This window comes from Parasteatoda tepidariorum, chromosome 11 (assembly GCF_982258835.1).
Source record: "Parasteatoda tepidariorum strain Cologne lab strain chromosome 11, Ptep-v5.0, whole genome shotgun sequence".
Lineage (NCBI taxonomy): Eukaryota > Metazoa > Arthropoda > Arachnida > Araneae > Theridiidae > Parasteatoda > Parasteatoda tepidariorum.
Genome location: NC_141765.1, coordinates 55,734,325 through 56,022,682, shown reverse-complemented (window position 1 = coordinate 56,022,682; position 288,358 = coordinate 55,734,325). Strand labels below are relative to the sequence as shown.

General features: G+C 28.1%; 1 protein-coding gene and 1 long non-coding RNA gene across 3 annotated transcripts; both read left to right on the top strand.

Moving 5' to 3' along the window:
• The first annotated feature begins 83,413 nt into the window (after positions 1-83,413).
• Positions 83,414-220,748, top strand: LOC107445948 (synaptogenesis protein syg-2). Of its 2 annotated transcripts, XM_016060465.4 has the most exons (8): positions 83,414-83,894; positions 147,824-148,029; positions 167,894-168,029; positions 171,953-172,086; positions 174,603-174,816; positions 190,578-190,723; positions 211,329-211,560; positions 220,311-220,748. In XM_016060465.4, exons 1-8 carry the CDS (start codon positions 83,843-83,845, stop codon positions 220,385-220,387), a joined length of 1,197 nt encoding a protein of 398 aa, XP_015915951.1. In that variant the 5' UTR covers positions 83,414-83,842; the 3' UTR covers positions 220,388-220,748. The 2 variants fall into 2 exon arrangements, with proteins under 2 accessions (XP_015915951.1, XP_087010524.1); XM_087154398.1 differs by lacking the exon at positions 211,329-211,560 and having other exon boundaries at positions 83,690-83,894.
• An 18,350-nt stretch (positions 220,749-239,098) lies between these two features.
• Positions 239,099-245,688, top strand: LOC107445950 (uncharacterized). Its single transcript, XR_001584330.3, has 3 exons — positions 239,099-240,924; positions 244,090-244,195; positions 245,479-245,688. It is a non-coding gene; the product is annotated as an uncharacterized LOC107445950 (long non-coding RNA).
• Positions 245,689-288,358: the final 42,670 nt, after the last annotated feature.

Genomic DNA, 288,358 nt, shown 5'->3' with positions numbered 1-288,358 from the left:
TTTATTTCGGAACGCTTTGGTAATGATTTTGCTGAAATCAATAATAAAATATGGTTTTATAATATTGTATGTGATTGAAAATTTGGTAAATGTAGTAAAATTTGGATAATTTTATCAAGGTATCTTACAATAGGACATAAAAACTATTTATTTGGTTTAATTTACTTTTCAATATTTTTTACTAAATGTGTTGTGATAAGAACTATACTTTTGGAAACCAGAATTTCAGGTAAACCGTTACCGTATGAATATAAAATTTTCTAAATGAATGGTTAAATACCGTATGTATTGGTTTTATTAACTAGAAATGTCATCCCCATAGAGAATAGTAATTTTACCAGAATTTTTTCTCCGTGTTAAAAACTAATATTTTAAGTTATATCATATAATTTGTTATATCATATAATATGAGTTATAGCTTTTACAAGATTATAAAACTTCGCCGAATTTCAACATTTTAAATTGGCAGTTAAATTACTATATATGTACACTGGGGTACAATTTTAAAACAAATATTGATATTTGAAGGATATTAATTACAAAAAATTGTGTTTTGAATAACTGGATGCTAAGCATGTACATCACGTGAAGATTGCTTTCTAATTCCCTTTTTTTCACAGTTGGAAAAATAAAATCGTTTTATTAAATAGAAGTTTTTTCTAGTATTTTTTTCATTGTATTATTTTTCTAAATAAAGGAAATTGAGTGTAGAAAAAAATTCCTTTAAAGCTGTCAATGATTTATTTCGGACAAAATATTTAATAATTAAATAAAATAAAATTTTTCTGTTTTCATGCATTTTTTTTAAAATAAGAAATTAAAATTTATCATGCAATTTTATAACTTTATTATACGGTGTTTATTTATATAAAATGAAACACAAGCGAATAATAATTTTACTATGTACACTTAATGTAACAAAACAAAACAAAAATTGAATTGATCTTATTATGCTTTTCTTTTAAAATATACCATGAATGAATAATTAAAAAAGCAAAATTTCTAATACAAACAAAAATTCCATGGATTCGGAGTAGTTTTCAAAAATTGTAGTATTGAGATTATTATTTAACAGTTCACAATCACTCTTTCATACGTAGAATCGGGTAATTTTTTTAAATGAAAGCATTCAAATGAACTCATTTCAATTTATTTATTCTCATCAGTGGAATATAATTCACTTATTACAACGAAAAAAATAATTATTTAAGCTATTCAAGAAAGTATATCTGGTCTAAGATAAAATTCTTTGACCACATTGACTGAGATCAACTGGTAAGATATAGCTGAGATCTGAGAAAAGAGATTGAGATACTCCTTCCTATAGAAAATTTTCTATTACACTGAGAATAAAAAGTATGGTCGAAACTACTGAATATGGTAAAATTCATCCTGTTTCTGACTCTATGGTAACACCAAAAAGCTTGCTACTTTTTATCGATATTCTTTGAAGATTTTGGTAAAATTGACAGTAAAATATTGTTCTATAATCTGTGTTAATATTTGGCAAATGTGGTAAAATTTACTAATTTTATCATATTTATTAAAGCATGGCATAATAACTATTTATTCGGTTAAATTTACTTTTTAGTTTGGTACTTTTACTAAAGGTGGGATAATAAGGACTATAATTTTGAAAACCAGAATTTCTGGTAAACCGTTAGCATTTCTGTACAGAAAAATTGACTGGTTTTAAGTACCTTATATTTTGATTTAATAACTAGAGTTATTTCTTTCTTTTTCTTACCTGAAATGTCTAAGCCATACAACCAAAAAAAGAAAAGGAAAACTGGATTAAAATTAAAATAGAAAAGTTGAAAAGAAAAGAAGATAAGTTTGTTAGCTTATTCAAAGAAATGACTTTAAGGCACTCCGTCCATAATTTATTGCATTTTTACTTAAATAAGATTCATAAAACCTTTGATCAGCCGTAGAACTATATCTTTCCATCTCAGATATTTCATTTTTTGAAAAAAACAAAATATATGATATTTCTTTATTAGCTTAAAAACTTTTGAAAAATCTTGCCTCGTAACTTAAATTTTTTGACGATTAAAATATTTCAAATATTTCAAAAATAGTATTTTTATTGAAAACCCTTATTCTAGAACAAACCAAAATAGTATCGCATAATGCAAATCATAAATTTTACAGGGCTTTTAATTCATTTATCCTACTTGACAATTTCTGTCTCAGAAATGTCTATTCACTTAGACTTAAACAAGAGAAGTTGCAGCTGTAGTCGAAGCTTTACTGATATAATTGAATTTCGACAAATTTCTCACGTTCCTTAAGGTTCCAATTAGGCTCCCCGTTCTGTTTAGCTCAAAATGTTGACTGATGCATTGTTTAGTTCTCCTTTTGAGGTAGCCATTTATATATTTTAATGTAACCTCTTTATTAAGACTTAAAATGCTTTTAGAAAATGTTGACGAGAATGCTATTTACGAAAGTGTTTTTCTTAAAAATAAAAAAAACTATAAACAGAATCGAGCACAATTATGTAAATATAGAAATCTATAAAACGTACAGGGTGTCCTATATTAGACAGACATACATTAAAAAGTTATAAATGGAAAATAGTTAAGGTTAAAAAAAATTCTTCCGCCATATGACGAGGCATAATTTTTTCTTCCTAGGGTTCCAAGTTTTAGTTCAAACAATTTCTGATAGATGGTGACAGATGGAAGTCTCTTTCGTAGTTTTTTTTCGCTGCATTTTGGTGACCTGAATTTCAATCTCTAATTATCGCATGTGAATGAGGCTGATAGTGGATATTTCGAAAATATTGGAATGATACTCTCCTACACTAAAGAAAGCTTTTTTATAAGTTGAGATCCTTTTTTAGTTGTGTTTCTTTGATTTATAAGCAAATTATTTGCAGTGTCTTCAATTGAAAAATATTTGAATTGTAAACAAGAACTCAGGAAAGAAAATATATATTCTCGCTCTTATAAATTTGTTGCACGAATTTTTTTTATTAATACATTTATTTTCTGATTTGATCTTTTTCCAGGTATAAATTTTTAAAAATCGTCAAATTAATTTAGAAGGTCTAAGTAAAGGTTACCCGATAATTGTATTACTTCATTCAACATATAAATGCTCATCTATTTAATGTAGGGCATAAAATCAGAAAAAGAAAGAGTAATACATTCAGATAAACTTTTAATCTAATCTTCGGATTCTTAGGTACTAAGATACTGTCTTCATAGTTTCAAGATTTAAGTTCTAAATATAACAATTAAATAGTGCAGACAATATTTTAATTCTTTATGGTCGTATTCTGCGTATGATTCTAATATGTGCTGCACGGTTTATATTATAAATTCCGAGGATAATATATTTAATAATCATTCAAATCTAAAATAATTTGTAATCACCAGATTTAAATAATCATGCATAAGGAATTATAAAAAAAACTGATTATAGTAACAAGTCATTAGGGTCATTATATTATATTTATATATATTAGGAAATATGGAGGATATAGTACCAAAAATTGGTATTTTTTATTAAATATATATTTTAGCAGCACATATGTATAATATGACCTCGATGGTATTTTAATAAAACCCCTGAGCTGTCATTATAAAGATCTTGAGTTCTATTATCCATGGTAGCTTGAAGCCTACACAGCTTAAGATCAATGGGTATTACGATATGCTTGTCTAGGAAGTAAGAGACAACTGTTGCGTAATGCAAGCCACTTTGGCAACATCACGTCATTGGTCTCAAAATTTTGGAACTTTAAACTCCACACTTAGAAAAAAAAGTATGATCAAAACTACCAGTACATGGTAAAATTTACTGTGTTTCTGGCTCAATGGTAACACCAAAAAGTTCGGTAATTTTTCCTGAAGCGTTTAAGTCAAGATTTTGGTAAAATTAACATTAAATTATGGTTATATAATTTGTGTTAAGTGTGGTAAAAATTGGTAAATTTATCACGATGCCTTAGAGCATAGCATAAAAACCGTTTATTCGGTTAAATTTATTTGTCAGTTTTGTATTTTTTGTTAAATTAAAAACTTTAATTTTAAAAACTAGAATTTCCTGTAAACCGTTACCATAAAAACAAAACAAAAAAATACCAAATGAATGGATTTTATAACTTGGTTACCGGAACTACAGTTATTTTTATCAGAAATGTCATTACCATAAAGCAAGGTAATTTTGCCAAAATTTTTTTGTCCGTGCATGATCGTCTTTGCTGTTGAGGGTGTGCTTTTAAATTTGCGCTCTACAAAATTACGGTAAAAAAGTACCGGCATTTAGGATGGATCATCCGTAACATTCATTTTACAGTAATTTTTACAGTAATATTCATTTCATTAGTGCGTTTCAGCGATTTCATGGTAATTATTACTGTAAAATTTACGGTATATAAAATTTTTGTTCTGTAACACGGTACGGTAAAAGTTACGCAAAAGTGAAGTCCGTAACATGTTACAGTAAAAGTACCATCCCCCTAAGTGCTGGGATTTTTTATCGTAATTTTAACCAGAATTTTTTTAATTTTTTTACATAGGCATCGCTTTTTTCATTTCACAACGAGGAAGATTAAATATGTGCATCTTAAGCATTATAAAACGACTGATATGATTTTATGTAAATTAAAGTTACATAACGGCTTCGGGAGGGTTGCCTTTCATCTTGAAAATCGACCAAACAGAACTAAGCTGAATGGTGTTAGCTTTTCCCATTAGTAACTCGCGCCGAAATTTTATTATTTTTTAAATTTGGTTTTAAAGTAATAACTAAAAATGCAAAATTTTGAAATTACAATTGAAAACGTAAATACCATGGTAGATTAAAAATAAATATCTACTTAAGTCTACTTTACGCTAGCGTATTAAAAATTTACTTGTACTTACATTTTTAAAACTTTAAAAATTCTTAGTATTAGAACTAGTAAGTCTGAAAACTACCGATTAAACTAAATATATGTGAATATTATTAGTAGCTTAAAATTACTTCTTTTATGTAGTATTACGTCTTTTTTAAAACCCCAAGTAAAATTGAATATATCTGGAATATTACTGTGATACATTTCTTAATAAACTTTCAATGGAGTATAGCTACCTATTTAATGCTTGCTTATAATATATTAATATGTATATATGTTAACACCTAAAAATTTTCACTTTCAGTATTAAGACTAGTATAGCTAAGAACTGTTGTAGAATGCGAGGAATACTTCAATACCTACTCATTTTAAATTGCCTTCTTTTTGAAAGAAAGTATATCATTTTTCATTTCCACGCTATAATAACTTATTCATTTGTCTGCTATAATAAATAACCTAGAAAAATCATTACTCATTTCAAAATTAGTTCATTACATTAACATTTTCATGCATTTTTCTCAGTGTATGCAAATGAGCGTTTTAAATTGAATGGCTTAGCTTGTGTCAGGAAATTGATTAGACTTTTTACAAAATAAAGTTAGAACTCTTCCCTGGAAACATGTTACTTAATTTTAATTTGAAGTTGTAGCTCAGTTAAAGTGAGGTTAAAATAAGACTAGCATTTAATTAGTTCCATCTTAAAGATAGATTATTCTGTTTATAAGTTAAGTTTAGTTAGTGCTATTGTTAAATGCAATAAGAAGTAAAAATAAAATGTTTTGCGCAAGCAGTTAATGCATTTTTATTCTACCTCCAAAAGCGTAGTGAAAATTTAGAATTTTTTGAGCAAATTTGGAAAAAAATGAGGTTTATATTTATGATATACAGATTAGTGATTATGACAGGGCTAATACATTTTAAGTATTGAAGGGTTTAGTACAGAAAATAATGATAAGTTACATTTTAAAAATATTTAGGGCAAAAATACGAGTGAAACATGACCAATTTTAGTCCAGGCAGTAAGAGTTTTCCGTGTTGTGTGTTTCCATTTAGGCGTAATTTTTGAAATTAGTGAAGTACATATCTGAACACAATGCTAAGGAGCAGTTTGATGCAAAACTATTACTTTTCGAAAAATCTGGCTTATAGCTTCGAAAAATAAATAAATGAAAGCCTAACAGCCCTTCATTTATGTAAGCAAAAAGCAACTATTGGGGTAAGTGAATATATTCGGGGAATAGCTCTTACTTTGTTTTGTCATAAAATTTAACTGCGTAAATAATTACGAGTCCAATATTGTACCTTTTGTATTTAACACAATGATGATATTAAAATTATGTATGTTATCATCTCTGCTCTCCTTATATTTGGTTCAGTGAAAAAAGAAATAAAAATAAAGAATATTTAACTTTTCTTGACAGTGGAAAGTGCAAATAAGCAAAAGTCAAAGACATAACTTTTAAAGGACACTTCTGAACTATTAATCACATTGACTTGTGTTTGATCTCATTCAATTCAGCGAAAGAAAAAATGCGTCGGAAACAAAGTTTTATTTGTCTAGATAGCAATATATAATGCGCAAGATCACGAAACTTTTTTTCCACTTAATAAAAGGTGGGAATTTTTAAAGTTTTACATAGGGTAGACTTTTTTTAATGTCCGAATTTTAACGCTTTTGAGCTATCTTTTCTAGTTTTTCATAAATATAAGTCCTGGTGGTCAAAAGTATTATCAATCTATCTTTTGAAGCTAATAATCAAATGGTAAAGGATGAGACTTACACCGTTTTCAATAATGCTATAAGACGGATATTTTGCACAATTAATTTACTGCTTCAATTTCCATTTAAAATATAACATTATAAATATTTTTTATAGAAAAAACTATACTACTACTTCTACTACTAACAATAAAAATTCTAACTGATTTTTAATTAATCTAAAATTTTTAGCTTCCAGAAGATCCATTTAAGTAAGTTGAATGATACCATCTTTTTTCAGTAATTATTTTTAAGTAAAAGGAATCATGTCAAGAAATAATCCGTTATTATGATTAGTGGCTATATGGCGTGTTACATGACATCTCATTCGGCGTTGTAAGTAGAGTGCCACGTCAGAATTGCGTAAGTTTTTTTTCTATAAAGCACAGTTGTAAAAAAAATCTGTGCATGAGGATTTTTCCACAAAATTAAAATAAAAAAAATCTTTGCATAAAAAGCTAAAGAAAAATGATTTCAGCTGATATATTTATTTGTGTTATCTTTAAAAAGTGAAATAAGGACAATGATAATAAGAGATCTTCATGATTTTGCTCTTTGAGGTTACTATTTCCTGCTATTTTATTCTATCATTGACGTTGAACAGCTAACCCAAAACCAGGTTTACGTTATCAATTTTCAACTCTGCAGTCTTGTAATCATGTATATGACCTATGTTATAAAACGAATCGATTCCCGGGTTAAACATTGATACACATTCGTATTCATTAGAAATTAATTGAATAAAACTAATCCACATTTGTGTCACATGGAGAAGACAATTGGAAAAAATCTCCCACGGTTAACCAGACGCTAAGAGGATTTGTTTTTGGTAGGTGTGGTCAATTTGTGTGCTTCCCGAAATTAAACATTAGTTAGTACACTCTACAGTTTTCTCATGGCTGACACTATTTGTCTGACTTAATAATTTTTTTTAAATAAATTATAAAGGTTGCAGTAAATTACTTAAACTACGGTAAAGATTTGTATAAATTGTACGTTTTGTATAAATGTACAACATGCAAATTTAATAAATAATGTAAACTAACACGAATGAGAGAAGTTTTGAAACTAGTTAAGCAAAACTTAAGAGAAAATAATAAAAATGTGAAATATTTGTGCACATTAAATAAATGTTTGTTTATTTAATAATATAAAACATTCAATCAATATTCATGAACTTGTCGTATGTATTTCTTTAAATCTAATACCTGCTAGTAACGCAAATAAGATAAGCTTATTGTATCACATGACATCAAAGCTTTTGATTTGCATAAAGCTGTCTTTACGGCAGAGCAACAAAAATGAGAAAACTACAACCAAACCTAAGAATAAATTGAATGTGCTTGCAATATTTTTAAATCTCGTCACCATTAAGGAAGAGAGAATTTTTTTTATCTGATTTCCTTTTTTTCAACCCTCCCCTTGAATGGTTTGCGCTAATGTTGTAAGTGATGTCCAAACTGTAGGCTCCAAGAATTCTGAATAAAGTAACATAACGATAGGAAATTGTTAAGTCAGCTGTGCAGAGCTTCAGAGAGATGTGAAATAAGGAGCAGAGCACATCCTTCTGCATCGAATGGCACAGCGCGTTTTAACACAAATATTCTTAAAGAAAATGTCGAAAAAGCGACTCTGCCTTAAATTTCCTCCCTTAAAACTCTTATGTCACATCGTTCTTATTGAAGTTTTGTGCTTTGCATCGGGAATGGGAGTTGCAAAAGTCAAATGAAGCAAAACGGGATGAATTTAAGAAGTTAGGGTGGGGTGAGGGGATGGGGTCCTTCTTGCAAAGTTTTTATAAGCAAGAATGGAAAAAGAAAACCATAAAATAGAAACTTTGTTTATAATCAGAAAAAAAGTAAATACTCAACGAAGTTGGTGAGGATGTGGAAAAAAGAACGGTTGTTTCTGAGAGCGTGTAAGGGGGGTACTTTTATTTAATGGTGAATTCTTATTGACATGGAAAATACAAGCTGTAATGTGCATCTCATATGCTTGAAGCTTTGTACAAAAAGGGGAATGTTAAAACGGATTATGTTAAGTGGGAAATCGGTTTTGAAAGGTAAATTTTTTTTTTAATTAAAGAAAAATAGACTGGAATTTCTTTTTGTAAAGAAATCGGATTAAATTCTGAAGATATGTCTTAGAATCAAGAGAAAATTTAATTTTATTTAACAGATTGTTTTTCATTAAAATTTTTCTTGCGACTTGGCATTTGAAAAACACTTATTTACTGAGAGCTATTGGATTTTAAAAAAATACATGTTTCTGAATCTATATTAAAGTTTTTAAAACAATTCATATATATTTTATAAATTGCATACAGTTTCAATACTTTACTTTTTAAATGCATTTTTACAAATTCATTTAATATTGTTTTTTATTGGACTATAACCAAATGACTAATTTTTTGTGAATTCTCTTTTTATATAAACTTAATTTAAATATATACAGCTAGATAAATGAGAATAAGTTTTTATGTTTGAAAGTATTCAACTTCATGGTATTTATGTCATCTTTGCTTTGTGAACAGAGTAATTTTTATTAGTTTTGAAAACGGAATTTGAAAATGATAGCGATGAAGTGCAAAAACTTAACTTAATACAATCTAAAAACATGAAATATTTGAGAATAAAAATTAATATTGCTATAAGACATTCTAGTGTTAAGGTCGGTTTTTATGCAGAATAAGCGTTTGAGAAAATGCTGACTGCAAACTACTTTATACTTGTTTTCTTTAAACCTCTGTAATTTAAACTTGAGAAGATGATATATATGCGAATGACTTATGATCAAAATAATAATATCTTACAAATTACATACTCGTGTCTGTACAAAAAAGCTATGTGCTGTAAAAAGTGATATCTCATACTTATATGCAATTTATTCTAAAGAAAATATAGCTGATGCCAATATAAAAAATATTTAAATTATTTTTATTTTAAATGCTTTTTGTCAATACTGTACTTAACTTGTTTTTGTATGATTTAGAAAACAAACATTTTCTAGCTACTACTGCTATAATTTAAATTTCACATTTCGTTAAAATCATCCACGTTAAAATCATTTCCATAAATTTATTTAATAATTTATCAAAATCTACTCTCTATAAACTATTTTATAAAAGAAAATAGCATCGGTTAGGAAACAGTCAAACTAAATCAAAAGGTAAAATAAAGCATATTTAATGCAACATATGATAATTCGCTCAAAAATGATAAATTATATTTTAGAATGTATTATATCTTGCATTTTAACTTTAGCAAAGAATATCATATAACTTATAAAAAGTGAGTTCTATATAGTATATGAAGTATTGTTTTCCAATGCATTTTTAAAACTTTCTGTTGGAATGCTTCCAAAAAATGTTTTTGAACACTTTCTTTGAAGTCAGTATGAAAAAACTTTTATTTGAGAAAGTAGACTTTTTTTGCTTTAAAAATGCTTCATTGTATCTGTTCATTGTACTGGAACAAAATGAAGTACTTTTTGAGATACATATATTCCAACCATAAATATTATTCATTTTTGTAAGTTCTATGCATCTATTTTATGGAACCATGTTTTATCTTAATTGCTAGCGTTAACAAATTTAAAGATTGTTTTAAAGGAAACTAAATTTTAATATATTGATTATGTCGGTCATTAAAACATCCTTTTGTTGTTGATAAAATATTTTCGTTGTGGTAATCTTTTTATTTCGTACTCTTTTTCTTGTTTATACCTTGGATTCTTAGTTCTAAAAATTCTTTTTTTAACTCTATATGACAAATACATAATATAAACATGTTTATATAAAATATATTCGTTGAGAAAATTATGCTTATTCGAGGAAGCCTAATTTTAGAAAATTCTTATTTTAATCATTGTTTTATTATCTTTTTGTACAGTTTGCAAAAAAAGCAGACCAACTTGAATAACATTTGATCTAATGATTGTGTTTTTAAGTTTCGATTTCGCAAGTACTACTCGACCGATTTCGCTCAAATTTTGCATTTTGCCATGTGAAATTACGTTATTTAAACTGATGTAAAGAATTGTATAACTTGCAATTCAAATTTTTTTTTGACAATCATTAAAAAAATAATAAAAAAAATTTAATTGTTTACTTAAAGTTATTTTGGCATGAAATAATTTTCGGATGAACGAATTATGTATTAGTGTTTAAAAAGTTCTAGAAATACGCGAAAAAGTAAAATTAGTATTAAGGGGTCCTTTTGGATCACTCTCCTGACTAAACCCAAAGTGCGGATAATCCCCATATTTGGGGGGGGGGGATAAATCCTAATCCAATGCTATACAAAGCTATTTTTATTCAAAGAAAGTACGTTTTTGTGTCCAATTTCGTAATTTAAAATATCAACTGCACTAATTAATTATCACTAATTAATAATTTGTCACCCTATCGAACCATTAATATTAAGTTCTAAAAATTAGATTCCAATCATTATTCGTTCTAATCATTAAATTAAAAGCTATTCCGGGTGGTTTATTTTTTGCGCAATATACAATCGGTCGTATAAGTTAGCAATAAACATATGTAGTAGCGTAAAATAATATTGATAAGAAACATATAAAAGCGCAACAACCGGAGTGAGAAATCAGATGTTTCTAACCAATAAACTATTGTTGCTTTTTAAGAAGCATTTATTACATATTTATAAATGCTAAACTGTATATAATAATATGCAAAGATAATAATTAAAAGAAGAAATTGCTTTTACATGTCATAAAAATTTACTATACGAAAATCGAACCAATTGCTTGAGTTGCTGGATGTGAAAGATGTATTTCTACTGATACGATGAAGTACGTTGTCAAAGTAAAAAAGTGCAGAATTTTAAAAATAGTAGATAAATTAATTTACTATTAAAGTAATGACAGTTTGTTCGCATGCATGCTAAATAGTTAGTTTAGAAAAATAAAATTTACTATATACTATTTAACATAGTAAAAAGAAAATTAAATTCATATCGTTTTAACAAATGGATACAAATATATATACAATGAACGTGTTTCTATAATATTACTATGTTTTAGAAAATGAGTTATAAATATTAAATAGGATAAAGCAATAAGGTATATTGTTATTCCTTATGAATGTTTATCTTTTATTTTCGTAAAAAGTTAAAATGAAATACATTGTGCGCACGATATAAAAATAATAATCAGTTCAAAGATTATGCTAAACTACATTATTTGTGTTCTTTTATTTTGCTTTTGTTCCAATTTATCATTTCTTTCATTCATATCTTTATTTTCTCTCATAATGCATAAGTTGCTTGAATATATCGTAAAAATAATATGAGAGTTATTAATTACTTTTAAGTATAAACCAAGAGTGACTGTTTCAAAAGTTTAATATTTTTTACGATCAATCTTTTAGCAGTTATTCTGTTAGGAAAAATAAAGCAATCTGATTTTGCAGGTTATAAGTGTGCGTTTGAAATGAATAAGTTACCAGAAAATTCTAGTTTCTACCAGCATATTGTTTCACTAAATAGTATTATCAAATACAGCTGCACTCACGAGCAGCACAAAAATTCCATTTTTTCAATTAATAAACCTAAAAAAAGTGTTTTTGTTCATTATTCAAACATGCAGTGAAAAAAAAAAATCTTTAACTGAAATGAGTTATGGATTTTTCATAATTATTTTCGCAAAAGCCTTTCTGGATCATCATTCTTTACAAGACAGTTTAATTTTTTGCCTGCTTACAAAAATTAATTCACAAGCAACAAAAATGTATCTTCCAGCAACTAAAGAAAAAAAATACCATCACTGCACAAATTTGACAGGAAACAAGACATATTCAATCCAATTACTCTATTCTCTAATGTGTTATCCCTTGATTAAATTAAATGGAGTAAATCTATTCTAAGTTGCACCGCAATTGTCAAACGAGAAACTACTCCCGTACCATCGTCTAATTAGTCATTTTCTCTTAACAACAGAAAAAGGCAATAATGCAAGGTCTCGAATGGCAGTAGCCTTTGAATATAGAGAGAAAGTTATGATTGAGACTGGTACTCAACGATTTGTTTTTACTGGAAACTTTCAGCTGAAAGATCGTAAGAATGCTGATGGGAATATTAGATTCAATCCACATCACAGCAATTATCTAGATTAAGACTTAATTGGAATCGCAGTTAAAAGGCGAAGAAAATAGTCCTTGTAGTAGTAAAAGGACATGGTGCTTAAAAGCCTATAAACTAACTAATGTGCCAATTAAAACGCGAAAGTTCATGTTCTCTTTTACGATAAGAGCAATTTTATTTGATCACCCAAGTGACGGGAAATTTTAATGCACAAAGCATACATATGTTAGGGACTAATGATTTGTATGCATGAAAAAATGGAGATATAATGACTGATTTTTGAGGGCTTTTCTTTATCAAGTCTTTGAGTGGAATGAAACATTCGGTATAGAAAGTTTCTAGTAAAATTTAAGCTGCAGTAAATTAATTTTATATAGAAATTGGATAATTTGGACCATATTTTTGATTTTATTCGAAAAAAGTTTTTTTGTTTGATTTTTAAGATCTAGAGCAATTATAACAATGGGGAATAGTTTTTTTCTTTTGTTTTCGTTGCATAAGATTTTTTTTAACGGATTTTGGATATTTTAACGTCAATGATTTCTTTGCAATCGTTTTCTTTCATCTAGCAAAAAAAATTAATTACATTTTTTGTCTATTTTTGTTGAAATATGAAAGTTTGATCACGAATTTTTCAACAGTGGACTGATCGTTAGACACGTTTCTCAGTTGATCACCGATGTCAGGCATTACTGACAGTGAGCAGGTGGGTAACCATTTTGATCAGCTTTTTAAACGACCTAGGGTGCGTGGTATCTGTCCTCGTAAAATTGCTCTACTATATAGTGTTAGACTTCATGGGCAGGTCGTCAGGTTCCCAAAACGGTCAAACCATCCCCTCTGCAGAGGATCAAAATTGTGATGCATGCTTCCCAGATCGTCGCCAACAGCCCATTGTGCTTCATTATTGCCACGTAAATAAACTTTTACTACTACTATTAAATGGCATCCTAAATTTCAATGGGAAAAAATATCGAGCAATGATTTTGTAATTCGACTGCATTTTCGAACTATGTGCAGTAATAAACTATGTGAGATTTTATAAACTTTGTAGGACTGAATCTATTCAGTTAAAGGCACAGTAGTATAAAAAATATGATTTAAATGGTAACTTTTTGAAATTACTATGTGGCGCAGTATATTTTATGTTTCAAATTAAAAAAGGAATTCTCATTTAAAAAACAATCGGAGGAAACAATTGATATTTCACCTAAACTAAAGCTGTTATTTATTACAAATTTCAAGTCATTTAAAGCCAGATACTAAACGGTGTTTTAAATCGATGTTAGCATATTCTTGTTCTTTAGTAATCCAAGACTCTTTCTACCGCGAAGTGTTCTGAGTTCCAATGTTTGAATTTATCCAACCGTGAAATTGTAAGTCACTTTCTTCTGTATGTGAAACTTTTAGTGTATATGCTTTCTTTTACAAAGGTATGGAGAGAGGTTTCCTCCTTTTGTGACATTTTTTTTTCTTTTCGTGACGAATGTAGAATCTCATTGTTACAGGAAAGTTCAGTAATTGGAAATTTTTGAAAATATTGTGTGGATAAAATCGATTGTATTTTTTGCGTCTAAAAGATATCCTTTACAAAAATGGAAAAATGAGAAAACTGTTCGAAGTGTTTGCTACAAATAGTATTGATGTTTTACACAATTGGATACTAAATGCAACTTTTTTCTTGCTTATTTTTTAAAAAAAAGAAAAAAGAAAAAAAAAAGGAAAGAGGAAAAAAAAAAGAAAAAAAAGAATTAAAGAATCTTATTCATAGGAGAATTGTAAAGTAGTAAAATAATTATGGAATTAAGTCTGAAGTTTGAAATATGTAACGGCTTATTAAATTGATGCAAACCGAAATGATACACGGCAAAAAATTCCGGAACAATTTACCGTACTTTGGTGCATCATCCGTAAAATCCTATTCTTAAAATAAAACATTAAACTGTAATTTTTGAGCCGTAATATATGTTTAATTGGTGTGAATCAGTAATTATTACTGTAAAAATTATGGTATAGCAAAGTTTTTGTTCCATATCATGTTCCGGTAAAAAGTACCGGTACCCGGAGTGCCAGTAATTTTTACCTTATTTTCTTTGCAGTGAAGAAAATAATGAATTAAGTCCAGTAACATAGCGGAATAAAGTTCAGTAATTAATGTCAGCGCCTGCACTCGGTTGATTTATAAAGGATTCTCCAGTAAATTCTCCAGTACTTTTTAAAATATTTTTTTACAGTGGACAAAATAATGAATTAAGTCCAGTAACTTAGTGGAATAAAGTTCAGTAATTAATGTCAGCGCTTGCACTCGGTTGATTTATAGAGAATTCTCCAGTAAATTCAAGGCAAAAAGCAATTGCCTAACTTTATTTTTATTGTAACCAGAGTTGAACAGGTGACCCACTCTGTCTCGAATACTATTAATGTTCAACTCTGTAGCCCCTTAATTTTGAGTATAGCGCAGAAGTCGAGGAAACTCCAGGCATTTCATTGGGGCAAACTAGCATTTGTTGAGGATGTTATTTTAAGGAACTAATCTAAATTTGCCTTATAATTAGAGGAAAACCACGAATACCTCTCATGGTTAGATTTACGGCAAGAAAATTTTAAGCCATTATCTGCATGGCACTGAAGATATTTTGTGATAGCTCTGTGGTCGGTGCAAGCCAGGAGTAGATTTTGTATCGACCAACCATTGTTGGGATTTGTACCTGGGAACATCTCATTGAGACACGAGCTTAGTCCTTTGAGCCAATGCAGCTCAAATTGCCTTAAAAATAGCTTGGGACGAAAAAAAAGGGCTCAAATTGCCTTTTTTGGCAGATCGGAGAGCAGATGATGGTAGTAACAAACATCTGGTCTCCGCATCACTTGTTAAAGTTTTGTAAAGCTAATTAAAAATACTGACGGGTTTAAATCAAAAGTAACAGATTTTGAAGATGAAAAATGTACAAACTTAAGATTCTTGAGTTACGAAAAAGTGGCAAACTAAGTTAAGAAAAAGAATAATAATTTAAAGGGCTTGGCATAAAAAGGACTACTTTACATGAAACTACAGTTGTTTTCGTACATAATTTTGTATATTGTGAAAAAAAAATAATAAAAAATAAGGAGAATATAAATTTATTAAAAATCAAGTAGTGTTTGGAGTTAGTAAGCCAACCCTAGCGGAAATTTTTAATACAACAATATTAAAGATTTTGTTCAAAAACATGTTTCATTAGAAAATCGTTCAATATAAAGTAGTAAATAAATCTGAAAATAAATGTTTAAATTGATGTTTGTGTTTCTAATCGCTTTACCCGTTCTTTGTTAATAGTAAGGTTAAAAGTTATACAAATTGAACATTTTCACCATACTGTTCAGAGATGAAGTTTGGTATAAAATTTCAATTTGAATTGAACTTTTCTATTCATAGGTCGAAGTATTTTAAAAAAATAGATTATTATTATCTTAGACAGGTGTGGCATAGATATTTGTATTTATTGAAGACTGAATTTAATTTCCTTCAAATGAACAAAATATGAGATTAGATATACTGTACTCTTATTTTCCAATAAATTTTAACAAACTATTCAACTGAAACAATTTTTAATTTACTGCAATTTTAGATGAATTCAAGTCTAATCCGTTGTAAAATTTACTAAAATGACTAATATAAAAAATTGAAAGCAGTTTGCAACTTTTATTTATGAAATATTTTTTTAAAAATAAATGCATCAATATTTAAATACTTAAAATACCGATTTAAAGTAAAGAGTACGGTTTTGGAAAATGCCAGTTAAATCAGAGACGCGTGAAAATCTTCTCAAACAGCAGAAGTGACAGCGGCAATTTTTTTAATGTCTTTTTTAACAAGGTCAAAGTAAAGTGAGTTTTTAAAGCAACAAGGTCAGAGTAAAAAAATGTACAAAATCAATTGCAGTGACTGGGATTTCAAATCAAAATTATGAGATAAAACGCAGTTTTTTCCCACTGTTATCCTTTAAGAAAAAACGAAAAAGAGATATCTTAGTTTATCTTATTATATTATTTTTGAAAACTGAAATTCCATTTTGAAAAACAGAATTTGGTGCTGAAAGGTAAATTCGTTTTTTTACCACAGAGCATGCATATTCAATGCATGCACAATTTAACGGTGGTGAGTGCTGAAATAAATTATGAATATATAACTTTATATTCATTTCAACGTAAAGTGTATTTCAGAAATGAAATATAACATAGCTTTCGCAATATTACTATTCATAAAAGCATCTATTGAAAAAATAACATGCCAAAATGACAAATTCATCAAATAACATATAAAGCCCTTTGTATTAATAGTAAATTAACTTGAGCCGCAGATGGAGTTTGTCTCGATTAGACAATAAGGAAGGATTTTCTACACAATGGATGTACTTAAGTCTAAAAGGCAGACATAATGATTTTTATTGATTTTATGATTGAAATACGAATATCAAACTAACAAATGCAAGCAAAAGCAATATCATCCAATCACAATCTATTTTGAGCCCTAAGAAAGGCTGCTATTATAATTTATTCAGCTTGTGGAAGGACATTTTTAATTATAATAATCTCACGTAAGCATTGTTAAAATACTAAAAAAGAAAATAATGATAGAAATTTCTTTTTCTGCTTGCAATTAACACAATATTAAATCATATTTATAATCATACTTTTATTTGCTTAACAATGTGTCAATACTTTAAAGCAATAACACTTATTTGCGTCGCAAAGATGAAAAAGCTAAGGCAGAGCACTACATAAAGTTTGGATTTAGTGTTTTATTCTTGCATTCAAAAACTAAAGCAATTTTAATGAGATAATCCTGTTAACATAGCAAAAATAGTGAAATTCGAAAAATAGTCTATACCCTCTCTTAAGCATTAAATTTATACTTACGTAAATATTTAAAGAAATCAATCATTGATACATATTTTTCTTTTTAATTGCAGAGTGTTTTATAATAACCACCCTTATCGTGTATTTTGAGAATTCTTTTTAAAATAGTAATAAGAATGAAGAATGGGATGAAATGGGTCTAAGAATAAAATATAAGTGATAAAGAACTGTAAACGCTCTTAAAATACCACCAATTATTATAAAAGACATTTTAGACACGTGTAATGCTTTTCATAATAACCAGCCTCATCATGTAGTTTTGAGAAGCTTTTTAAAATAGCGAGATAAAAAGCAACTGCCATGCACTGGGTTTAAGAATAATATTTAAATGGTAGAGATCCATAAACGTTCTCACAATACCACTAATTATTATTGAAGATATTAAGAGTCAGGGAGGGATAAAATTTAAATTCAGTGAATTTGAGGATAAATCTTAACGGCGAATATATTTCAAAACACTAGATACGCAAATTAAATTTCTGATTTTAATCTCTTCTTTGTCTTTATTAACCTCAATAACAATTGATTTGAGTTTATAAAATTATGATTTTTTTCTCTCTAAAATGTTAATTTGAGGTCTTTAACGTAAATAAATCTACGACTCAATTTTTTTAAACATATATTTTATGGGACGTCGTCGCAGAACACATTGAATATATCGTAAAAAATTGTTTTTAAGCGTACAAATTTGGCAGGTATAGACTAGAAAGTAATAAGCGAGTTCAGCATACAGTTGTAATACAAATCGAGGAAATTCTCTGTTATGTTTCCTCATCTCTCTTCATTCCAAATATCACAATCCACTCTGTCACGTGCTCCTTCTCTTTTGGCGATTTTGGTGGGAAAAGAAGGGCGTCATGTGACACTTAAGACGAGTTTTCTTTTCTGATGGATTCATGTTTTGTACTTATAAAGACAAAAGAGTATTAAGATTTGTGGTACAGTAAAATAATGGATCATTTTTAAACAAGAACTTTGCTATACTAGAATTTTTTTAGAATTCCATTTTTAATAACTGTAAACTGTATAAAATTGCTTAAAATTTTACAAAATGAGGAAAATTTTAATCTTTGAAGGGATTTAATAACGGTAAAAGTGTATCTTTTAGCAAAAATTCTTGCATTTTTTTTAATAATTTTCAGAAACATCTGCATTCATTTTGTAACAGCCTTGTATACGAATTTTTTTAATTATTGACGATATTTAGGAAAGTTAAAAAAAAAACGAATTCAAATTTTAATCTAACATAGATTTTATAACAGCGCTTCATCTTGCAAGATTATAGATTTCAGGTATTCGAAATATTTGAAAACATTTACAAGAAATGATTAGACCTGCCAAGAAGTCGAGAAAATAAAGTAAAAATTGGGAATAAAAAAGAGCCGCAAGATATTCGCTTCACTCGTATAAACTTTTCTATTTTATTTAAACTTTTCAACCGGAATGATAAGGTTAACCAGCTTTAGTGCCACTGCTAATATTCTCAATTTCTTCATGCATTATTGCAAATGAAAATGAGCAAAAAATTTCAATTTAAAAAGATTCGACGGTTTCATCAAAGAATTTACAATTGTTGAAGGAAAGAAAAGAAAATTTTGTCCCATTTTTCAAATAATTTTGTAATATTCTTTCACAACCCTTTTTCTATCTGAGCAATTTTTTTCATTAACTAAATAGATTCAAAGCAAACTGCTGAAATTTAAGAAAATAGTATTATTCGTAAAAAAAGAATATAATCGAAAAAATGGTTTATTCTTTCAAAAGCTTTATTAAAAAAGAGAAAAGAAGCAATATTGAAGTCAAAACTTTGTCTACTCCATTTTAGCACTAAAAGTAAAAAAAAAAAAAAAAAGAGTTGATTCATTAATGTTGAACAATTCTATACAATTATTACTTTATGGTTAATTTGTTCCCTTGTTCTTTTATATTTGCTTGTAATATACTTTTACAAGTTTAAATTTGAATCTTAGATTGAATAAAATGGAATAATCTGTATTATTATGATGTTTTAAGGAAGAAAAATAGCAGTTTAAGAGCTCATTTACATAAAAAATAAAACAATTGTAACTCAAAAAATAAGTTACCCATGAAATGTTTTTTTTTTCGAATGGCAGGCACTGAACTTAATTAGAAGATGCCAGAGTTGTTACTCATTTCGCGTTGTCCAGTGGGCACCTGTGAACCAAAGTCACGGAGGCGAGTAACATTGCCCACGCCGCAAACTCGCTCATAGGGTGGGCCACAATCACTCATCACACACAACAGAGGACAACACAAGGGAGAGGAACATCCATGCCCAGAGCGGGATTCGAACCCGCTGCCATTGGCTTTGGAGTCAGGCGTGCTAACCGCTCGGCCACCTGGCCGGCACCCATGAAATGTATAAGGTTCTCCTATAAAAAAATTTCTGCTTAAAAAAATGCAGCATAGTAAAACCCCATGTTTTAGAAATTTTAAGCTTAAAATCTCCGCATCGATTTTCTTATATCGAAATAAAACGGAGAAAAGAAGGGTGGATATTTTTTTCCTGAATCGCACACCAGTCACATGATTTCATTCTGAGGGCAAACAGTATTGTGATGTGTATATGTCTAGCTTAAATATGTGATGTCTAGCTTAAATATTTATGCAGATTTGGACATTTCCATAAGGAACTAATTTTTTAGTCTTACGTTTTATTGCTGTAACTTTAAAAATATTCAATAAAATTGAACGAAAATTTTGGAGCTATTTAAAATTAATAAATAGTCTATTGCTTTAGAATTTGAGAAAAAAATTGTTTTAAACTGCGAAAGATATGAGTAATTAAAGTAGTTCCTTTATACTTCGCATGCGTGGAAAAAATTTAAATTTTTCTCTTTTAATTTTGTAGTAATATTTGGCACCTTATAAAAACGTCCGATTTGAATATCTTATTTAAAAAGTTTCAAGCAATTTCTTAAGTAGTTTTCGTATTCTTTAAAAGCAAGTTCAAAATTGTGAGAGGTTTTCCCCAAACTTCATTGTGTTCTATTAAGGAAGATTTATTAAAAAGGGCACCGGTATTGTTTGGGTTCTTCCACCATAAAAGGATCTTTTCTTTCGCATGTTTGTTTTCTTTATGCAACCATAATTCGGCGTATGAACGTTTATTGTAAGGTATTATCATTTGTTATTCAAGATGATACATAATAACATTTGTAGAAAACCCCTTACCATTTTGAGTTCCTTTTAAAAAGTAAAAGAAAAAATAATAATACTTAGAAAATTGCTTGAAACTTTTTAAATTTTTAAGATAATCAAATCTTACTTTTTTCAATATATGCTAAATAAAATTCACTACAAAATTATGGAAAAAAAATTGTACATTTTTTTACGCGCATGCGCATTATAACAGAACTACTTTTATTACTTATATATTGAGCACAGCAGTTTTATTTTTTCAAATCTTAAAAAACAAATTTTTACAATTTTTATATTGCTTTAATACTTTTGTTTAATTTTATTGAATATTTTAAAGTTATATAAAAAAAATGCAAGGCAAAAAAATTATTATTTTTTTTAATAAAATTATCCATAGTTGGGCTTGCGAAATTTTGTGAAATTATTGCATATAATACCGAAAATAATTATTACAAGTTACGAAACAAGTTACAAAAGTGTTCGACAACACTATTTTCAGTTTGTAATTTATTGTCGATCCTTGAAATCTCAAAAACTTGTTAAGTATGAAAAATCGCATGATCTAAACACATACGAAAAAATTTATTAATATTATAGATCTGCTTCAATTATTATTTTTTCCACCCCCCTCCCGAATATCTCTAAACTTTTACAAGTGCTTTCTTAAAAAAGTAAATTCACGCTAGCATTAAATTTACTACCTCTAAAAGCTTCTATTATGTCCACATTAACCCCACCACTGTTGATACACACTAACCCCGTGTAGTCATTATTTCTATTAGTAGCTCAAAGTTTAGTTGTAAGTTTTAACATGAAAACCGTAATTTTTCTTTTAAAAAATTATTATTTTAAGGAAATCAAGACAACAATCAGTTTAAATTTTGTTCAATTATATTAACTTGAAATTATATTATAATTTCTTAAATTTGTCTTGTTATAAACTAATATCAGCATCACACACACTTAAAAAATAAAATCGGCTGTAGCTACAACAATTACAAGAAAAAAAAATTAAAAATTAAAAACAATAAATAAGGATATTAATAGAAACTAACTTTTCCAAAAGCGTAGCAAATTACGGTTTTTTAAATTAATAAAATATTTTTTTAGAAATTCAAATTTATAATAATAAAATATTACTAAGCAATTCAATTGCATAATAATTAAATTTCATTCAGCAAATCAAATATATAATAATTAAATATTATTATGTAGAAAATAAAATATATAATAATTAATATTATTTGGCAAATCAAATATAATATTGAAATATTATTCATTAATTTAAATATTTTAAGTATTTTATGATACAATAAGGAAATACATAAATGTAAATAAAAATTACGAGGCAAATATTCCAGAACGTGACGTTTTTAAGTAAATTAACTTTTATAAATTTTCAAAATTCATTTTTTGTAAGCAGCAAATTTTGCTCAGTAAAGAGTATAAAAATAAAGATCTCCCATAAAATATTTTACAAAAAATACGTAAACACATGAATTACGATGTCAACAAAAAATGTACACAGACACATAAATATATATTTGAAATAGTACTAAATGTACATAAAATCTCTGCATCTTACAATATATCCAATTGAAAACATTTTCTACACCATTTATGCCAAAACACACGATTTATCTTTCTTTTGAAAGAAAGAAAAAACGGATTTTTTTCCTCTGGCTGAATCCTGTCAATACATACAGATTTTCTTTTCCTAAAATGTACTTATATTGACAAGAGGTCCCCTAGATGGAAAGTAAGAAATATTTTTCTTCTCTGAATGACAAAAGAAGATTAAGAAAACACACAAAGAAGAAAACATTTGTTTAGATTTGAAAAAAGAAACTTTTTGGTCAGGTAATTTCTTCTGATATTTTGATAAACCCAAGAGAGTAACTATGGAGCGGTTTTAATTTTACAAGAGTCTTGTATCGATTCCTCAGTCAGGATTTGAAAGCAAAAATAACGTTTAAAAAGAAAGTTAATATCTATTCAGGATTTCTTATTTTTCATGTTATTTCTGAACAGAAGTTTTACGGATCATAAAAGATGCTGTAAATCTAAAGAACTAAAATCAATATAAAACTTTTAAGGTTCTAAAGGTTTGGGACGTTTATAGAATTTATTTTAAACAAATTATAAAAGATTTTGTATGAAATTTATAAATACAATTTCCTTTAAAATGTTTATTTTTGCTTAAAATTAACTGTAAAAATATGTTGTTTTTTTGCTATTTTCTTTGTAATATAGATGAATTCGAATATTTTTCATTTGATTTGTAATGTTATAATAAATTCGATTGAAGCATTAAAGATAGATAACATTGCTGCTCAAAGAAAAAGAAATTCTGGTAAAATAATTGAACTGTATCGTAATGACATTTCTTTAAAAAAGAAACTGTAATTCCGTTTAATGAAACGAAAATATACGGTATTTATACCCTTAATTTGAAAATTTCACCGTTTATATGTTGAATGGAAATTCTGGCTTTAAAATAAAAGTTCTTACTGTCACTTATTTAGCAAAAAATGCAAAATGATAAAATTACCAAATTTTATCAAATATTATAAAACTATATTTTATTGTTAATTTTAACCAAAGTTCTAACCAAAGCGCTGCGATAAGAAGTACAGTTAGTTTTGAAGTTCTTATAGAGCCAGAAATAGGGTAAATTACCGTGAGGTAGCTTTTTTTTCTGTTTTGTTGTTTAATTATCCCCCTTCAACCTCTTTGTATTGTATTAAATATGATATTTATTTAACTTAATGATAGTTTCATTATTTTAAGTTCAGTTAAATAAAACATGTAGCTTTTTTCCACTTTTTAAATTATCTTGTCATAAGACCTTTTTTTAAAATTAAATTGAAAAGACAATTACAGAAGTTTCAGAGGAATCAGAATGTCAATTTTCTCTTCATTACTACTATTTAAGCTATAGGAGAGTTTGGAAGGGGAATCAAATAGGGTTAATGTAGCAGTGCACCGAAATTAATGAGCGGTAATGTATTTGATTGCAACAGGTTTAAACTGACATTAATTCGCTCTTCGATTTCCATAATTTAGAGATACGGTAAATCGAAAGTTCAAATTTTCAATGAAATTTATTGCATGCTAAATTCTCATTAGTATATGATATTATAAAAGTGCTTTATTTAATTTTGAAAAAAATAAATGCATACTGCTGTTTTAATTTTAGCACAAAATATAATATTTTAAAATTGGGAGTTGAATTTGATGTGCTGATATCAAACTTGATATTTGGATGATTAAAAGCATTTTTAGATTAAATGTCTTACTAGTGGGAGGAATTGATTTTAGAGTTTATTGCTATAAGAGCCGGGATCGGCTAACCACGCAAAATAGATATTAGGACTCTCAAAATTAGTTTATCTAAAGAAGGTAAATTTTCTGATAGAAACCACGGCTATTTAATAAATATTTACACTCTGAAATATTCTGGTTCTAAGTACGGTATGAAGTACCTACATCTTGTGTGTATTATCTGTAAAATGCATTTTACTGTGAAATCCATTTTTACCGTAAAATATTGTATAGTAATATTTACAGTAACATTTATTTTAGTGATTCATTATATTATCATAAATTGCGATACGTCAGAATTTTTTCCCATAGCACTGATTTTAATAAAATGTAAAAATTGATTTAATGGTAAAAAAATGCCAGTACTCTGAAATCAGTTACTTTTTACCGTAATTTGATTCAGAATCCAGTGTAATTGTCTATACACATGTTATGGAATATTGTTTAGCAAAACGTTTAACTTAGTTTAACTAAATAACGATAATAACACAAGAGCTCAATGCTCCTTCAACAGAAAATGAAATCATCTTGAAATACTTTTCAACGTGTTGAAATCTAATAGGACTAGAAACTATGTGCTTCATAAAACAAAAGGGAAAAGATGAACGACGAAAGAAAATTAACTTCTTATTAAAAAGAAGAAAAGTAAACTAACAAAAAGGAGAAAATATTTCTGGGACACTTTTGGTTCAGGAAAATAACTTATAATAAGGAGATATATTTGTCTGACTTAAGTATTCTTACTTGTTGACTTCTCAAAAGTATAGAGTCTCAAAAGGGTAGAGATCAGGAGATTATAGTGGCCCTTTTGAAAGATATAAGTTCAGAAACGCAGTACTACGCAATTTTTAGCTCCATACAAAAGAGTCAGAATTAACATGTGTGTAAAATTTCAACATATTCTGCATTAAATATCGAAGTTTTCCGCTAATTGTTCAAAAATAATCAAGTTTTTTTCTAACAAATAGCTCAACTATTGTCCTCCTATGACATTTCTTAAACTATAAATCATTATTTATTTATTTCAAAAATTTAAAATCAATCATCATGATTTTAGAAATAAGTAGTTGGTACGTGATTAGATAATCAAAGTAGTAACAGTTATAAGGAAAATAAGCAGAATTACGAAAACACAAACTCTCCAAATTAATTGAATAAAAATTCTGCTTTCTTTAAGGATACTTTATTCCTTAAGAGCATTCATTAAGAAGATAGGAAGTTTTCTAATCCAATGTTCTTACTCAAAATGTTTCTATCTTTGTCTGTGATTAGACATTAAGCAACGTTAATTAGAGCAAAGCACTGCATTCATCAAGTATGATAAAGAGCTTCACGCATTTGAGTTAATTAGCCAGCCAATTAAGTGGGTGATATGTACACGGAGAAAAGCTATTGACTTCGGTTGTTAAAGTGTCATTTTATAGATACTGATTGCTGGTCAAAAACTTGGATGTCTTGTGTCACGGTACGTGTAGGTTATTAAGACAGTTATCACCTGCCATGGGGTATCTAATATGACATGTTTTAATCTTTTAGACTCCTCAAAATTATATTAAGATATTAAATGACCAAGTGAAATCAAAAGATTATAATATATCTGGAAATAGTTATGATAGACTATAAATATTTAAAAAATAATAAGAATTGTTAGTTAAAATGTAACATTTCATTTAAGTTTATACAGCTATTTAAACAATTTGAATGTTCGAAAAATGATTACGTACATTTTATTTGAGATTCGAGACCTAGACGATTTGGCTGAAAATTTAACATGTTGTAGTTGATCCTTCTGATCAAAAGTTCTCATAAGCACGATGCTAAAAATGAGCAGATTTTGAGATACGGAGTTTTGAAAATTGACATTTTGTCTGAGTACAAGGTACAGAAATGAATCTTAAAACCTGCGTAAGAAAAAGAATACACAATATTTAAATCTATAATAACAGAACTTCTTTTGAAAGAAACAAGCAAAGCAGCAGAATTTTCATACGAAAGAATAATTGCAGCAATAAAGAAAAAAGAAAGCAATGGAAATAAAAATACGGCTATCGAAGCTGACGTCTTCAGGGGGTACCAGCTCCGGAAGCCATAAAAACAAAATCTTTTCTATTGAGAGAGCCAGACAAATGTCAAAAAATGCTCTCTCAGTACCCCAAAGATTTTACAAAAGTCCAGGAGGAAATACAAAAATACGTAAAATCATGAGAATATAATACAAAAATGACAATACAAAAACTCACAGTAAACTAGTCAAACAGCAAATTCATTAAACTAACTCAATGTAAAAGAAACATTCGAAATAAAAGAAAACAACGCCCCCGATTAAAATGCGCAGTATGAGGAAAGGGTAGGAAAGGTAAAGATTGCGTAACAGATTAAAATAATGCTTAACTGGGGCTGCTCAGTCAAGACTTTAATTTCGCACTGTTGAAAGAAAGAAATAATTAACTAATATTCCTCAATCATTTTCCTACTCAAAAATTTAACATTACAGAAATTAAAAAGAAAATCACTCTTTCTCAAATTGCAATTTCAAAATCTTAAAACCTGCGTGACATGGAAGTTTAAGATTCCGTTTCTCAAAATCTGTTAACTTTTTATCATTTTTGTCATGAGATCTTTTAATAAGGTGAATTTCAGCCTTCACTTATCAAATTTTTAACCAAATCGAGTGGGGCCCAAATCTGATATAAAATATGTGGGGGTTCTTCCAGTAAAAATGAATCTATCAATTTATTCAAAATTATATTACAGAAAAGCTGTTTAGGTTAAAAAAAGCATTTTTCGCTTGAAATTCATGCGATATGGCGTAAATGTTTTTCTCCATGAGTCATTAATTGTATTCGAAATATTTCCAAAAGATGGCACTGTAGGTCTTTTTTGCAGTTTCGTGTTGATATGTAATATATTCGTTCATTGATTACAACACGTGATTTTGGCTGACGATGAGCATTTCAAAATTTGAATTTCCTGCCAGATTTTCTATAACCTTATAGCATAAATTTTTAAAATCAGCTGATATAAATTCTATTGGTGAGTATACTGTAAGGGAATATTTAAACTTTGAACCAATTACGAAGTTTTTAAAGTGTTTAACAGACAAAGGCATGAATAACAATATTCAACGGAATTCTTCATTTTGTTTCCTATTGTTAAAATAAATTTGAATACCATAATCAATTCACGAGTAAATTTTTTCTCGTTGTAATTCAGAATATTTCCCCCGTACTGAAGAGTTACATTCAAGAAAAAATACATTCAAGGAGAGATACATTCAAGAAAAGAAAAACAGAAAAACCCTTATCATATATAATAATACTTTCAGAACTACAGTTTTAATTAATAAATTTTTCTTCATACTATTTGCAGAAATATCATGATTAAAAAGTAAATAACTTCGACTCAAGAGACTTAATAAAGGCATTATTCAGCTGATATAAATTCTATTGGTGACTTTACTGTTTGGGAACATTTAAACTTTGAACCAATTACGAAGTTTTTAAAGTGTTTAACAGACAAAGGCATGAATAATAATATTCAACGGAATTCTTCATTTTGTTTCCTATTATTAAAATAAATTTGAATACCCTAATCAAATCACGAGTAAATTTTTTCTCGTTGTAATTCATTATATTTCTCATGTACTGAAGACTTACATTCAAGGAAAAATAGATTCAAGGGAAAATACATTCAAGAAAAAAAAACAGAAAAATCTTTATCATATATAATAATACTTTCAGAACTACAGTTTTGTTAAATCAATTTTTCTTCATACTATTTGCAGAAATATCATGATAAAAGAGTAAATAACTTCGACTCAAGAGACTTAATAAAGGTATTTTAGCTGAAAATAATTCTGATTTTAGCAATCTGGAAAATTAACTAATACAAAAATCGCGAAGCGTCAATTTGTTGATAGCCTCTGGTTACTAGTTAAGTGTTGATGTGATGAATACCGATGCTACAAAAAAGAAAAAGCAGACGATCTTACAAAGAAAAATAGTGTGGAGAAAACAATCATCATTACGTATGACAAGAACATCTAAAACAGGAAGGCAATTGTTAGATTTTTTTCTCAGGTGTCAGTGGAATTCATAATATAGTGAATTTGATCGATACCCAAAACTACTACAAATCATTAATCCAATAAGGTAGAAAATAAAATAACATTATGGTCAATATAATAAATTTATCAATTGTCATGCAAAAATTGCAAATGGAAAAACATGTTTTGAGATACAAGGACTAAGAACAAAAGCCAGGAAACATTTAGATGGCTTACAGTCAACATCCTCCTAGAAGAAACGAAAACAACGAATATAACAAACGGACGAACATATCCGACACAACGAACATAAACTGCTCAGTGGGGGTTTTAAAAAAATGTCACTTTGTTTGGGCTACTAAGCTGCACAGTGTGGAAATTTACGAAAGATGTCATCTTGTTTGGACTACTATAGGATCAAATTTCTTATTTAGAGTAACCTGTGCTGAGGCCTTCTCTGTTATAGGAGGTATTGCTTCAGCATATTCAGAAAATCTTTCTTAACTAAAACAATCCTGCATCTATATATTAAATGAACTTATTTAAATTCAGAGTTTAACGTCTCAAGTCTACGAAGAGACTATATTGCGCCAAGCATATTCATTATAACGGAATCAAACAATGCTATAAACTGAATCTGAAGCAAAAATGGAAAATAAGGAACGTAGCAAAATAAAAAGAAGATTGATCACAGAAGAACCTTTGGTTCATTCAGCCTTTATTTATCAAAGGGACGACGAGAAGCTTTAGTTCATTACATAGAGGGACTTTTCTGGTCATGTGGAAGAGATTTATAATAATTTTTTTTTCTGTGGTGTAAGAGAAAAAAAATACATAAAATTTTTAAAAGCTGTGATAAATTTGAAAAAAAAAATTTAGGACAATTGTGAGTTGAAATGAGCAATGAAAGATAAATTTACGATAAAAAATAAAGTTAAAAACAATTATTTTACGTGTATTTTTCTTTTAAATAGTTAAGTAATAATGACTTAAAAAGTTTCTGGAAAAAGTTCATAAATTGAATTCTCTTTTCCGTTTCCTTTTTTTAAGCTCTAAGTTGTTAGGGTGCTCTAAACTGTTAGAAATTTCCAGGAAAAATTATTAAATAGTATTTTTTATTAAAATTATGAAATAATATCTATTTCTATGTGTAGGAATGCTAGAGGCAGAGATTGAAAATGTAAATAGATCGTTGTAATGTAAATAGAATAGAAAGCAAATGAACTTGTGCAAGAATGCTGGAGATAGTAACAGTTTTCCAGAGAAGTTTCAAAAACAGATTTTTCTTTTCCATATTTTTCTTTTTGAGATCTAAGTTGCTCTGTTAGAAAGTTTAGGATAGATGGTTAAATAACAATTTATTTGTCATTTACCATATTAAACCAAAACATCAAATAACCATTAAAATGATGGTATTCAAACTGTTGACTGTGAGAAAAATAGCGTACTGACTGTTTCAATCTAATATGAGTAAACAGCCGGAATTTTTTCCGCGCCAACTAAGCCTACAACCAATGGGAATCAAGAGCACGTACTTCGAAAGCTGGAAGCTAAAACATGTGATAAGGATTGCTAATTTATATTTTTGCTTTCCTTTTTTGGATGTCTAACACATAAACGTATGCCTACTAAACTTATAGTAATGAGTGTATGGTAAAGACCTTATGAAGCTACTTAGTTTCTTTAGTTGGGGACATACTTTAGCCGAGAGAGCTCATCTTCCATTCTCATGACCTACTGAACTGGGGTTCGAATCCCAGTGCAGAAACCAAAATATAAATCCTCCTTTCAACACATGATGAGTTTCTAACTGCTCTATATTCTATATTCCAATACGGTATATTCTATACGCTATATTCTATATTCTATGGTTCACTTGACAAAATACACAACGGAACTTCCATGCCATGTTAAATTTCATTTTTGAGGTTAGAGATTGTAAATGATAACAAATTGGATAGACAGGATGCAGTCGATTATTTTACTATAATTTCAGAAATAAAATTCTAAAAGATTAAAAAAGATATTTTTCGAAGTGGTTATAACACAATGATTTCAAATAAATAAATAAAAATAAAATAGAAAATTGAGCTTATTTCTTAATTTTTGCTGCTAAATCATTACAATAATCTTAAAATGTATACTAATAGTATGAATATGAATAAAACTTTAACTACTCATGTATAATAATGGATAATAATTGAATACTGCCTTTTCTACGCTTCAAATATTAGCTTAAATAATCATTTTCTCTAAGGCGTGAAAAGGAAACTAGAACTAACTGTGAAAATTAATAGAAGAAAAGTATATTACATTTACGCATGATATGAGATATGTAAGAAAAGTGTTTTTCTTTTTAAATTTAAGATTCAAGATGTGTAAGAAGAATAATTACTTTAGCTTATTAAAAAAGATAAAAAAAAAGAAAAAAAGATCTGATTCCTAAAAAAGTTACGCCTTATGATTTTCACGGTATGTTCTCAGGGCAATTAGAGGATTGAAGAACAACTTAAGTAACTCTTAAAAACTTCGCTTAACTAACTTGTCAAAATAGCAAAAAGATTATTTTCCTTCATGTATTTTCACATCTTCCTTCAATTTAATATTTCCAATATTTAAGATTCCTAAAACTATAATAGTTTATTTTAAGACTTAGTAATTACATTGACATATCTTACTATTGACATATCTTATTTAGAATAATTATCTAGAGTTTCATATTTAAAATAATTAATTATCTACAGTTTCCTATTTAAAATAACTAATTATCGATAGTTTCTTATTTATGCTGACAAATTATCTATCATTTCTTATTAACAGTTTTGATTTACCTACAATTTACATTAATTTAAAATTAACACATAAGGAAAATTTACAGTAAAAATGTATTATTTAATTAATCATTCTTTATATACATTAATGATTTCTCATGCACAATCAATATTTTTCATGTATATTAACAACTTATTACAATTTGCATAAATAACAACATTAGTTTCTCCCACATATTGAAATTTGCTTACATTTTACATAAATATAGAAATGGATGGGGTAGTACATGGAGAAATAAATATGGTAAAATGTTGATGACGTTTCTGGAACGAAAAAAAAAAAAAAAAAAAAAAAAAAAAAAAAAAAAAAAAAAAAAAACGTAATTTTGGTTGATAAAACCAAATTTTTATGGTAACCTGGGTTTCAAAATTAAAATACTTATTAACAGTCATTTAGCAAAAAATACAAAACCTAAAAATAAATTTAACCAAATAATTGGTTTTCATGCCATACTCTAAGATGTCATGAGAAAAGTACCAAATTTAATCACATTATTTTAAAACCATATTTTATTGTCAATTTTTTCAGAATAATTTACCAGTTAATTTTTTACCAAAGCGCTTCGGTAAATGTTGCCAATCTTTTTGGTGTTTATGTAAGAGTCAGAAGAGAGGTAAATGTTACCATATTCTGGTAATTTTAACCATACCTTTCATCTCTGTCAGACTGCTAAACTACCTCCAATATCCAGTTAAATGCCTTTTTTACGGTTTTGAAATCATACTAGTTGGTTAAAAAATCGTATAACTTTTTATTTATACGGTTTTTACCATACTAGTTATAAACGGCTTCCCAACCGTTAAGTTAAAATTGTTTTACCTTAATCTTTACCGTTAATTGTATGGACAGACTGCTGCCGGTTATTCTACCGTAATTTTAGAAGGAAAATTCTAACTTTGTAGGTAACATTTAATACTGATTTGCCAAACTACTTGATAAAGGAAAAGTTAATTTCATCTAAATTAATATTTTTCTATAAAATAATTATAAAAATGAGTGTTTTTACGGTGGTAGTTTATCTATAACATCGGTTTTATATAGAATATAATTCAATTATTAATTATTGAATAATGTCCTTGTGGTCTAATAGTGATTTTATAAATATTGCTACGGCTATGCTTTTCAGGATCAAATTAGTTCCTCTTTCATATTATTTTCCTTTATTAAAAACAACAAAAGAGGAAGTAATCAAATTTATAACTTTTTCACATATGCTCATTGTAATGGCTAGTATGGTAATTGTAATGGCTAGTAGACATAATTTTTTAAACAATTAAAAAATGACGATTGAAAAAGTATAAATCCAAATTAGCTTAGGCATCAAAATAAAGATATAACTTTTAATTTCATTAAAATAAATACTTGAAACGTTAACGATCATTGGTAAACAGTTTTGACAAATTGATAAAAATTGTAATAGCCAGCATCCTCCCCCAACTTTAACTTCAGCATATCTATGCCGTGAATGTATTTTATTCCAGGAACCCAGGGCCACAAATCAGGGAGTGTATGACTCTGGAAACTCTTCATGATTTGAAGGGAAGGGAGGAAATATTGGGGTGTCAATACAGGGACTCGAACCCCCATTCAATCGGTCATGAGATTGACCGATTAGCCGGCAATGGGTACATATTAGATCTGCTATTATATGTACCCATCTGCAAGGAACTAAGTAGCTTCAATAGGTGAGTCTAGTTCCTGAGATAAAATTCTGGTTGTTTGACCGTATTAGGTAAAAACAGCTAATTAACGGTTTTTTCACAGTTAGCAATTTGAATGACATCTAATTTACAGTCATTTGACTATTTTCCTTGTGTATGGTAAAATTAAAAGTAAATAAGTTGGTATTTAACCATTTTATACGAGAAATTTCTAACAGTGTAAAAGACATTTCACTTTAATCAAATGATATGGAATTCGGTAGGGCACATTTCATTACTGCTATTAAAAACAGCTAAGTCTTCTCTGTTCTTAAAGATTTATAAAAATGTCAAAGCGTTTATGAGGCAAGCATAGAGTTAGAACTAATATATATTGACAAACTTTAATGTGTAGAAAATGAATAAATAGATATCTAAAAATATTTTTACTTGAGATTCTCATGACAAATACATATTTACGGATAAAAGTCTCTCTCTATATTTACATGTATATATATATATTTGTCAGCATTAACGGCATTAATCTTACTTTATAAAATTAGAAGACAGCTCAAAATGAATCATATATTTTCCATTTTTGAGTCCTTTTGGTTTCGTTAGCAACGGTTGTTACGAGCGAGAAATTTATTTACCTAAGAAACAAAATGAATTCTCTGTAGCATTCAACAAATGATTGCATACGATATAAACCTATTTTGGTGTTTTGAAAGAGAAAGTCTTCAATAATTTAAATATAAGTTTTCCACATTCATGGGAATAATTTTTTTTAAATATTTTTCATAAAATAACTGAATTTTGACTGAGGAATCTATTTAATTTAAAAAAAATGAAATATAAGTGTTTTAAAATATGTTGTGCTAATAATTTTTAAAATAATTTTGAAAGTAAAATAACTAAATTGCTTAAAATTAAAATAACTAAATTGTTTGAAATTAAAATTAAAAAAGATATATATTTCATTAAAAAGTGGAGAAATTTTAAGAGATAAAAATATATAGTTTAAACAAATAGTTTTAAAGTTTTTTTTAAGAAAAAAGAACTATATTTGTTTTAATGCAATTTATATTGAAAAAAAAAAGAATTTTTACCATTTAATCATTTAAATTCTGGTTATGATATTTTATGCAGAATTACATGGTTGTAAGATCGAGAAATTAATTTGCTTAACAAATAAAATGAATCCACTGAAACATTCAACAATTGGTTGTGTACTACTTAAAATAATTCTTTCTATTTAAAAAAAGAAAGTCTTCAATAACTTAAATATATATCTTCAGCTTTCATGTAAATAACTCATTATACATATAATTTTTTATTATACAGATTTTATGTAATAACTGTTATTTGTATAATAACTTATTATAATTATTATACAAATATTTTCCATGAAGTAATGTTATTTTGACTTGGGACATTGTTTTTTAAAAATTATAATACACGAAACTCTAAAACACATTTAAATGATTCTGAAAAAAATATTTAGCCTGATTCTCAATAAATTTATTTACCCCACTTACAGAATGCTAACTTAATTGATTGAATTTAATATATATAGTATATACAATTTTGAAGCAATAAGTTGCTAATAATTTTCAAAAACTGCGAAAGTGAGGATTTTATTTGCCTAGTAAACAAAAATTAATTTGCCGAAATAATCTACAAATGGTTGAAGAAGATATAAATCTCTTCTGCCAGTTTAAAACGGAAACTCTTCAATAATTTAAATATCAATTTTTCACTATTACGTAAAGGACTTCTTTAAATTTTTTTCATAAAAAAACAATATTTTGTAATGGAGCATGGTTTTTTTAAGAAAGTTTCTGATTAAGATCCACAAAAGAACTTTTTTTTCTTTTTTTCTCTTTTTTTTTCCAATACCCACCAGGAGAATAACCTAAGTCATACTGGCATCTGAAGGGCAGATTTGTTGACCGCTCTTTCAGGGGCACCATATTAGGTGGGCCAACGCTGCTCTCACAGTAAGGACAGATAGTACAGAGAATGAAAGAGCATCCATGCCTTGCCCGGGATTCGAACCCAGAACCTTTCTGATGCAAGGTCAGTTCTCTGACCCCTACACAGACCGGTCGGCTCTACGCAAGAAACTATAAAATACATTTAAATAACTTTAAAAAAAATTTAATTAATCCAATTATCAATAAAATTGTTAACCCAATTTGCGATATGTGTACTTAATTGATTGAATTTAATGAAAAGAAGATTTACGTTTTTGAAAAAAATGAGACGTTAATAATTTGAAAAAATTTCGAAAATGAGAAATTTATTTGTCTAGAAAAAAAATTAGGCCGCTGAAACATTCTGAAAATGGGTGTGTAAGATATAAAATGTCCTTTTACTGTTTAAAAAAAGAAAGTCTTCAATAATTTTGATATAAATTTTCTACATTTGAGCTAATAACTTTTTAAAATATTTTCCATGAATCTTTTACAATTTTACATCGGGAATTGATAATTTAGAAACAAATCAAAATAAAAACTTTACGAGATATTATGAAATACATATAAATTACTTTGATTTACTTCTCACTAACAATATCAACTTAAGATTTAAATTTTAATGAAAATATCATCTAAGGTTTTGAACTTATTGGTTGTTAATAATTTTCACAAATACACTTACTACATTATTTGTGCTTAAAGAGCTAAATTATAAGCAAAATAACTAAAACAGTTTTAAATTAAATGAGATCCATTATATAAATACAAGAAAAATAATTGAAAGTGAATAGTTTTAGAAAGTATATTTAAACTATATTTGCTTTAAATTAATTTATATTGCAAACAATAATATATCTTAATGCTTAATAATTCAAATTCTAGTTATAATATTTAATACGGAATTGCTCAATTTAATTTTGATTTAGCAAAATATAATTTTCAATTAAAATATCTACTAAACGTGTTAATTCAATATTTTCTTTACCTTCGGGTAACAATTACTTTTAGAACTTGGAGAAATTTCCAAAAAAATATATATATATATAAATATTAATAGTTTCTATTCCTGCTTAATTCAATTAATATTTTTTTCTTCTGATTAATACCATCTAATGAGTAAAATTTCATATTGGAATTGTTATTTTTAGTTCCTACAAATTTAAATACAAATGTAAGTTTTTGAAATAAAGTTTTAAAAAAGTAATGAATTTAGAGAGAGAAAAATAACTTTTCATAGAATTTTAATTCTCATCACTTACTATGCATAAAAATTCTCTTTTCGGTAAAATGAAAGAACAATAACAATTATCCACTGTCAGTTGAGTTATACTTAAATTTCAAAGTTTAAAACTGCTGTTTTCTGAAGAACATCAAAATAAGGGATTCTTTAACAATGTAAATTAAGTATGATTTACAAAGTCATTTTTTTCTTAAATAATTATTTTGGTAAATTTGTTATAATATGGAAGGTGAAGTAAAACTACATAAGATTTAAAGTTGCTAGTTTAGACAAAATTTGTTTTCTTAATGTGTAAAGCTAATTCAAATTTGATCTATATGAAAAAAGAAGCTGCGAAATCTCGTAACTAGCCAGATATTAATATGACTTCATTAGGAGCATCTGCCAAGAACAATATTAGACACTACAACTTGAACCTGCCTCTTTCTTGTTCGAGGGTAAAGTGTTAACATTTTTCTGCACGCCCGTATTGCTAAAGCAGCTAGAGTGCCTGCTTCCCAATAAAATGACCTATTTTTGAATCTTGATTTGTATAATGTTCCCGACTCTCACCAATCACAGGGACAGCAAAATATTCTCAGTCTCAAACTGATAATAAAAACTCTTTACAGTCGGGTAAACCATGCCAGATATTTATAGTTTTTCACCTACATAATAGTAATCCGGATATTCTGAACTCAAATATTCTTCTTCCGCAATCAATACTTCACCCAGAAATTTCTTTGTCTTTCTGGGTCAAATTTAAAATTATAAGGATATGAGTTTGGACTCAGCAAATCCAACATAAGTTGGTTAGTTATGTGCCTGTATATAAATTTTGGACTGTGCTAGGCACTTGCATCATGTGACGTTTTCAATAAAAGATTATAATTCTCAATAAAATATTAGACATATCGCAAAATATTAGACATATCGCAAAATTAGACATATCGCAATTAGTAAACATAATTATTTTTTTAAACTGAAATTTAATTTTTATGAAAAGTTTTCAACACTCATATAAAATGAAATACAAAAAGTGAAATTCTGGCGTTCAAATAAACAATTCAAAAGTTTCAACCTTATTGAAATTCGCGAAAAGTACTTTACGACTTACAAACCTTTTCCGTACCAATTTTATTACCATCTTTCACCCTTGCCAATAAGAAGAGCACAATCCTTTAACTTTAGAAAAGGTCGATTTCGTGGGTAAGAGGATTTATTTATTTATTGTTTGAGGAAAGCAATAACTTTTCAAGAAGAAGCAGCTATTTCAATAGCTTTGACACCCGTGTTTGGATGTGTTATATGACTTGCGATTCTAAAAAGAAAAATTTATCTTTATCCCCTGAAACCTCAGACGTGATGAGTAAAAGGTTTCACGTAGAACTTGATCATGCAGTTAATATATTGTGGATGGTCAAAACCTGATTAGTTCAGGATCAAATTTTGTTCTACCTAGTCGTGTTCTCTTGTTAATTCTACTTTTTTGTCTCTGTTCTGCTGGCAAAGAATCATGTAACATCACAGCTGAAGGAAGAGAAATTGGGTGATTTATTGGTTAATGTGCTTCTATCACTAATGGTCATATGATGCTAACGTTGCATTCATGTTTTCTTGTTGGTTCAATTTTGGAAAATAATTCGTTGGAAGACGGAGTTTTAGTTATTATAGATATCAAAAGAAAAGAAAAGAAGAACTTTTCTTATTGCTTGATTTTTAAAACAACTTTTGAACTATTCTTTAAATTATATGAAACACGATCTTGAAGTTTTGGAACATATCAAATAACATTTTTATTACCTTATAATAAGGATTAACAGTACTTTAAACTATTTTAGAACCATTTCAGAGTTTGAAGTGGGATAATATGGCTCAAACAGTTTATATTTTTGAAATTTAAAATATTCTCTTATAGAATTTTTTTGTAAGTATCCACCAGGGAGGAAAAAAATGAATAAAAAAAACATTATTTTGGAAATTAAAATAAAATAATTCAGCTCCCAAAAAATCAAATAAAATCTGAATAATAGATCACATAGATCATTATAATGATCAAATAGATCATCATAATGTAAATATAATAGAAATCAAATAGGCTTAACCTCCATGTGTAAGAATGCTATATATAGTACTAATTTTCTAGCGAAGATTCATAAACTGATTTTTTTTCCATATGTTTCTTTTTAAAATCTAAGTTGCACTGTTAGAAATTTTTGGAAAAATGGTTAAATAACAATTTTTTTGTCATTTACCATATTAAACCAAAATATCAAATGACTATTAAAAAGATGGTATTCAAACTGTTGACTGTGAGAAACATAGCGCACGACCAGATATTTTTCCGTGCAAGCTTAGCCTACAGCCAGTCAAAATCAAGCGACCGTACTTCGAAAGCTGGAAGCTATGGCATGCAATAAGGATTGTGAATTCCTATTTTCATTTTTCATTTTTGGATGTCTAACGCAACAGCGAATTCTTAATAATTTTATAGTAATAAGTGTATTGTGAAGATTTTGTGAAGTTACTTAGTTACGAAAAAATTAAGTTTTACTTGAAGTACTTATAAAATGTTGTTTTATTTAACATTTAAAAGCTTTAAAAATAGTACAAAAAAAGAGAAAAAATCCTAGTATTAAGATTCACAGGTAAGAGGAAAAATATATTTTCTTGCAGTATTGCTTGCTTAATTCTAGAAGTGAAGATTTCACTTTCATTCCTGGACATAATAAATTCGTCTTGATCTAAGTGATAAAACTAAAAAAATATACAAATTCTTTGAATATTTTTACTGTTTTTCCACACTTTGCTTCAAAATTTTAATACAAAATTTAAATAAACTGGAAATTAAAAAGAAAAATCTTAAAGTAATCTTATAAAACAAGCTCACTATTAGTTGCAATTTTCATACTTCACATTTAATTTTCCTTTTCACTTTATTACATATTATTAAAGATTAATTAAATTTCCTTGTCATAATAGTACACTGAGAAAAAAAATTATGACAGATTTTCTGGTTGTATAGGAATACCAAAAAGCTCCTTAATTTTTTCCGTAGAGCTTTGGCAATGATTTTGCTTAAATTAATCATAAAATATAGTGTCATGATATGTAAAAAATTTAGTAAATGGGGCAAAAATTGGTAATTTTATCATGATTTCTAGAGCATGGTATAAAAGCCATTTATGGGGTTAAATGTACTTTTCAGTTCGCGTTTTTTTACTAAGTGGTTCGTAACAATAACAATAATTTTGAAAAATTATTTCAAAATTTCTGGCAAACCCTAACATTAAGAATGAAAAAAATCGCTAGATGAATGGTTTATAAATACTATACATTTTGGTTTCATTACCAGAATTTTTCTTTTCTTTTTCTTTACCAGAAATGTTATTCCCATGCTGTAGGACTATTTTACCCAAAATCTTTTCTTCACACATTGATAAATTTTGTACAAAACTGCATGAAGAAACTGAACAATCAAAAAAAAAACTCATGATTTTTCAAGGTTAATATTTGACATTTATTAGATTAGTATTATACTAGTGTATGATAAACCAAATTTTAAATAATATTAAAGCAAATACAACGTAATTTCACAATATATCATAAATTTGAACCAGTATACTCATGTAAATAGAGTAAATAAATTTGATTTTACTTTAAATGATTCTTTAAAAAGCCATGATTTTATCATGAAATATCATTTCCAAATCGATTAAAATATTAGATATATTTTTTAAATGTCATACGTTGGCTATAGTTTTGGGTTTTAGATGTTTTGACACATTCTTAGATGCTATGAAACAGATATTCACATTAAAATTTTGGTAAGTCAAAAATGTTTCATTTACAATAAAAATAAACATCTGAATAGGTAAAAAAAAGCACACTATAATTATTATCAAGTAACTTTGTTCTGAATCACCTCCACTAAAAAAAGAAAGGATAGGAGAAATGATGGTTTTCCATCCTTTGGGAACCACTAACACAGATGAATTAAAACTCTTTTTATCTTCTTACTCCCAAGTGTAAGAGCTAATGGAGATCTAGGGACCGGTATCTAAGGTTAAGAGGTGCTACATGATACTTTTTTTTTTTTTATCTAAATCAGGTGTAAAAAAGATTAATTAAGGTAGCAATAAACAGTAAAACAAGAGATGTGTTAATGTTAAATTACAAGACTGTTGAAAGCTTTGCAAAAGTTTTTGTAGCTCTTGTTAAAAGAAATGCCTTAATTCTTTATACGTTACAGGATTTCTAAATAATTTGAAATATGTCAAGTTTTAAGCAAAACTCCCGCTGTCTATTGATAGTCTAGAATACAATTGAACTCTTATTATACAGGTTAGAGAAAAAACATGCCGAGTAATATTTTGAAAAATTTATAAAATTTATTTATAGGAAGGTGTCTGATATGCAAGAATTTTTTTTAAAAAGCGATAATGACCTAATGTGAGATAGTTTTCTAATATGCTTAATATCCTACACCCTTATCTTACCCAAAGAAGATGTAAGACTCAAACCAATCAGACAGCTTTCAAATTTGCAGGTGTGATGGCAAAAATTTATAAATTGTGTATTGTTTATGTGGGGTTTATATTGCTGTAGTATTGGGTTGTAGTGATAGATACACTACAGTATCCCCCCACCAGAATTATATCTGTGATTGAATTCAATGAACGGATAACACTAGTTGATTCATTGCTGTTTTGTGAGAAGTCGGTAGTAACCTTAAAAAAACATCAGTGTAGGGTATACCGGGCAAATGTATACCGGGCAAATGTATACCGGGCAAATGCATACCGGGCAGTGACACTTAACCTTAAAAAAACATCAGCGTAGATTCAAAATATCGAATAAATGTAATTATATCCACGAATAAATTCATATAAAGTCGAATGTAATAAATATTTTGGACATTCACCAAAGCATATCTGTGATTGTCGACATACACCGGTGAGGGTCCGAATGTACAAGAATGTAATGAAATATTCGATCTTTCACCGACGTATTTGGTGCTTGTCGACATTCACCAGTGAAAGTCAACAACCACCGATTTCGGTCTTTCGCCGTGACAGACATATAAAATTTATATATATATATATATATATATATATACAATCTTTTCTTATTATTTCCTCTTTTGTAAAATATTTATCGTCGCCTGTAAATTGTATTTATTGGTATTACAATTTATTCCAACATTTTCTAATCTGGCAAATGAAATGATAAAAAAAGCACCAAATCAGTTTTAAACAAATTCATTAAAATGTAAGTGATGCATTAAACATAGAGGGAAAGAAAGCTAAACAACTACAGTAGAGTTTGTCCAGGTGGTGTCCGCTTTTCTTAGAATTCGAACTACTTGTTTTTCTCCAAAATAATACTGTTTCAAAGACAGCTTAGGTATACTTGAAATATTAGTTTTATTTTAAAAGAAATAGATTCGAGTGTTTTTTAATGTTGAAAATTTTTTGAGAAGAAACAAGTATTTACAATCTGTTTTGTCACAGGTTTTTTAGAGGCATTCAAAACAATTTGCTTACAAATATTTATGAAAGAAATTAGCCTCTTAAATGATGAAAATAGCAATCATGAAAAAGCACTGATTATGAAGATAGATGATTTTCTTTAATTGTAAAATATACTTAATTGAAAAATAAACTTCGCAAAATTAGCATACAAAAATTGTGACGTTCTTTGAGATAAATGCTATACTACAAAGAAATTCCTGATCAAATTACGGCAAAAAGTCCCAGCAACCTGGGGGCATCATCAAAAAATTAATTTTATTGCATTATCCATTTTTACCGTTAAATTTTAAACCGTTTATTTTACAGTAATAATTATTTTACTACACTGGCTCAGTGATCCTAAAATAAATATTGCTGTCAAAATTATGGTATATCATATTTTTTTGGTGAAATTTTACGGTAAAAATGAATTTTTCTGTAAAATTATGTAGCGGCACCGTGGATGCTGCTGCATTTTTTTGTAATTTGATTCGGAATTTTTTACAGTGTATTATGAAAGTTCCAGCAGGAATTATGAGGCGAAAAATAAACAACTTTGACTTATTTTATTACATTCATTACTGTTGAGATGATGCTTTTTGTTCTTCATGCCAACGCGACTATGGACACTATAAAAAGTTTCAGAAAATAATCCATTTCTTGAAGTTTTCATGTCGATGCATTCCTCTTTGTAATTAAATAATATCGATTAACATAACGTTAATAAATAATGCGCTTGATGGATAACTAATTCACGTAATATCGAGATTTGCTTTATTCTTAGTAGAATTTTCTAATGACAAATGTGACTTTGTCGATTTTCTTTCTTTAATTACCTACATTGGTTTTTGTTTCCCAAAGCTTACGCCACTGTAAGCACTTTAAGAATCCTTGTAAAGAAATTGATTTTTTGAATCTTTCATGTTGATGTTCCCTGTAACATTTTTACTAAATAGTTACAGATTGAAATAACGTTAATAAATAATACCTCATATTTATAACTAACTCATGTAATATGGGGACCTGTTTTATTCTTAGTTGAGTATTCTTATGACAATTATGGATTTAATGACTTTCTTTCTTTACTTACCTACGATGATTCTTGCTTTTTCAAGTTTACGCCACTATAAGCACTATAAGAATCCTCATAAAAAACAGGTTTTTTGAAGTTTTCAAGTTGATGTTTCTCCTGAATTTTGTTTTGAGTTAGCATAATGTTAATAAATCATACAACTGGAAGTTATCTTATTCACTTACTATCGAAATTGTTTTATTAATTGTTTCATCTTTCAATTAATTAGTTGCATTTTCTTTGCTACTTATTACGCACTTCAAAATTAACTATAAAATAATATAAAAATTAAATTTTATATTATGATAGAATGAAATCTATAAAAAGTTTTATTTAACATCGTTTTTTTTAAGTTATGCTAGAAAGTGAGTTGAATGATAAAATGAAAGTGAACAAGGAAAAAGAATATTTTTCTTCTTTGCTACTTCTGTTTTTATTCTTATACGTAAAGGAATGATGGGTATTTTTAAGAGCATAGGCAAGTTTTTGAAATAAGTATGCCACTATAGTGAATGAACTTTTGCTGTTGGTCTGCTTGAATCTCAACAGGGGATTTCGTGTCTGGTTTTCCCATTTTTTTCCCTAACTTTTATTGATAAAATATGATAGTGTTTTTTGACGAAAAACTTCCAATTTCTGCTAACTATTATAACTTTTTGTTTTTCCTAGATATAGTAAATAAAAGAAATATTTTTGCAATTTGACATTCTTTAGCAAAAAATTTCCTTGGATGCATTAAAAAAAACATATGTGCTTAGATTTTGAAATTTTCAAATGCTGTTTCCTAGATATTAAATGTTGGTTTTATTAACAGAAACTTCCACTATAGTGGGCTAGAATTACAATCAAGTGCAAAAATATAAAAATAAATCAAAATATATGTAGAACTATTTGCAGTACGGGTGCTTATTAATCAAACATTGTGGATTATAAAAATACATGTCATTTTCTTCGATATGAGGGATTTTAGATGCATACGCGATCGATTTCAAATACGATGTTTTATTAATAAAACATTGTAGAATAGGAATAGAAGTTTTATTTTTCTAATAGTGAGTGCTAATTAATTGATTACATACAATGATTTTGAGTAGGAATTTTTTTGAATCAAACTTTCTGCAATATACCAAAGAATTTTATTTTTCCAATGAGTATTGATTTTGGATGCATGTTTAGTGATTTTAAATGCGTTTATTTGTTAACCAGACATTGACGAATATGAAAATGATTTTTTTCTCCTATAAATAATGATTTCAGCCTGAATTTTTCTAAAATGGAAGATACTTTAAGGATAATCAAAATAAGCCCACGTTGAAAGTAATTTATGTACTGAATAATAAATAAATGATTTGAAAATGTGGTAAAAATGGTAGAGTCTGTATTTTTAAAAGAAGAAAAAATCTTTTTTAAAGCAAATATTAAATTTGAAACTGCAATTTTCTTTTACTTTGCAGCTTTATTAAATTTCTTTACAAGATGACTGGGGAAAAATCTTGCGATGCCGGATTGTTTACTAGTGTTGAATTGTGTAGTAGAGTATGCATTATAAAACTTATTTTTAAATCACTACCATTACCTGCAAACTTATCTTATGAAACTTATCTTATGAAAAAATAACTTTTGTTAGCTGATTTATAGTGCAAGAAAAAAAAATAACTCGGAATAACTTTTGATCTAATGTTCCGATCTTCACATTCCTGGACTCATTCTAATGATTCGAGGGGGAGACCTCAAATATTCTAATTAATTAGTACAGACGATATTTTAAGTTAAGAATTCGGACGTAAAAAGGCATTTTCTCTGAATAAACATACCTTTCTTTAAACATTTTCGAATTTCTGACCCCCAAAATATAGGGTATAGCCACAGTCTGGGAAGTATTGACCCGATAGTTTGGTCAGGAGAGGGGGCCAAAGATTGGACCCCTTATTATTATTTTAAATTTTTGCATATGTCATCATATCTCAAGAGATTTTTAAGTGAAGGAAACCATTTTTGAACAAAATTATAAAATTAGTTTAACAAGAGAAACTTCCACGTAAAAAAATAATGAAAATCGAAAAAAAAATTGAGAAACAAGGTATAAAATTTTTTGCGCAGTTTTAAAGGATGTTATATGTTATATAACAAAATATAAAATTTGGGTGAAATGGGTCGAATAGTTCCCAAGAAATCAAATTTTTTGAAGTCGTATTTAAAAAGCAAAAAATAAAATTAACATTAAGGGGTCAAAACTTAAGACCGCGCTCCTGAACAAACGATTCTGACTATAATTCCCAGATTGCGGCTATCCCCTATATTTGGGGGAGGGTTTGAAAATTCAAATCAGTCGAGAAAAAGTATGTTGATCAGAAAAGTACGTTTTAGTAATATTTCGTTTATATTTTTAGTACGTAATTTAAAATAACACCTGCACTAATTAACAAGCATATTTGAGGTCATCCTCTCTAATCATTAGGACTGAGTCCTTGAATATGAAGATTCACTCGTTAGATTAAAAGTTATTCTGTATAATAGACTGCACACAACACGTGATTTTAATTTTAAAGACAAAATATCGTTTTTAAATATACTTAAATTAGTTCAAATAAAAAAGAACTTTATATAACGCAAAGCTCCTACAAATTTTGATCAATTAACATTCCTAATTTTCCATATTATCTGGCTCATTGCATGCCACAAGCGTCATTTGTTAGACTTATTGATATGAGTTTTCTAGGTGCATTGCAAAGCGGTTTGCAAAGATACGGTATTCACAGTTGGCCAAAGACATTAATATTAAATGTAAAATTTCTTTACAAGGTAGCTGAAAAATGTACAGTAGTGAGAGCAGCTGTGACTTAGGTGATAGAGCATTCGCTTCCCAATAAGGCGATTCACGTTCGAATCCAAACGGTGGCTCGATGGTACGAATTCTGCTCCTGGTTTGCACCAAACATAGTCTGACGTAAAATATACTCAGTAATAGACGGGTCATGGGTTAGAATCCCCTTGACATCGGGCTAACTGCTGAAAGTTTCCGTGGCTTTCTTAGTCATCTAACGCAAATGCTGGTTAGTTCCAACAAAAAGTACTTCACGAAGGCAAATTTCTGTTCAAATGATGAATCATGGAGTTCACTTGTCTTGTGGATTGGATTTAAAATTACAAGGCTATGGAGTTGAACATTGATAGTCATAAACGCATAGTTGGGTCGACTGCTTAACGTTAGTTGCAAAATAAAATAAGATACTAGTCTAAAGTCAAAGCGATTTAGGTTGGTCTCCGTACTGTTTGCGAAATCTTACAAAGAATTTAAAAGTATGGAATAACATTACACGTACCAATTTTTTCGTTTCTTTTAAATTTATGAGATAAAGCATGGTGGAACATATTTTAGTAAACTTACTGTAAGGTATGGTAAAAACATTTCAGTTAAAAATATACCTATAATTCTAGTAATGAAAACCAAAATATATGGTATTTAAACCATTCATTAGCAATTTTTTGTCCATATGATAACGGTTTATAGTAAACTCTGGTTTTTAAAACTATAGCTCTGATTACCAAATATTTAGTACAAAATACAAAACTGAAAAATAAATTTAACCAAATGCATGTTTTTTTTGGAATCATGATAATATCATTAAATTTACTTAATTTTAACACATATTATATAACAATATCTTATTGTTTATATTACCAAAATTATAACTAAATCACTTCGGTAAAAACTGCCGAGCGTTTTGTTGTTCCCGTTGAGAAAGAAACACGGTAAATTTCACGATATTCTGGTAGTTTTGACTATACTTTTTTTTCTCAATGAGCTAATTCAGTTAACAAAAAATACTAACTGTTTTTTTCCAGATCAGATAATAGTAATTAAGTAAAATATTATAATATGATTAAATATTTTACATCCTCTAAGAATTTGTTGAATTTTTATTTGTAAATAGCTAAAATAACAAATCACTAATTTGTTACTTAGTCAACAATCTTTTGAATTAATTTGAGGTATCAAAAATTTGTTGATAACTGAATTAAAAAAAAATCTCCTGTCCTTAGACAAAAAAAAGAATGTCAGGCCATGATTTTTTGAATAACACCTCATAAAATGAAGCGAAAAAATTGATTTCGCGTCAAAGGCTAAACTTACCAGTTCATATTGTCCAAGATTAAATTGTCAAAGGTAATCCTTTTGCTTACACTAATACTAAATTAATTAAAAAAGTTTTCTAATTCTGAAAAAATCTTCAGCGATGGCAAATTTCAGTGCAATTATGCTTTTGTTAAACATTAAAAAATATTTGCTTTTCTGATTTTAAGCAACATCCAAAAAATTTAAATTCAAATAATAAGCAAATAAAGGGGAAAAAAGAATTACCACCTTAATTCTTAGTGTGCTTATCTTACAACTTCACTTTTCGATAACTGTTTATAAAATGAACAATTGTAAGCTATTAATCATATACATTTTTTTGTGAAATCAGCAAGATATTTTAGCAGTTAAACATTCCCGCTCATTTGAATATAATATAACCCTATTTAAATCAGATTGTTGTTGAATGTATCCATATACATATTTAAGTATTAACACAATGCGAGAACAATGGTTAGCACATTCACTTTCTCTCTGTTGGTGTGACTTGAAATGTAATGGATTGGAAATACAATTTAACACAACAAGAACTGAACAGCACAGAACTGAACGCAACAAGAACTGAACCTGAACAGCACAAAACAGGCACCCTACATAAATTACAAACTCTACGTAATTAATTTAAACGGTTTTACTCGTTCAGGTTTATAGAAAAAATAGAATGTGAGAAAAGTGCAATATGCCACAATTGCCTAACGTCGTTAAGTGTGATGTAATGAGAGTGGATGACAAATGCAACATCTGTCGCCTACATGTGTTCATTAGCTGATAATATTAAATAAGTGCCTGATAACCTCACGAACTCCTTCCATGTATTTGGTCTCTCCACTAGTAGAAAATGGATAGATTTTTTCTGACGATTAAAAAGTACAGAAACTGTTTGACAAAGAAATACCTTCGTTTTACCACTGCTAATTGTGGGAGCTTCAGAAACTGCTTAAGGCAGATTTTAAGACTTTGAAAGACACTAAACAATCTTGGGTTGAGTCTTTCTCAGTTAAGTTTTGCTTATAAAGTTTATTATAAGGCATCTAAGCCTTAAGTAAGCCCGCGAATGATGAAATAGAATTATTCAGTAATCCCAAAGCCCATTTTTTGTAAGCTTTGCTTTGATTGCGATCAATATTTTGCTAGCTGAGATTTACACTATTTTATTGATATTTCTAAAGTTAGCTATTTCTTCATAAAAAGGGACTGATTATAAAATAATATTTTGATGGTCCCACGTGGTTATTATTTTAAAACGCATTTGCCTTGTTTTAAAACAGCATACTAAAAAATTGTTTATTATGTTTTACTGATAACGTTAAACATAATAAAAATTATTAATTTTGTTAAATATAAATGGATAAATGTCTTTCCGCCCCGAAAAAACTTTTTAAAACAGCAAAGTACAATCACTGGTACAATGAATCTTGGCTGAAAAGAAGTGGGTCATAGAATTTTGCCCAATGGAAAAAGCAGGGTGTACTCAAGTGCTACTCTCTGCTTTCTAAATTGGCCATGATAGTTTCATATGTGCATAAACGTAGCAGAGCAGTAATGATGATTAGATCAACCTAACATTTTGACTTGAATTTATCATGCAAGAGCATGTCTTCAAACCCGAGGATACTTGACTATAATTACTACAAAGGGAATGTGGATTATGTGGAATAAATGTTGGGTAAATATTCTTGTTCACGTAAGGTTAAGCAATGTCCACTTGACTTATTTTCCATATGTTTGATATAGCATCAAGCGAAGCATTAAGTACACGATTGCTGGAAAACTATGGGTAAGGGAAATTTTATCGGATGACAAAATTTCTTCAATATTTTAAAATACCCACAATAGAATAGCTAGCAGGAAAAAGGAGCTACAACTAAAGTATATTACACAAAGCATTGCATTGACCTTAGAAAATTTGAAACTCCGCATAGAAAAACGTGATGAAATAGATAGTGATAATGAATATCCTGTTCTGTGTTTACAGAACAGGATATTCGTTATCTCTAAGTTACTTTTTGAAATTTTTAACATCCCTCCTATCGGAATTCAGATTATATCTATAAATGACGAGCACCTGATTTGTTACTATTTAAGAAATGACATTGTTATGTAAGCTGGATTTGAGACTAATTTTCTATTCAATGAGCATTTAAAATCATTTATTTTGTCAAAGGTTTTTAAGTGAATTTATTTATCATTAATATTTATTCATTAAATCAGAATATTAGATGATTGGTCTCCTTTGACTGAGATAAATTTTATTTGTAGTTTATGTGAAATACTTCTAGTTAACCACATCACTATCAATGAACTTTATTAAATAGGACTTTTTTTAAACAAAACAAAATTTGAGCATCAAATAACAAAATTTGGTCTCTAAATAGCAACAAATGTAAAAAAAATAGATAAAATTTGGATGCTGTAAATAGTAGCATTTAAGCTGTAATTTATTTGAATATTACTGATCAGTTGATGCAAACAATTAGATAGTCATTGCTTAAATTAATATTAGCTACACTGTTAAAAATTCTGGATCAAATTACTGCGAAAGGTACCGGCACACGGGATGTCGTTGCTTTTTTGAATAAAATTATTTGTTACCGAAACATGTTACGGGTCAAACAATCTGCTATACTGTAATTTTGACAGTAATAATTAACATAAAATCTCTGAATCACTCTAATGAAGCAAATATTACCGTAAAAATTACGATGTAATATTTTGCGGTAAAAAAGGATTTTACGGTAATAAGGATTTTATGGATGCTACTACAAAGTGACGGTACTTTTTAGCGTAGTTTGATTTGGAGTTTTTCACAACGTAGAATTTCCAATTTTTTTTGAATTTTTAACGAATAAAAAGGCAGCAATGAGGTTCGTAATAAAGGAGATGGCAAAATGGTTGAAATTAAAATGTTCGGTAATGTATGCTAATGAATGTGCCAGGCTGGTTTTCATTTTAATCAAAGTGCATTTTGCATTTTAAAGTATTTTTCCTTATATAAATTTAAAGAGTTTTCATGATCTTTCAGAATATTTATAACAAAATTTTTCAAACATTTTTATAAATAATACTACAGTCTATAACAAAAAAAATCGACTCACCAGGAAGGAATTGTCCGATTGAAACGAAAATTGGTGGATAGGAAGACAATGTACAGAATAGCAAATGATTAAAATTTCAGAACAATTGAATATTTTATTGCAGAGTTACAGTAACAAGTTCAATAAGGTGTTGACCCGCCTCTAACCTAGATACAAGCTACCACACGGTGTGGCATGGACCGATAAAGCTCCCGGACGGTTTCTTGCGGTATTTCCTGCCAAATTCGATCCAATTGTCGAAAGAGGTCATCAACATTCCGTGCCATATGCAATCACCTTCCCATCATATCCCAGACATGCTCGATGGGAGAGAGATCTGGTGATCTGGCAGGCCAAGGAAGAGTTTGACAAGCTTGCAGACAGTTCATAGCAGCACGTGCCGTATGTGGTCTGGCATTGCCTGCTGAAAAACTAGCCCAGAGAGCTGCAAAAGGAACGGTAGCAAAACAGGTCTTAGGATGTCGTCGACGTACCGCTGTGCAGTAAGTGTACCTCTAATGACGACCAAAGGGGTCCGGCTGTCAAAGGAAATGGCTCCCCAGACCATAATGCCTTGTTGAGGGCCGGTGTGGCGTGCAATAGTGAAGGCAGGATCCTCTCTCTGCCCTGTGCGTCTCCAAACACGTCTTCGATGATCGTCAGGACACAGTTGGAAGCGGGATTCGTTGCTAAAGACTATACGTCCCCAGTCGGCATCATGCCAGCCATATCTGTTCAAAACATTCATGCATACAAAATTTCAAAGCAATCGGACGATTGCTTCTTGGTGCGTCGATTTTTTTGTTATAGAGTGTATTTATATCAGTAGAAGCTGTGTTTAATTGCTGTCTACCCTTTTTATAGGATTTTAAACTATATGAATTCGAGTTATTTTATGGGATGAAGTATTACACGTCGTGCAATAGGAAATGCTAAACAGTAATATTTGTCATGAATATAAATAAAAAACTTTCTATTTAAAGTTCTTAGAAAGCAAAAATTTTTATAATTTAAAAAATTTGCTAAATATTTTAATACCAAAAAAACTTAACGTGCTTGTTTTAGATTCCAAAAACAAAGTTTCGAAAATAGAATTCTTATATTTTCAAATAAAATTCAAATAAAATTTCAAATAAAATTGAATTGATTTGACTCTTGAAGCGTAGCAGTTTTAGGTTTTGCAAAATATATAGAAATAAAAAGTCAATTCATAAGATTTCAACTATATAAGAAATGAAATAAATTTTGCATTACGTGATATTAAATTTTCACATAAACTTTTTAAATTTTAAAAACATTAAATTTTAAAAACCTTAAACATTAAATATAAACTAAATAAAATATTTTGAAATAAGATCCATTAGAAATATCTCTGTTGTCCACAACTTCTCAAAGTAGAGAAAAACGATGATCCTAAGGGAGATGGGAACTCAACTAGATTTACTTCGCTTTATTTTTTGAGATTTACTTTTGCACTTAGAAGTTATACTCTTATACCCTATTTTTATATCAAAAAATTGTAAAGATGTAAACATTTCAGAATATACGACCTTATTTGAATACATCTCATTCTGCATTTTTAAACTCGAAAGCTTTTTTGAGTGGAGTAAAATGATGATAGGAGCAAGAGATGCGCCTGAATTGATTTTTACATCTTTTTGGGAGAAAGCTTTTATTTATACATACATTTTTACAAATACTACATTTTGTTGCTATTAAGACATCATTATTTAACCCATATAACTTATATAATTCTAGTGGAATCCGTCTGTTGAAACCTGTGCAGTTTTGGGAAATAATGTTAAAAAAAATTACACTTTCCAAAAAGTAAGTCATATCTAGAATACAGTCCTAAATAGCTTTGAGCTAAATAATTTATAAATAAGCTTAATTTGGTACAATTTAAAAATAATTATCCGAAAGTAAGTGAAATCTAGATAAATCAAGAAATAAATAGATTAGTTCTTAAAAATATTAAAGTTTTGAGAAGAAATTAACATTAAACGTAAGGTTCAACAATTAAGAAGAATACAAGGAACTTTTTTTGAAAAATGAAATTGATATGAAAAATACAAACAAAATATTTTCAAAAGGAAAAGTTGTACTTCTATGTTTTTTTCCGCTTCAATTTACTAGTTGTTTAAAATAACTTCAGAACCCTACATAGTGTAATATAAAAGCAATGAGTCTAAAAAAAAAATACTATGTGGAAAGACGATTTTTATTTTGGTACAAACTTATTAACTGATAATTAGCGATTATTAATTAATACATTGTGTGAAGTATCTTATACACTTTGGTCAGTAAAACTAAAAGAACAAAAACGAAAGTTTATTACTAAAGTAAGCTAAAAATGGTCTTTATATGGCTTTTATTGCTCCTTAATTCATATTTTATGAAATCATAATACAAACAATAAGGAAAAGGTAACCATCAATGGACCACTTAAACAAAATGATCCTTAAAATCGTCAAACTTATTAATTTTAATGTTTTACGCATATTAATGCAATCATTACTTCCATGTTACTGAGATATACATGTTGTAATTTGGAAATATTAAGTGTGTACTGGGAAAAAAAATGTCATTGCTCGATGAAAGAAACTGGTAGCCTTCATTGAGCCTGGAATTTTCTATTTATGCGTTGGTTTATTTTTTTTTATTTTTTTAGTACAGTGTCATCTTAGTACAAGAAAAAAACTATTATGAGCATGATTCGTAAGTATGATATACAGATTAAAAACCAAAAAGGGAAACATTACAACTTAATATGATGTACTGCGCACATCTAGATGTATAGTAAAAATCATTATTTCATCATAGATTTGTAACACCTGCGCTTCCTGGCAACAACTTCATAATAATAGAAGTGACCTAATGGAATATCATGTGTAATGATTGCGACCTTTAGCTATTAATCTTAATGTTTCTTTTATTCAACTACAACCTGATTTTAAAAATTTAAATTAAGAATTATGTAAATTTGTAGATTTTACTTCTCATAAAGAGAATAATTTTAGCCAAACGATAATACTTTTTTGTTTTATTGTGTAGTATTAAATCATAAGCACTTAAATATTTCAGCAATCTAAAGAAATAATTCAGTTTATTGTCACACTCAGCAATTTCGAATGAAAATTTCTGTCTTTTGCTTTCTCAGATGCATGTAAAAATGCATGATGACACAATTGATGATGCAATGCACATAATTTAAACGTGTTTTTCATTTTACGTCATGACAATATTGAAATTCCTCTTCGTATACATCAGTTTTAGCATTTTCATTCCTTTTCAAGCCCACCGATATATTTCTTTTAATTTTTTTTTATTTAATAGCATGAAGAAGATACTTATAAGAATATTAAATTTATATATATAAATTATCGGCTTTTTTTAAATGATTTTTTTGGTCGTCAAGTTTTTAAATAATCAAATCTGTTAACGAACGCTTGGACCACATTAGTATTATTGGTTAAAAACATAATATTTGCAAATTTCAATTAAGTGAATTTTTTTTCTGAATAAATATACAAATTTAGTAAAGTAAAAGTATTATTTTGTCTCTTATTTTTGTCTTTTAAGCACTCATTTGAAGCAAATGCACCGTAGGAAAATTCCGGATCAAATTACGGTAAAATCCACTTTTATCCGAATATATTACGGAACAAAGAATCTGATATAACTTAATTTTGACAACAATAATTAACGTAAAATCTCTAAATCACTCTAAATAAATATTACCGTAAAAATTGCGGTATAATATTTTACTGTAAAATTGAAATTTACTGTTAACCCTCTTGGTGGCGCTTAAGTAAAACAGTTTTACTCTTAGAAGGGCAGGCATATTTAAAAAGAGTTAATGGTAAAATGCATTTTACAGATGCTGCCCTCAGGGTGCCAGTACTTTTCTCCACAATTTTATCTGGAAATTTTTACGGTGTAAGATTAACATTAACTAGTTACTAACGTCTCTATGATTTAAAAGGAAATTAAGTTTTTTTTTATCATTTTAGTTGAGAGTTTATGGAAAAGAAATTTTTTTTTAAATGACAACAATGGTGTTGATGGAAAATTATTTCACAGTTATGTGCAAACTTGTGATTTATACTTTGCTTTTATTTCAAGGCAGTTTCCTCTTAATTAAGGATAATAAAAGATATTATCTTAAACATGATACTGTTTGAAAATAAATATAATTCTTTTCTGCATTTAACACAGATAAAAAAGAAATTCGAAATTTTTTTAAAAATTTCGCTAGGAGAAATTCAACTAAAATCAGAAAACTTGTATCTTTCTGATATGTTTCAGTTTTGAAATACACCGTAAGAAGGGGGAAAGATGAATTTCGTTTTAGTTAAAAGATTCTACACGCAAAATATGAAAAACAGGAAATTTAATGATGAGAATTACGATACTTCATACCGTAATTTGATTGAGAATTTTTTACAGTGTGATGAAAATAGCTATACTTTTAAAAATAAATAATATGAAACTAACAATAACAAAACTAAATAAGCACACAATGTGGAACGATGCAAAACTGAATTCATTTGAGTTTTTAACATTTAATTAATTAAAGTAATTTATTAAAACTCTGTTTCTTAAGCATAATAATTAAATTTAGATATTTTAAACATAAAAATTTTCATTAAATTTCGTCTTAAATTTTGATACCTGCAACTTTATTGGCATAGAAATATAATTTTTTGTCACATTTTCTTTCTTCAGTAATTTCTTAATCAGTTTTACAAATTCAACATCAACCAAATCTTTTCTATTATACATAATTTTTTCTCAAAATTTCTATTTAAAAAAAAAAATTCAACTTCTCTGGAGACATGCACACAAACTTTTTAGTCGCTATTATAAAGGTAAATAACTGGGAAAACCATAAAATATTGAAAATATAAAAAAACACATATGTATATATACGTTTCCCTTAAATAGAAATAAGTTCGAGACATTAACACCAGTTTTTAATTACATAAGCACATAAAACGATAAAACAATGTTGATTTATTTTTTATCAAAGTAAACAAACCCTTTGTCAGCATCTCTTGAGGAGAGATAAATTAATTAAGATAAATTACCCGTAACAATTTAGAAGAATAAATGGAACAAAAGATTTTATTGTTTCTACTTAATATTTTTCAAGCGAGGAAAAAACCAAAAACAATATCAAATATGTTTGCTTTAGCAATTTCTTTTAAGCTTTGTAATCTTTCCGTTTTACTAAAAGCAAATTCCTCAGTGAATATTAATTTCAGTGATTCTTTGTAGCAATCAGAATAAATAAAAACATTAGTGAATTAACCTGCACTATCAGGTAAAGATTAATTTTTCTTTGCTTAATAAGAGAAAACCGAATCTTCCAAAATCATCTGCTCAAATTTAAATCTTCTCACATACATTTTTATGCAAGCAGGTAAATCTAATTATGTTTAAAAACTAATTATGTTAAAATCACTGCAACCAAAAGCTAGAAAAAAGAGAAAAAGAAATTTTCACCAGGTATTAAAATAACGTAAGTTTTTTCCAAAGTTTTCGCAACTTTACAAGACGTTATAATCGAGTTGAAAAGGAACAGACCAAAAAATAAAGACGTAAGTTGCAGGACGGAAGCAGCTGTTAGAGAAAAACATTTTTTAATCAAGTGCATTCATGATTAAATTTTCTTTATTCCCTACCACAACGGTTTAATTAGGCACAAAGCTCATGCGTGAACAAATAATCATATTTTAATTACTTTTACAGCAAGTTTTAGATAAGATGTAAAGTATTGTATTATTTCGAACATCTTTCTTCAAATTGACTCAATGAGAGAATATTTAATACAGCAATTCTTCAAGGAAAATTATAATACTAAAGATTTAATTTTTACAATTATTAAAAATATCATCAAAAGAATGTTTGGTTTCATGCACTTTTTAATAAGCACATCTATAGTGTATTTACAGACAAATTAAGTATCGACACTTTAGGTGCATCATCAGTATGAGCTATTTTTCGGTAAAATATTATACCGAAAATTTTACAGAAGTATTTATTTAATCAGACTGATTTTACGGTATTTATTACTGTAAAAATTGCGATGAATTAGAGTTTTTGCTACGCAACATGCTTTGGGAAAAAAGTACAGGCACAGTGAATACCGGTTTTTAACTGCTCTCGCGTTATTTGATCCGAAATTTTTTAGTGTCTAATGCTTAAATTATTGTAAAGCCATTCTTTTCTACAAATAGAAATCAAAAATCAGACTATCAGAAATTATAAATGTTTTAATGTGTGTGTCTTTGTTAAAAAATATGAGGAAATAATTTTTGCGAATTTATATTTGATATAAATGACGGGTGTTCAGCAAAGATCGCACTTAATATGTTCTCTTAAAATATTTATCAAAAAGGAAAACGAAAATGTATACATACTGGAGGTCGCAAACTAATAGGTAGACGAAAAAAAAAGCCCAAATACTATCTCAATCTGAGAAATTACAGTATACGAATGTGAATCCACTGAGCATAAAGTTTAAATGGAGGTTGATACTTGAAGACTTTTACTAATAATCATGTTTCAACTTCCTTCTGCTTCCTACCGCAATCGAACCTGTCTTGTTGTTTATTGCATGCGCCCTCCTGTACTGTGATTTGTCTAATTACGAAAACGCATTTATTTTTCCTCCGTTAAAAATTAATTTGAAACCCCCAATATGTATACTGTATTGTTTCAATTTTTAATAAAGATTCTAAAAGTGCATATTATGTATGGTCTTTATTTTACACTTGTTTGTGTCATTTATAGATGCACGTTCACAATATGCTGTTAAATTAAAATAACTATTATTTTCACGTATTTTCGAAGAATTAACTTGTATTTTTCATAAAAATAAAAATAATTTTTGCAGCTTTAAAGATTTAGAAAATGATTAACAAAATGACTTTTTTATAATTCACAATTGACTTAATGTATAATTTTCCTGAATACGATACTTGAATTATATTTTTAAAATTAAAATCAACTAGAGTATATGAGCAAAGAGTTATATATATTTTGAAATTGTTGATAAACACAACAAAATTGCAATATAAGGATCAAAAATTAAATTTAAGTGAAGACTTAATATTTAATTTATTGCTAACTCATATTTACATTTTCACAAACTTTATTTATCAAAAAAAATATTCAATAATGAAATTTGGACTTCGGTTTTCCTTCAGAAAATTCAAATATAATAATAATAATACTAAATAAATATACAACTTTATTTTTTTCAAATGAAGGAAAACATGCAGTTTTTTCTAAAAAAAATTAAATTTATTTTAAATATTAAAAAATACTGAAAACAGCTTAAAGTATAGACATTTTTATTTAGAATAAATCAAAAATTTTAACATTAAAGCATAATATTTTCAGCCATATGTAAAATTAAAGGCATTAAGCTTTTAAAATGATCTGCAGTCCTTATTTGTATAATTTTTGTAGGGTACAAAGCTAACGGAAATTCAAAACAATACAGAAATAAGTTTTAAATATAGATAGACCCTCGAAAATGGAATACTTTATTTTCGAAAAACAAAATCGATAAAAAAATTAGGGAAGTGAATTCAAAGTTATTTTTCCAGATTTTTTCCGGAGAATAATCCATGGAATAGTCATAGTTTTAAAATATACATATGTTAAACAAAAATTTAAAAAATATGCTCTTGGAATTCAATGTTAATCACTCCCTTGTAATAAATTAAATCAAATTATTATTACACAGACTTTCTAAAATTTCCTAAACACATTTAACGCTCAAGTGTTATAAAAGATACACTAAACCATTCTGTTTCCTTTTCTAACAACCCTTAAAACAAAGCAAAAACAATATTTTGATCAACAAGTCTACAATAGAATTTTATTTAAAAAAACGCTTAAAGCAGAACGAGTGACAGGAAGATACCAGAGCCTACCTAGAACAAGAGAAAAGCCTAGGGTAATATTTTTATTATATTAATATTGTTAGTTTTAGATTCTTTTTTTCTGGTTAAAAATCTCTCTCTGCGAGGAAATTATAAGCAATAGGTTACAAATAGATTGGTTGATGGTCTTAATCTTAATGGTTAAATTAATTATTGAATTATTGCTCATTAATTAATTTGTGCAGACGATATTTGAAGTTGCAAAATCAGACATTTTGTAGAATCATTTTGGCTTCATCAGACATTAAGTAGAATTGATTTTAAAGCATTTAATACACGTGATCAAAGAGAAAATATCTACTTCGCTCATCACATCTTCTGAAATTAGTAAAACTGTTGATTAATGTGTATTATATCATATAAAAGAAGTAACAGAGTAGAATTAATGCCTCAGAGAATATAAAAAAAGTATCACCGAAACCTCGATCACGTTGTATTTTACTTAAGTTTGTCCATTTGTTTTTGTGTCAATCCAAAAAAAATTTTTATTAAGTTTTTTTTAAATTTTTTCAGACAAAATACGTTCGTAAAAAATGCAAAGTAAACTTTGAAAATTTTATCCTCCTGAAGCTTTTTATCATTGGTTTCATATCCTAAACAATGAATTATGCTAAATTTATACCAAATTTTGGGAGTGATTGTAAGTTTTCATTTTGAAATTTTAGTTAAATATCTTGAAATTTAGCAGTAATGAGAAATAATTTAAAAGTAATAAGTTCAGGACTATAATTCTTGAATGCCAAATTTTAATTCGTTATAATTTTTCACATTTTTTTTGACCATTTTTATTTGTCTATCATTATGAATATTTCCTTTTCATGGCTAAAATATAAAATCACCGGTACAAGTATGGCAAACCTTTTTGAAACGATTTAAATGTTCGTACTTTAATCTCTTCATTGCTGTAAATTAAATTAAAAACATTTACAGTAAGGACAAATACAATCGAAGCACTTTTTCAATTTCGTGGAATAAATTTTTAAATAGATTATTTCCTAATCCAATAACTTTTCAAGATTGAAATGCGATGCATAATTTTTAAGTTCAGTAAAAGTATATCAAAACCTCTATTAAAATAAACATCATAGAAAGACACATTTTTATGACTTTTATTTGTTTTAAATTATCTTTTCAAATACATTGGAATGACTTAGTAAGTAAAATAAAAAGAAATCAATTCAGCATTAGAAAATAAGCCCATTTCTAGATTTGAATTAGTCAAACATGAAGAAATAAACATAATTGAATTTTTTTAAATCTATATTCAATCTAAATGGATTTCTTATTCTGTAAGTAATTATGAAAACCCATGAAACCCATAACCCATGAAAACCTTAATAACTGACATTATCGATATAAAATAGCTTCTGAGAATCACGTTTTATTTTTGCAATATAACAATAAAAATTTAATCCCTGATTAAATTGTGTTTTTAAAGGCGAAATTGTAAATACATAGAAACCTAATATATCATAATACTGATATAATATATCATGCATTTAGCTTACGTTAGTTACAGAGTTAAGTTTAAATCCTTATGAATTCTAAATAAGTGCATAATGAAAGAGAACTTTCATAAAAAAATTATTCTTATAAGATATTATTCATTTTTCAGATGTCAACACAATCTTTATATCATTAAGCTCCCACTATTGAGCGAAATTGATTAGTTTTAATGCTTTTTTTTCTGTCCTCATGTTATTTGCTTGTTTAGGACCTTAAACTACTAGATTTTTATTTAAAGTATTTTTTAATTATTTTTTTAAGTTTCTGAGTAAAATTGGGCTATTCTATCCCAGGCAAGCATGAATATTTTTCCAAAAATGTATGTCATGTATCATTTGTTAGTGATTAATTTCACTTGATGTTGTTCAACTAAGTTGTTCTATTGTACTTGGCGCTTATTACCGCTGTGTTTATTAATGCGGAAACGTTAATGTATATCGAAATAAAATTGAAGAATTTAACAGAAAATGAGAGATATTTAGAGTTTCCACGCAGCATCCCTCACGCAATCTTTGCGTAAGTTCATTAGAGAACAGTGATTGTTTTGCAGTAACTGCGTTTCGCAGAATCACCTAAGTGAACGTGCGAGATACTACGTGGAGACATAAAATCATTCAAGTTATAATTTACAAAATTTGAAAGTAAAGGTATGGCTTTCTAATTGTAAATATTTTATGTATTATTGCTTAGTATCCTGGATTTTTCGAAGATTTGATTTGATTTCAAAATTTTGTTATAGTAACATATTCCGAAATATGATCAAGTCTTGTTTTTTAAAGCTCTATCTTTAAACTGCCATGGTAGGTACGTACTTTTGGCTTCGTTCAGACCATATGGACAGTGCTTGAGCTGATACCTCTCCATCTAAATTTCCACACAGCAACTACAGAGAGTATTTTCAGCCATGGCAGATTTAACGACCACCTTGATGCCCAGGCACAGGATAATGAACAGGCCGGTTGCTTAGTCGCCTGTCAGGATCAACTTCACAACTCCAGTTCGAAGAATATAGCCTCAGTCTTTCTATATTCTTTGCCCCAGCTCTTCGCTAGTGACGTGTGACGACGAGTGAGCGACGTGTTAAGCAATTGCGCCACGCAAGTTGCGAAAATAGGATGTTGCAGACATTTTGGGATTCATCCTTAGCGATGAATTAAAGACATTATTACAGTGCTCCAATAAAAAAAAAAATAATGAATAAATAAATAAAAAAATTGGCCCATCAAGATAAGTTTTGATCTAATGATCGGATTTTCACGTTCTAGGACTCAATCTTAATGGCTCGAGGGGGTGACCTCAAATATGCTAATTAGTAAATGCAGACGATATTATAGGTTACGAAATTAGACACAAAAATGCACTTTCTCTGAATAAACATACATTTTTTTCGACTGATTCAGATTTCCGAACCCAAAATATAGGGGATACCCGCAACCAGGAAAATATGGTCGCAATAGTTTGGTCAGGAGAGCACTCACTTGAATGACTTAATGTCAATTTTACTTTTTGCATATTTCGCTGAATTTCGAGAACTTTTATAACCGAATGGAAAAATTTTAAGGCACATTTATAAAATTCGTTTATCTAAAGATAATGCGATGCAAAAGGAATGTAATCTCATATGTCAAAATGCAAAATTTGAGAGAAATCAGTCGAATAGCACCGGAGAAATTGAATTTAAAGAAATAGTCAGGAGCTTAAAATTCGATTTCTCAGGAATTATTCGGCCGATTAGTCAGCAATTATTTTATGGTGGTTGAACATTACATAAATAAAACTGGGATTCTACTTTTTTGACAAATGGATATTCCATCTGATATTTCTTTACTATAAGTTATTTTGGTTAGTTAAGTTGCCAGACATTTTTATAAATTTAGGCCACTATAGTTTCAAACGTTTTACACTTACATATGATTTCGCCATACCTTTTATATGTCTTTTAAGATAAAAACATATGTCTATAGACAATTTCAAACTCTAATTCATAATAAAAAAATTAAAAACTAGAGCCTCCTTGAATCCGGGGAGTGAGCACTGGCCTCCCAATAAGGGGTGAAAGATTCAAATCCCAGGGACAGTTCATATAAATTCTGCTCCCACCTCACACGAAAAAAAGTGAGGAAACAAAATACCCATATCTAGTGAGAGTATAGACTTATTTTGTAACGTTTATATAAAAATGTTTATGTAGTTATGTTGAAAAAAAACCATTAGAACTGAAACTATAGTTCGTCAATTCATGTACTTTATTCACAGTATGTCAATTTATGTACTTTATTTGTGCTTTATTAACGTTGTGTTTTGCTTTAGTCTGCATAGTGCAAAGTATCACCCTTTTCTTTGTTGAATAATACTGAATATTAAAAGGTTTGACATTGTTTCAGGAAGTGTTGTAAGAAATTATGGATCAAAGTACTATATAAAGAGCTGGCACTTTGGGTGCATCATCCGTAAAATGCATTTCTACCGTAAAGTATTGTAACGTAATTTTTACTGTAATATTTATTTAATTAGAGTGATTCAATGATTTTGTGGTAATTATTACTGTAAAAACTACTGTATATCAGATTTTTTGTTCCGTTACATGTTCCAGTAAAAATGATCTTAGGGTGACTAACTGAAACTTTATGCAGTATTTTGATTAGGAATTTTTAACAGTTTGACAGAAATATTATTTATTTGTCAATCAATTATTCACATGCCATTAAGTGCATTTGTAGAAAATAAAACGAAAACAAAAAAACAACCTAATATTGAGCTTGAAATTTAGTTATTAAGGAAAAAAAACTTTTTTGTAGATAATTGAACCTGTCATTTAGATTAAATAGTTTGAAGTGAGTGTGTTTTAGAGAAAAAAACAAAAAATATCAATAAATATCGAAGTTACCTAAAAAAGTAAATTGATCTTCATAAGCTAATGATACTTTAAACAACAACCAACATTTATAACAAAATAAACATTTAAATTAAACTACTTCGAAATATTTCTTCAAAATTAAATAACATGCCACTTATATCTCCTTCGATGAGGATATTTTATTATCATAATAAAATACTAAAACGTTTGCATTTCAGTGACCTAAGTTAAAAGAATAGAAGAGAAAAAAAAGTAATTTTTAATTTCTGAAAAAGGCTTATTAAAGTCCTCGTCAGGGAAAAAAGTATTTTTTAAAGAAGCGTTTAGCAGCTGTTGCATACTAGAAAAGTATTTCTCGAAGGTGTATTTTTACAACAAGTTTTTTCCGAGTAATTTTTTCTCGTTGTATTTTCAACCCGCTCCAAGTTTAATAGATTTTTTATTTCCTGCCTCCAACAGTATAAGTACTCTTAAAGATCCCGTTAGCGTTGCCGCCAATGTTCTTAAGCATCGATGACTTAAGAATTGATATAAAAAAGAAACAAAAGAAAATTTTTCTCTAGTATAATGATTTTACCTAGATAAAATAGTGGCATGAAATATCGGAAAGATTGCTTCTTTTTTTCAAGTTTCTTTATTGAATTTATTTTTCTATCTTTAATAACATCGTAGATTACCTTCCTATTTATTATTCTATGTTGTGTTTCTTCATTAAATATTCAGAAGTGAGCACTAATTAACGTATTAAGCGTTCCCAGTGAATTAGGTATTAACGCAATTTGATAGCTTGCGGTTTATAGGCGAATGTTTCAAAAGGTTTATAAATTTATTGAGTGGCATAGTTATTTATTTTGATGTATAGCTTCCTTTAGAATTTTTTATTATTTTACTTTACTAATATTAACGATTCTAAAGAGTTACAGTTTTTTTAATACTTGAAACTTAATGAAGAACTAAACAAAAAATAATGAAGACAACGGAATTCTGTACTTATTAAATTTTTTCTAGAAAAAAGAAAGTTTATAATTTCCGAGATTTATAAAAGTATTTTATCGTTTTTTTAGATTAAATAAAATTAAATAAAATGGTCACGAGTTAATTACTAAACATGGTTAATTGGTCATATTATTTTTAAAAATCAAATTTCAAAAACTTAATGATATATAATGATATAATAATGTATATAAATATATATATATATATATATATATATATATATATATATATATATATATATATATATATATATATATATATATATATATATATATATGCATATAAATATATATATATTATTATATATATATTTATATATAAAGAGAGAGATTTATTGAAATTGACACTCTATAAAAGTTAGTTTTAAGTATTTTCGTATGAATTTGCAGTGTCCCTGTAACCCAAGGCCAATATGCAATATATAATTTTTTTTACTTTCTCTTGTTATGATATTATAGTTATTCAGATATTAGCCCCAAATGACGTATTAAACAGTTTCCAGTTAATTAAGTACTAACCAATTTCATAGTCTGCGGTTTATCGGTGATAGATATAAATGGCTGATAATGTTACTGAGTGGGATGAATATTTAATTGTTGATGTTACACAGTTTCATTTTAAAATTTTTTTAATTTCTTTTAACTAATATTAAATAAATCCAAGAGTTATGATTTATTTTCATGCTTGCACTTAAATGAGAAGAACTAAACAATAACTACAAAAGACAACCATGAGAAAAAACGTTGATCTAAACTTCCAAAAGAGAATAAAATTTACCATGTTTCTGCCTCTATAGAATCACCGAGGATTGCTGTATCTTATACTGTACTGCTTTGGGAATGGCCTATGGTAAAATAAACAATAAAATATGGTTATTTACTATCATGCTCTTTGGTAATAAATGACGTAATATTTGGTAATTTAACCAAAAGAGTTGGCAATTTGACCAAAAGTGATAATTTTAACAAGGCTAGTAAAATTTGAGACAAAGCAAAAATGTTTTGCTTGATAAAGTATATTATATTTTGTAAATGCGTTTTAACTTTGTTTTTGATCGGCGAGTTGTTTTCATTTCTATATGAACCATAAGCTAACAACTACCATATTTTGCGAGTGTAAAAAATATATATTTGCAAGTAGGGTAAACCAACCAGTGAAGGAACATTTCATATATATCGATTAAAAATAAGAACTTGAAAGTTTTTCTTTAGATTGATTGGTAACAATAGCTTGCTGCCAAACAATAGGAAGTCATTTAGCAATGTTTTGGATTACCTGGTCAAATGGACTTCTCTGGAAAAATTTTTGAATTTGTTATTATCTCTGCAACACCTCGTTTCTTCGAAAAAATTATAAGGTGAGTGTTTGTATTTATATGTTTGAAGCGAAATTAATTGCATGTAATAGTTTTATTTTTCTCACTGGGAAAAAGAGAATTCAAAATATAGTTATTGAAGTTACGTTTTTTTTAAGCATCATAAAGTACTGAGATAAGGGGGTGTTTATTCACTGGATCACCAAACGATGAAAAACCAGTGAAGGAACAAGTGTTCCTTCACTGGATTTTTTTTTATGTTTATGAAAATAAAAGATAAACTTTATTTTTCTTGTACCTTTAGTGATGTTCCGCATCAAAAGTATGTTAGAAATACGAAAAAAAACTTCGAACCAGTGAGGGAACAGGAATGTTCCTTTACTGGGCATAGATTTCCCAGTGAATGAACAGTATGTGTTAATATGTTGACACTTTAAATTTCAATTCATGATTACAAAAAAAAGTCAACATTTTCCAAGTACTTATTTATATGTTATAATTTCAAGAATAGGCTTGTTTTCAAATATTTGTATGGCTTATAAATTCATAAAGAGCATCAAAAAATAATCAAAATTAAGTGTTCCTTTACTGGGCAATTTTGTGTTCCTTCACTGGTAAGAGCTGTTCCTTCACTAGGTCTTCTTACTACTTGTTATTGGAACCTCCAAAACTTTGAAGCAATATTATGTAAGTTCTCCACAATTTTTTTACATAATTTGCAATTAGTAACAAATATGTTGACACTGTCATTTAACTAAAATTGCGAATTTTGAAATTAATATGATTTCTTAAAAGGCAAGCGAAGCTTAAGTGTTCCTTCACTGGTTAGTTTACCCTATATAAATGTGTCACGTTTATATAAATTTATATTAACGCGAGGGCTGTACTAAATAAGTAGCTTAAATTTTGCACAATTTTTGAACAATAATTTTCCAAATTTTGTAAGGCTTTCCTAACATCCCGAAATGGAAGCGAAGAGTTTCGAAGTCTTTCGCAAACCAGCATGCATTCATTTATTTACCAATTTATTTCTTTATTGTTACGCATGCATATGCAAGTTTGTGTGCTTCTTACAGGACCTGGTTAAATCAAAAAACAAATAGCCCAAAAAACAGATACAAATTCCAACTATATATCCAGGGATGCGGTGGGATTCGAACCCACAACCGCTGCTTACAATCGAAATATATTTGTAATGTTTTATTCTTACTTATGCTATCTGCTCTTCGACTTCACGATGACCATTCTTTGTACTTACAGTGGAACTAACTTATATATGTCAATAAATAAATGAATTTCATTTTACTCATAAAGGATGTATAAAAAAAACACGGCAGCTTGAATTTAGTATCTTTAAAACACTTCAATTTAACATTTGAAGGCATCATTCGTGTCCTTTTTTCTAGTTATTATGGAGAAATATTATAGTTATAGGCATAATTAACTGCAAACAAACTCATACTAAGCATTTACAGCTATTTACAATAAACCATGGGTAGGAAAGCATATTTTTTTCCATTCTATTTGATAAAAACTATAAAGGAGTTCGATGCAATATAATTCAGTGATTCCGTAAAAAAGGCTTTAATTGGAATTACGTTTTGCGCCATTGGACATACAGTAAAGTCATGGTTCACAGTAGAACACCTAAGACAAGAATCATTGGCTGCAGTCATTAAGCAGGTGGGTGACCACTTTGATCAGCCTGCGTAGCAACCGAGGCTGCTCGGTATCAGTGTTCGTTAAAGTGTTCTGTCGTTCAGTGCTCGACTTGACGAGCAGGTCCTTGGGCTACCTCATCCATCCTCTCTGCAGAGGATCAAAATTGTAATAGCAGCTCTTTGAATTTTCCACCGTCGCCAATAGCCCAGCGTGTGCTACATAAAGTGCTACATAAATAAATTACTTACTTATAAATTTGAAAAATTCATGAACTTCATAATGTTTAAAATTAGCAAATAAATGCAAGAAATGATAATTGTTCTATTGAACATCTTGGCAATTTTAACTTGATAATTTAGAGCATCCTATAAAAACCCTTTATTCGACTAAAATTACTTTTCAATCGTTTTCTGAATAAGGTGTGACCATAAAAATTGTAATTTTTATAACCAGAAATTTCAGTACGCCAATACCGTAGCGAGCGAAGAAACTACCAAATGAATGGTCTAAATACTGTTTTGGTTTACATACCAAAAGTTTTATTTTTTAACGAAAAATGTATTTACCATACTAGTACAATAATTTTGTAAGATCGTTTTTCTCCCTGAATATTTGCACGTTTCAATCCACATAACTGTTTTATTTCATTTTGTACTAAAGAATAAGAAAGAATTTATAACAAGGTGCAATAAAATTTAATTAAAATGTGAACGATTCAATTACGAAAAGGCGTTTTTTCTTCCTTATTTTTGCACCATAATAAAAAAATGAATGTATTGAGGACACTATGGGAGGGCAAAGCTAGAAATATATAAATATTTTTAGAAAAAGTGTTTCATACATTAAAACATTTTATCTCTTTTTAATTATTTAACATAGTATCTGAAAAACAATAGCGTTAAATCCGAACGAGGTTATAACAAATTTAATGCACCAAACTATCTTCGTAAAACAAATTTTAAAGAAGTTATTTTCCTCATTTTTTATGGATTAGAAAATGCTTGTCTGCTAAAACATAATATAATTACTTAAACCATATACAATAATTTATTCCGTTTTTTCTCTTTATAAAAATTAACATTTCATATAATAAAAAAAAATTAATATCTCATATTTTCGAGATTGTAACAAGTTCGGTTTATTGTGCTAATTTATTTGGATTGCTGCATGGACCGATGGCTCTTGGCTACTTTTGTAATTCAAGTTTTAAAGAAATTAATTTAATTAATTCTGCATTAGTTTAAGGATAAATTCTAAACTAAAACACATTATATAAAATAGTTTATTTAGAATGTCATGTTTGATATGTTTTATTAAGTCTGACATTTTAAAAAAGGCAAAAATAAGTAAAGCTATTCAAATTTAATGACTTGACACATGTTTCAGTTAACTAACTATTACTTAAAATATACTTTTGAAACATTAATTTAAAATAGTTTTTCATGAATTTTAAAATAAATTGTAGTTTTCAAGAAACGTATAGAAAAAATAACTTAATATTTTTATTCAGTTATTGAAATTGAAATTTACATTTTATCTAAAACTAAAAACTTTACTTTAAAATCTATAAAGAATACTTCGCTTTTTTTTCTTTTTTAAAATTTTTTCTTCAGCTAACTAAATTAATTAAATTAGCTGCACTCCCCAATTTGTGTCCCGCTCTCTCCGATGCCCATTGCCTAACAAAAAACTACCTTCAGTTATTACTTTTTTAAGGTTTTGTAATCATGCTATTTGTAAATGATTAAAAAACCGTATAGTTTCGTATTCATGGTTTTTTAACCATTCTAGTTACAAACGGTTTCCAAACCGCGAAGATTAAAAAATGTTCTTTACTGTAATACTTTACCGTCAATTGGACGGACAGACTTCTGCGAATTATTTTACTATAATTTCAGAATGAAAAATTCTAACAATGTTGAAATATGTTAAAATCTAAGTAGCGTTGCAAAAAGATTATATACGAGAGTTATGCCCTGCCGCACTGTTAAAACAAATTGATTTCGGGTGTGATGCTTGTAAACAGGAAGTAATAGCGTAAGTTTAAGTATTATCTAAGCAAGAACGTAAACTATTTATTGGATTTAATTATGTACTGGTATAATTTCTTAAATTTGAAGTAATATTGGAAATGTAAAGATAACCATTAGGCTTGACAGTTTTATGTTTATTTATTTTCTTTTCCTGACATTAGTATTTTCCCTCTACATGATACGTTTAATGTAAAAAAGATTGACAACTATTAACAGATGAACCTCAAATTTAAGTTGTTAACCGAATTAGCAATTAAACAGATATTTTTCTGTAATTAAAAGCAAAACCCCTCCTTACCGAATAACAAACCATGAATTATTAAAAGAGCCAAACAATTGTTTTGGTTATTCTGGCCAAATTTTATTTTGAACAAGTTTTTTTTTTTTTAGATATTTTGATAAGCTTATGAAGATAAACGAGATAACTACTTTTTGTTTATATATTAATAACCTGCCTATTCTTCAGTTATCAAGTTAAAACCGTTAAAGTTGTGTTTTTTCAAGCACAGGAGTGATTTAGTTACCAGAATATGGTTTCATTAATTCTATAAGAAAAAAACAACAGAGAAATGCTTCTAAGAAAAATTGTAGGATTGTTGGACAAAAATGAGGATTGGAAATTTGGATGATTTATATTTCGTAAGATTTCGCTATAAAAGATGATATCTCAACACACGAGGGGAATGAATTAATATGCACTCGAAATTCTCTGTATTTCAGCTGCTGTATAAAAAGTTTCTAGTTTCGGATTGGAAATTTGGATGATTTATATTTCGTAAGATTTTGCTATAAAAGATGATATCTCAACACACGAGGGGAATGAATTAATATGCACTCGAAATTCTCTGTATTTCAGCTGCTGTATAAAAAGTTTCTAGTTTCGGATTGGAAATTTGGATGACTTATATTTCGTAAGATTTTGCTATAAAAGATGATATCTCAACACACGAGGGGAATGAATTAATATGCACTTGAGATTCTCTGTATTTCAGCTGCTGTATAAAAAGTTTCTAGTTTCCATTTATAGAAATACTGCAGTCGTGTATTAGGACTGCTCCATAAGGTCAGTGTAAAAAAATTTCTTTATTTGTTTAAGACCCCGATATTACGACTTACCCCTATTAAAAGAACTAATCTTTTGGTTGCGGTGAATTAGTTATATCGGGATCGGACAGTATTTAAGATATCTGAATAAAAACAGCATCTTTTTTTATGTGCATCGTATTAAAAGGGCGGATAGGTGCAATTTAAAAATAAAAGTAAAATACTTAACGCACCAGTTTTCCATACACCTTTTAAATAAATAGTTTTCTGAATTATTTAGCAACAATTGACTTGTTTGGTTTTGTTCTGTAGTTTAGATATCTCAATGTTACTGCATTAATTTCATTTGAATTGAATTAATAATCATTTTAAAGTCAAATAGTGTAGCATAATGTACAAGTTAATTAAAATGTTAAAGGGACTTTTTATTAAAAAGTCCTGGCTATTTTTTAAATAATTTTTATATAAATAACTGATATAGTCGAATCTTATTTCGAGACATAAAAACAGCAATTGATTGGTTTGGATATTGCTTTTGTATTTAAAATAGAAAAGATGTCTTAAACAAGAATTTATTTGCATCACTTAATCAAGCATTTACTGAAAATAGTGACATTTAGAAAGACTACTAAAAACTGATCAGCGGTAACTTTTAACTAATAGTTTTATGTGTTAACAGTGTAAGTACACTAGGAATACAGTATGGTCAAAATTATCAAAATATAGTAAAATTTACCGTGTTTTTGACTCTAAGCAAACACCAGAAATCTCGTTAATTTTCACCGAAGCTATTGAGAAAACTAAGAATAAAATATCGCTTTATAATATGTCATAAAACTTGGAAAATGCGGTAAAATTTAGTAATTTTATTATGATACCTTACAGCACGGCATAAAACCACTCATTCGGTTAAATTTCCGTTTCAATTCCGTATTTTCACTAAATGTGTTGTAATTTTAAAAACAATAATTCGAGTAAATCGAAAATATTTTTGAATTTTCTATAAACCGTTGCCTTATGAACGGAAAAATAACCTATAAAAATGTATTACCGTAGTTTTTTTTTCTTTTTTACCAGAAATGTCATTACGGTAATTTTACCTAAGCACCGTACTTTAATTTTACCAGAATTCCCTTCTCTGTGTAGGTATGATTTAAAAATCGAAGCTTATAAATGTATAGTATTAATATCATTTATAAATGATGATAATTTTTAATTGACAATTGAGACCTTAATGTGATTTTTTTGTTTCTTATGCACTAGAATATTACTTGAATGCTACTTTCCTCATTTTGAAGTTAAATAAATAGGACGTCTTAGGAGTTAAAATAATTTTAAAAGAGATAGTTCAAAAAATAACCAGCTATTTTTTAAAAAAAAAAACTTTATGCTGAATTAATTAGTATAGTTAAATGTAACGTGGTAAGTATCAGTAGCCATAACCTACAGTCACGTTTCTGTTCAGTACAAAGTCACACTCAATTGAATTGAAAATCTCCATAATAACTGCTATCGAAATGTCAAGCATTTCGGTGATTTTGTCGAAGTCGAACTCAAAGGAAAAATCTGCTTCAATACATTTATTAGGTTTTTCTATACCGTATTTTATGTAAATATTTGTAAGTGAATCTTACTAAAAACGTGAAGTAGACGTTCAAATCAACCGTTTTATTGAGTTTGCCCTAAAGCCAAAGAATACTTACCGAGTAAATGGGTGCACTGAATAAAAAAAAGGAGATGATATTCAGCCTGGGAAAAATAAAAGTTTTTTTTTTGTTATTCCTTTTTTCCATTAACTGATTAGTAAGAAAAATTTAAATTTCAAAACATGGACTGTTTTGTAGTCCGTTCTTTGTGAGGCAAATCTTTATCATTTAGGCGTATTTATAACTGATTTGTTCTGCTTTTTGTCAGAATAATTCTTTCTTATGAATAGATTTTGTCTGAACTGTTTTCAGTAAAATACTTCGTCGACAGACTTCTATTTTTATTTCGAGATTTTGAATGGTTGCAGATACATCCATTAAATAGCTTATTTGTTTATGTCATGAAAACAAAGTCTCGTTTCGGATATGAGACAGTAAACTGCATTAAAATTTAGTTTGAAGCGTACTGCTTACTACTTAAAATCGATCTGTTTAAAAATGTTTTGCAGTTTTCAAAACACGAGATTAGGTGTTTTGTTAGCATATCTTTTTGGACTTTTAATAAAAATGTGTACTTTTCAGCAGATTGCTTGTAGCATTTAAGTATAATGTAATGTTTTTAAAGCTTTTGAAACATCATTTTGATGCATAACAAAAGGAGAGCGAAAGCTTTATTTGAGAAAATTCAAAGTTACGCAAAATTATTCAAAATTTATATTGTAAAATAACGTTTGTTCATAGTCAGCAGAAAATTCTGGGGAAAAATATAACTTGTCGATCAACTGCTAGTTTATTTATTTCTTATTATACTTCAATCTACTCAAAGCTTCTTTTAGCTTTTGATAGAAAAACTAGATTAGGACCGGTAATAACAGGTTAAGCACATGTGCGGCAACTAATTTTTATCTAAATATAATTTTTTTATTTTCACCACTCTTCTAATTTAGGAACTCTAGTTTTGCCCTAAAGTTTTCCCAAAATTATTTTTACTCTAAAGTTTTATATTTTTTGGAATTGTTTAGTTTGTAGTGGCTTACGCTTCAAGTTTTGATAATCATTCTTAAGTTTCCAGAGCTGAATTGTATACATCCTTAACAATCAAGCACTCTGTCAATTGTTTAAACTTTCAAAGTTTATTTAAGAATACATTTTAAACTTTAACTCAACTAAAACAATTTTATTCTTTACACCAGCTGCAATCAATGTGTTTTTAATACTTCTTATAAAATATTTGTGCAACTCTTTTGCTTTACTAAAAGTTTAATTTAGTGGTTTTCTGCAAATTGCAAATTTTAATTCAGCACATAAGAAAACAATATCATATTTTAAACCTATAGAATTATATTTATTTTTAAAATCTGAGCTTATTCGTATTACTTGAAACTTAGTACTTGGTAAAAACTCAGTGTGATTTTGTGAACTGAATTTAAAAAATTCTTTTGAATGTTCGAGTATCTCTTTGGCCAGCTTGAATTATCTAAAAATTAGACTTTCATCTGTATATTATTAAGACAAGAAAATATTTTCGATGAACATTTTAAACAGCAAATATCTTTTCTCTGCTGCAATGAAGACCTTAAAGTTTAACACAAGCATGTTATTTTCAACAAGAAAGAAAATAAACTAGAAATTTAAATAAGATTGAATAAATTTCTGTTTAAGTTTGAAGAAATTTTTACATAATAATCATCGAAAAGCGATAGGCGAAACCATATTTATCTTCTTAGTAATTGCGCGTATTTGGATTTTTGGAGTTTGCGAGAGAAATGCCAAATATGCAACTCGTTTTTGCTCCGGTGGATATGTTGACCATACGAATTACATTGTAAAATAAGCAACATTTATTATGGAAACTCTCTTTCGGAAAATGACATTCACTAAACTTATCTAATATTAACGTAGTTTCTTTTTAAGTAATATAGTCTACACATTTAAATAGAAGTTGTGTTAGTAATAGAAAATCTTAGAAAATCCTAGTTTTCTAGTAATTTGCTACTTGAGAATGTTTTTGAGAATGTTTTGAATGTCTTGCTTAGAGAATGCTTTTGATTAGGATTGTGATAAGCGTCTAAGTAACTCATGTGTATAATGATATAATTTAAATAATCTCTTAATAAACTGGTAGGTAGTACCTTTGATTAACTTGTATACAAACATGGATTGTATATTTATGCAGTATATAGGAAAAACCAGGAAGTTTCTTATATCGGGAAATTGATAAGTACTTAAGCATGTAATAACATCATTGACAAATCATAAGAAAAATAACGATTTTTTTCTCAATACATGTAGCTGGGGAAAAGGGAAAAAAGCGTTTCTGTTGTAGAATGCATCCGATATTTTCTGAATAAACAGGAGTAAAACCCATATTAAAAAAATAATACTGCCAGTTCATAATTCATGAAATGAGTGTTTAAGTGTATTTGCAGTTTGCATTGAGCAGTTTAATTTCAACATCAAATCAATACATAACAAAGTTCCATATCAGATGCAATTGAACGTTTGCTCTTGTCAACGGCTTTAAACACTTAAGAGCATCACTAAATATTTGATAATTATTAAGGAAATTTCACACTCACTGAAACAGTCCAAAACACCAAAACTAAACGGTTTACTATACAAATATTAATAAAAACAATTATAATTCGAAAATATTTAAAAAAAAAGCTTTACTCGTTTTTAATTCTTAAGTGGTAATTAGAATTCCATTTTTAATGCTGAATGGAGCACGTTTTTTTCCTTTCAATTTTCAGACTCTTTCATGAAATGCAATATTTTATTCAAATTTTCTTAAATACGTATAAAAGTAACTCAAATATGAAAGTTTTTCTTTTTTAAAAATTTGCTGCTACGAAATAATCCGACTATATTTTCAAACTTCTGAAGTTTTGATAAATTTGTTTAAAAGATAGGTTTCTGTTTAATTTAAACTGGACTGTGCTTCATTCTACCCAAAATAATTGCAAAGTTATTTGTTTCATTATCACATTAAGAAAGAATACACGCAATCAGTTTTATTATACTTCCCTATATAAATAAATATTGCGAATATATTCACTATATTTATTTAATTTAATAAATATTGAACTAAGGAAGTTAACTAATATTAGTTTTATCTTATTCGATTTACTCTAAACTTCAAAAGCATTTCGTTCCTCTTTCCCCATGATTTTTCCCATACAGTACTTCTACATTTATCTGTGGGTAATATGCGATATTAATTTACATTTTCCGAAATCTGATGAAAACACTAAACATGTCTTTACCTTATAAATATTAATAGTCAAAAATTAGCATACATTTCCGAAAATTTTGTTCACCCTAAATTACATTCAATATTTATGTATTTTAATTCATTTTAATTTCCCAAGTGCACTTTAATGCACGAGCCAAACTTTCAAGAAATCTCTACAGTTATGATTAAGTAAATAAAATTGTGTATAATATAATTTAAACTTAAAAAAACTTATATTAAAATATTTCACAGTAAGCACAGTACCAAATCTTATAAATATTTATTTAGTGATACGATTTTTTTCAAAAAAAAAAAATTAAACAGCTATTTCTTTGCAGCGAGGGGGAAATTTTGGAGGGAAGATATTCACAAAATGTCACTCGCCTACTTAAAAACTTCAAATCTCAGAAGATATATTTTTTGTCGCTGTTTCTGCTCCCGATTCAACAGTTGAGGTGAAGACTTACCCCAAAGCCTTAAATTTTATTCTCATATCGTCCAATATATCTATTTTTTATTTCGTGTAAGGAGTTCTCCCCCTAAGTACTCAAACTGAATACGGAGAGCAGTTTTCCAAATCGAGTTATTGGAGTTCTGTTTTTCCTCCAGGCTAAAAGAGCTATAGATCGTGATTCCTGAAATATGATGCAGCAATGGAGCCTACCTACTAAGGAAATATTATTACTGAAAATCAAACTCAAATCATTGTCTTGAGTCAAATGTAATTTTTTACATAAAAAAAATTCTTGCGTTGAGAAGGAATGACAACTTTACTCTTTTTTCGGCACTTGGACTCAGAGGTATATATATAGTTTTATATATAAATTGCTTTGGGTTATATGTTGCTTTTGAATAAATCTTTGCCTGAAGTAATTAAGAATGAGTAGAAAGGGAAATATCAAAGAATGATTATGCACTAATTTCTGTAGAAATAATCGTGGAGGTTGAAAAAGGGATTGTAGATTTTCGTTCTTAATTTTTCAAATTTTAAATTACTATTTTTATTTTTCGTTAATTATCCTTTTAGATATTTTTATTATTTACTTTTTACTTATTTTAAATTTTTTTACTTTTTGTGTGTACCTTTTTTTGTTTTTTCTTGTATATATATATATATATATATATATATATATATATATATATATATATATATATATATATATATATGTATATATATATATATATATATATATATATATATATATTCAAAATAATTTTTCTTATTCTCTCTGAAAAATTATTTTGCCTTTTGCCTTGTTTTTTGTATTGTTTTTATCTTGTTGTCCCAGCTATTTTAAGTTTTGATGTAGTTTGGTAAATGGATGAAAAAACTTGGAAAAGAAAGATTTAAAAAGACTGAATAATACACGAGCATTAGGAAACACGAAGTTTAATTTAAATTTACGGCTACAAAAATTTCTAATCACTAAAAATTTTATGCCAGATTAATTAGGGATTCTATGCAAATTATGTTTTTTGTGCAAACTTATACTGTCTTATATGAAAATCTGATTGATAGAGGAATATTTTTAACTAATTGTAATTCACTGGAAAATAAATTTAAGAAAATTTAATTGCTCTTAGCTTTGCAGTTAATATTATTTAATTAGAAAATGGGAAAAATGATTTTTTTGAGATCTAACTTTTTGTAGTGAAAAATTTCTATTTAAGTTTTTAATTCTATTAAGTTTTTATTTTGAAAAAAATCAATGTGCATATTTTGAAGAAGTTTAAAGCGATAACTTTTTTTAAACAGTTTTCCCAGTCTTACATTATTTTTTACATTCTGCGATTGCACATAAACTTCTAATAACTTCACATTTGTTTTATTTTGTAATAAAAATAAGTTTTTTAAACTTCCCATTATTTTCTTGTATTTAAAATAATACGTTTAATCAATACTGTTTGGTACGATGCACATCGCAACTAAATTACACTCTATTCGAAAATATACTTTGATAATAATAAGCTGCTTAATATCAACCGTTATTTTTAATCACTTTATTTATAAAATGTTTTTGCCCTAATCGGTTATTTTTGGAAGCGTTTACAAGCGATTTATTTCTTAACTGTCAGATTTCTTAGAACTTGCTGTGCTCGCGAAAGTGTAATATTTTGCATGCATATCTGCTTAGAAAGGACATACTTTTTTGACGCAAACATCAAAGCACTTTTTTATTTTATTTAAATCAGAAGTTCAGTAAACCATAAGGGGACATGACCGCATACAAATAACAAAATGTCAGATATAAACATGATGCCAAAAGACGGTTTTCAATATGCTGAAATGTTTTATATTCTTGTATAAAACAATACCGTTAAACTGTAATATGGAAATAAATTTTGACACTAAATATTTAACTTTTTCAGCCACGATCAAAAATCAGTAGAAATAGCTGAGAAGCATTGTTAAAATAAAGATTTGATTAATTGTTTTTCTGATTTAAAAACTTGGATGGTAGAAACATAAACTTTTAAAGATTTATTCCAAAGAAAACGAAAATAAAATATTTTCAACCAGAAATCATTTTTAATACATTTTTATCGCTATAAGAGCTTGTCTTGCATTTTATCGGCTTAATGTTTGAGAAATGAGCTGTTTTTATTTTTCATCTTATAAAACTTTGAAGTTTCAGATTGGGAGAGGATAAATAAAATTTAATTAATGGACCGGGTCTTACTTTTATTAACACATTTTTATGATGATCATATTCCTTAATGATTTTAAATGTTTAGAAACGCTTCATTGCAGCTTAAATTTTAATGCTATATCACACGTGATTTGACGTTATAAATTAAACGTTAATATAATTTTTATTAAAGACTAAAGCTACATTTTTATTGTAAATATGTATAGGTTAATCCGTTTTATTAATAATAATGAATAGTCATAAATTATAATTAGCCGAAATTATATCTTGCAACATTCTTGATGAAAAAAAGTTGTCGAAAAATTTTTAAGGTATTAAATATCGATTCATTCAGAAGTTTTAGAGTGAAAAAGCAAAGATATTAAAAGAATTTAACATTTGAAATTAAACTCTTTCTTTCGGACTACTTTTTCCTTTAAAATTCAGAATAAAAATAACGAAGCAGGTTTATATTTAGCAAAAAATGTTTTTTTTAAATTTGTGTATATATGTATATAATGTATTAGGGAATTCATTATGCCGAAATTATTTCTTGCAGCATTCTTGACAAAACAATCTATGAAAATTTTAACATAATAAATTATAAAAATATAAGAAATGAAAATATATGAATATGATTCCCCGAAAATTTTAGCAAGAAAAAGAAACATATTAAAAGAGTTAATGCAAAGTTAAACTCGTTCTTTCTGAATATTTTTTTAAATATAGATATGAAAATGAAAGAGCAACAAAATTCTCACTGCTTCGAAAATTTTTTAATTTCACAAAGAGTATTTTGAATATATTTACAGATATACAAAATATATATGAACATAACAATCTTACTCAATTGAAGACGTGCGTCAAAATACAGTGATTAGGGAAAATACTGTGTTTTTAAAGGGGAAACCTTTTTAACTTTGCTTGTGGATCACTTAATAATAAACGAGGAATAAACATTAATAAGATAACATAGTTCGCCATACCTTCCAAAAATGCAATCTCTAAAAGTATTTCGTTAATTTATCTTGATTTTAATGTAAATACTTTTTTTGTTGCATTCATGGTCATTCCCGCCCTTCAATTTTTATGGTCATATTTAATTTTTTCTCTTTTGAAAACTACTAAATTGTCTACTCTGCACTGCAAGAAAAAAAGATCATGAAACTTTTATGAAACTTTCATAACTCAAATATCATGAAACTTTCTTCGTATTTGACGAAACCATTTCCATGTATATGCTCCGAGCGAGCATTGTATTATAGTGATGAAATAACTATTGCCACTACTTCGTGGAAATGGATTTCGCCAAAAGTAACTAAATCTTTCGTTATTCAATTTCATTTTTAGAAAAAAAAAACGCCATGGAAACAATGACAAAAATGAGTGGTATTGTTGATCTCTTTTACGTGGAGAACATATAGGTGGATCAACGGCCCTAAAACAATACAAGAAAGACAGATAGAACATAGAGATAGTTTACATTCATGGCAGAAGCGGGATTCAAATCCCGGGATTTTCCTGGTATGATTCTAACTCCTTGACCATCCAGTCAGCTTGTGCCGTCATTCTATTTTCAATCATTTAGTTTTCATTCTAGTTTTGTTATTCCAGTTTTGTGATTCTAGCTAACAATCTGCCCAATGCACTACGATGCGGTCCTAAGTTAAGGAAACATTTTCGTCATATATTTGAAAGTTTGCATTTCCTCACAAATCACGTGATTTCATGACAAAATAATTCTCAAAATTAACGATAGGATTGCATTATCGTTAAAAATTAAGAGTTTTATTTCTGAGACAGCACTTTAAAGTCATATGTTTTAAACTTTAATTTCAAACTTAAAAATTTTTTTCAAATTTAAAAATTTACTTTAGGAAAAGTAAAATTTCAATTAAGTAAACTTTTATGTATTTTGGAAAAAGATTTTTGGTGTTTAGGTTTCAAAATTTTCCTCCTAAAAGTAGATGCAAAGTGGAAAATGTAAAACCAACATTGAGAGGTCGAAACTTTCTTCACCTGTTTAGATTCAACTATTAAGATCAAATTTATTTTCTGCGTTGAAGGTACTCCATCCATTTTGATGGTCAAATGTCGAATTCTGTTGAATAAAAGGTATATTTATTCAGAAAGATAAATTTTCTGCCCTATTTTTTACCTGCTTAGTTACATGATCTATTAAACTGGAAATTTAAGTTTTTTCAGTCAAACTATAAAGATTACATAAATATTAATAAAACCAGATCTTTCACGTCAGAAAGAATGTTTTAAGTCATTAAATATATTTATAAACACAGCAAATTTTAGTTAACTCCATTCATGCTTTGCATTTTTGATTCAAAACTTGTTTTTAATATGTAATAAATCAGAAGAATTTCATAAATATTTCATATTCTTAAGAGAGTAATAAATTCAATAATATTTTATAGGCTTCAATAACTTTTTGTGTGTTTTGCATGGAATAGTTCCCCTTGCCAATCTAATAATTTATTTACCATCCCTTTAATCAGATTACAAAAATTAATCCTGTTTTCTCGATTTCAAAATTATTTATCTAGAGATTTGCATTTCGTTTCATATATCTTTTATAATAACTTTCCCTATGTTTAAAATTCTCCCTAAGTAAATTTGTATATTTATTTTTGTTTTATTCACCGAAATAAAATTAGATAGAAACTTTTCTACTGCTATACAAAGTATAATATATTAAATCAATGAAGTGCTGAATATTAGCTAACCATAAGGCATCTTCATAAGGCAAAATTTTTATAGTAAAGAATTGCTAATGCATGTGATTTAGTACAACTATTAAAATTTTGATTGATAATCAGCATTAATTGCTTTAATTTAATCATAAAAGCTTAATGAAAGTTCTTATTTATCAGTTTATTTTACTTATTAGCTAAATTTAGATTTTAACCGCGACATGATAAAAAAATAAGTAAAAAAACATCACAATGTTAAAGACCAGTTGCTACGACATTCTTATACAGAGCAAACACAAAACTAGTTTTCTGATATATGTCACTGCATTAAGATATTTTTTTTCTAGAAAAGAACTGTGTTTTACTTTACTCTTAAAGGAATATTTTAAATTGCCTACTTCCATAATTTTAACTTCATTTCTTTAAAATATACAAGTTGATCCATAAAGAAAAGCACTTATTTCTGGAATTTTCATCAAAAGTGATATCAAAGAGAAACACTCATTGGGGATCAGAAATGATTTTTTTTTTTTAAAATGTGAATATCACAAATCGAGGTACAGAAAGTGAATGTAATTCAGGTATGAACTGGAAGGTGTTCTGATTGTCAAATACTCGTTGTTTCCCCCCGTAATCAAACCAGTCATGTTGTTCATTACATTGACTTTTCTATTCTGTGTCAGATTTTGACAGCATTTCTTTTATTAAAAGCTTTTTTCTATTAAAGTCACATTTTGACAGCTAAAAATACATATTTCAAGCGACTTCTCCGAAGCACAATATATTGTCGTCAAAAGAACTTATAATGACTAAACTTTTTTTTGCATGATGCTGAAAAAATAAATCCATAATACACGCTTAATTTATAAAGTACCATAAAATAAGGTAGTAAAGACGTTTAATGATCGGCTAATTTGTCTTTACTTACCTTAAAAAATGTTTTCTTTTCACTAGTAAGTATATTTTGATGTCATCAATATTGCATTTGAAAGAGGAGATTATGTTATTTAACAAAAATCACGTTTTTATTTCAAATGTTAAGATATTTATTTTTTGTAAGCATTTCAGAATGTATCAGCATTTGTTTACAATTATCGGTATATTCATCTGAAATTCTAATTATTTAATGAAAAGGTTTTTCTCAGATATAAAGGGTGATCAGCGAAGACCACTCTTACTATGCAATTTAAAATCCTTATGAAAAGGAGAAAAAAAAGATTTATGTATATTAAGGTTCGTAAATTCATGCTTATAGTAGGGGAAAATAAAATGCTAGCAGAAGGCGCATGTAATGTATAACAAAACAGGTTTATTTGGAGGTTGAAACTTGAAGATTTCCTAAAAATAATCTTTTAAATCCTCTATGTTTCGTCTCTCTTAAAAAATCTTAGTTGCTGTTTATTGCATTCACCTTCTTGTACTAAAATTTGTCAAATTTTTATAACGCTCTTATTTTTATTTCGGTAAAATATACATTTGCGATTCTTAAATCCTTATAATTTTTGTTTTCCTTTTTCCTAAGCATAGAAAAAAGACGTATTAAAGGTTGTGTTTTCGAGTTACCCTTTTTAAGTAATTTAAATTTTAATTAAACTAGATAAAAATATATTTTTCAATGTAATTATACTTTAATTTCTTTAAACTTTTCATTTTTCTGAAATGTAATGCTTTTATTTTCATATATCATGAAGCAAACGACTTCACACATGCTAATAACATGTCAATTTAAATTTATGCTAATTACTGGTGAATTTTTCATGTAATTGCATTTTCAGCGCACTGAAAGTTATATTATTCTTAACCTATTAAAGACAAACATTTCATTCTAAAATAATCATCAAAATCACCTGAACAGTTTTTCTAAAAAATCAACTCTTATTTAATACAATTAGCATGTATTTCATTTTTAAATCTAGAACTGAATGTATTGAAATGTAATTAATAACGAAAACATTGCATTTTTTTATATTTAAAAAGAAGAGGATTTTTCTCAGTCGATGACATTTTACTAATTTTAAGCAACATGCAAAATCCTTAGAGGAACAAGAAATTAAGTAAAGAAATACATAAAATTTTCACAAGCAAAAGCATAGCATCGAAATAAGTAGCATTTAATTTAAATATTATGAAAGAATACAAATAATTGAATTTCTGTGCAATTGCTGCCAGAAATATTTTCCGAAATTTCTGCAAAAAATTACACCTAAAAAATATTGGAAGGTTTAATTGAACAATCCCTTTTACAGCAGCATTACGATATATGTTCCTTTTAATGTATAAAGAGAAAAAAATAATTTGCAAAATCACCATACCTGTATCGTAAAGTCATTTGTGGTGAAAAAATACTGTATTGCTATTCCATTAACTATTCTGAAGCATACATGTAGTGGGTTTTAATCCAGCTTACCATTCGATGCTTATTCTCGCTGTCTTTCGTAAAATTGTGCTATCTGTTTTTCAAACTGAATGCCGTTCTTTGTATTTACAAAAAAGCCCACATATGCACGGAAAAGCAAATAAATCCACTAACATATAAAATATGGATGAAACTGTCACCACAGTTTGATACATCTAAAATTAGTAACTTTAAAACACTTTAATTAAACATTTGAAGTCATTATTCTTGTCCTTTTCCTTGGTTTCACTGAGAATGTCCTGACCATACAGGTATGATGATTTTGTCAGAAATTTTATTCTCCGCTTATAAACATCTCACTGATGTATCCTTAATTCGTATATAAGGTAAAGTTAAAGGAACAAGGCTGTTATATTCTTCTGCCAGAGCTTTCCATGAACTTGAATTAACATACGATCAAAATTTCGGTTTTCAAACTTTACAAAGTATACTAAACAAACTATGGATATCTTTTGCTGTCAGAAACTGCAAAATTGTGAAGGTGATCTAATGAAGATGCCGGCTTCAACGTTTTTATTCCTTTTGGATAAGTTCGTAAGATATCTTTGCCTCGGTAGTGGTGTGGGAAAAGGCTTTGCTTAATTCTACTGGTAGAGAGCCGGTGATTGCGTGTTCGATCCTGGGAATCGAATAAATAACCGGCGTGTATTCGCAGTAAGGTTCACGTTATCTCTGCCGTGGCTAAAAGTAATATCGTTTGTTGTGGTGTGAAAGTATGGAGAAAGGGATAAAGCTAAGACACTGTCCACGTCATTCAAAATGTACAAAATTAAGTGACATTCCTTTAATAGCTGTTAAGAGATAGAGCCTTGAGAAATCGGCTAGGTGCTTAGACGTAGAGGGGTGTGTTTAAAATATCTATAACAATAATCGGAGTATACTTATTGCTCTTCTAGATCTCTTCTGTATTGTTATATGAAAGTTGCCCAGTGTGTTCTATCGGAAACTTCGGGAATACTTTTTAACTAGTTTCTTCTCAATTACTCTTATTTTCTTTCTTTAAAAGTGCTAAATATTCTAGACAAAAATATTTTCGTTTTCTTTTTTTAAAAAAAAGCCAGGGATTTAATTATAATTATTCCTGAAACAAAGTCTTATATAAAAAAAAGTTTGTTTGCACATTTTTTACGTCATACTGGAGCAGCACATAGGGCTATTGGCGACTGCCTGGGAAACATCGCTGAGGATGATTAGGATACAACATGCGTACATTACATCCCATTTTGCAAGTAAGACACATTCTTACACCATCCACAGACTGTAATTCTTACCTGAACCAGAGCACGATCAATCTCCGATTCAGTACCCCCAGAGGTATTGATTTGTTATGGGAACATTGGAGGACTTTGTGATCCCGACAGATTTAGTGTACATCAGTCATCATTTTGTGTACGGGGAGCCTTCAGCCGACAGGGATCAAACTCACAATCTCTCGAGCATAGATCCAACTCCCTACCAGATAGGCTATCCAGGCCCTATATAAAAGAAGCACTGTTTCGAAAGTATCCAATCAAACATCTCAGATGCAACAAAAGTTTCGAAAGTTAAGTTTCGTAAAAGAAATTAGCAAACCTAGTTAAGCATTTTCAGAAAAACATTAAAGAAACTAATAACTTTCATTGCATTTTAGTTTTTTTTTAAATTGTTTATATTTTTCAGTCAATTTACTTTAATATTGCATCAAAAGTTACAAAATGCCCCGTTATAATGGGACAAACATTAATTCATAAACCCTAATAAACATACACCAGTTTAAATAGTGTGACGTTATTGCCAAAGTAATAAAATATTTCTCTTTTAAACAAATAGCTCTGGATAAGTTAGTATGACAGTTATTAAAGTTCCCCGCTACAACTTCTTTGTCTCTTAACTACCAAGCGGTGCTTTGACAAGAAAAGAATTTATGGGAGATACAGAAATTAATTCTTGAAGAGAAAACATTTGCCCCTTTTGTTCCTTCAATCAAACACATATCAAGAAGACCGTGAAAACAAACCATTAATTGCTACTCATCGTCCCTTAGAAGCGGCGCAACAAGCGCATGCGCAATTTTCTACCCGCGTGTTTTCCGGATTAGGGAGTAAGGCAGACGAGAATGTGCGATCCGGGAGATTAGGACGTGTCCGGGCGATGCTAGACTATTCGACGGTGCCGGCGCACTTAACCGGACTTTCCGGGCTAATGGATTAAGCGAAACTTTTAGAAGTTTGCGGATTATTGAAAAAAAAAGAAGAAAATGATGAAGAATTTTGCTTTGTATCTTCTGTTTTTCTTAGCTTTGCTCAAAGGTAAGAATTTTATTTGAATAACAAAATATCGCGTGGTAAGTTTTAGTTCGAAAAGAAAAATGCGGAACAGTGAATAAAAAAATTCAAAAACGAATTTTTTATATGATTGGGTTAAATTCTTTGGACTCAAATGAAAGAGGAAAAATAACATGGACATTGGTCATAAAATACTGTTAAGTTTTTTGGGAGTTATTCCTAAAAGACAAACGCGTGAAGTGACGCAAAACGTTAGAGGCGTTTATTCTTATTATCGAGAAACAAGTCTCTATGACCGAAAAAAAATTATAGTTATTTTTGAAAAACGAAAAACCTAAAAAGGGAAATTTTAAAATATTTAAAATATTCTTTTAAAACAATCTCAGTGGATTTTTAATTCATTTAACTCGTTAATTCAAATTCATTTCGCACTTATTAAAATGAAATTTAATTTTCTTTAAAAGAACACTAATTTTGTTTTTGCGATGCTAACTTTTAATTTCCATGATCTTTATAAAATTTATCACAATTGATAAAAGTTGATATATAAATTAAGATCATATTTGATCTATTTAAAACCATACAAATTAATATAAATTCTTCGTGCAAGTTAAGATTTTGGAAAATTAAGGACGTATTTGATTGATTTGTTTTAAGATCGTATTTTTAAGTAGTAAAGTTTAAAAATTTGAAGTTACACAGCTTACTTCTTCAAAACTACTTCAAAGAATAAACAATCTATATAAGTCATTAGTTTTAAATTTATTCTTTAAAATAGTAATATTATAAAATTTATATAAGTATTTTTTGTCATAAAAATTATAATAATGGATTATTAAGTATTTAAAATTTGTGTCTCTCTCTTAATACTTGAAGGTAAATATTTAAGAAACTATTCATATTTTAGAAAATTTTTTAAATATTTAGTATTTTGGGCCATCCTGATTCTGATGTTTTAATTCAACCATAATTCAATTTCTTCATTATTTTATTTTTGTTGAAAATTTTTATTTACTTGTGATGTGTCATTTAGATCTTTAATTTTTTTTTGTGTTTCATCTGCCTTATTATTGAATTTATGTTAATAAAATTTAGTAAATTTGGGTTCGAAAAGAAATTTTAATAATTATTTAGAAAAAAATGGAATTGTGCAGGGTGCGTAAAAATATGTTGTTAAAAGTTAAACGTTTACATATAATGTGTGAAAAAAATTTAAAAAAATTTTACCCCAATCATATCATTTTTCAATTTTTCTTAAATAAGTTATTGATTCTTTTGTTCTACAAATATAAGTGATTTGGAAAATATGAATTATGACTCGGCGAATAAAATTTTTAAATTCAAGTTTCAGCTATTGACTACAGGTTTGTATAGACTCTAGTAAGCAAGGTTCAAGCATGTTTTACACTGGAGTCATTAGAAGGTAGAATTAATGTTATTTAGAAAAAAAATAGTTTTGCAGTAAACTAAACCTTATATAAAATATTTTTCAGTTATTCTTATATTATATTGTAATTAATGGCGTTCCGTAAATAATTTAAAAAACGTCATGCAATGAAAATATAAGTTTTTTATTTAAATGAGTTTTTTTATTGTATAATTTTATTTAACTTACTAATGTTTAGCTTTTTGCTCATAATACGTTATTACTATGAAACATTTGAGCTACCATAGTTTTATGATTGCTTCGCTTGATTAAAACACGAAGGAATTCGTTTTACGTTGCTAAAAACGCTGAAGGAGCATGGCTTAAATTTATTCGAAAGAATTGAAGATTAAATTCAAAATGGAAATGTGGGTATTTGCGACTGATTGTACAAAGTAACATACTTTATTTAAGCAAACTTACCGCTGGAGAAATAGCACTCACCGTACGATGGCGCTGAGAAAGGCTAAGGTAAATCCAGGTGACTGTTCCCATTGCCATATACATCCCTATTGTTGAAAGAAGCTTTGCAAATAAGTTATTCAGATTTTTCATTTTAAATTAAAAGAGAATTTTTAATACATACTTTTAAACATTTTTTAATTAAAAAGAGGACGAGGAGTATTGTTTTAATATTATTAGTTGATTATGTGATTGCATAGAACTAACCTTTTAGTTGCAGCTAGTCAGGTGAAAAAATTTTCCTCCTGTTACTGTGCTTTTTTGCAGAAATTCATCCCCCACTTAGACGGGGGAGGTAACTATTTTAACCAGCTATGAATAGGAAACGTTTTGTTGTAGTTCTCGTCACAAATTGTAATTCTTGTCACTAATGTCACACTTGTCACAAATTGTAATTCTTGTCACTAATATCACAATTCTTGGAGACAAAAGTAGCAGGGTTGTAGTGTGGATCGTTAATGGCAGATATTTTGGCTTGCTTTGGCATTTTTTATTTGTGATGTTTAAGACATTGTGAGGAAAATTCAAAATTTAACTTTTAATTAATTTGATTTAATAAAGTGATATTTTCTCTAATGCAAAACAAGCATTCATTTAAAAATTATTAAAACATTTCACCAATTTGAAATAAAACGGGCATTTTATTGTTTCTGAAAGATTGTACAAAACTGTTAGGAACGAAACTTTTTTAATTTTTTCCAATAAATGGAACATTGTTTGAAGTTTTATTCTTATCTTAAGATCATAAACACATCAATTATTATGGATAATTTTGAAAAGCAAATTACTAAAATTTGTAACGAATACACTAAAAGAATTGAGATCGGCGGGCAGATTTTTTGTTGCAATTTTCCGGCCTCTGCATCAAGTTCCCATACCACTCTACTTTGAATGGAATTTTCCATTTCTGAAATCGCTAGGACTCGGGTTTATGTAACGTTTAGTTCCTAAAAGTATTTATATCATGAGTGTAATATAGACATAAATACTAGAGTGTAAACTATTGGGTTAAAATATGGCACCGTTTTGCAGCTGAACGTGTCAGGTTATGAAAAAGATGTTGTAAAAGTTTAATTGCAAAACATTTTGAAAAAACTGAAAATTTGTAAATAGAATCTAATTACAAATATTTAATATTATTGAAAAACGTGGCTCATATTTAAATGATTTCTTAGACAATTTAAGAATAATTTTGAAAAATATGTTAAAAGTTGCTTGCAGTCTGTAGTCATTGAACATATTTTAACTCGTTCAAATTAGTTCACATTGTTTTATAGAGAGCTCAAAAAATTTAATCTTTTCCTTTTCAGAAAATGTAAGCAACCTTTAAAATTCTCCAGTATTGTTGCTTAACAAGGCTTCAAATGCCTGACTTTGCTTTGTAACTTATATCTTTCCATCTATCTTTAAAAATACAGTCACACTAAATATCAACTAGTTACAAAACCTTTAAGTAAAACTAAACTAATAAATTTGTCTGGCTTTTTTTTTACCTTGCATTTACATTCCATATAATAATTTTCATAAAATAATACATGATTTATTTGATCCAGAGTAAGAACTGCTTTGTAGTAAATGTACTACAGTACGTCCATCTGCGTATCTATATTTTTTCAAACGGAGTTCATAAAAACCAACAGAACTTCTTATTGATTTGATAAAGAAGAACTTTCTTTATGCAAGATTTTTGTTAATTTTATTTTAGAGTTTGTATTTTTGTCAGTTTAGTTATCATTTTTCCCGTTATAAAAATTTTCATTTATGTGCTCCTTTAAAAATATTTCCACGACTTTGAATTGTAATAAGTGACTAATTATTTCAGTGTAACGAGATTTTATGCAGTGTATTTGAAAAATATAAACAAGCCACACTTAAGCGAAAAATATATGCCTTAGTGATTAATTTAAGTCCCTTCAAGTGAAATCTATCAGATGTTTCTTCAAAGCAGAAGATTTGTATCCAGAGAATATCTTCAAATGATTACTTACGGAAATGAGAGAATCATTAAAATACTATGCTGTATTTTACCTGTTAGTCTCACAATTTCATAAAATCATTGAGCTCTTCCTTTTTTGCAGTAAGAAATATTATTATATAGCGTAGTTAATATTTTGTAGCTGATTCATTTTTGTCTCTGTCGAATTCAAACCAAGATATAATCAAAGAGTAGCGAAAAATTAGCTAAAGAATCAAGGCAAAGACTGCTTAGCTATTAAATAACACAAAGAAAAACTATTTGTTATGCAATAAAAGCTGTTAATTTTTAGACTGCTTACCTGGGCATTCTTTCTTCGTAGACATTAATACGGTGAGGACGTGAAGCGCATGAAAAACGTATTTCTGCTTATGCCTTACTTTCACCCTTGCGGCGCTCTCTTATTAAACGCAAGGCACACCTTCCTGACTTAACCCCTTCCTTCTCGCTGTCGTGAAAATGGCTGGGTGAGATTTCTCCCGCTATTTCTCGCTCCCGTGATATTGAATGGCTGGAGTGTTCAGTAGTAACGCGCCAATAAGAATAAAACTAATTTATTTCTTTTGCCGGGAAAACATTTTATTTCTCATTTTACACACCTGATGGCAGTGCCAGGATATTTTTTAAGGCAATTGCAGATAGTTAGTTTATTTTAAACTAGTTGCAACACTAATCAAATACGTAATACAGATGCAAAAGCCAAAAAAATAGGCGCTTTTATGACCGTTTTCTTGAAAATTAACCGATCGTTAAGGAGTTAATTCACAAACGCTGACGGCGGGGGCGTCCTTGACTTGTTCGTGTGTCATAATAAACAGCAGCAAAGTTTCAGCTTAGAGCTAAAGAGAATTTTGTTACAAGATTTATATAATACGAAATTAGGACGTAAAATATCATCATTGGCAGACGGATTATGGATTAGAGTCCCCTTGCCGTCAGGCTAAGCATGGTTGTTTTTTGCGATTTTCTTCTCCATGTAACACAAATGAGGGTTAGTTCCATCAAAAATTCCTGCACGAGGGCAAATTTCTCCCAGTACTTAATCCAGGAATTCCATTGTCTACTAATTGTCAAAATTACAAGGATACGGAGTTGAACGTTGGTAAATAGTCGTAAACTGAAAATTCGGTCGACTGTTCAACGACTGTTACAAAATAAAACAAAATACTTAATTAGAAATATAAGTAATTAAGATTAATAATTTTAATAAGAATTTAAGGACATAAAATGTCAGTTACAATAAGATATTCCATTAAATACAAAAGGACAATTAATCTTTCTTACAATAATCTATATGACCATAAAAACTGACTGTTACGATGTTCTATCTTTACAAATGTCACTAAAACTATTAATCTTAAAAGTGAATCAGATCAAAAAGGAGTCAAAAATTAATGTTTAATTTTTAAATATTCTGTTCATTTACCATTTAAATATTAAATATTTAACACTGTTTATTATGCTAATTTTTCAACCAACAATTTAAGAATCACTTACAAATTATCCAATATTAAGAGAGGTTATTACGGCACACCCTACATGTAAAAAAAAGGAAACGAAAAATAAGTGAAGCTTCTATTAAAAACTTGAACATCATTCGAACATTGTGCTTTGTTTTTAAATTATTTTATTTCTATTATTATCCTTTTTCTATTATTTATTTTAGTCCATTTAATTATTATTTTCAATTAATTATTTTATTCCTAATTAACTTTAATGATTTAACATAAATTACAGTGAAGCTAAAATTTAGAAATTAAAAACCATGAACAATGATTTTAAATAAAGCATGCGAAAAATCTGTCGTCTAATATAAAGTCAAAAATACCAAAAGTTCCGTGTTATCACAAGCACAAGTGAAAAATGTCCCAAAATAGCACAATCTTATGTCACGAAAAGCGACATAAGAAGGTGTGGTTGTCGTAAGCAGACTTACGTCACTTTTCATTGTGGGAATCCGCCTTCCTTGTCTCAGACGTTTAAGTGTGGGAGCTCTCTAGAACTTACTGCCTTGAAATTGCTGCATAATAGATATTTAGACAAATGTGGAACGTATTACAAAGTGAATTTACGTGAAATATATTACGTGCTCTTTATTGCATAATTTTCAAGCAATAAAGAAAAATGTGTTATTTAGAGTGTCGCAAGTCTGGGATTTAAAAAATTTTTTTTTAAAAAAATCAATTACCTTTCTTTTTAAGGTACATTGTCAAAAATTTCGGATCAGATAGCGGTAAAAAGCACTGGCATACTAATTACCGGTACTTTTTGCCGCAAACTTTTATGTAAGAGGAAATATGATATACCGTTATTTTTACTGTAATATTTACAGTTAAATCATTGTAAAAATTACAGTAAAAATAGATTTGTGGTAAAATGGAGTTTACGGATGCTGCCGTCAGAACGTCATTACTTTTTATCATATTCTGAGCCGGAATTTTTCACAGAGTAAAGTTTAACGTTATTATTTACTAGCATTTTTTTACTAAATTTTTCTCTTCATACCGTTTTTCTTCAACTAAATAGAAAAACCAGGAGGATAGACTATCAAAAAAGATACAATTCAGAAAATAAATATAATTCGTAATTTTTTTCAACAATAATTTTTTGCAAAATCTTGCTGGAAGGTATTCGATAAAAATCAGAACATTTGTATCTCTCTGATATATTTCGGCCTTGAAAGGCACCGTCACAAAGGCGAAAGATGAATTTAATTTTATTTTCACTTGTCAACCATCTAATAAAAGAAATTTAAAACCTTTGAGTTTTAATCCCCAGTGCACTTAAGCCAAAACGGCAGACGGACAGCAATAATTTTATTCTAGTCTACATTCCAAAATACGAAAAATATAAAATAACCGACTTCTTTGAAGGAGCGATTTGAACTGTATATTAAGAAGTTATGCGTAAAAGTAATATTCAATTTAGGGAAATTAAATGAAGACGTCATATATCTTAAGAATACTTTATTTGGAGCAAACGAAAAATTATATTTTTAGAAAAATTAGTTGTAAAAATAAGATAGAAAGTGGATAACTTTTAAAATTTAATGTGGTGCATTTCAGTATTAGTGATATTATAGGATTGATTGGCATGAATAAAATAACGATTAATCAATGATTTAAATAATGCAATATACTTAATTTACCAATATCGATTTACTTTAAGAAATCAGTAATAGAAACTATTTATAAACATTTGCTTTTAATTCTTTAATATTTTTTTGTCATTTTAAATGGAATTTATATTTTATTTATATCGTTTTTCTGAAATAATAACTTTATGTTTCGAATAAGCATAAAAAAACTAAGGAAAAAGGATGTTTTACTTACGGACTTAAAATAAATATTTTGTCACTCGCTTTGTAAATTTCAACATATCCTTATTTTTAAATTTTCTTCCGGCTTTTTTTTAGTTAAATTTATTTCAAAGTTATGATAAGTAAAAAATGTGATTTAAATTCATTAGCGGGTTTCTTTTTTAATCCTTTCTTCAGCTAAAACAAGAAAATATGATGTTTAAATTCTGTTATAATAAATAAGTGTTATGATAAAAAATCTTATACCATTGTTAAAATTCCGCAAATTATTTTCTTTCAAAACTTACATTGGTAGATTTTTTTACTGTGAAAAAGGGGAAATAAAATGTTTGCTTTTAGACTTCTGAATGTAAATTGCCTTTACTAAATTGTTGAAAAACTTTAAATCATTTAATACATAGTCATAGTATAGACGAAACAGATACATAAATATATTGTCTAATTACTCGATTTCAAGGATGTTTTTCATTAGGATTGTTAATGTTTCGAACAATTTGCTTCAAATGAAGTGTTGAGCGAATGAAAAGTGCTTCTACTAAATGGTAGAAAAAATTTTAAAGAGTTTTTCACAGTACTTGACAAGAAAGTTCGTAGAAATATTTTAAAATCATAATTGTTCTTCGCAATCGCAAGTTAAGAAAATAACTTTCAAATACTACCGCAAAAAAATAAACTTTAACTGTGGGAAATACCTCTGAATAAGTTTAACTGGATTTTCTTGAAACAGGCACGTCGGACTAAAAAAATTTTGTATTGAAATAGTTAACACAGTACAGAGTGCTAAAAAAATTCAAAAAGTAAAATCTAACAAAAAATACGTGTTTTGCAATAATGATAATTTAATTCATATATGCTAAAATTAACGTTAGTTTAAATTTAAGGAACTTTAAGTGAATTAGAATGGCGTTATATAGAAACCTTTTTCAAGCAATTTTGCACGTTAAATCTGTCGAGTCACAAAGTCCTCCATGTTCCTATAACAAATCATACCTCTGGGGGTACTAATCCAGGAGTTTCCTTGTTTTCTGGATTGGTTCAAAATTTCAAGGCTACGGAGTTGAACATTAGTAGTCGTAAACCCTAAAACTGGATCGTTTGTTCAACGACCGATATAAAATAAAATAAATATGTGATCAGTGAAAAAAAGTTTTGTCTTGTGATTTTTAAGGAACTTATGATTAATAAAATCTAGCATCTAGTCAAAAAGCTTAAATTCTTATAGATTTTTTCTCATTTTTAGAACTAGGTAATTTTAAAAAGTTTTTTTTTTCAACTTCTTCTGTGGTACAAAAATTATAAAGAAATTTAAAATATAAAGCAATGGAAAAAACAGAGCTGTCTGCTAATGTACGTGAAACGAAAGAAAAAGAAGATAATCTCCTGCTCCACATGTACAGATGCCATATACGCACAAATAAATTAAAACTATTACTAATTGTTAAAACTGCATTAAACTGTTATTAAATGAAATTGGATCATAACTTTAATTTGACCTAAAAAGAGAGAAAGGCAAATCGGAAAATAAAAAAGACATTTACTTTTTACAGATTTCAAAATACCTTGGAACAAGAAAGGCAAATTTGGAATTGGAAAAATACAAATACTTTTTACAGATTTTTTGTATTAATTATATACATCCATACAGAGTGGTGAGTAATGGCCGCTGTTAATATGTATTTTTAGAATCCTTATCTAAAAGAAAAGCAAAAGAATATGCAAATTGGGGTTCGAAAATTTACATTAAATGGAGAGTAAAATAAAAAAATAAAATGTTTTCGAAATCTGACAAATCATGGTGTAAGAAAATGCCGGATTATTAATAAACAGCAACAAAATATGTTTAACAGAGAGGTGTTGAAAGACTATTATTTTAAGCACTTACAAGTTTCAAAGTCCAATTAAACTTGTTTTGATGTTTATTACATCCGCCTTTAGTCAGATTTCAATTGCGTTTTCATTTTTTTCTTTTCGTTTTTACAAGGATTCTAAGAATACACATTAAGTAGGAGCGCTACAGAATCATCTTCATATATATTTATTAAATATTTTACAATCGCATGGGAACATGCAGACGCAAACCCAAACCAGAGCCTCTATGCGTAATCGTTAATTATACATTATATATAAGGACAAGGGCACATGTCACATTTACGACCAATACTAAAACGCGACATGCTAAGGCCTGCTTGCTTTGCCACACTATTTTGAAACATCGTAAATAATTAACTATCACTTGAATATACCAACTTTATCGCTGGAATTATATTTTACAAAAAGAAGAAGAAAAAAATTCTGTTTTATTCCATAGTGCTACTGTCTTTAAAGACTTTTTTCCAACTTTAGATTAAGTATATGTATGTTACTTTTATTGAAACACATTATTTCTAACCATGTATCACAAACACTTGTGTATGTGTGTTTCTGTAATTAAAGTGCAAAAATATTTTATAATTTCATGCTTAAATAATTTTCAAGGAACAAATCAAATTAATTTAGCTTATTTTTATTTGCTCATTCGACTAAATTTATTTATCAACAAAACTCACAATTCACATGTCGATCATTTTAAGAATTAAAATAATAATATATTTTTTATTTATTTCTAACACAATCTATAGTGTTTTTTTTTACATCGCAAAACTTATTTTTTTATTCTATGACAGGTGTTTCTTTCGGGAGAGAAAACTTCTCTTAGATCATCAGATTATTTTTTGCGAGTAGTTTTTATTTTACATCCAGCGAATTATATTCACAATTCGTTTTCAATTAGCCGCCTTTTTAAAAAAATGCAAAGTGTGTATCAGATCTTTTTTTACAGAGTATTCATCAAACGTTTTAGAAAATTCTTCTTTGAAATATATTTCTTCTTTTTTTGGGCTGTTATGCTTTACTTTAGTCATTTTTTATGTGACTTTTGATTTTTTTTGCCCATTTCTTCTCTTGATTTTGCCTTAAGTGTAATTTTCCTAGCTCTAATGCATTTTTTTTTCAATTAGGATGTCTTATTTTAATTTTTATGTTGTTTCTAAATGTCCTTTATGCATTTAATTATTCCCGTTTTAAGCAAGTGTCAGCGTAATTTTATACTATTTTAAGAGTTTTTTTTTTTTGAAACCGTAAAAAACATTTTCATTATTTAAAAATTTCTTTTATTTGAGTGAATGCTTGTGATTATTTTGATTGGGTTATGCGCTATGCCGAGTTGTCTTCATACAACTATTTTTTCACATGAATGATTTTCCTTTTATGTCCGTTTTGTGAACCGTGATCGGATTTTTTTTTTTTTTTTACAAATTTTGCTTTTGATTTTTATTTAAACATGTAGTTTCATGTATGACGATTTGTCGTTAGGGGCAAAAGAAACTTAGTTAAAAATCTTGTTATCTGAAGATTTAACGATTTCCAAACTTTGACTGGAGTAAATTTGCTTTTACGCATTTAGCATTTATTTAGAATTCAGGATTATATATATATTTTTAATTTATTATTTTGGGGCATTTTTGTGGAAAACTTAGAATTACTCGCTGATTCGACGCATATTTTAACTGAATTTTAATGTTTAATGTGTTACAGTTTGCAAATATTAATCATAAAAGCCGAATATTTCTAATTTGACTTAATCAAACGGACTCAAATAAAAAAATATATATGTTATTTCTGACATATTTTTTTTATTACTGAGCAAAACCTGCACTGGCGATTGCTATATGGAAATTCTTAAGGGATTTTATATTTTATTTTGAGACATTTTTAATAAGTCATTATAGTACAATTATATTGTTAGTTTTAGCTTTAGAATTTTTTTTTTTTATAGTTTTATAAAAATTTCGTTGAAAAAACATCATCAGTTGTTATATTTTAGCAAGTTAATCCAGGAGGTTGTCTTTATGAAAGATAAAAAACAAAGTACTTGTTTTTATTTATTTAAATTAATTTTTTCTGCCTCCATCTTTGAACTGCTAATCTATAAATTGGTAGAAATCAATATTCAACTCTGTCGACTTATGATTTTGAACCCAAACCAGACGACAAGGGAACTCCTAAATCAAACATCGGAACCAATTTGACTTTTTGATGAAACTAACACACGTTTTCTTTGTGTTACGTCTTGAGCTAAACTTAAAACTACATCACATGGTTAGCCTAACGATAAGAGATTCTGATCCTTAATTAACTTTTCAGTCCGAGTATTTATTTAAGCACTGTGAGTGGTACAAGCAACACGGGATCAGCATACAAGGTGACCAGATGTCGTCGGGTTTCGAACCTGGGTTGCCGCTTTTGGAGGCATTTTTTTGGCTAAGTAATTATGAAATTGAAGAAACTAAAAAACTCTAAGCATTAATGTCGTATATGTGATAAATTAAATACTAAATTTTCGCAGAAACTCTACATTCCCTGATTGTTGTTTTCTAATTCCTTGAAAAAAAAAGAAAAATTTGAGCACATTTTGAAACAATCTTTAAATTTGTCACCAAATTGAGTAAGAGAAAAAAAAAAGTGTATGAGTAATCCATATTCTCTATAAAATATATTCGCAATCATAACTGTAATCTGTTTTCATTAAGAAACCACCAAATGATATAAGGAATATCTAGGAAATATCTAGTAGATATCATTAAATGAATTTTAAACTAAACTGGGAAATGCTCCTTTTTTAACAAATTTTATGGCCTCACTTAGTTTAAAATATTCAATGTATAAAAATATAATTACTCTGGAGTCAAAAATTCAGTGAATTCAGTTTTTATGAAGAAGCTGACAAATGATCTAGTTTGTCTATAGAAATGACCTAATTTATTACATGGATTAAAAATAATTTAAATATAACTCTCATAGGAAAATGTTTTGACTAGCCAATTTTTTAAACATTTACATAATTTAAAATGTACCAAACGTGAAGAAAACAAATTCGTTGTTTTAGGAGGAGATCTTGAAATGATCAATGAACCAGTTCTTGATCAATGAACCAGTTTTCATGAAGAAACCAAGAAAAGTTCCAGTTTATATCTAAAAATGACCTATTTCTTATTATGGAATAAACAGCAAAATGTTACGACTAACTAAATGCTTAAATAATTTAAAACATACAAAACATGAAGAAATATATGGTCTATGGAGAAAGATTTAATGGATTCCAGTTTTCATACACAACTACAAATGATCTAGTTATTGTCTAAAAACGACTTAATCGATATCATGAAATTAAAATAATTTTAACGGAAAAATGCGTCTACTAACCAAACATTTGAATATTTAAGTAATTTAAAACATACAAAACATGAATAAATGTATGGTCTATGGAGAAAGATTTAAAGGATTCCAGTTTTCATGCACACACCTTCAAATGATCTAGTTAACATCAAAAAACGACTTAATTGATATGATAAGATGGAAATAATTTTAGCGGAAAATGTTATTACTAACCAAATTTTTAAACATTTATTTTGTTTAAAATCTACGAAACATAAAGGAAACATACTGATTCAGGAAGAAAGATTTCATGTTTAATTAGCATGCTAATAGGTAATTAGGATTTTAAACGGTTGAACGTGTTACTGAAATAAGGGGGAGTTTTTTCGTGACTGAAATTTTCTGACGTCATTTTATGCCCCACGTTTTGACTAGATTTATTTTTAAGAACTGAATGAGAAAAGGAAAGCAAAAATCAAATTTTCACTTTGCACAGAAACAAGTTTGCAGAATGTATTTACATTTGATAAATGATAGTCTTTTAATGAACTAAATATTATTTTTTCAGAAAAATAGAGGAAGATTGTTTTGAATAAATTCCACATGGCTTTGCAGTTTTTAAATGAGAATTTTAGAAATAACTAATTGGCTTGTATTAAAAATATTGCTTAATTTCTTATTCGAAAAAACAACTATTTTAGTATGAAGATTAAATGAAAATTGTTATCAGGCATTAGAGTTATAGCAATCAAGTGATCTATGATTAAATCAAAATAAACAGCTTGAAGCAAAATTACTTTTCAATTGATCTAGAAAACACTGATTAAATATCAGAAAAAGAACTGTGGAATAAACAAACAATTTAAAATTATTTAGGGAAAAGAAATCTGTAAAGGAGGGCCATGCAGCGAGAAATTCATGTAGTTTCAAAGGTAGTGTAGGCAAATAGGTTGCTATTTTTTCCTCCGATAAGCATAAAATATATTATATCTACTTAAAATTTTGAAATTGAAGAATTCCAGACGTATCCTATAGAGTTAGATTCGAGAGCAACTGTCTCAAACTTTCGGATTTAAATTTCTGTTTACTTATCCTGTTCTCTTCGATAAAAATGTATAGAATCAGAAATCTCAATTTTAATATAAAATCTGAGTTTTAATATAAAGCCTGTCAGAGTTAGACAACCCGATCAGAGAAAAAAATCATGACTTAAATTTTACGCAAAGTTTTTAAATCAGTATTCATGCTTGCGATTAAAAAAACTAATTATATTAAAAATTAGAGTCAATAATATGCTATTACACTGAGAAAAAAGTATGGTCAAAAGTATTAGAAAATGATAACATTTACCGTGTTTCCCGCTCTATGAGAACACCGAAAAGGCCGGTAAATTTTACCAAAGAACTGTGATTATGATTTTGGTAAAATTAACAATTAAAATAAATCCATATGTGATAAAATTAAGTAAATTTGGCGTTATACGGCTTACTTAAAAGGTTAAATTTACTTTTCAATTTTGTATTTTTTGCTAAAAAATGGGGGAAATAAGAATTATAATGATGAAAACTAGAATTTCCGCTAAAACCTATACTGTATGAAAGGAAAAATTTCAAAAATGAATGGCTTTAATATAGAATATTTAGTTACTTATTACCAGGACTATGTTTTTATTCTTCTTCTTTTTGTAATTTTAACAGAAGTTTTTTTCCGTGCGTACAATATTAGCAAATTTTATTTTTTACTTGCAGTTTTTATATCATTACGGCTGAAAAAATGTTCTGAAGTCTACATGAAAGTCGAAAAGTAGACTGTAAAAATCTGAAAAAAGGTAATGAAAAAACTACGCGCATTATTTAACGGGCTGTTAAAAACTGTGCTCCGAAAAGCAACGGACCATCCTGAATATCTTTTGATCTAATGATCGGATCTTCACGTTCTAGGATTCAAACTTAATAGTTCGAGGGGATAATCTCGAATATGTTATATAATTAGATCAGATGACATTTTAAGCTACGAAATCACGCACAAAAACGTACTTTCTCTGAATAAGCATAAATTTTTTTCAATGGATTCCGATTTCAGACCTCCGAAATCTAGGGTATGGCTGCAATCTAGAAAATATGGACCCCATAGTTTGGTTAGGAAAGTGGTCCTAAGTTTGGACCCCTTAATTTTAGCTTTACTTTTTGGGTATTGCACCATATCTCGAAAACCTTTTAGGCGAAACATTTTTGCGCACAATTATATAATTCGCTTATTTAAAGATAATTCTACGCGAAGAATAAAATGTAGTAAATGTTTATTATTTTTTATTATTTTTTGAAATAATAGTCTAAAAATTTTTGAATTGTAAGATACGCAATTGCTTGCTGATTTCGCTCAAATTTTGTATTTTGTCATGAGAAATTGCATACCTAAAAAGGACGCAAAAATTTTATATCTTACAATTAAATTTTTTTTGACAATTATTTAATAAAATAATAAACAATAATAATAACTTCTTACTGAAATGTATTTCCTGTGTGAAATTATCTTTAAATAAACGAGTTTTATAATTTTGTGCAAAAAATTTTAAATTCGCTTAAAAATTTCTCGAGAAATGGCGAAAGACGCAAAAAGTAAAGTTAACTTCAAGGGGTCCAAACTTTGAACCACTCTCCTAACCAAACTATGGGGACAATATTTCCCAAATTAATTTCGAAAACAAATATTTCGAAAAAAAAGTATGTTTATTCAAAGAAAGTATGATTTTGTGCCTGATTTCGTCATGATTTTGTGCCTGACTTAAAATATCATCTGCACTAATTATTTAGCATATTTGAGTTCACCCTCTCAAACCATTAAGAATTGGTCCTAGAGCATGAAAATCTGATCATTACATCAAAAGTTATTAATGGTGGTTCTTTTTTTCCTCAGCTTGTTGCACATTATCATATGCTGGGATGAAATAAATAAATAAACTTTATCGCGCAATATGTGTGATCCAATATTGATCCTAAAATGTCATGAAAGTAGATCGTGCAAAAGTAAAAGTTTCTTCATAATAGTTTTTTTTTTGCTCCACAAGGAGAAAAAAATTAGAAAAAAAATTCAATACTTGTATAGTAATGAAATTTCTGCTAAGACATAATTCTGGTAATAAAATTAAAGTAAATCGTATTTAAACCATTCGTTTGGATACTTTAATTTTTCTGTTCATATGTTAATAGTTTATCGAAAAATTCTGATTTTCAAAATTTCTACAAATTTCTGATTTCCTACAGATTTAGTAAAAATACAAAACTGAAAAGTAAATGAAGAGGGAACAACATAGTTACATTATTAAGAAATGAAAATAAATATTGCATTTTTCGAATTATGTTTTTCTTACTTGCCGTAATTGTACTCTAACTATAGTACAATTTTCAATCTGCTTATATGAAATTTTGATGCAATGTTTACTATAAATAAAGTTTTCGTAGCAAGTCGGGATTTTTTTCTAATGTTTTTGTCTAGATTTGAGTAATTTGCGAAAATGTAGTTTATTTTATGTCATTTTTTAATTTTTTCAAAACACCGAAATTTTGTGAAAAAAAAATATTTTATTTAAAAGATCCTACGCGTAACGAAAACTACATCCATATAGTTTTAAAAATTTGAACTGATTCAAATTCGGATAATTTTTTTCACCTTGTAGGAACCTTAAATTATGGATAGTTTAAAAAATAAGTTATAAGCATTGTATTATCTAAACGCTATTTTTTAACCGCACATCATGAAATGAAGATTAAAATATGTATAATTAGATTAAAAAAAGATGCCTATTAGGTGAAGTTAATCCCAATGGTTTCAAAATTCATTAAAAAATCCTTTTTGTAGACTTAAACTATGTTGCTCCCCGTAAACTACATAAATGGTCTTCATGCCATGCACTAAGGCATCTTAATAAAATTACCACATTGACTTCCAAACAGCAAGGTAGTAAAACAATATTTTATTATTAATTTTACCTAATGTCATTATCAGAGTCGCGATGGCTCAGGGGATAGAGGGTTCACATTTCAGTGAGGTGAACTGAGTTTGAATCCTATCAATGGCTGGTCGATACAAATCCGCATCCGGCTTGCACCGACCTCAGTGATGGCGTGAAATATCCTCAATGATAGACTGATCATAGGTTAAAGTCCCTTTGCAGTCAGGCTAACCATGGGATGCTCCCGTGGTCTTCTTCTCCATGTAACGCAAATTTGGGTTAGTTCCATCAAATCCAGGATTTCCCTTGATCCAGGATTTCCCTTGTCCTCTGGATAAGGTTACAAGGCTACCGAGTTGCGCATTAGTAATCGTAAACCGAAAAATTGGGTCGGCTGTTCAACGACTGTTATAAAATAAAATATAAAATGTCATTATCAAAGCAATTCGGCAAAAATTACCTCTCTTTTTGGTGTTCTCATAGAGTCAGGAACAGTTCTGACCATACTTTTTTTCGCAGTGTAGAAATAATTAAATCCATAACATATGCGAATGAGAAAAGCAAGATAATTTTCCCTTGAACACATTTTTATGGACTTTCCTATCATTTCTCAAATTGTTGGTCGTAGCAATAAAATATTTCTCAAAAGATCTTTAATACATAAGGCAGTTTCATCCAATTATGGTAACTTCAAGTAATGTGTTTGAAAAATGCTTTCCATAATTATGAATTTATTTCATTCTTATCATATTTCATTTAACGAAATACAACTTTTTTTCCGATTTTTTTTCCAAACAATAAATAAATATTATAATTGTACAATACGATGAAATACTGAATTATTTATGTAATACACGAGCATTCATTTTTAATTTTAAAGCTACCTCCTTGCCGCCATGATTTTTTTGGTGGTTTCTTAGCAGTGAAGAAGTATGCATGTCGCTATGCGAAGGAAAACAAAATATTTTACCGATTGTGGATTTTCATGAGATCATGAATAATGATTCTAACTATGTATATAACAGAATTCTATTGTTACGATATTTCCATAAAATGCAATGTTTCTAAGATACAAAAATTTTGATGGCTGAGATTTATATAGACTGTTTCTACAAAATTTTTCCTTACCATAACGCATGAAATCTATAAATATATTTCCGATATAAAACGATATGTATAAGTGTTATCTTATAAATAAGAATTTTTTTAGTGACAAACACGAAAAAATAATTTTATTCACGTTCAGAAAAATACTTTTATAGAGTTATAATTTTTGATCGTCTCTCCAGCTTGGGATTGACTCATAGTGGGACAAGATACATTTTTTCTTTTAATTTTCTTTTTAAAACGCATTTCTCACAATTAATTATGAAACAAATTTTTATATGGGAGGAAGAAACAGTAAGATTTCACCGTTTCTTAAAATGGTACACAAGTCATCGCTCCTCCAACTTAAAAAATGAACATTCAACCATAAGAAGCCTAAAATGTTAAAGTTAGTGAGTACACTAAAAAAATATGATCAAAACCACCAGAATATGGTAAAATTTATTGTGTTTCTGGCACTATGGGAACACCGAAAATATCAGTAATTTTTACCGAAGTGCTTTGGTAGTGATTTTGGTAAAATTATGATTAAAATACGCTTGGCAGAGAGCATGGCATAGAGCATTGGCCTTAGAGCATGGCATAGAAACCATCTATTAGGCTAAATTTACGTTTCAGTTTTGTATTCTTTACTAGTATAATTTTGAAAACCAAACGAGAATTTCCGTTAAACCTCTACCATATGGAAGAAAAAAAATCAAATTAATCGTTAAAGTACAATATATTTTGGATTTGTTAACCAGAATTATTTTTTTTAACGAAAAATGTTATAAATATACAAACGGTAGTTATGCCAGAATTTTTTGCCGTGTGTGATTAAATTAAAACTAATTTCAGACGCATTTTATCGAAATAATAATATTTCGAAATAACATTTCCAACTAAGCAATATGCGTAAAAGTTAGAAATGCAAAAATATAGCAAAAAGTTAAAAACATTGAGTTTTAATATTAAAACAAATTAATTCGCTTATAACTTGTAAATTAAAGAAGCAATCACAATCATAACCATTTTTCAAACAATTACGATTTTCGACAAAAGCTTCTTCATATCTAGCTGTAAAAATAATACAAAAATATCGGCTAAAAATATTTTTCGATATACCATCACAACATTAGTTTCAAAATTGATACAAAATATAGATAAGAGTCTAGAAAATCACGATCAGTAATTTATTTTTATAAAGACTAGACTATTTTGAAACAAAATTTGTTACACGAGAATCGCTTTAATAAGTAATTATCATCGATTGGATAAAATGGAAGAGCGAACAACATTTAAGAGCACCATAAACTATTTGAAGGTCCATTAGTTATAAGGAGTGATCTCAAATTTTTTTAAAAACATTTTTTTTCTTGTTTACGCTGTTGGAAACTATACAAAGATTGAAGATAACACTTTTTTGTTTCAATTTTTTAATATTTAATAAAATTTCCAAAATAAATATTTTAGTAAGGCTTTTTAAATTATGTTGCTTAAACTTACTGATTTTTTTTACTGCAGTAGTTGTCTTTTTATTTAATGTTTTTAAATATTTATGGTATTATTCACAGAAAATGTTAAAGCACTAAAAATTGTTTTACTAACAGAATAGGAAGGACTTGAAGCAATAAACTCACGTTTTTTTGAAACATAACATTTGTGCATTGAATTATCATTAAACAATATTCTTATATTGTCCTCATACTCATACTATCTGAAAAATTGGTTATTGGACTAAAATTCTGCGTAAATTTGCTACCAAATCATTAGTATTGAAATTGTACCGAAATTGTGTGAAAATTTGCTGCCAAATCGTTAGTATTGAAGTTGAACCACAGATTATAAAGTTTAAGAACCATAGGAAGATGACTAAAGTTAAAAACCTAATAATTTTGCAGCAAACTTAAAAGATATATTGGCTTTAATGTGTTTTTCTGTTGTTTATTTAGCTCAAGTGCTTGAACTCAGTTTTCATTCTAATTCCTATTTTTCCTTTTGTTAACGAAATACATAAAATAGACGAGGACATCTTATTGCGTACATAGTTATGAACAAATTCATGGCGTATGAACAAATTCATTCAATACATGGCGTTATGAACAAATTCATTCTAAAACATGGTTCATTTGAAAAATTTAAATGTGCTCTATATAACTTCAATTTAAGTTCTTATCAGACTCATGACGTGCAGTAATAAATGTTTGTAAAGGTTTAAAATTCTATGATCTTTTCAAAAGAGTGAACGTTTCAAACTACATTTGAAAGATTCAAGCATATTACTTTAGTAAAAATTAAAGAAAAAAACTTACATTTTAAAAACAACAACAATTAAAAAATTCTAAATATTATGCTTCATATTTATTAGCAAAATTCTAACTTTTGTATGTTTGATATTTTCAAATGTAAAAAAAAGAATAGAAAAATTCAATTTTGAACTGATCATAACCTTATAAACCAAGAAATGAAACTACACAAATGTAATAGTTTCACTTTTAATAACCGTATTAAGGAAAAATTTCAAGAAAAATTAAGATTTTCTAATTTTGTTCATTAGTAAGATCATTCATATTCATTCAATTGTTTAATTTAGCAAACCTCATTTTTAAGTTCACATTTAACAATATTTCTTTTTATTTCCCAAGGAAAACAATATTGTTTCTTTTTTGTTTGTTTTGGTCATTTCTAAGCTAAGTCACGCTAGTCCAAATGCATATTTTATTTAAGAACATTTAAGTCAACATTTGAAAATAAATTTTTGTCATTGCCCAAGAAAAATAGTAGTGCTTTTTTTTGTTTATTTTGCTTAAGTACTTGAACTGAGTCTTCATTCTAACTGCTCTTTTTTTCTTTGCTAACGAAATATACTCCTTATTCTTGAAGGCCACTTACATTTATCTTAGTTTAAGAGAAAAGATGCTTATAATTGTTTCTCGGAATTATTTCACGCTCTCATTTGTCATGCGTTTTTTTTTTCTTGAATGAACATTTTCTTATTCTAACATCTCTCAGAAGGAACGGAACCCTTAGGTCTGTTAGGATTGTCTCCTAAGTACATTTAGTCATATAATGCTGTTAGTTTTTTTTTCTCCTTTATTTTTTAGCTCTGGCGTCCAATTTAATCATTTTGATCCTAAATATGTGTAATTTATTCTTGAAATCTTTTGCATTTTTATTATTTAGATAAATATTTTAATCTTCAGAAAAACTGCAGCTCGGTGAAGAAAGTTTTGCTTATTACAGACTCTTAAATTTCTAGATAAATGAATTATTTGTGGTATGATACATCATCTTTATTGCATACGTCACCTGATACAAATTTTTTTAATACACACAAACAGAGTTTAGGGCAAAGTTAATGGTTACCATTGGCCAGAGGCCAACTAAATATAACAAATGCTGATTAAAAAATTAAGCGCCAAACGTCACTTGATTGCCACTTTTTTCGTCAAAAATGCACTTTTAGAAATGAACATTGCCTTGCATTATTAATGTCAACAATTTTTCTTTAGTTTAAAATTTAAAATTTTTGCAAATTGGCCTCAAGTTTTCAAGGTATATATAGGGGGTGGACTAAAAAATGGAAACGCGTCTATACTAATAAAAAATTTTATATTTTCTCCAGAAATTCTGAGAGAATTATTTTATAACTTTAGAAGTGTTTCAATCATAAATTTTCTTATACATATGAGGGAAGTTTAAAGATTTTAAAGGTTTGAGGGACAGACAGTGAATTAGAAACGGAAAATAATGTTTTCAACACGCTATGCAAAAAAGTTTAGCCATAGATTTGTAACCTGTGAAATTTTTTATGGTTATTGTATGCAATAATTACACAAAATTTCGTAAGCCTAGCTTGAATATTTATGGAGATATCAGTCTTTTTATTTAAAATTTTATTTTTTTCATACGTTTCTTTTTGCAGTAACTTAATCAAAATATTTAATAAAATTAAAAAAAATCGAACATTTTAAAATTAATTTATAGTTTTTTTCTATAAATGAAATATTCAATAAAACTAAAAAAATCGAGCATTTTAAAATTAGTTATAATTTTTTTCTTTAAAAATTTATGAAAAATTCTTTTAAAACTGGTATAAGTAATTGAAGTAGTTCTTTTATACTGCTCATACACGGGAAAAAGTTTTTCTTAATTTTGTAGTGAATCGTAATTGGCAACTAATAAAAAAGTCCATTATGAATATTTTAAAAATTTAAAAAGTTTCAAGCTATTTTCTAAGTAGTTTTCGTACTTTTTATAAGAATGCACAAAATGTTAAGAGCTTTCCCAAATGTTTTCTTTAGTTTATATAACTGAAATAATGCTTTTTTTCTTTACCAGAAGTGTTATTATTATACAGTACGGTCATTTTAAAAGGTTTTTTTCTCCGTACTGCCACATTACATTACATTATTCAACAAGAGTTATTATGGGCGAAAATTGGATAAGTGAAGTTAAGCTGAAGAAAACTTTAAGAGCAGGAAAAAAAACCAAAGTAAAAGGTCAAGGCAATTCATAAACTACTACAATGAGAGATTTTCCCCCATTTGAGTAAATAAATTTGTAAACGTAATATTAATTATGAAAATTATTTTTTTTTTTGAAAAAATATAAATTTTTAAAATCAAGAGATTAAAATGCGAAGTTTGTAACTTCATTAAAACAAGACATATCATAACAGGAAACTTAAATATACATGAAAATAAGTTTTCAATGGTGAATATACACTTTAGTTCAATTTTCTAAAAAATATACTTGAACGTTTTATATTATATCTATTACAAAGTAGGAGAACATTCATGTAAAGTAAGCCATTGACTTGAAAATTGAATAGATATTTAGTCTATTACAGCTTTGTAATTCAACTGATTGAGATGATGGTTTCTAATAGGTGGTAAATTTAAGAAGCCAAACGTTGGGAATAATATACGTAAGGTTTCGGGTGCAATTATTTATGCAGTACTAATGGATTCTTTAATATCATTAAGCTCAATAATATTAAATTTATTAATAATGGTATAATTGGTAATCGCATAAAAATTTGAATCAGCTATCATGCTATAAAGAGCGACAAAAAATACATAAATTGTTTACAAAACATAATTTGAAAACTTAAAGAGCATTGACTTTTGATTTTAAAAACTTAAATGGCATTTATTGTGTTTCAATTGCTAGTAAAAGTTTGTGTTGATAAATTTTGCAAGAAAGCTATAGTGTATCATTACAAATGACGTCATTAGTCAAAATGTAAATTTAAAAAAAATTATTTTGGCGTTTATCAATTTTCTATATTAAATATAAACTATTGTATAAGTAGTACTTTTTTCATTCATACATTATACATACATAATACATAAAACACATACTTTTCAGTATGTGCTGATGCGACGTTTTTATAAACTCAACAAAATGGTTAACATGTTTTAGCGCGTAGAAGTGTGTGGGTAATCGGGCTATATGTTTAATAAAGTGACTTCGAAAAAAGTTGACCAATCACCTCAGGGGACTAAAAAAGAGAAGAAAAGGCCAATTTAGTTGAAAAGTAAACATTGGAAAGATATAATTAAAAAATATAAAACCATATTTCAAAAAAATTTAACTGCAAACTTTTTTTTGTTCTGAAAAAATTATTGCTTTCAACACAGTTTTCAGTTTTTCTCAAGGAATATTTAAATTTTAATGGCCTAAAACTTCAAGATTAATTTATTTGAATATAATTTTCTGTGTGTAATATTTTGCTCAATGATAATATTTTTCTGTTCTAAAGTTCAATATCATAATAAAAACAATAATTGTTGATTTAAAGCTTTAGTGTACAGTTGAGGCTCTCTCTCTTCGATTGGTTGCCAGGGGAAGTTCTCCCTATTTGAATAACACTGCTGACACAACAACTTAAGGCATTCAAACAAATGATAATTCTATACAGCATTTTAGTTATTGTGTCAGCTGATCAAATAAATTTGTATGAGAATTTTGTGTACTAAAACAAAATAGGTGACTCTGTTTTCTCCTTTATCTATTTCCATTCTAATCTTTATAAAAGTGAGCACAGCAATATGTCATTGTTTACATTGCTTTGCATTTGGTGGCGCTAATTTCTTCGCAACTGAAAATTCTCATTTTCAAAAGTGATGCATTCTTTTTAAATATACAATAATATAACGAATGGTAATATTTTCATTTATTTAATTTGTAAGACATTTTTAAAACTAAAAAATTAGAAGCCTTCATCAAAAAGAAACTTATTTTACTCAATATATAAAATTTTGATTTTTTAGTGTGCAGATAAGTATATTTTTTATTTCAATAGCTTTTATTAATGTTACATCATTGAATGTTTGTTTCTGGGCTGAAAGGATAAAGGTTTACAAAATGATGTTATACAAAAAATTTATTTTTATGTTTGATTTCTTTGAGATTTATTTTAATGCTTGGTTAACACCAAGTGCAAATGAAAGCTTTGACTACAATCTTTCAAACTCTTTTGATAATTGAAAATTTAAAAAAAAACTTCTGAAATTGAATATTTTGCTTAAATAAAAATTTTAGCAAATTTTACACTTGGATTTCATGCTCATACAAAATACTAAATAATATCCAATTCCAGAAATTCAATATACTAGTAAGTTTGTGGGGTACATGAGAAAATATTACGCAATGATCTGTATAACTTTACGTTAGAGTGTTGTTACTTCTTTTCTTCAGTCGACAAATAAATAAAATTGTTGAGTTATGTTTAAAAAGTATATTTTAGAAGAACCATTCTGTTTTTTCCTTCCCATGGATTGAATCCATAAATATATGGATCCATTCTTGTTTCTATAAATATGGAAAGAAAATTTAAAGTTTTTGCAAGTATGCGGTTTCTTTTAAAAGGATTTTCTTAAAAAGGTTGCCTTAGATCCTTCAAAGGGCTTATGATATGACCAAACGCAAGAATCATTCTTTATAATAGTGTATGATATTATTCTTTTAAGAATTTTTATCTGAACAATGCCTTAAAAATAGAATTCATTATTATGTTAAAACAAACAGTTTAGAAATGTGGCAAATCTAACATGAAATTATTTAACAGTTAATTATGAATTAACTTCATTGATGAACTTAAATATTTGTAAAGATATTTAATTTCGAAAATGGTACTTGTTAGGCTTCGTTTAACTTCCCAGTAAAACACAGTACAGAGCAGTTAAACACAGTAATTTCGCAAATAATGAAGAATCTTCTTCATTATTATACATTTGTATTTTTATTTAATTTATGTAAAAAATTCAGTTTTAATATTAAATTATACCTATGTATTATATGAAATTATGAGCAAGATAAGGGCATATTTAAACACAATAACTCTCCATTTTTTTATTCATTAAAGCTGTTCATTAATTATTCTAATTAATCATTTTTTGCAATTAATATTTTTTTGAAGCATTATAGCTGCATATATCAAAAATGTACGCAAACATTATATTTCTTGTCTTGAAGATTTGCCTGTACAACAAATAGCATAAATTAACGTTAAATTTATGGCTACTTTCTTTTATTTTATTGCTTTAAATAAATAAAGTACATTTCAATGTCCTACAATGCATGTTTTAAAATAAGAAACATTTCTTGCTAACCCTTATAATATATTGATTTACGACTATTTTAATGCAATGCGTGTTTTCAATCCACTTTAAAAAAATTATTTATGACTTACTGATGCTATCTTCTCTACACACATTTTCATTTTCCCTTTGCTTATGGAGTTTTACGTAACATTATCAGAAATGAAATATGATGCAACGCTAAAATCTCAAAATAGGTGCATCTATTTTAATACCCCTCATCCAATCATGCAATTTTACATATCCCCAACTTTTCCAGTTGGAATAGATTATTATCTAAAATCTAATTTGAGCAGAGAAACCCTCGCATCTTTTCTAAATCAGTTTCCCCCCTCCCTTCATTTCGTGAAGGCATGATGGGTCTTCTCAAAATAAGGATTTCAAGCAATAGTAAAGCATCATTGCCTAGTTACATTGAAGACAATCCAATCCAAGCAAGGAAATAAAGGAATTAAAGTTCCTAGTACATCTCTCTAGTAGTGAGTGTACAATCGAGTAGAGCTATAAGCGAAAGTGGCTCCCGACATTTAGTCATTAATTCCTAATGTTACACGTTCTCGCTTTAATACCTTTTCAGAATTACTTAATGGGACTTTATTTGGTCCAGCCAAAGGAAATAGCGTGTAAGGTAAATCCCAAGAGCTGAGGTATAGCTCTCCTTAGAATTTATCTTCGTCAAATCTTAGGGAATAGGCATACTTTGTGGATCACGAAAGTTTGCCTTTTTACCCAGTATGCTGATTAAGGCGCACGCGAGCTTGCTTTTATGTCTTATGCTTCAGGCTTTTTTCTTGCTCACCTAATTGAAAGGCGTTTTGGTTGAAAGGAAAGAAACAAAAATGCCCCGGAGAACATACTTTTTTTGTGTGTGTGGTCGTATTTGGAAATAAGATTTGCACGGAGTTGAATGTTTGCTGTTCAAATAGGAATTCTTTTTTATTTTATTTCAGAGGCTTTTAACGGAAAAATTATACCAATTTCGGTTTTGACCTTCTAATTATAAAGGTAAGTTATTGTTGATTTATGCAAGAAGGGTATTATTTGAGCTCAAAATTGAAAAAAGTAACATTTTATATGCTTCACTGTGCATCTTATTCACAAATAACAAGTCGATGTAATTAATGTTAGGACTCGGGTACTTTTTGAAGAAACTTAAAAAACTTTCCTAAGTATTTGTTTATTTAGAATGAGATTTTGAGAATTGTTCATAAGGGCAAATTAGTTTAAACAGTTATTAATCCATTGCAATTATGTTATACTTCAAAATTTTATTATCAATAGTTAGTCACGTTTTTGCATGTTGCAAAGTATATGTCTCACTTTATAGTCATATTTATATATATTTTTTTTCAGAAGATATAAAAGTCCTGATTTAAGGTTGAAAAAAATTGTAAAATCATCAATCAATCCAAAAAATGGAAATGAAAAAAAAACATGTAGAATATCATTTTATCGAGACAAAAATTAAAGATTTGACTTAAAAGAACTAATTGAACTGTGAATAATGTTATTTGAACGAGATAATAAAATGAGTATTAAAATCTACGATGCATCCAGCTTATTGGATTGCAAGAACAGCATTACATTTGCTGAGTTCGTAACTAATCCTGCTTGCGGAACCTGAAAAAGCATCAAGAAATATTTCGGTTTTATTTACAGCATGTAACTGCTGGCGTATGTGATACCATGGCTGAACTGCAATTGTAAAAACTTCTGATACAGATCTCCCATTTTTAAAATAGTATGAAAGAGTCGGCGAAACAATTTCAGGAACAAAAATGAAGAAATTTAAACAGCACTTATAGCATTTATCCGAAAAAATTACTTTATTTATCCCTCTTTGATTGGGATATTGATATAAAAGCAAAATAAAAAGATATGATAAGAAGCATTAAAAGCAGAAACTTTTTCATTTGCCTTCAAATGGAAACTTGCTTTTTGGACAGAATGCTATGCAACCTAGCAAAACAATGTGTCATATTTAAATATTAATGGTAGGCTGTTTTGTTAAATGAAGTTATGGCTAGTGCTGAAAAAGGTGTTAAATTAATGCAGGATTTTAACGTCGTTTTAGCTGTTGATAAAAAACAGAAGAAAATTCCGCTTCGTAGTGTACAAGATCATGGCAAATATTGTACGCTCTTTATGGACACACAGTTTTAGGGAATGGTAATTATGTGAAGATAACCTCTGAAATCGTCTAATTAAATGAAAATTTATTACTGAACTAATGAAGCGATGATGTAATCATGATATATTTACAATAAAAATATAGATAATATAAAAACAATTATATGATATCGGAGAATAAGGCCCTCTGATGTTCTCACTCTTCTACTTCCCGGCATTCAACTCATCTGATTATTATCAATTACTCACCCGCAGATGTTGTGTCTGATTCCAGACCTGACTGGAAAGCATCAAGGTTGGTGTCTTAAACGGACACCCTCCCCCCAAGAGTGGGGTGCTTAATTTAAAACCGTGGCAAAAATCTTACGATTTTAAAGAAATTAAACAATATTATAAAAACAATATTATCTTAAACAATATTATACACCCATGCTTAGACAAAATGTCAAACATCAAAATTCTCAGAGCAAACGCATCTACTACATGAAGCTTTAAAACGCGAATAACAATGTTATTGCAAATATTAATTATTTTCATATTAACGCATAATATATGTAAGAGAAAGAAAGCAATAAAAGTTTTTTGAATTCCAAATAAATGTCCATAAAAAATATGCAGAGGAACATTACGTCTCCCCATGCGAATGAAACATAGAGTCTGCATTTTTTTAAAAACTTATTTAGTTTAGACTTTTCAAATCATTTGCATGCTTATTTCTATTATCTGTAAACTCTGTAATGTCTTCTATATATTCTCTACAAAATTCCTTAAATTCATGTTATAAGTTATTCATTTACGAGTTGAAATAAAGCGGACAAGTTTACTTTATTTTAAAAAAAAAAAAAAAAACTCAAACGGGCATCTTTTCTCCCATCGATATAGAGCAGTATGCGTCTAAAATGCTGTAAAATTTCTACTTTCGTAAGTTTTACAATATTCTAAAACTCAGTATCCACTTTTGGCCTATAGAAATTATATTTAATGCACTTTTTAGTTTTTTGAAAACTAAAATGGCTCGCGAATTTCATGTGCAAATTTTAAAACCTTCGCCCGTCTTCTTAAAGGTAAAACAATAGTGTTACGTTTTCATTTGATATCTTATTATTTGAGGAATAATAATCCATCAGTTAAACAAAAATTCTATTTATTTTATTTGTTCCCTCGCTTCTTTTTAAATTGGACACTCATTGTTGCTCGGCAATTATTATTTTTTTTAGTTTCAGCTATATTTTCGTTTAATAGTGCTTGACTGATGCTAATTGTGTCATCACTTTTTTACACAAAATATCGCTAATCATTTCGATTTCGAATCCATCTTTTTTCGAAAATTAATCCCCCATAAATCCCAATATTCCATTTCCTGTTGCTAATTTGTTAATAAATCCTTCCTCCTCTTGCTAAAGTCCGTGACTCGTTTACTCGTATATTTCACGTAATAAAATTAAAATCCGAGTCGGGAGTAAGGGTTGGTCTCCAGACGCCATGGTGACAAGAACTTTAACCGACCTCAACAGACAGTTGATATTTTTTTCGCAACACAAAGAAATAGGTATTGCGTATCTTAACTAACGAAGTGGTTGCTTAGTTACCAAAAGCAGAAATTAGTTCAATTTTACCTGATGGCTTCTTTAATTCTTCCGAAATATATTTTTCGTTAACCATTAAAATTTGAACTCCACAATCTAACAAATCATTTCCTGTTTTTATCATTGTATAGTTCAACGGTCATATTACGTCTTTCACATTTAGCTATCTGAAGTATTTTGAACCTAATTTTGCGCTTATTATTTCAGTTTTACGCTAATTGTTTCGGTTGTTGGTAGTTCTGACTTTTTTGTACTTGAAATATACTTATCATTTGATCCGTTGCTTGTAAGAGGAACAACTTATGAATGCAATGTTTAGCTAAATGATTTCAGCAGCATATGTAACATTTTTACTACTTCCTTATTTCTACTGGTGTCAAATTTATAATTATTGCTTGTTAAGTGAGGGGCTGTTTACTTAACACTAAATGTATGTTTAGAGTTTGATTCTTTAAATGAATTTACATGCACTTTGGCCGAAGATTGAATTTCGTTGTCTTTGAGCCAAGTTTCCTTTTCCGAACATAAAGCATAATTTACAGTTTCCGGGAGTAAATATTGTTTCATTTTATCACAAATAACTAATAAAATTAAATCATCAAAATTTTCAACTTGTTTTGTTTTTGATATTGTGACCTCAAACTACGCAATCTCGCGGAGAATTTAAAGCATAAATTTCGCTTCCTAATTATTTTTGGATTTATTAAAGTTAATTTTTAATTCCTGAGACAAATTTTATTTTTTCTAAGAACATTTTATTTAAGTGGCTATTTTTTAAAAACCTTTTTTTGGCTTTAATCTTAAAATTAAATAATTTTCAATTTTCTCTTGTTGCTTAAAAGTGGCTATATTAAACACCCTCTTAAATTTTCTGTTATATTGTGATTTTCAGATATATATACAATACCATAAAAATATGAAGGTATATTGCTGTGATCACTAAGTAATTTTGGCGCTATTAATTTTAAGATTTCAGAATATTTATTTTACCAATATTCAATTGAAATTTTAATTCTACATTATAGATTAGGGATTTTTATTCTTTTTTTCCCTGACTCAAATTTTCCTTCCCTGAAAGTTAATTTTTTTAATTTTAAGTTCCTTTTTTAGCATTTTTTAATATAAATCTAGTTCTTTTACTTTGCACCCTACTTCATCTGAATTATATTTCTTAATCATTTTGCTGTTTCAATGTTAAACAATATACAAATATAATAAAATGCTTAGGAAAGACAGTATTATCTTTAAAATAAATTTCTTTCAGCTTTATCTTTATTAAAAAGGCTTTCACTTATCCAGCTTATATGTTTAGCACGAAAGTTTTCGCATATAATCAAAATACACTCGATGAAACCAGTTTCTGAATCGTTAATTCTACAACTGTATAGATTGTTCCACATACATTACTCCACAAGAATATTCCAATTAAAATCGCCAACCTTATTCACAGTTATCTACTGAATGATAATTTAGAAAAAAATGCTAAGGAATGCAGCCAAACTAGAATATAAGTTTCTATACAAATTCAACTCTGTTTCGATTATAATATATCAAAACAAACCCTTTGCTAGAAATTCAGCTGCTCTCATAATTTTTTTTTAATCAATTTTAATAGTTGATTCATGGAAAAAGTGCAGTTTATATCATTCCTGTTTTGATTCTAATTAATCTTTATCTAACTTTTTCGTAAGTTCTTTATTTAGCAATAACGTTCGCTAGGTGTTTAGTCGTATGAAACCAATTATATTCTTCATCTTAACGATTTTTTTTCTCGCATTTCTCATTCCGCTTCTGTTATTCACAATTTCCCACAAAGTGACGCTTCTAACTGATTTCAGCTCGTAAAACATAGCCACTTTTCAATACCCAGACTTTTTTTTTCTCACTTTAACTGCATCAGTTCGAAACTTAAAAAGATGGTTATGGACTTTAGTGGTCCTTCTGCAGATAAAAATCATAACAGTAGAACTACCATGCACAATATACAAGGTGTTACGTAAAGACTGCCCTTAATAAGTTATTTAGATTCTTATAAAAAATAAAAAACAAAAAAGGGTACACTGTGGTATGTATCAATTAATTTTTATCAAAGTAAAAGCAAAAATGCCTTGGAAATCTGACAAATCATGGTAAAGGAAAGCAGTAGTATCAAACATTACGACTGAGGGGAGTTGAAAGACGATGATTAAAAATAACTTCAAGTTTCAACCTTTATTTCAAATTATTTTGCCTGAATTTGATAACATTTTTGTTTTCTACTTGGTTAAATATTAATTTTCGGCCCCCAATGAGTCCCTTTATTTTGTTTTAATTTTTGATAAGTGCATTTTGTTAACATGTATTTCAATTTAAAAATACATGTTAAGGGCGGTCTTTACGTAAGACCTTGCCCATCCGTATTCTCGTCCATTACTGAAATATGAAGAAAAATATTTCCAAAAGTTTAATTTTAAGTTATTTGAATGTTTTAAATTATTTGCTTTAAGAAACAATGTGTAACGGTCGATTAAATATAATCTAAAAAAACTGGTAAAAAAATACTTCAAAATTCTATTTATTTTAATTATTAATTTGATTATTTAAAAATATTTTTAAATTATAGTATAAATAAAACAACTATTTTCCTTTTCAATATCTTACTTTTTACGAAATATTACCATGGTATTATATTTTTTGTTTTCTAAAAATGCGTTAATTAAAATACTTCATTATTTATTTTTGCTTGGTTCTATTTAATTACTTAATGAGAAATATTTTAAACTTATTATAAATTCGTTTATTCTAGCAGATATAATTATTCTTAATAAATATAATGCAATTAGATTAATTCTTCTGTAACTTTTCTTCAACTAAGTAATTTATAAAAAATATTTGCGCCGATAAAATAAAGTGTTTAATTAAGAAAAAAAAAAGAACATAAGTTTGCTGGATAGTAATAAAAAAGTATTTTTTTTAAACTACATAAATTATTAAAGGCTGTATGAAGTTTCATTTAATTATAATAAAACCAGCAGGAGATTTAAGGTTTTCCTTTGGAATATTATAATTAAAATTCAACGAAAGTTGTTTAAAATTTTTACTCAGTTGTAATTTAAATAATCTCATGAAGTACATACAGTGATACACGAAAGTCAGCATACACCTTTCAAAATTAACAGAAACTTATTTATTTCAAATATTTACCTAAGAATTGAATTCAATTTAGCTTAAATTGATTAGAAATAAAAAATTGATGAGCAAAAACAGCAGTTTTTTTATCATTAGACATAAAATAATATAAAATATTGGAGAATCAGTCATTTCGCAAGTCACGAAAATGAACATACAGGAAATTCTACGTTTGAAATTTCCATATTTTAATATTTAGTTGGTCCACCTTTTGAATTTAAAACAGCTCTCATACGATTCGGCATTGAATAGACCAGTCCTTCGGTTACAGTGCGGGGGATTTTTTACCATTCTCCAAGCAATGCCTTTTAAAGGTCGTCTTTGCTTTTAATTTGCCTTTTTCTGATACTTCTGTCCAATTCATCCCATAAATTTTCGATAGGATTCAGGTCGGGGCTTTGAGGAGGGGAGTGCAGTTGCCTTGGAGTGTTGTACAACAGCCATTCCTTGACAACACCAGCTGTGTACTTTGGATCCTGATCTTGTTGGAATATCCAGTCATTTCGTATGCCTAATTTTCTCGCTGATTGCTTCGAATTGTTTTTCAATATATTCAAATAGACAAAACGATCCATAGTTGTTTCTATAAAGACTAAATTGCCAACACCTGAAGCTGAAAAACAGCCCCAAACCATCACTAAACCTCCGCCATGTTTTACTGTAGGAATCAGATTCTTCAATTCTAACTATGTTCCGGGTTGTCGCCAAACTTTTTGCTTACCATCCCAGCCAAAAATGTTAAATTTAGATTCGTCTGTAAAAATAACTTTGCTCCAGTAATCGAAATTATCGTTTTCATGCAGATGCGCAAATGCTAATCTTTTGTCTCTATTGACTTTACTAATGAGAGGTTTTTTACGAGGAGTTCTGCTATTATATCCCTCTTCTCTCAAGGCTCTTCTAACACATTCCGGATTTACATCAGTTTCTTTAACCATTTCAAGATGTTTGGCTATGTCTACTGCAGTAGTTTTTGGATTATTACAAATTGTTCAAATGATTTCTCTTTTATCTCTACCGTTCAATTTTGGTGGTCTACCAGTACGAGGCAAGTTTTCCGTAGTTTTTGTCAAATTATATTTCCTTATTATTCCTTGCACTGTAGCTCTGCTTCTACCAATAATTTGACTTATTTGATTGAGTGATTTTGCCTCATTTTTCAATTTAATAACCAGTTCTCTGATTTCTAATGATGTTTCAGTTCTTTTAGTTGCCATTTTAAAATTAATGAAATTAATTTCAATCAAAAATCTCCTCTAAAGCTTATATAAAACAAGGCACAATTCTTACAAATATATTAAGAGAATAAAAAGATGGCCAAATACCTGCAAAAATCAATTTAAATCCAACTGTATGCTCACTTTTTTGAGTTTGAAAAACGCATATTTTTAACTTAATCTGAAAATGATTATGATACTCTTAAAATGTTCGATGTCTATTAGACGCATAATGATTCAAATGCATACTGGTAGCTATACGAATGAGAAAAAGAAATTTATTTGCATTTTATTTCAAAAAATGGGAAAATTTGCAAGTGTAGGCTGACTTTTGTGTATCACTGTAAATACTAAAGGAACTTATATAATTGGAGATACCTCTATAATTTGAGAGGATTGTATTTAAAATAATGGGAGAAAGTATTTTTGTAAGAGCAAATTAGCTCTTATGAAGATACTATTCGAAATGATAAAGGGTGGTTGTACATTTTAACAAGCAGGCGTAAATTTAAAGCTATTCATTAATTATAATGTTATGGAGAAATTCATATCTTTAATTTATTTTTTCATTTTCATCTGAATACAAAAAAGATAGTTTTTAATTAAGGTTCGTCACTTTTCTACATGTTCATTTGACAAAATAAATTAATAAATAAATAAATCACACTGGGGTACAGTTTTTTCGTTGCATTTTCACAAATATTTGATTTTGCATAATTTGAAAACTGAAATTAGTTTTTCTCTTAAAGCTACAGTTTTCCTTAAATTTCACTTTTAGACTTTTTTTTGTGGAAATGTATAAGTTTAAAACAATCTCTATAGTTGTTTGCTACAATCTCTATCGTAGTTAGGACGCAATATCAGGATTAAAGTTGCATAGGAACCTATGCCCTGAAATATCACCGTAGGTGGCTAAGTACGTTGCCCTAAAGTGACCTGTTCAGAAACACACGAAGAAGCATTTCATAATAGTTTAACACCTGTAGTGGCGTATGACGATATTTCCGTGTGTGGATTTCTATGATATTTTAATCCTGACAACAATTTTGTTCCTCACAACATTAACGCGACCATCTTTTACACATTATGCTTTTAAATTTGCATATTTCGACAAAACATAGATTAAAAATGTTTGGAAACTGATTGCAGATTTGAAATTAGAAGTAGGATCGCATCGAAGATCTGTTAAAAAATCTCATGCAACAGAATTATTTTTCTTTACCGGTGTTATTTTTTCTATGATAGGACTTCTACGTTTTAAGTTCAAATCTTAATAATTTAAAAAAAAATCTTTTTGCACATGTTAACGACTTGAATAAAACTATGACACGGTTACGGAAAATAACAGATATTAAAAGTAGCAAATATATTGTATTAAACCTATATTGCATTATTAAATATATTGCATTATTTTTTTAATTTTTTATTTATTTAATTTTATTTATTTGTAATCTTTAGTTAAATTTAACTGAGCATGAATAGATATAATTTCATGTTATATTTTACAATCATGTTACCGTTTCATAGTCATGCTTTTTAAAAGGATTTTGATTTATCAAAGTTGGCCAAATCGGGCTGATTTCTTTATTGACTATTTTTTTTTATTGAAATCAGCGTGAAAGAAGTACTTATAGAATAATATCACATTCACCTGGATAGACTTCGGTCAGATACGTAAACAGCTATAAGATAAAATTTGCACTCTTTTTATTTAAAACATCAATAATTTTTATAGCCAAGCCCATTTTTGCTGGAACATTTAACATAACAAAAAATCTGATGCACTGTAATTTTTACAGTACTTATTAATATAAAATCAATGAATCACTCTTATTGAAATTACTATAAAAAACGATATAATACTTTACTATAAAAATTGATTTTAAGGATAATGTATCGAAAGTACCTCTTTAAACAGTAATTTTATCCGGAATTTTTTACAGTTTGAGTTGGGTTTCATTCATTTTTTCAGCATGGAAAAAATCATTGAAAATAACAACGTACTTGCCGCTATAGCAATATTTAATCCCCTCCCTCCTACCAATATATACAAAATGATTTCATGCATTAGAGAGAAGGCACTTCATATTGGATCTGACACCCAAACATTTGAATTGATCACCAATTTTTCCCCTAACTGTTCACGCATTGAGCTTTAAACTCGTGAACTGATCACTTGCCGCTTTAGCAATGTTTAATTCTCTCTTTGTTTTGACCTCCTGCCAATATGCACAAAATGATTTTACACATCAGAGAGGAGACAATTTATAGTTGTTCATGATAGGGATCTAGCATCCAAAGATAGGGATCCAGCAACAAAACCAACAACTATTTCGACGTTGAGCTTTTGAATCGTGAATTAGCCTAGTGAACATGAATATGCCTTTTCTGCAGACCAAATTTACACATTTTCCTTCATTCTTAGCAAGACGTAATATCACTTTTGTGATACAATTATCGAATTCTTTTTTTTTTTAAATTTCAGCCTCACTTAAGAACAATTACTAAATGATAGTTTCAGAACTATTATTTTAATATAAAGGTGATTTAAGAATTTTTGTTACTTTTTGAATGACTAACTACCAATTTTTATTGCATGGCAAATAATGAATAAATGACATTTGCAAAGATACTAATTCTAAATGAAATGATTCATTTTTAAGCTATTTAATTACGAAATACAGAAAAAAACTACATATACCACGAAATCAAAGGTACATTTAAGTAGTTAATTATTACATATATTTTTCAAAAAAAATACTTACGAGATTATTTTTTGAAAATTATTGATAAAAAATTAACGAAAATGTAGGAAAAATAGTGGAAGAAAATGATTAAACGAAATATAAATAACTGTCTTCTTAACTTTCAAAATTGTTGAAATGCTAAAAAAATAATCTTCAAACTCGATGTAAATTGCTTTTTAAAGGAAATTAATTAGTTAAATAAAGCTTCCAACCAATTTCACGAATCGTTAAGAACTGTCATTGCAAATAATTTATTATCCTAAATTACTCTTAAAAATTACTATTTTTAAGGATCGTTATATTTCACCCAAATGTTTTTATGGCTTCACATAGTTTAATGGTAAGGCTTGTTAATTTAATACTTGTTCTATAAAGGATTAAAGAATTTAAATTGAGCTTCTTACTTTTGCCTTTAAAAAAATACGAAAAAAATAAATCACATATCTTTAAAAATTAATTTTTTTTTAATGAAATATTTTTTCATAAAAAGTAGTTTTTAAAGCACATTTTCAAGAAACTAATATTTGTTAACGTTTCATTAATTTGAAAATGCCTGTCTTAATTAACCTATTCCAATTTTTTACTCAAATATAAAAATTTAAAACTTGTATTACAGAAAAAATAAAAGAAAATCTATCAAGGAGAAATTTCTTTTGGAGAAAAGTGGAGGCCTCTGCTATTCGTTAAATTCCGAAATATATATTTCACAGTTGGTGAGGAAAATATTTCGCTAAATATTTGATGAATAAAGAGTATATCGCTTTCAAAACAGTTTCGCAAGTGGAGGTACAGAGACCTCTAGAATTTCAAATTTCATATTTTTTAACAAAAGAGAAAAATCCAATGCTTACTTATTCATTTTTTATGAACAAGTTTTTTCAGATATCTCTGATTTAAAATCCACTATTTTTAAATTTAAAATAAATAAAACATTAAATTTTCAGAAAATCTATGAAATTTTGGGGAGAATTCTCAAACTGTATTTTTGCTTTACAGTTATATGCATTATATTTAATCTCACTGCGTATGGTAAAAGTACAAGCTCGTGAGTACAAAAACACAATTTACATACACAAGAAGGAAGATCATTGTAAAACTTTAAAAAAAAAAACTTATTTTTAATTTCTTGCAAAATACGACAGTTAGCACACTAGATAATATTTTCTGAAAATTTAAATTGGGACTAACATAGTTAAAAGAGAAAGATTCAGCTTTTTTTATTTGGTTGTGCATGCGGGTGGAATAAGTTTTCACAAATTTTAAAAGTGTTTTTGAAAATTAGAGATTTCCTGATTCACAGGTAGATATGCCAGCATAAATAAACTAAAATTGCACAATATATTAACGTAAGATTTATCGGAGCTTTTGATTTATCAAATAAGGTAAGATAAGGGATTCATAGTTTATAATATATTTTGCTTGTACGTTTGCCTCAAATGCCTTTACAAAAAAATGCTATTAAGAAGAAAAATCGTATCTACTTATATGTCTGGCTAATGTAAGAAGTTTCAAATAAGGATTTCTTTAATGAATTTTGCGAAAAGAAGAAGCTGAGTTTAGAAATATATTTTTAGACTTAATACGTTTAGCTAAAAAATGCATTTCAAATATTTTAAATACATACTTTAAAAATACTTCCGTTTTTATGAGTTTGCATTAATGTAGGTTAAAATAAGTTTTGAATTATCATTAAATACTATATTTATCATTTTAATAATTTATGGATATGAAATACAGCATAAAACACCTGTCTTTTCTGCGTTGAAGGTAAAATCATCCAAACACAGCTCATTTCCAAACAATATTTTTTTCAGATTTTTACTTATTTGCAGCTTTTTAGATCTAAGAGAAACAGTTATTCAGCAGTGAAATTTCTTTAATTTACAAAATCAATTATAAAAAGTTTTTTGATGAAATAAGTTATTAAAATTTTTTTGACAAAATAAATTATTAAAAAATTCTGGATAAGAATAAGAAAGTTTATTTTTTTAACTACTTTTTTTGGGAATTTATATACTCGTGGACAAAAAAATTACCTCACCAAGAAGGAGTCGTCAAAATGAAATTAAATTTTGCATACGACTCCTTCTTGGTGCGCTAATTTTTTTGCCCGTGAGTGCGTTTAGTTCAAATACAATTCCGTTGAATATCTACACTGTAAAAAATCCCTGTAAAATAACGGTATAAAGATTAGCGGTACTTTGAGCTCATCTGCAAAATCTGCATTACCATATTACTCCATTTTTACTGTAAACTATGATACCGTTATTTTTACAGTAATATTTATTTAATTATAGTGACTCAATGACTTAACGGTAACTATTACAGTAAAAATTATGGGACATGAGATTTTTTGTTCCGAAACATGTTCCAGTGAAAATGGATTATACGGCAAAAAGTAATGTCACGCTGGCTGCAGGTACTTTTCACCGTAACTTGATCTGGACATTTTTACTGCAAATTTTAAACTTAAGACGAAACATTTAAATAAATTAAAATAAATAAATGAATAAATGGACATCGTTTTCCTAAATTTTAATTGATGGGTATTCAAAATTTTCTATATTATATATTTTTTTAGTTCTTATTAGCGTTAAACTCAAAAATTGTCTTACTTAACTGTCTTAATAACGAATGAAAAATTAATTCTTTCTAAAACATATTGCAATGGGTGGTGTGGTTTTAGTTAGTCTCATTTTTTCCTGTGCATTACACGTAATTTTGCTTCACGCAAGCTTGTCTTCGTTTTCTTAAGGGGATTAAGAGGCAATATTTTCTTATGAAACGTGAGAATTGCAGTCTATCCAGCTGAGCTAAGCACGGAATATTTGTAGAGGAGAGGACATAATAATTCAAGAACAAAATGAAATGCTTCGGGAAAATTAGAAATGATTTATAATTACAGTTTATTTCTTCATTGTACTTTCTTGACAGTTTAAGAAGTATCGATAGTATGCAAGACAAGCTTTAATTCTGTTGTTTCCTTTTTTTTTATTTCCTTTCCGTTGCTTTCGCTTAATTAAATAGTAAGTTTTGTTTCATGTGTTCACTTTTTTTTCTGATTTATGCATTTTGAGTTAAATTTCAAATTCATGCTTTAATTTTTTTTTCGTATTTCCAGAAAAATTTATGCATCACTTTTTATCACATACTTTTTTATGCCTTTAAACCCTTTAGTTTAACCCTTAGACAACTATTTTTATTAAGCATATTTTTCTTATTTTTTATTGGGACAGCCTGGTTGGCAGGACGCTGAACTCATGTTTGTGAGAAAGGGAGTTTGAATCCAGCCGGTTGAAGACTCCACGTATAGTACGTGGTGATAAGTGCAGGTTAAATCTGTTGAGCCAAAAAATCCTTCATTTTCCCATAACAAACAACTACTTGAGGGTACTGAACTGGAGATTGATCGTTCTCTGGTTCAGGTCAAAATTACGATCTGTGGGTGAATTAAGGGATGTATGAATGAGTCAGCCCTATAAACGGTCGTATGTTGCAAAGGTCAAATTCTTGGCCATAGATGGCGCCACTGGAAAACAAGACCAATCTCACCTCCTCTGATTTAATGGCAGACGACAACAACAACATACTTTATTATTTTGTATTAATTTAGGTCAACAATATTATATTTATCATTTTAAAGATTTACGGTTATTAAATGCAGCATGAAACACAGGTGTTTTTCTTTGCGTTAAAGGTAAATCTTAAAAACAGGGCTCACTTCCAAGCAATAATTAGTGAAATTTGCATTTATTTCCAGTTATTTGAATCTAATAGAGGCAGTTATTTATCACTGAAATTGCTTTAAATTAATATTAATTTTTGAATATGAATGGGAAAAAAATCAAACATTTTTTTATTGAATTTTATTTTTCAGCACAAATATAATTTCTATAATTTAACAGATTTTTATAGTGACTGTTAGATTGTTTTAATAATTAAAAAAATATAAAAATATATATTTGTTTGTAATTAGAGCGTCAAAAATACATAAAAAAAGGGAAAAGTGTGTCCCTTCTGCGTCAACGGGTTAAAGTGGACTTTAAATCAGTCTTTTTTGTTTTAAATTTTCTTGAGAAAGTAAAGCATTGTTCGTTTTGTCTAAAATGGTAAATAATAATGAATTGTTTCGTTAAAGTTGTTTAATTGTTTCAGATACTGACAAATGAAATAGACACTAGTCGCTTTAAGTGATTTAGAGAACTCTTATTTTTTTGGGGGGGGGACTCGGAAATGAGAAATTGAATTGCTAACTTAAGTTCTAAACACGTAAAACATAGATGTTTGTGTGCTTCAGTTCTTCCTTGTTCTGCTGCATTTTATTGATTTAGTAATTGTGACATTTTTTACCAGTTACCTGTTCTGAATTTTCTTTGCTGAATTATTTTTCGGTACACTTTTATTGCTCATTTTTTTTAACCGTTTTTGTCACTTTACATTTTTACTGGCTCCCTTATAAGCGATTTGCATCTAACTTGAATTATCTTGCACGTTTTGTAAGGTAATAAACTAAAACAAATATTCAAACCTTGTTGGTGTCAGTATTTGCTGGTACACTTTTATTGCTAATTTTTTTTCACTTTGCAATTCTACCGTTTCCCTGGTTCTCTCAGAAACGATTTGCATCTAACTTAGATGTTTTGTATCCCACTTACACGTTCTATAAGATAATAAACCAAATAAATATTCAGACGCTGTTGGTTTTCAGAAAATAATTTTAGTTTAGGTCTTATGAATTTAGACAATCCGTACTGCAGATCATTTTCAGAAGATTGGAATATAATCCAATTTGCAGTTAAAATACCTAGTTAAATATAACTGATGAAAATAGGTTATTAATCAGTAAAAATTTAATTTTGTTTGAAAAAGAACAGAAGCTTTATTATAATAAAAGAAGATGATATATATATATATATATATATATATATATATATATATATATATATATATATATATATATATATATATATATATATATATATATATATATATAAGTTTTTTGGGACAATTTGTAATAGCTGAAGGAAGGAAAACAAATCTACGGAAAATATCTAATAAATTAGGTATATACCAAAGCAAATTAATTAAAAATTAATCAATACTTTTCCATACAATATTTTTTTTTGCAATTACGTCTTTAAAGAAATGGAAATATTTGTACTGTACTAGAATGATAATATCATAAATATTAATTTACAGTATCGTGATTGAAAAGCTGTCAAGTTGCTTGTGAAAACTGAAGCCGAATATGATTTTATGAGAACAACATTAAAAAACCCTGACACATTGTCATGTCATGAACATTCGTAAGCTTCTTAAAAGTATCAATTTGCTTGGTGCCGAAAAGAAATCTTATATATCGAATCAATATCTTATCGAATCAAACTAGTGTGGCCCTTACATAAATGTCAAATTAATTAGGGAAGAAACAAAATAAGACAAGATTTATATTTTAAATGCAATTATTAAATATGTTTTAAAGTGTTATCCAGTAATATATGTATATTTGCAAAATTATACAACTACAGTAGATATTTAACTTCTAAATTTGTTTATATTACATCCGTTACTGTTTTCTGTTTATTATTCAGAAAAATTGCGTAATTAGTAAACTTTTAAAATATAATTATAAAAATTATTTTATTTCATATGTAATTCCGTTCAAGGGCATTTTAATTTCGTTTATCAAAACTTGTGAAATTATCCCTGAAAACAAATGGAAGAAGTGTTAAGCAAAATTCTCCAGTTATACTCGATATTTGCATAAAGATTCTGTTAATGACATCTAAATCAGGGTTTAACAGAGGTAAACAGATGGGCTTTTGTCTTACACCTGATTATGACAAATAAGGAATCAGTTGTAGGTAACGCGTAATAATTCCCATTTCACCTTAGTTGGAGGAAGAGAAACTAGTTCAAATTTAAAGCCAAAATGTAATTAATTAACTTTGTAAAATACAGAGTTTCGAATTTTAAGTCTTCCATTTTACGGCTTTCTCCTCATTAGCTTTACAATTATTTCCATGAGATAATATTAATGAACTAATTCATATGCATGAGTGCCCCTCTGACGTTTCATCTAATATGCATATACTGTGTTTCAATAGAAATTTAACATTGTTAGGTATTTGAATTTTAGATAGTTATGTAGAATCTCGGTCACGACACATAACACTTATTTACGAGAATTAATTCGCCAGCTGTTGCCTTATTTTACTTCTATGTCTTACTGTTACTACAAATTATTATGCTACTATTAAGGTTTACCAGCAAACTACTTTGATCAGCTATTATCGTCAGGCAAGGGCAATACGAACCAAGTGATTAGCGATTAATACTGAAACAGTTGAAGAGATTAGTATGCATAAGCCGCCATTGATAAACTAAGAAATAACAAATTGTTTTTGCTCGCTTTGATTCAATAAAATAATTATTAATTTTTATAAGTTTTGTTAAAACATTTCATTTACATAAAATAAATGATTTGAAGTGAGTTAAGGAGATTAATAAGTCCAGCCTACACCCAGGGGGTAATCGAATAAACTTAAACATTAAACGCAAATAGTTTCCGAAACAAGAACCCACCTCCGACACTGGGGCCTAGCAACCCAGCTGGGTCACCAATTATGCCATTTAGTTTTTCAAAAAATCAGAATGAGTGATATGGCAACATGACAGCAAAAAACATAAAGACCACTTAAAATAAATTGAAGAATCTTATAAACAGCTCTTTAAACAGACTCAAGCAATATATTAAAACATAAATCTAAAAGCTCCATCACGTTTGTGATTTATAGTGGACATTAGAACAAGGACCTCACCATAGAGATTGTTTTGGCTTGAAGTGAGCTAAAAAAATATGCATATGTCCGAATCGAAACAAAATCAAATCCAATCGAAATAAAATTCTCGATAGTGCGAATTGATATCCAGCTCTTGAGATCATTATGATTTATTTCCTTTTGATGCAACAATATAGCTGTTTCTGTTACATTAAACAAATTTTGCAATTTTTGAATGACAACACCCATTTTTGTTATATTAAGACATTAACATCACAGTGAAGAGTACAGGTTGTGGAGTAATATTTTTTGCTTGAAAAACTGTAGATCGAACTTTATCTGAGGAAAGCTAGAAGGTGCATTCTAATTCAAGTACTTTCTTTTTCATTTCCATTAATGAGATGGCGTTTTCAGCAATATTGAATCACTGGCGAGTCGAAACTATATAAATACTATTTTTTTTCCTTTGATTTTCGTCCTGCGTGGCTAATTTTTCCAGCTAAAAATATTATAATTTAACTTAATTTTACGTGTTTACTGTAAAAACTACTTTCCGGTGAAAATAAGTGGGTGTCGCTAGCTGTAAATTTAATTTTTTTCCTCCCCTGCATCGTTACTGTAAGAGCTCTATTGTAATAAAACATTTCGATCTCAAAAGTACATCTTAAAAAAATATATGAAATTTAATTTATTTTGTTTAATTTTAATTCGTGAAGCGGATGGGCTAAATGTTCATCAATAAAAGTTTTTATTTTCATTTTATGGGCATTTATCCACATCGACGTTAGTTTTTTGTTAAAGGAAATTTTTATTCCATAAAACATAAATTTTTTCACTTCATAGTGGCATGTATTTATATACACGAAACTCATTAAATTATTTCAAACCTTAACTATAGCTTTTCAAACATTCTTTCTCTTATCTAACAGTCAAATATGTTTTTGCTCGATTAAATATAAATTCGTAACTGTTGATTTGCGCACTCTTTGACCACATTTTTGATATGTAATACCTATCAGGAAAACAAATGGCTTATTAGTACAAGGCTACCTGGTAAATTATTTCTTATAGAATAACGTGCTTAACTTTTTTTGAAGAAACAAGGATTTTCCTCATAACATTACATGTTTGCTGGAGTTTAGGATTGGCGTTACATGTTTTCAGTTTCTAGCTGAGTAGCGAGAAATTCTTTATAGTGGGACAGAATGTAATATGTTAAGCGTTTGTCTTATAAAATACAAAATAGTTTAGCGCTTGATTTTATTGTACATTTTATATAGTTTTAATCTTTTAGGTTCAGCAAGTATATTAAGTTGCTATAACAATAAGTCGTAATAAGCAAGTACAATAAATCTTTAGTCAAACACACAATCCGAAAACAAGGAGAATAAAGCAAAAATACTAAATAATCTATTGCATTTTATTCCTATTATAATTTCTAAATAGTATAATTAAAAATAAGACTTAATAAATAAGATATATAAGTATGATATATGAATAAGTATCGTTATTTCTATTCACAAATAAACCTGAATAAAGAAAAAAATAAGTAACAATCTACAAAATACTAATTCCAATTTATATTAAAATCTTAAAAAAAAAATCAGTTTAAAAGCGATTATAATTGAATAAATAAAAGCAAATATGAAATTGTTTTTTTATCGATAAATTTACTTGCAAGATTTAAATATTTATTTGAAATATGTGAAATTTAAGAATAGTTTTTAGTTTTACATAAAAAACGTTTTCTATAATGATTTAAATTTAAAGATAAAACTAATTCTCTTTATATATTTTTTTTCGTCTGAGAATTTCTTAATATAATATGAAAACTATGTTCCTTTGTAGAACATCTTCATTATTTATACGATTCGTGCACAATTTATTGATAATATATTTTCTTCTTGTGAAGGTATTTATAAACTTGAGTTTTTAAGTTCAAAGTAAAACTTTCTATGAAATAAATAAATTCATTCTTATCAAAAATATTTCGAATGTATTTAAATCAAATTGAAATAATATGCCACGCAAGTTTCTAGATAAAAATACAATAAAATATTATAAATCCTAATGATCAAAATCAACAAATTGTAAAATGAAATTTCGCATTTTAAAGGTATCTCTTTAAATAAATTAAAATATGTTGTATGAAATAAATTAAATAAATTAAAATCTGTAATATATTTCTGCATTCTTAAAAAAATTAAAATATATAATATATTTCTTTGATTTAAAAAACAACATCGAATTAAATAATAATAGCAAATATTACATTTCCGTTCCAATGAAAACAAAAATGAGAGATTAATTCTCTCTAAAATATTTATTACTTAATGTGAATTTTACTTTCTCGTATTTCATCATATTTCGAGAAATTTTAAGGCGAATTGAAAATTTTTTTCGCACAATCATAAAATTCGTTAGTCCGAAGATTAGTCTATACAAAAAATTATTTTAATAAATACTTATTATTTGGTATTCAATAGTGAAAAAAATTTTTTATCGAACTTTAAAAATACGACTTTTAAAATACGATACGATTTCGCTCAAATTTTGTATTTTATCATGTAAAATTGACATACTTTAAAATGCTGTAAAAAGTACGCCAAAAAGTAAAATTATCACTAAAGGATCCAAACTTTGGATCGCTCTCCTGATCTAACTATGGGGACCATATTTCCCAGATTGCCTCTCCCCCCTATATTTTAGGGATTAGAAATCTTAATAAGTAGAAGGAAAAAAAGTGTGTTTACTCAGAAAAAGTACGTTTTTGTGTCTGATTTCGTACGGTAAAATATCATCTGTAATTAATTGCCATGTTTAAGGTCCCCCCCTCGAATAATTAAGATTCTGTCCTAGAACTTAAAGATCCGATGATTAGATCAAAAGTTATTTAGAGTGGTTCATTTTTTTTGCACACTGATAACTTATAATGCTTTTTAAATCTGGTGACAACATTTTTTATGCTTCCTAGATATTTTTACTATTTTTTTCTCATTTCGAGTTCAATAAATATTTTTATTAGATCTAATGCAGTCTGAATAAGATCTATTAATGGGCATCGCTGTTATGTGGCAAAACATTTTTGATTATACCTTAAGAAATATTTGTAGATTTTCTCTCAATTATGATACGTCATCTTAAGCGTAAAAATAAATGATGCTTGAACGTGATACTTTCACACAGTTGCACCATATATATATATGACACTTTGATTTCATTTTTCTTTATATTGCGGATATATCCATACTCTTATTTACTCCAGGTTCACGAAATTTTTCGCAGCTTTTCAAAATAACAGATAAAAAGCAATAGATACAAGTTACAAGCTTATTGTTAGATTTGCTGGCATAGGGTGTTCAAGAATACTTGTTCACTTTTAAAATTAAAACCTCTGAAAGCTTTGAATCTTTTCACTAAGTATGAAAAATTGCATGGATTTAGTTAGCATCTCCAAAGTTAATCAATAGCCATGTACGTATTTTTTTATAGATTTAAAAAAAAATGTCAAACATTGAAAGTGTCTCTTCTATTATTGTAAGGTAGAGCATTTGCTTCCATGTTTATATTTGAATTCACATAGAATCGGAAATGTGCTATCAATAAATAAAGAGTTTGACAAAATGTTGCTAATTCAAAAAATCTCTTCAATGCGCGTACAACTATTTATCTACCTTTAACTTAGAAAAATTTATAAAATGTTTTCAAAAGACGCTTCGCAAGATAATATTCTGAAATTATTTTCTTTGCTGCATATACTTTACTTGAAAGTTAAAGGAACTATAAATAGGAAACCTTTTCAAGTTCGATAGATTTACCTTGAACATATTACTAGTTGTGTTGTAAGCAATTGAATCAAGTAGCGAAAAATGTCTTCATGAAATTGTAAGAAAAAACTTTTTTTGCTTTACGGTTAAATGATATGTATCGTGACTAGTTTAATTTGTTTATAAAAATTCTAAAGTTGTTTTAACAGGAATAATTAGTTACGCTCATCGGAATTAGCTTTCTAAATAAATTTAAATGCTTCTGTCATTTTTATATTGATAATTATACGTCCAATGATATTTGAAGCTAATATGGAACACTTATCCACTTAAGAAATTGTTAACTCTGTTCATGTCTTGTTAGATTAAAACTAGTTTTTAAAAAATTCAAAAAATATCCTTAATTTGTTCGAAAAATACACTTTATTTGAATATAGAAACATTCTTTACAGATTAAATACAAAAAAAAATATATAATTTTCCAAGGAAACTCAATTTTTCAAGGAAAATTGAGCCAAAAAGGAATGAAATTATCGGATTTCTTCATCAATAAAAAATGACTTGTAACAGTCAATCAATTTTTCCTCAATAGTAATTCATCGGGTTTTGATAATGATCTTATTTTTTTTAAACTTAAATATTAGTTTGAAACAACTAATGTGTATTTCTTTTTTTTTTTAAAAGAAATACATTTTGAAAGCGGTGTTAATTAAATACAATGTATTCTTTAATCTTTTTTATTAGTTCACCCCTATATAGAGATTTCATTCACCATAATTTAAATTATCCCAATTCAACATGCAATCGAGTAATAGGTATATACCAAATTTATTTAAAATTCTAGCTTTTTAAAGAAATCTAATATTTAAAAAAAAAAACAATATATGCATTAACTTAAACTTTCCAATAGTTTTAAATATTTAATACTTAATAAGTAAAACGATATCGGAAACGGTTCGAAATATTTTCTTCTTAAAGAAATAAAGCAAATATTAAAGGAAGTGAATTTACTTCTCTATTTATTCATGATGGAATAAGAAGCTTTTAAAACCCACTTAAATAATAAAACTAAAGCTCAGTTACCTTCAAAGTTTTAATGGTATAGAAATATTTACTACACGTCAAGAAAGTAATTTAACTCAGTAGAAATTCGAATGCTTTAAAAAAAGAAATATTTTTCAAATCTTTTACTTAAAGATGGTGCAATAGATTTTTCAATATTGTTTTTATTTGTTTTTAGAATTCAGCGTATTGCTAAAAAAGAGACATATCTAAGAAATCATAAAATAAACTTCGAAACATTTTGATAACGCAAGGATTGAATAAGTTGAATGAAAAACTTGTTTTTTTACACAGATAAGCTACTTCTTCTGTTCAATTTTATTTATTTATTTATTTTTATTTTGGGATTGCTTTCTCAATTCCATCATACGGACCTCCATTTATTGAAAAGTTTGATCTTTTGATTTTTCTGCATTGCTAAGGATTTTAATTTTTAAATATTTCGTACTCCGTTATCATATATTTTTTCGAAATATATTGAATATTTCAGATAAATATTATAAAAATATTTTGATTTCGTTTGCAAGAAAAACATTAGTTGATGTTGACATTAAAGTCAGACTCGAAAATAGTTTTTCTAAAAGTCAGGGAGAAAATTGTTTATCAATTTATTTATTTTAAGTCCGCAAATATTTTAGAAAGTATAATTACTAACTTACTTTTTTTTATATTCTTCGAATTTTCAATAATTTTTTCACATAATTTATTACTATTAGTTTTGCGTTTGTATATGGTCTCTAAATTTTTCTGAGAGCGGGTAATTTACCAATCTGATCAGCCAGCGAAAGGACCGATGGTGTGCGGTATTAGTCCTCATTAAATTGTTCTATACTAAATTTCTGAACTTTACGTGCATGACGTGGCACTACCAATGCAGGATAGCTATCTGCAGGGATCAAAATTGTGATGGCATGTCTTCGGATCATCTACATGGATGTTTCTCCGAACGTCGCAAATAGCACATTGTGCAACTCTAGTGTGACGTAAATAAAGTACTACTACTCACTGATTGTAACAAAAATTAATATTGTTGATAATTTATCATATTAATCTTTTGAATATTTTATGCCGTCTAATATGCGCTTAAAGATGAACACTTTACAGTAGAGAAATTTAACAAGGACCGATACCGAGCACTCGTTCTCCTTTCGCGGGCTGTTCGATGTGCTCACTGACTGCTGCCAGTGATGCATATCTTGTTGATCTACTGAGAACAACGTCTTACAATAAATTAACTGGGGCCTATTTGTGCATTTCGTTGCCAGCAATCTTTTTAAAATATCGTTAATGTATGATCTGAAGAACATGTATTTTAAATGTCATGCCTCAGTGACCCAAACAACATCACGAAATCATAGTATGTTATTATAAAGTATTAAAATATACTAATATAACAAATTGCTCAATTTTTCGCATAGGTGCAGATAAATATATAATGTGAAGAATATGAACATTAATAATAATATTTTTAAACATCCACTGCTATAGTTATGAAAGTAATCAATTTTTAATTTCCAATATTTCTTTCAATTATAATTTTTAAAATAATGTTTATTACTTAACTACAAATATCGTAACAAATATCATTGAAATGATTAAAATATTCTTAAAAGGCTATTGAAGCGAACAATTGTCATAAATTTGTCTGAAATAGAACTAAAGAATTCTTAAAGTATACATTCATATTTAATTATAAGTAATATTTCATTCATATTTAATTCGTCGCGAACTGAATTATTTCGATAAAGATAAAAAAGAACATTGCTAAAGATATTAAAATTCGGTTTCCCTATGTTACCTCATTTATCCTCTTTATTGATCAATTATTTCGGAATAAATTTTTTGTCATTTTGAAGTTTCATGGGGGAAAAAAATGTTAAGGAGAAAATATTTCACTCCAGTGCGCGAATGAAATAGGTTCTTCTTAATTCAAGAAAAGTATTTTCTATGTTATGCATGTGGCTGAATTTAAATAATTGAAGAAAACTTACTGACGAACATTTCTTAATTAAACTTAGAATTTAATTCTAAATTTTTATCATATAGTTATGTAAATGTATATGAAAATACTTGTAAACTAACATATTTTTTGTTGAGTTACCTTTGTTGTTAAATAGATTTCTACAGAAAAAAAATAGTGAACATATTGTGTGGGCAATACTTTTTTAATGCTAACTATAAATTCTACAGAAGAAAAAAAGAATATTTTTTACAGAAAAAAAAATTATTTAAAGATAAATACAGATTTTTGTTTCTTTTTTTAATCGTTACCCGCGTGCTAAAAAAATTTCGGTTTTTCTTTTTTTTTCCCTCTTTTTTTCCTCTCTCTCTTTTTTTTTTTTTTTACTTATTTTCTTCATATATTTGACAGTTTAATTCTGTTTTTCACGAAACAGCTCTTCTGTGTTTCATCCTAATCATGTACGGATTAAAACTTTCAATTCAAATTCCAGTTTTTGCAATGCAGTTTTACTTAAGGTCCGATAACTCAATCTTTCTTCTTTTTTTTTTTCAAAAACCATTTTACGATTATTTTCTATACTTGCTCTTACTTATTTGAAATTATTTTATGGTTCTGAACATTGTATAAATAAAACTGTGATTAGACTTCATGGTTGATATGATACTTTCCCTGTTAATTATCTGTCTTTGGATATAATTTTTCGATAAGATAAATTACCAGACATTTTTATAAGGGTGGACCTCTATAGTTTTAAACGATTTTGCGCTTAAACATGATTTCAATAAATTATATTTTTATCATAAAGATAATTTAGGATTTTTTTTCTTGCCCTAGCAATAGAGTTACCGTGATTCAAGGGACAGAGCGCTCGCCTCACAATCGCTTGTTTTTCAAAATAACAGAATTTGTTTGTAAAAATAACAGTATCAGCTTAAAAACAGGCGCTGTTTATAAATAACGGTATTTTTCAGTGAAATAATTAGTTTTATATTTTCACACAAGCTGACAGTTTTTTTCTGTAAATTTAACAGATTTTTTGATTTGCAGTATATGATTTTAATTAAGTAGTACACTTATATAATATGAGGTGTACATGACAAAGACAAATTTTAAATAGTTTTTGTGCTGTTAGGCATCTGAAGAAAACAAATCTATAGCAAAACTATGGAAATTCTATAGCAAAATTGTATTTTTCAGGTTGTCCAAAAGCTCACGCAAGAAATAATTTTGATAAAAAATATAACTTTTCTTTTTTTTTTATTTAGTTTATTATGACATAGCGATTTTTATATCAATGGAGAATTGGTAAAAGCTTATGTATGGAATAACATATACGGCAAATTAGTTCCATGCTTATGTTTAACCATCGTATGATTAGGGATACCAATTCCGATCATCAAAGTGGGAAATAGACTACCACAAAAGGACTCATCAGAACTCAAGATATTGTTCAACAACGAAAACGCATTATTATTTCATGTAACGCTCCCTTTTGTAATAATTCTGACTTTCACCTTGATACACAGAATAATTCTTATATAGAATAATTTTTTGTAATAATTCTGACTTTTACCCTGATTTCACTGGTAACATTTGTTTGCACAAATAGGGCAAACTTAAATCTTGAGTGAAATTTCAAACACTATGAAAATATATTTATCATCATTGATAAATGCAGTTTTATTAAGTGGAGTGAAATGCTTTTCTAAAAAAATGCCTTCACTTAAAAAATACGTTGGTATGGTTAGGTTTCTGAATTTTACAAGTTTCCCTAAGTATTTGAATTGATGATTTAGGTTTAGAATTATTAAAGAAAGATTCATTATCTAAATAAATAAAAAAAAATACTGGCTAAATCGAAGTTTAAATTCAAAGAATTTTACTAATTCTGATTTTTCCATAATTTTTTTCCATTGTTGGCAATGTTTGTTTGCACAACGTAAAACTTAACTCTTACGTAAAATTTGGAAGTCTTAAGAAAAATATATTTATCTTTATTGATAAATACAGTTTTATAACGTTGCGTAAAATGCTTTTCTAAAATGGTGAGTTATTTTCAAAAATATGTTGGTACGTTTTGGTTTTTGAATTTTACAGATTGTCTTATATTAATCAAACATTAATTTATTGCTGCATTCTGAAATAATTATTAAATAGTGCATAAGTCAAAATTTAAATTAAAAATTACAAAGAAAATTAAAAATTTTGATCTATTGTTCAAGCTTCAAGACTCTAAGATTGAGATAAGAAATAACTAATAATCTAAGATAAGAAATCTAACTAAAATTACTAAATTTACATGAACTGGAACTCGAAATTTTCGCAGGATAGCTAAATAGTCGAAGGTGCAAATATTGAAGGCATTTAAATTTTTACCATTTTATTAATATGAATTTCATATAAAACAACTAAATCAGAAATAGTCTTCTAAAGTGTATGAGTAGTATTGATTAGCTAATGAACTGATGTGTGTCCATTTACTTTATTTTAATTTCTTACAAACACTATTTTTGGGTTACTTAACATAAGATAACCCAAAAATGTTGTTGGATATTTAATTTCATGTTAACATGAGAGATAACAAGGGTCAGGAAAAATTCTTTTCGTCTCGTTACATAATTATTCTTTTGTTCAATATCAGATTGTTTTAATAAATGTTTAGGAGTTGATACCAAAGGAATGTCTAGAAAATTTGGATTAAAATAGTGAAATAAATAAAATATCTAACTAAATTTGCATTGAAGTATTAAAATCGAACAAAAATTATTAAATTTACATAATCTTGAACTCGAGATTTCCATAAGATAGATAAATAACCGAATTTTCGAAGGTATAATAAATTTGTACCTTTTCATTAATGTGAATATCATAGAAAACAACTAAATCGGAAAAAAGTCTTTGGCAAGAGTCTTTCAAGTAATAAAAGTTATAATTCAAGTTATATACATTATAAGTAATAAGAGTACTTATAAGTTATTTGTCAAGTCCTTAGAAGTAATATATATTAGATAATGTAAATTTACTTATACATAATGTAAATTAATAAATTTATATATTATAACTTACATATTATAAATTTACATATATTACAAAATATACGTAAATTTACTTATATTTTGATTTCTTACAGACACTATTACTTAACATAAATCTCTGAGTTTTTTCCTAAAAAAATGAATATCTAATAATTTCTTAATCCAGTATAATAATTTCTTAATCAAAATTAATCGTAATCTTTTTTAATCTGGGAGCAATTTCTTAATCTAAATAAATACGTAATTAATTCTTAATCCAGTTCATTTCTTATGAATTTTTATCTTAAAAAATTCGTCTCTATTTTAATATCTATGTTGGTAAAAAATTACTCAAGCAATATTCCTCGCTTTCTATATGGTTTTCATTTTTTGTATTTAATTTCCCTGTGAATTAGATAACTGTTTAATATTGGTCTATTTCTTGTTTCTTTCCTTTTTTCATTCCCTCTCTTCCTTACTGGTCGACATTTTCCCCATTTTGTTTCTCATCCTGATACTCATTTTTCACTGAGTAATTTCTCGTTCTACCTGATGATAAACGATGCAATTTTCCACTCTTATAGTTTTTCATTTTATAACAATCTGCGAAAAAAATTGGTTCCAGGTTGAACCCTAATGAGGGTACTTGAAATCATATTGTCAAGCAAATTTTTTGACTTTAGAAATGTTATAAGATTAGTCATGTCTAATTTGAGGATGAACCATATTTTCACTAAATATAAGATTCATTAATTATGAATAAGAAATATGAAGTTTAATTCACTCAACTTGCATGCCAATATAATTCAACTTAACACTTTGTTTTACTTCATGTAAATTTGCATAACAAAATAAGTTAGCATTGATCAATATTTCTATTGTTCAATGTTATATTTTAAAGGTCTTATTAATTATAATTAATGCTTTACTCCATGTTGTCATTTAAAAGTTTGTTCAAAATTGATTGCTTACGTTACCTAAGTACCTGACAAAATATGTTAAAAAAATTACTATATTTTGAAAAAAGAAATATTTTAAGAAAAAGATAAAAACAGGATTCCCCAAAAATTACAGAGTAGTTAAGAAATCAATTTTCTAAGAACAGAAGGAAATGAATGGAAATATACAGTTGACAGAGTTCTGTTTAAAAATATTAATTGATTTTTCACAATAATTTTATTTCAACATTTTAAATCAAGTTAGATTAATCACCATTTTTAACACTAAGTAAAAAAAGTATGGTCAAAATTACCAGAATATGGTAAAATTTACCAGGTATCTAGCTCAATGGAAATAGCAAAAAACTCAGTAATCTTTTACCAAAGCACTTTAGTAACAACTTCGGCAAAATTAACAATATAATATGGCTTTATAATGTGTTATAAAAGATTTATATGTGATATATGATTGATGAATAGACTTAAATATGAATCTCAATTTAATTGAAATTTTTATTTTTTTTTATTTTAATTTTTTCGGTATTATATAAAAAGCGACAAATAAAATTCCGTTAAATCTCATTCACAAACTTATTATGAATTTTATTGATTATAACATTATCCGCTATTTCATATTTTAATTTGATTATTACTGATACTGAAAAAATTTTTTTTGGGCCACTTCTGAAATTTAGTCTTTTTATATTTTGTTAGCTTCTGTCATCTAGGATATTAGAGTTCTTAAAACTCTTAAAAAATCTCAAAAAAACTCAACAATGCACATAATTTAGAGTATTTAATGAAACAATAAACAAATAGATAATAAATTTAATACGATGAATCAACATTATAACATACGATAAAATAAACATCTGGCACAAGTCGTTTTCCAAGAAATATTAATTCATTTTCTGCTTTTCGTAATGAGCTCAATTTGAAAGAAGTTTTAAGCATACTTAGATTATTAGATCCTATCATTGAAAGGCTGAAAAAAATCCAATACAAAAAAGACTTTAGTGGACTTTTAATAATGTCACCTTTAATATTTTCTAAATCTTGGATAAAGCGAAATATTGCAGAATGGAGCTTATTTGTTCCTTGTGTGCTCATTAGATATTAATGTATGTAAATTCGTTTTATAAGATCCAACAAATTAACGATGACTTCGGAAATAATTGCTAGAGCCTATTTAAAATTAGCTATTTTAAATATACTCAACATACACAAATTCAAGTTAAATAGCATTGAATGGCGTAATTATCTTAAATAAAACCACTTAACTTGCTTTTTAGTTCAAACAGAAGATAGCTTTCCAAGTTCGTTGAAATAGTCTTTATTCATAACTTAAGTGTGCATTAAGTTTGTATAAATTAGGATGTTTCTTTTTATTAACGAAACTAGGTCTTTTGTGTTTGCTCGTCATTTCCTGTTGTGAAATAAATGGGGCATTAGTCGCATGCCTAATGGTTTTAATGTCATCCATTGGTTAAATTTGTTAGAGTTGCTCTTCTACTCACATTTTGTACATTTTGAGCTTTTTGCCTTCATGATTGCTTTCAAAAGGAATTTAATCGCAAATCAACAGTAATTTCTTTCCTTTTTAAATTTTGAAGAAAAAACAGGTTTATTAAAAAGAAACTATATATATATATATATATATATATATATATATATATATATATATATATATATATATATATATATATATATATATATATATATATATATATATATATATATATATATATATATATATATATATATATATATATATATATATATATATATATATATATATATATATATATATATATATATATATATATATATATATATATATATATATATATATATATATATATATATATATATATATATATATATATATATATATATATATATACGAGAGAGAAATATACCTCGGATCAAAAAGTGAATCCAGGCACATTCAATATTTTTTTAAATATATTCAATGATACCAAATTCTATCTTTAATGATAACAAATTTGATAGCACCGTGGGAGCAGGGTGGAGAACTTGGAAATCTTAAATATGAACAACCATTTTAATTGCAGATTTGGATTCTCCAGTAAAAAGTAGCACTTTTTGAGTTGTATAGTACTTTTGAGTTAGTACTTTTTGAGTAGCACTTTTTGAGCATATTGTTTCGCAGATGGAGTTGCAACCGAGGAAAATCAAAAGGTTGCAAACTCTTTAAAATAGAATTAAATCGGGACCCTTTAGATTGAAAGTAAATTTTAAAAAAATTAAAAACGTATTGGTGTTTTTTATTTTCGAAAAAAAAAATCAATACAGAATTTTTAACTTGTGTACTTTTATCTTGTTAGTAAAAATAAATAAAACTAAAATTTTTCATTGATTTGAAAATAAATAAAAAATTGATGCGCATTTTTCTTAACGAATTGGTTAATTAACTATTAAAAGCAAAATTTATTTAAAAAAAAAATAATTTTGGGAATTTTGTAACTTAAATTTCATATAATTGCTTAATTGGGCAATTGTTACCTAGAAGCGCCATTGAAAAATTACCGTAACTTTGATTGTTGACGACACTGACTCGGATAGTGGAAAAGTTGCTCGGATTTTTACTTGGCATTTCTACTCATGACTCAATCTGTTCTGATGTAGAACGTTAAGCATTAAACATTAAACGAAACATTTAACTAATAATTGACCTTAAAACTTTTAAACAAAAAATTTTGTGATTGTGAAATTTTAAGAGGGATACGATTTTCAGGAATCATCTATCAAAAATGTTAGACATTTGTGACGATTATAGCTTGGAGTATTTTCGAGCAGTTTACTTTTTTTTTTGAAAAAGTGAACAGATGCACCTTTATTCTGGCCGATGTTGTTTTTGAACTTCATTTCCACTCTCAAACCTTTTCAAAATATGCCTTCTATCCTAAATATTTATTTATTCTCACTTTTATGGTACTATTTATATTCCGATTAGTATCAATTTAACAGAGGCTTATTATAAATATAGTTCATAAAAATAGCAGTTAAAAGTAAATAATATTTTTTCAATTGTTCTTAAGAATGCTGTTCATTTTACCCCTAGCAATGATAAATTTCCTAGAAGTGACTTAATATGTAGTTTTCAACAAATAGCACATAGTCGGAAAAATATTTTATGTTGTCTGTGTAGTTTGTCCTACCAAGTATTTTAATTTTTACTTAAGGATAAGGAATGCAAATATACTCAAACAACATTAATTAATTCTGCAAATCTACTCCAGAAGTTATTTAAATTAAAGCAGATTATACGAATTTTTCACTAGAAATTTAGACTGTAGAAAGTAGAGAGTATTTAAAAACTATTGCTTAAACCAGATAATTAGTATTTTTTTAATTAATTTTAGTAATATTTTATTTCTTTTAATATAGAAAAAAAAACAAGTATGAAAAGAATAAGCGTCTGTTCTTTTTTCCTTTCTCCATAGAAAAAATCATGTTATATTAACTTTGAAGAATAAAATAACATGAAAAATAAAACCAGATTTTATTGCGAAAATGATCTCCTGTTCCAATGAAATGTTGAGTGAAGTTTTTTCCTGCTGTAAAGTCTATCTATGAGGCAGTCATATGCTTCGTCTGGGGAGGGGGGAAATCGATTTTATTTGGATTTTTTTTATGGTGTTGCGGTTCACGCACACTTATGACACCCAAAGTTTACAACCAGTTGAGCCTCATAGAATGAAAATCTTTCCATTGCGTGATAAAACTTTATCGATAGGTGAAATCACAAACCGTCAGAATCTCGCAACATTTCTAGCCATAATGAATTCGTGTATCATCGGGCTTGGCAGAAAGAGAAAAAAATCGAACAAATAAACATACCCCAGTTCAAGTATTTATTCAAAGTGATTAAAATTTCTTACCGACTTATTTGCTATTGATAATCATCTTGAGCAACGCGATAGCTTTAAAAATAGCTGTTGTTTTAGTTTTAAATTTATAAGAATATATGATATCCTTGAATATTGCTAAAGATGAATTTATAGTTGTATTTTATTGGCACTGTTGAGTACTAGAATTGCTAAGTGATTGAAATGAACTGCATGGATAAAATTTATCCAAGTTTAACTCCGGATGATAGATGTTCATGATAACTTATTCATGAATATTTTTTTAGCCTACGCACTGGATATATTAATGCAAAATGTTATCAATGTTGACAGAGAACATTTAGAATTCGATTACTGTTAGGTTTACTGCGATTGGTTATTCTCAACCACAAATATAGAAGTGTGGTTTATTTGTCCTTTGGCTAAATTGTCTTCGTGGAAGGCAAATTCCTGATATTTTAATCTGGAATTCCCATGTCTTCTCTAAGTCAGATACAAAATTAAAAGAGTACAAAAATAAAGATAATTATCGTAAATTGCACTTATTTTTTGAATATATGTACAACAAAATTATATAGTTAATGATAAATTAGGTGTTCTTGTAGTCTCCGTTAAGAACTAAAATTCGTGCTATTTTCTAGTTAAATGCATGAGGTAATAGCTCCCCTATTAGAGCCCTATTATTTTAAAAATACTAACTACACCTTGCTCTATTGCTCGAGGAATTATTGAAATATCATACAATAGCTATTTCTGAACCTATTGAAAGGCAATATTAGATAATAATTTCTGGAAAGTGAGAAAATGAAAATTATGAAAATTTATGTAAGTAATGGTAAAGGAGAATGTTGTACCATGCTCGAATTTCGATTTTTGTTATTTTTTATGCCGAATTTAGTAAGTTAAAGTATTTAGTAAGTTAGAAATTATGTGAGCCCATTGTATTTTCATACTCTGAATGTCTCTCCATTTTTAATGAACAAGTACCGGCATACACCGGAAAAAGTTTTTCAGTTCAGCACAGTATAGCATAGTGCTGAACCTTGGACTATTTAATTGTTACTCCTTCAAGTTACCAGAGTTAACTAAAATAAATCAAATGAACCATAAACGCCAATACAAATTATTATTTCATCGGAATATTTCAAAAATGTATAGATTTACTAAGGACATAAAAATTAGTACATCTTGAATGAGAGTCAAAAAACAGAAACTAAGTCAAAAAAACATTGCTAAGCTCACAAGACATTACATTGTTATTTTCGCTAGAGCACCTGCTGTTCATAATTTAAACATTAGTACAGAACTAGAAAGATAAGTTTTTTTCTAGAAATAAATTATTATTTCATCTCACAGAGAATAACATTTTGGCATTTATCCACCTAAGTGCATTTTTCAAATTTAAATGCAATATATTTTATTTTCCAATTAAATCCATTAGAAGAAAATGCTCAGGAGCTTGAAAATGAAAAAAAAATCCTTAGCACTGGTTGGGGAAAGTAGATATCATTCAGTATCCAAAACACAGTTCATAATACTTGTATCAATCAGTTAAACATACTGGATGCAAAGTTTCGTCACCAGGGGTGAAAACAGCCAGTCGCAATAATATATATATATTTTTATATATATATATATATATATATATATATATATATATATATATATTTTATATATATATATATATATATATATATATATATATATATATATTTTTATATATATATATATATATATATATATATATATATATATATATATATATATATATATATATATATATATATATATATTTTTATATATATATATATATTTATATATATATATATATATATATATATATATATATATATATATATATATATATATATATATATATATATATATATATATATATATATATATATATATATATATATATATATATATATATATATATATATATATATATATATATTTTTATATATATATATATATATTTATATATATATATATATATATATATATATATATATATATATATATATATATATATATATATATATATATATATATATATATATATATATATATATATATATATATATATATATATATATATATATATATATATATATATATATATATATATATATATATATATATATATATATATATATATATATATATATATATATATATATATATATATATATATATATATATATATTTTTATATATATATATATATTTTTATATATATATATATATTTTTATATATATATATATATATATATTTTTATATATATATATATATATATATATTTTTATATATATATATATATATATATATATATATTTTTATATATATATATATATATATATATATATATATATACATTTATATATATATATATATATATATATATATATATATATATATACATTTATATATATATATATATATATATATATATATATATATATATATATATATATATATATATATATATATATATATATATATATATATACATTTATATATATATATATATATATATATATATATATATATACATTTATATATATATATATATATATATATATATATATATATATATATATATATATATATATATATATATATATATATATATATATATATATATATATATATATATATATATATATATATATATATATATATATATATAACGTTTTCGAATCGTTGCTATTTCCTTTAAATGTTATCCTGAAAAATATGCAATTGAAATTACAGATAAAGCTCAAAAGTGCTTTCGGTTTGGTCCTGGTTTGTTTTCTTTTTTCTGGGAGAGTAATTAATACCCTCCTATTAAATTTTTTTTGTATTTTAATGTCTCTAATATCTTTAAATTTCATGAAGAAAAAGTAATCAGATTTTCATAATTTTGCTTTCTATTTTTAATGGCATCAAGCATATTAAATATTGTTTTATTATTAGTTTTTGGCTCTACTGTTTTGCTTTGGGTTTTTATAATTCAACTAAAAGAAAATAATAAATTAGATTGAAAAAAAAATATTTTAAATGAACAATAAAACATTCCACCGCGTAAGATTTTTTTGTCTAATAAATATTACGGAACATTTAAAAAGAAACTTAATGCTTCTAACTTATTTTGAATCTAATTGTTTTTTGAGTAAACATTAATACAGCTTTTAACTACAAAATATTTCAATCAATTCAAGCTTCTCAAAAGAAGTTTCAAATTGGAAAATAATAAAAAAAAAAAAACATATTTAAAAAGATCACTAACACCTTTCACCTTAAAATCAAATTATCTTTTCAAAAAATATGAGTGTATAAAAAATATTTTTTTAAGAAAGAAAGTGAAATCTTTGCAAATTGGAAGAAATATATTCCCTTTTTTATACTTAAGTGTAATTTGATTCTGTTTTTGCTTTTGAAAGAAAATGGATGAATCTACATGCTTTTACTGACTCGTTTTTTTACTTTACTCTTTTTTTGATTTCAGAACTATATCTTTGTCAATAAATCAATAAGAGTTTTGTTGAAAAGTGATTTTTACACATTTATATCAAGCAAAAATAATTATAGTCTCTAAATGTGTATTTACTTTCAGCTAGAAAAAGCACATGTCAGGAATTTAATAAAAAAGATTAAAACTTTATTAAATCATAATTTTGATGTCAAATTAAAAAGTTATGTATAATAAATTATTCCTAAATAATCACACACATAAATATAGGGTGTTCGAAAAGTATATATCTCAGAAATTATTTGATTTTTCATTTAAGAATTAATTATTTAAATAAATAATGAATAGATAGCAAATAAATAGCAAATAAATAATAAATAGATAGCAAAGTTATTTTTTATCTCTCTGCACTGTAAAAAATTACGCTGCAACAGTACTGGCACCCTGAGTGAGACATGCGTAAAGTCTATTATACTGTAAAATCCATTATTACCGAAAACAATTCCATATCGTAATTTTTGGAAAAATATTACTGTTAAAACACTAGACTATCAGATTTTTTAATTCTCTAAATTTTACGCTAAAAATAGATTTTACAGTAAAACATGACATCATGAGTTTTTCGCAAATTTTTTATATAATTTTTTTCATCAAACTTCGTAAAATTATATATGCTTTTTGAAAAAATTTTTTTACGATAAACAAAGTAGACTTTTCGGCTCATAATAATCATTTAAGAAATTGCGATTTTTTTTTTTTTTTTTGAATTTCAGAATAAATTTATTTTAGTGAAATTAAATAAAGGCTGACCTGTTAGTGAATTGGAGATTTAGAAAATTCAAGCAACAAACATTTCGGAACATGAATAAATTTTTTTATTTTGTGTCAAATATTTACACTATAAGTGTTAAAAGTAATAAATAAAGTAAGCTATATATATTAAAAGTAATTTTCAAAGTAAAAAAAAATAAATAAATAAAGTATTAAAATAAATCTATAATAAATAAATAAACAAATTAAAAACAGAAACTGAAATATAATAAAACATCATTATTTGCTTTAAGTTAAAGTTTAGCGATGTTAAAATAAAATATTAAGATGAGTGCGAAAATTAAAATTTCGTAAATAACTTTCTCACTTTTGTAAAATTATCTATATAAAAATCTAAATTATTATATTTCGATTCATTTCGAATAAGTAAAAGTAATGTATTTAAAAATATGTTTTAGACATTTTAAGCATTTTTCAGATTTGGAGCTACGTATATAAAGTTTAAAACAAATTTGATAAAATGATCATTGAGATATAAATTTGTTCTGTCAAAGTTTCTTATAGTTAAAAATAAAAACAAAGTATTTTTTCACGATTTTAATGCTATAAAACACAAGTTTTTTTCCAATTTGAAGAAAATTAATAGCATTAATTCTTTCAATTTTTAATTTCTTTTATTTTTTTGTCCTGGATCCACTTCATTTATTAAATCCCATGGTTATGCTTGTCGTTTTATTTTCAGATTGAAATTAAAATTCCAATATTTTTCTCGTTCAAAAATCGTTTAAATATTTCGCTATCCATTTATGAGAAGAAAAATTGTTCAATGGTTAATGTATAAAATATCATATGAATAGAAATATATTTCTTTAGTTGTGTTAGGGTAACATTTTGCACAAAATATTTTCGACCTTGCAATAGGATTACGATTAGGAACATATAACACCATAAATTTATTGAGCATTAAAGTATCTCAGAAAAATGTTCAAATAAGCATATTTATAACAAAAAAAGACAAAAGAGCTGACTGCATTGTAAAAAATTCCGGATACAAATTAGGGTAAAATGTACTAGCAATATAAATGACAGTACTTTTTTCCATCAAATCCATCATCACAATTTTACGGAATAGAAATCCGATTTACCGTAATTTTTACATTTATTTTCACTTAATGACAGTAATTTAATATATATTACTGTAAAATTTGCGGTATAAAACTTAACGCCAAAATTGGATTTTGCAGATTCTGTGCTAAGGGTGCCAATACTTTTTACCGTAGTTTTATTGGTTTTTTTTCTTCCCTTTGTAGATCTAGTCTGATGAATTAAAAGACTATTTTATGTTGTGAAAATGACTAAAAATTGTGCTTTTGCACTATTCTTAAGAGCTTTTTGTGCTGTGCAATCTCATTAATAGTTTCCAAATATCTTTTCTAACAAAAAGAAAATAACATCTATCAGAATGAGTTTGCCATATGTTGCACAAAAAATATTAGGTTTAAACATTCTCAGAGGTAATTTTTAGGATCCAGCAATGAGATCAAGCATGTTGAATTAATTAAAAAGAAAGAAAAAATAATTTAATGATTATTAAATTTGAAAAAAAAATTAAACAAATCCTTTTACTGAATGAAATTGCTTAAAATACGCGAGTTAATTCAAAGTGAAAGTTTAGATTTAAAGTTTAGAAACTCAAGTAATAAGCTTAGGAGGCAGTAATTTTAAAATAAACACAGATTTTCTTAAATAGAGTCAGCCTTTTAAATATCTTCAATGAACTTAAAATGAAAGCGTAATTTTAAATAATTCTGAAGAAAACTTCAACATATCTTAAACTCACATTAGAAATTTAATAGCATTTTGAAGAATCTTGAAAAGTTTGAACTAGACGAAAAAAATTATTGCGTTTTCTTTAGTAAGTTTAACGATTTTCTTTCATCTATTCCATATGGTGTACAACTCTCAGCTCTCTAAGTATGTTTTGAAGATTCATTTTTCGATCAAATGATTTTTCGATCATATATATATATATATATATATATATATATATATATATATATATATATATATATATATATATATATATATATATATATATATATATATATATATATATATATAAATAGAAAACTCAATGCATTTGCATTTTCTTTTACTTAAGTCACTGATTAAATTATTTAGAAAAAATAGAATGAAACATCAATTATCACATTTTGACTAAATATTTTACCAGAAAAAAATATATATTGAAGCAATCTTTCTAAAATACGAAACCATTTTGCATATTAATAATTTTACCAAAGCAAAACATTGCTTGTTGTAATGTTCAAATTTTTATCATTTTAACTATTGCATATAAAAGGCATACAATGCGTTCGTATTTGTTTGATTTCATTACTTATTCAATCTAAATATTAAAAAATATTATTCTGAAATTAATAAATTATTTTTTTTTTCAGATTGTTTACCAGTTCGCTTCGCTTACCTAGGAGTACCTGGTTTTGTACTTAAAGGAGATTCTGTTTGGTTAGATTGCGGCTATGACCTTGAAGGAAATGAACTTTATTCTGTAAAATGGTATAAAGATAATGTCGAGTTTTATAGATATCTACCTAGTGACAAACCTTCCGCCCAAAGATATACTTTAGAAGGAGTCTTTATTGATGTAAGTAAATTTTTTCCAAAACTATTTTGTGTAATTATAAAGCATTAAATATTTTAATATACTGGAGATTTTAAAAAACAGTTATGTTGGTGTGATAGTAGTATTAGTTTATTTACGTCACATTGCAGCTGATATTTTTGGTGTGACCTTTAATCTATTTTATTATATTGTTCGAAAAATCTCGATAATATTTTGAAAAGTTTACTTTTTCTTAAAAATATCTGCAGAATATTATAATGTATCTCGTAGCCACTCTTAAGTCCAATTATTCATTTTAAAATTGCTACTCAATCCTCATTTCATCATGCGTTAGTCAAGCTGTTGTAAGAAATTTTTTTGTTGGTATTATGGCCTAATTCCTGAACCTTCTGAAGAAAATAAACTTTCCTGAAAATCGTTAAATAATATGAATCAAACAGATTAGATTAAAATATGCCTCAAAAGCACAATGCCAAATGGTCTTATGTTTATTTATTAAAATGTTATTAAAAAGAAGTCGATAGCGAACTAACAATCCTTTTAACAGTAATCTGAATGTTTTTCAATGTATTCCATCTACATTTTAAGTTTTGAGTTTGAAAATATTTTCAGATTCCATTCTGAAGACTTTTGACATTTTTTTCTTCATAACAAGATTTTTAAATAATGAAACAATGGATCAAATACCTTTATTTCTCTTTAAGGAAAAAATGCAGATTATTTTTAGTATGGACTTCAGTTTACTAAAACGCTTTTATAATAATGCATTGATGAATATAGCAACCATTTGTTAGAAAAGAATGAAGAATTTGATTATTGATAGTTGTAGTTCATTTATATTGTAAAAAATGAATGCTATTATGTAATTATTATGAACTATTTTCACCTTAACAAATAATATAGTCTTACTATGAGTTGCTAGTATGATGTTAAATTTAAGTAAACAAAATTAATAAGCACTGAGTGACATTCGATCTGATTTCCTTTAAGAATTAAATTAGTAAGAATGATGAGTATTACTGTGTATGATGAGTATTACTGTAATTCAAAATTGAATGAATTAGTTGTATATAATAACTATTCATTCAGTTTTTATGGTATAAAATTTAAAAAATTTTATGAATAATATATCACAAAAATGTACTCTAATGATGTCGGGAATTTTTAAAGAACCATATTTTCCAGTCAGACTATGACAAATAGAGTATCGACCAATAAATGTTTCAACATCTATGATAGATATACAACTTTTATTCACATTCAATTGTTGGTTAAAGCTCCATGAAAGACAATTTTAGTCTTACATTTGGAGTATGCTTTTTTACAAGTTATTGTATGACAGCTAGTGGTAATTTCCTCCACTCGGCTTGGAATTGACATAGAAGTTCTTGAACCAATTTTGGATAATCGTTGATTTGGTGATTCAAAAATATCCACAGCTTATTAATAGGGGTCAAGTCTTGGCTCTGGGTAAGACAGTTAATTAAGTTAAATCTATATCAATCTATAATATTTTAAAAGAAAAATATTAAACAGAAGATGATAGGAAAGGATTTATAAACGAAGAATTGTCTATTATTCTGCAATCTTAATCACTCTAAATAGAACTTTTTTATAGTAATAGTTTTCATTGTTTAGATACTTACAAACAAGCTGTAATCTACTTTTTCAAAATTTTACTGTAGCCACGTCTAAACTTCAGAATAATGGCAATAAATTAATTCCAAAAAGTTATAACTATGTCCATTAAAAATGACACGAGGAAAGCAACAATTAGTTTCTGCTTGGTCGAAAGAGCTCCTAGGTTACATCCGAGTTAAAACAATTAATTATCCCATGTGAAGTTTGGTGCGCAACTGAAAACCCAAACTACAATTAAAATATACATGCTTTCAAGACAACTAAATAATGCACCGTCAGTTTCTAGATTAAACTGAGGGAGACAAGGGTATTTTTCAACTAAGGGAGGATACCCCAGTTATTGTCTCAATTTTTTAGTGCATTATAACATTGCACAGTTAAAAAAACGACATATTCATTTTAACATTGTAATACAAATTTCAAATTATTTATTAAAGTAAACTACTTGAGACAAAAATGTCCCTTATCATCTTTCATATAAGAATAGCCAATATTTAATTCTATAAATTCATTGATTTTTTGAACTCCGAATTATAAAAGAAATAATAACTTGAACTTGTATAAATTCACTACTAAAGGTATTTTAAAGAAAATGAAGAAAAAAGAGAGTGGAAAAATTTAGCGTGATTTTAACAATGTTCCATTTTTGGATCATCAGTGTTTAACAGATTTTTTTTCCTTTTATTTACTGATGGTTGCTTCGGTTACTTCAACTGCGGCCCATCCAGTACATGTCTGGCACAGAAAAGTGTGAAATCCGCTAAGAAGTCCAAGAAATTTGAAGACATCATCTTAAACTTATTAATTCATTGCAAAATAATTAAAGTTTAAAATAATAATAAATTAATTAAAGTATAAACTTACTGCGAAGCAAATAATGACCATGGATTGAAGACATATTCTACATATTCTCCTACAGGAAAAATCTGTCAGCAGGACAAAATTTCAAAACAATTTTTTAAAAAAAGTTTGCTTTTTCAGAATTTTTGGCTTATCAAATTTCATTTCCTTATTCAACTTTATGATTGGGCTTTCCCTCTTTCATTTTTTATTTGCACTTGATCCTAAGATTCGATTTTTCTCTTCATCTGCTAAAATATTGCTTTTGAAAACAATATCCACTATTCCGGTGGCACAGATTGGAAATTAATTTTCTGTGTGTTTTTCTTCTGTATCAAATCTTCTGCTTTGCCAAGCTGTATTTGAAAAATATCTATATTTTCTGAACCTTAAACAAAGTTCCTAAAAACGACATTACTTTTTGTACCGTTATGCAACTTAAACATGATGCTAAGGGCAAGAAAAATTTTGACTACTTTCGTTTACTCATTTTGTAGCAACAAATGTCTCCTGAAAAAAAATCAATACCAATATTCTATGCAATACTATTGTTGGGACTATATTGAAAAATCCAACTCCATCATTCTCAAATGAGAAAAAGAAAAAGCATAACAACTTCTAAAATATACCACTTTACCTGGAAACTGTTAGACTTTCATGAAATGAGAAAAAATAATGAGTATGAATGAGTATTAGTCTTACATTATTTGATAAGTATAACCTCTGTCTCTAACACTCTATCATTAGCCACCAGAAAGTTCATGTTAATCTAACTCTTCGCATACTGGTCTCTCTCTTGGTCAAACGAAGATGAACACCTTTTAACTTCAGCACCATATTTTTTTTAAAATTAAAGCCACAATACTAATACCACACAATATTACTCAATGAATTAAATGGAATCTAAAAATATAACTCCTTAAGACACTAATGTTCCGAAAAAGGAACACTTGGTTTTGAACTAATATTTCAACTTTAAAATAAAATTTCGATTTGAAATCCAATCGAGAGTTATATTATCATCCTAAGTATTGAAGTCGTCTTATAAAAATTGGTTTTTTCGTAAATTATATTAAAAGCAGTTAAAATCAACAAATTGTATCAAATTTCAAAAACTCATACAAATAAAATAATTATGAAAATTGAATGAAATTGGATGCAAGAAATACTTCATAGTCAAATTCAAATATGATAGAAAACAATATTATTTGAACATTATATATTGTTTGTTTGTTAAATTTAAATTCAATGTCCATGCTCCATCACTGAAATATTGGCAGGCAAACGATTTAAAATCAACTGATATATAAATCATAAACTTAATTTTAAAGCTTATTTCATGTACACGTAAACAAATATGAAAAGCGCTGTATTTTTCTTATTTTCCTGGGTTTGAATTCAGAAATTTAAGACATTTCTCTTCCATGTATCAACTATTTAGTTTCGTTTAAGAAAAAGGAACTGGTTTTAGGAAATTTCGCAGCGTTTTCTTTCGGCAATATTACAAATGGACTGAATTAAATGTTCTGAAATGTGACAATGGATAATATTTCTAGCTTACTGAAACCAAGTAAATTAAAAAAATGGATAAAATCTAGTTGGTTGGTTTTCGTGCACTGGATGGTGCCAGGGACGGTCCACATAGCCTGAGCTATCTGCAGACAATTGTCATAGAGTATAAAATCTTGTAATATGCGATATAAATTATTTTTCTTTAAATAGAATTCAATTAACAAGATATTAAAAATTAAACTGTAGTTTAAATCGTATCTGAGTACGAATTGAACAGTACTGATCCTCAGAATAAATATAACAGATTCCGTCCAACTCTAAATGTTGACAAAAATGCCAATTATATTTCATATGCTAACGTATCAAATCAGTTAAGATCTGCCAAAACTCCAGTATCCTACCTTTGAAATTTTTCCGAAAGGAAAAATTCAACTGAGTGAGTGATTTCATTTTTCATAAAATAGAAATTGGCTGAGTTCCGCTGTCGTTATTCCAACGCCTCTATCACTTCATATTTTTCTAAAGATAAAAGCTTCTAATCAATTTTTCTCATGAAATATTTAAAATGTGTTATAAAAACATTATTTGCCAGTTTGCGCTAGCCTAAGAAGAGAAAAAGATATCTATGCAAATAATTGTTCTTATGAGGGTAATATTTGATGGCATGACATTGATTGAATTCTAACTATTAATTTCTAGATTTTTAAAACATCATAATATTTATTTAAATACAATTTAGTTTCTTGATCACCTGCTATAAGCGCTACCATATACACTCATGGACAAAAAAATTAGCACACCAAGAAGGAGTTGTCAAAATGAAACGAAATTTTACATACGTAATGACTACTTTGATATAAGTAAATGATTAGAAAATCAAAGATTATCGAATTTCTTTGATTTTCTAATCATTTACTCATATCAAAGTAGTCATTACGAATGTAAAATTTCGTTTCATTTTGATGACTCATTTTTGGTGCGCTAATTTGTTTGTCCATGAGTGTATATTAAAATAAATTTTAATTCCTTTAATTACGTAATAAAAGCACCCTTTAAATTGTGTTAAAGAAAAATGCGGGCATAAATTCACTTTTTATAAGCAAATTATTTTAGATTGAAATTACGTAGTTTTAGAGATAAACAAATATTGTTCTTTTCCCCGCTGAAATATTTTAATATTTCTATATAAAAAAGGAATTTAACAATAATAAATAAAATTAATTACAAAATCCTTACAAATAAGTAATTATTGCAGACAACTATTTTCCTTTAGTAAAGAAAAAATCAATAATATTTTTTCAGAATAATCTAAAAATAGGACCTAATACTAGTCTTTCAAAAATATGAAAGAAACTAGTACTTCAGAGCAGTAAATAAAGCAGTGTCAAAGATACCTGTACATAAAATGATTACATATGTCAAAGAAAGGTTTTTGATGGCCTCAAAAAAATTTGAAAAAAAAAATGCGAACCCCTAGTTAGTCACCATAGAAGTCATTTCTCTGACATAAAAAGCATCACAGGGAGAAAAGACAACAAGAAAATTCACTCTAAAAAATGATGCAAATCATCATTACTTGAGTTCAGTGACTAAAAAGGGTGCGTAAAAAGGTAATAATGAGTTCAGGAATCAGGTTTGCTCTTTTACCTCAATGATTTTTTGCACAGGCTTTAAATTATAATTATATCTAGCAGTTGTATAATGCATTCGATTTTATTAGCATATTTCTCAAAATATTTAAATAGTATATGAACTGAATTAAGTGATAAAATAAGGTTCCTTTTTAAAGGATAATTTAACAGATGTGTCGAAAAATATATCTTTTCTAAAACTGCAGCACTCATCGATATGAATTTTTTTAAACATTATTATATAAACATTTTAATTTTACATTAACATTTTTTCTAAAGATAAATGTATTACAGTCGGCTCTTGATATTATGATCTCTGGTGTTGTAAATGAAAATGAACGTTATAATATCAAGTTGCTTTATAATAAATACCGAGAAATATAGCAATTATAAACTTATAATTAATAAATAAGAAACTAATTTTGGAAAAATTATGAGCTATAACCCCTTTTTTATTATCAATAGTATAAAGTATTCATGATATTTTTTAGTATATATTTCATGACGAAAATAATATTACTCATATAATTTGACAATTAAATATCCTTTAACGAATTTTTGGATAACCGTTGCCATACGAACGGAAAAATTAACAAGGGAATGGTTTAAATACCGATATTTTGATTTGATTAACTCAAAGAGTAAAGTTTTTTTTTACCAGAATTTTTTTCCATGTAACATAATAGGCGGTGGACCATAGGCTGCGGATTGAACTTTTTTACTCCACTAACTATGTTCAAAAATTGCAACTGGGTTTTTTCTGTTGACAAAACTTAATATATATTTTTATACATTTTGCAGACAAAATAATAGTAAAACAGATTAATTATTTTATTAGATCTAGAACAGAAATTATTTTATTATATGTATATTGGAAACGAGCTCTTTCTAATATACACACTTAACACTCACACTTAACGCTAACAGGTCTAACTTTTTGATTTTCCACTAAACAAGTTTTAATACTCCATTTAAAAATTTAATATTTTTAGCTTTGGAATTGGATATATATGAAATTCTGGATTTCAGAATTAAATAAAATGAATCACGCAGTTTCTTTTTAAAGGCATTGATAAAATAAGCATTGTGTCATAAGTCATTGAGTTACGTTTGAAAGCAATATGTTTTAATAATAATAATGTTTTTTCTAAACTTTAATAAGAAATATGTCATATATTGTAAAAGGTTTGTAGGTGAAAGATAAGTGCGAATCAATGCTTTAAAGGGTTCTCAATCTTTTAAAGGGTTTTCTGGTCTAGAAGTATAAAAAAAAGCAATTTTTATTGCAGATTTCGCAACCTTATACTTTGAAGAATATGTAGACGAAGCCGTTTTGCCCAGAAACTATTTGATATGGTTGATCGTCGCTAAAGACATTCCGCGTTGTCGTGGACTCAGCGACTGCACAGTAGGCAATCAGGCCAACATTCGAACACATGTCAAATAAAATGACCTGAAATATGTGTTGGCGCCAGCAGTCAAAACAACAACGAATCACTTAATTTGTTTATTTGGACGTTTTTTCCACAAAACATGCATTCCAGTAGGAATGTGATTAAAATTGCTAATTATTTGGTTCCGGTGATCTTCAGTGATGGTTTAAAGGGGGTTTCCAGCATCATAAATATCATGGGTAATCGAATTGCAAACGACGTTCGAGATTTGCAAAATGCGCAACGCATTTCGCTTTGTACACCAGAGGCACTGCCTGTCTACCTCTAGCAAAAAAGCCAAATCTGCAACCTCGGGATGTAGAAGTGCGTACCATGAAATACATGATCTCGTAGAACGTGTGCTGTGGTGTCCAAGCATCGACGATTGATGGTAAGTTCCAAAAAATAGTATAGAAACGTTATAAAAACGTAAACACGACTTCTTCTGCTAGGCGCTTGGAGTGCAGAAAAACGACTCGATCGATTGTGATATCGTTTTGGAAATTTATTAAAAGTTCATGTGACTATGGTTAGGAACTAACGAAAATAGAACATAATCCAAAATTTTGATTTTTTTCCCTATGTGCTTTCAAATGCCAGAAAAAGTTGGTTTTTGTTACATTGTTTTCAAATGTCCACCATTCATTAAAAACGTGGCATTTTTTTCAGATTCTTTGGTTCTTCACTCATAGGTAATCGTTAATATTTGGGTCCATCCGATCGAGTTGCGCCCATTCGTCAATGCACGGAGTATACTGTAATCTTCGCTATCATTTTTATATGTTAATTTATTATTATTTCGTGAAAGAAACAAAAATGTAGCAGAAAGGGGACTAAATAAAACCATGAAATCATTACACAATTTATTTTTTCATTTCACTGAAAAAAAAGTTTAAAATACGGATTAAATCAGACCTCTAGACCGGAAAACCTCCTTTAAGACAATTTTAACAATTGTTAAGCTACACGAGAGCTACTTTTAATGAATTAACAATTGATTGACAAGTTTTTGACGATTGCTTTTGTGAATATCTTGAGATCTTTCAACCAATGAAATTATCTCTCAATAGTATTACACAATGCAGTTGAATTAATTTTTGCAATAAATAAAAATAAAAAGCCTTCTTTTGCAAAGAAAAAAGTACTTTAAATAGTACTTTTTTCGCAAAAGTTCTTTGTCATAATTGAACAGTTTTTCCTTTAAATTTCTTCGAAGCCCATTTACATTATTGCAATCTACTAGAAAATCAAAAACCACTATCTGTAGAAAAACTTCAAAATATGAGTTATTCTTAGTAATTTCCTGCTCGAATATTGAACCATTTTGTGCAAAATATTTTGCAAAGAAAGAAAATTATTTTTAGGCAGGGCATTGCATGCTTTCCCAATAGTTGCATTGCAAAGGTTAAACAACTTTGCTTTTGAATCGTTTCTTTACCTGCAGCGTTACTCAAATCAACTTGTTCCTCAAAGACCAATATTTGCTGTAAAATTTCAAAATTAGAGTTATTCTTTTTAATTACATGCTCGAAATGTTGAATCATTTTGAGCAAAATATTTAAGAATAATATTATTTTTAGACAAAAAATCGTTTTCTCTGCTATTAGAGATTTGCAAAAATGAACAATTTTGCCTTTGAATTGTTTCTCTACCTGCCGCATTACTTAAATCAACTTGGTCCTCAAATACCGCTGTTTGCTACAAAACTTGAAAAAATGAATTATTCTTAGTAATTTCATGCTCGAATGTTTCATTCATTTTAAACAGAACATTTGACAAAGAAGGGAAATTAATTTCAGACAAGACATTGAATGGTCTACTTATAGTTGTGTTACAATAATTGAACAATTTTTCATTTGATTTTCTTCTGTACCTACGGGATTATTCAAATCAGCATAGCTATCAAAGACCACTGTAGTCTTTGATTTTCTGATACAAACTAATACTTACAGTAATTTAGGTTCAACTTCAATCTATTTTCAGCAGCTTCAATAGCTACAACAAAAATTTGCTTTAAAAAGTTAAAGACAACCACACCTTTCTGAACCAGTACAGCTGGTTAAAGCTGCGGAACTATGTAGAATTGTAATTAAACTTCTTTCAATTTTTAAGAGATTTTTTCAAAGAATGTGACTGTTAGAAAACCATAAGAAAACATATGTAGAATTCAAATTAAACTGCATTAAACATTAAAAACTGTATCTGTCACAATATCTTAATATAACTCGGCACTTTGCAAAAAGCCAAAAAGGAACAACATATGGGCATTATTGATGCAGTAAACAATCACCTATATTACATCCACTATATTATAATTAATTATGGAACTCAATAACTGTCTCAATTCTTAGGGTTATATCACTCAGTTGTTCTTGACGCAAAGCAAAATACAAGACTGTAATTGGCAAATATTGTAAGAAAACAATAAGAAATAAGTTTAAAAGATTGACACAAATCGCTATCTACTTCGTTTCGCATCACGCTGCATAAATACTGGTTTACAAAGATGTTGCTCAAATTTATAAAAACAAAATATTTCACAAGCTTAATCGAAACTTTCCTTTACAAGTTAAAAAAAATTCCAGTATTTTTTTTAAAAAAATTAAATGAAAATTGGTTAATTTTTTTAAATAAAAACATTAACTCATTTACAAATCTCTTGATTACCGGTTGTTTTTTTTCACCCAAAGCTATAGAGCTATTCATGAGATGAATGAAAGAAAAAGTAATTTAAAACCACATTGATAAAACTAATTTATGTAGTTTTTTTAATAGAAAATCCAAACATAATGCGAAGAAAAGACGATTTTGATCTTTATCTGAATAAAAAAAGTGTATAAAATTGTTACAAAGGCAGTAATTCCTCGTGAATCCATTTTTTTTCCTTTTTCCCAACGGTCATTTCTTATTTCTCTCACTCATTTCCTTCGGATTAAATAGGGTTTTCTCAGGAAGAAGATTGCATATGCAATATGCATGAGGATGAGTTCTAAATGAATGAAGCCGAAATGTATAGTTTAGAATCAAATGCAAAGAGAAGATTTACTTTTTATTGTAGCGTGAATGATAATTCAATGCAATGTATTTGTATTCCATATCTATATACCTTGCACATTTAAAATTTTAAAGATTTTAATTAATTTTTTTGAATTTAAGATCATTAGTATTTATTTCGACATACAATGTAATCACCTAGAAGACCATTAATTATAATCGCAATTAAATATAATTAATTATCACCATTATTATCATTATTATTATCACCATTATTATCATTATTATTATCACCATTATTATCATTATTTAATCACCATTATTATCATCGACCATTTATTATAATCACCTAGAAATTTTGCACTGCCGCTTCTGGGTTACCGTTGAGTCATTGTATCTGACTTAGTAACAACAATTCAGGGATAATTAAATTTAAAATTAGATAACTATCTAATTTATTTCCTATAGATCATAGGTCTCCAACGTGAGTGTTAAAGACTTCTTCACAAAAAATTTGGATTAAATTACGGGGAAAAGTATCGGCAGTCAGAGGACCGGTGTTTTTAGTTCCGAGAATTCTCTAGAATTTATTGGACTGAAATTGATGATGAGTAGATATTTTGTCAAACGAAGAATACTACCATCAAATGAACTTCATTTAAAATATGTAAATAATTCATTATTGCATATTTTTCAAGCAATAATGATAAATGTATCATTATTTGGAGTGTCACAAGACTTTGAGAATTTTTTTCAAAAGTTATGAATATTTTACTTATAAAATGTTTCTTAAATCAATTATTTTTTATTTTAAATATTTAATCATAAAATTTTTCATTTATTCATTTCTTTTTCAAGATCTATATTTATATGACTTTAAAAATGAAGAATAGAAACATTTTATAACTTCTCAATTATCTCAATCAATTTAAGGTGCACTCTAAAAAATCTCGGATCAAATTACTGTAAAATGTACTAGCACCCTGATTGCCGTTACTTTTTTTTCTTCATAAAATCCTTTTCTACTGACACCTGTTACGCGATAAAAATCTGAATATACCGTAATTTTTACAGTAATAACAAATCGTAAAATCATGGAATAACTCTAATTAGATAAATATTATTGTAAAAATTACAGGATAATAATTCACGATAAAAAATCAATTTTACGGATAGTTCGTAAATTTTTCATAATAATCTGTTTAAAAGTTATTTTACGTCCTACCGTAACCTGAGATAACTTCCCACGGTTACCCTGACGACAAAGGGACTCCCATGATCCGAGTTGAAATTACGCCCCCCCCCCCTGCACTGAGAAACACTATGGTCAAAACTACCTAATTATGGTAATATTTGTCGTATTTCTGGCTCTATAGAAACACCAAAAAGAGTGGTAATTTTTACCGAAGCGTTTTTGTAAAGGTTTTGTTAAAATTAACAATAGAATGTTTTAGAATCAGTAATAAATTTTCTTAAATATGGTAAATTTTGGCAAGTTTCAACAAAGTTCTAGTTCATAGTTTTGACTAAGCAAATTTCTTTAGAGTATAGTATTTTATTTATAAGGGTTTTTAAATTTCTTTGTCCTCATTAAAGCTATTGGAACGGAAGCAGTTATCTTTAAAATAATACTTTCTAAAATAAAGGTTTTTAATGAAATTTGCAGCTTTGTAAACTAATTGCGCAGAAAATATATTCCACTGTTTTCTAATGATATTACTTTCATTGCATAATTTAAAAAGCATCATGTTAGAATAACTTCCGCTCCTAGCTACGTGAGGAAACTTCTTACAGCGTGTAAAAAGATATGTAGTGATAAAGACTCAAATTATAAAAAAATAAAAAGAGTATAAATTATTCAATGTTCGGATCAAAGTTGCATATTAAAGATCCTGTTGGTTTAGATAAGGTGTTTAAATAATTTTATGGTCTCGAAAATTCGCTTACTACTGGCTTTACATTACAAGCCTTTAAGTCAAGATTTCACAGTTTGGAATTGCTTTTTGTACTTTAAAAAAAAGGAGATTAGTCGTTATATTTATCTTTCTGTTCAATAAATGAAACCGCTTCTATGAGAGTTAAGATACTTTGTTGTGTAAGAAATAACTAAGAGAGACAATTAGTGTTTAAAAAAAAATCTTTTTTGGCCATTTTATTCATGATCTGATTTAAACTGACTAATTGGCATTCGTGTTTTTTCTGTAGGGGAGAGTGGGGTAAATTGTAACATTTTTTACTTAACTATTTTTAACTAACAAAAAATCCAATATATTATTAGTATTAATTGACAGACGAATAAAGTAGACTATCCTCTACTAGAAAATAAATATATACCTAATTTTAAATGTTATTATATTAGTTATTAACAATTTTTGACAGTCGTGCAGTTGTTACAATTGTCCCCACTTACGGGGTCAATTGTAACAGTTCATAAATTCAACTAAAACATAGTCAATTACACACATTATCATAGTTGTGATATATTTTTTATCAAAATAGTAGTGATATTTTAGGAGGAAAAATATTAAAAATAATGAGCAGAGACCTAAAGGGTTAAACTTTTAACTTTAAGGGGTTAAAAATTTTAATTTATGCTGTGAAAGGGAACAAATAAAATAATGCACATGCAACTTAATATGAATGATATAGGAAACTATTGGTGGTTCTTAAAGAGTTAAGTAATGGTTTGTAAACATAAGATTATTTATTTTCAGCTGTTACAATCGCCCCTTTACTTATTGTTACAAACGTCCCCATAACGCCATTTCAGCTTCATTTGTTAAAAACAATGCTAGTTAAATAACAAAACTAATTTTTTTTTATCGAAATGTTAATTAAGGTGTTCACTTAAATATTCGGTTAATAATTTTTATTTGTTTAAATAAAATTACTTTGTTACAATATAATATTCTAATACCAAAAAAAGTACTTATGTAGCGTGAAAATATCTTTTGTGATGTAACTTTTTCAAAAGTACATAAAAATGGTTGCCAGCAGGGGTGTGCATGTAGATTTATTAAATACACCTTGTGCGCCACCTAGGAATCAAATCTAGAACCCGACACTCGAAATTTTTGCTCTGTTACAATCGTACCCTGTTACAATTGACCCCACTCTCCCCTACTCTTACAGGGAAGTGAATAATTATTTAAACTATGCTAAGCAACATATGCATTGCATTAAATTTAATAATACTCCTCATAGTATTTTAATTTATGAAGCAAAATCTAGTATAAGTTTTTGTCGCTTAGAATGAAAAGCTTATTTTTGCAATTAAATAAACTTTCAAAAAACATGACACTTATTCAAACTTATTTCCGTCTAGTTCTTTAATTAAAAACATTAATTCACAGCACTCAAATATATTTAAACTGAAATACGATAAACAATATCTGTGAATGGAGAATAACTAAACTCATATTATATTATATAACTTAGTGAGACTTCAATTTGCGATTAATATTTAATAGGTAGCATAAAATGAATATATATATAAATGATATATATATAAATGATATATATATATATAATAAAGATTACATTAAGTTTTTTCGCATTTTTATAAAAGATTTCAAATAGTTTATAAAAAATTTTAAATATAATGAGACGCAATAAATTATGTGTGTTCGAAATAATTGTAACAAAGAAAAAAATTTAATCATGAGCTTCAATAAGAAATTTCACAGCAGATTGAATAGATCCAATAATTTTTATTTGAAATAGTTAATCATAAAACACAGAAATAATTTAGTAGCATAATTCTGAGTTTGATGATATTTTTGCACAAATGCATTCAATTTTGATTTGATCTTTTAGAAAACGTATTAGTTTTTAATAACATACTGATTTAGTTGAAAAAACGTTTTGCTGAAATCAGCATGAGGAGAAAAAGTTGATGTATTAAAAAATAATTGTAAAAGAGAAATGTAATAATCCAAAAAGTATTAATCGACATCATTTTTTTTCTTTCTTTTTTGTTTTATACATGGACATACTACCATTTCGAGAGCTTGGGATCGAGCGTTCGCCTCCTAATAAGGTAACCCATGTTCAAATCCCAACGGTGACTAGTTGATACGAATTATACTCCCGGCTCTCACCAGCAACAGTGCTGACGTGAAATATCACCAATAGTGGACGAATCATGGGTTACAATCCCTTGACCGTTGGGCTAAGTGTGAGGTTTTTCTTGGTTTTCCTTTTCATGTAACGCGAATGCCATCAAAAAATTCCATGTTTGTCCTAATGTTTGAGGAGTTCCATTATCTACTTTGATGAGCTCAAAATTGTGATGAAGAGTTATGGAGTCAAACATTGATAGTTGTAAACTATCACGTTGCATTGATAATTTTGTCTGCTGTTCAGGGCCCGTTATTATATGAAATATATAAAAAAGAAAAACGCTTTAGAACCAGCGGTTGTAGAAAGAAGAGCTTCCCCGTGCCAGCGAACTCCGTTTTTATACATACTGAAAAGTACGTATAAGCATTAATACAGATGTAATAAGAGAGTACCGTATTAAGGTTACGTCTGGTGTGATCTTGGGCCACAGGAGCTTCGTTTTATATATGATACTATGAAGAAGGAAGATTCAGGGTGCCATTCATGTTGAGATGGTGAAATATTAAGGTGTGAGTGGAGTTTGTATTTGGTATGGTGTATGGTTGAAGATTGTGATGAAAACAGAAGATGATGAAAATTAACAGTTGAACCGGATCATAATTAATAAAAAGCTTTTATTTCATTGTATATTTGCAGAGCTCGAGACACCAAATATAAATATTATCCATAAGAATTTCAGTTGAATCAATTTTGTATAATAATATTAATAAGGACAGGCCATGGGAAACCAATCCCCCACGACCTGCCTAATCAAAAGCCAAATTAAAAAATACGTGTAATTTGTTCCCAACGGACTCAGAAGCATGGGTTGGATATCCAAAATTGGCGAATTATCAAAATATAACATGGCCATAACAAAGCCAACCAGCATATCAATATTGGGTTTGAAAGAATACCTTGGCGATTACGAGTCACCAACAAATTTATGAGAATCATTACAACCATGCAACAGAAACATATTTTCGGTTAGAAATTTAGCATAAAAAGTTATTAATAGATTTTTGTTTTCGATTAGAGGCGACAGTGAATTAATAACTCTGCCTAGTAATGAAATAAAAAGTATCCGTTACATTGATCTAAGAGAAGAATAAATATTTCATATTCGTTTCAAAAGATTAAGTCTTTGATTTATTTTAAAAGTAATTCTATTAATAAAAATCAGCTTAAGTAATGAGAGATATTTAAAAGGATTGCAAATAAATACGTAATGCCAATTGTGGCATCACAGATACAGTGGGCAGTGAAGAAAGAATCACGTGATCTCATATATGTGATCATGGTCATGATGGGATTAAATGCTTTATATACGAAACGTATTCGAATGCACTGATGAACAGTTTTTGCACCTAAAGTAGTTCGTTTGACCATTTTTGTAATAGCAATAAAATATCACACCTTCAGCTGCATACTAATCAAGAAGTACATTAAAAGACAAGGTTTCATATAATATTTATGAACGAAATTACCTACCCCTTTATTCCAAAATTTGCACTGATGTAGTTTCAAACACAAAAAAATTTAAAAATGCAAAGGATCCCATATAAATTCCTTGATGACTGGAGATTCATCAAGAGAAAACCGAAAGATAATCTTGAAAAATATTAGTGCACTATTGAAAAATAAGTGCACAGTTATAAATAATATCACAACATTATTGGATAAAAAACGTCATTCATGTCATAAATGTACAAAATGTAAATAACAATCGACATGCTTTAAGCTCTAAAAATAGGCGCCCATTTTCTAGACTTGCCAGACGTGAATAAGAAGAAATAGGGATGATTTGAACTGTTTGTAAAGTTGCCAAAGTGTAATACTACAATGTGAGTAAAAGTGCAGTGAAAAATGGAACTCCTATCACCATCTCTCCATTGCGCGTGTAAATGCATTTTACCCTGATTTGCTCCTCTCGGCCCCTGTGGATTTTCTTGTTCTGTTTCTAATTTTTTTTTCTCTCACTGTGACTGTGATTTTTCTAGTATTGTCTCTCGCCTTCATTTTTTGTTGGCAACTTTACTTTTTCTATTTCGAATCACTTCTGTTTCTTCTTATTCACGGGGCCTCCCTGGCCGAGCGGTATCGACGGTCCAAACGCTCTGTTAAGCGTGGAGGTAGCGGGTTCGAATCCCGCCGTAACCCTGGATGTATTCTTTGTGATGTCTTTCTCTGAATTGTTCTATCTGTATTTTCTACTTGACAATGACTTATAAGCCTATATTGAGCACACACGTCAGCAAATGTATGTAATTTCAATAAAATAAAATAAATCTTATTCACGTCCTAAAAATGGACGCGTATTTTTGAGGGCTTGAAACGTGTCGACTGTTATTTCTATTTTGTATATTTTTGAAAGGAATGAGTTGTAGTTCATTTACGTCGCACTAGAGCTGCTCAATGGGCTATTGGCGACGGTCTGGGAAGCATCCCTGGGGATGATCCGAAGACATGCCATCACAATTTTTATCGTCTGCAGAGGGGGATGGCACCCCCGCTTCGGTAGCTCGACGACCTGCACGCGAAGTCGAGTACTTTACGGTAGAACAGTTTAACGAGGACCAATACAGCACACCCTCGGTCCCTACACAGACTGATCCAAGCAGTCCCCCACCCGCACACTGACAGCAGCCATTAATGCTTGACTTCGGTAGTCTTCTGGGAGCCGTGTCTTTAAGTTCAGTCTTCTGGGGGATCCACTTCTTTCTTGGAAACAAGTTTATTTTAGAGATCCTATCTAATGTATTTCAAGACGCAATGACTATTGAAATTCCAATTTTACATCTAAAAATCCTCTATTATTCGTTGTAGAAATGATAAAATCAAGATCTTGAATAAATTAATTAAATAATTTCTTAAGAAAAGTAAATAAGTTTCAAAGGTGTAATTTCCAATCCCTGCCGGGAACCTTGTCAGTCTACTGCGGGACATGAAGGGAATGAAGCTTTCAATTAAGTAATTTCTTCACTGCGTCAGTATCTTAGGATTATTTATTTAATATCAAATCATTTTAAGTTTAACTAAAAACTTGCTACTAAATGCTTTAACTGTAATCTTTCCCAGCTAAATATTCCATAGCAATACATTCATATATTTAGATTAAACACTTCAGCACCTTAATAAATCTTATCATTTCTCCTGAAGTGCTTTGAAACAAATTCGGATTTGATAGTGAAAAACTTGAGTATTAGGATGTATAGTTATACAATACTCTTTTCTATTGTCTCTTCCATTTTCTTTACACTAATAGCTTTGTACCATTTACTGACGGCTTCTCTAATGCCGTTACTCTTCTAGATCTAAATCTAATTCGACTGAGAAGTTTATCTCATTTGTTAAGGTGTGTACTTTTAAGATAGTACAGTTTAATGGCTTCCCTGACTTTTCTCGGATTTAGAATGCATCTAGCTGCTTTAAGTGTTAATGGGGTTCTGCAAAGTAATTTTCCCTTTTAATTTAAATGTTTTACTTAACCGACGACAAATTTCGTAAAGTATGCAACTGAAACAGCTAATTAAAAGAGTATGTGATATGATACAAATATTGTTTTCCTCGATGCATCAAATTTCATAAATGGGCTGCGTTTAAATTCATTCCATTTATATTGAAAGAAATTTTAATTTTAAAAGAAAATAATTTTGTATTTTCAGTTAGTGTTTTATGATTTAATTTTTAAAATCGCAATTCGCTAACAATGTTTTTTTTTCGAATGGCAGGCTCTAAATTTTATTCATTTCGCCTTAGAAGATGCCAGCGTTGTTATTCATTTCGCGTTACCCAGTGGACACCTGTGAACCAAAGTCACGGAGGCGAGAAAAAAATTATCCACGCCACACTCCCTCAAACAGGGTGGTCTCATAGGGTGGGCCACATTCACTCATCACGCCCAACAGAGGACAACACAAGAGAGAGAAACATCCATGCCCAGAGCGGGATTCGAGCCCACGGCCATTGGCTTCGCAGTCAGGCGCACTAACCGCTCGGCCATCTGGCCGGCTCGTTAACAATGTAAATGGGTAATAAATAAGTATTCGTGCAAAATTTCAAAAACTATAAGATGATTGAAGCTCAGACTCTATTAGGTCCAAACAGTTTATTTGAAATAAAGGGGATTATTATAATGTACTTTTTCTTAGTGACTTTGAGGTCCTACACATGAACTAGATTTTTTGTAAAAATCTATAAAACTTATAGGACTGCATTAATATTTCGTTCATGAAAAAGCTAACACATCGGTTTTTATTATGTCCTTAAAAATTCAAATAATTAATTTATCAAATAAAAAGTAGTCAATTAAGTAAATAGCATATTTTAATTATGTATAAATAGGTATAAAAATCATGTCACCCTTAACATTAAATAAGATTTTTAATTACTTAATTGCATTATACGATAGTTTTGTTACAAGCTGTTTTAATGCAAGGAGTATCCAAAGCTGTCAAAGTACATTTAAAATACCTGTATCAGGTAAAGTCTACCACACTGTTTAAATCAATGTAACACTTATCCCATTACAGTCAATAAACATGTTTCTATTGCTTTCAGGCATTCACACACAGGATATTGGCCAATATCGGCTTATAACACAATAGGTCGTAAGGATTCAGGATATATTAAAAAAATATGTTTGAAAAACGTAGAGTGTCCAAACGCCAAAACATTTTCTTCATCATAGTTATAAAATAATACAATCATTATTATGTAAAATATCATTATTCCCATTTCTATTCCCGTTTTCTTATTACTTACTGTACCGGTCTAAAAAAAGTTTAAAGTTAATGTTTATTGGCTTTAATTCACTGAAGAAATTTTTTTTTCTAAATATGCCACGCAATCTAAATATTTTGGTATTTGTTACAAAAATCATTTCATTCAATCAACAAAAACCTGATATCGATAAATTTATCGTTTCACTCAAAGAAAGTAAAAATTAACTAGACTTCTGAAATCATACGAAATTACCAGGATTGATGAAATTTTGAAACTATACATTAATATTTGGTGGTAAATCCCTTGTCAACAATAGCAGTATAACAACAGTTTTGATGTAAGTTCGTGAGGTATTCTGTCGTTCCTACTCAAGTTGGTTGATTTTCCATCGGCGTTCGTTGCATTTCTTGAGGATTGGCTTACTCAGTCAAGAGGGATCACATGACTACCGCAGAATCAGTTCTGAATGCACTTGGACTGATGCTTGGGATTATCATTCGGATTGTACGAAAATCTATTATTTTCACATTTTAGTTTTTTTTAATTCTAATTTATATCCAGGCTAATTCTTTGTAAATTATTTTTCGATGATTAAAATTTTTTTTTAAATATTTGTAGTCCCGCAGTGAACTGATCGCTAAGACACGGTTCCCAGCAGATCACCGAAGTCAAGCATCACTGGCTGCGGTCAGTGTGGGGGTGGGTGACCACTTAAATCAGTCTGCGTAGTGACCGACGGTGTGCTGTAGTGGTCCTCGCTAAACTGTTCTGCCGTAAAGTGCTCGACTTCGCGTGCAGGTCGTCTGGCTACCGAAGCGGGGGGTGCCACCCCCTCAGCAGAGGATCAAAATTGTGATGGCATGTTTTCGGATCATCCTGAGGGATGTTTCCCAGACCGTCGCCAATAGCCCATTGTGCAGCTCAAGTGTGACGTAAATTAACAACAATAACAAATAAATATTTGTAAATTATGTTTTTATATAAATAAAAATATGTTTTTCGTTTCAGATGCATAGATCTAATGCAACTCACGCTTTTCTAACAACCAGTGAAATGCAAACAGAAGGCGTCTATGGGTGTGAAGTTTCTACAGAAACACCACAGTTCAGAACAATCAAAGCGGAGAAAGAGCTATATGTTTATGGTGAGTTTATCGATTTGTTTAATTAAATATTCTTTTGGACATTTAATATCTTCACTAAAAAATTTAAATTTTTAAATCGATAGCTATTGTATCAATTAAGTTTTGACTAGATATGTTTTAACTACAATAATCCATAACTGTACAGATTTAAATTCCTTAAATACAATTAAATATATAAGTTGAATATATTGCAAATATTAAAATCATGTCAGAGGAAGTTATTTCATCCAAACCACTGGCATGCAAACAATGATAAAATCAGATGAAAATGGAGTATAGTGTTATTGTAATATTAGGAAAGCATTTCTTACATTGATTTAATTGTTTTAGTTACTAGACTAGATTCATAAGAGCAAAAACTGAGAAAAAGTCAAAAACGAGTCAATTATTAAGCAAAAATAGGATTTCAGAGACAAATTGAGAAATGTTACATTTTTCAATATGAAAATAATTAAAAGTATTGACAGAATAGAGAAAAATTTTAGAAACATATTAATAAAGTTGTAAAAACTCAGTTTTAGAAGTATATTAAAAACGGGATAATTTTTTTTAAATTAAATATTTGCACGAAACTGACTATGTGGTCACTAAACGACACCACTTGGTCACACAAGAGTTAATCAAATTTTCTAAAAAATATTACATGCTTGGTAATTTTCGTTGAAGAAAAGTATCGAAACCAGACATTAAGAGTTAGGAATCATTCTCTCTGCCTGTGAATTTTTTTTTCTTTGCATGCAAAGGCTAACCTAATAGGTGAAAAATATTTACCCGCGAAAAAAGCGCCAATCAGATACTCGCTCGTACGTGAAAAAATTGCATCCAGTGAGAAAAACTCTTGAAAGTTTGAATTATGGAAATCCGTTAAAAGAAATACTTAAAGAATTCTACATATTCAAAATCAAATCACATTTGTTGTTTGTTAGCAGCGACGAGATGTAACTTTCGAAATCTCATACATGCAGGGTGACCACCACAAAAGATTATATTACTCACTGCAGTATATTCTCCATAAAATCTAAATTCTTAAATATATATATATGCGTCAGATAGTCACTACAAGATGGAACTTTTCTAATCTGACATTTTCAAAAGATGACGTAATGGGTCGGATAGGGAATAAATAACTCACTCGCAACATATTTACAGTAAAGGATTTTGCTTTTTAGTTTTGCTGCCTTTCATTTTTAGGATTAGAAACTACAGTTGATATAGATTAATTGCTACACCAATTTAATATGAAATCGGTGTTGACGTACGCTTTTTGATGTAATATTAAGCTTTAAGATATTTCAATAATTCATATAAAATAATACTTAACACTCTCTAATTTATGTTTATTTTCAACTTCAATTTAAGATATATTTTAATCAGCTTTTTGTAGAATTAGCATTTATAAATAATAAAGTATTTTTTGAAATGATACAGAAAAATAATATGTTTAGGTAGAAAAATATTTATTGTCTATTTGAAATTTTGTAAAATTTAATTTAATTGAAAATATATAAGTAATTAGATATAAACATGTAGAAGGACAGTTAATAATATTAAGTAAAAACAGACAATATATGAATTCAATTATTTCCGAAATTTTGCATAAAAATGCGCAGATCCAACATAAAATTAGATTAGTTCAATATTCTTAATTCCCTTACAGTTAACTGATAATTACGTAACAAGTTGGCACACCATCTTTTAACTTCTTAATATAAAATAAGTTGAAAATCTATCTTAACAGCAATAAAATATACAAAAATAATACTTTCGGAGAGAAAACCAATAATTATATCAAAATTTTCATCACGTAATACAATTTAAATTTAATTTTAGCAACTGAATAAAATGTTAACACGTAGAGAGATAGATAACATGAAAAAAAATGAAAATTTATATGAAAGGAATACTTTGGGAATAAAATAATTCTTAAGAAAAATTTTAATTAAATTTGCGTCTTAACAATTTCATTCTTATTTGAAATAATGCAAATATAACTTTCAAATTAAATAAAATTTTTAATGTTGTGAAATTTACTCATAGTTTGCTAAATTCTAATAATTATTTTTAAATTATTATTCAAATAATTTTTCCAAATTTTTATTTAATTAAACTGATTAATTTTCTGGAAAGCAAAGTTCTGGAAACATTTATGAAATCATTCAAATTTGTAAATATATTCTTACTATGAATTATTTCTTTTTTTTTTACAAAAAATAAATTTATGCATCCATTTAATAGGAATTAGAAATCAGCAGTAAATTAGATAAGGGATCGAAATTAATTTCTAAGTTATAATTGCAAGAAGATAAAAATTTAATACATTAGAAAAACTCTTATTAGAACGAATTTTGTCTTAATTGCGTAATTAAATTTACCTGAATTTCTAAAACTTTTAGCACAGTAAGATATCAAATTACATTTATACAAGAAATATTTTGACCAGCAAAAAAAGTAATATATTAAATGTTTGCCTTACAGAGTAAATATAAAATACTTTTTAAAGTATTTTGAGGCAAAAAAATAAATTTTTGTTACAATTGGAGAAGCAATACCATAAAATCTGGACAAATTTTACACGATAAAGAAATTTCTCCATAAAGCATTTATGCTTAAAAATTTGATACCAGTTTTTTGTTCAGAAATTCCTAATTTCTGCTTGGAAAGCTTTTAAAATAATAACTTGCAACCCTATAAAAATTTAAAAAAGGCAATTCTAAAGGATCTGAGTAAATCAAAACCATCGACACAATTTAGATTTATTTAAACTTGAGAAAGAAAAACTCGAAGCAAATAATAATGTAAAGAAGTAACTAAGAATCCAGACTTATAGATAAAGAAAATTAATGTAGCTACATGGAAGCAGATTGTAATATTACTACAGTCTTGCTGTTTTGAAATTCACTCTAAACCTAATACTCTGTGAGATAAATTCTCTGAGAGTAAAATTAATAATGTTCTTTTAAAATGAACGAAAGTAAAGCTACTATTGAAGAAACAAATCTGAACTTTTACTATTTTTTAATTCTTAAATTTGAGAAGCAAAGAAAAAAAATATTGCAACCTGTGTTTTTGCTTGCCAAAGCTGATATTGTTTAGAAATTAATATACGTTTTATTGCAAAAAATTTAAAAGCATTAATAAACACGTGTCTCATATAAGCTGCAACATTTGGAAATAATGGGCAGATATGAAGAGGTGCTGACTATTGAACACATTTATGACAAATATCAAACCATTTTTGTTTGATTATTTTAAGATCTATAAAAAGGAAGCCCAAATGAATCAAGAGAATATTTGCTTCAGCTGCAGAAATTTATATTTAATCTTACCTTTATTATTATTTAAAAACAGTCACTATATTTATAAAAATTTAAAAATAAACACCGTGAGCTATCATGCGCTACATTAAAATGAAATTCTTAGAAAATTTCTCTCGCCTTTACCCTCAAATAATTTTTTTTAAAAAGTTACAAGGGAATGCAAATTTTGATCTTTTTTTCTTCTTTTTAGTGTAGGTGAGATAATCAGTTTAAATTGTTTCTATGACTCCTAGTTCGTGGGTAGATAGCAATCCATTTTCTCCACTTTTTTTCATTATTTTTCTCTAACATTTTTCTTTCTCTCTTCTGGTAATATTATAACTCTATCGATACATTTAATGCCTCATGTGTTTCTCTTCACCTCCAGAACTATAAGTGTGTGTATTAAAATACCGACAAACTCTGAAACCCTGTATTCAGAAACATACCTAAATAGTAAGTTATGAAATAATTTAAATTTGCGAACACAAAATGCTGGGAAAATTATGGAAGTCTAAAATACTCACCGAAAAGTATGAAAAACATTTCCAATTCTATAATATATATATATATATATGCTATACGAAATAAAAAATTTATGCGAAATAAAATACTTTACTATTTTAGTTATACCAGAAGGTGATCCTGTAATTTATGGAATAATGAACAGGTATCCCATTGGATCGGCAGTAAATGTGACATGTGTATTTGGGCCCTCGAAGCCAGCAGCTGAATTAACTTGGTACATCAATGGAGATAAGGTAAGCCAATAGATCTTACCATTCACATGGTCCTCATACATAATAGTTCAACTATCAACTCATTTAATTGTAAGCAGCATGAACTGAATGCAATAAATTAGCTATTGATTGAGGCAGTCTTCTAATAAAATTAAACTACAAGCTGGTTGTTCATTTATTTAAGTAACGTTGCAATTTATTTAGTGTTAAAACTAAACAATTGCTTTTAACGTAAATATACGATGGTATTACACATGCATAGGTTGTTTTTGGTCGCACAATATCTCGAATTATATTTAGAAGGGGAAATCTCTCAAAACAATATTTATTTCTACAAATATTTGATTTACAAATGGGTCCAGATAATATTTTTTGAAAATAATTATGAAATCAGAGAGTGCGTTAAATCGCTTATTTGCAAATAAAAAACTTTAATGTTTGTGATAAATTTAGTTTTATGAAGAATATGGGGAAAACAATGCTATTTATTTCCCATGTAGAACAAGTCTTTTATATTAAACACTTCATGCAATATTTGTTTGCACTTATAATGGCTAAATTTGGTGCGGTTGCAGTTGTATGTTATAATTGACTAATCGAAGATTGTGATGAAATCAGAATCATGAAGATGGCAGTTGATGACCAAAACTGGATCATAATTAAACCTTTATTATAGCAGTATTTTTAGAGCTCTAGATACAAAATTAAAAGTATATTTTCATCCAACTGAAGTGAAATAATAAATTTTGCATAATAATATAAATAGGGACATGGGATATAAATGAGATAAATCCCCTCATGACCAGCCAAATTAAAAATAAAAATAAAAAGTGATTGCTCCCAACAGACAGTTAGGAGTATAGAAAGAGATCCATGGTTGGTAATTTATCGAAAATATAAAATATCCGCAAAAAAAAGCCAACATGCGCGTAATTATTATTAACTTTTTAAATAATTTGGCTGTAGCTTAATAAAAAAAATGAATAAAAACAATATGAAAAAAAAAGACAGTGAAAATTAATATAACCCTGTGACTGAAACATATTTATGGTAAGAGTAGATTTTGATGCTCGATTTAGTCGAGACAGTGCAAAAATGAGTTTTACATTTGTATTTAATTAAAAAGTTAGCCGTTACATTGATTGTTACGAGAGAAAAAATATTTAATTTTGATAAAATGTAATAAAAATTAAATAATTGGTCTAATTAAATTAAAATTTGATTAGGAATAATCAAAAAATGAAATTTATGAAATTGAAGAAATTTTAAAAGCTAGGAAATATGTAATACCCATTATGGCAACATAGTACTATTACTCTCTACTATTTTAAAATTGGTTAAACAGTGGACTATGATTTAAAAATTTTGCTAAAGTATTGAGCTAAACTAAACGTTTTCGTTTCGGTTATGCAAATAATCATAAAATAAAGTATACTAAGATGAAATATTTAAGTAGATAAAAGTTGATATCTTGCAAAAGGAACATGAGATTTGAATACTATAATTTAACAAGTGCACTCTTTTAAGGCATGTATAGGATTAAAAAAGATCGACATTTCTTGCGGCAAGAGAATGCCAGGTTGATAACAAAGAGTTATAAAATTATTTAAACTAAGCTTAAGAAAAATTATTATTTACTATTGGAATAAAGGAAAATGAAGATTTATTTAATCATTTTCATTAATATTTCTGTTAAAAAAATGATCATTTCTTAGTTCAGCAGCTTTGTCATAATTTAATTTTAAAAAAAATATCAACAGTTTACACCCTTTAGTACGGCACATTCATCACAAGGACCTTTTCTTAAAAAAAATATCAGCAGTTTATCCTCTTTAGTACGACGCACCCATTACAAGGACCTTTTTCATTATAAGAACCGAAGAAAAAAAGCTGTTTGCTAAAAAAACTGATAGTTTAATTATCCAATTTCAGCCATTCATTCCACTATAAGCAGACTAAACTTAGTTTATTTTTTTATGCCAAAGAAAATTATTAAAAAAAACATGTTATAAGCAAGCAAATTCCATTGACAAAAAAATGTTGCAGGGAAATAATTTAATTCCTTATTTCCTTTGATGTCATGTACTATTAATCGCGATATATTAAAGCTATATTACAAACTTTTTTCTACATTCATAACTTCGAAGTAATTTTTTTTCTTCATATTTATGAAGAAAAAAGTATTATTTTAAGCATATAACGCTTTTTAGAATAACCCCTAAAAAGAAATAGTAAATACTAATTAACTAATATTAAGATACCAAATCAATTTAATCGTAATATTTCAAAGGGATTTATTATGGATATGATCTAGGAACTAATTCGTTGATGCAAAGCGTGATTTAAATTTTATTTCAATCCTATATTTGCATTTTAGAACGTTCCCTAAAGAAACCATAGGTTCTAATCAGAGAATTTTAAAATTACGATAAATTTAATCTTTATATTTTACATTGGTCGGGTACCACCACGATTTGATATTAAGATTTGATGTTAATTTGATGTTCGATTTCATCTCGTCGCTTTTATTTTTTTAGGCGCCACATGCTTATGTTAGACATAGACAAGCAGAACTTTTTCCCAATGACCTCGAAACTACGGAATCCAGACTTTTCTTCGTTGTGGATCCGAGCCATCTTCGACAAGGAACTCTAAGTCTTCAATGTATAGCTTCTGTTTCACTTGTGCATTCGAAGAGCAGTATAGAGCTCATTGTTACAGATGGTCTCTCCGGAGCTGAATTTCAACATGGTAAGTGACAACTTTACTTCGATAACAAGGAATGTACTATACATGGTACTATACATTTAACGTATGCATACATTGTTATTAAATGATGTTTCAAGGGAAGCAATCATTAGTGTTAAATCAAATAAAGATATACTTAGTGCTACATATGAATAAAGCATTAATAACGGCACAAAAACAAGCATTATATAGTTTCAGTTTTGTTATCAAGAGCCTTACACAGTGTCAAAGCATTAAATTACTAAAGAAAACACGAGATCAGTGGCGTACGCAAGGGAGGGGTTTAGGGGTTTAAGCACCCCCCTTGAGTTCAGACAATGAATATGCGAGCTATTATATTTTAAGACTATATATTTTTATTTACCTTATGCCTACTTTTTTTTCCTCACGGTATTTCTCAGAATACTGAAAAAACATTTACTATAATAGGGTTGTACTTTTAAGACCAAATTCACGTGATACTGTTACGGACTGGTTCCTTTCTGTCCTGCCAGTATAGTTTTCGAAACTGGCTGTCATTCGCGAGGTCTTTACTCGATGATTCTAGAATCCTAGACGTTCTGTCGTCTTTGAGGCAATTCGAGAATTTTGGAGATGCAGTGAAAAATTATATAAAAGGGGGGAACGGAGTACAGTGGAGTTAGTTAGTCAGACTAAGAGTTATCTCTGCCGCTTGTCTTTCGGAGCTTGTCGCTAAACCTGTTTTGTCTTGTCTTAGCCAATAAATAAATAAATATATATATATATATATATATATATATATATATATATATATATATATATATATATATATATATATATATATATATATATATATATATATATATATATATATATATATATATATATTTGCTGTTCTTGGATCTTTAGGATGTCAAAACGCAAGAATTTAACAATTTGTAATTATTTTGAGAAAAAATCATGACCTGAAATTAGTGAGGTGACAGCATCTAGTACCAATGTAAGTTTTTCTGTTGTACAGAAATGTGATACTTCCGTTGAAGAAAACGTTTCTAGCATAACAAAATCTGATGAATGTGAAAGTAACCCTCAAAGTGTTACTTCCCACCCATATGACGTTGGACTTTTTTCAGAAGATATTGCATTATGTTCTTAAACTTAAAAAATCAAATCAAAATTTAAGTAAGCAATGTTGTCTGAATAAAAAGTCAAAATTGTCTAGCTGTCTAAATTAGGGAAATAATAGTGCTTTATTACAGACTCGAATTTCTTTTAGTAGTTTCAGAAAATTATGAACACCCCCCTTGAAAAAATTCTGCGTACGCCACTGCACGAGATAAACTAGTTGTCCAAGGAAAAAAAGTTTAGACAATGTTTCCTCGACAAGGAACTCTAACTCTTTAATGTATAGCTTCTGTCTCACTTGTGCATTCAAAGAGCAATATAGAGGTCATTGTTAGTCTCTCCGAGACTGAATTTCAATCTGGTAAGAGCAAATCTCATCATTTCTATGAAAATGTAGATATCATACATCGTACAATACATGCATCATCAAAAGTATGCATGCATCGTTATTAAATGACGGCTTAAGGCAAATAATCATTATTATTTACTCAAATGAAGACAGGATATACTTCGTGTTACATATGAATAAAACAAAACTATATGAATGAATCACAAACAAAAGCACAAAAACGGACATAATATAGTTCCAGATTTGTAATCAAGAACCTTACTCAGTGTCGAAACATTGAACTACAAAAACACGAGGTTGTACAAGGAAAAAAAGGGTTTAATCGAAAGGGAGAGATAAACGAGCTTGGGTAAGATCAGAATACATAACTAGAATTCTAAACACAGGTTAGCGTTCTGTTCCTGCTGAAATCATTCAAAACTGCTCGTCAGAAACTGGCTTTGTCTTTTTTGAATAAGTTCTTATTTTGAAAAAGTATAATAAATTCGTCAGAATCCCAGTTTTCTTAGTATTTAAAAATATATTTTAATTTAACTTCCATACCTTTGAGCACCTGGGATTTCCACTCCTATAGACCTGTTTCCTTTCTTCATTCCTTTGTTTATAGTGCTCAATTTTTCCCCTTTTCCCCTATTGGTCAAAAAAAAAATTTCTTGTTGAAACTTGTTTGTCTCTCGCTTCTTCAGCCGTTCTGTGTTTTAACACTTGTGAAAATTGTTGTCCATTATATTAATTGCGCAGTTATATTAGTTGCACATTATACTAATACAATTGTTATAACAATCATCTTTTAATATTTTCTTTTGTTTTGCTTCCTTTTGACTTTGCTGGGTAAAAAGATGAAAACATTAAGCTACATCCCATTAACATTAATATTTAATTATTTTTTCATATGTGGCAATAAGTAAAGAATATATAAATAAAGATCGTCTGGTTTTGAGCAGGTTTTTCCATCGATTAATGAGAAAAGGTAAGGTCTGAATCGTTCTAAAATGACATTAGTGAGTAATATTTACAATGAAATGACTAAGTACATATTTGAGTAGTTACAGTATTTTCCTAGTGAACTAAATAATTGATCTCAATGTATTAGAAACTTAGTAACTATTTAGCTTAATCAATCAAAATGTGACCAATATATAAACGATGCGGTTATCTCAGGTTTGCAAAATAAGAACTTTTCTTTTTAAATGTTTTATTTTATGGCTGTATTTTTTAAGTCGTAGCTTAATAGTTATAAGAATAAAATACAAGTTGTTCCAAATTAAGCATAAGCTTATAAAAAAGTTTAGCTGGAGAACATTTAAAGTTCTAAAAACAAATCTGGCAGCATTTTCACATGTCGTGGTATAAAGATTTTCCTATTCTTTTTAATTTTAATTTAAACATTTTATGACAGTTAACTTCTTCCACACCCTTTTTCCATTGAGTTTTGATGCATTAAAATTTTGTTCCTTGATCCACATGCAATTTTAGATGATGGGGAATGCATTTTATTTTCTTTTTTATAACCGTTGTTGAGCAGCTGACCTAATTTTCGGGTTTAAGACTACTAATGTTCAACTCCGTTGCCTTGTAATTTTGAACCCAATCCAGAAGACAAGGGAACTCCTAGATCGAGTATAAGGAGAAATTTGTCTGTGTAGAGGACTTTTTGATGGAGCTAACCAGCATTTGCGTTACAAGGAGATGAAGACCACGAGAACCTCCCACGGTTAGCCTGATGGCAAGGGGACTCTAACCCATGATCCGTCTTCCACTGAGAATATTTCACGTCAGCACTGTGGTCGGTGCTAGCCGGATGCAAAATTCGTATCGACTGGGATAGAGCGTTCGCCTCATTCGAAGGCGAACGCTCTATCCCCTGAGTTATCGCTGCTCAGGGGATAGATTGTGGGAGATACATTGAAAAAATCATATTGTGATTTTCATTCATAGAAAAATTTACTTAATTTTCCGCTGTCTTACTGTGATTAAAAGATGTACAGTTCGTCGAAAAAGAACGGACCCCTCTGAATAACTTTTGATCTATTGATGGGATCTTGACGTTTTAGGACTCAAGCCTAATCGCTCCAGGGGGTGACCACAAATATGCTAATTATTAAGAGCAGACGATATTTTAAGTTGCGAAATCAGACGCAAAAAGGTACGGATTTCTGACCCCTAATTATAGGTGATAGCCTTATTCTGGGAAATATGGTCCCAATAGTTTGGTCAAGAGAGCACTCCAAAGTTTCTAGATATAGTTAAATACGCAAAAAGTAAAATAAACATTAAGGAGTCCAAATTTTGAAGCGCACTTTAGTCAAACTATTGAGACCATATTTCTAAGATTGCGGCTACCCCTATATTTTGGGGATCAGAAATTCGAATCCGTCGAAGAAAAGGTATGTTTTTTTTTTAGAGAAAGTACGTTTTTGTGTCTAGTTTCGTAACTTAGAATATCGTCTGCACTTATTAATTAGCATATTTGTGATCTCCCCTTCAAGCCATTAAGATTGAGTTCTGGAACTTGGAGATCCAATCATTAGATCTAAAGTTATTCAGGGTGGCCCGTTTTTTTTCTCGTCCGCTTAGCGCATACTACTTGCAGCACTATATATTTAAATATTTTTTTATCAAAATAGAGCACTTCGGGCAGAGAAATTATGCTCTGTTAAATGGATTTGCTTCAAGATTGATTTTAAATAAAATCCAGTAACCGTCCGTACACCGTGCTTGCAGGTTTAGTCATGCTTAGAATGCCGGCAATTTTTCACATTTTGAGAGATTTAAACTCAAAATATATATTTATTTTTTAGATTTTAGAAGGAATAAATATTAAATCAAGAAATTGAATTTGGTACTTGATAGTAAACTACTGAAATAATTCTAAACTTTTTGTTCCTTTTCGTAGAGAAGATTTTTTGAGATTTGGATGAAAACTTGCGATAATGGTTTTATTCAACCTTAAAGCCAACGAACATTGAAGATTTCTGAATGATTTTGAACTCTTCGGCAACTCACTTAACTTTTAGTCCCCAGCTTTAGTTTTCTTCTCACTTTCTTCTCTTTTTTCTTATTTTTACTAAGATTTTTTAAGAAAAAGGAAAAAATTGAGGAAGCGGATAAGGGACGAAAAACCCATTCCATTAAACATTTGATTTCAGCGATATTTGTTTTTCAATTTTTTTAAAACTTTTTTTTATTCTATGCAAAAAATAAACCTTTGCTGTTTTATTAGAAATGTTTTGTTTGCTACCACTGTTTAAGGATTTCAAATAAACAAAATATACCAACACTATTTCTGCTTTATTAACTTACCATATTTGTTATTATTTATTTACCCTTATTTACTGTGTTTAAAACTAAAGGAGATCAAAAAGCTCACACAGAGCAATAAATTTTAAGTTACTAAGCTAAAAGCACTAGCTCCCAAAACTCCACCTTAATATTTATTAGTAGAATCCTTGTCAAACAGAATTCTAAAACAATCTGCTAAGTATAAGTAGAAGATTAATATTTAAGCGAGTAGGAAAGAACAAAAGACTCTCTCGAAACCTACAAAGTCACAACCAAAAAAGGTGAACGATCATACACTGCAGAAAATTTTAGTGTAGCTTAACACCAAAATTGGTGACAACTAATTTACAACAAAAATGATTTAGTGAAAAACCAAAGGATAGAGCTTGGTTTTGCGAAATACCAAGAATATTTAATTACACTTCTTTTGGTATAATGTTGTTTACGCGCTATCTTTGGTGTTCAGTTACACTAAAATTTGCAATGACAATACGACATAATACATACAAGAGTCAGTAAATTTATTTTTCTTTGATAAAATTTTAAGTAAAAAAATATAGAATAATATAAGAACATAAGTATTTTAATTACACTGTTAAAAATATGGATTATTACAGTGATTTTGTGTATTTGTGGGTGTTCAGCAGGAAGTAATACATACTCATATCTTCTCGATCTTGATAATATGCAGACTGGCGTTACCATCTGATGGTTTATAAGCTTACGAATATTGGTGTTTCTGAAGACAAAAACTAATCATCATGAATTGTGTGAAAATCACGTGATGCTGGTGAAAGCATTCTCCATCATTAGTGTTTACATTTCAAAGCAATCTTTAAAGTTTAAATAAACGCCAAATGTGGTGTTAGCTTGAAATGAAGTATTCTTTTACAATATAAGAATTATTTAAATACTCAGTATAATTTCTTCCAATTATTTCCATGACTTAAATTGAGCAGCATGGTTGATATGTTAAATTAATTTATTATTAATTTAACTTGAAGATAAACTAAAAATACGTGTTGATTTAAAATATTCTTGTAGATCTGATGATATTAATTAAATGTTGGGAGAAATAACATTACGTGCAAGTTTGTTTGTTTCTCTTATTTTTATTCTCTTCAACAGAACTATCTTTTCTTGGCTTCAAAATCAGGAAAATTTCAATACCTGGAAGCAACATTGGTTCTTATGTACATTCTTTAGTAAACATAAAACATTTTACGAGTCTATGAACACTTTTCCTTTCTTTTTTCTTTCTTTTTCATTAGTTCCTTATTTTTTGAAGAAAAAAAAACATTTAATTTTAGAAATTCTATTCATCTTCTGCATTTCATGCGTAAATATCCGTAGAAGTTTTCCTTTTATTTACGATAACATTCATGAAGATTTTATGAATTTCACGCTCATCAGAGACGTCTTATAATAATTAAAAAATGACATTTGAAAAGATGAAAAATCTTTACTTTTTAGAGAGGACTGAAAATATAAAGTAAGATTTAAAATATAAATTAAAATTTAAAAAAATAAAAATTCAGAAGGAGAAAATAAAGGATATGAATGAAAAGCGAAAATTTAAAGAAAAGTAAAGAATTTGATGTTTATCAAGTTTTATTAACTGCGCATATGCTGCAAGTACAGTGAGGAAAAAAAAGACGGACCACCTTGAATAACATTTGATCAAATGATCAGATTTTCACGTTCTAGGACAGCACTGCTCAGTTGCAGCTGTGTAGTTAAACTGTACTATCAGTTCCGTGTCTTTAAAAAGTTCAAATTAAACAAATCTTCCGCCACGTATGAGATATGGGTAGTGGTGAGTTTTTAGACAGTAAAAAATCTGTCTGCTGCATACATTCATTGGCAGATTTGTGAAGTTATGATTGGTAAAATAGCAAAATTTTTCTAACATGCTGACAGGGAATTTTGCTACTATATGACAATGACTTTCTCCGCAGTTCGGATTCCAGTTTTATTCGACTCTTTTGGTTGGGAAATTTTGGACCACCCCTCCCTACAATCCTGATCTTGCACTGAGTGATTTTCATCTTTTCCGATCATTTTGGCGGCAATCACTACAACGATGACGAATACGTGAAAATGGTCGTGACCTCTCGGATAACGAAGCAGGCGGTAAATTTATATGAAGAGGGACTTCCGAATCGAGTTGTAAGGTTTGATAAGTGCTTAAACGAACTTGTCAACAATGCTGAAACAAAAGAGAAACTTACGTAGAATCTAAAAATAAATTTTCTTCTTGAAAATTTTCTTTTGTTTGGTTTTTTTTCAAACGGCTCTTGCTTAAAAAACAACCTTCGTTTATTACCTTGCGCGAATCCAGTTTTCGGGCCAATCCAATGTAAAAGACAAATCAATTGCAGTCCGTAACTTCAGTATGGACTCGTCTAAAAAACGTATTCCACGCATTCTATTTACGCTTTAATTTCATAAGTAATTATCATTTTATTACCAAGTAATAATCATTAAGTAATAATCATCAATGATTCATCAAGTAATAATTATTTTATCGTGGGCACCATGTAGGCAAATCAATATCGCCATTAACAACACAAGAAAAACAAAGAGATAAATTACAGACATATCTCAAGCGGGATTCGAACCCAAGATATACCTAGTACGAGGCCAACACCTTGACAACCATGTGGTCAGGTTATTTTGCTACTTTATTTTCAATCGTGTAGTCCTCATCCTAGTTTCGTCATTTTAGGAAACTATCTCCCTCAAAGCACTGCGTTGAGGTTTTGAGTTGAGAAAATACTTTTTCCTTATATTTGACTGAAAATATTTTCATCATATATATTTTCGTCATATATTTCTCGTTTTGTTATAAATCACAGGATTTCGTGACGAAATGATTCTCAAAATTAAGAAAATACAGCTCAATGATTGCTGAATCCTCAAAAGTGAGAGTTTTATTTCTGAGAGTGTAGTCTTAACATTACAGTTACAATACCGTCTTAACGTTTTTTCAAAGATATTATGTGAGCTGTTGTTTAATGGATTAAATGTAAAACTGAGTGACATAATGGCTGTAATGAGGCGCTAATAAAGTCAAACAGTGACTAAAGAGAATAGGAAAACTAGGGACAAAATATAAGGTAAAAAGCTCGGTTATATCTAATTTTATCCAAAACAAATTTCGAACTTTAATTCTGCTCATGACAATATAAATATTTTTATAAATAGATCCCAATTACTGTAAGAGGCATATAACAGAGAGATTAATTACAATAAGAGGCATATAAGAAACATCAAATGAGATTAACTCGAATTGAAAATTTTGCAACAACTTCAAGGCACATTTAGAAATTAACAAATATCTTGAAAAGACACAGAAATTTTTTTTGACGTAAATGAATGATTTAAGAAATCGAGAACTGTAAACCTTAGCTTGAACTATAGCTTGCATAAGTGTTACGCTGGCACTGGCCCCAAAAGATGTCCTTTTAGATACTGAATGTGTACCATGGAAAGTTATGTAGGACATCATGGAATAGTGGAACCCATATTGATCCATATGAATCATTGGTAGTGGAACCATATGAAAAAGCAAAGCCCTTAAGCGAATGAGCAAGTGGGACAATAAAATACAATATATAATTAAAATATAAATAAAAATAAGAAACTTTTGATAGCAAATTACACATTTTACGATTGTTGCGTTATTGATTTTGTGATGTAAAAATAGCGTTATTTTATACATATTAAATTTAGTCAGTTAAATCTAAATAAATCTTTTTTTCATTCAAATTTCCGATTAAGGTGAAGAATATTTTAAAGAAATGTACTTGTTACTTCGAAATGATGTTTAGACTGGTAAATGCAGTAATAACTTTTTTGCTGATGACAGCCAAATATATTTCAATCTTTTTTTTGTATTTCTCATGCGCCGAAACATTTCCATGGTTTTAATTGTTTGCAACGACACTATTAAAATAATTTTATGTGTGGTGAAAAGTTACATGATTTCCATAGAAATATTGAAGGGATTCAGTTTAAATACTACATGATAAAATAGAAAAATAAATAATTAATAACTTTAAAAGTAACTTAATTCTTTCATCAAAATATATTTTGTGCGAATTCAGTTCTGAGTGTTTACGTAAGACAAAATGGAGAAATAAATAAGTTATTTTCTAATTGGTTCAATTTGTTATTTCATGAATTTATAATAATTATTCTAACAAAATGTATCTTAAATTTGTAGCTTTTACTGTGATTAATTATATTAAATTAGAAATGTTAAGAGCACAAGTTAAATACTGTTAAATGAATGTTTGTCAAAAATAAAGATAATAGCTTACCATTAAATAAAGTATCACTTGTTAAAATAATGGCTTTCTCCTAATGCCAAATGTAAGTTTGCAGTAATCAAGGGTACTTATTTTTATAGACACTTAAAAACATGCTCTAATTATAGAGAGAAATAATTAAAATTAAGGAAATGTTTCACATTTAAATAAGTGATTAATTAGCTTAAGAAGTTGCTCAGTTTGTCGGAAGTAATTATTTTACGTTTATTTTAAAATATAATCTTTCACAAAGTTTCAATTTTTTAAACTTAAGATAAATATGGGAACTTAGATTTTAAAACTTTTATAAGTTAATTGACAAAAAAAGTAGTTATGAATCGAATGAATTTTCTAATCGAAGGAATTGATTTATTTTTGATAACAGAAATATTTGTAAAAGACACTCAAAAGAAAAATAAACTTTACTTTCACACACTCAATGAGGTAAAAAGTGGTTGATGAGATAGATAAGACTTAAGATAATAAAATTCATTTGCTTATTTATCATTTATCGAGAGAATTAAAATACAAACAATAATATTTACATTGCAACTAATTCTATATATCGCATGAACTATTTTACACTAATTTATGTTTCTTTTAAAGTGAATTTAAAAGCATCATATTATTTTGTATGTTAAAAATAGTCTACTTTTGTATCGTTAAATGAAACTTATTACATTACGTTGGAAACTCTTTTTTTTTCGTCTTTTGTCTTTTAACGTTGAAATCTTTCTGGAACTTTCTTGTGGCTTAGTGTTAATATTAGGCGGTCAGAAGAACTGATTACATAAGTGCTGTGTTTAGTTGTTCTACATAAATTTTAAAAGACATAGCGTACTTAAGGTACATTTATACAAATGTTACTGCAAACGCATAAAGTGGGCAAAGGAAAAAAAAATTGGAACATGTAAAGGAAAAGAATAAAAAAGAGAAAGTATTATTGGGGTGATCCTAGGTCATCACAAGTTAGAAATAAGACAAATTCCTTGAATCGAATCAAATGATTAAAAAAAAATGTCGAATTTTTTTCTTGATATATAGGTACTTTATTTACGTTGCACTAGAGATGAAAAATGGGCTATTGGCCACGATCTGGGAAGCATCCCTAAGGATGATCCGAAGACCCCTAAGGAGGAAGATCCTATGCAGAGGGGATGGCTACCCTGATTTGGTGGCCCGACGACCTGCGCTTGAAGTCGTGTACTTTACGGTAGAACACTTTAACGAGGACCGATACCGCGCACCCTCGGTTTATACATAGGCTGATCAAAGTGGTCACCCACCCCCTTACTAACCGCAGTCAGTAATGCTTGACTTCAGTATTCTACTGAGAGCCGTGTCTTTAAGATCAGTCCACTGGGGGACTTTTTTCTTGAAAACAAGTTTATTTTAGAGATCTCATCTAATGTATTTCAAGACACAATGACTATTGAAATTCCAATTTTACTGCTGAAAATCCTCTATTCGGTGTAAAAATGATAAAATCAAGATCTTGAATAAATTAATTAAGTAATTTCTTCAGAAAAGTAAATAAGTTTCAAAGGTGCAATTTCCACCCTCTTTTTAAACAATATTTTCAAGAATATTAAGACATTCAATAGAACCCAACACTCACGTTTATGTGACACTAGCGCGGATTCATAGCAATTGGATCTCTTATTTTCCAAGGTACTGATTTACAGTTTTGCTAGCAAAAGAATTCTAATTATCTCAAGTTCAACTGGTTTTAAGTTTTTTTAGAGTAAAACATATATCTTTTAAAATGATCTGAAACATTTTAATTTGATATAAGTTTTTGGCATAAAAAAATAGATTTCTGAAACAGCCTTGGTAAAAAAATTTTTTACATTGATATGCTTTCTTTTGTATCCATTTAATGCTATCTTTTATGCTCTATCGGAAAATTCTTCTTCTCATTTTTCCAAAATGTTATCTCTCGATAAAAGATTTAAACTTTTCCTTTACTTCCAAACTCTTAACCCTACTTTTGAATTTCTTTAAAAAAGTGTTTAAAGTTGTGAAAGTTTTTTTTTAAATAGATTATTCTGTAGATATTTATAACGAATTTAATCCTTAAAATGTTTTAAAAATTAATAATCTTTAAATTTTTTTTTTTAAATTAAATGATTGTATGATAACTTGATCAATGGTTATTAATAACTAACATTAATTTAATGATATTTAATGGCATGGGCGTGAATGTAAAAATATTGCTTTGAAGCTAGGGCAATTGAAAAAAAGTCATTTTTAATCATTCAATTTGACTTCAAATTATGTTTCAGAGGATGTTATACTTAAAATACACTTTTTAGCTTTTTGTTCCTTTAAGACTTTTAATGCAAAAAGTAAATATATTTCTTAAAATCGTGATTAGCGTATTAAATAATTTTATTGTTGTCCTGAACGACGATAATGATACAAACAATTAATAAAAATTCGAGTTTTCTTTTATTTTTTATTTATTTATTTTTTGCACAGAACGAAGCAAATGTAAAAATACGCTGTAAAAATTATTTCCCTTTTTTCAGACTTTTTCATGCAGTATTATTTTCGTTCGTGTAATTTCTTCAACCTGAAACACTTTAAGGTTTGAAGTAGCTGAACATCTTAAGAATTCATTATAATTTTCATTTCATATTCAAGTTTTCTGAAACTTCGGAAAATTTAAGTAATAACTATAAGAAAATATCAAATAGATATAAAACTTAGAAATTCACCATTTTACTCCCACAAAACTGCATTAAAAGAAAATTTACAGTGCAAGATTTAGGATTTGACCCTAAGGAAACTGCATTTAGAGTGATTGATATTGAGCCAAACTTTTAAGCAACATTCGTAGCGGACTTTCTGATGGAACCTGGCATTTACCATACATCCAGAGAAAAACAAAATTTGACCCTAAGGAAACTGCATTAAGAGTGATTAATATTGAGCCAAACTTTTAAGCAACCTTCGTAACGGAATTTTTGATGGAACCTGGCATTTACCATACATGCAGAGAAAAACAAAGGAAAACTTCTACGTTTAACCAGACGACAAGGAAATTCTAACCCGTAATCCGTCTACCATTGAGGATATTTTACGTCAGCACCTCGGTCGGTGCGTGCCGGGAGCAGAATTCGTAATAACCAGCAATCACTATGACTCGAACCTGGGTCACCTCACTGGAAGGCGAACGTTCTATTCCCTGAGCCACCATGGCTCAAACAATAATATTTTATTTTGTAACTGTCTTTGAACAGCCGGCAGAATTTTTGAGTTTACGACAGCTCCGTATCCTTATAATTTTGAACCCAATCCAGAATGCAAGAAACCTTCTGGATCATGTATTGGGAAAAGTCCTTCCTCCATGGAAGAATTTTTGATGGAAATAATTCACATTTGCATTGCATGGAGAGGAAAACCTTGAAAACTTCTCATAGTTAATCAGATGGCAGGGGGACTCTAACCCATGATCCGTCTACCGTTGAGGAGATTTTACATCAACACTGTGCTCAGTGCGATCCGGGTGCAGAATTCAAATCGACCAGCTATCGCTGGGATTAGAACTCTGGTCACCTCTTTGTGAGGCTTACGAAATTGGTTTTTGTCTCCGACTAGTACAGACCGAAAACTTGTTAATCAGCTTTTGTTGCCAACGCTTTCCGAAATATATAATAGATTATCGACTCATACATAATTAGATATTGTTCGAAGTTATCATTGGGTATGCCCATTAATATGCTATCGGTTGCTTAATAATTTTAAGCATTAAAGTCATGAAAATAAAATGTTATATCACATCTAGTTATCCCAGAATAGCCGAAAGCAGGCTGTTTTATCAAAGAGTACAAAACCACAGATACTCCGAGTTGCAGATTAAAATAGAGCCAGTGCCATGGAGGAGATCTGCTATTTGTCGTATATGCATAAGCTGTTGAAGAGATGGGTTAAATATTAACTAACATTTTTCTTCTACAAAGCTCTCGCTCCTCAGATAGTCCCTTATCTAGTTTTTTTTAAATATGTAAACTAATTCGTTAATACATTTTGTATTCAGTTATTGAATTTGGAGTGCCGTGCTCCTCTAATCTAATAGTTATATCTTAAATTATACCATTTATTTATTCGTATTATCCGCAGATATTTCAATTAAAAATAAAAAATAAATTTTTAACCCATATAATGTTTTTAATAACACTTGTTCTTGCGTGTTCAAAAACAAATTTTCAAGTTCATGCTATTTGCTTAAACGTACAAGATTGATTTAGTCATTAAAGATGGCTATATATTAAATTAGCTCTTTCTTGGTAAATTTACTTATGAAATTGCAGTTAAAGTTTGGTGTGTAAAAATGTGCGCAGTCTTAAAATTTTACTTTTTATTAAACATACGACCCTTTCTTAAAATTTGATTTCTCAGGAACAGATGCAAACAAACTTTTGCAATTAAATTTTTTTTCAACCATTATTAAATAAAACAATAATAAATAAAATAACAATAAATAATAAATCTTTTCTAAAAGTTATTTTTTACATCTTTGTATAATCGAATTTTATAGTTATTTGCAAAAAAATTTCAACTCGCTTAAAAATTTACGAGATATGCTGAAATACGTAAAAAGTTAAACTAACTTTAAGGGGTCCAAATTTTGTACCGCTCTCCTGACTAGACTATTTCTACCATATTTTTCAAACTGTGGCTACCCTCTATATTTTGAGGGTCAGAAATCTGAATCCGTTGAAAAAAAAGGTATGTTTATTCAGAGAAAGTACGTCTTTGTGTCTGATTTCGTAACTTACAAAAATGTTCACACAAATTAAGTATGTTTAGGGAATATGCTTAAAAACTTATAGATATTATATATTATAATTAGTATATTTTGGGTCACCATTTCCAACAATTAAGACTGAGTCTTAGAATGCGAAGATTCGTTATACAAGTGTTCCGTTAATTTTTCTGTGCTCCGTACACCAAATAGATTTTTTTTATTTGATTTTAAAAAATAATATTTCCTTCTGTATGCTAAAATAATTTTACTAAACGAAATGCTTCTTTTTTTGTTGAAAAAAATGTAACTTCACACTTTTAAAAGTAAATTGACAACTAAAGCACTTATAAATAAGAAAAGTGCAAATCTTATTTATAAGTGCTTTATTATTTCTTAAGTGATTTATTAGTGCTTAAAAATGTTAGAGAATGTTAACCTTTAAGTCCTCTATATTTTTCCATACAACTCCTTACTTTAGTATGTTTGTAAATCAAACTTTTACTGTCCTAACTTTTACAATGCCTTAAAATATTATCAACTCATACCTTCTTTAAAGAGTTTGCCCGATTCTTAACCCTTAATGAATAGTTTTGAAAAAAAATAATGGAATAATCTGGCGATTTCCTAACTTAATAGTTTTAATCGCTTGCTCAATATCATTCTAGAATATTGTGTATCTCGTTCATCTCCTTATCCTTTTAGTTATTTGGTTCTTTTCTCAAAGAAAACTTGTACTCTCTCGATTGAGAACTCAATGAAAGTATGCTTTTTTATTATATTAAAATATTTTTCTTTTAAAAAACTATACACCTAAATTCCGGTTTACTTTCACGTAAATTGCAGAGATGCATCTTGAAATGATTTAAAAACAATTGGTAAGTGGCATAGACATGATCACCAATAAATAGGTCATACAGTATGCCCCAAATAAAACGCAACAAAAAAATCGAAGAAATAGCATCGTGGCTAACAAAAATTGAAGAAATTAGTGCTATGGCAAACGGAAATCTGTCACCAAGAGCGCATGGGATGGAAAAGCAATTTCATGCGCAATATAACGCGTTCAGAAAGATGTCATTAATTTCAAAAGTATAGACCTATTGTCCACACATCTGCTCCCACCATGCCCTTCCCCATAAAGAATTTTTGCGATCACCTTATTTCTAAAATTCAGTGTTCTCCCGAAGTCCAGACTTAGTCACCTCCTAACTTCTTCTACGGGAATATTTGAAAATTGTTGTCTAGGCAGATTACCTGAAATTCATTGCCGAACTAAATTCGAAATTTGAACAAAATATCAAAAACCCATGTTGGTTAATGTCAAGGTTGGTTAACGTGTTTGATAATCAGCTTAACTGACCCAATGCTTGTAATTTGTCTGCTGACAAATTCAACATTACTTGTAGTTTGTGCTCAAAATCCATTCCTTTCCTCAGTTGTCCATAGTTCGTTTTTCAGGGTTGCGTTTTAGTTGGGATATACTGTATAACCGAGTAAAGTTTTTGTAAAAGAATGAATATTTTCTGCTATTTATTTATTTAATTAAGTTATTAATTTGATTTCAATAGCTTTTTGCAAAAATTTGAAGGATGGAATTGAACGAATTTTTCTGATCAAGTAATTGGAAAAATGTGAAAAGAAATCGGGAGCTTTGTAGGAGTTTTAAGAGACAGCAAACATTTCTCCTAAAAGATGATAATTTTTCTTTAATTTTGATGTTTATGATGTTCAGAAAGTAAGCGAGAACTCCTGTATATTAATCTTATATGCATCCATGATTGTTTAAAAAATAATTTCTCAATACCCACTTGCAAAGTTTAACCATTTATGGAGTTTTTCCTTTCTTTCAAATAGAAAAACTTCTTAATATCGTTTAAAAAAATTCATTAGCTGATCCTTTCGTGTGATTGAACACATTGTAAAATTTTCTGTTATAATATTCACGAAATTATAATGAAATTTTTGTAAATTTTTTTAATAGTTCCTCACGTTCCTCCCGGACTAGATGGTCCAAGTATTACAGGAAGCAATCCTCGGTATTACGTGGGTGACACAGTTGATGTGAATTGCTCGTCAGCGAGATCATCGGAACCTGCGCAACTACAATGGTTCGTCAATGATAATGAAGTACGTAATGGCTTTTAATGTATCTTTTTAATAATATTTTGGCATTAAATATTTACTACTGTATGATCTCAGACCAGTTAAACCATAAATTCTGCAGATTTTAACGATATTTCAGTTTATGACGTTTGATTTAAAATTAATTTTCTTATTTCATTATTTTTATTGCCTATGCCTTTTTTCACAACCATATGCTTAATCATCACAAAAAGATAAGTTGCTAATTCTATTTTTCCCACGTGATTTAATAAAATTAAAAAGATCACTTCGAAATTGGTGCGAGATTTGAGTTTTACGCCATTTGTTCATTAAAATGCTTCCACGGGAAAAAATGCATCGAACAGTTCAAAGTTATTAATAATGAATAGGTAAGTAACATTTAGATTGTTCAGAAATATTTTGAACAAAACTATAAAATTCCCTGATTGTGAGACTGTCCGTATCGTATTGCCACTCAGATCAAGAAATTTTACGCTATAGGACTTTTTTTTATTTTGAGTATTATTTTTCTCAGCGCTCTCTGTGTCAAAATTCAACAACATTAATGCAAAAGAGTTAGTTAAAATAGAGATAAGAGAGTGCATAACTCAGAATGAACCAATTGGGGCCATTCACCATTTTTATTCCATACACAAAGCTATACTGTATACTTTTTGAATCAATAAAAAAACACAATTTTTAATTTAAAAATTTCTTTTTCCATTGAAATTACTTCTGAGTAAAATTTCGAAACAACCTGTGGATAATCAGTCACACAAAATAACTAAAAACAATTTTGCAATTTATGTATAAAACAAGAGTTTCACTCCATAGGTAAGTTTAAAATTGCAAACATCAAAGTTTAATAATAAAGAAAACTTTTCACTTTCAATACTTCAATGATACTGTAATTTATAAAAAATTTCTGAAGGACTATACTCGGCACTGATACTATCTATCTCCACCTTTTTGAAGAAAAAACACGAGTAATATACGTTTGGATTTGAGATTTCTTGTAGATGAAATTTGATTTCTTTCATTCTTTCATTTATTACTTCTTATTTCGAGTTTTCATTTATTTAGTTTTATATAGTTTTTTTATGTCATGAACTTTTGTTCTTTCATATAGTTTTGTTAGCTAAGTTTAGTAAGATAGTTTGCTCAAAATTATTATTTTATTTGCATCTTATATCAATCAATTTACAAATTTATTCAACACAAACACCCCCAGCCATCTAAATTATGCGATGATTTAAATGAAGCAATCATTAGTTAACGAATTATCTTTCTTTTTGAGAATAACTACTTATCAGGAGAATTTTCATTAACTGGTGATTAAAGTCCTGCAAGATCTAACCATAACTGACTTATCAAAGATATTTTTAGTAATAATGAACGTAGAAACTATGAAGAAAAAAGTAAGAGCTAAATCGGATTAACAGCTAATTTCTAATTATTGACGGAGAAAAATTGTTAATCAGACATCTCAAGTTTACTCTTAAATAAAACTTTTGTTCTGCTTGCCAAATTTTGCATTTTTTTCCCCGAAAGAATAAAAATAAATAAATACAAACTAATCATAATTATTTTAGCGTAGTTAGTTTAATGAAATTTGCAAACCCTCTTCTTTTGAATAGAAAATATATGAAAATATAACGAATATCGATAGAATAAATGTATTTGAGAATGTCTGGATTGCTCAGTAAAGGGTCACAACAACTTTTGGACAGTGAAATGGAAAATCATTATAATCACTATTACATTTTACATTTTATATCCGGGGCCGGGATAGCCTGGTCGGTAGGGTGCTGAGCCCATGTCCGAGAGTTCGTGGGTTTGAACCCCGCCGGCCAAAGACTTCCAGCGCAGTAAAGTGACTGATGCACGTTAAATCTGTCGAGTCGCAAAAGTCTTCCATGTTCTCTGATTCAGGTCAAAATTACGATCTGTGGATGAATGAATGGATGTATGAATGGGTTCGTCCTATAAACGGGTGTGACGTAAGGTGTAGCAGAAGTCAAATTCTTGGCCATAGATGGCGCCACTGCAAAACAAGAACAATCGCACCCCCTCTGCCTAAACAGACATACGTCAACAACATTTATATCCAATGTTTATTTTTTCATTCATGTGAAATGGGCATAAACAATCGTTGTAAATAAAAAAGCTGATTATATGAGTAAATGTTTACGAAAACCATTTGACGAGACACTCCTTCCTTAAATATTGTACAATCAAGGATGCCAACTGCATCACTTTCTGGAAAAGTTTTCATATATTGTTCGTGATTTTAAAAAATAAACTTTCAGAATAATTGCAATTTTCGCATAATCGTTAAGACTCACCACGAGATGACTACAGCAAAAGTGCATTTTATAACAGGCTTTGAATGTTTGATATGTTATGCTTACAAATTAAATCAAATTTATTAAACTAAAAATAACTTAGACTTTTCCCAGCACTAGAAAATATTTTTTTCAAAAGGGCATATTTGCACAGTAGAGGTTCTGAAACTTATCTAAGTTGTGACAACCGCGTGCCATGAGTTGTGACATCCTAGAATTTTTCATGGCAGTCTGACACAGGTTTATTATGTAAAATTTTAGGATATGCATTTTATATTTGAGTAACTCATTTTATACATTGGCTATAAATACGATATTTTGATTCTTGGAATGTAACGAGATGTAAATTTGATCAACCTAAGAACGGTTTTAAACGGAACCATACTTTCGAATTTGAAGCATATTATCGTTTAATCAAGTCAATGTGATGATATAGCTAAATTTTGCTTAATTTTCATGTTGTGGCAAATTTCAATGACATCATCTGCCAATAAAGCTTAAAAATGTCTAACAGAATGGGAAAATTAAAAAGAAACTAAGAAAATTAGTTCTAAAAATATAATTACAGTAATAGTTCATATTAGTTTCGTTTTTTACTCTCGGAATTTTAATTTTAACTGTTAAAAAACATAGGTGGGTAAAAACATAAAAAATCGACTACAATTGGCTCCTTCATGATATAAACTATATATGAGTGGGGTGTGTGTGCGTTGATCGCAAAACATAACTTCGAATTCTAGAAAAGTGGGATGAGGGTGACGAGAAATAACTTTGACAAAATATAATATCAAATATTTTCAATAGCAGCATATCAAAACATCTTTTCGAACAATTCTGTGCTTCTGTGGTCACAAAGCAAACAGTTTTTTGGGGAGGAGAAGGATACTTCAATCATGATTCTGCTCCGGCACACAGAGCAAAAGGCTCTCACGAATGGTGAAAGGCACATTTTCTAGGCTTTTTAATGGCTCAACAACTGCCATATTATTCAAACTTGAGTAGAATGGACTCTTTTTTTTGTTGTTGTTAATTTTGGAGGAAACGATTTGGGCTGAACATTATCAGACTTTCATATAGATTAAAAAACCTTGTGGCGAGGAATAGTACAAACTATGAGTGCAATAGTTGTAGCACAAGACAGAAAATTTCGTGAATCACTTACGACCCTGAATTAAGATTCTAAGTTGTCAGTATGAATATTTTAAATGTAATATGGTTTTGTTCTTTTTCTTCGAAAATTTAATTGTAATATTTTAATAGGTTTTAAAACTGTGAGTAATATTTTTCCAAGTTATTCTTCGACATCCTGTAGAATAATTCGTTATAAGATCTAATGCTAAGACTTCCGTATGTTAAGCTGAACAGCCTCCTCACAAAACTAAAAAGCTGGTATCAAAATTACTAAACTGATGCTTGAAAACTTTAAAATTACTTTTAAAATTTAATATTCTAAGAACATAAATATTTCACACGAATTTATTAGCACTACTATTTTTTAAAATGAAAGGTAATATTTATAGAGGGGAGTTTTTGATTGTTCGTTTAGAAATTTTGCTACCAGTTATTTTTCAGTTTTGGGAGGACGCTGGTCAGCCTACGTATGTACAGTTATGATATCTCTAAGAGATTGAGAACATTTACAGTATTTGTATGCGGAGAAAAAAAATTTAATTAAAATTACCATACTTGTGTGGTAATAACATTTCTGGTAATTTTTTAAAAAAAAATACTAATTATGTGTCAAATTATATGTATTAATTATACAAAAACCGAGCCTGTTTTTAAACTAATTATTTGGTAATTTTACGTTCGTATGAAAACGGTTTACCGAAATTTCTGTTTTTTTTTTATTGATACACTATTACCACACATTTAGTAAAAAAAGAAAAAAAACTGATAAGAAGACTTAGCAAATAAAATAAATTTTATGCCATGAAGTTATGTATCGTGATAAAATAATAAAATTTTAATACATTTATTACCAAAAAGCAGGGTAATAAAAACACGTTTTATTGTTAATTTAGACATCAGTCATGCCCAAAGAGCTTCGGTAAAAACTACTGGCTTTTTGGTATTTCTACAGTGCCGGTATATTTCACCATATTCTTATAGTTCCGTTAATACTTTTTTTCTCAGTGAGCGTTTTATTCACAGCAAAATGTGGATGTTACCTAGACTAGGTGCATTTTACAGCTGATCGAGAAAGTAAGATCATATCGGCTGCTCCAAGTTTCTTATACTGAAATGAATATGATTTTTTTTTCTTGCTCTTGCGCGATTTCATATTTAAAAAAAAATATTTCTTAAACTTATCTAACATTTTGTAATTCTATTATAATTTACTATTTATATCCATTTTTTACTCTTATAGTAGCGTTAGTCATATAGTAACATCCAAGTTCGGGCCATCTTGCTTATGGCACTCTTGTTTGGGTCATCAACCAACTTTTTTCGGAATAAAGAGTCTTGATGTTGAGTTAATTCTTTTAAAGCTTCAGATCATGGAAGATCGTGGACATTTTTAAAATCCTTCTACTTCATTACTACTATGTCAACAAATAATTTTTGTCGTTACAAATTTGGAAGCGATTACATAATATGAATTATTTTTCGGCTTCTTTAAAGATCAAAAGACGAATGGCCAAAGACGTGTTTTTCCTTTTCTTCATAAGGAAGCTGATAAATATATGACGCCAATGCTTACACTTAGGAAATAGAATTCTGTTGCTGTAAGGATTAAGCGATTGAATTTTGTCTACAACTACCCAGCTGAATGACTTTCAAGTTTAATAATCGAAGCATCGCATATTCTAGAACATTCTAGGCGTAAGAATACGTAAAGTTAATTTGCATATCTGCTCAAAGTTATCGAAGGCATAAAACCATTTGCATACAGCTTTTTCGTAAATAAAGTAACGAAATCTTTTTAAAAGGCAGAATTTGGATTCAAATCCTTATATTTTACGTTGAATTCCTCTGCTCTAATCACTGAGTTATAAGGAATACTATAGAGTAGGAAATTATTACATATATTTAAATTGAGTATTAATAACGCATATCGTGTTAGACCGTCTCGAAACGTTTAATTTCGATTTATTATTCCTTTAGTGTACGTTAATTAGGAAAGTTAAGTTTATTTTTACTTGCTTCCTATGTAGAATGACTAAAGTTTAAAAGTAGTATATATATATATATATATATATATATATATATATATATATATATATATATATATATATATATATATATATATATATATATATATATATATATATATATATATATACTATATATATATATATACTATATATATATATATACTATATATATATATATATATATATATATATACTATATATATATATATACTATATATATATATATATATATATATATATATATATATATATATATATATATATATATAGTATATATATATATATAGTATATATATATATATAGTATATATATATATATACTATATATATATATATACTATATATATATATATATATATATATATATATATATACACACGAATATAACTTATGTGAATTACCTAAGTATGATAAGACGCATTTTGTTATCCCCTTAGCAATATGCCTAGTTTATTTCTATGTATTTGCCCTGGTTTTAGGAAATAAAGCAAAAAGTATATCCTAATATAACATGTTAAACATTTGTTTGCGTTTAAAAAAAAACAAATATTGGTTTAAAAAAAGATGTCTGGAATATTTTATACAAAAAAAATGAAATTCATACTTCTATTGCAGTTTAAAGTAATCAGAAAAAGGATATTTCAACTGCTCTCCTATCCAAAATTTAATTTTTATACTTCCAATCTTTTGAGGTTTTTTAAACTCTAAAGTCACAAAAAAAGAAAGAAACCATAAAGGAATAGATACACAAACTAAACAGAACTCAACAGTTACGTTAGTTCCAATCACAAAATTAATTGCACCTCAAAATCTACGTAAAGAAAAATTTACTCTGTTAATTTAATTGTCCTTTTTTTCTCATTAGCAACAAAATATAACAATATTTCTCATCAATACCACACACATTTTTTTCGAATAAGTGACAATCTTACTTATAAGTTGTCCTTACATATAAATATATTAACATTTGTTTTATATGATAATATTTAAGTATAGCCTTATATAAAATTTCAAAAAAATTTTACTATTCATACATATTGTATATCATTATAAAAAATTTCCAGATTGTCAAACCTTTCATAAATACAAAAACTTATTGCGAATTTAACAAAACAATAGTTTGTCGTTGTTCTATTATTAAAAGAAAACGTGTTCTGAAAAGATATCGTGCTATTGTGTTTTAAGTATATGTTTGTGAAGCGATTACATTTGATTGATGATATTCGTCATAAACAGAACTTAAAATGATTAATGCAGTGCTTGTAAGTTCATTCGAAACTTAAGGAAACAGAATATTTTAAACTTATGCTAACAAAAAGTAGACTATTATTTAGTTTGATTTGTAAGTAATTATTGATCAGTTGATGGTGTATCCAAAATAACTCAACTCTTAATTCAAACAATGTCGATAGCACTTTGACTTTTTTAAGAAAAAGAGAACTAATAAATATCCATGAAAAGATTAGAGGAAGTGAGAAGGTAACTAGATTCAAAAAATTGATTTTAAGGAAATATGTTTTTGTCTTGTAAATATATATTTCAATATTGTTTTGATTAAAAAGAGCCAATAAATCACATTCAGTAAGGAATAAGTTTTACATTAAAATTTTTATATATTTAATATTTGTATATTTAATTTTTATAAATATTTTAGACTGAAATGTTTTTCAATTTTTTAACAGCTACATATATTGCTAATATCTCAAAAAAGTATGCTTTATTTGAATATATTCAAATATAGGTTTTTACCTATAAATTTAAAACCTGTAAGTTTTAAAATTCATGTGAAGTAGTTTATTTCATGATGTACGAAAAGAAAATATTTCAAAAAGGTGAAAAAAAAATGAAAAAAATCGGTAATTTCTGAAAAGTTTGAAAGCAATTGATTATTTTTTACACAAACTATCATTATTAAATAAAATTACACTAAAAAAATTAAACTGCAACTAATTTCATTAAACCCCATTTTAGAATAACTTAAATTTTGTTCGTGTATACCAAAGAGAAATGCTGATACATTTAACAATTCCAGTGGTAAAGTTTTAGCAGGTAAATTGTACAGAAATGTTCCTGCTTTGAACTATTTTCCTAATCAATAACAGGGAGAAACCGGTTTTTTGAAGCAGGAAAGCCTGCAGCTGAAAGTTCGGAAATAGCCAGATTTAGAGCTCTGAAGGTTATTTACTCAAAGTTTGATTGACTAGCACTAAACATGCATTTAAAGTATTTGAAATATTGAAATTTATTTAGTAAAGAGAAAATTACATTTTCTCATTGTAAGAAAAATAGAAATATTTTCTTTTGCTTTCAAAAGCTCATACTTCCTTTGACAATTTGAAAAGTAAAAGGTAAGTTCATTAGCACTCTAAATGTCAAAAGGACAGCACTGACATTTCTGGTAAGTAGAAACTAGTTCAAGTTCTGAGGTTGGGTCAAAAAGTTCCCAGAATTGGTCAATTAGAAATGATCAAAAATAGAACAAAATTCTTATTGTCCTTAATACTATGACTGGCAAGGTACTTTCTCAGAATCTAAGCGCGATGTGGTGGAGCAACGCGTGTAAAAGAAACCAATTTTCGCTTCAAATTTTTCCGGGCGTTTTCGTTCAATTGCATATCTTAATTTTTTAAGGATCTCCTAGCTAAAGTTCTTTATTGACAGTTTGGACTTCGGGAATAAATTCTTAGTGAATGACACCCTCGTACTCTATACACATCCAACATCACTTTTCCTAAAGCTAAATATTTTTCGTCCATGGTGCTGTTTTAGCTTTCCATTCATTTGACTGACGTTTTGTCTGAGGATCATGAAGAACGCACTATGTCCCTGTCACGATTTTCTTCAAAACGCTGTAATCTTCATCAGAAATGTCAATGAAATCTCTGCGAATGTTCACTCTCATTTCTTATCGTTCAGGTGATATTCTTTTTGTCTGGTTCATATTTGCACATAATTCTTTGGAATCATGTGCAAACAAGATGTCAAATTATCATGAAGAATGCTGCGAACACTCCCATGGGAAATTCCAAGTTTCGAGGCAATAGCATCTTTGGTTATTGGTCTGTCCGCAAGCACGATTTCTCAAAGGCGATCAACATTTTCATATTTTCCTCTACGGACTAAAAGGACAGGCGATCAGTCTGAGGATCATCATCTTCGATCTCTGCGTGACCTTCAAGAAAACGCTTATGTCTTTCTTACAAAACGTTTTTTATTTTCATGGCATCGTTTCCACACGCTTTCTTCAGCATCTGGAGCTTCTCGAAGGCGATTTCTCGTGCAAAATTTGATATTTGTATGCTTCTCCTAAGTAGGACGGATAAAAAATTCACTTTGTCAGAAATTCAAGCCTGTATTGCAGCTAACGCTGGCAGTACTGGCTATTAATTCCAGATTGCTGTTGTGCCTTTTTGTTATTAGTGCAGCCAATTTCTAACAATTTTTTCCTCTCCAGCAACGAGAATCTGGGTGGTTTTAGGCGACCATTCCGGGAATTTATTGACTTTATCTCAAATATTTGATACTTAAATAAACTTTCTTTAGATATAATAAATGCAGACATAGATTAAAATCAGTTTATTTAAAAGGTTCGTAAAAATTAAACCTCTTTCAGTTTTTCAACTTTATAATCGTGTGCAACTATTTATCCAATTCTCTTAAGCAAAATTTATTTTTTTTGGGGGGGGGGGGGGAACTAGGCAAAAACCAATTGGATCGTGATTTCAGATTGTGATTATCCTCAATAATTTGATGGTCAAAATCCGATTCTTTAAAAAAATATATGCATTTTTTTCAAATAAAGTGCATTTTCGTGCCAGATTATTTTTCTTATTCTAATGTATGGTAATTTTTTAAGTAATAAGCATGCTCTAAATCTTCTGAATCATGAAGTATGTATACGTAAAAAATATATTCATTTGTTCAAAAGTTATTCAGTCTTTCATATATATTTGTCCTTATTGCAAATTGTACAAAATAAAGAAAAATTAAGAAAAATAAAGTTAGTTTTAGGATTTTTAATAAACAAATTGGATTTTAACGCTTTTAAATGTAATTTCATTGGTTCGAAGACACATTTTAAAGAGGCTTTATAGTTAGTGTTAAATACCATTTGAGATACAAAATAAGGCAAAGTATTTTTTTCGCTAGAACTATAAAATCTTAATCATATCCAAATTCTTAATCTTTAAATTGTAAGAAATGACCGTTACCCGAAAAGCTTAATAGTCATATATGCTTAATAGTTAGTGTTAATTATCAATGAAACATTAATATATGACATAAAAATATTCTTTATCTGAATACTTATACATTCGTAATTCAATTCGAATTCTTAATATTTAAATTTTAAGACATAACCGTCAACTAAAAGACTTAGCTCCTTCAGTAATAATGAAATAGTTTGCTGTTAAAAAAACCACTCGATGTGAATATAATGCAACTTTTTGAGAACTATAAAATCTTAGCTAAAACTAGAACTATAAAATCTTAATCATATTCAAATTCTCAATCTTTAAATTGTAAGAAATGACAGTTACCCGAAAAGCTTAATCGCCATATATGCTTAATAGTTAGTGTTAATTATCAATGAAACATTAATATATGACATAAGAATATTCTTTATCTGAATACTTATACATTCGTAGTTCAATTCGAATTCTTAATATTTAAATTTTAAGACATAACCGTCAACTAAAAGACTTAGCTCCTTCAGTAATAATGAAATAGTTTGCTGTTAAAAAAAACCACTCGATGTGAATATAATGCAACTTTTTGTTCCATCTCTTAAAGTAATTACGTTGACCAAATAAATTTTTCTTCGAACTATAATTTTTTTTTACCTAATAATTCAGAATAAATAGTTTATACTTTTTCATTATTGACAAGTAAAATTAATATTTTATTTAAATGTTATGAAGAAACACGATTGTTGAATAAAAATATACCTAAGATATAACTTTTTATCTGAGTCGTAAGTACACTTAGGACTAATAAAATTTTTTTCATATTTCGTCAGAAATAATTAATGAATAATTTTATAACTTAAGTTATATTTAGATCATGCGATTTCTCATAATTCGCAATGAAGTTTAAAGCTTAAGAGGCTGAAGTTTAAAGATCGATAATAAATTACAAACGGAAATAGTGTTTTTGTACACCCTATGCCAAATAATGTAGGAATAAATTTGCAACTTGTAACAGTGGTTTTGGTTATTATATACAATAACTGCACCAAATTGTGCAAATCTAGCTTCTATATTTATGGAGATAAGGACATTTTTAAAAAAACTAATTGTGTCTTGCGTTTTTTTTTTCTATAATTTTAAAAATATTCAATAAAATTTAAAAAAAAACTTTTGAGCCATTTAAAATTAAATTTTTGCTTTATAATTTGAGAAATTTTATTTTAAAATTTCGCAAGATATAATTAATCCAACTAAATCTTTTATGCTTTCTTATATTCTTTGCATGAACGGAAACATTTTTAGAAAAAATCTTGATTTTGTAGTGAGTCATATGAAGCTAATAATGAAAAAAGTCCGATTTGAATATTTTAAAAATGTAATAAGTTTCAAGCAATTTTCAAAGTAGTTTTTGTACTTTTCAAAGGAAATTCGAAATAATAATTAGTTTTCTAGAAATCTTATTTTGTATCATAAGACGAAATTAAATAACAAATGATATTTCCTTAGTGTAAGCATTTATACATCGGAATATGATAGCATAAGAGAAGGAAACAGTCGAAAGAAAAATGCTTTTATGGAGGAGGATCACCAGCTATACCGGTGATTTTTAATAAATCTTGTTTAATAGTATAAAAGTAAATTTATGGAAAATTCATTATCATTTTGGGCTGTCTTCTAAAAAATATGAAAACTACTTAGAAAATTGATTGAAACTTTTAGCAATTTTAAAATTCACAAATTGGACTTTTTTATTATTTGCCAATTTTCTCTATAACATTATGAGGAAAAATACCCTCGCATGCGCAGTATAAAAGAATTTTTTTAATTACTATATCTTGCACAGTTTTAAACAAATTTTCTAAGTTTTAAAGCAATAATTTTGTAATTAATTTTAAATTGCCCTAAAAAGTTAGCTTAATTTTATTGATTACTTTTGAAGTCATAGAAAAAAAAACATGAGGCGAGAAAATTAGTTTCTTTGAAAATATCCATTAATATCTAAGCTAGGTTTATGAAAATTTGTGCAATTATCGCATGTAATAACCAAAATAATTGTTACAAGTTTATTGCAACAATTTTTGGCCTAGGGTCAAAAACACTATTGTACGTTTGTAATTTGTTGTCTGTCTCCCAAACCTCTAAAAGCTTTAAACTTCATTTAGAAGTATGAGAAATTGCCTAATATAAATACCACTGAAGTTAAAAAAATTATTATCTAATTATTTCTTGAGAAATATAAAATGTATTAGTGCTTCCATTATTTTGTCCAACACCTATATGTTAACACAGGGAGGAGAAAGTCAATACATTTTAGACATTTTAAAAGAAAATTTAACAATGTTCCTCCAACTAAATTTTCTTTAAACACAAGTGGGAAAAAAAAGATCGAAAAGATTTCAAGAAATACTTATTCGTAATGACTAAAAGAAAAATAGTACCTCTTGTTTTTAAAAAAGTCGTAAATTTTGAGAGATTTTTCAACCTCGATGAACATGATTTAAATCAATAATTCTCAATTTTTGATCATTAATAATACTTTTTCTGAGCTCAAATGATGAAGTAATTTTTCAGTCATAAAAGTTATTAAAAAGCCTTAAAAATCAACAAAATTTATATAAAGAACAAATTATTAGCTAAAATGCGTGATTTTTATTCTCATGGATTCGTCAAAACAAATTAGGTCAATAGCATGAATGGATATTGACAACAGAAATAATTGCGTAGTTGGAAATTATAATAAGGAGTTATGGATTCCTTTAAGAAAAATATTTTCTTAAATATATTCTAGATATTTCAGTTAAAAAAATATTAAAGCTAAGTCACATAATTACCGAATCCTTAAAATTACAAGTTTAAAGTACACAAATGTTTTTCAAACCTAAACCTTTATTAGTAATTAGATATGCTTCATAAAAATAAAGAGTATGTTTCAGAGTGAAAGATGCAAAATTTATTTTTTAATCAAATATCATTTTTACATCATTTATTAAAGAATTATTTTTAAGAATTATTTATTATTGAAAAATAAGAATTAAACAACATCAGATTGTAATTCGTTGAAATGCTTTGAATTTGTAATTGTAGTTTGCGTACCAGTTTCAATGAGTTTTCTATTCACTTTTTTTCATTTTTAATACGAAATAAAGTGTTTTCGTTTAAAAAAAAGAATTTTAAATTAATTGCAGGTTGGCACAAAAATTTGCAAATCATAGTTTAAAAGCAACGCCTTTTGCTTAATTGAAAAATTGTAAAAAATGCCAAGCTGAATGGAAGAAAAATAATTTAAATAGGAATAGAATTTGATTACTATTTTTATTTCTCTTCTAAATAAGTTAAAATGAGGTAAGTAACAGAAGAATTAAACAAAATATTTTCGAACCTTGTATGTATTTGTTAAAAAAAATTCGGTAATCAAAGAATAGCATTATTAATAAAATTTTATTTCAATTAAAAAAAAAATTAAATGTTGGAAAAGTAAAATATTTAAAATGTAACCTTTGCAAAGATAAAAGTATCAAGCGTACATAATTTCTTTCGCTCCTTACTTATAATAAGAATTAATGTAAATTTTGTTTCGTGTTAAGATCGTATATCCTATATACATATTAATTCCTATTTCTCAAATTGTTTTATGGTATATTAAACTTTGCAAAAGTAGTAGTCAAGGGATATTGCACAAGGTTGGTTAAATTAGTTTTAAATGTTATGAATTATAAGCTATTCCTAAAGTGAAATTTTTTTCTAGCAACATTAGAATAAAATTTTTGTGTTTCTTGCAACAAAAAAAAAGAATTCAAAAATTAAAAGAAAATATTTAATACGGTTGGGAAATATAAGTAAACTAACTGCCCTATAATGAATTGCAAGATAATAGGAAGGCATACTAAAGATAATCTGAAGAATTTTGAATTTATTTTAATAATTATTTATAATTATAAGCAATATAGAATTTAGAATTTATTTTATAATTCTTCGATAATTTTAAAACTAAATTTCTTAGTAAAATGTTACGAAACTAATAGAATTTTAGTTTGATCGTTCAACATTTCAAAATAAAGACTGTAAGAACAAATGTATGATAAAAATATATATACACCAGAAAACTAAAAATAAATAATATTAAATTATTAATGCTTTATAAACCACTGTTGCTTATACATGAAACACAATATTACCCCCCCTTTTTTTTTCTTCAGTTTCCTCTTCTTTTTATTTTTTTTAAATTAAATCTTGCAAATTTTTATTTTATATCTTTAAAAAATTATAATGGCGAAGATAAAAGTACTGAAAATGTGATGTCTTTTAAAAAAATTCTTAAATTATGTAACTAACTTTATTTTTTTTCGGCATTTTTTCTGGATACTTTACTGAAGTAGAAGGAATACATCACTTATACTTTTGAGAATAGTGTTGAAAATTCCAATTATAAAATCAAAAACAAAAGAAATGTACATTCGTTTCGTTGAAATTTAAAACTGAATCAATGAATCAAAAAATACATTTATATTAAAAAATCTATCCATGTAACTGATTTGAATACTTAAATATTTCATTTTTATGCTTATTTAATAAACACTTTTAATTTAAAAAAATATAAAAAGTAGCTCAATTAATCTTTTAAAAGACATTATTTGAATAGAAATTTATTCCCTAAGAAGCTCTAAGGAATAATGTGTGAATAATGTGTATTTCATTTGATAGTGAACTATGTACCTTGAAAATAGGAATTAATCATTTTGTTGTAAGCAGAAATCTTTCCCACAAGTGATTAATAACTATCTAGCCATTCATTAAAGGTGAGTTTTCAGCATATTATCAGCGTAATTATAAATGCCTAATTTTCCAAATTATAGTCTAATAGTTAATTCATTTAATTTAACAAATTATGCTGTAAAAAGGAAACAGCTATTAAATAATCGTTTATACTAAAATGATAAATAAAAATTAGCATAAAACAATGAAGTTTGGCATTTGTTTTTGAAATGTTAATTTTGTCTCTTTTTTATTGTTACTGAAAATTAAAAGCCTGGCTTAAAGATTTTATGTGCTTTTACAAATATTTAAGGTCTTTTCATAAAATGAATTGATAAGGATATCGTTAATTGTCATTAAATATAAATTTAATGGTGTTAAATGTTGTGCATAATAATAATGTCATACTTTTTTCCTCTTTTACAAGATTATATAGATAAACTTTGATTTGGTGCGATGAGTAAAATTTTCTTTACCAGCCATTTTGTAAAAAAAAAAAAACTTATAAATGTATTAAAAAAGAAAGCAAAAGTAAACTATAAGTATCATTCTTTTTAGCTTATTAATAAAAGTACACAAAGAGTTTTACTTGTTTTGAAATTTATTTAGGACATATTACCTTAACGAGAAAATGTTTCTAAAAAGTTTGCAATTAAATTACATTACAAGTTATTTTTTCTAAGCTTTAGTTGCAAATGGCTTTTAGACATAAATAACTGTGATTTTAGTAGATGTCACTACCCAATATGAAGCTCATCAGCTAAATAAATTTTTATGAATCATTCTTCCCTAAATAAACATCTCATGTTTCTCACACAAATTTCAGTATCTTATGCAATGTGAGGAGCTTTTTAAAATAAACTTTTTTTTATTGCTGTTTCCGATTGCACTCCTAAATTTATTTCAGAATTGATTATTAATATAGATCTAATTACTTATGATTTGATTTAAGAACTGGTCACAACAAAACAAATCAATATTATAACCATTAATATTTTATTAGCTTTGAAAGATTATTTACACAGCAATTTTTTTGTATATTTTTAAAAATATTTTTATGGTAGAAAAAAGGAATATTTAGTTTTTTTTTCAGCTGAAAAGATGAAGAATCAATATATTCTCCTTTTTGGAGAGCCTTTTTCAAACGGACTTCATATACTTTACTTATGGGATCATTTCACCAAGAGAGAACTTTAATGCCAACTTAATTAAACTTTTCTTATAATAAATCTGCTTAATCTACAGCTCTAGACTTTGGCACTAAATATTTCACATCTAAGCCACATAAGTTTTATTTTAAGTTCTTATTAGCTTTACGGATTCTATCCAAAGTATACTTAAAATAAAATTAAATCTCGATCAATACTTTAATTATTCGGTTGTTTAAGAAAGATCGAATTTTTTAATAGAATTCGTTAAAACCTGATTACATATTCAGTAATGAATTTTCAATATATGCTTCTAAAAATGTATAGAGGTTTTAAAAAAATTTTAAAATTATTATTTTATCGAAAAATCTAAAAATGACCTATTTAATTTTCAACTACTCCAAAACATTACTCCATTCAATGTGCGCATCTACGCACCTAGTTCATCTACGCATGTCAATTATTTACATATGGTAGTTTTTTACAACATTTACAGTGATAATATTTACACGAATCTATTTAATTGGTGAAAATAGTTTTAAAAATAACGTTATCTTTTATGGAAGCTATTTAACTCTATTTTCATTTTTCTGTTCTTAATTAATATGACTTACTAGAAATATTAATAAGTAAAGTTTTATTATAGTTTTATTATATTATAGTTTTTGAACAAAACAGAATTTGATTTTTAAAAAATGCAAGCATATTTCCATCGAATGTATAATTTTTTTCAGAAGGAGTCTGGAACATAGTTTTACAACTTTTAAAAAAATAAAGTATTTATTATTTTAATTTAATTGTCCTGATTGAAAATATTAATTCGTAAATCTTAAAATATTTTTTAAACGGATTGAATTTGAATTACTTATACTTTAATTACCGTCAGCATATTTTGTTATTAGCATTCAAGAAGAAATAGCATTTTTTTCTGAAAAACTTGTACATTAAAATCGAGAAATTTAATTTCCTGAAGATAAATCATTGCAAAATATCGAAAATATGCTTATATACTGTCCAATACAATTACAGTCATATTTTTTTAAGTAAAAAAAAAAAAACATCTAACTAACAAAAATTTTTGTACCCCGGATAGCTTAAAATATTTTTTTTCTTTTCTACTACACTAAACATGCGAATCACAATATTTAAACTTTTTTTTATGAGATAATTTCAAGAAATGTTTTAAAGAAATTGTAGTTAATGAAACATTATTATCTTTCGAATACTTTTAAAGATATATTTTAGATGTAATTAAACGTTGCGAAAATATTTATTTTACATTTATTTAAGGACGTATTCACACAATTACAGAGTGTTCTAATTGTGACAGTGTTCAAAAATTTATAATAGAAAAACATTTATGATTAAGAAAAAACGACCCATGCTTTGAATTTATGTGAAAATACATATTTTTTCTACCAGACTCCCTGGTTTTATTTAAAAAATTTTTTTATTGTCTGATAGTGATGAAAGCCGTTTTTTAACGTAGTTTCTGTTGCGTTTTGATATCTCATTCTCCGAGTACGATGAGTGGTAGTACTGTTGATAGTGCGCATTTCAAAAATTTTTAATTTCTGTATAAGTTTTTCAATTATATTTCTTTGATTAACGGGTTTATTACTTGTTACGTCATTTGTTAAAAATTCATAGAATAGCTTTGATGAGAACATTTTCACCAAATTATGTACGCAATATTTGATGAATGAAAAGAAATATAGCTAAAGTATGTTGTTACAAATTATTGTGTTTTCAGGTAAAAGTTAAAAATATATTTTAAATTCTCCTTCTTATCTTTACGTTTCATATATTCTCAGAATAATTTTATAAATTTCATGTGCCAGTTAATTAAAGTTTTCAATTTCTGGGGCTTTTTTGTGTTTTCTCATGTTTTAAAGCGTCATTGGGTTTTGGCTTAAAGAGACAAATATGTGAATGTACTTAATTTTTGTACCAATCCTTTTAACACTAAGCAACACTTATTCTTGAGTGGAAGTCGATATATAGCGTGGAGAAGACCAGTTTTGAGAAGTTTGGAGACTGATAACGCTTAAAAAATTATTTTGCGTATAGCATGCACATTAACATGAACATTTTTAATTGGATTTTGTTGCTTTATCTCGCATTTCGATTTTTTTTCCTTTGTATTGATCTGTGATACTTCATTTGTTGTTACTATAACTTCAAACATTTCATGTGTGGGCCAATTTTTTTCGTAACATTTTCTACATTTTCTCATATTTTTATGCGTAGATGGTTTTTTTCTTGAAGAAACAACGATATGGATTTATGACTCATCGTTCATCTCACAAACTGACGCTTAGTAAACTTAAGTATTCTTATGAATTATATGGCAGAATTTATTCTGAAATTACAATCGATAAACTAGGTTGAGAATGAGTATTTTTACTAACTTTGGTACACGAACTTCAAAAATAATAGTTAAGCTTTGTTGATTTTCAATGGAAAAATAACTTTTTGCTTAATAAAACTTTATTGATTTATCACGAGTCGCAATTGTTCTGCTCTTGTATTGATGTGTGTTAGTTCGTGTATTATTATTGCAACTTTATGATACTCCTGCGTCTGTTAATCGTTTAAAAATAAGAGATTTGAATTTTCTCATATTTTTATGTGCTGTTGGCTTCTTTTGAAGCTATGAAACTTTATGCCCCACTGTGTTATGTACTAGGGAAATTATTGGTTGTTGAAGTTAGATGCATAAATAATTGATTTTGTATAATTATAAATTACAAGATAACATTTAAAATTCAAACAACATTGATTTAGGAACATGAAAAAAATTTTGAGTCAGAATACTTTTATAACTTTATTATTACAGAAATAATCTGAAATCTCTACTTTTCTGTCGTATATAAAAATTATTTATAGTCTAATTGCCGCTTTTAAAGTTAATTAATTTATTTACTTGGACCATTGGTTATGCAAATAAAACATTGAATTAAATTAAATATTTTAGTTCAGAAAAAAAATATATTGTTAATTAAAAATTATAAAATTTGGGTCTCATTTACAACGAGAAATATATTTTGACATTAATCTGTTTTGCTCTAGTTGTATAATATCGTTATTTCAAATTTAATGAAGTAGTATGAATTGTTGAATTATGTTTTTTTCTTTGCTAATTTAACCATGTTTAATTCATGTATTACATTATGTTTTATCTACGAGGTGTATAGTGAGTTTTCAAGCTGGACTGAATAATGGATTTGTGACAGATATTACTATGAATTTTTTAAACAAACAGCTTCACTAATTAATTTTTAAAAATAATTCACGTTTCTTTTTTTTTTAATAAAATAAGCAATTTTACGATGATGTTGTCAAAATTAATCTAGTTTTGATGCAGAATTTAGTATTGGCCTTCGAATACTGAGCAAAAAAGTTTATTTTCCAAATAGCTTGTCAATTAAAATAAATTACACTTGAGATGAATTTAGCTGATTAATTTGTAGTTATTACAATATTTATTTAATATTCATACAACTATAGAATTTAATGATTTTTTTATGACTTTCTGGTTGCCAAAGATTTGTAATTGCGTCACAGGTGGCAGAAATCTACGAAAACTTTCCATGTTTAATCTGATTACAAAGGGACTCTGTCCCGTGATTCGTCTACTACTGCTAATTAATTTATTTATTTGTTTATTTTGTTGTAATGGTCGGTTTGAGTCAATGGTAGCATAAGTTTTGCTTCAACCGAGTGATTTATTCTCTGTGCAATCATGGCTGTGATGTAGCTGCAGTTTATTTACGTCGTACAAGAACTGCACAATGGGCTATAAGTGACGGTCTGGGAAACATCCCTAAGGATTATCCGAAGATCCATCACAATTTTGATTCTCTGCAGATGGGATTTCACTTCTTCTGTAGCCCGCTGACCTGTGCACGAAGCCGAGCACTTTACGATAGAACAGTTTAACGAGGACCAATGCCACACACTCTCTGTTCCTTCGTAGACTGATCCAATTGGTCACCCACCCGCTAACTGACTGCAGTCAATTAATACTTGCTTGACTTCGGTGTTCTACTGGGAATCGTGTCCTGACGATCAGTTCGCTGCTGAACATCCTGGTTCTGAAGTAAGTGTTTGGTCATCTAAGGTGGCTAGTCTCTTGCGGGCTTTCATGGCTCCTGCGTTAAATTAAGCACCCCTTTACTCCTAAATGTTCATGGACCCATGCCTATAGGACGCGATAGCAACCAGCTGCCATCTAGAAGCAATGCGTGTGAACCCTTGCTCCTAAATCCCACTTAGAACCCCTCAGAAACCCCCATGACCAGGCTTGTTGTAAACGAAAAGCTTAGTGTAGAATACATTACAATAAAATAATTTAAAAAAAACATTATATTTAAGTGAAGTATATAAAGTTAGTTAAATAACTGTTAAATTAATTATTTAAACTTGGACACTATGAAACCTGGATTACTTAATTAATGATTATAATGGCTTGGAGAAAGAAAGAAAAAGAATCATATTGAGTGAATTAATGGTAAAGGGTTTATCTAATTCAAGATTGTAATTGCTCGAAGAATAGAAAAAAGAGTTAAAAATGAGTGCGGTGGGGGTTTCTTATTAGAAAAAAAACCAGCTGCCTCATATGAATGTGAAAAAGAAAACGTTTTAAATTTTACACATGAATTATTAAGTCTAGATCATCCAGCTTTTTCCCGAAATATTAGAGTCCGTAGGAAATGGTCAGACGCCTTCAAGGTAGTCTCACCACCCCTTTGGGTGGTCAGAGTGGCAAGTAACAAGTCAGTAACAAGTATTTAAACAATACTCTGTAACTACTAAAATTAACATGGATTTTTGAAATGCTTAAAAATTAATAGCATTGATGAAGTTAATTTTAAACCTTGAAAAAGAATTACTTTGAAACTGTATCTGTAATAGTGTCAGATTGCAAAAAAAAAAATTTCTTGATGCCAGCTTGAGAACTTATTGCATACACCTCGTAAGTGAACTAATATCTTTCGGATAAATGATTGGAAAGTTGACTCTTATACTCACTTTAGGTAAAGCCAGAATTTCTCTCACCATATGTTCCGACTGTATATCCAGATGGTTTGTCTTCTACAAAGCTTGGGCTTCGATTTCGTGTTCAAGAAGACCATTTCAGAAGTGAAGAAATGCGATTAAAATGCACAGCAACGTTGGCAAAAGTTGTTAAAATGATGACGGTAGAGACAATCCCCGTGGGGCCACAGAGAACTTCTGGATTCCACGTTTTATCTAATTCTGCAGCAGGTTTGTTAGATTTTTTTTTTAATTAAGTACTTGATTTCTAAGAGCAAGCGTAAGTACTTTTAAAATTTCCTACGAAATGCAATTACTCCTGATAAGGTAAGTAACATATAAAAATGTTGTTTTTTTCATATATATATAAATTAAAATTTATTTATTGCCAATTCCACTCATTGACATGTATGATGTCTCTGTATTGTACAGAAACATTTTTATACGAAAAATAAGTAAGTAAAATCGTATTTTTATTGTAACTGTTATTTTTTTCCATTGTTTCTTTAAGTAAGTATGCATATACACGTTTTTTTTCCTAATCGAAGCTCGATTTCTCACATGAAATTTTTGGAAGATTATTTTGCACATGCATTAGAAATCAAAACTAAGAAAACTAGGTTACATTTTACCACCTCAACTACTAAGTTAATTAGAGAAGCGCAGACTAAGACGGAAATAAAACCTTGAAGATTAAAGATATAAAGCTTTCTTCTAGATACTGTATTAAAACTGTTTATTAATTTTCATAATAAAAAAGTAAGTATAATTTATCTACGATTTGTAACAATATAATACTCAACTAAATTTTACTTTATTGTTTATAACATTTTAAAAAATTCTTTTAATAATACATGCTGCTTGTTGGGTAAAATATGTTTTTCGATATTTTAAAAGTAAATTTTTTCTTAAAAAAAGAACTTCATCTAAAAAGAGAAAAATTTCTATTTTTTAAATGTAGTTGGATTACATGTTTTCTAATGAAAATTTACTTTTTAAAAAGGAAAAATTTATATACTTTTACATCTTTTGCAGCTTATTTATTAAGAAATCATAGAAAAAAAATATCGAAAGCCATAATGTGAACAAACAAAGCATTTGTAAAATTCAAGCATGATAATGACAAATTTAATACATCTCCTATTTTGTGAAGAAAAAAAAAACGTAGTGCAGATCTCTATTCTTCAATGAACATGCTTTCCATACATGCATGAAAATTCATTTTCCCCCACTTATTCCATACTGAACAATTACACAAATTTTTGAGTGATTTATTTTTTAAATAAATATAAAGCTTCCGTTATTTTGTTTCAAACTATTACAAATATACAATAAATTTTCAGTAATTCGAAAAGGATTACCTTTGTCCGTAAAATTAATGCCCACTGTGTGAAAAACGAAAAATATTTTTTGATCCAATGAACGGACATTCACTAATTAGGATTCAATCTTAATGGTTCGAGATCAATACGCTAAATATGTTAAATATATTTCATTTCAAAACCGTCGTTGAACAGCCAACAGCATTTTTTGAGTTTGCGACTACCAATGTTCAACTCCGTAGCCTTGTAGTTTTGAACCTAATCGAAAAGACAAGGGAACTCCTGGTTTAAGTATTAGAAAAAAATTTGCTTGCCTGGTGGACTCCTTGAAAGAACTGACCAGCATTTTCCCTACATGGAAAGGAAAACCTCTCACGTTTAGCCTAACGATAACGGGACTCTAACCCATGATCAGTCTACCACTGAGGATATTTTACGTCAGCACTGTGGTCAGTGCAAGCTGGATGCGGGATTTGTACTGACCAGCCATGACTGGGATTCGAACTTGGTTCACCTGAATGGAAGGTGAACTCTCTATTCCCCTGATCCATCACGGCTCAAATAAGTAAATTAATTATTTTCTATTAAAATATGCTAATAATGCATATTAAAATAGGATAATTACATATTCGCACCTAAACAGTATTGAGCTTAAGAGCCAATATTGTAGAACAAGAAGAAGAGTATTAGAAACCTACCCCAACATTAAGTTAAGAAAAAAAAATTAGAAAGATCTTTAAAAAATTTAGTAGCAGGGTGTAGATATTTTTTATTACAGCGTGGCCCCGAGAGCAGAATTTACGGGTGAATTTTATACAATGATAATAAAAAGGGAAGAATACAGTTAAGGCTCTAATCAAGTAGTAGTAGCAGAAGGGAAAAAAAATCTTTTTCATTCTTTCTTTGCGGTGTTCTCTCAATTTATTTATTTTATTTCTTCCTTAATTTTTATTTTTACAAGTTTAGAGACGTTTTAAAAAGGAGTCTCAGCAATCCCCCTCCCTATTTGTTTGTAATTTTTTTAAAAAAATACAAAGTAAACAAAGGATTAAATTTAATCTGCAGAGCCCGTTGCCGTGCTTGAGGGTTCATGCTACCGGTAGCGTTGTTTTGCTTCAGGATTCAAAGGGAAACGTAATTATAGAATTTGAAATACATGTACTAAGACTTTCTTATTGTGTTTTTTAAGAATCTAAGCATTTTGTAAACCTTATAATTTAAAACTGAGCAAAAAAAAAAGTATAGAAATATACTCATTTAAATATTAAATTTAATATTCTAAATGCAATGAAAATCCAACCTGAATACCACAAAGAACGTAACTCATCGTTATATAAAAGTAGTAATTCAAACTTTTCAACGTTTAAGAAAACTTTTAATGCTTATTAAGCGAGGAAACTTTAAAAGTATTATTACTTAAGTAGTTGCTTAAGAAATAAGAACTTAAATCTGTAACTTGCTTAAGCAACTGCAGTGTAGAATTCATTAATCAGAGGGTATTCAGCATTAAGCTCGTTCATCATTATCTCGTGAGAGAGTGGACGTGAATAACTCTTTCAGAGGAAAGGTTATAAATATTAAATTAACCTCTTCAAAAATTACCATTAGCAGATCCCGTAGTAAGTAGCCGAAATATGCAGCCTGTCTACAACGACAAGATTTGAAAATGTGATGTTTAATAGGTGGAACGCTTCTGATTTATAGTTGGTGGACGGTATGACACTTCAGATTAATAATCCCAGGATAAAGCTTCTCACATCAAATTAAATTAAAGGAAATAGAAATGCATAATAATTTTTCACTTTGAACAAGTTGAATGGATTTTTACTATATTGTGTAACTTTATTATTTTCTCATTCTTGTAAGCGTAAGTTAAGAATATGGAACTATGAAAAAACTGTTTATCATTCGATTCTCTGATTAGTGAAGCTTGGTAAACAAATAAAATGTGACTCGGTAGTTAAAACATTGGAATGAAAATTAGATAATAGTAAATATTAGAAGCTCGCAGCCATAGCCGAAAATTATAGTAAAACATAGTAGCTCACAACAGTTTGTTTCCTATACAGCTTATTGAGCTGACGCTGCATCAAACAACTTATTCATTTAGGGTTATGGGATCACTCCAGGTGAACAACACATTACAATTATCTGCGAAAAGTTATAGAGATAAAGTAAAGGATATAGAAAGGAAAAGATGTTTCCTCAGAAATTCCTCGGTACGAGACTCTACACTAAGAAGAAAAACTTACAAGGCGAAGAACATACTTTTATTAACAGAGTGTTATATGTATTAAGATTCAGCGCATGCGCATTTAAAGCAAACTGTCACCTGAACCGGTTATTGTTGATTGGAAGCATAGCCTTAAGATAATCACCATTTAATTCTTTTGATCTACTACAAAATGATATATCGCTGAATGTTCTAGCAGATATAATAAACATCGATGATGTAAATGTACTTAAAGAAATATCATGGTAAACGTACAGTACTGTTAATAAATAGGGCGAAAATGTAGCCATAAGGAAAACGAACCAAAAAGAAAGAAGTTCCTTCTCATTCCTAATTCCGGCAGTGGTTGGTGGAGAGTTGGGTTCAAACCTGTTTGAAGATAATCCCCTGCTGATGTCCCTCTAAATGCTGCATTCTCCTTTATTCACGGAGACCGTACCAACCCTTGGGGTGCAGGTTAACATTATGTCTATGGAAATTAGCCTTCTTTCCTATGTATATTCTTTGGATAAAATATTAGTGTCCTTCATTCACACTTCAGGAATGCAGGTCTTCTGATTTCTTTTTGAAGAACGACAACGAATGGTTACAAATATCTCATTTGATCGACGGATTTCTGGAAAATGAAAATGGGTGGCGGATAGATTAGTCAAGCAGTTATTTTGATATCCTCACTATGGAACTTGCCTGAGGAAATCTGAGGAGGGAAACTAAAAATCGCAATCCCTTTTCGAAATCCATCAAGCGTTAGATAGCAGTATTGCTGTTTAGAAAGGAAAATTTGATACAAAGCAACTTCTAAACTGTGTTACTACCAGCATGAAATTACGTAGTTAAATCTACATAAGAGTAAGAATGGGTCATACCCCTTAACTATTGTTTCATATATTTCTCTGAGATGTATTTTGAAAAGCCATGCGTGTCTATTAAACCTAGTGAAAGACCAAATTATTCGCTTATTTTTATATTCGCTCTTGTTGTCACCAGATTTTATTAATTTCTGCCCAACAGTTTTGGTTATAACCAACCAAATCTGAAAATTTCCTCTATTTTAAACTAATGTATATTTAAATCTCAATCGTTATTTAATATATTAACCTGCGGTTCGAAGTTATAAAAATAGGTAATTTATGTTTGAATAAGAAACACTTCAATATCTTCAAAATTCTTATTGAAATTTATCTTTAATGAACAAGCAATTTCCATTATTAAATTCTTATTAGCAATACTTCGATTTCAATGGTTCGTCATCCTTCCAAAATCATGTCACCATTCACGGAACAGTAGATTTATAAAATTTACAAGATGTACCTTTGGGCAAGCAAACCACTTATGTCGCTTAGAGACGACTCAAGTAGATGAATTTTGTTCATTAAATTCAGTATTGGTCGTTAAGATGGCAATTTAATCAAGTGGCTCATTCCTCCCATGACTTAAGGCTATTTCAAATCCTACTTGTTTCTAGGGAATGAATTCCTTACACTATTAAGGCTATTTTAAAGCGACTTAATTAGGAAGTGTTTGACATCAAATGATAATTTAAATATAAATTAGTAGAACTAAACTGTGCAGATTGAATAATTAAAAAAAATGTGTTTAAAAGCTGTTTAGTTGATGAAAAGACTAGAATAAAAATAGAAATAAAATCTTTCAAATTTGTTTGATAATGTGAGTTATATATGAGTACTTAAAACGTTACTTCCGTTGAAATGTTTGTTTAAAATATCTATTTTTCAGATCTTAAGTAACAACACTAAAAATTCGTTGATTTACTTAAAAGAAAATGAAGAACTTACGTTTTTTTTTTATTGGTCTCTTAAATCTAGACATACTTCATTTTAAGAAAAGGAAAAAAAATGACTACGGTATATGATTTTAGACTTAAAATAATTTCAAACTATTTCAACTATTTTAGACGTTATTAAAATATTATATTTTATATAGCATTGCATCCATTTTTCGTAAGTGTTACTTTTTATCTTTTAAAAAAATATTGGATGGGGTAAGCACTCAAGACATCTGATATTTTGCGCTGATGTTGGAGATTATAATTTCAATACACTGAGCTGCTACTATGTTATGATCTTCATCAATATTTTGTTTCATCCATTTTTTTGAACTCTTTCTAATGCAGCCTTTATTTTTTGTAACACAGACTCAGCGAGATGTTGATAATTGGCGGAAAGAATTTTCCATTAGAACTTTCGAATAATGTTCCTAGATGGGAGTAGATCTAGATTATATTTAAATATGAATTTAAATATCACCCCAGCAATATTTTATTGGAATGAAGTTTGTTGACTTAACGGATCAATGGGATTTAGAGTAAATACAAGGCTACGGAGTTGAAAATTCCTTGACGTAAACTCAAAAAAATTGGATTGGTTGTTCAACGAAAGATATAAATTTAAAATAAAATACTGAACTCGAATGTTTGGCGGAAACAGATAATATGCCTAATTATTATGTTAGTTGTAACAAGTGTTACTAACACGACAATTGTTGTTTAATTTGCTTTAAGTTTTCTTTCTAATTAGATTAAAAGTTTTTCTATAGATTAATAATGCATATTAAAATTACACAGCTAACTTCAATATTACTCAGAATTCTAATTTACAATCGTTTAAACGAATGTCATTGATTTTTTATGAGGTTAAAAATACATAATTTTACAATGTCACGTTTCCAATAATCTATGTTTTCAAAATTAGCATAATTTGTAGTATTAATATGGCGAAGTCTGAGAACAATATTTGTTGAAATTTGGAGAGAATAAATTATTCCTTTCCCAGATATTTACTTTGTGAATAAACCATACATTTCTGTTTTCATTTGTTTCCCTTTAGCTATTTTTTTTCAAAACGAGGATCATTTTTGTGCCCAGCAGTAAATCAACAGATTTAAATAGCTATTCAACTGTACTTATGAAGCTAAGAAAATAGACGTTTAATAAACTAGTCATAAAATTATTTTGTGCCTTGAGTTACGGAAAAATTAAATCAAAAGTTAAATATTTCTAATCTTACAGCTTTTAGATTAGTGTGTTATGCTATTCTGGTATTACATATTCTCTACCTTTTTAGTGTATTTTATTTCTTAAATCTGTATTAATATGTAATAATGGCTTTTTCGATAAATAAAAGAGTTAATTTTTATTCAATCACACATAATGAGTGAGTGCCAATAAGTTTTGAAGCCAATAAAATTTTCAATTTCGAAACACCAGATATCTAAAACCTGTTTTTAATCTTGTTTTTTTTAACTATTAGCTTAATACGCTATAGGGTTTTTTTAATTCCATAATGAATTTTCGGAACTTATTTCTTTGCCAAATAATTAAAACATTAACGTCATACTCTGTTGTAAAATTAAGAATAAAAGGTTATCCCCATAGAAAGAGTCTGCCAGCATCTAAGCGCACGTTAAATGAATGTCGAAGCCCTAAGCGCAAACGTATACACTCTTCTTTTTACATTCTTTCTTAAATCACGTGAAATGAGGGAAACAAAACTAATTGAATAAAAGCTATTGTTTTATTTCCCGTAAAATTAGAGAGTTTCGTCAAATTTAAATAATGCTTTCTGTTCGCAATTAAAGAAACTGATGAAAGAATAATATTGTTTCGTGCACACGATTTTTTTTCTACATCGAAACAGAAGGAAAAATTCCTCAACTCGCGTTAGGGGCATGTCAGTATAAGACGGGCCATTTTTAGTGGTCCAATCAAATCCAATGCTCTTGTAACCTCATTTAGTTGTTTCTTTTCCAAGAACAAATGTTCTATTTATTTATCGAACTGTGTCGTCAAATCTAGTACTTCTTAAAGTCTACGAAACTATAACCTTTTTTTGTTAATCCTATAATATATGTATCGTAAAAGATTGCACAAATTAAATTTCTGTACTAACTTTTAAAAGCTCTCATATATTTTTGAAAGCATATTTGTATCATTTAATAAGGAAAGCAAATTGAACTATAAGCAATCATGGATAATTACTTAACTCCTATACCGCAATGGTATTTCCTTAATTTACAACAGAGTACAGAGAGAGAGGAATTGGGTCAATCGGCTTCGCTTTTGGTAAGGCTTACTTCAGATAAAGTGCCAATAGGTATCTCCCAAAAGTACGAAGTATGAAGCGTTGGTTACTATTTTACTTAACTTTAAATTTGAATACTCAGTTGAGAGGTTGGTCTTTTGCCTCTCTCTTCGATTTTGCCCATTCAAATGCTACATTTTTTTAACATAAATTATCAATAACGAAATGTAGATCATCAGTGTAATTTAGGAATAGATAACAACTAAAATGATATACTGAAAGGGACCTTAGGATGAACTCTAAAGGTTATTAAAATTTTTCATTTTCTGATTCTAATTTGTGAATTGAAACTTATTCTTTGTTTTATTGTGATGACTTCAAAAAGTTACACATACTTCATGAAAACGTTATATATTTTTGCACTCACACTATAATATTTCTATTGATGGTGTTTATTTTCGCTACATTTAAACTTCAATAACTAAAAGTTAAATTTAATCGTTTGTAAAATTGCTAATAGTGTAAGACTTAACTACAGAGCAATATATGAAAAAAACATACTAATAAAAAATATATTCTATTAAATAAGCCATAAACACATTTTTTTATTTAAATATTTAATTAAAATAAATATATTCTGGGGACTGTCTATGACAGCTGATTTCGAGGGGAAAAAACGAATTTCAAGGCTGACAAAATCCACTGTACAATTTACTCTTGAGATGAACCAATTTCCCATGTTATTGATTTGCCAAAACTTAGTAATCCTCAAATAGCAACAGATGGCGATCCAATCGTTATTTTTGTGAAAAATAGACATTAGCCGTTGTTATATGAGGGACTCTTGATCTTCAAATAATACGCATGAAGAAGGTTTGAATCTTAATCTAAAGTATTTAATACATCTCTAATTATTTTACCCAATTAATTTCAGTATTTTAACTAATTTTTTTTATGTTAAATTTCTAAGAGTTTTCACTCTTAAAACATTCTGAATCCTAGAAGGGCACGTGTGGAATTTAGCAAAATAGAATTTTTATCAACGAAACTTGAACGTCAAAGACTTTAAAGGTTATTAACACTGTCCCTTGCGTGCAATATTTCATCAATTTTTAAACAATTTAACGAAATTTAATTTTAGTTTTAATAGTATTTTAGTCGAGAAATACTTTTTCTTACATCAAAAAGAATTAAAGTTTGAAAAGTTCCTAAGTAGTTCAAAACTGTTGCCAGGCTAATCTAGTTTTTCCCCCTACACGATATCCATTCTTTTTAAATTAGAAAAAGTAATTTTCTTAAGCAAAAACAGTGTTTAACTTTTCTTTACCGTAATTCAAAGCCTTTTAGTTGATTATTTCTTTTATAAAGACTTAGTTTTTCTTTCAGATTGGGACATGATGCTGAGTTTATCGGTGAAGAGTGTGGCAATCTTCACCACTTTCTTTCTTGCATATTTCAGCTGACCATTATTTATGACGCATTATGATACTGACGCATCGTGTCTCAAAGTGACTCAAGCCAAAGTGTTGATAGCTTGAGATGGCGCATCATATTTGCTGACTGTAAATAGCTTAGTGTTTTCTTTCAAAGGACCCAAAAGACTAATCAGCGAAGGACAAATCTTGTAAATTCGAGATGGAAAAGACTGGATGGAGATAAATTTAAAGAAAAAAAAATAAAACTGGCATTTTCGTTATATATTATTTAACATTCCATGCGATTTTTTTTCTTTGCGTATAAAAAAAAATCTGGAAATATTGTTGTTGTATGTAATTTCTGTCTGTATTCTGCACCCATTACATAAAACGTATTTTGAACTTTCAATTGCTTTGAAACGTGATATTTGTCATTAATTGGACTTTCATCAGAACACAATACGTTGTTGGCTTTACTTTTACTTTTGAAGCATACACGCATTAAAGTAGACTACCTTAGGATCCAAATTATTGGATTTTGAATTATTTAAAATTAAATATGTTATTATGTATCAATAATTATGAATTTTACTCAGTTTACGTATAATGTGCAAATTTTTTAAAGCTTATTTATTTAAGCACAAATTTGAATTCTGACATTAATCAATATTTATCATTACATCTCTTGCTAATTCTATTCCATTGTGTACAAATGGAATAAAGATATATATAAAGGAAATTGTATTAATCTTTTATGATTATATATATATATATAATCATAAAATATATGTGTCATGGCGAAAGACCGAAATCGGTGGTTGTTGACTTTCACCGGTGAATGTCGACAAACCCCAAATACGTCGGTGAAAGATCGAATATTTCATTACATTCTTGTACATTCGGACCCTCACCGGTGTATGTCGACAATCACAGATATGCTTTGGTGAATATCCGAATTATTTATTACATTCGATTTGATATGAATTTATTCGTGGATATAATTACATTTATTCGATATTTTAACCCTACACACATATTTTTTTAAAGTTAAGTACCACTGCCCAGTATACATTTGTCCGGTATACCCTACACTGATGTTTTTTTTAAGGTTAAGTGCCACTGCCCGGTATACATTTGCACGGTATACCCTACACTGATGCTTTTTTAAGTTAAAGTGCCATTGACCGGTATATATTTGCCCGATACTCCAATCACTGATGTTTCTTCTAATCTATCGTCAGTAAGTATTAAAATATGGAATAAATATAAATATATCAAATAAATATAATAATATTAACGAATAAATTAATATAAAATTGGATATAACAAATATTTCGGACATTCACCAAAGCGACTATGTGATTGTTGACATTCACCGGTGCGAGTCAGAAATAAGGGTATTTAGCATATATTTCGGACATACACCAAGCGACTACGTGAATGTTGACATTCACCGGTGAATGTCGACATTCTCCAGATTTCGGTGTTTCACCGTAACGTATATATATAATCATACTCCGTTGCAACTCCCGGACTACAACTCAAGGGAAATTTTCGACCATATAAAATTTATAATTTGCCACCATACTAAGTTTCTAATCAACAGTTCTGGATATCTTGCTGTGTGGTTCTACAAGTTTTACATAATTTTATTCGTCTGCGCAACATCATAATCACTAATGAAAAGATTTTCAAAAAACCCATTCACGAAAACCCATACCTGTAGTTACTTTTAAAATTTCTATAAAACATTTCTTAGGTGAGTAACTTTTGATTTTTTTTGTATGTCATATTGTTTAATATTTTTACCCTTTAAACCTGCGCATGGCAATTTAACAATTGGGTTAGAGCAGAATGCCATTAAAAAAAAAAAAAAAAAAAAAAAAAAAACAGATATTGCAAATACAATAATACAAATAAATTCCTGAAATTTTCGTAAAGTGTTTAGCACGGTTTCGTTCTTATCCCATATTTAGTATGGAATTATTATTTTTTTCATTTTGGAATTTAGATCATTTTTTTTTCTTGCATTAATAGAGAGTGAAATTAAAGTTCACGCAAATTATAAGGCACAACTCTTAACATTTCCACCTTTATCAAGAAAGTATTCTCTTGGAGATATTGTTCTCTCTCTTAGAGCGGCAGGATAATCGTTATTACAATATAGGTTTCAGTCTTAGCACATTAAAATTTTATGTCTATACTACGAATTCAGGCAACCAAATTGTTGAAACCAATCTTGTTGAAAAATGAAATTTCATTTAAAATGTTAATTTACTACAAAATGTTACTTTATTACGGAAATTTATGCATCACCACAAACTATATAACGATTCAACAAACCATATATCGGCAAACTCGTGTATTTTTTTAAACATGCAACATTTTATTTCGTTTTTTTCTTAAATAAGCTAATGTTGAATTTTAATCAAATAAAAAATAAACATGAACTGTCCATATTTCTCGTCTCATTTTCATAATAACTTAATACATACAAAGAAAAAAAATGATGCCTCTACTAAAGGTTTTATTTTTTTCCATAAACTAATTTAGTGACCTGAAAAAGTAAAATTGAAGATCCTATATGCCTAAGTGTTTGCTTTGTTTAAATAAATGAAAAATGCCATAAAAGAAACAAATTAATCTTGATTACTTAAAAAAAAGTTTTAATATGCTTTTGAATTTATCGACAAATATTTTCTAGGGATGGCTAGTATTTATCGTCGAAAAGTAAGTACACTGGACAATTAATTACCAGTCATGAAGTATCATTTATTATATAATAAAATGTTTTAAAAATGTTTTATTAGAAAAGACACTGGTTTTATTTTCGAAAAAGTTAAATAATTAAATGAATTAAATAATGTTTTAAATACTTTATACAATTTTTTTTTAAAAAATTAGTTATTGTTGGGACACGAAAATAACGAAAATTTTGCGACTAAAAATGACAAGTAATTAAGTTTTCCCATACAAAGAAAAAGAAATTTTACTTTTAATCCTAATTAGAATTTAAAAAATAAGACCAATTATTTCTAACATTTTGAAATTTGCTAGATTTCTTAGAGTTTTTAAATAAATATTTCATTTCATTAATTTTAATCAATATTTTACTAAATTATTTGTATGGAATTTAAATTCATTCGTCGAAAAATAGTTGTTCAAAATCAAATTTTTGGAAAAATTTACCTATTTGTTTTTTTGATAAATAAATATTAACAGTGATCAAAGTGTTTATATATATATATATATATATATATATATATATATATATATATATATATATATATATATATATATATATATATATATAAACATTGAAATATTGAGAATCGAAGTCGAAGTGCATAAAATCACCAGATAGAAAGTTGAAGGTTCGAGAATGAAACAGGTATGTGATCCAAGACTGCGTAAAACGATAAAGAAAAAAATAATAAATAAAAATAATAACAAAATTGTATAAATAGAAAAAAGGTCTATAAACTTCAAATTTAATAAATTAACCTTAATAAATTAACCTAATAAATTAACCTTAATAATAAACGTATTAATAATTAATACCTTTGGAAATATAGACAAGTACATGTTTATGTGTCAAGGTAATCAAACCAATCCTTCAATGCAAGGGTTGCCCTTCTATATTATAAAACTACGCATTACTTCGTCTTAGAAGTCTTTCCTCTGATAAATTAGGTACCTGTCTATAAATCCAATCGGGATATTATTATCCATTAAAAGATTATGTAAATGTTCTAAGATAAGTATATTGTTGTTGCAACTAAACTTAATGCGATTTATTTGTCGGCTCGGCAACAGGTGGATCAGAAGGGAGGGACCTATTCCATGGCCTCCAAGGAGCCCTGATCTGACTCCGTTGAATTTTTTCTTCTGGGGGCATATCAAGAATCTTGTGTATGCAGAGAAAATTCGTGATGTTCAACATCTCAGGGAACGAATAGTCAATTCTGTGCCAACCGTCCCCCCAGACATGCTCGCCAGGACATGGTAAGAGGTAGAATACCGTTTAGACGTCTGCCGTGCCACTAACGGGGCTCATATAGAACTTTACTAAGTATTAAAAAAAACTTGAAAATGTAAGCTTTTCAGTCATGTATAAAACATGTATGTATGTTTTTTATTTCATTAAAATATTTTGCCTCAAAACCTCGGAGTTCTTTTATAGACACCCTGTATAATAACATTTCAATAGATACTAATAGATATATCAGAATTCCAATAGAATTAATTTGTTAAGAGGAACATAACTTTTTTTTAAATCAAAAACATCAATTTGAACGTTAGAACAGTCGAATGTAATGAATATATCAAGAGACTCCGAATTTAAATATGATTGGTCAGTTTTAACCAGAATAAATTCTTCTGGATAAATTGTGTTTGCGATATTAGTACAATCTATACAATTAACAATGATCAAATCAGCAATAAATCGGAAGCCATTTCTGATGTAAATCGTGGCATGTTATTCATAGAATTGTAAAAAAAGTCTAGCAAGAATAGTTGAAAAATTGATACCTTGTGATATGCCAACAATCTGCAGAAAATTACCCTCACCCTTAAAGATAAAATTATTAAGAATACAAAAATTAACAAGACCAGTATAAATTTCGCCAGTATTCAAAATCAATATCGAGAATATTATTGAAGTAATAGAAGTATGAAAAAAGAATATCTTTAAGTTTGTCCTGTGGAACGAAAAAAAATGTTTTTAAAGAATGTTCTTGAAATCAAATGATTCATTATAAGTAATGTAATTATTGTTGATAAATAATTACTGGTTTATCGTTTTTAATAATCCATGTTGATCCTAAATCATATATAGAGTTAAATAGAATGTTTAAGTACTTTGCAAAGAGTTTATCAGGTGTATTCAGATTGGTATTAGTGCCACAACTGATAAATCGAAATTTAATCCATGTTTTTTTAAAATTTAGGTGTGATCGTAATGTAAGATAGGTTAATGTTGTAATTTTTATTCCTGCAAATTTTATTTAAAGCAATACTTTATTTGACAATATTATTATAGTTATTAGAACATGATTTATAAGTTAGAAAATTGAAGAGTTCGTTGTCTAATAGGTTAAGATGTTGGTATTTAGAAATAACGGCATACTTTCCAGAAGCTTTATCTATAGGACATATATCTGTAGGCTTTATCTATTGAAACTGTTCCGGCATTGGCTGCGTGGTAATACCTTCCTGACGATGCTACCATGTATGTCAGTGCTTCTACTTTAGTTTCTTTTCAATACATTTCATATTTAATAGTTAGGCTGCTATTTCCAATAGTGCTTTGTTATTTAGTTTGTTATTCGTGTTAATAATTTTGGTTTTGTTCTGCTGTGCCGATACTTTTAGTTCTCTTATAAAGGTAATAACTTATTTTAATTCATCTTATAGTATTTTCTTCAAATATTCCTCCATCTGTGACATTAGCAAATTAGCACTGAAGCAACTTGGAATTTTATATCTCATACTTTTTCTTCGATTTTCCTTATATATAATATCGATAAAGCTGCTGTAATGTATATTTTTATTTGTAAATCTTAACCTATTCAACAACGAACTTTTCAATTCTCAAACTAATAAATCATGTTATGATAACTATACTATCGTTCAAATCTTTCTTGCTTTAAAGAGAATTTGTGTTTTGAAAAATAACAACATTAAATTACCTTACATTACGATCACACTTACATTTCATAAAACACCTATTAAATTTCGATTTACCACTTGTGGCACTAATACTTATATGAATACACCAGGTAAACATTTTGCAAAATATTTAAACATTCAATTTAATTCTGTATATGATTTACATGGATTATTAAAAGCAATAAACCAGTAAATAACTTTATCAGCAATAATTCCATCACACACATTGAATCTTTTGATTTCAAGGACATTCCTATGAGTATTCCACTGGACAAACTTAAAGATTTTCTTTTTACATACTTTAATATACTTTAATGATTTCCCTAATATTCTAAATATCGATTTTGGATACTGGAATAATAATATTAAGTTTTGTATTTTTAATTTAATCTTTAAGGCTAAGGATATTTTTCTGCAGATTGTTGGCATACCACAAGGTACCGATTTCTCAAGTATTCTTGCTAACCTTTTTTTTTCTTCGCTTCTATGAAAAACATGCTGCGATTTCCATCAGAAACGGTTTCCGATTAATTGATGACTTTAGCATTTTTAATTGCTTAGATTTTATTAATATCGCAAACACAATTTATCCAGAAGAATTAAGTGTGGTAAAAACTAATTAATCATATTTAAATTCAAACTCTCATGATTTAATCATTATATTAGATTCATCTAACGTTCAAATTGTTATTTTTGATGTAAGGAATTATTTTCCTTTTCAAGTCAACAAGTTAATTTTTTGAAATTCTGATATCTCTATTAGTATCCGTAGAAATGTTATTTTATCTTAAATTAATCGCATTAAGTTTATTTGAACAATGATATACTTATCTTAAAAAAACTGTAAAAATTTACGCAAGCTTCTCCAGGATAATAATATCTCGACTGGATTTATAGACAGGTGCCTGATTCAGGAGTGGAATGCCTTCTGAGGCAAAGTAACGCGTAACTTCATGCAACAGAAGCTTTTAAGGTTCGGTTGGATTAATTATAAACATTTTCGGGTACTTGTCTATATTTCCAACCGTTTCATCAATTTTGATTCATCAAATTTATTTCATTTCGATTTATAAACTTTATCGAAAATTTTTTCTACGTCATTTTAAACATTCTCGGACCCACATACTTGTTTGGTACTCGAACCTCCAACTTTCTAAATTCTGTTTCCCATCAGGTGACTTTATGCACTTCTTCGTTTCTCAAGATTTCGGTATATAGTCTTCACCTGACTTGCTGTTGGTATATTTTGTTTCTTTCTTCGGGCAGTAGGAGGTATGATTATCTGCTGTTATATACCGCCAATCGTCAGAACTGCTCCAGCTTTCTCTGCGTGGTTATACCCCCCTGACGATGCTACCATATATATCAGTGCTTCTACTTCAATTTCTTTTCAATATATTTCCGTTTTGATAGTTAAGTTGCTAATTCCAGTTGTGCTTTGTTAATTAATTTGTTATTTTAATGCTAATATTTTTGGCTTTCTTCTGCTTTGCTTATACTTTTAGTTCCATTATGAAGTGATAGCTTATTTTATTCAATCTTACAATATTTTCTTCAAATTTTCTTCCATCCATCACATTATCAGCTTGGTGCCGTTGCAACTTGGAATATTATATGTTTTACTTTTCCTTCGATTTTCACTATTTTTGAATTTATTTCTTAAATTATTTATGTATATATATATATATGCATTGAGATAAAAATAAACCATTTTAAAAATTCATCCCTGACTTTAAAAACTCAGCATTCAATTCAAAAGGAACTTATAGCCAATTATAGAATAAACCTATTTTGCTGAATATTTCACCCCACCAAAGATTTATCTCCTGCACTGATAAATAGCACTTTAAAAATTTCTCAATTTTATTAAGTTGCCTTTTTAATTAGCTATTTCTTTAAATTTTGAGGAAAAAAATTAAACCGTCATTAAATATTTTTGTTTGTAGTCTTGAGTTGCAAGAAAAAAACTTTTGGTGCAGAAATGAGACCTACATTAATAATGAAGCAATTAAATAAAAATAAATTTAATCCAATTTTCAGCTTAGTTTAAAATGTTTTTTTTTCCTTGCTTCTACATTATTTTTATTCTACATCTTTCAGGTATTGCAAATAAGGAAACACAAACTTAGTCTCAAATAAAATTACTTTAGGAAAAAAAATTAAACTATACATACACACTTGTTTCGCTAATAAGCTGTCTCAAGGGAGGTACTAAGTTCTGTGTCCTTGTTGACTTAACTTTTTATATTATTTAAAAGGATGCTATTTTAATGTATTTTAGGGTTTGAAAATCAACGGAAATTAAGTAATAAAAATTAATAAAAATAGTAACAAAATAATCCAATTAAAAAAAACATTAATCCATTTCATTATAATTACTTCCCTATTGCATGATAAATTGTTAATAACTGTTTTAAAAAAAAGGGGGAATTTATTCGTGATTTTTAATTTTATTTATGTTTACATCAAGTAAGTTAACGGAAAAGTGGCCTTGTTATAATACCTATTTTGTTTAGGAACTTATATTTTAGCCTATTAAAGAGAAAATTTCCCTTTTAAGGATCTTTTTCTAAAAGCATTGAAAACCCACCTATATTTTTCGTCATATATTACTGGTAAGTATTTATTTAGCTACTGTGATGTGACAATAGGCATTACATATTTCCTAGCTTTTAAAATTCTTTAATTTCTTAAACTTATTTCTTTTAATCACTCTTAACCAAACTTTAATTAAATTAAACCAATTACTTAATTCTTATTACGCTTAACAAAAAGTGAATACAAAATATTTTATATTTTACTTAACAATAAATGTAGCGGATAACTTTTTATTTCAGTACTAATGTAAGACTCATTAATCCGTGTCGCCACTTTATTCGAAAACAAAACCTACTTATAACTGTTTAGTCTTTATTTCTTATCTCAAAAATGTTACAGTTACATGGCTATACTAAGTCTCACAATCTTTTCTGCGTCTCACAATCTTTTCTGAGATAGTCAGGAAAACTTTAAAATATTTTCATTCGTTTTTTATAAAATGCATCAAAAATTAAATAATTGGTTTAATTTAATTAAAATTTAGTTAAGAATGATTTAAAAAAATAAGTTTAAGAAATTTAAGAGCTAGGAAATATGCAACGCCTATTGCGGCATAACAGACGCATTAGCTTTTTATTTTTATTTTTTCAGTTTCAAGATGTGTTTTAAAGAATTTTTTTATAAATGTTAAGAAACAAAGTGTTCCATTTGCTTTTATATTTAATTAATTTGAGTTCAGCAAAAAATTTAGTAAATACAATTAAAGGATTTAGGGAAATATAATGAAAAACCCCATTTTCAAATAGTTTTTGGTGAGCTTTTTGGCTAAAATAGCAAGTTTTCAATGTAGAAATAAGATTTTTAATGTTTTGTTATCAAGAAACTGAAATCTTGTTAAGTAGAGGTAGGCCGTTTAATTTACATTCGAAGGCTTGTGGGAGCTTAACTGTTTGACATAAAAACTGTCAAATTCAATCAAGATAATCATTGTTTGATTGCGTAAAATGTATTATTACAATTAATAGTGTAAAATTTATCATAAAACATATTATTCCTGAGAAGTCTGAGAGGACCTATTTCTTCCATAAAAAGATTTTTTTTTCTTAGGAAAAGTCAAATCACCCTATCTTTCCCTACTTGTGGGTTAGTAGACATATAATAAGCTGAACAAAAAATAATTTTTTACAACTGGAATGACCAATAACTAAGAATAGCCTAAGAAGAAGCGAGCATTCGAGAGCTGACATCGAAAAACAAATTTATCTACGCAGTCACCGTGAATTAATCATCAACAGCATGCCAATATGGTAGGCTTCATCTTGACTATTAAAGCGTAATTCAGAGCTTTCCCGCAAGAAAACCGAACCAATTTCGACCCAATGGAAGTACTTGCTCTTACCCAACTCTCTCCTACTTATCTGTAAACGATACTGAACATCGTTTCATCGAAAAATATCCCCTTAGGAATACTTTTTCTTTGTCATATTTTAGATTTCGATATTTTTTTTGATATTTAATATTACACGCAAAAATGTTCTTATCAGGTAAATTATTTATTTCTCAGGTTTTTATTAATTTCTCAGGTCTTTTTGCGATATTTTGTAATTATATACCACAGATTGTTAACAAAATCACAATATTGATATTATTGTAGAAAAGATGTAAAAAATAAGCTATTTAAAAATTAATAATTATGGCATTTTTGATTTATATATTACAATGAAGAAAGGAATACATTGCTCTTAACTTCCTAAAGAACTAAATAAGAAGGTTTTAAATAAGCATAGTGCATCTCACTTAATGCATTTCCCTTAACTTAATTTCTTATTGATTTGATATATAAAAAAAGTATGGTTTAGTAGATAGAAAGAGCCTTTCTTTCCAATGAAATTAACTAAATTCGGATTTTTTCACCCAGATTCAATTTTACAACTGTCATGGTTTAAATGAAACCTTTTAGAATGAATTACTAGTATTTTTTTTTTTAAAAATATCAACTATCACATATATAAAATAAAATTATGTACAAAAACAATAATAAGTAGAAAGATTTAAATACACTAAAATATTCACGATATTTCGTGAAAATGGTGCAGAAATATCAAATTTAGTTAAAATTACAGTTAAAACAGCTACAGAAAGCTGTTTACAATCGCAAAACACAGAAAAATATCGTAATAATATTCAATACAAATTTCATATAAATTTATATAATTTTTTTTTAAATAATCGCTTGATTACCTAGATTAAAAACTTGTCTTTTCTCAGTTTAATTTATATTAAGACATCGATATCATTTAGTAGGTGAAAGGGAATATTTTTCCCATGAAATCAATATATTTCGAATTTTCTCGCTCATGCTCTAAGGTTAGTAATACTTCGAGCGATTCCTTAAAATAAACTACGAATATCTCTAAAATGAATATTAAATAAAATTATGTACAAAAAATAATAATAAGTAAAATGCTTTAATAACGAAAAAAATAATTTTGTATCTAAATGAGTATGTAATGAGCAACTAAATGAGTATCTTAGTATCAACATGGTTCAGCAGGAAACCATGTTAAAATAGCAAATTCCGCTAAATTTCAGTTAAAACAGCTTCACAATGCTATTTGCATTCTCACAAAACAAAGTAATATCTAAAAATATTATTCAATACTCATTTTAATTTATATGGAGAATCTTTTATAATTTCTTAATTACATAGCTTAAAACACTTCTCTTATCTCAGTTTATTTGATATCAAAATAGTATCATTAAGTAGATAATAGATTCAGTAGATAATAGTATCATTAAGTAGATAACAGTAAGTTGAAAATAGTATCATTAAGTAGATAACAGTAAGTTGAAAATAGTATCATTAAGTAGATAATAAAAAACAGTATCGTATCATTATGTAGATAATAGAAAACAGTATCGTATCATTAAGTAGATAATAGATTTTCCCCCCATGAAATTTATGTAATTCAAATTTTCTCGGACAGATTCTAAGGTTAGTAATACTTGAAGCAATTCTTCAAAATAAACTACTAATATTTCTAAAATAAATATAAAATAATAAAAATACCTACAAAAAATATTTTACTAAAGGCTTTGGAAAAGAAGAAAATATTTACGACATTCAGCAGGAAACCATGTTGAAAACGCAAATCTAGTTCAAATTTCAGTTAAAACAATTTCACAAAGCAAAAAAATATCTAAACATATTATGCAATACATATTTTAATTTATATAGAGATTTTTTTTATAATTACTTAATAACACAACTTAAAAAACTTTTCTCAGTTTAACGGGGATTTCACTTTTGAAAAATAGTTTTTTCGTAACAATCTCCAAACAGTACCAATTTAGTTGTTATATGAAAAACATGTATCGATCTTTCTGAACAAAGTGCATCGACAAAGAGAAAGTTAAAAAAGAAAAGTGTTGAAAAAAGTCTTCGGTGAAAACGTCCCATTAATCATAAAATACCCGTTTCTCCGTCAGATGAAGTGCTATCAATTTTTTGACCTATTCCTAACACTCTTGAAGTCAGTCGAAAAGTGCCAAGAGAAAAGAGCCGTTACTTTTAGGATACTTTCCTAAAAAGGCTAAACAAATCAATATTTGCCTTAGTGTGGTGAAAAACGAATATTACATAGCCTACTTACTCCGCACATTTTGCAATAAATGCATTAGTAATGGTTTGGGTGAGTTTTCAAAGAAAGAAATGCCTTAAAAGTAAATAGGTTTCTTTTGAAATGCATCTCATTCGATCTCTCACTTTAAAGAATTTCAGAAGAAAAAATGTTCAAAAGAGTTTATCGAACAAAAAAAAAATCGAAAAAGAAGTACAAATGAATCAATAGAAATAATCACACTCTCAGTTATGTTAAAAAATAAAATTGTATTAGCTAATGTAAAGTAATACCCACTTCTAAAATACGTCACACTACTTTACATTTTTATTATCATAAATACCCAAAGAAACTTTATTCCGATTAAATCAGCTAATTCTAATTTTTTTTTCATGCTTTTGTCTTCATTATTTTTAAACATTTTACTACTTTAAAGGGGTACATTATAAATTTAATGAGTTATAAATAATTTTTATATGCTTCAGACATCGAACGCTTTAAAAATTTGATTAGGCAACAAGCTCTTTTGTTACTATTCGATCAACTGCTTTCCCTTTCTCAAAATCTTTTAAAAGCAGTTTATTTTAGTCAGGAGTGTGCGAGGGCAACAATCATGACACATGCGCCTACGCACGAGTAAGTAACTAATAAGCTAATAGATAAAATTAAAGAATGTTCAATACAGATTAAGCCCTTCACGTATGTGAATAAAATGAATATAATCAGTTGTATAACTAGATGTTTATTTTTATTTATTATAACTTAATTATTCCATACATAAATCTGCAGTTATAAGAATTGTTACTGTCAATTTAGAAGGTACCAGACAGGAAAGTTTTAATTCAAGTTGAGAATCGACGCTCGGAAAATAATTCGATATTGGTTTATTCAGTCATATATGGCGCAAGCCGCTGCTGATTCTATATAAGAATGATGACGAATTAACAAAGAAAATATTGTTTAAACGATCGAAACCACTGAATAAAGAGTTTAAAAGCAGCGAAATTGAAATGTGATTTTTCATTCCTATCAGAATCAACAGGATCATCAGCCTCTAACTAAAAAATTTTGAGCTGGAAGTTTCCAGGAACAATCTAAAAATTTTGTGGATAATCGCAATAAAAAATTGTAAGAGTCCCCAAGTTCTTTAAGTGTTTTAGAATTGTTTTCATCCAGATGCCTTTGCTAATTGTAGACAGGCTAGCCACAGTAAAACTAAATGCAAATCAACAAGGTTACATGTTATTGCAAATAAGCAAAGTAGCCAAAACTTCATTTTTCCGAACGGATGAAGAGTCAGATGCAGACCAGAACTTTCTAACTGATTTAATAATTGCCTGCCTTTGACTTTGCATAAATTTAAATATGATTTTGTAAAAATTGCATGATGTAATTTTGTACAATTGATAATTGAATTGTATATATAAATTAATTTTGTATAAGTTAATCTTATGTTTGAAATACGGCACGTGATTCTGAGTTTTGATGTTAAACTTTTAACGTAATTTGTTTTTAATAATCGTTTAGCAGTATTTAACAATTTTCTGGTGCGGAAACAAATTGGTGGATCACGGCGTGGAGAACGGATCACGGCGTGGAGAACGGATCAAGGTGTGGAGGACGGATCCTTGCTGTAGGCCTAGAAATATTCCGGGGCTATGATTCTCCTCTATCCATCAACTAAATTACGGTGTGATCTATTTTTGCGTACCTCGGGACCTAGTACCGTAGAGTGTGCAATTGCTTGATCTTCTTATGTTGGCTGCCGCTGTTTCAATGGCCTTTTTTTTCAGTTGCCCTTTTTTAATTATCGAATACGCAAATTGGTTGAAGCAGGGCTTAGAATGTTTTTTTCAATTCAAACATAAAACGAAATCAAGATTATAACCCTCTATATAGGTTTTTGTAGTTCATTTACGTCGGACTAGAGAAGCACAGTGGACTATTGGTGACGGTCTGAGAAACATCCCTGAGGATGATCCGAAGACATGCCATCACACTTTTGATCCTCTGCAGAGGGGATGCCCCCCTCCCCTCTTCGGTAGCCCGACAACCTGCATGCGAAGTCGAGCCCTTTACGGTAGAACGGTTTAACGAGAACCAATGCCACACACCAACACTGCGGGACATCCTCTGTATAGGAGATACAGAAAACTACTGGAAGTTCGCGGGCCAATTAAATGGGTTGTTTGCTCATCAACTCGCTTCATATTAGTTCTTCAGATCTCAATTTTAATAGCTGTTCTAACACCGTAAAGCCTATGCCTAAGAATCTGTAAGTAGTTTTTTGCTATAAAACTTTATAATATATAGCTTTTATTTATTGAAGCCCATTAAAAAATTAGTACAAAAAACTAATAATGAGCATACTTTACTCTCATAATAGATATTACGCAATATTTAGGTATGATGAATGCAGAGAATAATCAAGCACCCAAAAAAATAAAAAGTTGAAAATAAGTATCCCAGTACTCCAAGTGAAGTGAATCATTTAAATTAATCAATAATAAAAAATTGAAAGATATTATATTTAAATATTTAGTACTCTCAAACAACTTCTAAACATTCTTCTTCGATATTTATTAATTACATTTTTGTTGAACATTACTTTACTTTAATAGAAAGAAATTGATTCATTGAAATTGAGACTGGAATTTATTTGTAAAATATTATTTTCAAAATGCTATGAACATTGTTCTTTTACATTGAAATTCAAAATTTGCAACTCATTAAATATATGTTATTTCCAGAAAAATATTTAAATATTTTGCATAAAAATGATATGAAATAAAACTATAATTTTTAAGTATTTGACTAAGCATTTCATTTGAAATTTAGTATGTAAAGTACATTTACTTAAATTTCTGAAAAGTAATTTTTCTGACTTTATTTACTGATAAATAAAATATTGTAGAATATTTGAACATGCATTTAAAAGGAAAATAGCATTGATTATTACGCACAGATTGACTCAAAGGAAATACGTGCATTTGACTAAGAATAATTTTGAAAAATTTTATAATTAGATATCTTTTATTTCAAATTTATTAGCAATATGTTTTTTATAGCATTTTTATTGATTATTACAAGTAAAATAGATTTTCTTTACGTTTCTTCAGAGCGTTTGACTTTAGAGTTCTAAATTTATTCATTTTCATATTTTATTGACTTTTATTATTTTATTACACTTATTACTTAAAATCGGAAAAAAAACTATTTTATTTGGAATCATGATCACACTATATGATATGCTGTAACGTAGATGCTATCGACACAACTTTAGGATTTTTTTATAATTTTATAACCGTTTTCGAACAGTCGACCTAATTTTGAAATAGTGACTAATGTACAACTTCACAGCCTTGTAATTTTGAACCCATTCCAGAAGACAAAGGAAATCCTGAATCAAGTATTTGGAGAAATTCGCCATCATGGGGAGCTTTTTGATGGAATTAACCCCCATTTGCGTTATACATAGAGTAAAAATCCCCATGGTTAGCTGGACGGGAAAGAGGCTAGCACACGGTCTATATACCATTGAGGATAATATACTTCAGCACTGACTGTGCTCGGTTCTAGATGCTGAATTCGTAACGACCTGCCATCGCTGTGATTTGAGCCTAGTTCACTTCATTTGAACGTGAACGCTCTATCCCCTGAACCACCACGGCTGACAGCTTTAGGTTTCTGAGAATTCGGAATTAATTCAGATAATTATTTTACCGAGTTCATAACCAAATTACACAATTTTAGAGTTTTAGCATCGCAAGCCATCAAAACAAACCTAATAATGGTCTCTGTTTCACAATCTGTGAGAAAACATCTATTAGTGATAGCCCTAGCATTGTGTTTTAAAAAATTTTATAAAATTTTTTTTTCGGTATAATTAATTTATTAGCGTCTTAATACTAATTTTGCATCACTACAAACTTATTTTTGAACTTTTTTTTTTCTTCTCACTCAAATTTTGTTTCATTTCATTCTATAACCGGTGCTGAACAGCAGACCCAATTCTGAGTTATAGAATTTTAATGTTAAACTCCGTATACTTGTAATTTTGAAAATAACCCAGAAGACAAGTAAACTCTTGGATCAAACAAAACAACTGGGAAAAACTAGCCTTATTGAAAGTCTATTTTGATTGTATTAACCTGCATTTGCGCTACATGGAGAGGAAAATCAAGAAAACCTCCCATGGTTAGCCTGATGGAGATGGGATTCTAACCTAAGATCTATCTACCACTGAGGTTATTTTACTACTACTGAGCATTGGAAGAAACTAGCCTTCGTGGAGGATTTTTGGATGGAAATAACCCACATTTGCTTTAAATGAAGAGGAAAACCTTGAAAACTAGCCAGATGGAGAGAGGATTCTAACCCATGACCCCCACCACTGAGTATATTTTACTCAATAAATTTTGTTTATTGATTGTAAATGAAATTAATTTTAAACTAAATTAAACTATTTGTATATCATGTTAAATATTGGGTATGGGATACCTCAAGCGTCCGCTTTTTGCTTGTCATTTAACGGTTTTGAATGTTTGGAACTTTATTTAAAAGCTTTGAACCAGAAAACTCCGTTATATATATATATATATATATATATATATATATATATATATATATATATATATATATATATATATATATATATATATATATTTCACAGAATGTATGATCGGTTCACATGCAATCAGGAGTTATGAGGTAGTTTTCCACCCTATCACTACTTAATCAATTAAAACTAGAATAGGGAAAGATGCTTAAGAAAACTATATATTCGCGGAAATATGATTAATATACAAAAAGAATTTACTCAAAAGAAAAAGATTCAATGCACGTATAAAGATTTTATCAAAGAAATTGCTCAGAAGGTCTTCTATCCAGTTACAATGTAGGTTTCACACCTGCTTCATAAGGAGTGACGTACATTTGTGAAAATATCAAGCAATTTCTTTGAGCATCTTCGGAGCAATTTATTGATTTATTTTTTAAACTTATGATTTATTCTAATAGACAGACTTCGAAAATTAAAAAAAAAATTACTCATTTTTAAAGGGGAGTATTAAACCGAATTTCAAAAACCCTGGACTAGAGTTCACTTTATTCGGAATACACTTTATTATTAGAGTTCAATTAGACAATTAGAGTTCACTTTTTTCGGTTAGAGTGTACACTTGAAAGTTTTATAATTTCAATTAGTCCTTTAAAGTATGAAGAGGTTCGTAGTTAATATTTCTATCTTTCTAATTCAGAAAATGTATGTATTTAAGGACTCTTTTGCGTAATGAAATATTTTTATTATCTTAGAGTAAAGTATATACCATTTCTAAATACGTTTACAAAATCATAATTTATGTCTCCTAATTGTACATACCATAAACCTAACCTTCATGCATTAAAGGGATTCTTGAAATTTTTGAGATAAGCCACCTCTTTTTCCAAGTATGATATTTTTATTTCAAAATGTTTCGTTGTAATTTTTCTTGAAATAGTAGTATAAAAATTTCAGAAATTTTTACTCGATAAAAGTATAATGTACAAAAACAGAATACGGTCTATATGCATAAAAATCATGGTATTTTAAATAACAAAGTGCCCTCTTTGACAAATTAGAAATATGTTTTACCATTTTATTTCAACAAGCTTAACAATATAGTCTTTTTCATTCTTAGCGAAAAAATTATTAAAAAAGATATTAAACACTAAACAGCACATTGTCTTTGAAAACTCGTAAAAATATAAGTTAAACAGAAAAAAACTTCGAAATCTAATAAATAACAACTTGGAAGTCTAATTATAATAAAGGATCTATTAATCTTTTGTCGTAGTCTTAGTGGACTATATTAAATATATTTAAATTTTGAATTTTTCTTTAAGAAACTAAACTTTTAGCTTGATTAATAAACGTAAACTTATTCTCTTGTAGGGAGAGAATACATTAAACACACTTCATCGGAAACTAGAGTTAAAGAAAGATTTTATCATTTCTTACCGGTATAAGTAATCCGAGCAACCAAATATTACAAAAGAGTTCGAAATTTTACAATCTTGATCTTGGAATGAGTCGCTTCTATTGTTCTTCTTTCATCGATAGAAGGAATTCTTTTGTGGAATTCAATGAAAGGAAAATGAATGCCTTTTGTCGTTATTACCTTTGAGTATTGATGGAGATTCTTCTTTAACCTATGAACATATTGTGAAAATCAGTTGTGTGATTGAGGTCTAACGTAATTTTAAGTAAAATCTTATTTTGTTTGTTATGGAAAGTTGTCTTTGAAATGACATACAATTTGAAAACGGGATATCAATTACAGTATCGATAACTTAATATTAATATTTTCTAGTTAAAGTTTTGTCTGTTTAAAGTTTTGATTGATTGATTTTTATTTTTTATTACGCATAGACAGGCTTGTGTGCTCATTACAAAGTACAACCTTTGCCAAGAGTTGCTGTTGTTGTAGTTGTAGTTCATTTACGTCGCACTAGAGCTGCACAATGGGCTATTGGCGAAGGTCTGGGAAGCATCCCTGAGGATGATCTAAAAAAATGCCGTCGCAATTTTGATCCTCTACAAAGGGGATGGCAACCTCGCTTCGGAAGCCCGACGACCTGCATGCGAAGTCGAGCACTTTACGGTAGAACAGTTTAACACACACCCTCGGTCCTTAGGCAGACTAATCCAAGTAGTCACCCACCCGCTCACTGACCACCGCCAGTGATGCTTGACTTCGGTGATCTGATGGGTACCGTGTCTTAATGATGAGTTCACTGCGGGACCCTTTGTCAAGAGAGAGTACAAATTAGAATGGAACATCACAATTTGATACTACGAGATTCGAACCCGCTACCTCCAAGATACAGAAAGCATTTGGCCAAAGAACGAGATCGTTCTGCCAATTATTCGAGGATCCAATTAGATCCGAGGAATATTGATCGAGGACCAATTTTATTTGTTCATGTAGGACCAATTATTTCATGTAGTTACTCAAATAAATATGCGGGTTGATGACAAAAAAATAACATACAAACTATTGTCCTATAACATCAGAAAGGTCCTGCAGTCAAATCCCGGACAAGACATGGATATTCTCTCATTCTCTGTACTGTATGTTCTTACTGTAGGAGCAACGTTGACCCACCTAATATGGTGCCCCTGAAAGAGCGGCAAGGAATAGAATTCCGGAATAGCAAGTGTCAATCGGTAGAGCATTGAAAAAAAGAAGAAGAAAAAACTTTTGTTCTATAGAAGAACAGATGGCTCAAAATAGATAAACTATAAATCTAGGGCTACGGTGAGATTGGTACGGTTTGATCTGTGATTAAACCCATTATCACGGATTAATTTTTAAGTTCAGTTGAATTTTGGATTCAGAGATTTATTCAGATACGTATGCGGATTTGTGTACGAAATACTGAGAACCGCATGTAAACAACGCTCCTTAAGTTGATGAAAAAATAGCTTATTGATACAACCAGGGTCATGGTGGAATTCGAACCTGCTATATCCAGGTTTTACAGCATTTTGTGGTAGGGAAATATCCCCGATTAAGGAGGACTCTTTCTTTTTCAGATCTAAGCAAGGATCTCAGTTCCTTTTATGAATATCATGATTTGTTCATTCTGTAACGTACAACTTGCGCTGTTTCTTTTCCAACATTCACCTGAAACTGTGTGAAATGAATTGTTTATGAACATGGGGAAGGTACTTTATTTACGTCATCTCTAGAACTGCTGTAACGACTCTAATGGGCTATTGGCGACGGTCTCAGCAGCATCTTTAATCATGATTCGAAGACAGGCCATCACAATTTTGCTTATGTGCAGTGAAGATCTCATTAGTAAGGTGAATTTTTCAATTTATATATAGATCTGAAGGGGAAGGCAATTTTCTCCAGATCCCTGTTCCCAACGCACTGCTCAGCGACCGACCACAGGACTTTCGATTCAACAGATTTTATGAGTACGTACATCACAATACTCGATCAGTCTTAGCGGAGACGAGGATTAAACCCCGGCCCCTCCGGACCAGAGTTCAATTCTCTAACCACAAGGCTACCAAGTTCAATGTATGTGGTATTCCAAAATTCAGCCGACAAATTCAATGGGATGATAAAAGATATTTGGAAGATGAAGACTTGCCATTGGATATGGAGTTGTAAGTCACATTGACCGAGTGAAAATCACGAAAATCCTAAGCAAGTTGTGATGTCATGCTCAAAAACATTCACACAAAAAAATTATTATTAATTTATGACAAGAAATGTTTGAAATGGAACTCAATGATGCCATTGCATGGGCAACAATGACATAAAAAGGTTTTCCGTGAGTACCCGAGGAAGCCAGGTGTGTTTTCACACTCCGCTTTTCGTTTTCTCTAGATTTAGAGCTTGCAAGCGTTTTCCGAAATTTTCATCTCTCAACGTGGTTTGAGACAGCATGTTCTATGTTAAATTTTCATGCTCTTGATTCCTCCCACTCACAATATTTTATAATTCAATTAATACAAAAACCAAACTCAATTCACCACAAATGGAGAAATGTTTAACTTCGTTACATCTGAATAAAGCTAAAGCAACTTGGAAAATACAAATAATGTGACTTAGACTGACAATCGATAATTTCGGAACTATAACCGAGCACCTTCTTCAGGGTCAAAAGATAGAAAATAAATCGTTTTTTCGACGCTGAAGATGAAGTTTCATTACAATACAGAAGCAATTATATAAGTTAACCCTTTGTAAGGTTGCGGTAAGTATATTTCCCACGACTTTCATTTCTTTTCAATTATTATTGAACTGCTATTTTCTCACTTGTGAGTTGTGACTACTAGGGCTACTTAGGGCTTTGTTTAAACAAATATGGGCAACAGTAAAGATTAGCGAAAGTCAAGAGAAGCGAGCAGTTCTGGACAGCTTTCTTTTATCTTGTGTGTTACGTGTTCATTCATTTCGTAGGTGAGCTTTTTATTCTGGATACAGCTTGAAATGCATGTTTAAGGAAATTGGCATAACTGGAAATGCGTGTTTTAGAAAGTAGACATTGCTCGAAACGTGCGTTTCTGAGAATGAGCACAGCTCGAAACGCGTGCTAAAGAAAATGAACCTAGGATTTTTCTAGCTGATTCTATTCTATATATATATATATATATATATATATATATATATATACAGTGGTGGCCAAAAGTGTGGACATTTTTTGTAAGTTTCATGCTTTTCAACTTTGTGTGCCTGTAGAATATATTAATTTTCCCTTAAATACAAAAGCTTGCATATCAAATTGAAGGTAATTTAATGTAAAATTAAATAATAAATGCAGTATTACAATATCTGCATTACAAAAAAAGTTATGCAACTAATAGTAAGATCTATCTTAGATTTGCTTTTTTTTAAAGTGATACTTACAGAATCAATACTCAGTAGGATAACCCTTATTTTTTAAGACAGCTTCACAGCGTCTTTTCATCGAGTGAACGAGTGTTTGGAGTTCATCTTTCGCAATCACATGGTGCCAAGAATCAATTATAGCTTCAATGAGTTGTCTTTTATTGGATGGACGTTTTTGTCGTTCAAGAATTTTCAAACGTCGCCACAAATTGTCAATTGGATTGAGATCAGGGCTGTTTCCTGATCATGGTCATATATCTATGCCTTTATTTTGAAACCATGCTTTGCATACTTTTGCTGTGTGCCATGGAGCTGATCCCGCTGAAAAATAAATGGAGCGTTGTGGAGGAAGAGATCCCTGACGGAAGGTATCTATTTTGATCTCAGGACAGTTTCGATGTATTTTTTGGCAATCACTTGAATTTGACCCACACCATCTGCAGACTTGCATGCCCAAATCATGACATTTGTTGGGGTTTTTGTAGTTGCTTCAATGCATACAGGATGAAGTGCTTCACCTTCTCTACGTATGACGTATTTTCTACCATCACTACCAAAGAGGGATATTTTACTCTCATCGCTCCAGATTACTTGCTTCTATTGATTTTCTGGCCATTTAATGTGTTCTTTTGCCCACTTAACTCGTTTTTCACGTTGCTTTTGATTTAGATATGGCTTATTCTTTGGAATTCTAGCTTGCAGTCCATTTCCTGATAACCTTCTTCTTATTGTTCTTGAACTTACTGCAATACCCGCTGCATTCAATTCACATCTAATGGCATATGATGAAATTTTTCCATCTTGAAGGCAAAACCGCTTAATTTTTCTATCGGCAGTAGCACTTGTGCATTTTTTTCAGCCTGATTTGGCATCCTGATAGCCAAAAAATACATCGAAACTGTCCTGAAACTAAAATTGATACCATCCATCAGGGATCTCTTCCCCAACAACGCACCATTTATTTCTTAGCAGGATTCAGCTCCATGCCACACAGCAAAAGTATGCAAAGCATTGTTTTAAAATAAAGGCATAGATATATTACCATGGCCAGGAAACAGCCTTGTTCTCAATCCAATTGAAAATTTGTGGTGACGTTTGAAAATTCTTGTACGAAAAAAACGTCCATCCAATAAAAGACAACTTATTGCAGCTATAATTGATTCTTGGCACCATGTGATTACGAAAGATGAACTCCAAACACTCGTTCACTCGATGAAAAGACGCTGTGAAGCTGTCTTAAAAAATATGGGTTATCCTACTAAGTATTGATTGTGTAAGTATCACTTTAAAAAAGTGCAAATCTGAGATAGATCTTACTATTAGTTGCATAACTTTTTTTGTAATACAGATATTGTAATACTGTATTTATTATTAAATTTTACATTAAATTACCTTCAGTTTGATATATAAACGTTTGTATTGAAGGGAAAATTAATATATTCTACAAGCACACAAAGTTTAAAAACGTGAAACTTTCAAAAAACGTCCAGTCTTTTTGGCCACCACTGTATCTATATATATATATATATATGTGTGTGTGTGTGTAATTAGTTTTTATTGAAAACATATTATAAGTCAACAGTTTTTTTACAAGGTTGCCATGGGTACTCTAAATTTGTAATAATGGTTATAAATTAACTTTTATAGAAATCAAGATTTTTAAAACCAATTAATCATTTAGTGTTCTGTATATAAAGAGTTGTCTGAAAAGATATGGAATAAACATTGTCACTCCGACCCGAAGTCCGGGCATGATTATGCTTAGTGCTTAAAAAAAGTAGAGAGAAGTAAATACTAAGTTCCTCATCTAGTTGTAAAATTTGAGTTCATTTTTTGCACTTTTTGATTTGTTCATTTTTCTAAACATACATTTTGAGCAGTGTCCCTATTTTTAAAAACGCATTTCAAGTTTGGATCATTTTTCTAAACACGCATTTCCAGCTGGGCACTCAATAAAAAACTCGCAATCCATCTGATTACTTCTCATAAAGTTTATTTGTAATTATAAATACAGAATTTTTTGAAAAGCAGAGAAGATTATTCCTCTATTCGATTATTGAAAAGCAGAGAAGCTCATGTTTATGGCCAATTCTTTACAGTTTGTAAATTTTTGAATATCCCATTAAACTTCTCACCAAAAAAAGTATCTAAGGAATGAAATTTATTTTAAGTAATAAACTAAATGAATTTCTTTTTTCTACCTCAATCCCAAAAATATTTTGACATAACATTAATAGCACAAAAAAAAACTTATAAAAAGCTAATCGCCCTTTTTTACGTCGTTTCAGCTCAATTCAATCTGCAGCTTTTTAATCGATCTTACCCTATCGTCAATATCATTACTTAATTCTAGAACATGATGAGTTCAATGTACTGTAAAAGCACTAATTCCAAAAGGAAATTCACAAGTTTAATTTGATAATATTATTTTTTTACTGAAATTAAAAGTACTAATTTAGATTTTTTTCAATGTATATAAAAATATGAGTTTTGAAAATTTTAAATGCAAGAAATAAAAATTTTATTGCAGGTAGCCTAATATAAAGTTTCTTTTGTGTCCTTTACTGTTTTCATTTACCTGAATCGTTTTTCTCGAGTTCAGCATGATCTAAATAGAGGAAGTACCGTTACACTTAGTGAGTAAACTCTAAACCAAAGTTTAAGTACTTTTATCATCATAAAATTTTTTTTATACGGATTTCATTGTGGTGAAGAAAAGGTATTTTCTTTTTTTGACGTTTGGTGGACAACTTTGCTCATAGTTTAAGGCAATTTATAGAGGAAAAAAAAAGATAAATTATTAATTTTAGGCTCATTTAATTTTAAACCTCATTTAATTTTTAATAAGTATATGAGTCCAAGAATGCGTAAAACTATGAGAAAAAATAGTAAATGAAAATAATTGAAAAGCGTATAAAAAGAAGAAAAATAAGCTCTGTAATTTTTATATTTAATAAATTAACCCTAATAAAACAATTGGAGATATAGACAAGTACCCGATTGTATTTCAAGGAAATCCAACCGAACCTTCAATTCTGGGACCGCCCTTCTGTAGCCTAAAGTTACGCATTACTTCGCCTTAGAAGTCTTTCCTTTACTGAATCAGGTGCTGAATGCTTTACGGATTTGATATTTCGTGGAAAACTTTGTCCATAGTTTAAGGCAATTTATAGAAAAAACAATAAGAAAATTATTTATTTAAGGTTCATTTAATTTTAAACATTTAATCACTAATTATTTAAATTACTTAATTATAAAACAACTTAATTATTTAAATTATTTAATTATTTGAATTACAGAACCAATGCATTTTTAATCTAATTTGAATTAGTGGCATTTGAATTAGTGGCTAATGACATTTAATGTTACTGCCTAAACGTTCTTGTTGAACTTGTGACATATATTGCAAAAACATTTTTTTTCCAAGATTTTGAAATCTGGCATCATCGTCAAGCACTTACATTGCTACGTATTCAGTGTTTTAGCCTCAAATCATATCCTTCAAATAACATTAAATAAATAATATAAATTTTTTTATTACGAAAATGCATAAAAATGCTAATAATGCTTGCTGTAAGCGACGTTATATCAATAAAGGTTAAAATGGTAGCCAGTTAGATAAATAATTAGATTGTTCTAAATTAAATGGTTATCAAAAGCTTAAACAGAAAAATTGCAACAAATTCATGTGACAGGGCAGAAACTTTTCTCCCTAAGCTTCTAGGTTTTCGACAGATAGTGCTGCAAGATGTCCTTTCTACTTTTTCTACCGTGGAATGTATAATTTCGTTTTAAAAATACAATACGTTATTGCAGCTGATAATAGAAATTTCAAAAATAATGCAATTTTATTTCATTTCATTGAAAGATGTCGAAAAATTTGTGTGCGATTTTCAATTATTTTTTTTGTAATTTGCAGGTTTATGATCTGCAGCACCATATGTTGGAAAATATTTGAACTAAATCGAGGAACCCTAACAAGAAAAAAAAAGGATGCCCAGTAACATGAATTCGATGCAAGATTTTTTTCCTTTTCTTGTGCTGTACATTTCTGAATCTGCAATATTATCATTATCACTAAAATATTAAAAGTATCTTTAAAAGATTTTGTATAAAAGAGAAACTTATACATTTTTAGTATAATTCTTCAAAGTCAACCTCTATGTTACAAGGAAATATATTTAATACCAATTTAAAATTTGTGCAAAGCACTATATTTTAGAAATAACAAACGAAGCAGAAAAGACACTTTTATCATCCTTACAAAGTTTTTTTAATTAGGAAAATATATCAAAGAAAAGAAGTATCACCTTTGTTTGAAAAACAATAATGAAACGCTTTGATTTTTCTCCTCAATCTAAGAAAATATTTTTAAAAGAAACAAATTCTGATGAGAAACTTTTTGAATGGATTGGGATAAATCTGATAAATTATGAAGAAATTGAAATAGGTAGTTTTAAAACAACATACGGGCTTTTGAATGTTAGTCTAAGGATTTTGAAGTTACCGATTCAATCACCTATTCAACTATTTCAACAGAATTCAGTATTGAATAGAAAATTTCTCATTAAATCTTATACTTTAATTTAAATTTCTTTGTAATGAAAACGAAGTCCTTACGGTTACAATGTGATGCACTTTTCTATAATTTTGAAATTCTTTTATCAGAGTTTAATATAATATAATATAATATAATAAAAAAAATATTATATAATATAATATAATAAAATATAATATAATATAATGTAATGTAATATACTGCTAAATTATTAAAAGTATGAAATAAAAATTATGAAAGCAATTAATGTAACGATTTTTTTAAATTGAGGGTAGCAAAGTAAATTATGAAAAAGTATTTTTAAAAAAAAGTTGCAAAACTGCCTAAAATATACGACACAATTAGTCTTTTAAGGAGTAAAAACACGCATTATATACAAAAGAGGGCATTAAAATGAAAGACATAAAATTTTAATTTTTTACTAGAACTATTTCTTCTACATGTTTCGTACACTATAAGCAAGTGTGAACTTTCCTCCATGAGTTTAATTCATTATTTAAATAAATATGAAAGTGTCAACCTTAACGCATGTAAAGCTGATAGCTTTGGCTAAGGGTAAATAATAACCCTAGAGAACAAAACTTTTATTGCATGTATACAAATAGTTGATCTTGCCTAACTCGGGTGTGGGGATTTTAAAACTGAAATTAGTTCTGCTCCAAAAGACAGAAATTTCGTAAATGACCTTTTTATTTAATATTCTCTTTCTGTTCAGAACCAAACAAAGAATTAGTTCATTATTGGGAAGCATCTCAAGCGGCGTATAAATACATTTACATGCTCAGATATCTATGTAATTTTAACTCAGATGATTTGCCATAACTCTTCTAGAAGTTTATCGCAACTTTTATGAGACCCCTTATTATGTATAACGTCTTTAAATTTGTACATTTTCACAAAAATAGACTAAAATAAAAATGCCAAATAGAAAAAAAAATGTAACTTGGAGAGAGAAATCAATTACAGATTTGAAATCAGCGACTTAAAAGTATCTAAGATCTGATAAAAAAAAATTCTTGCAACAGTGAAAACAAAGTTCACAATTTAATTTATAAATAATTCGTACTCCTGATATTTCCTTCAATTTTCATCCCATTCGGTAGAAAATTCCTAAGCATAAGTACATCTAATGTTATTTCTTTAGTTTATAAGTAGGGTCATTTTTAATGATTAATAAAACGTCAACGTTTTTATAGAACAAAAAATATTAATAATAATAAAATAAAATCTAACTAAGAGCGAAAAATTCAGCAATGCTCTTTAACCAGTTAAATTCTGAAGTAAATGTGATGAAAATAGAAGGCTAAAACTGAGAATTTTTATCGGGTGTTCTTAAAAGCCCATATATATACACTTTGGTTTTCTATAATAAATTGTATTAATTTGCTAAAATATATATTTGCGAAAGAGGCATGGCGCTTTCTCGTATGCTACACTCGAGATATCCACTATCAGCTTTAATCTCTTTTCGTAATCAGAGAACGTAATTTTCATATATTAAAAAGCATAAAAATGATGGGAAATATTTACAGTACTCTTTTTGGAAGAGTAACTGAACTAAAACCTCGTTCTGAAGAAGATATTATGCATTATCACGTCAATTTACTTCAAATGATAATTTTCGATTTTAATCATTTTCCTGTTAAATGATTATAAAAATCATCAGTCCTATTTTAGACACCTTGTAAGATATCAATAAAAAATTTTAGATATTTGTTATGATTTTTTTTATGAATTTCGTTAACTTGTCCAAATATAGTAGTGCATATTAAAAAGATAGAGCATGGTGAAGCTTTTCTGTTTGCTGTACACGAAATGTCCACTAACAGCTTCAATCACACGTCGTAATTGGAGGACATGGGTAAGAGACATACAGTGCCCTCTATCGGAAAAATAATTTAGCTAAAGTTCTCGAAGTCCTGAAGAAGATAGTATGGTTTATCACATCAATTTACCGAAAGTATTATTTTTATTTTCTTGTTAAATACTTTTGCAAACTGTTCTATTTTAGACACCCTGTCTCATATCAATAAAAAATTTCAGATATTTATCATAATTTTTTTCCTTAAGTTTAGATTTTTTTTAAAAAAATAAAATAAGTACGTATATTACTTATTTTTAAATAAAGTAGGTAGCACGGCATAATATGAATGATATTTTAATGTATGAGTAAAGTATAAAATATAAAGGCATATAAAAATTATTTAAATTTGAGTTATTTGATCGGAAAATGAATATTACGACATAAATATTATAATATAAATATTCCTGACAAAAAAGAAAATATTTTGATATCAAAACATAACATTTCTACAGCACGTAGGGACAAATGTTGCTGATTTCTATAAATATTTTCTTATCGTAAATTCACGAAAAATCATAGAATTGAATTGTTTCCGGATCGAGACCCTATTGCAGATAAAGAGTCTTTAAGCAATTCATGCATGCAAAAGATAAAATAATGTATATAGTAAAAGAAATGTTTTATATATTTTTTCAAATGCTCACGAGTAAGATTTTCTATTTGTTTGTTTGTTCAGCTTTTTGAGCATAGAGAAACACGCGCCTCAGGCTTGCAAAGTGTCATATGCAATCCTCTTTGTTGCATATTTCGGATTTTATTTTTCTTTTCAAGCATGAGGTACGCTAACATTGCATAGATTTGTAAGAATCATATTTTTACAACGATTTTCGTTATCGGTGTGGTTCTCCTTTTCAATATCTCACATCTTCTTCCTAGATTCAAATGGCTCGAGACGAGCGAAAGAAGAAAAAGTGGAAAAACAGAAAGGAATAACACCTCCCACAAAGTTTTTCCTGCCCATGCTTTGGAAAAGAATGATTGCTAAAATAGAATGCGTAAATATTTCCTACTTCCAACAATGGATCCGGATGAAAAATATATTTCGAATTCTTTGTTTCAAGTTTCAAAACACATTTTCTTTTTTTTCTTCTCCTTGTTCTATTTCTTTTTTTGAGCTTAACAAAGCATCAGCATATCAAAAACAGAATAGCAAGCGGTACCAATAACGTTTCGATGCTGACATCAACTCGACAGTAGTTCTTTTAGACGCTGCAAGTGTACTACAACAAAAGGAGCTACACCGCATAGTTGTATGAAAGGCTCTTTTGCGAGTGAATGCTTTATTGACGTATTGCAAAAGTACTTCTTAGACTTAGCCCAGCTGTGGGCTTTTCTCACGCCTTTCTGACGGCAATTTTTTTGTGTTTTGGTGTTGATGGGTGTATGCATGTGCTGGTTTGTGTTTTATTTGCATTGCTTTGAAAGGACCTGTCACTCTTCGGTGAAAAGAAATCGATGTAAATTATTCCTCATTCTCCTAAAAATTTTCGCATAAAAGCCCTTCTCCTCGTGTTTTGCAACTTAATGGCACTAAAGTTCTCAAGTAAGAAATAAAAGAATTTTTGATAAAAAAAATAACAAAACAAAACCATACTAAACAAAAGAAGGTGTTTTAACTGGTGAGAAGAATAAAGAGAAACCAAAATAAGGGATGATCTGGCAATTTGTATAAGGATTTTTTTTTCTTATTATAATGAGAGCAAACATTCTCCTCACGGAGGTAATAGTAAAGACGCAACTCTTAAATTGTTCAGGTGATTAAAAAGTGGTATGGTAATGATTGAAACAACAAAACAAATTTAGCTAGTTTTACATCTAATTTATTCAAAGGTTGAAAACTATTTTTTAAGAAAGCACTTTTTTGGTAGTTTGTTTCTGAAATTCAATGAAAGAGAGCATCTCTATTCCGACTAGGCACATCTTTCATGTTAAGTAATTTATTTTAGATGGATTAAGAAAAAATCTTTACTATTTATTCATCGCATTAAGTATATCGTTGCAATACGCTATTTCTTTAAGAAAAATGGTGATGTAATTTAAGTCTCTAATCTAATGATCACACAGAGAAATTTAAGAGATGTCGCAGCTTTTAAAGAATAAAAAGTAGTTGGATTATTTTGTACACCGTTTCGGCTGTCAGAAGGCTTTTTCTCTGAAACTTTAGTGCAGCAGCTGATTAGCTTTTTTTTCATTTTATCCATTGAATTGAAATAGGTAAATAAATATATCCAATTATTTAAAGGAAAACAAATGTCATGCGTCAGATCACACTATCGAAGCGTGAAAATCGTTCAGGTACAGTAATTTAAGTTTTTGCTTCGGAGAAAAGACGGTAAAATTTTTTCGCATCTCTAACTCATCAAGAGAGAAAATTTCCCTTCTAGTTTGTAAGTGCATATGCTATAAGACAGCTAAATTAAGTAATAAATTTGACATTTACTTTGAATCTTGTGTCTTAGACTATCATTCCAACTTTTGCCTGCTCAATTTAAACTTGCTGAAGAAAATAATAGATAACGAAAATTTTTAGAAACTTCAATTTTTAATAACCAGGTAAAAATATTTCTAAAATTTGCTAGACTAGTAAAGAAGCTGGTACAATCTATTTTTAAAATCGGGCATGGCATTGTGATTCTGCAACTGCTACCTAGTATTTTTTTCCCATTATAGGCAATAACAAATGATATCAGATAAAGTACTCAGTTCACATATAATAGGGCATTTATATTGCAATTTAAACAGTGGTTATGGTCACCAAATATTGAAGGAAAAAAAACATAGGCTAAATATATCTCGAATTTTATTCCCCCCAGAAATATTGAAAAGTATTATTAATTAAATTGTAACTCTGTCTGTGATTTGATAATCTTCAGGTTAGGTTGAGTCCATCAAACTTTAACGTTTTTACAACTCGGAGATGATTTAATCACGCAAATCAGCCTTTTTAATATTATTTTATAACCAGTGTTGAACATACGACCTAATCCTGAGTGTACGACTTTTAATGTTCAATTCTACAACTTTGTAATTTTGGACCAAACCCTGAAGACAAGAAAGCAATTGGATCAATCATTAGGATAAACTAGACTTTGTGTAGGACTTGCTGATGGGACTAATAGGCATTTGCGTTAAATGAAGAGGAAATCCATGAAATCCTCCGATGGTAAGCCTCATGGTAAGGAGACCCATGTTCCGTTTACCACTGAGAATATTTAATGAAAGAAATGTAGTTTTTGCGAGCCGGAAGCAGAATTCGTATCAATCAGTTTAAGCTGGGATTCGAACGAAGGGGACCACCACGGCTCAAAGCAACCAAATTGCAGATGTCCTAATGTTATTTACTCTGCTTTTCTAGCTTGCCTAATGGGTTCAAATCAGGTGATTTGTGAATGCAATAGGTTGTAAGATTGTTTATAAAACGAATCTTGTATTTTGTCTGCCCAATGAAATTTGCTTTGCCATTTTGAAAAACAGTGGTATCAACAACATACTCATGGAGATACTGAATGAAATGCCAGACAATCTAGAATGATAAAATAAGCATGATGGTTTAAGTAAGTAGTTACTTTCAGGGAGCATGCTTAGTCGATAATTCAAGTATACCAGCAAAACATAACAGAACCACTCCGGCTGAAGCCTAGCTTCTTAATTTCTCATAGAGTGTCTGATTTTTCCTTTTCTTTTCTCGGTGAGTTTAGGATAAACTTCTTCGGAATGAAAAAGAAGAGCTTCCTCATGCCCGCACATATACGTATTAGTATACGTATTAATACGCAATGTAATACGAGAGTAGCGAATTGAGATGAAATCCGTTTGATCATGGGCGGTAGGAGTAAAAAATGTTTGCCTCATACATGCTACTGCGGGTCGAGAAGAGAAAATTAAGTGATCACGTATCATTGACTCGGATGGGTAAAAAATATGAGCTTGTTTGCATAATTTATTTCAGCCTTAATTGCAAAAAATCACTCATAGCAGATCAATAGTTCTTTGGTTTAATCTATTAAAAATGCATGTATGGTTTTAAATTTTTTGTATCGCTGTATCATTTAATAAGCACACAATAATTATCCTATATTTTTGTGTCCCGGATTCCTTTTATTTGTTTCTTTCCAGCTAAGGTTTTATTTTTTAACCTTTTGATCACGGCTGGTACAACATGTGGACCACATGTAATGGTACACCGTAAGCAAAGGGTTAATTACAGAGATTTTTGAATTTGTAATAAGCACTAAAGTACATTGTTAGAAATTTTGATACTGCTCTAGCTTCAAAGTATTGTAACTTTCAAACTTGTAACTACATTCAAAATATTATAATTTATATTTGCTACAGCATAAATATGGCGCTAAGTTGAATCATAATATTGTACTTCTTAGAATTGATTACACGATACTAGAGTTAAAATTGATGGGAAGCAAAGATTAATTTAGTTCTTTATTTAGATTGAAATAAATTCAAAATGTATTATGGTTCAAATTACTGACATTTAGTTAAAAGTTGAGCCATTTTTTTCTGAGAATGTTCTCAAAAATACAATAATTAGGAAATGCATAATAAATAATTTTAAAAACTACTGTGCATATTTAAATTGGGTGATGCTAAAAATGTATTATTTTCTAATGAATCAAATTGGAGTCGTGGTTGCTCAGAAAACAGAGCATTCGCCTCAGAATGAAGTAACCTGGATTTAAAAGCAGCTATGGCTGATATTTAAAGTAAATAGTGTGGAAAAGGCTGATAGTAAATTCCGCACCTGGCTCGCACTGACCACAGTTCTGATGTGAAATATCCTCAGTGGTAGAAGTATCTTGGGATAAAGTCTCGTAGCCATCTGGCTAACCATGAGAGGTTTTCTCTTGCCATGTAACGAAAAGACGGGTTTGTTTCATCAAAGAGTACTCCATTAAGACAAATTTCTCCCAATACTTGTCTTCTGGATGGGGTTTAAAATGACAAGGCCTGAGCATTGGTAGTCGCAAGCTCAAATTGGGTCTGCTGTTCAATGACTGTTATAAAATAAATTAAATTAAATTATTTTATAAAATTATTACGAAGCATATTTTCGATTAATGAGCATTTCGATTAATGTGTTGGTGAATTAAAATAAATAATTAATTATTATTGATAGCTAATAAAAGGATTACAAAATAAAGATACAGCATTTTCAGGAGCATGAACAAATGTTTCAGAAACAAAACTCTACTTAAATGTCATATAAAAGTGTAAATTTTAAAATTGACAGGAATAAACGTTTTCACTGTAATTACAAAATGAAAAAAAAAACTTGAGCTTTTAAGATATTCCCAAGAGAAAGAATATTTCCATTCGTTTTTAGAATTACAACTAATATAAATGATCACCTTTAATGCACATTTGTACTCAATTTATGCTGAATTCTTTCGTGTAAACAATTCCATCAATCATTATTTGCATTATGAATATGTTGTTGTATTAAACATAAATCATTGTTTTTTGAAAGAAAACATACTCTAGAAACTGAAAACCATTCCTTGGATTATTTAAATCTTATATTCAAAGCATTGTGTTTTTCCTACTTGGTAGTCTCGGCGCTAGAATTTTTTTTTATTTATTTTTTTTCATGTAAAAGATAGAAGAATATATATAAACTGAAGAAGAAACACATTTTATTTTCCTTTTGAGACAAATAAGTGGTTCTTTTTTTAGCTTTATAATAACATTTCATATCTTTTTATTAATACTTGTATTGTAACATGAAAGCTAATTGTTGATTGCTTGCACTTATGTTCATTATAGTATAAAGAAAAATCTTAGAAATGAAAAAAGAATTTTCTTAAATACAAATCAACATGTTAAGATCTAAATATTCTCCAACTTTACTGGAATGTTTTTGAAGAAAATATTTTTTTTTCAAAAAAATAATAAGAATACAAAACAGAGAAAATTTAATATATCAGAACACTTTTGTTGTATTAATGAAATTAGTAAAAGAACAGTTTCTGAAAACAATCAATTAAAAGCTCTTTTCTTAAAAAAAAATAATTGCAGAAAATACCATTTTTGAGTGACGTTTTATTAACAATCACAATGTTTGTTATCAATTTGGATTTTAAAATTGAACTTATATATAAATTTACTGAATTGTCACATTTTACTTTCCTTCTACGATAAACAAATGATTCCCTTTTAAGTTTCACATCAAAATTTCATGTTTTCCATTTTCATTAGTATATGTATTGTCTCAAAAAGCAGAGCACCTACCGCATTTTAAAAAAATCCCAAATCAAATTATTGTCTACCAGAACTTAGGGTGCATAATGCATAAAATCAGTTTTACTTTGAAATCCATTTTTATCTTAAAAATATATCTTAATTTTTCCAGTAATATTTAATTAATTCGAGTACTTCGGTGCTTTTATGGTAATTATAACTGTAAAAATTACGGTTTATAAGTTTTTTTGTGCCGTGCAAAAGTCTAGTTTTTTTTTAATTTTCTTTGTATAAAAGAGATCATTTTAATATGTTGAAATAATATTCCACAGCTTTCCGTAAAAATTTTAATAGTAATTATGCTAGTGAAAACCTGAAAAATGCATATAAATATATAATTCAGTACAAATTATTTTTTATTAATAGATTAATAAAACAACAAATTATAAAAATAAATAATTCATAGTTTCTTTAAAATAGTGATGAAAAAATTTAATGAAATAAAACTAGTTTTCGGCAAACCAGTTCGTAAACTTCTTCATATTTGCTAAGCGTTTGAATTTTACATTTGGTAAGATAAATGCTGCTTAAAAACTTATTGATTCATAATTAAAATTAAACATATAAATTAAGATATTCCCATAAAAATGTTGCTTCCATTAGTTTTTCGAAGCACAATTAAGATAAGTAATCACAATAGTTAGACATTTGTGCTTAGTTTATACAGAATTCATTGGCGCAAATAACTCCACCAAATCTTATTTACAGTAATAAAATATTGCTGCTGCAGTAAATATAAGTCATTGTGTTTTGTAAAATATATAATCACGAAACTGAAAATCAGTTATGAGTTTAGTCTTACATTCAAAATTATATATATTTTTCTATTCATATTGTTTTGCAAATAATTACATGATTCTCAAACCTATTGAGAGCAACCAGGCTTAGAGCTCACCTCTTGGTGGTTAAACTATAATCTCAGTGTTAAACTGTTATATCGTTTTGTAAAAGATGGAAGATAATCAATCTACAGATGTAGATATTTTTATTTTCATTAACATAGTGCTGTTCTTTTTGTTTCTATTTATAGTAAAATTCCATGCTTACTAAAATTATTAATGTCTATATTGCAATATATGTAAGTAAAGAAAAGCCATTGATTACTTGCTGATTGCTGAAATGTGTTAAACAAATGAGTTTTCGTAATGTGTAAAACTTCACCAAATTGTTATGTTCAGTTAAAAAAATGTTGCTTTACTTAATGTAAATGTTGTTCTGTAATGCAAATAATTGGAAGTGTTTTGATAGTAAATCGAAAACCGTTGTATTTTTAAAATAAGTTTTTAATATTAGGAAAAAAAAGCTTTTTCTTTTTGAAAAGTTATGTTAATTGAAATCTGTAATGTGTATTGAGCCATTAAATAAATATAGAAATTTTGATTCAAATTATAGTTTGATATATTTTTAAATAATAGTTTAACCATGAGAAAAAAAATTCTATTATTATTTTTTAGGTAGATTATATGATTTTAGCATAAGCTCCATCATTTTCAGAAACTTATACAAGTTTAAAACAATTTCTCTCTTTCAGTAATTTTAATAAGTAATTGTTTTTAAGATTTACAAAATGAGTCATTGCCTAAAGGTGTATTAATTTTTAAAAAACATTTTAATTTGAAAAATTGCTTTGTATTGTAAGGTGGTTTTTACGAAATAATTTCATTCCTAAAATTTTAGTTTCTTTTGTTTAACGAACACTATCAAAGGGACCAACATTACTTTGATTTCAAACTATTTCTCCAAAAAATATTAACAAATAGCAAAAAATATTTATATATTTTTAAAAAAATATTCTAAAAACTTTAAAACATTTCGCTTAATAATATTTGTTTTGAAATTTTTATATCTGTTTCAGTTTTTACAATAACGCGTAAAAATGAAGGGAAAAAAATGAGTCGGCAAATAATTAAAAAAAAATAACTAGTAAAAAAGAGAAACTGTTTTCGAATAGAATTACAAAAATAGATTAAAAAAAATAATAGCCTTAGGATTTTTTAAAAAAAAATTGGAAACATTTTGCTCGCAAAAAAAGGAAAAAACTACACCCTCTTTTGATTATTTGAATAAATTTAGGTGAAATAGGAAAATCATTTTTTTATTTTCTTCCTTAAAACTGAAACAAGTAATAACAGCTTTAAATGATTTTTAAAATATATTTAAGGTGTAAATTTGCTATGTGGTTGTAGAAAAGCATATATCAATGTTGAGAAAGTGAAATGTAAATATTCAAACAAAATTTAATTGTTTCAACATTTTAGGTACTTATATTTAAATATATAAGAATATGCGTGATATATTCTTTCGTTTATATATATATTATGTATATAAACAAATATGCGTGATTTATTTTACAAATACGAAGTCATAATATAAGTCACTAGCCCTCTATAAAATATTCAGTGCATAGGCAATAGTATTCTTGTAAATATATTGTATTTATTGCCTCAATAAATAAATAATATTCTCTACGTAGTTATAGAAAACCATACATTAATATTGAGAAAATGGAATTTAAATAAAGAGATAAAATTTAATTTTTTCAACATTTAGATACTTATATATAAATATAAAAATGAATTCGCGTGGATTATTTTACAAATATCAAATGCATAATATCAAAGTAACTAGTCGAATACAAAACACTTAGTCTAGAGGCGATAAAATTCTTTGTAAACATATTGCATTTATTGCTTCACTAAATAAATCTAATAATTCCATTTAATTTTCACAACACAACCTCAAACTTAAAGTAAGCAAAATTTTCTTCGATTTCGATATGTTCAAGCAATAATTTTCTTAAGCTTTTAGAAAATTTAAAATAACAACTCTTCTGGTCTGTTTCCCTTAAAAGTTTAGCTGATTCAATCTTGTTTTGGTTATCTCATACAATATGCACCCCACGTCATGAAGAAATCAATACAAAAGGAAAATGTTAGGGTGGGAAACTGAAGATTAAGGGGGGTAGGTAGAAAATTGTGCTATTTCCGATGGCTCACGAATATTTTGTACTCTAGTTTTAGCTATATTAATCAGACATTTGTTTTCAATCTTCATGAATATTGAATATCAAAACATACTTATTCTATCTCTAACTTAAAAAAAATGAGAGTTACCCATTATATGTATTACGATGATCATTTGGGTTTATTTTACTACTTTTTGAGGCTCATTTGTTTTTTGATCTTTGCTTCAGACAAGAAATTAAGTATAAAGATGGCCAATAGAAATACATCAGAGGAAAGCAAACTTTTTTGTTCTTTTTTAATGTATTGCTTCACAAATATATATTTATTTTTGTAAAATGTATGTCTTATTTAAGTACATGTGTACGTAAGATTCTCAAATCACCGCTTTAAATGTATATACACTGATGTTTGTGAAAATTGTAACACCATGCAGAAATTATGAAAATTGAAACAAATTTATGTGAAACGTAAAGTGGGAAAGCCATGTAAATTATTAGAATTTCAAAGCGATTGCTCAAGCTCATTTGTGCCACCATTAGTAATATTTGGAATAAATTTCATAATTTCTGACAATTCTCAATTTTGACAATTCTAGTGTTGCTTTTTTAACAAACATAAGTATATGAGTCATGGTGGCTCAGGCGATAGAGCACTCGCTTCTCAAAGAGGTGACCTGGATTTGAATCCCAGTGATGGCTGGTTGATTCGAATTAAGCAACCGACTCGGACCGACCACAGTGCTGAGTTAAGATATCATCATTGGTAGATGGATCACGGGTTAGAATTCCCTTGCCATTGGGTTAAACATAGGAGATTTTGCTGGTTTTTTTTCCTTCATGCAAAGCAAATGAGGGTTAGATCCATCAAAAAGTCCTCTACGAAGGCTACTTTGTGCCAATATTGATCCAAGAGTCACATTGTTTTCAGGGTTAGGTCCAGAATTGCAAGACTACGGAATTGAGCATTGACAGTTGTAAACTCGGAATTGGGTTGGTAGCTTAAAGCCTGTAATAAATTATAAATATTAATGCTGTCAAATGATTGCTTGAGAGCTGTGGCTCAAGGGATAGAGTGCTTGCCTCCCAATGAGGTGCCCCTGACTTGGATCCTGGAGATAGCTGGTATATAAGAATTCTGCATGGTTTTCCTCAATGTCCAACGAAATGAGGGTGAGCTTCATCAAAAAGTCCTCTACGAAGGTAAAATTCTCCTAATACTTGATCCAGGTGTACCCTTGTCTTCTGGATTGGGCTTAAAAATAGAAGGCTTAGGACTTGAAAATTTATAGTCGTGAACTTAAAATTGAGGTCGTTAGTTCAACAATTGTTATAAAATAAAGTAAAGAAAGAAAATATTAGTGTACATTTTTGGATTTGGTTAAATATTGACTGGTTATATATGACAAGTTAAATATTACTTTTCATTGTATTTTGTATTATTTCTAACTTCCTGTTTTTTTAAGACACTAATTTTATAAGATGTATGCAGAGTAAGATTGGAATATTAATAAAAGTAAATAATTTGATTGCTTTATAATATATAATTGTCAATTTTTTTAGATGACAAAAAATTAACAAAACTTTCGACTAAAAGATTATTAAAATGATAAAACTTCCGGAAATAATCTTTTGTACATAGTAAAATAGCAGATTTAGGAAATTTTTTAAACTTCTTTAAGTTAACACGGATAAAATGTACCAAATGCTAAAATGAAAATATAGTTTTAGTTTATTATACAGTAAATATCGTTCATAACATGATCATCAATTTTAATGCCTATATTCCCAAGAGGTGTTAAGTAAGTATGTCTACTATGAAAGGAAATATTAAAAAAGAGCAGGTATTCAGAAAATGTATTTAAAGTCTTATTGGTCTTATTTTCTTTTCATATTTCGCTCTCAGTTTCTTTCAATACTCAACTTAAAGAAATTAAATAGTTTTTATGTCAAAGATACACAGTAACAGATCCCTTATTTTATGGTTCATCGTTAAATATATAGTTTTGCTTGACGAAATTACTAAATTTTAGTCTTAAATCTTCTTTATTCAGCCATAATGAAAATAAAAAAAATTGAGATTAAAGTATTTTTAAGATCTTATTTTCTTAAAAAGTAATTAAAAAGAAATCTTCAATTTTAAAGAAATTGACTATTGTAACTCGTCAGTTATCTTCGTAACGAATACGAACGTCCTTGTGAGAACTGTCTGTATTTAATTAATTCTTACTTAATCTTCTTTAAAACTGTATTTCCTGCATGGGCGTCAAATAGGCCCAAATTTGGAGGGAGCGAAATAAATTACAGTCACAAAAGTTCTATAAGATTCACTTTTAAGAATAAGAAAAAACATATCTGCTAAAATCTGGAAAAAAGATTAATTATTTTAATTTCTTTCTTGTTTTTAACTTTAAGGGATTTACATCGATGATGATTTATAAAAGTTTTCATTAATTGTCTGAAATATTAAGGGGAAATTTTAGAAATTTCTAATTATTGAAGAGGGCATACTTCAACTATCGACACTTTTTTGATAAGTTATCATTTTTAATAAGGATTTAATTTTTTTTAACAAAATTACACATTATTAGTGTTAACGCTTCAGTTTTCAGAATTAAATTTAAAAAGAATCTATACAACCAAGAAATTGAAGAAACACGTTAAATCTTTCGAGTCGCTAAGTCCTCCATGTTCCCATAACAAATCAATACCTCTGGGGGTACAGGATTGGAGATTGATCGTTCTCTGATTCAGGTCAAAATTGCGATTTGTGGATGAATGAATGGGTCAGCCCTATAAACGGGTGTGACGTACGCGTTTGGCAGACGTCGAATTCTTGGCCATAGATGGCGCCACTGAAAAACAAGAACAATAGCATCCCTTTGCCTTAACAGGAATACGAGAGAGAGATTGAAGAAACAATTAAATGCTTAATGAAGTTGAAGCACTTGCCTTGTTTTTTCAGAATACAGGGCAAATATATTTACAGTGTCCAATGTAAAATCTGCTTACTTAGGCTGATGGTCAGTGAAACTTGGCCCATACGTTCTATCGATGCCGAGGAAAAAAGGTAAATCTGTAGCAAAAAGGATTAGCTCAAATTTTTGCATTACTGCTGAATTTATTATAATGCTTCAAACATGCCGAAACTTGTAAAACATGCAAAACATATACTTGGTGTAAATGAAATGCAAAGTGAAAATATTATGGTCGGATTAAATAAAGCTTCCATTTTCCTTTTTTATTTTTATTATAAGTCATAATTTTTTGATGCAGATCTTTTTTCCGAGGTAAGTACAACGTATATACCAAATTACATAAACATCCCTTAACCAGAGCAAAAATTACGTTTTTCTAAATACAGAGTAACTTTAATTATTATCACCTTATTTACATAGTTGAGAAAAATTTGATGTAAATGAAAAGCAGTTCTTTAAATTTAAAAGTTTTAGTAGAATGAAAATGGAAGTTTTAAAGTTTTGAGAAAGCTTCTCTTAGAACAAAACAGTAGGTCACGCTATAATATTATAAGCAAAAATAAATTTGAAGAAAAATGAAATTCAAAAAACAATGAAAATTAATATTTTTATAATACAATAATAGATAGGAGCATGTGCATACAGGTATTTCCTGCATTCACTCTGAGAAAAAAGGTGTGGTCAAAACTACCAGAATATGATAAAATTTACCCTGTTTCTGCCTCCATGCAAACACCATAAAGCTTAGTAGTCTTTACCGAAGCGCTTTTGTAATGATATTGATAAATTAACTATAAAATATGGTATTAAAATATGTGATAAATTCAGTAATTTTATTATGACTCTTAGAGCATGGCATGACATCCATTTATTCAGTTAAATTTACCTTCAAATTTTTCATTTTTTAATGAATGTGTGATAATGAGAACTAATCTAAATTTCCGGTAAATCGCTGAGATATGTACGAAAAAATGGTTTAAATACCATATATTTTGCTTTTATTGTTGAACTATGTTTTTTTTTTTACCAGAATTGCCATTACCATACAATGCGCTACTTTTACCGCAATTTTTTTTTGCCGTGTACGTGGAAAAAAATATTATAATAAAAAATTAAGAAATCGATTGAATAGTTTTCGAAAATAGCTACGAAGTTTAGTAAACAGAATCATTAAACTTTTGAGGCCTATTTTAAAGTAGTTGTAAAGTTACAAATTATCTTAAACTGCAATTATGAATTCAACTATGAGAGAAGCGAAAAGCAAGATTGCTTCAATTTAAACATGTCTCGTATTCTCTTGGTCTTAAATATGTCTCGTATCAAAAAACTGTTTAAATATATCTTTTAAAATCTGCACAATTTACAATTTATTATTATAAACATAGCCTTTACCCTAAGCACTGTTTTATGCCTAATATTTCAATGGAAAAATTTAAAAACTACCTATATTCAAAAGTGAGAAAATTAAACTATTCTCCAGCAAATGATTAAAAATACATTTCCAAAAACGTTTTCATACATATTATTTGAATATAAGTTTTTATTATTCAAGGTGAAAAGAGACTTGTTAAAGAAAATGAACATTGAAAATTGTTTGAATAAATAAGTAAAGAAATAAACAGAAATAAATAAATAAAGCACACCGTCAGTTTGATAACTTCTTTGTGTTAATTACTTATTTTTACAGAAAACTATTTTCTTCTTTAGCAAAACTGCTGTAACTTTTTGGAGGCAATTAAGTAAAAAAGATTGACTGTTTTAAAAGACTGAATGATGGAATTGAAATACTATATAGACGGATAAGATGTAGACGGGTACTTTCTGATAACTTAAGGAGCTATATCTTTTAATAAAATTTAGCAAATATAGAATTTACTTTATCATTTAATTTGTCAAAAAGAATTAAAAGCCAAACATATTTACCATTTCTTCTGCATTATTTATTTAAGACTTAATTTTACCTTGGTATACCAAGAAGCTATATTCTCATCAATTCTTAAACATAAAGATTAATAGAATCAATTGTTGCTAATTTTTAAATAAAAGTTTAATTTCAAAATATTTCAGGCAAACTTAACTAAATTTAATTTCTGTTCTATATTTCAGTTTTAAATATATATAGAGCCTCCTCTCATTCAGCAGCATTATATTCTGAAATTTAAAGTCATTGTGTTTTAAAATAATAATGTCTTTAACAAATTTTGAAAAACATATGTAAGGAGTGTACCTTAAGAAATTACGGGTCAAAATGGTAAAAAGTATCGGCATTCAAGATGCCGGTACTTTTTACAGTGAAATTCATTTTTACCGGAGTTATGTACAAAACAGATGTGTTTACAGTAATAATTACCGTAAAATCACTAAATAACTCTAATTTAATAAATATTACTGTAAAAATTACCGAATAATATATTGCAATAAAAATAAATTTGAGGGTAGTGGATTTTATGGTTGATGCATATGAAGTACTGGCACTTTTTACGGTACTTTAAACCGGGATTTTTTATAGTGTGGTACATAAAGACATATTTTTAATTGTCCTGCTTTACTATATTATTTTCAATTTCTTTTACCAAACTATAATTTAGTTCCCTAACTCAAAAACAGACGTTTGAACTTATTTTTTAAAAAATACAAACCGCAAATTTCCAAAAATTAAACTTGTCTTTATACTCTTCAATGAATACTTCTTTTATCAAGTGATTTTATTAGATAATTTACGCAAAAACTATGAAAAAACTAGGAAAATATTTATACGTATTATCGTCTATTTGAAGATTCTCTATTAAGAATAAAAATTACTTATGTAGGTGATAAAATATATGCATAATGTCTTATACATACAGCATACAATTTATCATATATTACTGTTTTAAAAGCTTGAAATAAAGCACAAAATTTTTATGTGGTAACACATTATTATTAAATGTATTTTTCCTCGTTGTATGTAAAATTTTTTGTTTAAATTTATTAAATATCTTTATTAAGTTTAATTTTTATTTATTTAGTTCTGATTTAAAAAAAAAACAGTGTGTATTTAATCGTTATTTTCTAATTCTTAGCGTTTATATCTCTAAATCCATATACGTGTCGTCTGTATTGCAAGGTATTAAAAAGTCTTCAGACTCTTTAGACCTAAGAAGATCTTTTTGCTCTCATCGATGTGAAGGAGGATTTTATCTTCTTCCGAGTACCTGTATACAATTTATCTATATTTGATTCTCGTTTTTCTTTCCTTCTTATGCTGGAAGGTGTGGTAAAAGCGAAAAAAAAGTATTGCACTTCACATAAGATCGGAAGAAAGATAAATATAAGTAAAAAACGCAAGTGCTTTGAATATTTTGAGAATATGTTTACCGATGCAAAGCTTAAGAATTTATTGTTCAAACTAAAAATTCAGTTTTATATCTATACCTCCATCGTTGACGATTTTTTTCTTCTCGTCTGTTAGTGAATATAAATTATCATTAATGTTTCGCGTAACTCTAACAAAGAAATACTTTACTTGCAAACAAACAAATTACAATTAATGTAATTTTCGACTAATATTAACAATAATTGTACTCATTAATTGAAAATAGCACTTATGAATGAAATTCGGATTAAAAGTTACGAATTTTGAAATAAATTAACAGTTCTAAGCAGGATAAATGTTTACAATTAACGTAAAAAGTAATCCAAAATATAGATTATTTTTAATTTTATTATTTGTCTCATAAATGTGTTATAATTATTAGTTTTCTAATTTTATCACCTGTCTTTAATAGTTCAATGAAAATTCTACAGTGTTTGTTTAAAAAGATAATTTTCGTGTTATAATCTTTACTCATACAGACAAATTACTACTGCATCATCTTATATTTATTACTGTATAAATTGTTATTTGTATTTAAAACAAAACATGGGTATTCATATTTATGCAATACAAAACATTATAGATAATCTAAACTAATTCAAAATGTTTCATATAAACATTATAATTTAAGCTTAAACTATATTATAATCATTCTTATACAAACAATTGAACGATAAATTTAAGATTTCTTAGGTTACACTGAAACTGCTTTATCCATGAGATATTTTCTGCACTGTAAAAAAGTCCAGATCGAAATACTGTAAAATGTATCAGAATTTAGCATGTCAGTGCTTTTTACGCAAAATCTATTTTTATCGTGAAATTTTACGAAACAAAAAATATGATATAACGTAATTTTTGCGGTAACATTCCCTGTAAAATCAATTAATCACGGTAAAAAAGTAAATATTTTTGTAAAAATTACCGTACAATATTTTATGGGTTTTTGTTATAAAAATTAATTTTAAAGTAAATTGGATTTTACGGATGCTGTACTCAGGGTGCCAGTACTTTTAACCGTAAATTGATACCGAATTTTCCACAGTGTAGTTCACGCTAACAACTTCATGATATTTATTTAGCGAAATTTAAATTTTTCTTTAAAAAATACAATAAAATGAATTTTCCAATTTTTAGAGACGCCATTTCGAAATTAATTTCCCTATAAACAAGAGTTAGCTATTTCAAAGCTCATTTATTTTTATGCTAATCAATTCAGTAACACAGAAATTCTATATCATTCAGTCGGTATTTGCCAACAAAGGGTTATTGCTGCTGAAGCTGCAAGCTGTGGTTAAATAGTGATATTGAAATAAAACTATAAAACTTTATCTAATAATTAAAATAGTATAAAATATTTTTGAATCGCATTTGTTGCATTTTTTTAACAAACGTCCCCCTTGAACGACAATTTTATTTTATTTTGTTAATAAAGTAAAACTAGCATTTCAAACTTTATATACAAAAAATGACATACGTTACGACTGATAAATGTATAGATTTTTAATTATATTTATAAAAGAATAAAATTTATGTTTACAACTTTAATAAGGGGACATGGTACCTAAAATTTGGCTAAAATCGATCAAAATATCAAAATCAATTTTTTTAGCTAGAATTGTTCTTTGTACTGTTTTGCACCTACTCGCAAAATTTTAGACCTCTACGACCAATAATTATTTAGATATCGAATTTTTCACAAGTTGTAATCAAAATAAGTTTTTCTGAGGCGAGCAGAGGCATTTTGTCCTTAGTTATTTTTATTAAATCTACGGCTGAAATATAAAAATGAATTAAGGTAAAGTGGATCATTTGCATCTAGAATTGTTTGTTTATATTTTTCTCAGCATTTTATCTATGGTATCGAATTTTATATTATTGTTAGATTTTAATCAAAATCTAGTTTCGTTTTCGAAAAAAGCTTGCTTTATCAAGATTACTTATTATATTTTTGCTTTATACATTTTTATATCAAAGTAATTGTGTTTTATAATTCTATTTCTGAGAAACTTAATTGTTTCTACCATGCCACGTTTGAAACGAAGTTCAAAGGCTAACAAATCTATCATTCAGAAACGATGGGATCTTGCAGAATGTGAAAGTGAAACTAATGCATTTGTTGACAAAGCTGCTGTATCTTCAAATATTTCTAAGCTTTCAAGAATTTCAGATGTTGGCTACACCAAAACTGTTTGTTTTGAAATTCCTGATTCAACAAAATACATATTTATTAGTTTAGATACCTTGAAAAATCTTTTTAATACTGTTCTTTGGAGCTGTTGCAAAAAATCCACTCTAGATATTGAGTTGGGAGAGAAGTATGGTTTTTCTCACCAATTAAAAGTTATTTGTAAAAGTTGTGCATTATCTGACACTAACATATATACTAGCAAAAGAATTTCGTCTACCAATGGCAAATCGTCACATTTCGATGTAAACGTACGTGCAGTACAAGCTTTTTTTGACATAAGTGGTGGTCATGGAGCTATCAAATTCAGTTTTTTAACACTTTTTTTAAATTTATTTTTTACATGAGTAGCTAACACAATATGAAATATTTGTAATATCATATTTTACTATTATGCTAAATACCTTTTAGAAGTTATTTATGAGTGTATGAAGTTCTTATAAAGAAATATTTTGAATAATTTAATTGTGTTTTGACATTGTTTTGTGGCTAATAAAAACTTTAAACCCATTTTTCTCAAAACCAATTTTTCTAAATTTCCGCCTTCTATAAAAGCCTAAGGCTTTTTTACTATTGCTTGAAATACTTAGATATTTGAAACACAGGTTTGTGATACTATGATGATTGAAAAATGGTATGGATTTTTTAATCAGTTTGAAAGTTTTTTTTAAAAAAATTGTCGAACTTGAAATTTTTGAATTTTTATGCTATTACGCTACATTGCCTCAGAAAATAATCTTTTTCAAAATTTCTAAACATCTCTCAATAAAATGAATACCATTTTCTGTTAAGCACCTTTCAATGATGATATTGTAAAAGTTTCATGGAAAAATAAGGAAAATTGAGAGAGGAGTAGTGTTTTAAAAAATAGTTGAAATTTTTGAAATTTTTTTAAAAAAATGAAAAAAAATTTTTTTTTTCAAATTTCTGAATTTAGGATAAGTTCTTCATAATCCTTAAGAATATATTTCAATCAATAAATTATTACCAAGGTTAATAATAAAAGATTTGAAAGAAAAGGTACCGCCTCCCCTTTAATAAAGAAAAGCGCATGATTATTAATAGAAAGCGTAACCACGTAGCAGTCAATAAAATTAACCATTGTTTAATTTGAGTATTATGCAAATAAAAGCAATAGTATGTCCAAGTGATAACGATGATTATTTAATACTTCATGCGCTCAATTATCCTTATTTTTAAGTCGATTTACTGACATGAGATACGATAGTAATTAAAATAGTATGAAAGATTTTTCTAAGCATTGATTGATTTTTTTTTAGCAAAAGCGCACAATGAGCACCAATTTTATTTTTTAATTATATGACACATGCACTTTATATACAAAAATTAACATACGTCATGACTGATAGATGTATATATTTTTAATTATTTATAAAGGAGCTAAATTTACGTTTATAACTTGAATAATTAAAGCAGAGCAAATTCTTGAGCTTATTAATAGAAGGCTCAGCCACATTACAATCAATAAAAACAACCATTGTTTTTACTAAGTATTATACACTCAAAAACAATAGAATGAAAATAAAAAAATAAGTATGATGATTATCTTATCTTTCATACACTCAATTGTCCTTAAATGAATTTGATTAATCGATATGAGATATTGATATGAGATATGATCTTAATTAAAATAGCACGAAAGATTTTTGTGCAGCAATTGCTGCATTTTATGAGGAAAATACACAATAAGCTTCAATTTTATTTTTAATGAAATTATGATACTTTTTATAAACAAAAATGAACATACGTCTTGACTGATAAATGTATACATTTTTAATTATTCATAAAGGAGCTAAATTTACATTTATAACTTGAATAATTAAAGCAGAGCAAAATCTTGAGCTTATTAATAGAAGGCTCAGCCACATTACAATCAATAAAAACAACCATTGTTTTTACTAAGTATTATACACTCAAAAACAATGGAATTAAAATAAAAAAAATAAGTATGATGATTATCTTACCTTTCATAGATTCAATTGTCCTTAACATGAATTTGATTAATCGATATGAGATATTGATATGAGATACGATCATAATTAAAATAGCATGAAAGAATTTTGTGTAGCAGCTGTTGGGTTTTATAAGAGAAATACACAATGAGCTTCAATTTTATTTTTAATGAAATTATGATACTTTTTATAAACACGAAATAACATACGATATGACTTATGAATGTATATATTTTTAATCATTTATAAAAGAAAACCTAATTTATATTTATAACCAGAATTAATAAAACAAAACATTATCTTGAGCTTATTAATAGAAAGCGTAGCCACAACGCAGTCAATAAAAATAACCAATGTTCTGTTTGAGTATTACGCACGCTAAAGCAATAGCGTGTCTAAGTATGATAACAATGATTATCTTATCCTTCATACTCTCAATTGTCTTTAACCTTAAGTTGATTAATCGATATGAGACAGCAAGTTGAACAACAGAGCAAACATTTACTTCCGTTCGCCCTTACTATAAAGATTTCCGGCTTGTTGTTCTGTTTTATTAACGAGGTTGTTGAGTAACACAAGAGGTTCTATGACATCAATCAAGTACTTTAAAGGTACAGAAAGACACATTTTCTTGTTAGCTATTGCTACATTTATCTCTTAAGTACTGGCACACTTTCCTTTTCCATCAAATTGCGCTCTCTATATATTCTGATCTAGTTTATTTAGCCTTCTCTGAATCAGTTGGAATCTCTTGCTATGGATAATCACCGTAGGTCATGATTTTCCTTGAGCCATAACTGGCCTATAGTTTTGGGAATATGGCCGTCTGAAATGGGCGTGTTGCTCAAGACAGATAGGTAATTAGTCCTGCTTGTAGAATACAGACCAAACATGCTAATGACTAGGGGAAACTCAAACAATTTTAACCTGAAGGCTTTCAGAATGCGGCAGGCGAAATGCGACGGCCACATTTCTAGGTAGAATGTAAGTGCTATTAGTGGTCTTAGATATGGGCTATATTGCCAGCGTTTTGCAAACATTGTTTTGCGGTAAGGAGAAAGTGTTGGATTACGAAAGATTCATTGAATAAACGTGTATGAAGAGGTAATTTCTACTGCCACGGGGGAAATCATTTGAAAACTCGTTTTTTGTACTCGTGAAAAAGAACATTAAAATTGTCTAGTGCTGAGACATTATTTTTTATGTTTAAAAATAAAAGTATATTTGAAAGAAAACAGGGCAGATTAGAACTAAGAGATGATTTTTTAATAAATGACAATGTCAATTTCAGTTTCGTTAGAAAAATAAACCATTTTCACAATTATGTTAATTAAATTTCATTCTATATTAAGAAAAACGTATGGTCAAAACTACCAGAATATAGTAAAATTTACCGCTTATTTAGCTATATAGGAGCACCAAAAACTGGTAATTTTTACTGCTTTGGTAATGTGTTTACAATTTACCACTTAGGTTAGGTATTATTATAATAATGAAATTATAATTAAATATGGTTTTATGATATGTGATAAAATTCGGTAAATCTGGCAAAAGTGGTAATTTTACACTGATACCTTAAAGCATGGTATTAAAACCTTTATTCTGCAAATTTATTTTCAGTTTTGTATTTATACAAAATGTGTAGTAATATGATCGATAATTTTGTAACCAAAATTTCTGGTAAACTGTTACCATATGATCTGAAAAATTACCAAATGATGGGTTTAAATACCATATATTTGGAATTTACTAAGCAGAATTATGTTTTTTTTTAATTAGATTATTTTCAGTAATGAAAAAAACATGCAATAGTTTTTTGAAATTGCATTATATATACACTGCCCTACAATAATAGAAAGGACACTTTCAGTTTTTGACATTTTTTTAAATTTCTCATTAAAAAAATGAAAAATACTTTTGTAACCTTAGAGATGATTAGTTCATGTGATTTTTCGTAGTTAGCAATAAAATGTAAGACTTTTAGAGGTTTGACTTACAATAAATTATGAAAGAAAATAAGCATTTTTGAACACTAAGCCAGAAAATTAAGCAATAAGCTTGTAATTTGCATCGATTACTTTAGTTGTTATTTTTAATAACTACGTAAGGTTTCGTGAAAATCTAGAGTAACTATTTATGGAGATATGGACACTTTTATAAAAAATAAATTTTTCGCCTTAAGTTTTTCATCATAACTTTATAGATATTCAATGGAATTAAACAAAATTTTTGGAGAAATCCAAGATTAATTACAAAAATGTGGATTTAAAATTTAAAAAAAAAGTTGTAAAGAACTGCTCAAGTTACGAGTATTTAAGCTAGCTCCTTTATACCGCGCATGCACTGACAAAATTGAAGAACTTTTTTTCATATTTTTGTAGTGACTCGCAATTGGCAATTAATAGAAAAGAATTAATTTGAATATCTTACTTTAAAAAGTTTCAAGCAGTTTTTTTTAATTAGTTTTTGAACTTTTCAAAAGAAGCTCTAAATGATCAGAGGTTTTTCACAAATTTTATTTTGCATCATACGACAAAATTTAATGTCAAATGATAATACCGTACAATAATGGTCCGGAAACTGAATTATGATGGTATAGAGAAAAAAAAACATGCAATAGAAAACATGCTTTTATGGGGGTGATCACCACAACGCCGATCTCATTTTTGATAAACCTTGTTTAAGAGTACGCGATTATATTTGTGGATAACGCCTTATCGTTTTGAGCAGTGTTTTGAAAGTGTAAAAACGAAGTAGAAAATTGCTTGAATTTGTTAAGATATTCAAATAAAGATTTTATTATTTGTTGCTACACATGATTCCTTGCAAAAATCATAAAAAAAAAAATTCTGCGCATGCGCAGTATAAAAGAACTAGCTTAAATGCTCATGTCGTTCGCAGTTTTTAACGATTTTTTTTAAATTTTAAGCCAACAATTCTGTGATTAATGTTAAATTTCTCCAAAAATTTTGTTGAATTCTATTGAATATGTATAAAGTTATAACAAAAGTGAAAAAATTTATTTTTTTATAAAAATGTCCATATCTCCATACATATTTGCCCTAGGATTTCAAAACTTAATAAGGATATTAAAAATAACAACTAAATTAATCCATACAAGTTAAAAGTTCCTTTCCTTATTTTCTGGCATAGGGTGTTCAAAAATACTTGTTCTCTGCCGTAATTTATTATAGGTTTTTCAAACCTCTGAAAGCCTTAAATTTTATAACTAAGTATGAAAAATCCCAGAAGTATTTCTTGAGAAATTAAAAAAAAAAAATATGTCAAAAACTGAAACTGTCTCCTCCATTATTGTAGGGTAGTTTGTGTGTGTGTATATATATATATATATATATATATATATATATATATATATATATATATATATATATATATATATATATATATATAAATATATATATATATATATATATATATATATATATATATATATATATATATATATATATATATATATATATATATATATATATATATATATATATATATATATATATATATATATATATATATATATATATATATATATATATATATATATACATATATATATACATATTGAACAGTTATTTTTTGCGGTAGAAAAGTTCGGAATTAATCTAAAAACTCCTAACGTACATTTTAAATTTTAATTAGATTTTTTTAAAAGATAAAAGCATTATTTAACTGCTAACTATTGTTAAACTTCAAAATCTTTCTAAACATATTCTAAATTTTTTCTCATTATTATATATTAATTTAGTTTATTAAATATTACTCAGCCGCGTATTTATAATGCAATGTATGTATATTTAGTTCAGAGAAAAGACCTTAATTTTATGCATAGATAAAATGCTTTATAAATGCAGAAACTTAACAAAAAGCAAGCAAACAGAAAAATAATCACCGAAAGTTACAATGTAAGCAAACAGAGGAACGTAGTATTTTAGTAATTCATTACCGTCTTTGTAGATCTGGCATTAAATGCGAGTTCGTCAAAAGTCTCGATTTTTCTTTCTTCTTTTTCCTTTTCAAGAAAAGAAAGTACGCCCCTATTTAATTCTTAGTTTTCTACATTTAGGTTGAAACAAAAGCTTTTGACTCGAAAAAAGTACATTCCGTGCAGCGTAATTCCTTTTCTCAACAAGAAACAGTTTAGGTAATAACCTCTAGGGATTACTTACACAGGCCACACCTTCACAATGAGTCGCCAGTTCAATCAATATATTCTTCGTTAACCCCATATTCAATGTCCACCTTATTCATTATCTTCTAAATCTAATACTTAAATGAACCAATCATAGACTTAATTGGTTGCTAGTTTTTCGAGGGAGTTTCAGCAAAGGGTAAAGAGCAAAATTAGTTGGATTGCTGGCTGATGCAATTAAAAGGAAAATGGTCTGTAAATGCCCATCGCAGAAATACATCCGCTAAGATAATAGCTCGTCTACATACTGCTTGTGGTCTTTAACTTTTGCATAACTACTTCATAAATAAAACTACAAAACTTTTAGTTTATTAATTTAATTATTGTAATTTTTGCGCTTAAGGTAAAATGATAAATATTCGAAGACATTTAATAATACGGATGGAGTATATTTCGTAAGTGTGTAAAGATTTTTCACGGTCTTTGATGTTCGGGTTGAAATTGCTGTCTTAATTGCATTGTTCTGCGTGATGGATTTTCTGTAAATAAAATACTTTTTATAATGCATGTAACGGTACAGCTATCTCTAGAAATTTATGTTTGTATAATTTATGGATTTACGCTATCAAAAAAGTGGGTTTAATGTTGAACATAATATTGGCATAATGAACCATAATATCGTGAATAAAGTGAGAAAATAAGCCATGTTTCAAATCTAGTTTAACCATAGAGTCGTGAAAAAAAGTTTAAGATTGTGTCATCTGGTGCGATAGTATGGTTAAACTTCAGATTGTGTTATAGTTTCAGCAAAATCATGTATATGCATTGTAGTTCAATGAATTCTACAATCTTTAACCATTTACATTTAAGTAAAAAAAGTAATGATATACAAAGAGGACTGCAGATACTTGTTAACACTTTATCTACCGATATCTTAATCGTTTACTGACCGATTAACTCTAAATAGGCTATTAGGTGATTAATAAATGATTACAGAGTGTTCTGTATAGTAATTATGCATGGTGAAGAATTCTTGTAACAGTCCTTTGTGGGACACAGAGGGATAACGGATGATCCTTTGTGGAATATAAAATTGTTTTTTTATTTGCATTTGGTATTAGTACATGGTATCGATATCTTAACAAACATCACTAAACTATTCGAAAGAAAAAATTTCCTCGCTATATATCACTTAGTTGATCAACATTTTGATATTTTGCGTAAGTTCCTTTTATGCATCATTGCCATTGCAAAAGTTATGTGTTGAACTTGAAATTTCCTTTTTATGTTTAATATAATTCAAATAACCATTTAATTGAAATGCATCTAAGTATTAATTTTAAAAATTCATCATGTTATTCATTATTTCTCGATTCAAAAGCCTCCTCATTTCATTACATAATTTGGTTTGAAAGTTTATTCTCAAATTATAATGCAGTTTCAAAGCATTTTAAGATAAAAATTAAGTAGAAAAGAGGAAAGCATTTAATAATTATTTTAAAAATTCTAATTGCGAAGTGGAACCATATTCTTGAACTTCTTAATTTGGTATTTTGTACGGAAACAAAGTTAAGATTATATATCTTAATGAGGTTTCAGTAAATTTATCTTTAGAAGAAATAGGGTTCAATTTTAGACTGGGTTTGCCGAGAATACAGTAATTATGATATAATTTATTAATTTAGCAACTGTTATTCGACATTCTTTATCCAAAACAAGTATTTTCAATTAAATTTGTTATTTTAATCATGGTCTTTATTTTTTGCCAAGGAAAAATGACTGATTTAATGACTATTTGCTTTTATAAATATTAACGAGCACGATTATTTGTTAAAAATAAACTATATATTTAGCGTGCTTCTTTATTGTTTACACTGATTTTGTATTACTGTTCAACTTAAACGAAGCACCATTCAATAAAACAACTTATAAACATTTTACAATTACAGCAAACTTGCTATTTAATATGATTCATTGGTGAATCAATATTTGTTAGAAGACACTGTAAAAAACAGATACTCAAGCGTCACGAACTTTCTTTGTTTCTGACGAAATCGTTTCGTGGTATATTCTCCGAGCGAAAGTTTCGTCTAAGTCACAAAAGAGCTATCGTCACTTCTTCGAGAAAACGAATTTCGTCAAAATGTTTCGTCATTCCATAAAAAGAAAAAAACTTGTAAGGACTAATGTACTAGAGTTTTTAATAATCAGTTTGTCGTGGGCACCATATTACACCAATGTCACTCCAAGAACATAAAAAAAGACAGAACAGGAAAGAAAATTACACCCGTTCCCTTAGCGTAATTCGAAAACTAGCATCTTCCTGATGAGACGCCAACTCCTTGATCCAGTCAGTTTATTTCGTAAACTATATTTTCGATTGTTCATTCTTCATTCTAATTTCGTCATTTTAGTTAACAATCTTCCACTATACACTGCGTCGAGGTTTCGAGTTGACGAAACATTTACATCTTAAATTTGAAAATTAACTTTTATCACAAAACAAGTGATTTTGTGACGAAATAATTCACAAAATTAACGAAATACAGCTCAAGGATTGATGAATAAACAAAAATTAGAGTTTTATTCTTGAGAGTGTACGGTAATTTTAATTTTGTCTAATTTCGTCATTCTAGTTAAAAATCTTCCACAATGCACTACGTTGAGGTTTCGAGTTGACGAAACATTTTCATCTTAAATTTGAGAGTTAACTTTTATCACAAAACAAGTAATTTTGTGACGAAATAATTCTTAAAAATAAAGAAATACAGCTCAAGGATTGATGAATAAACAAAAATTAGAGTTTTATTTTTGAGAGTGTTCGGTAATTTTAGTAAAAGTTATTAGATTTAGGAGATGTTATTAGAGATTTTTTTTAGCAAATTACATTAATAATCGCTATTTTTAGTTAAGGGTGAATAATTTAATATTTTTCCTTTTTTCGTAAAAGAAAGGGAAAAAAAAACAATGAATTATGTTTTTCTTTCATCTTTTCTGCTTAAACGTCTCTGATTTGTGTAAAGAATCGTTTAGAGCCTCTTAAGTATTCTTAGAACCTACTTTACAAAACTAAATTAGTTTATAATGTCGCATAATATTGAAACGTATCTCTCCACTTCCATTTTTCTTTTTAAACTAATTTTTTTCAAAATTCTAACAAATGACACTCTTAAAACGAATCCCGACACTCATGGATCTAAGTCATTAAGTTGAACGTGATGATACTTTACAATCCACCATTATTCATCACTTTAATGCCCTACTCAGAAACAAAAACAGAGCTAGACGATTATTTAAAGAAGGAGTGACTGATTACAAGCTACGTTTCTCTTGTCGTTAAAATTACTCTCGCAGTGGAAAGTTACTAATTCAGAGATCTTGCATGGGACGAAAAATTATCGCGCTAGTAATTTTCTCTGGGTGTGTAAAATATTTTCGATGAAGAATGTTTCTTGGTTTCCAATTATATACCATTGAAAAGCTTATGCATGTATATTACACTATCAAAATGCATCTTTTCACAAGCAAGAGATTAACTTGGAAGGCAAGTAAATTTATGAATAATGCAAGAAAACTGGAAAATAAAATTCAACGTCTGATCCTAAAAATGAGATTATTTTTTTCAAGTGAAATCGGTAATAATAAGAGCTATAAGCACTTAAAATGTAAATGGGTGTTCTTTCCTTCATTTTGAGTTTTAACAATTTATACTCTTCTCCTTTTCTTTACTAAGTTGATTTAAGATGCAATGACTTTGTGATTGAAACATTAAATTAGATTCAAAATCTATAAAAATTGTTTTTTTTTTAGTTATTTAGTTAAAGATTATACATCAATATTTATTTTCTTCTTTTTTCCTAACATTAAATTAGGAATTTTCTGTCATGTCCGTTGAAGCTAGATTTAGTTAGTAATTAATGCCTCTAATTACTAAATTTTTTTTTAACTTTGTTGAAAATTTCAGTGCATGCTGAGAACCAAATTTTGGTGCAACGAATTTCGTCTAATTATGGTGCAACCTTAATAGAGTACCTTGTTTAACAACATATCCATGCAAACTAGCGTCACATTGACTTACTTATACCACATCATAGTTTAGCTTGAATGGAAATCGGGTTCAATTAAATATTTTATTAGATTGCATCAAATTAGCCTGGTATTATGTTTCTACAGTCCTTTGGTTATAATATTGGACTCTCTATAAGATTCCATGCAAAATTATAACTATCTGGTGATACTATACAACTGTATTGCTTTCCCTCGGATGAAACCGGTTTGCATTTGTTTACGCTCCTGTATCAATTGGTTAACATTGTGATGCAATACGTTAAAAATAAATACAAATAGGAAGTATGTAAGTATATAAAAACAAACTCCTGAATAAAGACCCATTACATGTATGTTAAAATATAAAAGTATTGCATATAAACTCTTTCAAATCATGTAATTATTAAAAAACTAGAACACGTCTAATAATTTGCTCTAATTATTATAATATACTAATATAATGCTTGATATAATAAATATTCTATGCTTATTACCATTTTGTTGAATTTATCCTATCGTCAAATTTATATTATATATCGTCTAATTTAACCAACTGATGCACTAGCGTAAATATGTGCAAACCGGTTTCTGTCACATAAAAACAATAAAGTTGTATAGTATAACCTGGTAATTAAGATTTTACATAGAACCTTATAGTGAATCTAATAATTTGGCTAGGAATTCTATATTATAGATTGACATTAATAATTTTTTTGTGGTTAAGAAAAGGATCGAAACTGACATGGTTATTTAAAATAGCTTTAAATTTCCTAAAAGATGAGATGTGGAACTGTGCATATCTGTAATATGCTCTCTAAAATCCTTTTAGAATGTAATAGGTATGGACATTTTAACTAGCTATATTTTTAAAGCAATTTACTAGTTGATTCATAGGAGCTATTTTTTTATCCCTGAATGCTTAGAAGCCGTAGAGCCTGGAACACAGTAAATGTTACCAAATTCTGGTAGTTTTGATCATACTTTTTTCCTCATTGTAACTATTTTTTTTTTTTGTACAGTCAGCATTTTTTCCCTTCAAGAAATGTGGATATTTATAGCACTTTAGAATCGTTGTATTTTGATTTTTTCATACAATAACAAAATTGAATAAAATAAATTCATTTTATTTGAATTTTGTGAAAATACAGTCATGATACAAATAAAAAAGATAGTAGCTTACACTTAAAATTAACTGTTATCCCTTCCTGCAAATAAACTTTTTGACTAAAATACCTTACCCAGTTGGTGTGGCATGTTTCGCATTTTAAGTTATAGATATAGATTCATTGATATGGATTTATTGACATGGAGTTATAGATGGATAGAACAAAATGCTGAAGACTCCTTTTTTAAATTAAGACTAAATGCATGCCTGGAATTAAACGGTTGTATCGTATAAAACTGTTTTAAGCTTTTATACTATATTTCCCAACAATTTTCAACATTTTACTAATTAAAATTACTGATTATATCAGCAGCTTGATCTTTTATATTGGAAGTAAATACGGCATTCAAATAAAATGTATATTTTTGATTTTACAGTAACGATTGAATTGTATTATTTACTAGTAATCTAATGACAATACTCATGCAAGGATATAGTACTTTTTTATACTAAAGAAGGAAAAAAAACATTGTATTCCCCAAGATGAGTTTAGTGTTAATAATACAATAAAAAAGAGCCCCTCATAGTGAACACAAAAGAAAGAAAAGAAATAATTACTTGAATATTGCTAAAGTTAAGCTCTCATATATTAATGCAATAAAAAAGAGTAAACATTTGCTAATAATTCCCTCCCAGACGCACAAGATAAATATTGAAAATCCTCATAAAACAAATATTTGATTTTTGAAGCATATCTTTAAGAAACAACAATAATAAAATATTAGGAAAACTTTTGGAGTACATTTTCAATTAGTAAGTTACCACTTTTAGATAAATAAATAAATTGCAATGTTTTAATGTGTATATTTTAACAGAAAATAGTCTATGAATACACAAATAATTTGTATGTTAAATATTATTTTAAGTATTGTTTTAAATATTGTTTACGGAATAAAGTAAATATGTATGCTTCATTAAAGAATGTCAATAAAGAATCGGTCGTAGGGCTTATTTGCAAAATTTGCACTCAAACTAATGGCTGGGGTCCCCGTAACCATTCGCTGCTTTATCCATCTTTTTCCTATAAGAGGACTTACTATACTTTTAACCCTATTAAAACTTTTCCATCAATTATAAATGAAACTAATTTGAAACCAACATACTAAGTGAGCGATTTTTAATAGTAATTCCCTGTTTTTCACAGGAAAAATATTTCTTTTAAAAAAAAGCTTACAAATATTTTTTTCCATAAATGTAAAAGAGAAATTCATGTTAAGTGAAAAGAAAATTATTAGATTAATAGTTGAAATACTTAAGAATATTTATCCTAAATAATACATTATAATCCCAATTAACAACAGAGATATAAAGTTAATGTATACTAACATATCGTAATATAGTTGACGATAACGTACTATACGCTTTTCTCAAAAATATGAGAACCGGTATACAAAAAACTACTTACTATTTATTGGATTGACATATTTTCTCTTAAAAGTAACGAATAAAAACTTTCGTCGTTGAACTGACGAAAAAGCATGTGATTATTATAATTGTTTTAAAGTTCAATTTCTAATTTTTAGTCGCATGTTTCTTAAAACATGTAAAACGCATGTAAAACGCCTAAGTCTTAATAAAGAATTTACTTGTTCAAATTAATTATAGTTCATAAATCCGTTAATTGTCTTTGGGCTTTTAATGTAATTTGACTTCGCTCTGTCGCCCAGAGATTTAACGTATGAAAAACCTATGAATTCCATGCACTTCTTTTACTTAACTGGATGGTAATAGAGTAGTGGTGCTTGAAAAAATTTCAAATTAAGGTTATAAATTTAAGAATGAAACAAAAAAGAGAAGACATGTCAAGTATTAATTTTTTTTACAAAATTACAGCTATGCAAGTGCACACATTTATAGATGACAAAAAAATTTTTTTTAGAAATTTGAAAATGCCTTTACAATCTCTACACTAAGAAAAATAGTATGATGGACACTACCGGAATAAGACAATATTTACCGTGTTTCCAGATCTTTGGAACATTAAAAATCTCGGTAAATTTCACAGAAAAGCTTTGATAATGAGTTTGGTAAAATAAACAATAGAAAATTTTTTATAAGGTGTGATGAAATTTGGGAATTTTATCATGACAACTTAGAACATAGCGCAAAAGCCATTTATTAAGTTAAAATTACTTTTCAGTTCTGCATTTTTTACTAAGTATGGGGCAATAGAAACTATAACTTTGAGAACCAGAATTCCCGGTAAACCTATCATATAAATATTCCGGTTACCATATGAATAGAAAAACTACCAAATGAATGGTTTAAATAATGTATATTAATGTTTTTATTACCAAAATTATGTTGTTGTTTTTTACCAGAAATTCCATTAACATATATATTGTTAATTTTACCAGAATTTATTTCTCCGTATACCTTTAGCCCTAAATGTATTTTTAAATAAGTATTCTATCAAACGAATTCTTAAAAGCCATCTTATTTCCCGGCCATAACGGGCATTCCCTCTTTTAACAGTTGTGTTTTAAATAAAAGAAGTTCCAAAACAAATTTTCAATACATCTGTTTCTATGAAATAAAAATACAAAGTATACCAATCCTTTTAAAATAATATATCGCCATAATGAATAGTATTAAGTTTTTATTGCGATTTTAATTTCATTTGATTTTTCCCAAAGACGCTTTCTATTTTAAAGATGGGGAAAATAAAAACTTAATCTATATTCTTCGAAAAATTGTTAAGCGCTTTAAGCTGCGTAATAATTTTCACTTGTGGCGCCTGGATATACGATCTTTCAACCATAAATCAAGATCAATATTAAACAGAACAAAAAAAAGATATCGAGTACAATGTGTCAAGAATGATGTATATCAAGAAAACATATTAAAACATGATTTTTATTGGAGACTAGAGATATCTCTCCTGGAGTATTCTGTCTGTGGGAAGGAAAACTAAATGAAATGTGAATGTTCTATTCCATCCCCTATATCACATGTTCCTTTATGAAACGGTAAAACATCCAAGTGGAAAATGAAATGCTTTTATTCTAAATTGATGAGACATTCAGCTTGAAGCAACTTATGCGGGTCTGCGCTATTTTGTTCTTTAATGAGGTCCTCAGCTTGCGTGTACAAAAGAAGGTAGGTTGATAAGAATACAAATTGAAAGGTAATGCAAGCATAAAATTAAATTTCTCTTTTTGTTCACATACCTAAAAATTCTAACTAAATATGCTAATAACTTGATAATAATCTAAAGCAGGTCTGTTAAATTTGCCGGAATCAAATACTTTAAGTACCTTTTTTGATTTCATTTGTAATACAATGCCAGCTTGTTAACTACATTATGAGATAACTTTGAGGAATATTCATTTTGGTGAATGTATGAGAACATGCAAATACAAAGGAAAGAGATATCACGGTTGTGTGGCAATGTAATTTATTTTGTTGTGAACGTAATTTATCATTTTTTTTATTTTTTAATTTATTTTATGGACTCACCGTACCTTATTTACTCTGTGTATTTTAATTCTTTTATTATAATAGAGTTTTGAAAAACAAATTTTAGATGGCATATGATTATTTTATTGTCTTTGGAGTGTTTTTTGAAGTATAATTTGCTGAATCACTCTGTGTAAGTGCATCAGTAGTTCGATGATCTTTCAGTAGTTCAAGTTCAATAATCTGTAATCTTTGAGCCAAATCTGACTATTTTGATGGAATCAAATTCCTTTTAAGGGATCTTTATCGCTTCATTTCCCTTTCAATGTCGGTTTATTAACTTCATAACGTGGTTGAATACTCATAGCGGAGAATATATGAGAACTGATAAATACACAATAAATATATTACAAGTTAGTAAAAATGTTATTTATTTAGTTTTGAGCAGAATTTATCAGATTTATTCCTTCTTTTTTTTAAATTTATAATAAGGACTCGCTGTATCGCACTTATTTTGTCTATTTTAATTCTTTTACCATTATTAAGGTTTTGTATAACAGTTTTTTCTACATAAATAGTATAATCCTTGTTTTATTGGTTTAAGGAAAATTGAACATGTTCTATAAATGTTTTCTTTTGAATAGAATTTATTAGATTATCTAAATTTACCAATATTTCGATAATAATCTATATCGTCGCATAATTTTGAAATAAAATCTGTTAAGTTTTCTTAAATCAAATACTTCGTAAGGACCATGTTCACTCTACTTCCTAATTACTTTGTGAAATAACTTCAAGTAGTATTCATGGTGGTAAATAAATAAAAACTTAAAAATTCAAATTGAAGTGACACCAAGGGCTTTTTAGAGTGTAATTAATTTTGTTCTGAACATAATTTATATATTTTCTCTTGTTGCTTCAACTTGCATTATGGCTCTTATTAATTTGTTTATTTTGTGTATTTTAGTTTTCTTTTATAAAAATTAAGATTTTGCAAGGCATTTTCTATAACCAAAGATTTTATTATTATTTTTTTACGTATAAAAGACTATGGCCTTTTTATTATTTTTTTAAATGAAATTTTTTATAATCAATCTAGCTAAATTCACCAATAACTGAATGAAAGCCAGAATTCCTCAATTATTTTATAAACGTTTAAGTTCAATGAATTCAGTTACTATTTGAGGATCTATTTTTACTTTATTTGTACTACTGTGTCAATATATTAACTACATTATGAAATAACTAAGAAGAATGTTCGCAGAACTTACAAATACAGCGAAATGAGGCATATAGTTTACGAAAGAATGTTAAATTTGCTATAAAAGCAATTTATCTATCAAGAACATGCTTCTTCAGATCTTTTTTTTAAATATTTTTTATTCTCATTATGAGTGTTTAAAAAAAGCGTCTTTTTTTAAATACGCAAAACATATTGTCAATGTTGTTGACGAGTGGATGATAGTAAAACTCCATTTAATGATTTGTAGAAATAGAAATTTGTGGAATAGAATTTACTGAGCATGCATTCTTTCGAAAAAGCTAATGAACATGTTTTGTAAACTAGATTCGTATTCAGAAGGTTGATTTAATTCATTATAACAGATAACAAATAAATCTTAAACACATTCCTGCCGAAATGTAAAACCCTTTAATAAAAATAATGTATATGAATTATTCTTTTTGTTCCTATTTTGAATAAAAATGATTTTTTCGTTACAATTTATCATAAAATTGAAAAAGAAAAGCTACTTTTTTTCCTGGGACAATAGCGTTTTTATTCTTGTAAACTCCTCCCATCTTTTTTTTTCTTCAAATTCTGATGAAAATTTTAAAAAATACGAAACTTTAACTTCGAAATTTATAAGTGTTTTTTAAATTCTTCAGAGGAAAAGGTGAAAACTTTGTGCAGATATAGCTTTTGAATATTTTTTTTTTCTCCTTTTGCAAACTTTTTCTCTTATCAAAATTTTATCAAATTTTACCTGGGAGTATTTCGTTTATAAAAGTAATGCTTTTGGTTCAAAATGCAAAGTAGTTGTTTCGGTGTTTAATTTTATAATTATTGTGGGGTTTTGTAATAAAAAAGTGTTATAGTTTTTACAAAATGTATACCACAGTAATTTATCTACAAGTTCTATTGTGATACTGTTATGAAGATTTAATGGATTCAGCACCCCCATAATTAAGAAATTTTTATTGCGTGAAACTTTTTTTTATCAGACTTTTCGATTTAATTTATCAAAACATTCTAACCAAATACTGATTTCCAAATAATCTAAAATCATACCTGTTGAAAGTTTTAGATTCATTTGCAACAAGATATGATTTTATATGATAATAACGAAATATTTTTTTTAGCCATGTTAAAAACTTTTCCTGACATGTAAACATGAGCATTTCCAACTAATAATCTAAGATATGTAATGAATTTATTTAGTTGCTAATACAACTCATCGGATTGGCCCTCCAACTCATATAAGGAAAAATGGAAGCAAAAATATAAGAAAAAAAACATTCAACCATGTAACGATTTAATTGAATCCTTAATTCTTAGAACACTATTAACTTAAAATTAGAATGAAATATCTATTAGCTTTCTTTTTTAAAAATAAATAATAAGAAACTCATTTCAAATGCAAAGAACTGATTTCGTGTAGAAACAAAATAAGCGAAAAAAGTTTTTATAAGCAGAACAACGATTTATAACAGACAGAATTTATGCTAGAAAATGTAACAATCACGTAAGTTTTGTTTAAACAAATGTTGATCCATTTCATTTCCAGATTTCAAAACAAGTTTTGTCAATTCTGAATAACTTAGATTAGAACATGCATTATTGGCAAGGTGAGCTGCCGTAATTAGTTAGCTTTTAGAAGGGATTCAAGCTTAAAATATTATGTTTTTAAATTTTAAATTAAGCAATTTTCAAAAGGCAGAACATTCTTTTTGAAGTAAAGCACATAGCGTTGAGCGTTAGGAATATACGTAATTTATTTAAAAAATAACAATGAAGTTTTTTTTATTCAGAAAAATTATTTAAAATAATTAATTCGCAATTTCTTTAAAGAGGGATGCCAAAGTATTTTTTATAAAAAAGTATTATAAATTATTATAAAAAGTATTTTTATCGATTTATCATTTCGGAAATTTTTTTTTACAGTTTTTTAAATTTTGATTCCTTATATGTCTATGACGATTGATGAATAATTAAATTAAGTTTATAGGTGGATTAATTAAAGAAAGTAAATATTTTTAGACAGATCGGTATTCCTTTTCCTCGGTTTTTATTGAGTAGGATGCAGGACAGTAATTCTACTGCTACAATTGCATGCAGGTTGTTCTTTAAAGACGGCTTTTAATATGTATTTTCAGAAGCCTTATCAATAAGAATGAAGAGACAAAAAAGTATGCACCGTAGAGATCATAAATTAATAATTTTTCTCTGATAAAAAATTAATTGTGGGGGTTCATCTCCCATTAAAGTATGTTTTCCTTTACATGCTTTCTTTCTCTATACCATCAAAGTTTAGTTTCCGGATTATTGTATCCGGATAATTATTGTAATAATTTGTTACTAAATTTTGTCTCATTATGCAAAATAAAATTTGTGAAGAGCCCCTGATCGTTTTAAGCTTTCTTTCGAAAAGTACAAAAGCTACCTTGAAAATTTCTTGAAACTTTTTACATTTTTAAGCTTTTCAATAATTTTTTACTAGTTACCAAATACGAGTCACTACAAAATTATGAAAAAAACTAGCTAATGCAGACACTCACTACCTGCGTAGTTTTTAACGAAATATTTAAAAAATTTAGATCTGTAATTTTGTAATTAATCTTGAATTTCTTCAAAAATTTTGTTTAATTCCATTGAATATCTATGAAGTTATAACGAGAAAACGTAAGGCAAAAAAATTAGTTTTTTTTATAAAAAATTTCCATATCTCCATAAATATTTACTCTAGGTTTATTAACCTTTTTGCAGTTGTTAAAAAATAGCAACTAAAATAATCAATACAATTTACTAGTTTATTGATTGATTTTCTGGCATAGGGTGTTCAAAAATACTTGTTTTCTTTCGTATTTTATTGTAAATCTCTCAAAGCTCAGAAAACTTTAAATTTAATTGCTAATTATGAAAAATTGCATGAACTGAACAGTTACGAAATAATCCGTTAAGTATCTCTTGAGAACTTTGAAAAAATGCCAAAAAATGAAAATATCTCTTCTATGCCTATACTGTGTAGGTTTAAAATAATTAAAAACTAAATTTTTTTCCATATCCTCTTTTTTAAAGTTTAGAAAGCATATGTTCCCTACAATCAAAACGAAAACAAAGTAACACATGTAGGTTGTATATCTTAGGAAATTTGAAAACAGGGAGTTTAATGAAAGGTGGAAACAGGGAGTATCAGAAAATTCTAATGCAAAATGTTTATGAATTAAGAAATGTTCTACTATGACTATCATCATTCAAAGTTAATCCTTATCATTCATTCAGTGAGATTATTCTACCTTCAAAATATGTCACTAAAGTGCTTTATATTTTTAAATGAACTTTACAGCAAGGAAAGGAAAATCTTTAAAATTACAAAAGCTTTTGCAAATTTTCAAACCATGATAAATTTTCAAAGTTATTAATCAAACAAATGTAGTGATATTTTAAAATCCTTTATAAATTTAAAAACAAAATATAGCTCAAACTGAATTTAAATGTCTAATGTAGATGCAGTGAAAATGAAATATAAATGTAGTTATTAATTTTGTTTTTAATGTTTTGGTAAAATTTAAATTTGATATTTTTTATCCGATTAATAAACAAAGCTGCCCCATAAAATTCAATTTTCTCAGAATAGACTTTATTTTATAGGTGGTGGACAATATATTTGAGATATAGTTACTTTGAGAGATTTTTTCAATGTAACTAAATTTTGAAAAAATGAAAAAAAAAATCCAATGAAAAAAAATTAAAAATAAGCATCCAGTTCTTTCAAATTATCGTACAGTAAATCTATGTTCTTATTTAGTACTAAATATTGAAAAAAAATATGAAATATACAAAGAAAAAAATCTAGTTTAAAAATTATAGCTTTTTTTGAGAACTAAAAATAATGAACATCCTTTTAATTTCCTTTTTTCATAATTCTTTAAACATTTGATAACTATAATACGGTACCAACTTATCTCAGTGCAAAATAATTTTTAAAAAAAATTGACATTGACAATTTTATGAAGTTAAATTTCTTTATAAATGCATTAGAAATTTACAACAAAAGATTTTCAAAATGAAATTGATTCTGAAAAAAAATAGGATTGTACAAAAAGCGTTCTTTACTGAAATTGAACGAAAAATCCTGACAAGTTATCAAATGTTTTGACCACATTAAAACTAGCGTAAACACAAAATGTTAGTTTCCTATGTTTAGAAGAAAATAAAATGCTAACAAGTTTCACCGTATATTAAAAGTATTAGTTTCTAACTATTATTTCTAAAGTAAAAAATTAAATAAAAAATTCCATACATTCATTAGAATAAGGAAAGCGATTTTTACAATGAAATTGAAGCAAGGAATGAATTGGAAGTGCAAAAAAATATTCTTAATTGATGTGGAAGGAAAAATACCAACTAATTATCCTTGGTTTTACCAACATTGAATTATAAATGTAAAAAAAAACATTTCAGCTCTATGCTTACTATTCTTTAATCCTCTAACTTAACACGTCTTTTAAACGAACAAAATTTCGTTTAATATTTGTTTTAAACACTTATTAGCATACAGAGCAATATTTCAACCACCGTATCATAAAAACTCTTGAAAATAAATTGCAACGACTTGTAATTTTCGATCAGAAAATAATATATTTTCAGCCGCTTTCCAAAATAAAATACAACATTTATTTTTGGTAATAAGTGTTTATATTTATGAGAAAATTTTTAACTTGAAATGGTATAATACGTAAAAATAAATTAGTTTTTGTCAGCTTGCAAAATATAGTTACTTATCTACTCTATTTCAAAATGATACTCGCTTTCTTTAATGGAAAAGCGCAAGTGCTACGAAAGAAAAAAATTTCTAAATTATTTAATATTTTTTAAACAAATTCAAATAAAGTAGATTAAATTTTTAATGAACTAGATTCCGACCTCTGGTAACATTTCTAATAAATTGCCAAAACTAAAGCTTTGCCTACGACTTATAAATTACTTTTAACTTCATTCGCAATGAAAGAAAGACTTGAATTAACTTAGTTTTCCCAAAGTCCCTCTTCAATTGTCTCGTTTGACTTAGTTTTGATCTATAAAACTCCACAACATCTCAATCTTTCTTCGAGAAAATCAATTATTTTATGGGTGTACAGAACAAATGTGTTAAAGGAATAATATCAAAATTATTATTTATGTCTCATATGTTTACATTTTTAAAGAAGTCGATGCTATACAATCACACTTTAATTGAAACATGGTGGAAAAAAAAGTGTATCACGGAGAATTCAATTTTTAACTACACTTTCGTTTTCTATTTGATAGAAATGAATCACTTCAATCATATATTTAGCAAAATTATTTTCTGGTAAATGGAATAGTTTTTTAATCCTTTTGAATTCTGTCTAAAAGTGCTTGTTTTGTTTCATATTTATATATATAAATATAAAAACGAATTCTAGAGTTTTCAAGCTCAAAAATTAAGCAGCAATAAAAACATTAAAATAAAGTCTAAAACCTAGGTTTAAAAAAATAAAGAGCTACAAAAAATTTAAAGGAAAATCTTAATTTTGATTAATAGACACGCACATTTAAAATTTTCAACTCCATCTTTAGATAAGTTGATTTTTTGTAGAATCTGGGTTATATGAAGTTTTTATACAGATTCCATAATTGCATCTAAAATTTTAATTTTTTGCAGTGTATTTGCTCAAGAAGTATTAAGCTCATACCAGAATTCTTAATGCAGCTTCTAGTGGAGCGAAATACTAGTAAAAAGCTTAGTGTAGAATAATTAATCAACAAATCTAAAATAACATTTAAATTACTTACTTATGTCCCGAATATTTATAGATAGCATACACACTGTTTGTAATACTAGGAATACATTCAATTTTGAGATTTTGGCAAAATGTTTCCAATATGCTCGATGTTTAAGATTAAGTGACTTCATTTTTAAGCTAATGGTCTTAACAAAATCTATCTATAAAAGGAAAAAACCACAACTGATATATTTATTTTGCAGAAGAAGTTAAAAGTCATTATTATACGACCATACATTCTACTCATTATACTTCTAACAGTTGAGCTGTTAAGGAGATCTTTCATGGCCTCCCCTTAATTAGTTTCCGCTGAAGGATGAAATGCCACTGCAGATGACTTCAAGAAGAAAGTGGGAAATATTGGTTTGTTAGGATAGTGTGCTAAGAAAGATTATCGGAGTCAACCCCGGAACACTCCAGAGATTCAAACACCTGACATCCAACTATTCTTCTTTATCAGATCACCTTTTTTCTTTTGTCGATCAACCAAACTCTCTGTGTTTTGTCTCATCGTTGTTTATTGATGTGGGACTTCTTTCTTATAGTTGGAACCATTTTACAATTTTAATCAATAAATTTCTCTTGATTTAAGAAACTTGGAAAGAGAATGTTGAAGAATTTTTTTGATGACTCTAATACGGCTTTAATGATTATTGAGAATGATAAACAGGGAATATGAAAACATAAAAGGGTTTTTAAAATACTTTAATTAAAAATTTATTCAGGGTAAAATCTGAGCATAAGGCCTACAGGGAGAATTTTTTTTAAAATTACTGTACTGAATTTTAAGGATTTTTCTGGTGAAAAACAAAAGCCGTAATAAAACCAATATATACGATATTTAAACCATTCATTTGGCAATTTTTCCACTCAATAGTAACGTTT

Excerpts from the sequence above, each read along its gene's own strand:
- LOC107445948 (XM_016060465.4), top strand. The coding sequence starts at position 83,843 with ATGATGAAGAATTTTGCTTTGTATCTTCTGTTTTTCTTAGCTTTGCTC. Across the intron at positions 172,087-174,602 it reads GGTACATCAATGGAGATAAG|GCGCCACATGCTTATGTTAG; the intron begins GTAAGCCAATAG and ends TTATTTTTTTAG. Across the intron at positions 174,817-190,577 it reads CGGAGCTGAATTTCAACATG|TTCCTCACGTTCCTCCCGGA; the intron begins GTAAGTGACAAC and ends TTTTTTTAATAG.